The sequence below is a fragment of the Centruroides vittatus genome, unplaced genomic scaffold, assembly GCF_030686945.1.
Source record: "Centruroides vittatus isolate TY-2023 unplaced genomic scaffold, ASM3068694v2 contig_970, whole genome shotgun sequence".
Lineage (NCBI taxonomy): Eukaryota > Metazoa > Arthropoda > Arachnida > Scorpiones > Buthidae > Centruroides > Centruroides vittatus.
In genome coordinates, this window is record NW_027122643.1 from 59,097 (window position 1) to 345,373 (window position 286,277).

At 29.1% G+C, this 286,277-nt stretch overlaps 31 protein-coding genes and 1 non-coding gene across 38 annotated transcripts; 28 read left to right on the forward strand and 4 right to left on the reverse strand.

Annotated features, from left to right (window-relative positions):
- Window positions 1–2,071: 2,071 nt before the first annotated feature.
- LOC136985507 (U6 spliceosomal RNA) lies at window positions 2,072–2,176 on the reverse strand. The gene has a single exon (XR_010882350.1). It is a non-coding gene; the product is annotated as a U6 spliceosomal RNA (small nuclear RNA).
- A 10,119-nt stretch (window positions 2,177–12,295) lies between these two features.
- LOC136985448 (cell adhesion molecule DSCAM-like) lies at window positions 12,296–14,027 on the forward strand. The gene is made up of 5 exons (XM_067282736.1): window positions 12,296–12,522; window positions 12,601–12,879; window positions 12,960–13,076; window positions 13,156–13,326; window positions 13,677–14,027. The coding sequence occupies exons 1-5, from the start codon at window positions 12,450–12,452 to the stop codon at window positions 13,691–13,693; spliced, it is 657 nt and encodes a 218-aa protein (XP_067138837.1). The 5' UTR covers window positions 12,296–12,449; the 3' UTR covers window positions 13,694–14,027.
- Window positions 14,028–14,850: 823 nt separating this feature from the next.
- Window positions 14,851–17,172, forward strand: LOC136985452 (cell adhesion molecule Dscam2-like). The gene is made up of 5 exons (XM_067282740.1): window positions 14,851–15,198; window positions 15,279–15,560; window positions 15,638–15,757; window positions 15,841–16,945; window positions 17,042–17,172. Exons 1-4 carry the CDS (start codon window positions 15,135–15,137, stop codon window positions 15,999–16,001), a joined length of 627 nt encoding a protein of 208 aa, XP_067138841.1. The 5' UTR covers window positions 14,851–15,134; the 3' UTR covers window positions 16,002–16,945; window positions 17,042–17,172.
- A 1,174-nt stretch (window positions 17,173–18,346) lies between these two features.
- Window positions 18,347–149,033, forward strand: LOC136985467 (hemicentin-1-like). The gene is made up of 110 exons (XM_067282756.1): window positions 18,347–18,785; window positions 18,902–19,183; window positions 19,259–19,378; window positions 19,463–19,609; window positions 26,279–26,557; window positions 26,623–26,742; window positions 26,810–26,983; window positions 29,526–29,673; window positions 29,984–30,132; window positions 30,235–30,366; window positions 30,465–30,629; window positions 30,710–30,780; window positions 33,758–33,995; window positions 34,446–34,544; window positions 34,619–34,807; window positions 35,575–35,715; window positions 35,784–36,014; window positions 42,665–42,877; window positions 48,715–48,996; window positions 49,078–49,197; window positions 49,324–49,491; window positions 51,340–51,621; window positions 51,702–51,821; window positions 51,980–52,137; window positions 53,901–54,219; window positions 54,316–54,435; window positions 54,535–54,705; window positions 59,010–59,157; window positions 59,253–59,401; window positions 59,475–59,606; window positions 59,672–59,836; window positions 59,899–59,969; window positions 60,040–60,280; window positions 60,359–60,457; window positions 60,543–60,731; window positions 60,803–60,943; window positions 61,019–61,215; window positions 61,642–61,645; window positions 73,848–74,132; window positions 77,566–77,856; window positions 78,100–78,228; window positions 78,303–78,464; window positions 78,930–79,211; window positions 79,296–79,415; window positions 79,486–79,641; window positions 80,265–80,549; window positions 80,861–80,980; window positions 81,053–81,205; window positions 82,974–83,258; window positions 83,349–83,468; window positions 83,552–83,704; window positions 84,735–84,881; window positions 85,894–86,063; window positions 86,257–86,401; window positions 86,502–86,786; window positions 86,873–86,989; window positions 87,062–87,223; window positions 90,765–90,912; window positions 90,978–91,126; window positions 91,209–91,340; window positions 91,403–91,567; window positions 91,639–91,709; window positions 91,811–92,048; window positions 92,128–92,223; window positions 92,310–92,498; window positions 93,173–93,337; window positions 93,400–93,599; window positions 93,674–93,749; window positions 104,518–104,805; window positions 105,093–105,209; window positions 105,281–105,448; window positions 106,021–106,302; window positions 106,400–106,516; window positions 106,613–106,792; window positions 108,221–108,388; window positions 108,959–109,240; window positions 109,338–109,454; window positions 109,550–109,702; window positions 116,177–116,324; window positions 116,705–116,853; window positions 116,918–117,049; window positions 117,347–117,511; window positions 117,594–117,664; window positions 117,749–117,992; window positions 118,080–118,175; window positions 118,281–118,469; window positions 118,560–118,724; window positions 118,812–119,017; window positions 119,129–119,204; window positions 130,287–130,568; window positions 130,681–130,800; window positions 130,877–131,032; window positions 131,586–131,864; window positions 131,956–132,075; window positions 132,147–132,296; window positions 132,776–132,859; window positions 132,934–133,224; window positions 133,298–133,417; window positions 133,495–133,662; window positions 144,241–144,388; window positions 144,503–144,651; window positions 145,907–146,038; window positions 146,120–146,284; window positions 147,056–147,126; window positions 147,201–147,438; window positions 147,572–147,667; window positions 147,772–147,963; window positions 148,076–148,228; window positions 148,372–148,577; window positions 148,670–149,033. Exons 1-110 carry the CDS (start codon window positions 18,722–18,724, stop codon window positions 148,739–148,741), a joined length of 18,339 nt encoding a protein of 6,112 aa, XP_067138857.1. The 5' UTR covers window positions 18,347–18,721; the 3' UTR covers window positions 148,742–149,033.
- On the forward strand, window positions 21,686–23,168 carry LOC136985460 (cell adhesion molecule Dscam2-like). Of its 2 annotated transcripts, XM_067282749.1 has the most exons (5): window positions 21,686–22,306; window positions 22,400–22,519; window positions 22,596–22,769; window positions 22,900–22,941; window positions 23,039–23,168. In XM_067282749.1, exons 1-5 carry the CDS (start codon window positions 22,201–22,203, stop codon window positions 23,050–23,052), a joined length of 456 nt encoding a protein of 151 aa, XP_067138850.1. In that variant the 5' UTR covers window positions 21,686–22,200; the 3' UTR covers window positions 23,053–23,168. The 2 variants fall into 2 exon arrangements, with proteins under 2 accessions (XP_067138850.1, XP_067138849.1); XM_067282748.1 differs by lacking the exon at window positions 23,039–23,168 and having other exon boundaries at window positions 22,900–22,970.
- Window positions 23,028–26,284, forward strand: LOC136985438 (cell adhesion molecule Dscam2-like). The gene is made up of 9 exons (XM_067282726.1): window positions 23,028–23,168; window positions 23,255–23,536; window positions 23,612–23,737; window positions 23,826–23,993; window positions 24,832–24,870; window positions 24,994–25,272; window positions 25,370–25,486; window positions 25,574–25,747; window positions 25,837–26,284. The coding sequence occupies exons 1-9, from the start codon at window positions 23,090–23,092 to the stop codon at window positions 25,866–25,868; spliced, it is 1,296 nt and encodes a 431-aa protein (XP_067138827.1). The 5' UTR covers window positions 23,028–23,089; the 3' UTR covers window positions 25,869–26,284.
- Window positions 27,023–28,778, forward strand: LOC136985443 (cell adhesion molecule DSCAM-like). 2 transcript variants are annotated; one of them, XR_010882343.1, is made up of 6 exons: window positions 27,023–27,245; window positions 27,333–27,617; window positions 27,690–27,812; window positions 27,889–28,038; window positions 28,351–28,541; window positions 28,642–28,767. XR_010882343.1 is itself a non-coding variant. In XM_067282731.1 (5 exons), exons 1-5 carry the CDS (start codon window positions 27,164–27,166, stop codon window positions 28,443–28,445), a joined length of 735 nt encoding a protein of 244 aa, XP_067138832.1. In that variant the 5' UTR covers window positions 27,023–27,163; the 3' UTR covers window positions 28,446–28,778. The 2 variants fall into 2 exon arrangements, 1 of the variants encoding a protein (XP_067138832.1); XM_067282731.1 differs by having other exon boundaries at window positions 28,351–28,778.
- LOC136985450 (cell adhesion molecule DSCAM-like) lies at window positions 46,860–48,802 on the forward strand. The gene is made up of 5 exons (XM_067282738.1): window positions 46,860–47,070; window positions 47,515–47,796; window positions 47,891–48,007; window positions 48,070–48,240; window positions 48,306–48,802. Exons 1-5 carry the CDS (start codon window positions 47,010–47,012, stop codon window positions 48,314–48,316), a joined length of 642 nt encoding a protein of 213 aa, XP_067138839.1. The 5' UTR covers window positions 46,860–47,009; the 3' UTR covers window positions 48,317–48,802.
- LOC136985447 (cell adhesion molecule Dscam2-like) lies at window positions 49,528–51,333 on the forward strand. Its single transcript, XM_067282735.1, has 5 exons — window positions 49,528–49,778; window positions 49,870–50,151; window positions 50,220–50,339; window positions 50,414–50,572; window positions 51,165–51,333. The coding sequence occupies exons 1-5, from the start codon at window positions 49,712–49,714 to the stop codon at window positions 51,200–51,202; spliced, it is 666 nt and encodes a 221-aa protein (XP_067138836.1). The 5' UTR covers window positions 49,528–49,711; the 3' UTR covers window positions 51,203–51,333.
- LOC136985451 (cell adhesion molecule Dscam2-like) lies at window positions 52,203–53,901 on the forward strand. Its single transcript, XM_067282739.1, has 4 exons — window positions 52,203–52,496; window positions 52,628–52,909; window positions 53,015–53,134; window positions 53,284–53,901. The coding sequence occupies exons 1-4, from the start codon at window positions 52,442–52,444 to the stop codon at window positions 53,466–53,468; spliced, it is 642 nt and encodes a 213-aa protein (XP_067138840.1). The 5' UTR covers window positions 52,203–52,441; the 3' UTR covers window positions 53,469–53,901.
- On the forward strand, window positions 54,728–56,399 carry LOC136985449 (cell adhesion molecule DSCAM-like). Its single transcript, XM_067282737.1, has 4 exons — window positions 54,728–55,262; window positions 55,344–55,625; window positions 55,720–55,839; window positions 55,944–56,399. The coding sequence occupies exons 1-4, from the start codon at window positions 55,193–55,195 to the stop codon at window positions 56,123–56,125; spliced, it is 654 nt and encodes a 217-aa protein (XP_067138838.1). The 5' UTR covers window positions 54,728–55,192; the 3' UTR covers window positions 56,126–56,399.
- LOC136985453 (cell adhesion molecule DSCAM-like) lies at window positions 81,226–82,563 on the forward strand. Its single transcript, XM_067282741.1, has 3 exons — window positions 81,226–81,640; window positions 81,847–82,131; window positions 82,220–82,563. The coding sequence occupies exons 1-3, from the start codon at window positions 81,571–81,573 to the stop codon at window positions 82,432–82,434; spliced, it is 570 nt and encodes a 189-aa protein (XP_067138842.1). The 5' UTR covers window positions 81,226–81,570; the 3' UTR covers window positions 82,435–82,563.
- Window positions 83,726–84,792, forward strand: LOC136985457 (cell adhesion molecule Dscam2-like). The gene is made up of 3 exons (XM_067282745.1): window positions 83,726–84,097; window positions 84,187–84,468; window positions 84,552–84,792. The coding sequence occupies exons 1-3, from the start codon at window positions 84,034–84,036 to the stop codon at window positions 84,695–84,697; spliced, it is 492 nt and encodes a 163-aa protein (XP_067138846.1). The 5' UTR covers window positions 83,726–84,033; the 3' UTR covers window positions 84,698–84,792.
- Window positions 84,895–85,996, forward strand: LOC136985454 (cell adhesion molecule Dscam2-like). Its single transcript, XM_067282742.1, has 3 exons — window positions 84,895–85,185; window positions 85,295–85,576; window positions 85,660–85,996. The coding sequence occupies exons 1-3, from the start codon at window positions 85,101–85,103 to the stop codon at window positions 85,833–85,835; spliced, it is 543 nt and encodes a 180-aa protein (XP_067138843.1). The 5' UTR covers window positions 84,895–85,100; the 3' UTR covers window positions 85,836–85,996.
- LOC136985459 (cell adhesion molecule DSCAM-like) lies at window positions 87,231–88,962 on the forward strand. The gene is made up of 3 exons (XM_067282747.1): window positions 87,231–87,524; window positions 87,667–87,951; window positions 88,629–88,962. The coding sequence occupies exons 1-3, from the start codon at window positions 87,464–87,466 to the stop codon at window positions 88,766–88,768; spliced, it is 486 nt and encodes a 161-aa protein (XP_067138848.1). The 5' UTR covers window positions 87,231–87,463; the 3' UTR covers window positions 88,769–88,962.
- LOC136985455 (cell adhesion molecule Dscam2-like) lies at window positions 106,935–108,213 on the forward strand. Its single transcript, XM_067282743.1, has 3 exons — window positions 106,935–107,355; window positions 107,573–107,854; window positions 107,954–108,213. The coding sequence occupies exons 1-3, from the start codon at window positions 107,259–107,261 to the stop codon at window positions 108,091–108,093; spliced, it is 519 nt and encodes a 172-aa protein (XP_067138844.1). The 5' UTR covers window positions 106,935–107,258; the 3' UTR covers window positions 108,094–108,213.
- LOC136985446 (cell adhesion molecule Dscam2-like) lies at window positions 112,513–113,887 on the forward strand. Its single transcript, XM_067282734.1, has 5 exons — window positions 112,513–112,847; window positions 112,937–113,218; window positions 113,307–113,423; window positions 113,507–113,671; window positions 113,767–113,887. The coding sequence occupies exons 1-5, from the start codon at window positions 112,766–112,768 to the stop codon at window positions 113,796–113,798; spliced, it is 678 nt and encodes a 225-aa protein (XP_067138835.1). The 5' UTR covers window positions 112,513–112,765; the 3' UTR covers window positions 113,799–113,887.
- LOC136985444 (cell adhesion molecule Dscam2-like) lies at window positions 113,831–114,913 on the forward strand. Its single transcript, XM_067282732.1, has 4 exons — window positions 113,831–113,935; window positions 114,043–114,321; window positions 114,412–114,531; window positions 114,635–114,913. Exons 1-4 carry the CDS (start codon window positions 113,860–113,862, stop codon window positions 114,889–114,891), a joined length of 732 nt encoding a protein of 243 aa, XP_067138833.1. The 5' UTR covers window positions 113,831–113,859; the 3' UTR covers window positions 114,892–114,913.
- LOC136985441 (cell adhesion molecule DSCAM-like) lies at window positions 115,066–116,176 on the forward strand. The gene is made up of 4 exons (XM_067282729.1): window positions 115,066–115,182; window positions 115,273–115,554; window positions 115,651–115,767; window positions 115,851–116,176. Exons 1-4 carry the CDS (start codon window positions 115,104–115,106, stop codon window positions 116,168–116,170), a joined length of 798 nt encoding a protein of 265 aa, XP_067138830.1. The 5' UTR covers window positions 115,066–115,103; the 3' UTR covers window positions 116,171–116,176.
- Window positions 133,695–134,631, forward strand: LOC136985461 (neurotrimin-like). The gene is made up of 2 exons (XM_067282750.1): window positions 133,695–134,169; window positions 134,265–134,631. The coding sequence occupies exons 1-2, from the start codon at window positions 134,100–134,102 to the stop codon at window positions 134,549–134,551; spliced, it is 357 nt and encodes a 118-aa protein (XP_067138851.1). The 5' UTR covers window positions 133,695–134,099; the 3' UTR covers window positions 134,552–134,631.
- Window positions 134,954–136,077, forward strand: LOC136985458 (palladin-like). The gene is made up of 3 exons (XM_067282746.1): window positions 134,954–135,304; window positions 135,380–135,658; window positions 135,730–136,077. Exons 1-3 carry the CDS (start codon window positions 135,229–135,231, stop codon window positions 135,861–135,863), a joined length of 489 nt encoding a protein of 162 aa, XP_067138847.1. The 5' UTR covers window positions 134,954–135,228; the 3' UTR covers window positions 135,864–136,077.
- Window positions 136,095–137,325, forward strand: LOC136985456 (cell adhesion molecule Dscam2-like). Its single transcript, XM_067282744.1, has 3 exons — window positions 136,095–136,547; window positions 136,630–136,911; window positions 137,042–137,325. Exons 1-3 carry the CDS (start codon window positions 136,478–136,480, stop codon window positions 137,206–137,208), a joined length of 519 nt encoding a protein of 172 aa, XP_067138845.1. The 5' UTR covers window positions 136,095–136,477; the 3' UTR covers window positions 137,209–137,325.
- LOC136985445 (cell adhesion molecule Dscam1-like) lies at window positions 137,396–139,233 on the forward strand. Its single transcript, XM_067282733.1, has 5 exons — window positions 137,396–137,747; window positions 137,833–138,114; window positions 138,201–138,320; window positions 138,398–138,550; window positions 139,096–139,233. Exons 1-5 carry the CDS (start codon window positions 137,687–137,689, stop codon window positions 139,179–139,181), a joined length of 702 nt encoding a protein of 233 aa, XP_067138834.1. The 5' UTR covers window positions 137,396–137,686; the 3' UTR covers window positions 139,182–139,233.
- LOC136985442 (limbic system-associated membrane protein-like) lies at window positions 138,986–141,126 on the forward strand. Its single transcript, XM_067282730.1, has 5 exons — window positions 138,986–139,494; window positions 139,633–139,917; window positions 140,261–140,380; window positions 140,458–140,607; window positions 140,975–141,126. Exons 1-5 carry the CDS (start codon window positions 139,419–139,421, stop codon window positions 141,124–141,126), a joined length of 783 nt encoding a protein of 260 aa, XP_067138831.1. The 5' UTR covers window positions 138,986–139,418.
- On the forward strand, window positions 141,144–143,233 carry LOC136985439 (cell adhesion molecule Dscam2-like). Its single transcript, XM_067282727.1, has 4 exons — window positions 141,144–141,244; window positions 141,507–142,004; window positions 142,099–142,263; window positions 142,752–143,233. The coding sequence occupies exons 1-4, from the start codon at window positions 141,178–141,180 to the stop codon at window positions 143,033–143,035; spliced, it is 1,014 nt and encodes a 337-aa protein (XP_067138828.1). The 5' UTR covers window positions 141,144–141,177; the 3' UTR covers window positions 143,036–143,233.
- A 1,001-nt stretch (window positions 149,034–150,034) lies between the features above and the next one.
- On the forward strand, window positions 150,035–164,245 carry LOC136985436 (cell adhesion molecule Dscam1-like). 2 transcript variants are annotated; one of them, XM_067282721.1, is made up of 15 exons: window positions 150,035–150,290; window positions 150,678–150,956; window positions 151,780–151,899; window positions 152,464–152,628; window positions 158,037–158,184; window positions 159,352–159,500; window positions 159,577–159,708; window positions 159,785–159,949; window positions 160,016–160,086; window positions 160,281–160,518; window positions 160,603–160,701; window positions 160,856–161,044; window positions 161,519–161,695; window positions 163,463–163,707; window positions 163,778–164,245. In XM_067282721.1, the coding sequence occupies exons 1-15, from the start codon at window positions 150,230–150,232 to the stop codon at window positions 163,856–163,858; spliced, it is 2,319 nt and encodes a 772-aa protein (XP_067138822.1). In that variant the 5' UTR covers window positions 150,035–150,229; the 3' UTR covers window positions 163,859–164,245. The 2 variants fall into 2 exon arrangements, with proteins under 2 accessions (XP_067138822.1, XP_067138823.1); XM_067282722.1 differs by lacking the exons at window positions 150,035–150,290; window positions 150,678–150,956; window positions 151,780–151,899; window positions 152,464–152,628 and adding exons at window positions 153,486–154,722; window positions 154,823–155,104; window positions 156,148–156,267; window positions 157,081–157,245.
- On the reverse strand, window positions 164,234–229,201 carry LOC136985437 (myotubularin-related protein 9). 2 transcript variants are annotated; one of them, XM_067282725.1, is made up of 14 exons: window positions 229,183–229,201; window positions 220,209–220,380; window positions 214,610–214,769; window positions 204,680–204,831; window positions 197,969–198,097; window positions 197,731–197,887; window positions 196,498–196,602; window positions 193,300–193,425; window positions 190,662–190,909; window positions 185,399–185,483; window positions 184,464–184,533; window positions 179,089–179,188; window positions 177,240–177,367; window positions 164,234–166,027 (listed from the first exon to the last, which is right to left on the reverse strand). In XM_067282725.1, exons 2-14 carry the CDS (start codon window positions 220,353–220,355, stop codon window positions 165,949–165,951), a joined length of 1,686 nt encoding a protein of 561 aa, XP_067138826.1. In that variant the 5' UTR covers window positions 220,356–220,380; window positions 229,183–229,201; the 3' UTR covers window positions 164,234–165,948. The 2 variants fall into 2 exon arrangements, with proteins under 2 accessions (XP_067138826.1, XP_067138825.1); XM_067282724.1 differs by having other exon boundaries at window positions 228,950–229,186.
- A 7,152-nt stretch (window positions 229,202–236,353) lies between these two features.
- LOC136985428 (MKRN2 opposite strand protein) lies at window positions 236,354–241,612 on the reverse strand. Its single transcript, XM_067282709.1, has 4 exons — window positions 241,263–241,612; window positions 241,057–241,106; window positions 240,471–240,636; window positions 236,354–238,141 (listed from the first exon to the last, which is right to left on the reverse strand). The coding sequence occupies exons 1-4, from the start codon at window positions 241,475–241,477 to the stop codon at window positions 237,943–237,945; spliced, it is 630 nt and encodes a 209-aa protein (XP_067138810.1). The 5' UTR covers window positions 241,478–241,612; the 3' UTR covers window positions 236,354–237,942.
- A 7,123-nt stretch (window positions 241,613–248,735) lies between these two features.
- On the forward strand, window positions 248,736–255,202 carry LOC136985488 (dimethylaniline monooxygenase [N-oxide-forming] 2-like). 3 transcript variants are annotated; one of them, XM_067282778.1, is made up of 5 exons: window positions 248,736–248,892; window positions 249,150–249,281; window positions 250,698–250,733; window positions 252,340–252,965; window positions 253,824–255,202. In XM_067282778.1, exons 4-5 carry the CDS (start codon window positions 252,354–252,356, stop codon window positions 254,775–254,777), a joined length of 1,566 nt encoding a protein of 521 aa, XP_067138879.1. In that variant the 5' UTR covers window positions 248,736–248,892; window positions 249,150–249,281; window positions 250,698–250,733; window positions 252,340–252,353; the 3' UTR covers window positions 254,778–255,202. The 3 variants fall into 3 exon arrangements, with proteins under 3 accessions (XP_067138879.1, XP_067138880.1, XP_067138881.1); XM_067282779.1 differs by lacking the exon at window positions 250,698–250,733; XM_067282780.1 differs by lacking the exons at window positions 249,150–249,281; window positions 250,698–250,733.
- Window positions 255,092–258,310, reverse strand: LOC136985489 (uncharacterized). Its single transcript, XM_067282781.1, has 3 exons — window positions 258,161–258,310; window positions 256,364–256,586; window positions 255,092–256,120 (listed from the first exon to the last, which is right to left on the reverse strand). Exons 1-3 carry the CDS (start codon window positions 258,209–258,211, stop codon window positions 255,906–255,908), a joined length of 489 nt encoding a protein of 162 aa, XP_067138882.1. The 5' UTR covers window positions 258,212–258,310; the 3' UTR covers window positions 255,092–255,905.
- A 14,639-nt stretch (window positions 258,311–272,949) lies between these two features.
- LOC136985469 (KRAB-A domain-containing protein 2-like) lies at window positions 272,950–274,041 on the forward strand. The gene has a single exon (XM_067282757.1). The coding sequence runs from the start codon at window positions 272,950–272,952 to the stop codon at window positions 274,039–274,041; it is 1,092 nt and encodes a 363-aa protein (XP_067138858.1).
- A 6,527-nt stretch (window positions 274,042–280,568) lies between these two features.
- Window positions 280,569–282,758, forward strand: LOC136985424 (POTE ankyrin domain family member B-like). The gene has a single exon (XM_067282703.1). It carries the CDS (start codon window positions 280,615–280,617, stop codon window positions 282,670–282,672), a length of 2,058 nt encoding a protein of 685 aa, XP_067138804.1. The 5' UTR covers window positions 280,569–280,614; the 3' UTR covers window positions 282,673–282,758.
- The last annotated feature ends 3,519 nt before the right edge of the window (window positions 282,759–286,277 follow it).

A 286,277-nucleotide genomic window follows, 5' to 3' on the forward strand; every position in this document is an offset into this window, starting at 1 on the left:
TTAAATAAAGACATAAATTTCATTTACGTATAATAATAAAACTACATAGATTATATAATTTAAAATATTACAAAGTTTTAAAAAATTCGGAAATAAAAATTAAGAAAAGTATTAATTAAAAAGAATATTATAAAATTTATTTTCCGTGCTCTGATTTCAAGGAAATCTTTAATTATATCAACAACATATAATTTTTCACATATTTTGTGTTTTATAGATTCAGGAAGAATTCTGCAGTCCAGACAACATATTTAAAACATTGTAATGGAGTCACATTAGTTAGCTTATATCAGGAGTAGCGAACCTATGGCACGCGTGCCAAAAGTGGCACGTAAGGAAAAATCATTGGCACGTAATGTATCACACGATTTCTGTCTTTTTCAATCATCCTTTCGGTTTATCACCGGATCATCCTTTTTTCAATCAGCTTTTATACATTTATTCTAATTGAAGCGTATTCGTTTAATTTCTTTAAATATCGTTATTCGAAGTCTGAAACTTTGGCACGCATAAACATCTTTAAAGCTAAGTATGCTTACAATATGGCACGCGAACACAAAAAAGTTCGCCATCCCTGGCCTATATGACATCAGCATAGACACAAAATATTTTAATTTCGTCGTATAAGTCGTCACCATTTACGCCTACATCCCGATTATCACATTCCTCGATGATAAATCTAAATTCTGTATACAATGCTCTTAAGATCATCTTCGTTGGTCGTCTTTAATACAGAAACATTCGTAAAGAAAACCAATAATAGCACTATGCTCTTCGATCTGTAGAGATGATTACTTGATGTACAATACAATTGCTAAAAAAAATACTTCCTATAAAAATTTGTTTCGGAAGAGTATTTTTACACTTATCCGTTCCTTCCTAATAAAATAAACGTTTTCGTTTACTTGAATACAAGAGGAATTGTCGCATTTTGTACAAATTTCATTTGCTATTAATTTTGATTTTAAGAAAAAAATTTTTCTAAAATCTTTTAAATAATCTATCTCTTTAATAGTTGCCGATGCCACTTTTAATCAATCAATTAACATAAACACTGTATTCATAAGTAGAGAAACTAGTTGGTTTCACTTTCGTGTTGATTATTCTGCAAAGTGTGTTTCATCAGGTTTGGGCGACCTTTTATGCTTCTTTACGCTGACAGCGGCACATTTGACCAACTTGGTGAACACCGACAGCAATTTGATGTCTTGTGGATCGTTCGTTGTCTTATACCGTGAATTGGTGTTATAGTGATTTCAATACAATTAATTTATATTATTTTGTAAGAATTAATTTAAGGTATTTTTAATGATTTTATTGAAAAAATATATTTTGCAAAAGCTTCTGAATTTTCATTTAGAAAATCATTTTAGGCCAAACCAACTTTTTAAATACGAAACAAAATTATTTTTGAGGAAGGATAAAAAGTGCATTTTTAAAGTAATGAAGATAAATAAATACTTTTTTATTTAAAAAATAAAAATTAATTGTGCAATTACTTTTTGCCATTTATTCGGAAGCCCTGCATTTTGAAAAAAGAGTCGACGGTTCCTTCTTCTGAATTTTCTTATATTCAGAAAGGTCTCATATTTAGAAGTCGTATCAGTTTTATGTGTTTTGTATATACTTGGCCCACTTTCCGTCGAATCTTAGCCGCAGCGATCCTGGTGAGCAAAATTCCTCTCTGCTCTCCAACTATGTTATCTAGTATGTTAGACTAGTTACTAGTTCGTTTCGTCCGGAATGACTTGACGTCATTTTTTCGGCTCTTTCATTGTAAAACTGAAGAGTTGACGTCAAACTGTCGTTAAATATACACTTTTTGGACAAAACGAACGTAGCTATTATTAATTAGAAGAAAAATTTAAATTAATATTATAGATCGATGAGATTTTTAAGCTGTATTTGTTGTTTGAAATAAGAAGGCTCAACAATGAATTTCGTTTGTTATAAGTCCTTTATTGTGAACAATAGATGTTTCAATAATCAGTAGTAGTAGTATTATCAGTTTTTAAAAATCACAAGCAGTATTATTCAACTACACAACAAGTCTCAAGACCCAAGAGTAAATAATAACATGGAACGTTTGACGATTTTGCATATCGTTCTTGCTCAGGGGCACGCTACTCTTCTCTGTGTCGTTCCAATTTTAGGATTTATAGTACCGAAGTTGTATCAATTGATTATTCATAATTCCAATTTTATTTCAGGTAGCGAACCAATCGAGAGTACTTTGACGATACACGCTATCCTTTTTTACCTTTTGATCTTCGACCCTGTGTAATGCAATTAGTAGATAAATGGCAGTTCGGCTCAGCTCTCAACGAGATGACCAACATCCCGAAAATCGTCAACCTTAAAAAATAGCGCAATACATGACATTCCGTCCATTTTCTTAGTTTGTGAAATCTGAAGATTAAAATTTCAAAAGAAAACTAAATGCGAAGGTTTTGTTGAAATGTATTAATTAGGAACAGAGTTATTAAATTGGGAAATAACAATTCTCCAACAAGATTTTTCTTTATCGTTTCAAATTACTTTGGATAATTTATTCGCATTATTCCTCTAATTGTCAGAAGCATCCAAAAATATGTTTTGAATTTATTGTTTTTTCGGGATATATCAGTTGTTTCATTTTTATTTTGAAATCATTTTTCGGCGTTAAAAACATTAATTCATTAATTGTCGATGTTCGTTTATACCAGCAAATGAATCATGGAAAGTAAAAAGCTAAGATGCATTAAAAGATTATACCGGTATCAACCAGAATTTTGTATATGCATAATGTAAATAAATGTATAATACACAAGTAACTTATCATTTTAAGTACAATATTATGTTATTATTGAAAAAGTGAAGAGACATTTTGTGTATCTTATTTGAAAAATAAACAATATTGTTTAAGCCCTTAATGTGTTCATTTTAAATGACATAACATTCTCGGTGAAAAATGGAATGCATTCAATGAAACTATATAAAATCTGTAAATGTAGATCAATAGAGAAATTGTTGGATTATTTAATTTTAATTGTAACTGTAATTTTAAAATTCCAGATCTGTAGAGACCAAGTATGGAAAGCTTAGGAGTCGAAGGCTCCGATTAATTACATACGAACTTCTGGTTTTTACCGGAAGTCATGTTATTTTAATTCAAAAATTTCTCAAGAACAGTTAGATAGACGATCGGCACGACTCTCTTGTTAACAGGAAAAGTATAATGAGTAGGAGCAAGACACTACTAAAATCAAGAGCATTGTGCATCAAGATCTAAAAAATTGGAGCCTGCTATTGTGACATCGTCACAATAATAATTGCTCGTTATTTTTATTTTTTTTATACCTGATAAAATCAAAATTATTTTGTTATAAAGTTTGCATTCTTTAAACTTGTTTATTTAAAATTGTACATACCCTAACTTACGGTAATACACAACCACAGCAAGAAAAAAGCAATATTTATAAATAATACAAGTTTATATTCAATTATCAAAAACATTTAACCAAATTTATATTATTTCGACCTCGGAAAAGCAAAAGAGCAGAAATTGCTTACCAGCTACTTGATATCTTCACCACTACAGGTGCTCCAAGTGTGCTTCAATCAGATAATGGGAGAGAATTTGCGAACCAAGTTATAAATGGACTAAAGAACATATGGCCTGAACTGAATTTGGTACAAGGAAAACCGGTTATGTTTGGCTGCAAAGCAAATATGGGGCTGAGTACCTCAAATCTGTCCAGAGAGGTTGTCAATAAGTTACTTACAGATGAAAACCTTAAGAACGTCGAACAAAAAAATCGAGGATGCTATAATGCAGGGGGTGCCTCCGGAAATGAAGCTACTGCCGTGGCGGTGAAACCATCGGAAAGTCTAGACCGATTGTTTGACAATAACAACGTAAAAAGATTCTGTGTAATGCGTGAAAAATAGTGTAGTTCAGCCCATTTCTGTGGATTCTGATGCAAAGATGTCCGTGCAATTTGTGAAATAAGTAATGAAGCTTACGAAGGGTACGGAGAGATAACTACTTGCATGCTATAAAGTGGCGTGGGGTGACATTTGATGATAGGGAAGCTATGCCGGCCCTGGGTAGAATCATTGGATGTGTTATACGATATTTTGGTGCGTAGCATCCACCAGCTAAACCGCGAGAGGTTGGTGCTCTGTAAAGCGCATGCGCGAATGTGTATAATCTGGCTTCTTTGCACGATTCAGATATTTTGGCCGTGGAAGCCGTCCCGTATTCGACAATACAGAGCTTCCATTGATAATATGCATATACAAATTTATATTCGAATATATAATAGTAATCTTATCACCTTTTTTCACATGTATAGAAATTTGTAATAAGATACATAATGCGGTTATAACAAAATACAGTAAACACTGCTTAGGCGACCACTTGCATTCGACGGGCACCTGTCAAAACGGGCAAAAATTTTTGGCACGGAATAGTTTATGCATAGAGTCTTCGTATAAGTTACCCGTATTAAACGGCCACTTGTGTAACGCGACCGCGGGCATCGATTTTTGGTCCGAAACAACGTACAAGAGCTGTAATAAGCGACCACCTCCGCGAATATATCTGGTCTAAACTCTTGTTCGAACCCACCTCGGGCACTTCTTCCACCCTTGAAATTAGGTGTGCAGGTGTTAATGAATTAGTCTAGCAACAAAGGAAATTCATTTGTTTGTTCGAAATTGTTCGAAAAACGAAAGAAATGCGAAGTGCTGCCATGTAAAAGTTATCAGAGAAAGTGAAAATGGTTTATCCTAACGGCAATTAGCAGCGAAGTTTAATTGTGGAAAAACGCAATTTATTTTACCGTAGAACTACAGTATTTTCCTTAGGGCTATAAAATATTGTACAGGATACAATTAATCGGCTGATCTCATCGTTTGATAAAATTTATTTTTTTTTTTTGGAAGCTCAAATACAGTACATGTGCGATAAATAGTTTCTGTATCAACCTACCTGATTTCTACGATACTTTTAAAAAAAATAATATCCAAGTAATTTTCGCACGCAAAATATTCAAAAAACAATAAACGCATTAACGCAAAAATCAGTTTTACAGGCAACCTTCCTTTTTCGATTCCACAATTGTCATTGATGTAATGAAATCCGTATTATAAGAAGACATAATAAAATCGTTTTATTAATTGATGATTTTTTATTGTACTTAAGAAAATATTAAATACTTTTAAAAATACAGCATTTTTAAAGTTAAAATAAGATTAAACTAACGAAAACCAAAACCAAAGTGGTGGAGAGATACACGCGCTTCTATATTGATGACGTAATACACGTAACTGAGGAGCGAACGAAAAGAACCAAGTTAAATTTAATTAATTTAATGCACACTTTCTTTTTTCCAATTTAATTAATTGGAAAAAAGAAAGTGTGCATTATAATCGAGAAAACACGAATACTGTATTAATCTTTAAAATTCTGGTATTAAATCTGTCTTATATTATAAAATCACGACGATTTCTGTTAATCGAGTTATCAGATAAGAATATCAATATAGCTTTATCATTAAAAAAATTCGCTTATTTTTGCTCACCTCGAGTTTTGCTTAGTAGATATGGCTTCTAGCCATATCTGTGCGCAAAATACGTGCGAAAATACAGTATTACAGCGCACCACCTGTATTGGACGACCACCTGTCTATAAGGCCACTTTTTGAAGGAACCGTGGGTGGTCGCCATAGACAGGTTTTACTGTATTATTTTTAAGTAATTCAAAGTACGTTAAAATATGAGAATAATCGCATAATATGTATTTTATATTTTAGAAAATACAAGTGAAGCGGTGCTTCCACTGCTATATTATAATAAACAAGGAAACAGGAAGAAGAGGTCAACAGCTCATACTAGTTTGCAAGCTGAAGGTGCGATGATACTTAAAAAATTAGATGCAAAAGTCCCACTGGGAAAGTTGGAGATGACGTACGCATCCGTATACCAAATGTTGATAGAAGTCGCTGTGATCCAAGAAGCGTTCTTGAATTGTTGTGAACGTCGAGGGAGCTTTCTACAAGCAAGGAAAAAAACGTGGTGTTCTCAAACAACTGTATTCCAGAAGTGATTTTTCCATTCTGCACGAGAAACTGCTCACACTGAAATCCGTGGGCGCAGAAGAAAAGTCACTACAAACTGTCGCGTCTTCCCATTCACTGACAGGCGGTCAAGGCTACCCTCCATGCAATTCCACTACTAAGAGCGCAACAAATCGTTGCAAATGAGGAAATAACAAACTGTTGTATAATTCGAAATGTCATAAAAGTTCATCTTGTTGTAACAAGTAGTAATGATAGAGATTGATAATTACTATGATTAATAAGCTTAACATATAATTGAATTTGATAATTTATAATTAATAGTCAAGAAAAAGTATGAAATAATACAGACCCACCATGACTTTTTTCATCCGACTTCGCCCCATGCAATTTCGCAAACTGGCCGATCAAATCCCAAAATCAAGAAAAGATCGGACATTGTCCATTTTCTGATTTGGCCGAACACTTCCCACTTTGGCCGATTTCGGCTTTGGCCGTAACATATACATAACAAGGAAAGTATAGGAATCGTATGAAATTTGACCCTCCAAATGTTTTGCAAATCTGCATGTTTTGAGACCCCCTGAACCCGAAAAAAGTAAAAAGAAAAAGTCAGAAAAGAAGAAAAAGTCAAAAAGGGGTGTGTCTTTCGTTTAATATCTCAGGATGGAGTAAAGATTACGAAACGAAATTTGGCATGGTAGCTTGTATGTAAGGGGCAGTGACGCTATTAAATTTTATGGTTAAACGTCGAGGGGATGGGATGATAGAGGAGCATATCTCGAGAGGGATCGAATTTAATGATGATTTCACTCGTTTATTAACATTTATAATTTTTTAAAAACTCATCGCTAAAATCAAAACCATCATCTAGAATCTATCCTCCGAGTTGTGCGTTTTACCATTTTATAATTTCCTGGGCGAAGCACAGGCTTCTGCAATAGCTTTTGCACTTTAGTGTCTGATTTTTTAAAAAGAATTCCCACGTTAGTTTTGATAATTTTGATACCATAATGCTCGGTAGAATCCTGGCATGTGCATAAATTATATTTTGGAGAATATAATTGATTCAGAAAAAAAGATATAGTCAAAAAACGAAAGTGTCGACTTTTTCCTCTTTGAAGCGTAATAACAAAAAAGTATTTTAACATTTTTGAGTGCTGTTTTATGAAATATAAAACCAGACAGTTGCTTCATATTTTTACAGAGCTTGGTGAATTTCGGTTTAACTACAGAAAAATTATCTTAGTTGAAAGAAAAAGGAACCAGATTTACATCCCCTCATCCTCACTAGATAACGCCACGTTACCCAGCTCTTCGATTGCCTCTGCTGTAACTGCATGCCCGGGCCAGTACCGATTTAAAGAAAATGTCATTTCCTTTCGTCAACATGTCAGCATTTTAAAAATCGGACAAAAAAATGCAAAAGTTATGCCAGAACCCATTTTTTACTTTAGTTTATTTAGTTTAATTTAATTTCTTTATTACACTTTTTATCTGTACTTTTCATCATATTTTTTTAAACCGAAATTCGCCAAACTGCAAAAATATGAAGCAACTATGTGGCTTTATATTCCAAAAAAAAGCACCCAAAACGTGAAAATACTCGCCTAGGCTAGCTACATTAATAAACAGCGTCTCGAGTTTTTCGATGTCGCCTATCTAGTTTAAATAAATTCTCATAACAGCCGGGAAAGTTACGCAACTCGTTGCTGGGTTTTCTAATTGTAATGTTTTTTCTTTTTGTGTATGTTTTGTTAGAATATCGTAAACTTTCTAAAAGAAAGCAAGTAAAATAAAATAAAAATTTTATAATTTAGGAAATGATAATCTGTTTATTATTTGAATAATATTTAATTCTGTATAATCACTTATTATCATTTAGATTTATTATTTGAAGTATAAGTTCATAAATTTAAAATATAATGACATAACTAAAGGAAAAAAGCAGCAAACTTTTTTGACTTTTTGCGGGTTACAGTAAGTTTCTTAAAATGCTGTAAGGCCAATAGTTAGTAAAATTTTTATTATATGACATCACTCGAGATATGATGACACACGACCTTTCTCTATTACAACTGTTGAACTTTAACCGCGTAAATTTAATAGCTTTAATGCTCCATATGTAGAAATAACCTTCCGAATATTAAGTATGCTTTGCGAATTCTTTCAGTGAACACTCCGTAGTTCGGCGATAGCGCTTATTGCGAGTTTGTGTCTTTGTGAGTAAAATCTTTTTTCAAATCAATGTAGTTTTTACATTAAAAAAAATGTAAATTTCATGGTTTATGTATTATGTCTATTTATTTTTATTAAAAATGTATATTTTCTATTCCTTAAAATATCGTTTTCGAAAAAATTTTAAAGTAAAGTTTGTTTTTAAAATTGAAATAATTAAATATTTTATAGTTTACGATTTTATTATTGTAACTTTATAACTTAAATTTATTGGCTATGAAAAGGGAAAATCTGTAAACAATAAAAAATCGGAGAGGTGACATTGAAAGATGATTGTTTACTGTTGTTCACACAAAACAATTCAATTTGATATTAGTTAGTTATAACTAATAATTTTCTGAGTTCATTTAATCAGTTAAAATGTCAAATTATATTATGAATAATTTGACATTTTAATTGTAATGTTTTTTGTAATGTATTCTTACATTCTCAAATGTAAAAAAAATTAAATTTATTTTTAACGGACAGCAATTCCGAAAACGAATCTTGAAAGAAGAAAAAATGCACATTTATAATAGAAAATAAAGAGACCCGTGTAATTTATACATATTTTACAAGAATTGCATTGATTTGAAAGAAAAATTACTCACTGAAACGAGAACCACGGTCTGATAATTAGCAATCAGTCACCACGCTGCCGACCCACGGAATCCTATAAGAAAAGATTTGCAAAGCACACTCATAAGTCACTCGGGATTTTTTAACTTCGATTTTTTTTAAAACGTTTAAGAAGCACGCTTTCTCTCTGATTAATAAAGGTTCATACCAAGGTTTATTCACACACAATATCATTGAAAACTGTGATGACCACGTCGTGACTTTCCCTCGTTTGCCATTCGGCATGGATGATAAAATTGTTGTTTCCTGTCTGTATACAAATTCATAGGTAAAAGAACCATCGGTGAAGCCCAAGTGACGTCACGATGAGCGTAGATAAAAATAGAAACAGTTGAGCGTGATAACTTCGTTGAATAAACATGGCTAGCTCTAGAGTGCAAACATTCGTGTCATGTAGTACATTTACTTGCAGATTGCGTAAATAACACAAAATTCTGAAAGTGAGGAATAATTACTTGCTTGAATCTTTACGCAAGTTTTCACAGAATATTCCCCACGTGTCAAATCTGTAAAACTGGTACCGACTGGTGAGCAGTCGGTACCAGTTTTACAGATTGTTGAGCTCAATGAGACATCGGTGCAAACCGGATGCGTTTAGAGACACTTCCGGTGGAAAGCATCCACCGGAACACTTGGTAAAGTCATCGATGAGTTTAGGAACACACGATTCTTTACAAAATAAAATTTAAACACAAAGGCCCCAATTTGATTTTACATTTTACGCAAGGTTTTTGATTTTATTTTTAGAGTTTAAACTTAAATACTATTATGAAATTTACAAAAGTTTAAATTTAGCACATTTTTGAATTCGTTAAGGCAAATAATTTATAAATATTTAACGATTAATAAGACAAATTCTTGATACTGCTTTTGGTTTTCGAATTAACCTTTAGAGGACGCTGTTCCATCAGAAACATCAACAGCATTGCCTTTGTCCGTCGCAGCGTATTCTGGTTACATGAAAATTTTTAGTCGCATTCTCCTTTTTCTGAAAATTTGAATGTCTTTTATCGTTCTTACAACAAATATGTTTTTAGAAATAATTCTAATGTTCACATTTGCAAATGCTTCTCAAGGTAAGTTCTTTACACATTAAGTTTATAAGGGTCATATTGACATAACCGTGCGATCGTTAGATGGTAAATCTTAATAGAAACGGCTTATAACGCATGTTTAGTTAGGTAAATGTTATCTACATATTTAATTAAAATATGATTCTTAACTAAACTTTAGAGGTCCAAATAACATTGTACTGTACAAAGTAAGGTAATGTAGGTTAGAGTATATTTTGGAAAGTGTCATAGACTGTAAAATATTAAAAATAAAACACTGCAATTTCTTTAAATGGTAATGAAATTAAACTTATTTTGAATATATATATATTATTTAGCGACTTCCAGAATCATTTTTTCTTATTAACTTTTTAAAATGTGAGTGTTATAAGAAAGAAGTTGGAGAATTAGCGTTATCTTTATGTTTATAATAAAAATGTTTGTTAATATGACGTTTTTTTTAGTTAAAAAATTATTTTCAATATTTGAATGTATAACGGATACACCACTCATGATGTGAACGAATAAAAATGTAGGAAACTTCATTTATATAAGTTACTATATATAATAAAAAGTAAGGTTAAATTTTTATTAATTTTTTCCGCTATTATTAATATACAACAAAGGAAATTCTTAAAATATATTTATGATGTTGGCTTACATTCAGTAAACTGGTGAACTTTTAAGAGATTTTATTTTTAGTTTTTACTAATCACTAATAGTTATAAACCTGCTTTATACGTTTCAGATATTCTAAAAATCCAACCATTTAATTTTCCTTCACCCTCTGCTCTAAATGAACGGGTTAGTACTACATGCACCACAAGAGCGGGAGACAAGTTAAATTTTCGTTGGTTGAAAAATGGTCAAGAGATAAATGCTTCGGATAGAATTCAACTAAGATCTTATGCGGATGTATCTACAATAATAATAGATCCTTTGCACGAAGACGATAGTGGAAATTATACTTGTGTAGTAACTTCCGGAATCGCTTCCGACAGTTATACGACGTCTCTTACAGTGTTAGGTACTTCAGAATACATCGTATTTCTGATTAAATTGAATAGTAATTACATATTGAATCGTTAACATCTTGAGAAAATATCATTACAGTTCCTCCAAAATGGCTTCATATACCTGTAGACAAAAATGTATTCGAAGGAAGTACTATAACCATTGATTGTTTGGCTTCCGGAAATCCTCCACCAATTACAACGTGGATGAAAGCTTTAGGTAATTCGTGTCGGAATGATTCAATTGACTATCTGTGTGATAATGTAATAATGGCGTTAAAACTTTTAAGGTCTGAATGATGAAAATTTTGTGAAAATTCATGCAAGTTCTAAAAGCACAATTTTCGGAAATGGTTCTTTTACACTTACTAAAATCGAGAAAGCCGACGAAGGAATCTATTCTTGTGAAATTTCCAATGGAATCAACCAAGAACTAAAGAAAACGATAACGATAAGAGTTACAGGTAAGGTTTTAATTTATACTGTATTTTGCAATTGAATAACATATCGCATTTTGAAAACGGATTTTCGATCTATCAGAATTTTGTAATTACATATTAAAATGTATACTATATAAGTTTAATTATACAATACGGGTACTATTTAATTCGGTTTAATAATCATGCAATATAATATAATTAACTGAAAATTGCGTTTTTTAATATAAATATGTCTTTGTTTAAATTGTTAAAAAATTGTATAAATTAAAGGGGAAGAAGGAAAATATTAAATAAATAATGTCTTTAATATTTAAGATTAAATTCATAATTGTGTTTTAAAAATATGATAAGTACTTTATTTAACTTATAGCTAAATGCATTAGAAATTAAGTAAATTCGTAAAATAATGTTTAATGAACGTAATGTTTTGTCAATTTATAAAGATTTTATCCATTTGTTTTAAGAGTTATAAATTCATTGTAATAATTGGAGTAAATTGATGCCATTTAAAGGATTTTTTCGTATATTTTCAGCCATTAATAATTTTTTATTTGACGATCGGAGCTCTTATTTGCAAATGCAGAAATCTTGAATTAGTAACAAAATTAATCAAAATGACAAATTTAAGAATGTAATATAATGAAATTCTAATATAGAAACGATTGTTTTAATCGTAGTATTTATACTTGTGTTAATTTCAATTCGGTAGTTTATTTGAATTCAAATAGAACAAATTTAAAATAATAAATTATATACTCATAATAAAAATGAATAATAATTTAACAATATATACAAATTATTGTTTTAAAAATATAGCATTTTATAGAAAATTTAATGTACGAGGGCGCTAAGGCGAGTATCAGTGAGAGGCCGTAATGTCTTTGTTAGATATGTTTCTAGATTGGTAACGTATGTTAACAGTGAGCTTTGGATACGCAGAAGGGAAGAAAATGAGGAATGTGTAGATTCTTTAATTATCGGAAAAATTATATCTATTCTCTTATTTGAAAATTATCGATAGATAGGATGATTGTGATGTCGATGCAAAGAAATATTTGCGTACTCGTTTTTGTCAGCTGGATATATTTGTGCACCAGTGGTGAGTGTTGTTTACTTATCAAAAGCATTAACGAATATAGTTCATTAACTTAAGTTAATCTATAATTTATTATTATAGGAAGATTAGAAGTGCAACCTCTTAATTTTCCTAGTATAACGTCTATCGGTGATCGCGTAAGTGTTCTTTGTGCTACCAGAACTGGAGAAAATCTCAGATTTACATGGTTAAAAGACGGAATAGAAATTAAAAAAAGTAACAATATACAAATTCATTCTTATGGCGATGTATCAACTATCGTAATCGACCCAGTATCGGAAGAAGATAGTGGCAATTACACGTGTGTTGTTAAAACAACAAACGTTGTGGAAAGTCGGAGTTCCGTTTTGAAAGTTTCAGGTAATCGTTAATTATATTTTTTTTGTTCTTTATTTTATCTTATAAAACGAGGTATTTGCTAACTATCGATCATACTGCAGTTCCTCCTGCATGGTTAAAAATTCCAACTGATAAAAATGCATTCGTTGGAGAAACAGTTATATTTAACTGCCAAGCATCCGGACGACCGCAACCTCAAATTAAATGGAAAATTTCAAGTATGATTAATTTATATGGCGAAATTTCAAAGCTTAATTATACTAATACATTGTGATTAATTGTCTGATTTCTTTAAAGTAAACGAAGATAATTTTCTCGAAATAACGGGAAGCGATAATTTAAAACTCTATGATAATGGAACAATAGAATTAAATGCAGTATCTAAAGAGGATGAAGGAAATTATCGCTGTGAAATAACAAACGGAGTGGGTCAAGATCTTCAAAAAACTGTTACTCTAAGAGTTAATGGTAATGCCGCGTTTATATATGATATGCAATACATTTATAATTAGTGTATGTATTCAATAAACTTTTTAAAAATATATAGAATATTATTCATAAATCCTATAATACTATAATTCAATATAATATATATATTGAACTAAGTATTTCTAAAATATAAAATTAAAACACATGCTTACCGAATTTCGAGTTCTTAATTGAAACCATGCTTATCCGCTTATAGTGTACATCAATAAACTTCACCAGTTTGTGTTTTAAATTATAAAAATATTTATGGAATATCGGAAAATAATTTTTTTTAGAAATCTGTTTTTCAAAGTAACGAATATAAAAATTTTCTATCAGAATTTATAGAGCATTTGTGGTACAGTGAATTCAGAGGGCGTAGTGGTATATTGGTGTGTTTCTCTTTGTTTGGTTACGTGTAAAAGAAGTTGTTATCGTGATTTTCATTTTCCTTTTGTGGTTTTAATAATAACACTGACATGTATGGAAATTAAAGCAGTGATATGAAATATAATTGCTTAATAAGAAAATTTTAATTGATTCGATTAAGGCAGAATGAAGATATTACATCTTTTACTACTATTAGGGATAGTCTTCTGTGATGAAAAAGGTAAGATAACATCTTTAATGTTCAAAATAACAATTTCCAGGAAATTATTCTGAAATTTATTTGCATTATTGAAATTTTATCATTGTAATATATCCTTTATATGAAAATTGATAACAAAATTAAATTCCAGATGAATTAAAAATTCAGCCGTTCAGCTTTCCAAATCAGCCAATTGCTGGCCAAAGGGTTTCTGTAATGTGTGCAACTACATGGGGTCAACAATTACAGTTTCAATGGTTTAAAAATAATCTAGAGCTTACATCATCTGAGAGGATACAAATCGCATCTTTATCTTTTGCTTCAAACATGGCAATTGATTCTTTAACAGAAGATGACGATGGAAATTATACGTGTAAAGTAACGTCAGGCATTCTCACTGATAGTTTTAGTACAGCTTTATCTGTTTTAGGTAGGGATTTTATTTATATTTACGCATATAATATTAAAATAAATATAGATTTTATTCATAAAATATAATTTGATAGTTCCACCATTCTGGAAAAGCATGCCCGTAGATAAGGAAGTACATCTTGGTCAGACAGTTATTTTATTATGTTATGCTACTGGCAAGCCTGTTCCTTTGGTTACTTGGACAAAATCTTCACGTAAGAATATAAATGATATACATTTCTTGAAAGTTACTTACAATTGAAAAAATATTGAATTTATAGGAAGAGAAGATTCATTTGTTAATATTACACGATACTGATACATTAAAGATTTACCAGAATGGCAGTTTAGTAATAGAGAATGTTATGAAGAAAGACGAAGGATTTTATACCTGTAAAATATCGAATGGTGTCGGGAAAGACATCGAAAAAACTGTTTCAGTAACAATATATGGTAAGCAATAAGTTAAAAACATTGTCCGTGAAATTATATCAGGAAGTGAAATTTATGATTCATAAAAATCATAGATGAATTATATTAAAAATATGTTGACCGGATGGAATTATTATAGTGTTATATTATTATTACATTACTGCAAAAACACTTCCAATTTTGAATTACACGTTTCATCACTGTGGGGCGCTTCTATCTCTCGCATCTCTTTGTATTGAAGTAATCATTCTCGTTTCATACGGAAACAAACGGAGTTGTTTTCTGTTCGGATAAAATGCAATGAAATAAGAATCAAAACAATTTAAATGAAATTTTTAAAAAATTTAGTCGTGTAATTTGATAGAAAGGACGCACAATGAATATGGTTTGGAACTATTTGATGATTAGTTTGATTTTGTTAACAGAAGTCCAGCTGCAAGGTGAGTAGAAGATGAAATTTTAAGGATTTAAAGCATTAAAGTAAAATTTAAAATAATTCTATAAAATTGTGTTATTACAGATTTACCTAAGATACAACCATTTAATTTTCCAAAACAAGTTATACTTAATCAGAAAGTTAGTACTACTTGCACTGCTATGTCCGGGCCTCCACCTTTGGAATTTTCTTGGTTGAAAGATGGAAAAGAAATCCATACTAAGGATAACCTATCAATTCAAACTTATAAAGATTATTCGGTATTACTTATAGAGAGAGTTGATGTGCAATCTGCAGGAAATTATACCTGCACACTTTCTGCTTCTAGTGGAGTGGATAGATATACAGCTTCTCTAGAGATCAGAGGTAAAATTGATTTTATAATAATAGTTTTTATTCATAAAATACAAATATATAAATAAAGGAGAAAAATATATTTCTAGCTCCTCCCAAGTGGATAAAAGAACCAGAAGATAAAGACATAAAAGTTGGAAGCACACTTATACTGGAATGCGAGGCTACTGGATTACCCTCACCAGATGTATCTTGGATGAAACTAGACGGTGAATCTCGTAATGGTTTCAAATTTATTTAGAAAACTCCCTGATTTTGTTGAATTAAAGAAAAAAAACATGCTTTTATAAAGGTGTGCTAACAAATCAGAAAGAAATCAAAATTGGAAATAATAAATTAATTATCGAGAACGTTCAAGATTCAGACGAAGGTCGATATATCTGTGAAGCTAGAAATGGAATTGGAGAATCTTTAAATAAAGAAATAACTGTATCCGTTCGTGGTAAGAAATAATAATTTAACTTTCGTAAATAAACTTATCGTTAATGTTTCCTGCCGTTTATCTATATTCATATCTATTTAGTACAGTTTTTATTTCCTATGCAAGTTTTGCATATTTTAATTAATTCAATTAAGAAAATACATACTGCAATTAATTAGTAATTTAATACGATTGAAAATAATAGTGTATTATTAGATGAATTCTTATTCAATAACTTTAAACATAAAATAATTAGAAGTTCGTTAAACACTAAAAAAAGGGGAATAAAAAGTGTCTTCTCATTTCGTTTTTTTTCCACACCTCAGTAATGTAACAATCTTTATGACACAGTCGACCTTTATCTAGAGACTGGTCTGTCTCAATATGGTGACAATTAGTTAAAAATTTTCCTCTGGCGATGATACGATAGATGTATATTATTGATATTGATAAAAAAATTATTTATCAATATCGATTTTATATTTAAACTTAAGTTTTTGTATCTATATGCTATATTTGTGTTGTTTATTATTGATATCTGTGAATCTAAAATGCTGCAAATTCATTTTATTTTATAACTTATCATGAGTATATTCATTATAATTATTTGAAAAACATTCATCAAAAAAATTTTTATATTGTAGTAAGTATATTATAAAGCAATATAAATATATTTCCAAGTAAGCATTTAAAAATTATTATTGTTTTGAAGCAAATTTCGACGTTGCGTGGCGCTCTTGCAAGCTCTTTAAACCAGATAGCGTCTCAGCATTATTTTCAATAGCCTATAAACTTATGTAGCCGAGAATACATAAGAATGGATTATTGTGATCGAAAATGTTGATTTCAAAGATGAAAATTTGCGTACTAGTAACAATATGTAAGTTAAATTATGCTTCAAATGCCAAAATGGCGTTACTCTTTCCAGTAATCTCTTTTGTGTTCTTTGGCCAACTGTTACAAAGCATGTCAGAACGTAAGTTAATTGTTTGCATTCGATTTGAAGCGGAATCCGAAATTAAAAGTTTATTTTAATACGCTAATACTCAATTTCTATAACGATATATTTTAGAATTACCACAAATACAACCAATAACATTTCCTAAACAAGTTATTCTTGGTCAGAAAATTAGTACTGTGTGTTCTGCTATCTCGGGAAATTCGCCTTTAACGTTTTCCTGGTTGAAAGACGGACGAGAAATTAACGATAACGATGAGATATCGATTCAATCGTTCAAAGATTATTCGGTATTATTTATTGAAAAAGTAAAAGTTCAGTCTGCAGGAAATTACACTTGTGTGCTTTCAACTTCGGCTGGTGTAGACAAATATACAGCGACTTTAGAAGTTCAAGGTACATAAAAATAAATTATAACATAATTAGATATATCGAATGTTGATGATAATCTTAAATACCATTTTATGGTAGCACCTTCAGCATGGATAAAGCAACCGAAAGATGCCGATGTAGTTGTAGGTAGTATTCTGGTTTTAGAATGCGAAGCTACAGGCTTACCCTTGCCAACTATTACTTGGACCAAAGTAAATGGTAAAATAGTCAATTCAAATAATCGATTATATTTAAGTTAATTACTTTAATAGTTATTTACTTTAAAAGGGGCATTTCCCGATCAAAGAGAACCAAAGCTTGGGAAAAATGAATTAGTTTTAGAAAGCATCAGAGATGTAGACGAAGGAGAATATGTTTGCGAAACAAAAAATGGAATAGGTGATACTTTGATCCAAAAAGTAACCGTAAATGTTCGGGGTAAGGATCATGAAATATTTATATTTTATTATGGTAAAACATAAGAATATGTCGAGACTATAACAATGATATTGTATAAAAATTTTCCATATTTTAAATAAACTTTTAATACCTTATTATTTTTGTTTTTATAACTAACATCCTTACAATTCTATATCACCAAGATTTATTATATATCGTGATATCAGCAATGTTTGAAGTGTACAAGATCAACACATGCTTAAAATGTTATTAATTTTGTCTAAATTATATATTACTGAATAGAGGTGTACACGTTAGCGCGTGAATTATAATGAAAAAGCATTAGATTTTGTGTATGGGAATATGTTGCTATTCAATAGACTCTTACTTTTCATATATTATTAATATCAGCATGATGATTTTGTGCGAAATGTAATCCTTAAATGCAATATGAAGTTATTCGTTATATCATATTTTTCATTCATAATATAAATAGATGTAGTTTCTTTATATCTAGAATTGATAGCACTAATTGAATTTTACAGTGAATAAAAATAAGGGAATATAATCGGAATATTTTATTAATTATTATTTTTTTAAATATTTTCACAGATTGAATGAAATTCTAAGCGACTATGTTATCAGACTTTTTAATTATAAAAATTTCTGTCATTAGAATATTGAAATATTCAAATTAAAATGTCGATATAATTAATTCGTAAATATTTTTACTATGTAAAAGCGATTAAGGGTTATTTCATTGTTCTATTTAATACGGTATTTATAATGTTCATAATTCTGACACTAGGTGACTTTGTGAGAAGTGAGTAGGTTGGCTTTGTGTGATGTATGTAATCTTTGTTGCGTGGATAACTGTGCCATTGGTTTATAAATTGTCGGTTTTAAAGTATACGTATTAAATCAACAGCGAAAAATGAAGAAGTTCAATGATATTCTGTTAATAAGAAAGTAAGTCGTCACATGACATTGACTCGTTTAAAGCTTTAAAAGTACAGTTTCAAGATGGAGGATTCGACTTCTATCTCAGTGATATTATTGCTTAGTTTAGAGCTGATTGCCTCGCAAAGTAAGTTTCATTCACGTTATAATTTTTAACATTACTATTGTAGAAATTTAAAGTTCAAAAGTAACAGAAAAAGTATAAAATATTTATATTTCATTCAAAAATCAATTTATTTTCAGATTTACCCAAAATACAACCGTTTTATTTTCCTAAGCAAGTAATTCTTGGACAGAAAGTTAGTACAATATGCACAGCTATTGCTGGAGATCATCCTCTAGAATTTTCATGGTTGAAAGATAGCAGAGAGATTCAATCTAAAGATGAACTCTCAATTCAGTCCTACAAAGAATATTCTGTGTTACTTATAGATAGTGTTCAAGATCAGTCTGCCGGAAATTATACATGTATTCTTAAAACATCAATGGGAATGGATAAGTTTACTGCAAATTTGGATGTAAGAGGTAAATATTCCAAATTGTTGGTTTATAAATGATATAACTATGAAATAATTTAAAATTCCGTTTTCGCTACGCTAGCACCTGCAAGATGGATCAAGGAACCGGAAGATAAGCATGTTACCGTGGGAAGTTCGGTAGCCTTGGAATGTGAAGCTACCGGATTACCCTTACCGACAGTTTCTTGGAGGAAAATAGATGGTTTGTCAATAGTCCATAAATAGCTGTCGAGAGTATCGAAGTTCTAGCCTGATAAATTCATTTAATTATGATTTTTTGGTGAAGGAGGTTTATTTCAAGAAGATTCCAAAATAGGAAAAAATGATTTATCCATTGAAAATATAAAAGCTATAGATGAAGGAAAATATGTCTGCGAAGCAAAAAATGGAATTGGTGATCAATTAAGTAAAATAATCACCATTATTGTACGTGGTAAGAAAATTTATTTATTCAAAATATTATATGATACAATTCTAATAAACAATGCCAAACAATAAAAATTTATGGCTCTTTTAATTTTTAATACCACTTAGTTTTTTATTAATTTATAATGTAATGTAATTCTTGGATATTATATTCAACCATAAAGTAATTAGTAATATTAATTTATAACTGAATATTGTAAAGTTTTATTAATTCTGAAAGTAATATCTAATGTAAAGGTTTACATAAAACACGTAATTCTTTGTCCACAAATAAATGGCGTAGTATAAAATTTTATTAAGCTAATTTTTGCTATTTTGAAAAAATTTATAGTTACATTTATATTACTTCCAAGATAATCAGCATATTTTCAGTAAATTTCATATATTTCATTTACTATAAAAATAAATGTCAGTTTTTAGAAAATTTATAGTATGACGAATTTATTGTAACAGTTTACTAATTGATTGTAAATAGACATAATGAAATTCTCGCGTTAAATTAAATTGTAGTACATTAATAATACTGTATATTAATATTTATTAATTATATATTTTTAAGTGTGAATTTATATAATTGTACTTTTTCAAAATTTCAATATTCTGAGAATTTAGAGAAATGAATTTTTGTTTTATGTTACAACGTTTGGTCGCTGCACGGCGCTTCCTTATATCAAAACCAGAGAATGTTTTCTTTGTCATTTTCGAGGTAACAGGAATTTCGCTCTTCATTAAAGTTGTTTAATGTTTGTGTGTGTGCTATTACAATAGTCAGAGATAAACGTTTTCTAATTTTATAACGATTATTTGAATTATTCCACGAATGTAAACAGTGAAAGTTTGCTAACAGCATGGCGTATACATTGATAGTGGCTTCAGTCATAATCGTTGAGGTTTTGTCGCAAGGTAAGCTATATACAATTTTATTGTTTCTTAATAAAACGAAAATTCTAGTTATACATTTACAAATTTTTATGTAAATAAACTGTTAAATGATTTATTTGAAATGTAATTGATTATTACAAGATCTTTGGTTTTCTTTCTAGAAGTGCCAAAAATACAACCATTTAATTTTCCGAAACAAGTTGTTCTTGGCCAGAAAGTCAGTACAATATGCACAGCAATTTCTGGAAATCCTCCTCTAGAATTTTCTTGGCTTAAAGATGGTCGTGAAATTAATGATATTGATAAAATTAGTATACAATCTTATAGAGATTCTTCGGTCTTACTCATAGAAAAAGTAGAGACCGATTCTGCAGGAAATTATACGTGTGTGCTTACTACTTCGTCCGGGATCGATAGATTTTCTGCAAGTTTATTAGTAAGAGGTATTGTCTGGCATAATTGTTTTCCTTAAGTTTCTCTGAAGACACTTCTTATTCTGATAATAAGATAAAGGTATCAATCTGAAACTAAATTTATTTCTTCTAGCGCCAACAAAATGGATTCAAGAACCTTCAGATAAAGATGTAGTTGTGGGAACTTCACTAGTGATAGAATGTGAAGCGACAGGTTTACCTCCTCCGAATGTTTCTTGGAGGAAATTGGACGGTAAATAAAATTTATATTGAATTTTTTTTATATGTAAACAAGCAAAACGTTTATTAATTTTGTTTTCCTCCAAGGAGCATTGTCTCTTGAGTCAGAATCACAGACAGGGACGAATTTATTAAATATTGAGAATATTCGAGATGTAGACGAAGGCCAATATATTTGCGAGGCTAAAAATGGAATAGGAGATCCACTAAATAAAATAATATCTATTACCGTTCGTGGTAAGATTATTGTTTTTGTACTCTGTATTGAAAATTATCAAAGTTTTTTACATGAATTTGTAGTATGTCAATAATAAAATTATTTTAATAATGTTTAAAGCAATAGATTCGTTAACTTTCAGTTCCGTTAAAAGCTATATAAATTAGGCGGTATAATTTATACAGATATAATTTAAAAACATTAATTCGAGAATATGATAAATTATTATTTACATTAATGTTGGATTATAAGAGGGAATCAATATATTCGTTAACTTTCGATGAACACATGAATAGCGTTTTCCTTATATATCTGTGCAAAATATTGGTTCAGGACTGTTTTGAAAACCGGAGGGCGCTGGGAGCGAGTCTTTGTTTAGTTATGGATGCTGGCTTGGCTAGAAATTTATTTGTGCTGATACAATCTTTAAGATTAGTATTTAATGTTGATCGAGTGTGTTGTTAGAAATTATTCCTTTCATACATGTTATGCACTGTTCAAGAAGACATTGTTCAACGATATAACTATTCAAAAAATGATTTATAAAGTCATAGTGAAAGTATTGGTGATTACTTTCTTGTTATCAGTTGGAACTGGTAAGTAAATTTTAAATAAAATTAATTTTGAACTTAATGAGCTTACTATAATATTTTAATAAAATCGATTTTTCGAATAGGGCAAAAAATAAGACCATTCAACTTTCCAAAAACGGTGACTTTAGGAGAAAGAGTTACTACGATTTGTGCCACAAATAGTGGCGATGATTTAGTGTATAAATGGTATAAGGACGGTAAAGAAATTGATGCAGATAAAAGAATTCAAATATTAAATTACGCAGCAGCATCCATGCTGGTTATCGAAACGGCTGAAATAAACGATAATGGTAATTATACATGCACTGTAACGTTACCGTCATCATCCGATAGTTACAGCGCTATGCTTAAAGTGTTAGGTAAGTTTGTAATAAAATTAAATAAAAATAATTTTTTAAAAGATTTTAAATTATGATATAGTCTTTTAAATCTCAGTTTTATCGTATATTTAGTTCCAGCTGAATGGATTAAACAACCATCTGACCAAGATATAGCTAGTGGAGACACAGTTTCATTTTTATGCCAAGCTTCGGGTGTACCGCCTCCGAATATCATTTGGAAAAAAATTTCCCGTAAGAAGAACAATTAATAGTCTGCATGCCATATAATATATATAAACATCAATCATATATATGGTTGTTCCTATAGATTTAAATCAGAATAGCCTTGAGACAATTATGACTGCAGATAATATTGTAGTCTCAACTAACGGTTCGTTGATCATCACTGATATAAGAAAAACACAAGAAGGATTATATAGATGCGAAGTATATAATGGCGTCGGGGAAGTATTGAGTAAAGATATTTCGATACGCGTGATAGGTATGTAAATCGTTAAATATTTTTATCTTGATGTAAAAATAATTGATGTAACGATGAAATAAATTACTGAGTTGAGTTTGAGAAAAAATATTTTCGAGATCTGTATGGCAATTCCTATTCCTGACGAAAGGAGGCGCTGGAAAGAGATATTCTTTGTGTGAAAGGCAAATAGGTAAGTTACTCGTCTTTTCTAAATTCTGATGTTTTTGTTAAGATGAAGTCTTTTATGTATTAGAAAAAACAGCTAAATGAAAATAAATTTATTTCAGAGTTGTACAGATGATCAGAATCGGTTAAATATGCGGTTCTGAGTGGCGATAATGGAAAATAATTACTGGAAACTGCCGTTACAATTTCTTTTAACCAAATGGTTTATTATACTTGTGTATTGCTCAAAAGGTAAGTAAAGAAAATGCTCATATTACAACAGAAATTCTAGTTTTTAAATTCGATTATTTTGAAATTAAAAAACACGAGTTTTGCAGATGAACCCCGGATTCAACCATTTAGCTTTCCCAACGAAGTAATTTTGGGACAAAAAGCGAGTGTCTCTTGCACAGCTGTAGCTGGTTCTCCTCCTTTACAGTTCGTTTGGCAAAAAAATGGTCGTGAAATAAACCCATCATCTAAAATCATTATTAGATCCTTAGGAGAAGTTTCAGTAATTATTTTGGAAGCAGTTTCTGTCTCTGATGTTGGAAATTATACTTGTTTGTTGAAAAATGTAATAGGTACAGATAGTTACACAGCATCACTTTTCGTCAAAGGTAAGGCGAAATATTCGTTATTTTATCGGTCACTAAACAAATAGCGTAAAAATCGAATTATTAAAATTCGCATAGCACCTGCGAAATGGATCAATGATCTAAGTGACGTCGAACTTGTAATTGGAATGAATAGAAGTATCGAATGTCAGGCTTCTGGCTTGCCTTTACCTGTCGTTACGTGGAAGAAAGTTATAGCCTCTGGTATTTATATTTATAGTTTTAGGTTTTTTTTAAAAAAAAAACCAATTTCACTCTTAAGACTGATTTATAAAGAAACGAGTGTATTTAGGAAAAGGCTCCGAATCTTCGATAATAGTTGAACATCAGAAAGCATCCGAAGGAAGAAGTCAACTACTTATCGATAAAGCAGATTATAAAAATGTTGGCTATTATGTGTGCGAAGCATCTAATGGTGTAGGAGATAAGCTATCGAGAAGCATAGCATTATTTGTACGTGGTAAGATAAGACTGCTGTATCTGATTTTTGAATTTAATAATAAATACGTTTTATTATATTGTATAAACAGATTGAGATGCTTTGAATAGATCAATTTCTTGTGTAAAAATTTGTCTGAGTGGTATAGTTTGCAAAAGGAAAAGCTTATATTTGAATTATATCGCAAGGTTTTATAAATTAAGTCTAAAAAGTGGAGAGTTAAAACTGAAGTTTTGTATTAAGGCAGAATTTTTCATCTTAAAATATTCCATCTGCTCTTTATAATATTAGCGCAGATGGAATATTTTAAATGAAAAATTTTGCGACTATGCATCATCATCCATAATTTCTGTTGCTTAGTGACATTCGTAACGATATCTCTAAGCAACAGAAATTATAGATGATTTTCCTGCGGTGAAAAAACTTCAAACAAAAACAGAAAAATAATTTAAAAGCAATTCTGTTTATGCGTGTTAACAGTATAGTAGATACATTATTACAATTTTTATTATTAAATATCGATGTTATATTTATGCAAATATTTCCCTGACATTGATTAGTTTTATAATTTATGTATTAATTATCACAATTAATTATTAAAAATAAAAGTAAAATCTCTTGAAATTCTGGATTTTAAAATTATTACGCGTCGCAAAACTCAACTTTCGATGTTTTCAGATGGCGCAAGGGCAGTTCTTTGTTTTCGTGAATACTGCTCGCCATTTTAGGAGCAATTCTAAATACAAAATGTTGTATAAAACGAAGTGTTTTGTTTTAAAAAATTTATCATGATATTATTTTTCTCTTGCCAAAAAAAGGAAATAAATTATGATGGGATTTAATTCATATATCTTGATAGCGCTTGCTATTTTATACTGCAGAGCTGATTTACAAAAAGGTGAGTTTGCTTTCTAAATATCAAAAATAAATAATTTAAATTATTAGAAAATACTCTTGAAAATTATAATTTTATATATCACAGATGGCTGTAAATTTTGTAAATACAATATATGTTTTCTAGGTAATTTGAAAATACAGCCTTTCAATTTCCCCTCTCCAGTCATAATTGGTCAAAGAGTGACGACAACATGTAGTACAACTTGGGGAGAAAAGCTTCTATTTTCTTGGTACAAAAATAAAGAAGAAATTGAAAATAAAGGACATATTCAGATTCGTTCTTATGGAGACTTGTCAACTATTGTCATAGATCCCGTGTCGGAAAATGACGATGGCAATTATACTTGTATAGTGATGTCTGAAGGATTAACTGACGCTTATAGTACAAGTTTGAATATTTTAGGTATGATTTATGAAAATTCAATGAACAAAAACATATAAATTAACTCTTGATATATTCCTTAACAAAGTTTAATGATAATGAAAACTTTTACTTTTAGTTCCTCCAAAATGGATTCACAAACCTCAAGATGCAAAATTTGTTATAAACGAACAGGCAATTCTTCCTTGCCAAGCTTCTGGCAAACCTAGTCCAGCAATTAGTTGGATGAAATCCTGTTAGTATTTAGAGCTTCTAAACATACATTGAAAATATATCGTCTAAACTATTTCGAAACATAATCTGTAACTTACATTAATTTCAGTTGGTTCCGAAGAAAGATATCTTATGATTCAAACGAATGAACGAATTTCCATTCTGAATAATGGAAGCTTAGTAATAGATTCTATACATAAAGACGACCAAAGCTTTTATAAATGCCAAGCTACAAATAGTGTCGGAAATAATCTAGATGTTACCATATTCTTAAATGTTATTGGTAAGATCATTTGTTTTAATAAATACTACAAAATTTAGAACAGTTACCGAAATTAAGGCGATTTATTAAATCATTTATAATTATTTTAGTTGCGAATTTTGTATGTAGAATGGCGCTGTGATCAGTTTGTCTTTGTTACTGCAAAGCGTTGTTGCTTATAGTTTCACAAATGCATTCGGAAGGAATACAATGGTTTCGTATAGTTTTGTGATACGTATTTTAAAATTTCCACGATGAAAGTACGTTTTTATATGTGGTGTACGCTTGTTATACATCTCTTTTGTTTCTGTCTAGGAAATGGAATTGGTAAGTGTTAAGTTTTATTTGTAACTTTCTGTAATGCATAGTAATCAATGTTTAAGTGCATGAACTAAACTACACAAGTGATTTATTTTACGTTTTATATTTTAAATTATAAGATTAATCTTCTCAGAAGAAAAATATGTTTGGAAATTTTATTTATAATTCTAAATTATAAATTGCTAAATTTGTTATTACGATACAAATAAAAATAATATATTTTTGATTCAGGTGAACTGAAAATTCAACCATTTTATTTTCCAAATGACGTAATTCTTGGTCAGAGAATAACTACAATTTGCTCCACAACTTGGGCATATAAACAAGAATTCGTCTGGTATAAAAATGGTAAAGAATTGCAAAAGGATGAGAAAATTGAAATTCGTATGTTTGCCGATATGTCGACTATTATCATAGACCCTATTTCGGAAGAACACGCGGGTAATTACACTTGTACTGTTAATGCCGAGGGTCTTTCCGACAGTTATACTACTCCGTTAAAAGTATTGGGTAAGTGTCAAGAAAATCATACACCGAAAATAAGATTTCAATACGTATTTAACCGTTATATACAGTTCCGGCAGTCTGGAATTTTGTATCCAAAGATCAGGAAATTCAAATAGGCGATACTCTGTCTCTGACATGTTCCGCCTCAGGAAAGCCGGCACCCACAATCACTTGGAAAAAAGCTTCAGGTAATAAAAATATTTTTCCCTTAAATATTATTTAAGTAGTCTGATTTTTAAAATCGGTATTTTTCAGTTGTCACTCCCGACGTATTCAACAGTATTGTGATGAAAGACGATTCAATTATATTACCCAATGGCACACTAATTATAAAATCAGTTACTAAAGACGATGATGGACATTATAAATGTCTAGCTAACAACGACGTTGGAAAACCGATCGAAAACGACGTTTCAGTAAGAGTTATTGGTAAGAGCAAAAAATCACAGAATAAATTCTTGCACGATTTAATTTAAGAAAACGAAATTGTAAGAAAATTTAGAAAATATCGGATTAAGGTATATTCAACGCCATGAGGCGCTGTAGTACTACATACTGTGTAGACGCTATACTCACAAATGGTAATCACAATAAACTGATTCTGTTGACATGAAGATATCGATAAGAGAAAGAAACTGTTTTCATCTGTTTATATTTTTATCAATGATAACATATTCGTCTACATTAGAAGGTAAGTATTTATTACTTAATAATTGTCTCGTGTAATAATTTTAATTTATATTTAATAGATACGAAACACAAGTTGTTATTCTTTCAGAAATGCCACAGATTCAGCCGTTTTCTTTTCCTAAAGATATATCTTTAGGCCAGAAAGCCAGCGCTACGTGCACTGCTAGATCTGGGCACCCTCCTTTCGGATTTAGTTGGAAAAAAGATGGACAAGATATTCAGATATATTCACCTAAAGTAACTGTCGAGACGATCAGAGATTTTTCTGTTATCGTCATAGATCCCGTAGATATTTCTGTTGCGGGTAACTATACCTGTATTTTATCGACTTCTACTGGAACTAGTTCTTACAGTACTTACTTAGAAGTCAAAGGTAATATTAATTTAAAATATTATAATTTCATATCCGAAGTTTATTTAAAATAATAAACTTAAAACATATTAGTTCCTCCTCAATGGATTCAAGAACCAAGTGATATTGATGTTCTGCTTGGTAATAATGTAACTATTATTTGTGAAGTATCCGGTTATCCTGTACCAACAGTTACGTGGAAGAGGACGGATAATGGTATATCAATATATGAGAATAATATAAATCTGTTAGTATAAAATAATTAAACAGTTTTTTCCACAACTATCGATAGGACAGTACGTGCAAACACAGAAGCAACATCCTGGAAAAAGTATCTTGTTTTTAGATAAAATTACTGATGTAGACGAAGGCTATTATGTTTGTGAAGTTAGCAACAATGTTGGAAAAGATATTAATAAAGAAATTAAAATCAAAGTGATTGGTAAGATTTACGAATAATAAATATATTGATATTGCTAAAATTAGTCGTGATGAGCTGTATTGCTTCCTAAGATTAAACTATACACTCATACACATTCCAAATTTTGATAAGGACTCTTCATAAAATTATGTTTAAATTTCTTTTGCCATTTTTATTACCCGAAACTAAAACAACGTGGTTATTTTAGATACGTGTTCAGTTATAATATTATGCGCGTTAAATTATATTTTATTATTGAGAATATTTGTAAACATCTTTTGAGACTTTCCATGAATGTAAATCATTCGAATGCACTAAACTTCCAAAATTTAGTTCTTCGAATGATCACGATGTGGCGTTTAGCTAACATTTGCATGTTAGCATCATTTAGAATGGACTGTGCGTACAAAGAAGCAAATGAAAGCTGAGATTATCTCGTTTATGCTATAAAATGATTCCTTACGCATCACACTATTTTTTGATCGGCTACATCAGCGTTGTAAGCTCAAGTGGCATCGAAATTGGTAAGTGGAAACTTTTTATATCCTAAATGTGACTTGTGTATTATATACACACACAATTAAATGCTCATATAATAACAATAAATTTAAAATTTATTTTCAGTCCCACCAAAGATTCAAACATTTAATTTTCCTACCGATTTGAGAGTAGGTCAGAGTGCCAAAGCTATTTGTAGCGTGAAAGAAGGTTTAGGGCCCTATGATTTTCGCTGGACTAAAGATAATCTCGAAATAACATCAACATCCGAGATCACCTATCAGGTCTTCGACGATTATTCTATCTTAGTCATAGAAAAATTAGCACCGGCACAAATTGGTAATTACACGTGTAGAGTGACTTCTGCTTCTGGGTCCGATCAATTTACTGCCTCTCTTATGATAAATGGTATACTTTTAACGTTATAATAAAATGTAAAGTATTAAAAATAGAATTCAGTTTCTTTATTGAAATATTTTAGCACCACCGAGTTGGAAATTCGAACCTCGGGATCTAACCATTTCGGAAGGTAAAAGTTTTAACATATCGTGCGAAGCGGTTGGTTATCCCAAACCCCTTGTTCAATGGAAAACAGGTATTTATGGTTAATCAAAAGCATGGCGAAATATAGGTATCACCATAGAAATATTTTTTGTGTGATATCGATAGATGCATCCATTCATATTACTGCTTTAAACTCGACATTATCTTTCCGAAACGCGGATAAAAGCATGGAAGGCCGTTACGACTGTTCAGCTAGCAATGGTATCGGCACTGGTATCAATAAAACTATATTTGTTAAAGTTTTGGGTAAGACAATATTAATAGCACTTTTTAAAATTACTATCACGACGATTTTTCTTCCAAAAATTGTAGTAGTAACTTTTGAAATGCGATATGTTATATTACACAAGTTCGAAAGTAATTGCTTGCTAAAAATAACTAATCGTAAGTTTATTTGTCTTATTATCTTTATAATAATTTATATCACCATTCCGATTTCTACTAAGTTCCTGCCAAATTTGAAGAGAAATTCACAGTCCAAAATGTTCGTAGAGGAGACACAGCTACTTTAAAGTGCGACGCCGTTGGAGACAAGCCAATGACTATCACTTGGTCCAAAGAAAAAAAAGTGATTGATTTTACGAAAATGACGAGGTCAGTCCCATTTTTGCATTACCTTTATTTTAAAATACTTCCTGAATCTGAAATTAAGTCGATAATTCTAAGTTAATCTCGTTTGTCACTGCAAATATCTTCGCTCTCTAATGAAGTCATATTGGTTTAAACGCCAGCTTGTTTAATTATCGTGGCAATTTTTAATTTCTTAACGAATCAAAAGTACGATATTTTAATTTTTTTTCGATGAAGGTCGATTGAACTGCATCGTAAAAGATTATTTTTATTATTTAGAGTTAAATCTGTTTTATGTGAACCACACTGGGATTTTCTATCATTTTTACGATAGAGTCGAGAGATTCGATAGAGATCAAGAAAGAGGACTCAACTCAGAGCTTGTCATTCGAACTGCGGATAGAAATGACGGAGTTTTATACACTTGCTTTGCCAAAAATGAATACGGAAACGATGAGAGAAATATTAAGTTATTAGTTGTAGGTAAATAAACTTTTTTTTAATATATTTTTCATCATTATTTAAGCTAAAACTTTACACAAATATAGTTTGATAATGTTTTAATGTTTATATTTTTTATAATAGAGGTTCCAGCTCAGCCGTTAGATGTTAAAGTACAAGAGGTGTGGGGTAAAAGAGCAACAATTAAATGGTCCGCACCTTATAGTGGAAATAGTCAAATTACAAAATATATCGTCCAGTATTGGAGAGAGAGAGGTTAAAATCTTATTGTTATTATTCAGTATTATTTAAATTAATTATAGTCACGTATAATTTGCAGATAATATTCTATCGTTTTTTAATTTATTTTACAGGTAGTGCTCATAAATTATTAGAAGAAACTGTGCCTAATTCTCAAACTTCCATAGAATTACAGAATTTACAGCCTGGCACTCCGTATGCTGTAACGGTGGTTGCCGAAAATGAAATTGGACAGGGAGAACCGTCGGATATATACAGGTTTACTACCGGAGAAGAAGGTATAAGATATTTAGGAATATTTAGCACGTTTTTAATTTGTTTAAAATTGTTTTTTAATCTTCAATACCTAACTACACAGTACCAAAAGGCCCTCCTACTGATGTTTGGGTTAAAGCAAAAGGTTCAAGTACAATTATTGTTTCTTGGAAGGTAATATGATTTTAATTAATTTTTGTTCTATGAAAAAATTTTCTTTTAATTTATTTTTGGTGTATAAGTGAATAAACTTAGATGACATTTATTCTCTTCCAGTAATTAGGTTTATTTTACACACAATACAATTATTGCAAATTATTTAAGACTTAGTTAAAAGCCAACAACAGCTAAAAAATTTGAATCGCTTTTAGAAAATTATGATTTATAAATCATAACATTTAATAACCTGTAGGAAATCAATATTTATAGCCTTAATCCTTGCAAAAATAGTTAAATTAGTAAAAATTTAATTAATACTTATTAATTGATATAGTGGCTTCATCATAATGCTTAATTATCATCATATTTAAAGTTTTTCTTTATGTATAATTAAGGAGTTTTATGGAGGAAATACCTAGTTAAATTTTTTTTTTTTTTTTTGTATGAGCTTTGTTATGAAATGAGTAAAGTATAAATACTAAATACATTTTGCTTATTATAGCAAGGAGAATACCATATCATAAAACCCTATTTGATATGCATAATAAAACACTTGGATATCTTTTTCAGTTCAGTGTGCTTAGTTATCATCTTATTTCAAAGACCTCTTCAATTATAATATCTAAGTTTAATTCACTGATCAATAAGTGACATAGAATGAAGGAGTAAAATCCCAGTAAAGGAGTTTAAATGATGATGAAATGGTTCAAAGCTTGTAAAATTTATCTTCCTTAACATTGTCTTTCTTTGAGTTAAATGAATGCCTTCTTTACTATGTGAATTAATTGATTTAAATGTATGTAATTACAATTTTATTGAAGAAAATAAACAGTAAGCTATAAATACTATAGTATAATAGATAAAATATAAATCAAATGAATTTATATACTCCTCATAAATAGTATATAAATTCATTGTAGTAGCTTATTGATAATTTTGCATTTAAAGAATTAAGCAAACAAGATGTATTGTTTTAGATGTTTTAGATTTCAACACAACCCAGTTAAGATTCTTTAAAATTTTGCATTTATTCATATTTTATTATTTAGAGCAGTGATTCTCAACCATTTTTGTCATGGTACACTTTATAATAATTTAAAAATTTGGAGGCACACAGTTACTTTGGTAAGTACTACAGGATAACCGGTGATGTCATAACAGTGATTTTTAAGTGCAATTGGTTATTTAGGTCACATTTTCTAATGGCAGTTACCAGTTACCGGCAGTTACCAGTAACACCGGTTACAATTTCCAAATGCACCCTAGGAAAGGAGAACCAATTGAACTACTTGTCTGATGTCGCCTATGTATGGGTATTTGCACAGTGTATGGGTGGCACAGTGGTTGAGAATCACTGATTTACAGCAGTATAATTAGAGAACATTATATATTGTTATATATATATATATATATTATATATATAACAATATTATATTGATTACTGATATTATATACTGATATTATATATTGTTCATTAAAATAACTAAAATATTGAAGTAAATATTAATGCAGCTGTTATTAAGTATTAAAATTAAATTGATTAAAATAATTTATTAACTTTTTTACTAAAAATTTTGCTAGATGCATGATCATTCTTCATTAAAAACTGAATATAATTTGTAAATATAAAAAAAATCTCCAGAACGTAGTCAATAAATCCTCTGTTTTTTATATTATAGAATGTAAATAATTTATAAGTTCTATTATAAAACATTAATCTATTTTAGTAGTATGAATGCTGCTTATACATCATAAATATTTTTAAAAAATTACATGTAATAATAGAACATAATAATAATAGAAATTTTTAAAAGAGTAGAAATGAACGTATTTGAAATGTGGTTGATTAAATATGATAGTCTCTAAATTTTTTTTTTTTTTTTTTTTTTACTGTTAAAGAAATGTATTTGGTTTATACTAAGTTATAGTCAATATAATAGTCAATGTTGAAAATTTTCTCAGAACACTATACTTTTCTACATTATTTATTGATATTAAGAGGTCCAGTTTGTCAGTTGACATCATATATTGCACTGAATAAGATCATATGCTCCAGAGCTTATTAAACTTATTTCAAATTGTCTAATTATAATTAAAAACCTGTAACCAACAATGAGTTAGTATAACATATCAAAATATATTAAGTTTTAAACTTAATATATTTTGATATGTTATACTGTGAGCACTATATACTTCTTATTTAAAGCAGCTAAAAAATATTTTTAAAATTTATTTTAGTTTAGAATAGTTAGCTGAAGATGGCTTCAAAAAGGCAAAAACATTTCTGAGTAATATATATAAATGTATATATATAGTATGTGCATGTATGTATTTTAAAAATATTTTTGCTTACATAAAATGTTAAGTTTATCATTATAATTTTTATAAATAGAAGTAAAAATATATCACTTAGTCACAAATTTGTTTATTTTTATATGCAGTTTTAATTTTATTTACTTTTAATCTTGTATACTGATAACTATAGAAGTCAGATAGCAATTAAGTCATAATAAATCATCTCTCAGAACTCAAAGGAACTAAAAAATAACTATTAGAAAGTGTAGTAATTTAGTTAATATAGTAGTGTTGATTATCCGAAATAAGCTTCAGAGCATACTAACTCCAGAAATTACAGTGTCTTTATGTAATAATGATTGTTGGTCTCCTTTAGCTCTATTATTGAGCCATATCATTATCAACACTGTTAAGTTTTTGATCAGTTTTAACATCAGTGTTTTATTTATTACAGTACAAATAGAGAAGCAAGATTAATTAGTCACAGTTTGCTAATACATTAAATTTCTATTTAAAAGGATTAATATTTATACTCTATTTTCTGTTTCCTGACAAGTGTGATCAGATAATTGACACACTACTGTAATATAACTGTTGTTCTAAAACTGGCAGAGATACTTTATATATAATGTTAAGAGAAATTAAGAATTTTTTTCTGTAGAAATTATTTAATTTTTTTAAACTTTATAAATTTCAGCCTCCTCCAAGAGAATACTGGAATGGAGAATTGAAAGGTTACTTTATAGGATATAAAATAGATGATCCATCACTCCCATATTTATTTAAAACTGTTTATAATGTTACAAATGATACTCATGAATATACTCTTACCGATCTAACGAAATCTACCAAATATAATGTCATAGTAAAGGCATATAACAGTGCTGGAACAGGTCCTCCCTCACAAGAATTAACAGCTAAAACTTTAGATGGAGGTAAGCACATGCAAAATACTTTTTACTCTCCATTGCTTGTTTGGCCAGACCCTCAATGGGGACCAGTGGCATAGCGTAGTGGGGGCGGCAGGGGCGGCCCGCCCCGGGCGGCACTTATAGGGGGCGGCAAAATTTCACAATAAATAATAATATCTTGTAAAAATACCTAAATAAGGGGGCGGCGAAATTTTCCTCCGCCCCGGGCGGCTGACACCCACGCTACGCCTCTGATGGGGACAGCCAGATTGTGAGAGACAGGGCCTGTAATATATCTGAAAGAGACTACTAAAGAAAAATTCCTAAGATTTCTGGCCCACACTCGAACTTAAGACCCTCTCGAGTGGCAAACTGTCACCTTTACTGTCTCAGCCACCCGACTGTCCTCAAACATAAATTGTTATACATACAATATTTTGCATAAGATGAAAAATTTATATTATATTTATTTAGATCTTCCATTTCCACCACCTTTGGCTTTACATAGTGCATCAGATTCTGCAATTAGTGTAAAATGGGGATTGACTCCAAATACAAATATCCCTGTCTCAGGTTTGAAGTTTAGTTAAATTTTATTTTAAGTTGTATAATATTTAAAATATATATATATACATTTATTTTTATAGGATACACAATACACTACAAGAAAACTGGAGGTGAATGGTATCACATACCTATTATTGCAAATTCCCAAAATCATTTTACAGTGACTGGATTAGATCGTGGAACTACCTATGATGTTTATATAACAGCAAGCAATCAATATGGAAATGGTGAAGCTGGAGATGTACTAAAAATAAAAACATCCACATTAGGTATTTATATAATCAGAATTAAAAATTAATTATTAAAATGGAAATGATTTCATTTTATTGATAAAAATTCTAAATATCCAAACCAAAATTGTGGGGAAGTACTTGGAGAAAAAACATTAGTCCAATTTATGTTTTTTTGTAATACATATAGCTACATCGCCATTAGTGAAATTCCAGATAAAAGTTAAACTGCCATTTATATAATTACTTGCACAGTACAAGCCATAGGAACAGATCCAGCCATGGCTGTACCATTTTTTCCTGTCAATATTGTGAATACCATTCTAATTTCAAGTTAGCAGCTACTATGCAACATTGTCAAACCAAACAAATAGAATTTTTCATAAAATATTGCTTCCCCCTCCCCTGCATGTATATATCTACACAGAAAGATGTAGAAATAACTAGATAAGTATTGAAAATGAAATCTTTATAAAGAAACTAGAAAATCATAGCCATAATGTTGGAAACTGCTTTCCAATTTTGGGCGGGACCACTTTCTCTCCTTCCTATGGCCCTAAGTTATATTATACATATAACCACAAATAAACTAGAGAAATAAAATTCCTTTTTCTCTCTACATTTGTTTATAATAATGAAAACTCAGTCATTTTAATGTACCTTATTATAGTTTTAATAATTTCATTACATATTTAATATCTAAGGTTATTAAATGCATATTTTAATACATTTTAATGACTTTTAAAATGTATATTTTATATATTTCTAAAGTATTGTGTTAACATAAATTTTTTATAAAATTTAAGGTTTTGGAGGAGGGGTACCATTTTACCTTGATCTCTCCATAATTATTCCAGTAGCTGCATCACTTCTCGCCTTTATTGTTATCATTATAGTAATTGCCATATACCTTCGAAAATCCAGAGCGAGAAGGAATCTAGAAAAAGGTACTACTATTTAAATCTAACCAAGTGATAATGAATTTGATTTTATTAAGATAAATTTACATTTTTAGCCCTTCAAGGTGCCAAACCATCTACTTATACTGGTTCTTCTCAACGTTACATAGATATAAACAAAACAAGGCCGGCCAATCATTCAGACGTGGGAACGGGAGCTCCAAGCGTGGCATCTTACGCCACAATACCTTCCAGCCAAGGACAAGATTCCACTCAGGAAATGAAAACATTTTTCCCTCCGGTGTGTGTTGCCACATTTATTTTAGTATACTGTAGTGTGGTAGTAGGTATATATTTGACAGTTTTTCTATTTTTCTCTCTTCTGAGATTGAATCGTTTGGATAAGATAAGTAAATGAAATTGTTATGATTGGAATTATAGAATTAATACTGGTTTCAAAGTTGTTATTGTTGCACCAACATGCACTCCTTTCTATTATCTGTGATAAACAGTTGAGAAAGACAGAAAAAAAATCTATATCATTATTTTCTGTACATTCAATTTATAATGTGCAGGAAAGAGAGTTTATGAACGTTATTTAGATTATATATGTACTCTATAGGATTATATTAAAGGTTTTTGTTATAAAAATAAAATCTGTACTTCTTCCATATGTCGTTTATAGAATATATAATGGAAAGAAGACGCTAACATACATTTTCTCCCACAGAATATGAAAGACAGACCACTTCCTTATCCCAAACCTGTGTGTCTACCGAAAAAGGGAAATTCCCGGTTCTACGATACAGCAGAATAGCATCATTCAGAGACTTAACATTGTAACCTTTATAGAATTGCTCATAGTATCAAGTCATTAAATTATGTGAAGTGCAGTGCGGTAGGCGTTTAAAATTTTTTATTCTCTCTAGCTATATATGAGGGACCATCGATAAAGCACGATTTAAAAAAAAAGCAAAAAAAAATAATTAAAAAAAATTGAAATTTGAATATCGATGATACGTATTCAGCATTGATATTTGGAACTCACTTTTACTATATACATTTTTTTTTTTTTTTCCTACAACGATATATACAAATTATAAAATTTTTAAATAAACGCAATTAAATTATCGACAGTCCCTGATAAACCATGTTCTTCGATTGTGTAATTGACTTTTTTGTCAACGACAATGAAATTATACATTTTCTTATGTAAATAAATTAATGTGTCAGTAATAGTATTTGTTTTAATTCGAAGATCGTATTAAAGACATTTCGTTTAGTTAAAATGCCGTACAAAACTGCGATCGGACAGCTGCACTACAGATGACGGGCATTTAAATGCTTCCAGCTGTCTCGGTTCTCCGACCGGAAGCGGTGTTACAAAGCGACTGGTACCACCCCTGGACGAGAATGGGCTTTCCTCGGTTACAATCAATAAAATGTACGAAAAGACATTCACCTCGATCAAGACCAAGTTTTGTTGGGATGGTGCGCGCAATTATTCAATTTTCGGAAATTTAGCTCGATTATACCGATGAAAACTATACATTTATTGCAAATAGAATGGATTTCAAAACACAAGAATATCATTAACACACCCAAACGCCATAAAAAGACGTTGTTGTGTCGCATTAATTTAGTCTGCCTTGTCCTATTTAAAGTAATAGAAATTTCCGTAATTTCTATGTTATAAAAACAAACTTTAGACTATTTAGAGTTAAAAATTTATTTTAAATTAACATTTAAGTATAACATATCCAATTTAGGTAACTTTTATTAAAAAAAAAAAAAAAATACAGAACATATTTATAAAAATGAATTAGAAGATCGTGATAATTAAGAATAAAAATAATAAATTCAAAAAAAATCAAAAATGATCCTCAACTAAAATATTCATTATTACACGTCGCACCATCTAGTGTCACAACTCAGAATTATTATTTTTTCAATACGGGACTGAAATTTTTATTTTAAAAAATTTGTGTCTAAAAAAGAAACATTGTGTTCACAGTTATTGAAATTAGAAATACTGTATAATTAATAGATAAATTTTAAAAGGAAAAGAACTGAGTATAATATTCGGAATTAGCTACATACAATTTACTGTTAACATACGGTATATTTAAAAGTAAATATTTCTATTGTGTAATTAATTGGGCGAAATATAAACCAATTCGTTTACACTTTCAAAACGAATTTGAATCGCGCGATCTGGTGATCAATGCCGGATTGCATTAAAAATAAATTTTCCACAATATTTTATCGGAATGAATTCCTATAACAAGTTCGTATTATCAATGAAAATCGCATTCATTTTTTTCTAAAGAAAAAATTTCAGTTTAGGCGTCACTAACTACATGCCGGCTGTTTTAAAGATATAAAATAAACATGAAAATATTTAAATATCATAAAGTTGTTTCCAATGGAAAATTAAATTTCACAATTCTCAGAAATTAGCTTAAGTTTTTAAAGGCTTGATCCAATTGCAAGTTTCTAGCGGCAGTTACTATGGAAAAACAATTCCACAAACCAACTCTAGCCGCTAGTAGCGCCGCACAAAAATTCCGGTGTCGAATATTTGCTGCTGTCGATAGCCAGTAGAATGATGCCTGACGTCAGAATAATAGAATTTTCCTCACGTTCAAAGCATGGCAATCAGTCTAATTGACTGATATATTCTAATTGGTTCTGCATATCGGTAAATGCCATGGCTTTCGGCGGAATAGGGTTCTATATTTTTTAGATGAACGTTGGTCACCGTTGCTTGCCGCTGCTGCTGGAGACTTGCAGCAGAATCAACACTTTTGTAAAATTAATTCAGTTTGAATAAAGTGACATGAAAATAGCGCAAGAACAGCAAACTTAAAATTCGTTTTGAATTTGGATATTTCAGTTATAACTTTAAAAAAAGTTGAGGAATGGGGTGTAATATATCAGGATTAACACATACGGGGAAATTTCTGAACCGATCCAAATAATTCCAAAGCGGCAAGATGGTTTTACTAGCGAGGTTGAGGCCGAAGTTTTAAACGTGAAAACGTGTACGTCGGACGTTCTGCGCCGCTTTCCTGTAAGCCTAGAAGTTTGATAATGGTGTTTGGATAGTCATTGGAATCATGCTGGATATTCCAAACACCATTATCAAACTTCTAGGCTTACAGGAAAGCGGCGCAGAACGTCCGACGTACACGTTTTCACGTTTAAAACTTCGGCCTCAACCTCGCTATTGTCTTGATTTTCCAGACCTCTCACCGATCCTCTCTGAAATTAATTAGAGGTCGGGTCTTTAGCGCACGGACAAACGAGAGCGTCAAAATTTACAATTCGAAAAGAAAACAATTTTTGTGTCATTGCAAATTCGACCAGATCTACGATGAAAACGGCAAAAGTGGTACAAGGAACGAGACCAACATCTCCATCAAACCAGTCAATATTTTTGAGGATTTTTAGAGCGGCAGGCCTGTTTTCTATGTCCTCGGCCATTCAACATACTTGTTTCATATCTTTACATATTCTGAGGTTTAAATTTGAATTCTGTTATTTCACAATACAGTTTACGATAACAACAATAAATGAGAGATGATTTGAAACAGACGGTTTATTCTCTTGTTATATAGAAGGCATTCTCATTAATTAAGCACAGATCGGATTAGTGAGTGCACAGTATCATTCAATTTGTATTTTTTACATACACTTCACGATGATAGGGATTACCGAATAGATTAAGGCATCAGCCAACCACTCTGGGATATCCGAGATCGAATTCGAGCGGTCCTCAGCAATTTTTCAGGAGTGGATGGATATGTCGAGCTCTGACTCTCACCACTCTGCCGTCCTATTGTGGGCCTGACTGAATCCATTATGGGCTTGTTTAAAAAATCTCAGTGCCCACAGGGTGGAGCGTTAAAATAATTTTGAATTTCGTGGTTTTAACATATTGTACTGTACAGTACGTAGAAGTATTGTTGTATGCAAAAATCTCACTGAAGGTGCCTCCAGGGAGGTCCTTCTATTGGAAACTGGCCTCTGTTTAGACTAGGTTTTCAGACACACGAAGAATCCCGGAAAAATCCATCTCGCCAGCTGGTTGGCGAAGTGACAGTCCGCGCTCAACTATCAGTGTTCAATGGTTTTTACCCACTCGGCCACTTATGTAGTAAGTATACTAAATTGTTCTGAGTATGCAGTTTTAATTTTCGGGAAAAAGTATTACTTCAGAATTCATATGCAAGAGCAAAATTTGCGTTGCTGCCTCAATGTGCACATTATTTAAGTTTCCTAATAAATTTTGGTGTATAAAAGAAAGCTGAAAACGTTCTTCACTATTCTTCAACAGATTGAAGTCACGGTGCACACTTTGCATAGTCGTGTTACGTGTTAAATTCTATCAACGAAACAGCAATGCTAGCTCGGCACTTAAGAGGTTTGCAAAAAGGTACTCTGGCTATTTGGAAAATAATTTAGTTTTAGGAAACTGAAACTTTCACCGTGAAACCAAGACGAAGTTGCAAACCGACTGAACATCAAAATAGAAGACATTGCTACGGCAATAGTGGATCACTGAATGGAAGATTCTCATGAGCAGTAGTACATGTGCGATATCAGCAATTAGACACTCCTTACATGAATAGCGTGAAAAATTGAGGAAAACATCTTGAATTTTACTTTCCCACCTGTTATGTATATAACACGGGAAAGTATTGGAATTGTGTCAAAGTCGATCATCCGAATTTTTTGCAAATCTCAACTCCAACTTTTTGGGCTCGTTTTGATACCCTGAGCCTAAAAAATAAAAAATAAATTAAAAAATCCGGAAAATTTTCGCGGATACGTACGTACAGTACGTATGTAAAGACTGAATTTTGAAGAAAAATATTTTACCCGAAAACTTTTTTTTTTTTTTTAACTCTTTCCGCCTGTGGGCACTAAGAGGGCCTCTTTTAGAAGGCCCATTATGGGTTCGGCCAGGCCCACAATGGGGCGACCGGGTGGTGAGGGACGGGGCCCGACATATCCGAACGGACCACCCCCCGAAAAATTCCTGGGGATTATTCGACCCGTTCGGATTCGATCCCAGGTCCCCCAGAGCGGTAGGCTGCCACCTTGACCGCTCGGCCATCCGGCCGTCTACCCGAAAACTGAAACCGCATACTCAGGACAACGTGGACACAAGATTTTTATTGGAATTAAGGCAGAATCCAACATTTTCAAGAATCGAATGAGTTTCTGAGAATCGAATTCTCGAGAACAAACAACGAATATTATTCGTGAAAACAACGAAAATAAGGTAACACAGCACTGTTAATTTGCCTCGTACCGAGAAGTTAGTAACAAACTATTACCGAGGATTCGAGAACATATTGATAATTACAGTGATTAAAGTAAACGATTAATTAAAGTATAAGATTCCTCGATAAATCAGATCAAAGAATTATTCTGTATTACAATTGAACTCCAATTATCCGAGGTAATTTAACTGATGCTACATCGGATAACAGAAAATTCGGTTCGTGCCTCGCCAACGGGCTGACCGAACCGAACTAGCTTTCCAGGTTTTCCTCACGTTTGTAACACCTAAATAGGAGCTAATTTTCAATTAAAAATCCTCCCTAAAGGCATTCTCCTAGGTTAGATTACTCATGTGTCGCGTTTGCCTTAAAGAAATAAAACCAAACCGAATAACATGGCTCGCAGTAGGATATATTTTAATTCTTTTTCAAATTTATTTTTTATTTTTTTTTTTTTTGTCTTCAGATTTGTTCTTTGATACCTTTTCTCAATGTATCCTCGTTTAATGATTCCTCATATGTCAATGTATTTGACATCAATGACGAAGACTCCAAAATTAAAACAGCGAATGCCTTTTACTTTCAGCATCATTTTAATGCGAAATATAAAAGCTAACGGATAACGATCGAGTCTGCGCGTCACATATAATTATGTAATATTGCTGTGGTGAAACAGCCAAGTATAACACTAAATTATATAAAATGAATGTAGAATGTGTATAAATGGATACATTCAACTACAGTAAAACCTACTAATATGCAGTGCCGTAACTAGGGCGATCCAGCGGTGCCCAGGCACAGGGCGCAGTCCCTGGGGGGGCGTGTAAATGACCTGGACCAAGTTTTATATCATAGTTTGGGGCGTAGTTACAGAAGCTCGCACCAGGCCCACCGGGCGTATAAAAGACTAGTTACGACGCTGCTAATATGACCAGCTGCATAAGGTTAAGTTGCTACCTGTTTAAGTTGAGCACTTTGAGCTGGTCTCTGCAAAATAATGTATTTTGCAATGGGGATGTATTTGCATACAGTGGCCACCTGTCTAATTTGACCATTGACCACCTCGGTCATGTCCCAAGATAAGAAATCATCTTGGATAAAGTGACCATAAAAAAACATAAAAAACAAGATAATTTTACAGAATTTGTAACGATCACTTCGCAAATATACCATTGAAACCATTAACTTCGGTAGACAGGGGTTAAACTAAATTTCCTATAATCTTTTGAAATCTTATTTTGGAAACCTGAGTAAAAGAAATGGCAGTTTGCAAATTTTAAAATAATCTGTATTATAAATTGAAAATAACACTAGCGACGCGCCGATGCTGGGCAATTTTGGCGAAAAATATTTAAAAATTTCCATTATGATAGCGATCAATGTCGAGTCACCATCGAGGTTTCCCCTGTCCCTCTAGTAAAGTGAGCTAGCTTCGCATTCTTTGCTTATTGTTAAGTTTCTTTGTGTGGGTATTTTTAATTCGAAGGTCAGATTCACTTTTTTCTTTCTTTTTCAATAACTCACTCACTATCCCGATTAACAAGTTAATCGGGATAGTGAGTGAGTTATTGAGTGATGTTAACACCTTAATGGGGAAACAAAAACGGCACATTAGTTTTGATTGTGGATCTGGAAGAATGGAATGGAAGAATGGTCTACTTATGGCGCTGAAATTTCTGCCTCCAAACTCAAAGTTAATTCTACAGCTTTTGGACCAAAGAGTTATCGATGCGATCTTTTGGATATCAAATGCGTGGAATTCCGTAAAGGAAAGAACGATAAAAACCAAAAGGAATACTCTACTGCAGATATTACTGTCTTGATTCCTGAATTGGAAAACACAGACGAAGTTGTTGACCGTGATCGTGATATCGTGAACACCGAATCTATTCATTCAGAATCTTATGTCTATATATCAAGTAAAGAAAATTGTAGTTGATGAAAATTTTTAAAAACAAAATTCTAAAGCAATGAGTTTCTCACAAACCGAATTTGTTGCATTGTTTCTCTTCTATTTTTGTTTACAACACTGTATAATTAATTGTTTAATAATTTTTTTGTATTTCATGTTAAATTCCCTATAATCAGCCTTTTTGCTTATCCCTACTTAAGTGATTTCATTAAAGAATATCTACATCTTTCTTTCTGCCTATGGTGACTCTTTGCTCTCTGCTGGTCAGTTCGGTGTTCAGATTATCAGATTTCACTCTATATTGAAAATGTTCTTCAATATAATCGATTGATTTCTAATACAGCCCAAATTAAGTTAGCATTGCAAAGTTTAGAAGAAGCCCAAAGTCGCAAATAGTCCGATCAAAAATTTTGGTAGCGTTAAGTCGTTCAAGTAGCCCAATTTACTAAAAGCAGCCCAATCTGTCAAATCTGGGCAACTGTATTATAATTTCCGATAGCTGACAAGACTTTTTAGTATTCGAAATCTCGAATTGGTAAGTTCCCTGTCGTATGTACTAATTCTGAAAAACGGTCCTTAAGAACTCAGACTCTCATATGGACCGCATTTCAGAATTATTAGTATTATAATAGAGTATCTTGCACAAGTTTTCGGGAATAACAAAAACTTTTTCCGAGTGAATAGTTCTCAATTCTTGCATTTGAATACTCCCATCTTTAACTTGAATCACTTTGGATTAAACTTAGTAATATATTTTATGTATGCAAGCGATTTCACTATTAAACTTGAGCATTTTGTCTGGTGTAGTTTAAATATAAAAAAAAAGAAACCGGCCAAAACAGCAAAATTTCAGAAATTGTATTTTGTCATTTAAAGAATTGAATAAAATAATGTAAAGTGGATACTATATATCACACGTATTTTAGCTATATCTTCTATATTACAAGCAAGTCAGACGTTTTTCTAATATTTTTGGTAGCCGGGACGATCGGCTACCAAAAATATTAGGCAGCTAAGGCTCCGTCCCTCGTCACCTGGCTACCTCATTGTGGGCTTGGCCGAACCCAAGATGAGCCAGATAAAAGGCTTTAGTGCCCATAGAGTCCACTCGGCAATTGATAGGCGATACACAGCAAAACATCGAAGTGATCAAAAGAACAGTATGTTATTAATTTCAACTTCAAAATTTCGATTAAATTTTTACAGTAAAACTGTTATTGTAAAGTTGAATAATTAGAAAAATATATTATAAACAATATACAGTAATATTAAGTTTAAACATATTCAAATAATTCGTCATTATGCAAAGGCACATCTACTGCATTTTATGTTATTTTCTCTTACTGTTATTAAAATCTAATGTTTCTGAGATCTTGTGAAGTATAATTATGTGGTATCATTATGGAATTATGAAAAAAAGGATAACATACGGATAAAGGAAAATAGGATAATTATGGAAAAAGGATAACAGCACAATAAGTTCTTTATCCATTTTTCACAGGGGCTTTACTTCTTCGGCAAGTTCTGTGCACTTATTGATTTTAAAAGTATAGATATTTTATATATCACGGGTGTTTGGAATGGATATGTCCATAATGTATGTGATTTTATTTTGTTTATCAATGAATATGACGTGTATTTGTGATATATAATATTGATAATATTTGAATGTGTAATAATTTACGTTATAAGCAACATTTAGTGTATTATGATTATTATTTGATTACGTTCACGTAAATGATCTGTATATGCTAAGAACTTTTATCCTAATATAATGTGTTGTATTGTTTTTATATTATGTGACATTTATTATTATTATTAATTATTATCTAGTTTTATTACTTTGATAGTTATTTTTAACAATTTTGCTGTTTGTTTTTATTTCCTACGAAATAAAGATATTTAATTTAAAAAAGGTTTATAAAATTATGTTTTGGTAATATATCAGTGACTTCGTATATAGTCGTATAAATTAAATGTTCTCACCTATTTTTGTACAAATAAAAATGGCTCAATAACCGCTCCTGAAGTATAATATCGAGCACAATGTTCGTTACCAACAACCAATCTAAAAATGAAAGTTCTTAATAATTTGTTTAATTTTTTTCTCTGAAAAAATAGTAAAATTTAAAAAGAAACTAAAATATGCATTTACAGTTATTCAAATTGCGATTTTATATCATTCATTACGACAATATATTATTTTATTGTAGGCACGTGTACAATCACGCAAATTTATATCTTAAAAGAAGAAAATGAAATGAAGGAAGAGGCAAAAATCTTTTTAACATAACTATATAAGAGCAAAAACACCTTTGATGAGAAATCAAAGAATTATTATGTTGTTTCTTCATATATGTACGAATAACTTTTGATTATTCTTTTATGGATGACTGATTAAATTTAACTAGTTACTCGAAATTTCAGTAATCAGATCCATAAGAATATTAATACATAGTCATAATTTAAAATATTCAATTAGTTTTTATTCAGATTAGCTTCAAACTTGCTAATATAAGAATATCTTGTTTATTTATGCTTATTAGAAGTTTATGTAAGAATTTACACAAATGTAAGAAATGAAATAATATCAAAACCATTCAATAAAACAATATATATAGTGTAAATCATAAGAGAATAAAAATCTTTTACAACTTCATAATTAAGCCATTTAATATTAAATTATATATCTATTAATACGATGATTGTTCTCTATTGATGTAATAAATTCAAATATGGCAACAACAATTTCATATCGGTTCAATCACGTGTAAAATTTAATCCGATATATTTATAACAAATGAAACAAATTAATGGCTTCTCGACATTACAAGGAATAATTACAAAAAAGCTAACTTATAGCACTGATGAAGATAATATGATGACCGAATTTAAAACAGTGCTGGCATACAGTATAACATTTAAAAACAGGTGTTTTCACGTTAAAGATAAACACCTTTTTTTCATATGTAATTAACAGTTTTTTCAGACTGTATTTGCTTACACTGAAACAAAATTGATATACTGTATTTACATAATTTCATCAAATCAAACGTTTTTACAAAAAAAGCGACAAACAACGTGGAAAACTTTACAACTATTACAGAATTATAATAGTACTGTTTAAATCGAATTAGAATAATTTTCTTCATCTAAAACAAAAAGTTTATTTAGTTAGTGTTAATTTATAAAATATTCGCAAGTATTCACGGCATATATAATAAAACATTTATTCATAACTTTGTATAAAAATTTAATTTAAAAAAGAAAACAAACTTAAAGCTGTTGCAAACTTTTAAAGTGATTTATGTACGCTTTTAAAATGATTAATTTATGAAGTTTTAGTATAATTTTAAGCTTATTTAAAATGCAGTTAATTAAAAACATTTTTGTCCTTTTTGAAGGCAGTTTTATTAATATAAACATATATGAAAGTTTACATAGATTTCTACTTAACATAAAATAATAATTTATAGTCATCCTTCAAAATATCTTAATAAATATCGAATTATTCAGATACTCAAGTGTATTCTGTACGCAGCAGTGGAAATCAGCGTAATGAAATAATCAGAATAAACTAGCATTTTAAATATTGAAATCAGTTATTTCTTAAAATAATTGCTAGTTGTCTAACAAGAATGTTCAAACGTGTCAATTCTTTACGTATGTAGGTTTTTCTGAGTATATGCTGTGTGTAAGTATCTATCATTTTGCGCCGTGAAGCGAGATGATGTTGAAAAATCTCTTGTCGGTAAAGGGAAGTAAAACCTATACTTGAGCGTGGAACAATCTACTGTATAATTTTACAAAACAGAAGCAGCATACTGTTGCTTTATTAATAATTACTACGAGAATTTATAAATTTATATTATTTTGATTAGGCATAATAATAACATTTTTTTATTTATATCGATATTTATTTTTTAAGTTCAATACTAGTGTACTAGAGGGCATTTCGTATGCTCATTGTCTACTGACGCCATTTTAATAAGAAAGAAAGTTAAGTTTAGCTGACATATCAGTCTCTGTTTGAGTTACTTTATATTACTAAATTCTTATATTTCACTTCACAAAATATTTCAACTTCACATATTTGTATTTGATTGGATCTAATATTTAAAAATATCGAAAACAACGTAATGATATTAAAACAAAGCGCAATTTTTATTGCATTTTTAAGCGGCTTATCCACGATTTCAAGTAAGGATATAATCTTAATATTTTTATTTGAAAACAGTAAGATATTTTTATAATGCAGCTTAGAATTATAACGCATTCTATTAAAAAAATATATAATTTTTTCGAATTTATCTATACAAAAGGAAAATATTTCTTCGAAATCCTTGAATCCGATTTTAGAATTTTCTTCGAGCCAAATTCAAGAATTTCTTCGTGTTAATTTCTAATGGATATTAATTTGATGTAAAACACAATTTTCTATAAACACGTGTATTCTTTTTAATTAAATCACGAAACCTAAGTTTGGTAATTGATTTATTTTTTGAAATGAATTTGGCATGTTATTTTTTTCTACTGTTTATCTAAATGAATTGTAAATGTAATGTAAATAATATTAATTTACATGTTCTGTATTATATATAATATGTAATTTTTTAAAAGAAATCATTAATTTTTTAAATACAGGTGAATTGACGGTGCAAAACTTTACTTTTCCGAATGCTGTTTTTGTAAACGAGCAAACAACAACTACCTGCATCACTAAACAAGGTGGCAGTAATTTGATTTTTGAATGGACTAAAGATGGTAATAAGATTAAGAGTGAAAACAGAATAAAAATTTTAACTTACTCGGATTTATCCACCATTGTGATCAGTTCAGTAATGGAAACCGATTCTGGGAATTATACATGTACTGTGAAATCAGAAAGAGAACAAAGCAGTTTCACAGCCTCATTAAATGTTAGAGGTGATGAGTATTCTCCTTTAAAATATACTTTGTTTTTTTCAAACTGTTATATAGATAATAAATAAATATACATATATTGCTTATTTATTTTCAGCACCACCAAAATGGATTAGTTCCCCTTCAGATACGTCTGTGATTCTGAAGGAAAGCGTCAGTATATCTTGTTTAGCTTCTGGAGTTCCGCGACCTACAGTGACATGGAAAATATCAGGTAAATATTTACATACTTGAATAATAATCTTACAGTTTTAAAATTCATTGTTGTTTCGCTAGATGCAAAAGGAAACTTTAACGTTCTCCAGTCTGATTCTCAACATTTATTGATAAGCGAAGGTACTCTTACTATTAAATCAGCTTTAAAATATGACCAAGGTAGTTACACATGTGAAGTTTCTAACGGCATGGGAGAAGTTCTAAAGAAAACAGTATTTATTTCAGTATTGAGTAAGTTTTTTTGAATTTATTATTATATTATAACATATACTGGAAACTCAATTTTCGAATTTCAGGACAAAATTAAAATTTAACTTTAAAAGGAATTCACACGATGGCGCTAGTTGTATGTAGTGTTGCTCTTGCGCTTTGTTTCGCGTAGTTGTCATTGCCGCCATATCGTACGCTTAACAGTGGGTGAATTACATTTCGCATTGAGAATACATAGCTCATAATTATTACCTAATTATGAAGTTTCTGAAATTAATTATACGAGGAGATTAAGATTCTATTCACTTCTTAAAGGATAAAAATTCATTTCCCGATTATTTTAATTTATATTTAAAAATGTATGTGATAACCTATCCTTTATGTATTTTGGCCATCGAATTTTTCATCGTAATCTTGGGAGGTGAGTGTACAGAATATTTTAACGCTCATTTGAACAAAATATATTGTGGCTTAAACGATTATTTTATATAATAGAACCACCAAAACTTCAGCCATTCACATTTCCGGAAACAGTGACTTTCGGCGATAGAGTGAATGTTTTTTGTGGTATAAAATCTGGAATGAAACCATTAAATTATAAATGGTTAAAAAATGGAAAGATGTTATCGAGCAGTAATAATTTGTCTATAGATATGCAAACAGATTATTCTGTTCTAACGATAGTGCCATCATCTAGAAATGATGCTGGAAATTATACGTGTCTCGTTGAAAATAAATTTGGTAAAGATTCTTTTACAGCTCAACTTTTCCTAAAAGGTGAGTACTTTAAAAAATCAAGTATTTCTGTGGTTTAAGAATGGGACAAGAATAAAGAATGAGTGCGACAATAATGTTTAGCTCCTCCTGTATGGATAAAATATCCTAAAGATTTGAAAATAGTTCAAGGAAGTTGTATAGAAGTAGAATGCAGAGCTGAAGGCCTTCCACAACCTGAAATAATTTGGAAATTAAGAACAGGTATAAAAATTCATTTAGTAATTTTAAATTAATGAATTAAAACTATTGTTAAAACTCCAATTAATGTTATTTCCGTTACAATATTTTCGTTCATAGTAATGACATTTTTCATATTTATATAAATAGGAAGTGAATCTCTTGTTAAAGTCATTGACAATCATCGGTTGCAAATAGCTGTAAATGGTTCTCTTCTACTTTGCCCTGCTAATCAAGCAGATAGTGGAAATTATATATGTGAAGCAACAAACGGAATCGGTCCTCCATTACAGAAAAATTCAGAAATTATCATTAATGGTAAGTGGAATATCATAAACTAGAACGAGAAAATTTGGAAAGGAGTATTTAAAGGTTTTAAGCAGAGGGCGCTTTACTTTCAACATTAGTGTCTTTGTGATTCAGAGTATGTTCGCCATTTCAGCGATTTGCGAGTTTAGCGATAAAGAAATGGATTCTATCAAGACGTCTTATACGTTCTCCGATTCCTTTTAAAAAGTAGTTTACTTTTTATTTAATAATGGCTTTCATATTTTTATATGCAAGCGCTGTGTTTTTCATTTTCACTTTGTCAAGTACTTCATCAGGTAAGCTCTGACATGTAATTAACTTCATTAACTTTAAATACATATTTTTATTCAGAGGATAAAAATAAAAATTACTTATGCTTTATTTTAGAGGAACTACATATTCCAGCCTTTCAGTTTCGTGATAATGTTATGGGTGGTGAGAAAGTAACTGCTACATGCACCACTACTACTGGTAATGGAAATTTGGTGTTTAGATGGTTGAAAGATGGAAAAGAAATCGTCGAAGGAGAAAGAATAAAAATATTATATTTTTCGGATGTATCTAATATAGTTATACATCCTGTTATCGAAGAAGATACTGGCAATTATACATGTATTGTTTCTGATGGAAAGCAAAGGAATAGTTTTACTGCACTTTTAGACATTAAAGGTATTAATTAGATATTTTTATAATTTATTATAATTGATAAGATATAATAAAGTCATAAATTATTTTAGTGCCTCCCGAGTGGAAAGACTCACCCACTGATACCGAAGTAATAATGAGTAAAAATATTAGTGTAAACTGCGCAGCTTCTGGTAGACCTAAACCAACAGTGTTATGGTTTAAATATAAAGGTATATTTATAAATTTTTAATTAAATTATAAACAATTTAACAACTAAATAAAATATTTTGTTTTTAATTATTAGACCAAACTAGGACGGAAATCGAAGAAAGAAAATATTTAGTTAAAAATGGAATTTTAATAATTCCCCAAGCAACAAAAGATGATGAAGGTTATTATGAATGTGAAGCCGGCAACGGAGTTGGAAAAATACTTAAAAAGAAAATTTTAATATCAGTTCTCTGTAAGTTTGGTAATCTACATATGTAACTCATGTTTTGTACAGAATATAATCAGGCGCGCTAATTAAAAATATGTTAACCATTAGTTAATAGTTGTTCTTTAATAGCATACTAACATTTTAAAAATCATTCGAGTGTCATTTAAATGTAATAAAGTAAACCTTATTTACTTTATAATCAACAATTTTAAACATTAAAGTTTTAATTAAAAATTTCCTGATTAAATTCATTTCGTTTCTTTCTTACTTTTTCATTTTGGATATGAATAATGTGATTAGTCTAATATGTTTTACTCTAACTATACGTTACATTTCTTCCCTAATTGTGATTATTATTAATAAAGAAACCTTATAAAATGTTCACTAAGATTGATTTTTCAAAATGCTAAGGCATAATTGTTATGATTAAATAAGTTTTCGAGAAGATCCCGTAGATGGCGTTTAATGCGTTGATATTAAGCATTTCAATCTTTGTTTCACAACGCCATGTTGAGTTCACATTCATTTCGTGTGTTGTTCCGCTGACGAATTCCTTCTTAGATTAAGCTCAGTTTGTTCTAGACGAAATATATTGTTGAGTATTCACAAATTTTAGCTCTATATGATCACTTTCATACTGGTAGTCTACGATGAGAACTGTTCTGGAAGTTATATCGTTGACCCTGTTCATAATTGCTGAGGCTGAAGAAGGTAAACATCTTGGAAACATAAAAATAGTGATTGAATATTTTAATTAATCTTAATAATGATTAACAATGTTTTAATTCTAGGAGCACCTAAACTTCAAGCTGTTACATTTCCCGAATTTGTATCAGTAGGAGAACGAGTTAGAGCCACTTGTGGTATCAAATCAGGCATTCCTCCTCTGAAATTTAAATGGATTAAAGATGGTCGGGGTATAAAGGATATACCAAATGTTTCTGTAGATTTTAATGAAGATTATACTGTTTTAACCATAACATCAGTTACTCATGATAATATGGGAAATTATACTTGTATAGTGGAAAATTCATTAGGTAGAGACAGTTATATTGCTAATCTTATCGTTAAAGGTAAAAGTATTTTAATTTTTACTTCTGAATATAAAATATGGCTAAATAAAATCGGAAATTAAGTGTAAAATTATGATTAGCACCACCAGAATGGATAACGCAACCAAAAGACATTCATACACCAGAGGGAAAATGCATTGAATTAATATGTTTAGCAAAAGGATTGCCAAAGCCTGAAGTTGTATGGAAGAAATCGACTGGTAAGCAAACAGTTACATACTATATTTACAATTGGGTAATTTAATATTAATATTTAAAATATAAAATTTTCGATGATCGTATAGATACGATTAGACCTATAGTTTTTATAAAGCTCAATGTATAAAAGTAAAGGATAAAAAATAATTAATTTTTTTAGGCCAGAGTAAAGAGTTTACATCCATGGATGACAATAAACGAGTGCAAATTTACCAAAATGGTTCTTTAATTATGTGTGGAATTAGTAAAGACGATGCCGGGCATTACCAATGTCAAGTTAATAATAATGTAGGCACAGCTCTATTAAAAACTGTTGAGGTAACAGTTAATGGTAAGCTGTAGATAACATTAAAGTGTATACTCTTGATTGTTCTTAAATAAATTATAAATTTTTGAAAACATTTTACTTAATTAGTACTTTGAGGTTTTCTTAAAATTATTAATAAAATGTAGATAATAGTTCGTTTATCAGCCACTAGAGTGTTTTGAGGATATTCCTTTGTGAAGCTGTTCTGGGGAGTTATCGCCATAACATACAAACAATTGTGTACGATATAGTGAAACTCTTATCATTATAATGACGTATTATACTTGATTTTCTTGAAAACATATAATCTACAAGATGATGAGTTTATTAATAAGTGTTGTGTGCCTACAGATTTTTGTTGTTTTTGGAGGTAAGTTCCGAATACATTAAATTGTCTATATTAACTGAATATTGTTCGATAATTCTCTATTCGGATTTATAAAACTTATTTTTATTTTTATGCTAATAAAGATCTATATTCTTTTTAAAATCCATATTTAGGGGAATTGAATGTTTCTCCATTTATTTTCCGGGAAAATGTGATGGTAGGTGAGAAAGTAACAGCAACTTGTACGACAGTTACCGAAGATACACAGATAAGTTTTAAATGGTTTAAAAATGGAAAACTGATAACTGATAACGAATATATAAAAGTGATGTACTATTCTGATGTTTCTCTCCTGACAATTAATCCGGTAAGAGCAGATGATAGCGGAAATTATACTTGTATTGTCACTTCTAAAGAAAAATCTAGTAAACATACAGCTTCTCTTATTGTGAAAGGTTTGTCTCATTTCTGATTTTTGCTCGCAGTTTTCTTAAAGCCATTTAGATATATATAGACTTATTTACATTGTATTCTAACTTGATTTTTTTTTTAATTTATAGCTTCTCCACAGTGGATAACCCAGCCCGAAAATGTGCAGTCCGTGATGGGTTCTAACATTAGTTTACATTGTTCTGTAACAGGCATACCAACGCCAACAATAAATTGGAAAAAGGCTGAAAGTAAGTAATAGACAATAATTTTGACTTATTTGTTAGGTTTGCATGAAAATACGAAAGTACTTCAAAGAATATATTTAAATTTTTAATTGCTTGATATCGTAATTTCCAATAATAATTTAAATAAAATTATGTTCATAACTATATTTCAGCTTCTTCAGATACAAATTTTAAACCTATTTCTGCCTCCAGTAACAGTATTATATCAGCAGATGGAACACTAAATCTCTTAAAAATAGGAAAATCTGATGAAGGATTATATGAGTGTCAAGCTTCGAACGGAATCGGAAATGATCTTCGTAAATCTGTAACAATTTCTGTATTCAGTAAGTTTTAATATAAAGCATATCTACATACAAGTTTTCGAGCTATATTTGTTTTAGTTTAATTTTCGGTCGCTTGATGGCGTCTTGTCTCTATTAGACATTCGCCATAAGTAGTTATTGACAAAGGATGTGCTGGTCGACTTCCATGTCTTAAAAAACAGTTTCATATACATTTCACTTGAGTAGTTTACTATTTACTGTTCTTATCGTCTATACGACATCTTGGTCAAATTTCGAAGAATACTAACGAACATGTGGATTTTAAGAATAGTATTGAGCGTTGTATTCCCAAGCTGGATATTCTGTGATCAAGGTAAGCAAATTGTATTGCATTTATTCTTGCTACGATAGAAAATATAAATAATTTGTTATGGTTCTGCTTATAAAATGCTAACTTAGCGATTAATTTTTTGTGTTTTTTTACATTAAAACAATATTTTTAGTATATGATTATATATAATTTTATTATATTTTTATTAGATAGTCCAAAAATTCAACCATTTATATTTCCCGAAAATGTAAACGTTGGGCAGAAAATCAGTGTTTCCTGCAATGTAATTACTGGAAATATGCCTTTAGATTTTAAATGGATGAAAGACAATAAAGAAATTTTAGATAGTTCTAATTTGGAAATTGGACAATATAATGGCGTTTCCATTTTAGTAATAAACCCAGTTACTCCATCTAATACTGGAAACTACAGTTGTATAGTGAAAAACAATTTAGGATCTGATAGTTTCACTGCATCGCTAACAGTTAAAGGTTACTAATAATTCAATAATAATTTTCCTTATTTTTCTATTATATAAAATTTTATTTTAATTAAAATATTTTTGATAATTAATTACATGTATTTAGCTCCAGCTAAATGGAAGACGAAGCCAAAAAATCAAGATGTTTACGTTGGTGCAAGAGTTGAAATGATTTGCCTAGCAGATGGATATCCATTACCGAAGATAACTTGGTTCAAGGAGAAAGGTACCTGCTTAATTCGTGCCTTATCTTCAACACGATATAGTAATTATTTTTTATTATTATTTTTTAATCAATTATAATAACATCTTATCGTATTTTCAGATACGAGTGGCCAGCTGATCGCGATCGATACTAATATAAGATATTATGTTACTGACTACGGAAATTTAACTATTTTAAATGTTACACCTGAAGATAGCGGTAATTATAAATGCGAAGCTGACAATGGAGTTGGTGAAAAGCTAAATTCTGTAGCGACTATTTCTGTGCATGGTAGGAAGTTAATTAATTATAATTAAGTAAAAGTGACTAGTAATTGCAAACCAACCTTTTATTACACGTAATATGGCAATTAAAATTTATCTATTCTCATTACATGCTTGTTTTTGTCAATTTAAACTTCCTGTAACCATCGTTGTAGTTGAATTAAAAATTCGCGTGTTTAAATTCTGCTTTTTTATAAATTTAAATTTGGTTGAGTTTCTATTAAATTAAACAAAGATGGAAATTCTCAAAGAGGATATTTCTTTCATTGGGATAAAACAATGAATTGATACAATTTTAGTTCAAATTAACGCCACGAGGGGTCATTACTATGCAGGTTATTCTCCCAGCAGTCAATAAGATTGGGATGAAAGTCAACTATTTGGATGAATAGAACAAAGATTGCTTAGTGTGTACATTAATTTGCACTCCTCGAAATTAAGCAAACTTCTGTCGATCTTTTATGATGCTCACCATTTCGTAGATAGATCAATACATGATGTCTGTAAACTGGATAGACATATTTCTAATTGTGCTTCTAATGAGAGAAATTACTTGCAATTCAGGTAAGAGAAACATATTTTAAAAACTAGAAAATGTAATATAGTTTGTTAGCATATATATTTCATTAATTACATATTTTTCAGAAGCTCCAAAGATTCAACCTTTTGTTTTACCTGATGGATTAAGTATAGGAAACAAGGCGAGTATGTCTTGTTCAGTTGTATCTGGAGAACCACCTTTAGCATTCTCTTGGCTAAAAAATGGAAAAAATATCGAAACAAACGACAAAATACAAATCAGACAATACGAAGATGTATCATTTCTATCGATAGAACCTCTTACTCATAACAGTAATGGTAATTATACGTGTCTAGTAAAAAATAACTTCGGATCTGACGAATTTACCCTGTCACTTCTAGTAAAAGGTAATTTTATTTATATAAATATATTTTAAAATAAATGTAATTTGTGTTTTTTGTGTTTTTTACATCGTAAAATTTAAGTACTGAATTTTTATAGCTCCACCTGAATGGATAATAAAACCACAAAATCAAGAAATTTTTATAGGTTCCTCGACACAAATTAATTGTAGAGCTAGTGGTTATCCTCAGCCAGGAATTGTTTGGTCTAAGATAAACGGTACGAATATACAATACAATAAATTTTCTATGAGTTAAGCATATTAAAGCATTTGTAAAAAAATATATCATTCATATTCTTTAATTAAATAAAACTTTTTTAAGATGCTAGCAAAAACTTTGAAGTTATTAGTACGAATTCAAGATACAAAATAACTGATAACGGAGACTGGAATCTGATCGATGCCAAGGAAGAAGACAGTGGTCAGTACGAATGTAAGGCGGATAATGGAGTAGGAAATCCGATTTCCATTGTCATAACGTTAGCTGTACACGGTAAGATGTAAAATGATACTTTAATAAAAAAAAAGAGCATCTTTAGAGTTTTAAGGGTTTGTTTTCTCGACTCTAAGTTAACCATTTACTGTATCTGAAGACAAATTCTTCAAGTAAGACTTAAACTTTAAAAACAATCTCGCTAATTAGAGTTGAAATACGTTTCATTTTACATACATATGTGTGTCCCAATTAAAATTAAAAGTAATTTTGTCTACAACGCGTTATAGTCAATAATAAGAAAAAAAACGCAAAATACAATTTAACAAATAGCATTTGTATAAAATAAATAAAAAAACACTGTATATAAAATTATATAAAAAATACTTAATAGCAAACAATATTAGCATTTATTAAGTAATATTTACGAAAATTTTTTAAATTTTAAATATTATTATCATTAAGAGTTATTTATCTAAATGTATTTGCCATATTAATATTGTAATATAGACTTTAAAATTATGATATCTATTTTAAGTTAAAATTCTGTTTGTATAGAATTAAAATAAGATAAGATTTTATAAATAACCGTGCTTAAATTATTTATAGACTTTATCATTTATAATTTTTATCGAAGCAAATAAAACAAAATATAATTTTAGTATGGAAAGAACGATTTTAGATAAATCATGATAATAATCAGAACACTATAATTAATTCTTGTTATCACGTTTGACAATACAATTGATGCCATACAATAAAGGATATATAAAAAAAAACTCGTTAATAATTATTACGTGCACTGAACGAAATTATACTTAGTACAGTACATTATTAGCTTTCGCTTTACATTTGTAAAAATGAAGTGAAAGCAAATACAAATAATTTCACTTTCAAATAGTAGACCAATAGAAAGGACAAAATAACTGCTGTTAGTTTCCCTCCTCTTTTTTCTTCTTGTAATAGTTTTACTGACCCAGAAAAAGTTTCAGCACCCAGAAAATTTATTGATTTATACTTCATCCATTATTGAAATTCGGACTGAAGGTCATTCACGCATGATTTAGATAAAACAATTGTTTTTTTTTTTTTTTAATTTTCAAGTGATGAATTATGAAACGAAATTATACCAATGTTAAGATACACTTTTTAAAAATTTACAATCGAATTTTTTTATTTTCATTAAAACTATAAAAAACAAAATGGAAAGGATAGGTGTTAAACTAGACTATTACTTAAAAAAAAAAAAAGGCGACTTTGAAAGATTTCATTAAATATAATTGAAGCATTAATTTTATGTTGCGAAGAACAAACTGAGTTGTAATTTGCAGACATTACAGACCATTAGAAATGTCCCCGGTCATTTTGTCGTTTTAACTTAGTTAATATAGCTTTTTGGCGAAAAAAAAAATTAAATTGGTAACGTCAATCTGATCGATATTTTAGTCGCCTTTTTCTTTTTATCACTCCACTGAGTTTTCTCTCAACGGATTTGTATAATAGTTAAACTTACTGTGCAATACCTTAGTTTGAGATAAATATATAATCTTCAAATATGTGCGAGCAATTTTATTTACAGTACATTTACAACAGAAGAAAGCTGGAATAATATGATAAAATATTAATTGAAAAATTTTACCGTAGTTAGTAAATTCAACAAGTCACTGAAATTTTTCTGTCTGATAAAAATTTAGTGACTTGTTGAATTTAACATACTTTCATTTTATTGTTTTATTTTAGCTATTACATACCGGTATATTTATTTATTATTCGTAACTTTGAATTTATGTGCGTATGCGTATTACTGCATATTTACACATAATGCAAATACTCAGTTATACTCCGTTATTTATTCAGTACGAAATAAATATGAAACTTCTATATTTACCTGTTTATAAGTGAATCTGTAACATTTTCGAAAATATTCTTGAATTTCCGGGTTTGAAAGAGAAGCAGCAACGTTGGCGATTTCGCTTCAGCAATCACAACTTTGGTAGATCAATTTTGTACTCTCGGTTTTGAATAAATCGTTTTTCCATAAGCAAATTTTTCGTTGAATATATTTCTTCCCCCTTTTCTCTTTTCTCGGGAGACATTTTTCTTGCTGACAGTTGACTAAATTGTAAAAAAAAAGAAATCAGAAAAAAAATTTTGTCTATAAATCATGCCTATGGTTGCAATGCAAGCGTGTTTAATAAACATTTTATTGGTAAAAATTACTTTAAAATTATTAAGAATATATATTTACAAATTTATTAATATTTTGTATATGAATAGTGTATTCTAATTATTAAGTTTTAACTTATTATATTTATCATATTTATTTATATTATTTCCTTATTTGTGTAAAATATATACTGTAGTTACTTTTTATAATATAAAAAAATAAAATTTGTATTTATTATCAGTTATATATACATTAAGTGTTACATCTAAATGGATTTAATTTGCAGAAATGAATAATTAATGTAAACAAAAGCCGCTTAAGATTTAAACTTTTACAATGGAAGTAATATTGATTTTTGTCGTTCAATTAACTTAAACTTTTCTATTATTCGTATTTTAATAAAAAAAATTCCCAATTTATGTTGGTACTTAATTTTAATAATTTTTGTCATTTTTTACAACTCTTAATATGCTTCAAGAAACGTATAAACATATTTTCCATTTGCAAATCCTCTTCAGCAATGTTTATATATAAATAAAGGATGTAGGCTTCTACCCTTGAAATGAATGCAAAATATTAATTTCAAAGAATGCCGATTTATTCATAAAAACTAAATTAGTTTATTTAAATTATTTACTTTGGATTATATATAAGCTTGTCTGAAATTGAAGCATGTTATCTTATTATTTTACAAATTTTTACGGGTTATTTTATCATATCTGGGATATCAAATAGCATCTAAAATTTTATCATTCTAATATTAGTTGTTAAAATATATATTAATATAGTTCCAGCTAGATTTGAAGAAAAATTTAGTGTTCAAACAGTTAGACAAGGAGATAGTGCCATTTTGAGATGCGATGCTTTGGGCGATCATCCGCTAACAGTGAAATGGTTAAGAGATAAAAAAGAATTAGAAATTTCCGAATTGTCAAGGTAGAACAACTTAAAAGATTTATTTTTGATTGATGACATCGTTATTCATATAAAATTAATAGAATTTAAATAATATAAAATATATATTCGAACAGATATGAAAAATTCGAGACAACTTCAACGACTGGATTAAATTCTGAATTATATATCCGAACAGTCGATAGACGAGATGGAGCACTCTATAGTTGTGTTGCTCAGAATATATATGGCAGCGACGATAGAAATATTAAAGTTTTAGTTGTTGGTGGGTAATATTTTAAGAATAAAAGATGATTAAAATTTTTAACTAGTGCTTACGTGTTTAATGTTTCGTGTAGAGGTGCCAGCTCAACCGTTAGATGTTAAAATCCAGGAAATTTGGAGTAGAAGTGCCAATATAACATGGACAGCACCTTATTCGGGAAATAGCCCGATTACCAAATATATTGTTCAATATTGGAAAGACAAAGGCAAGTTTTGATATAAGTTTTAATATGAATTTATATTTATTATTAATGGCGTCTCAAACTTATAGCCGGTTCTCAAATGTTGCAAGAGGAAGAAGTGACGGCTGCTCATACTTCTGTAGTTATAAATAATCTTCATCCAGGTACATCTTATGCTTTAACAGTTATTGCGGAAAATGAAATAGGTCACGGGGAACCTTCTGAAACTGTACGATTTGTGACAGGAGAAGAAGGTAATTATAGAAATTTTAATCATATTTAAAAATTTTTAGCTAAAAATAATATTTTTTTATAGAGCCAAGTGGACCTCCGACAGATCTCTGGGTTGAGTCTAGAGGCCCTTACACAATATTAGTTAGATGGAAGGTATGAAAATTTCTCTAATGTATAGAAAACTTTTCCAGATTTATAAAATGATATGTCAATTTGAAATTAGGCTCCTCCCAAGGAATATTGGCATGGAAAATTAAAAGGCTATTACGTTGGTTATAAAATGGAAGGATCTCCACAACCTTATTCTTTTAAAACTGTGGAAGCTATGAATGTTAACATCACTCATGAGTATTTGTTAAATGGTCTTAAGAAATCATCTAAATATAGCATTGTAGTAAAAGCTTATAACGGAGCTGGAACGGGACCCGCTTCTCAAGAACTGATTGTTAAAACATTAGATGGAGGTTTGCAATTAGTTTTCTTTCATTTATATCATATATATTTCTCCAATTTTATTTATATTTAATTATTTTTATATATAGTACTGCCTCGGCCTCCATCGGTTTCCCTATTATCTGCTTCTGATTCAACAATAAGTGTTAAATGGGGACATACCACTTCAAGAGATGAACCAGTGACAGGTATTTGAAATTAATTTTCATCAAGTACATTTGTATCCATAAATCACTATGATATAAATTGTTAAATATTTAAATAAATTTTCAGGTTATACGCTGCATTATCGTAAAAAAGTAGGACACTGGTTACACGTTCCTTTATTAGCTTCCGATCAGACCAAATATACACTAACAGGTTTAGACAGTGATACTACGTATAACGTTTATGTTACTGCAAATAACAGATATGGTCGAGGTGATCCTAGTGGTATTCTTAGTGTTAGAACAGGCGATAAAGGTTGGTTTTATTCACTTCTTGTATGATTTTGATAGTATTACAGTACTAACAAATGTGCTATTTTAAATTAGGATTTGGAATGAGAATGCCTTTTTACCTCGATCCTTCGGTAATTATCCCAGCATCAGCATCTCTAGCAGCTATTATAGTAGTCATATTGGTTGTTTCCATTTTCTTACATAAATCAAAATCACGGCATACTCTAGAAAGAGGTAAATAAATGAGTTTTCTCACATGAATACGAAACCTGTTTTTAAAGGAAATTAAAATTTAAATAATAATTACAGCGATACAAAGTGGTCAACAGTATGCATATGCCGTTGGTTCTTCTCAAAGGTATATAGATATGGATAAAGCAAGACCTCATAGTCAACCTGAACCAGGAACGCCCGCAATAAGTGTGGCTTCTTATGCATCTATACCTTCGCGTATAGATAATGAAGATTTATATGGAGATGACTGTCGTCAAGAGATCTTGAGTCCTGTAAGAGAAAATCGTTTATAAACTTAAATATTGAAAGTAAATAATTAAATTATGCATAAAATCTATAAAATTTATATTTTTACAAAAATGTTTATTCTAATTTTAGCACAATAAACAAAGGCCAGAATCTTTTCCAAGGCCTAGCGCTATCAAGAAAGGAATAGCTCATGTTTAATATCAGTTCTTCCCATTATTCTATTGCAACCACTGCCTCCAAAAATTTTACATCGGAAGAGATGAAAGAGAAACTTCAAGTTCTCTCATCAGAAAAGTTAAATGAATATGCACGTGTCTTGATTGTCTACCAAGTCACAATTTTACTCGCCATTTTTAGTATAAATTTTGTACCAGATATTTTTATTGAAAAATGAAAAAATCTTTGTTATTTATAAAGTTGTTCTTGTTTAAATTTTAACTTATTTATAGATAAGTGAGTATATGTGATGTTTGTAATTATAATAAATAATAATCGTGTCCTAGATTATACTTACATAAGAAAAAAAATATATGTAGCCGTACAAAAGAAAAAATCTTGTATATGCACAGCAATGCAATGTATCAGCACTGTTTTATTATCAAATTTTAACTATTTAATATTCTGTGAAATTTGCAATTCAGTGGACTGGATAACAAAAGGATATTAGGAGTTCAAAAATCTTCGCATGTTTATTCATAGCGTTAAACATGTTTACAAAAGCAGTGTCTTATCTACTTTAAAACATGAAAATAATTACTATTGTGAATGTCATTTACTATATTCTTTGATATAGGCTATTATCTGTACTGCGAGAACGTTTTACAGTTACCTAAATTGATCATTATAAGAAAAACAATATGAATAAGTTTGTACTCATTGTAAACTATTTGAAATAAATGTGGCTTGTTTTTGTTTTAATCTTTAGTGTCTACTCTTTTGTGAATTTTTAAACAGATACTTTCTTGACAATTACTTATATTTAAATATTGAAAAAATCGGAAATCATATAATAATATCTAAAAAACATTAGTACTACTCTTGTTCTTATACGTGATTATGCTACTACAGAAGTGCGAGATATTGATCGATGGAATTTTATATTCAGTTCAACCCAGTAGGAGGAGTCAATGTTTAGTGCGACCGCATGTACTAAACATAATCGAAATGATCGATTTGTCTCTGCAATGGCCGAATAAAAACAAAACGACAGAATTCCTCTGGCGGTTAATTTGTGAATCTCTTTTGTAAACAGAGAAATAATTAGAATGTAAGTGAGAATCAAAACAGAATTAGCACATATATTTCGCGAGAAAATGACTGTAAAGCTTTAAAAAACATTATTTTATTATTCTCCACATTCTAATTAGTCGAAAACTTAATGAACACATAATTAAATTTTAAGTAGAAAGATGTATTTGTAAGATTTTATGTTTAAATTAAATACAAATAATTCAGATACGCGATACAGAAAACTTACAGAAATAATGGTTAACAAGAAATTGAAATATTTTTGAATCTCTTAATACTAATTTGTGATTGTTACTGAGCCACTACGTCCTGTATATCAGAATTATTTGATGCCCATTACATATAAAGATTATCAATGATTCAATTCATACTCTATTATTATTTTAGTTAATTTACTTAAATGTACTAACATTTCAAATATTTTAAGCTACATATTAATATTTATATTGTAAATCAATCAACGCTTTAAGAAAAATTGATTGATACTAATTTAATAAATGTAAATTGAATTATTTGTTGAAAATTTAATTTAATTAATACATATTGTAATAACAGAGTATACGTAAAACTGTGTTTAAATTAAGAAAATAAGGAAGTACTATATTAACCAATCTCTCCCCTGTAGCAAGGTTTGCCTTTAGTACAATAAAAACAATTATTATATATATATATATTTATTATTATTATTATTATTATTTTAGTTACATATTGCATACTATCATTAAAATAATTTTTCATGTTGCGAAGATAACACAGGTTCTCGAGTTATCTCTTTTCATTATTTTTTTCCACAAGTTATTATTTTAATTATAATTAATCGTGATAAATTTAAATAATGCCCACTATGTACACGAATTTTAAAAAAATCACTTCAACGAAAGTTCCTTCCTTTCTATTAGTCTACAATAAACTAGAGCAGAAAGAATAACTTCGTAAATCGTATTAACTTACTTAAAAATATGTATTTACCTTAGCATTCATTAACATAATTACAAAAGTTTTCAAATTAAATTATAAAAGTCTGTGATTCTACTAATCTACAGTATATTCAAGGCGTAAGCCCCCCTTTATTTTCTTAAAACTTCCTTAGTATGAATGCAAAACGATGAATCAAACAAAAGAAAACGTCATTGCGTGGAATAAATTATTTTCATATTGTGCTGCTAGTCTGCAATGAATTTCTGTCCTTCGTATTATTTTAGTAATGCAAAATAATTACAAAAATTATGCCACTGCATTTTACTCTTCTTTGATGCGTGAGCAAATGGAAATCAGAATGTTGTTATAACTACGTTGTTCTCAACAAATCAAAAATACGTCATTCTCATGCAAAGTATTTCTATTATTCTTGAGATCATTATGTAAGAAATTGAACTCTACTTTTTCTTCGTTACTTCCTTATATATATTGTTTATTATATTTAGTTCTAAACAGTAAAAAAGTTTATAGTTTTCGATTTACTCTTCAATATGATCATCTAAACAGCTGCTTTCAAGAAAAATGCCGCTGGATTGGGTTAATGGAATGAGGTAGCGCAACACATATTTAGTTGATCTATCAAAATTAGATCTTATTTAGATACTAGGTACACAATGAAAACCTCACAACCGTGGGTCAGGTACGGACCCGTGATCAACCAGTGTTAAATGATTTTATCCAATTGGTCACTGTTGAGCATAATATTACTCTCGTAAATCTAACACTTCATCAGTATCACCGTTTCAGACGTGTCTAATTGAGATAAAGAATTAACTTAAACAAACTATCATATTAAAAAAATATACAAAAGATAATTTCAGTAGTGTTTATAATTACATACTACTAGCAATGACGGGTAAGTGGAAGAAAAGGAAGTTCGAAAACCTACGTAAAATTTTCTGCAATAAGACTTTATTAAGTCTAAAAGATAATAATTATCAATCTTTTTCTGTATAGTCGTATGGGCTAATTACAAGAATTAGCATAGTGAATTGAGTAAAATTTTATCTCTGATGAAAACAATTGAACCCTATCTAAATTATAGGCTATTCTACGTGAGCAAAACATAATAAGAATAATAAAATAAAATAAATTTAAAAAATCCTTTATGAAATAAATGTTTCAAAAATTTTCCTTGCATTCCTTCTCTTTTGGCTAGACACACCTAAACATTTTTTAAAAGGTTCTTCCTGTCAACTTTTTGTTGTGAGGAATCTTATAATTTCTATTTCATATTTTAAAGCTACATTGGTCTTACTCATTGGCATGAAATGTTTAAGTGGAAATAGACTTGTTACAGAAAAACTAAATGCTACAGTTGAAAAGAGATGTCGAGTTAATGTTAACAGAAAATTCTACAATTCTCAAAAATGTTAAGTATTCATTGCACTAGGAGATGTAAAGTTTAAAGTTTACGCCTCATAGAACGCAACGGAATTCGAGCGTCGATGAATTTAAGCGCCATCTGCCCGATATCATGAGTCACGGCAGTGACTCCCCGCCAAGTAAAAAAGTCAGTGGCTGACTATATAAACAGGAATCAGAGTTGCCAATTTTCGGGGGTCGATTTCTCCGCTCTCCAAACACCTGAAGTAATTCCGAATACCTCGTTCGAAAGAAAATTGTTTTCCTAGGAAGTGTGCAAAATTTCAAGATTTTTTGTAATGCGGTTGTCGAAATATAAGCAATTGAAAAATGCAAAAATCGCCAAAAAGCTGTATTTTCATTTTTATTCATCCGTCACTGCAGATGCTCGTAGAGAAAAAATTATTGAGTCTAGAAAGTTCAAATTTTGAACTTAAGCCTTTCTCATTATCGTCAAGTGCTGGAAAAACTTCCGGGTCGATAGGTCAAAGTTCACGGGGTTTCCCATACAGCTAATTCAAGTTTTACGGCTTAATTTTATGTTTAAAAAGATAAAATTACATCGAAACAAATGAATTTTATTCAAAGTGTTACTCAGATTTACAAAAGCTCAAATTTATGCCAATTAAAACTTTTTATAAGGATTTTTCTAAACGGCGTATCGAAAGCGTCGGTCGGCGGCGCGTTCGATTGGCGGCACGTTGATCGGCGCCAATTGAATTGTACCTGTCTTGACGTAATAATACAATTATTAAATAAAAACAATTGATATCCAAACAAAAACAACTGAGATGTAAAATAATTACGCAAAGTAAAAACTTGTGACAATTTAGACGACAATCAAAATTTTTGTAGTTTTCCTTTGGTAAAGATAAGCTTGGCGCTTAGAAGCGAAATGCAAAAAAGAATAATACAGGTAAAAATCTTGTGAGTACCGCTTCGAAGCGCCAAGCTGCTTGTCTTTACCCAAGGAAAACTCCTAAAAATATTTTGACTGTTGTCTAAATTGTCAGGCCCACCAGTGGCAAAGTGGTCTTCGTTCCCTGAATACTAGGAGTTCGGTCGTGGGTTCGCGCCTCGCTCGGACGGGCTGGCCACGTGGAGTTTTCCGGGTTTTCTCCAGGTCTGTAACACCTACATAGAAATCGGTTTGCCTTAAAAAGACCTTTCGAAAGGCATTTCCCTTAGGCAGATCGCCCAAATATTGTGTTGCCGTAACTAAAAAAACATAACTGAATTGTCACAAGCTTTTACTTTGCGTAATTTTTTCACATCTCAGATGTTTTTGTTTGAATTAATTTAATTCGCTATATTTTAAAGCACAAAATATTCTTTTGTCTTGACATTAATATGATTTCAGTTAATATGTTAAATTTATTGAAAGATAAAAAGCTTAAATATAATATTAAGTTAATACATTTTAATTTACCTAATATTTATAGGGTATTTCGAAATTCCTGTTACAACCTTATAGGGCAGAATACTTAAGAAAAACTAAGATAGAAATATTCAGTAACATTTTTCGAATAAAATATGCGTATGTTTTTTTTAATCGTAATCTTTTTTATTTTCATTAAAATAAATACTTCTGAAATGAATACAGTAAATTATTACCGCTATGCAGCAGATATAAAAAATAAAATAAAATAAAATATACAGACTCAGAGAGCGTACGTCATAAAGTAAAAGGAAGATCTGCCATGGTCGCGACAAAAAAACTTCAACAGACAGCAAGTATTTTTGAGCGAGTGTACCAGACGGGTATACCAGGTTTACATGTATGGTACACTCGTTATTATGTATACATGCAAACATCGTATCTGCAAAGCATGATACAATGTTTGCATATATACATAATAGATGTTGTAGGTCGTCAAATCGAGCAGCTCTTGTAGTGGATTAGGATGCATTGCGAAACAAACGCTTAAAAAGTATTACCCATTTTAATAAAAAGAACATTGTTTTCAAATACATAAAAGAAAAGTATAAAATTTTAAGATAAATCTACTTGTTTCTTTCTTAAAAACCATTCAATTTAAATAAACGATTGAAATATATATTTGTACGAAAACCCAGAATTGACGTCACTGAACATTAAACATCTGTAACTCTTTAATAAAGGCTTTATTTGAAAAATGTTCTGAACATTTTAATTTTTTATTAAAGAATCTATCCTATAAGTTTGTAATACAAATTTCGAAATACCGTATATATATTTGTTGTTTGACTCTATTTTGTGGTCACTAAGATGACTTTTTTCATCATACTCATTATGGAATCGGCCAGGCCCACAATGGAGCAGCTAAGTAGTGGGAGATGGAACCGGCCAGTGCGATAGGCTGACACGCTCGTCGACTATTTCATAGTAAAGTGCATGTTTTATAAAATTATTTGAGTAATTAGCTATTTTTATAAAATTTAAAAATATTAATATTAATCTGACATATTCTTAATTAAACAATCAAATAAAATTTAAATAGTAAACTTTTTCTAGAAAATGCAGATAAAATTTTATAGAAAAATCGTCCTCTTTCAATACAATTTGGCAAAAAAAAAAAAAAAAAAAAACAATTATTTAACTAGTCACACTGTTTGAAAATACCTATATCATTTGGTCTCAAAACGAAGCGGTTAAGAAGCTTACCTCCCAAATCAGATTATCAGGAATTTTTCATGGATAGTCTTGAATTCATTTGAGGTCTGATTCATCATCTGGAAATCCTGCTGAAGCCTGGTCGAACCAGAGATAAAATGAAACATACTCTCTTAACGCCAAAAAAATACAAATAGTCAAAACTTCGGGAGCAAAAAATAGTCTGAATGTCGAAATCATAATCATATTCAAACAGAATTTTCAATAATATGAAATAAATCACCAATGTCGATGGATATATATTTTTACGTAGAAAAACACATTCGATATATAGCAGAGGCAATGAAACTATAACTTAACAACTGTACACATGTCGTAAATTCGCGCCTCACCTCGGAATTTTTCGAGTTTTCTTCACATATCTAATACCTAAATAAGGATCAGTTTCTATAGAAAGAAAGTCCTCCCGGAAAGCATCCTTTTCTTGGCAGATCGCCCATGTGTTATGATAGGATAGGATTGACGAACAAGATTTCATGAATCCTATCCTGTAACCTAAAACCGCATACGATAAAGCTTCAGTGATATATCTTAAAAGATTTGGTCTGTTGCTTAACAGCAGTAATGCCCAAATTACGGCAAGTTACCAGAAAATTCTACAAAACTTTTGACACACTACTTATAAATGATCAACGATTTATGCGCAATTTGGCCCGCCAGTCAAAAAGTTTGGGCACCATAGCTTTTTAGGAAACACATTAGGCCTCACCTTATACAAAATGTTGAATATAGTTTCCCTTTCTGTAAATATAAAACATAAGTAATAAAAGTTAACTGAAAAATGATTTCTTTTTTTTTTTACCAAAATAAGGGACAAACTGAATTCAATGATTTGCCAGAGAAAAAAAATATTTTAAATGAAGTTAAATGAAAATCGAAGTATAAACTGAACTAGAAAAACAAAAACTGCGAAAATTAAATAAAAATAATTAAGGATAACTTCAATAGGCATATAACATAGGTTAAAAAAAGAAGAAAAATTGGATAAAAATTTTAAAAAATTTCTTACGAAAAAATGAAAACCAAGATCAGTCGAATGATTTCAGTACACTGTATTGGAGACAGACACTTAATATTGAACTATTGTACGGGAGTCGACCGGAAATTAAGGGGCGGAAATCGACATATCCGGCACTCTGTTTACCTGAAAATCCGCGCGAGAACAGCCATATTTTCAAACTTTGCAGAATCTATACGAAAAGTTGTCTCACAGCAAAGTTTATTTAGAAAACTTCTTAAAGATTTTCTTTAAATAAGACGACTATTTGTATCTCCAACCTTTTCCAGAGAAGACTCAATTAAATTTGTATTGAGAGCATTGACATTGGAATCAAAGTCAATGGGCTAGTATACTCTTCACAGACGAGTTTCAATGAAATATTTAAATTGATTTTCGATTAATGCTGACATGGAATCTAATATCATCCCGTAAATATTTTGGATTGGATTAACAGGATAAGGCAACGTAACACGTAGGTGATCTGCCAAAAGGCATGTTCCCTGAAAGTCTTTCTACGGGAAACTTGTTTCTAGATATTAAGAGACACGAATAAAGTCCGTAAAACTCCAGATGGAAGCCGTGAATGACGACCAGTACACAAATATTTTGGAAAGAGAAATTTTGACGCTGTAGGTCACATCACAATCAATGGTTACAAAAATCTTATGTCTTCTCAGGAAGTACTGTGACATGTTAGGTATCGCGATGAGATTCTGGAATCTTATGTTCATCCATCTTTTGCAGCAATGTATTCTGAAGCCATGTTAATGAACAATAATGATTTTCGCAGATTTTGTTTGGTAGACCAGTACTTCGAGAATAAAATCGTAGTTCGAATAGAATAGAATAGATTATAGTTTCATCTGTCCTAAATCATGTTGAATATGTTTGAGATGCTTTATGAAGACGAACTGCAGTTTCATTACACTTTTCAACATTTACAGATCTAAAGTGGATCTAAATTCTTAGCAGGATTGGAAATTAATCCTTCAAGTCGTCATTAACAACATTACTTGCAACGTTCCGAATCGTCATTAAGCTTATAGCCAGGAGATTGAATATTCTATTGGAGATGTTTTACAATTAATATTTTACAATTTTGATGTTAACACGCACGTGTAATTAAATATTTAATAAAATTCTTTCTTCTGTCATGCATGCTATGCAATAAATTCAGCCTACAAATTCCGTTAAACTCTACGAAAGAGAATATTTTAAAAGTGATATTAAATCTTACAGATCATCATACTGAATTGAATTTACTTTTTGATTATCGAAGTAATTTCAATTACATAAGCTAAAAATTACAAATTTACTTTTTTAAAATTAAGAATCGAATTTGTGAACATAAAATTTGTTTATAAGATTTTGAATTTGATAAAGATTTATATTTTCCGCGTGTTTATTATCATTATAACTAGGGTTTCTCAAACGGAATCCCGAGATCCCGGGATCCCGGTTGTTTTTTTTCAACCCGGGAAATCCCGCGAATTTCTTAAAAATTCACTTTTTTCTTATTTTATGTTAATTAAGCATAATTAACTCATAAACTGTCAGAATACATTTGTATTTATTAATTTTAAACCTACTTATTAGTTTTTTTTTTTTTTTTTTTACTTTTGTTCGTTATAGCATGTCACAAATGGGCAATAATCAATACGTAGCTTATTTGTGGCAGGACTCTCAAAATTCTTTACTTGTCTAAACCTGTAATATCTGGAATAATTGTGCTTATGCTGTATTAATTTTTAACCATGTCCAGTAGCTTCAATAACTGCGTAACGGTAATTGTGCAAATTGGGCAAGGATACAAACGAGTACGAAGTCTGCAAGTATGAAGTTTTTCTCCATAAACCTGATTATTAAAGACAAACGAACTGTCGAATTATTGGGCTATGATGTTTCTATTAAAGCAGCCGAGGTAGAGCAAAAGAAGTACTACAATCTCGAAAACGAACTAGAAATCTTTCAGGCTACAGGTGAAAAAAAACATAACGTCTGTCTTCTCTTAAATGCATTAAAGACGATTCCACCCACATCAATTGAATCGGAAAGGGCATTCTCGGTAGCGGAACTTTTCATTATTAAAATAAGAACCGGATCGAGTGATTGGAGTATTGACCATCTTTGCTTTTTTAAATCTTATTATAAAAGTTTACAATAATAATTTGTATTATGTTTTACTTAAAAAACGAAAATTACCTTCTAAGTTAGAAATTTGATCTAAGTTTTTTTTTGTTGTTGTTGTATGCAATTTCCAGCAAACTTTAATAAATATCTTACAGAGCATTATTAATATGATTCTGGAGGTTGCAGAACGTATTAAATTACTTCAAAAAATGAAAAATAATTATAATCATTTGATCCTAAGATATTTTTTATATCTTAAAAATAATTAATTCTATCCCGAGATTTCTCGGGATCCCGGGAAACAGTTTACTTTTATCCCGGAATCCCGGACAAGCAAAACGCCGGGAAATAAGAAACCCTAATTATAACCGAAAATTGAAAATAATAATAAATAACAATAACGTAAAGATCGTAACTGAATATTAATAATGCACTTTTAAAAACATGGGACAAATTTTTAAAAACCGATAGAAATAATAGATTTATGAAAGTATTTGAAATTTAATGAAAATTATATTTAATGCATTATTTTAACACCATGCGGCGCTAGATAGAATCTTTTATTCTAGGACTTTACAAATGGATTTGTAGTGCAATAGGAGTTACTTGAATTTTACTGTGTCGAAAATGTTTTAACGTCAACAACAATCACGAGACTAAACGTTTATGTCGACGAATGCTTAATTAATTATTTGACCTTCGGTGTTAAGTTTCTTGAATATATTGTTAAATTGAACTTACTACCTTCGTAAATAAGAATGCTGTGTCGATTGTTACTGGTCCTTACATTCCCGTTTTATATATCTATGGAAGTGGGTAAGTTTTGCATTTCATTTTTCTGAATCGTTATGATAAATTATAAGTCAAAAGAACGTCGTTTTTATAAACTATGAAATGGATATGAAACTTAATAAATGGAAATATTTAATCTATGATACCGGTATATTTAAATACATATATCGTATTTAATATTTATATGCGTGTCTTAAACATTAATTTAACATACTATGTTATTTATATCAGTTAATTTCAGTCACATTCTCTGTATAAAGTTAGTTTTTTCATCACTCAAATATAATGGAAATTTAACGAAGGAATAAATCACAAGACCTAGATTTTAAAAAAAGCATTCAAACTTGGAAGAATCCAGAGATGCCTTTCAGTAATACGCTAATGTTTTAACTATTGAAACAAATCTTAACAGCTGTTCTAATCGGACTCAAAATTTACCTATTATTCAAAATAATGGGTTTTCCATAATATTGCTGCATCTCTTAATAAACAAATATCATTAGAAGAATCAACATTATAAACGAGTGATTCTATAATATAAACATTCTATGTTTGGCACAAGATGTAACATTTTTCTTTTATGATTTTTGACAAATAAGTTTTTCTATCTTCGTCATTTTGATTTTTGAATGGAAATGTGAATTTCGCGTTACGGTATATAAAAATTTTTAAAAAAATGCTTTTGTTTAAAAAGAAACATCATGTAAACAATTTCAAAGTCTCTTAGATTTTAAATTATGGTTTGGATGTCAATTGTTAATTTCCATTATCAGCAAATAATAATATACAGATACTCTTCGATTTTCGGATTGAATGATTCGTACACGACTTTTGGATACGTAAAACCGTGTACGAAAAAATTATAAAATAGGAATCTTATTTAAGTATTCAATAGGAAATTTAAAGTTTTTTGCAGTGAGTATATTAGAATGGATAAAACATTTTAAAACATTAAAATCATAGATTAAACAATAAAAATTTATTTTTGCAATAATTCAGATGTTACCAAAAGCAAAACTGGCAGAAAGTGATACTGCATGTAGTTTTAAATTATTGCTTGTAGGCTAAAAATATAAGAAAGTTCGAATTTGGTGTTTAAAAACCAGTTTAGGAGTATCAAAGTACTGATATGTACAAAAGAGCGAATTGTAACTATAGGCAATCCTCGACTTTCTAGGATTGTCTATAGTTAAAATTCCCAAGTTTTCAAATTCTTACAAATTCAAATATAAATTTAAAACACCATTTAGTCATTCGACTCTTATCTGTATATAAAAATATCTTATATTTTTCTAACATTATTTATTGATAATAAAAATGAATACTTGGCATCCAAAATGATGATAATATAGGCTACTTTTAAAATCTGAGGAGTTTAGGGTTTGCAATTATTGTTTCTTTTATAAGAAAATACTTTCTATTATGATGTCTGTTTACATTTTTTATAACTTTTGTTTTTGACATGGAAATTTATCAGGAAAATGTCTCGAAGCAATAAAGTTTTTATGAATTAAAAAATTTCGGCAGAAATATTCACTTCGAGAATAATGTTCTCGTATCGCTTGATTGCATGTGCCGCCTTGGCGTTACAAATATAAATTTCTAATAAAATTTTTACATTTCTTTAATTCGTAGATGGGTGTTAACACTTTTTATTCAAAATATAACGTATATCCTTAACGAACAAATTTCTCGAACTTCATTGTAATTGAAGAAACTTCAGGATTGAAATATAGACTGACAAAAATTTGAAATAAACAAGATCTCAATGTACTGTACTTTAATTGAAAATAATGCTTATGATTTTTAGATAAATTAAATATAGTATTTAGACATTAATATGAAGGGATTAATGAAACATTTCAAATTTATAGCTAGAAATATAAATACAGATAATCAAAAATCTCAACGTTCGTATTGTTATGAACACAAGCATGGAATATATTACTCTTTGGTGTTCATATCGCGACCATATAGATAAATATTTTGAATTCTTAACTCCAAGAGCTTCTCTATAGCTTTAAGAACTCAAAAATATTTATCTAATAACAATATATTTTCACCTAAATTTAATATATATATTTTTTTAACTCTTTCCGCCCTGTGGGCACTAAGAGGGCCTCTTTTAGAAGGCCCATTATGGGTTCGGCCAGGCCCACAATGGGGCGACCGGGTGGTGAGGGACGGGGCCTAAATTTAATATAGTGTAATTAAATTTGATTGAAGAATAACATCAATTATCATTGATATTTGTGTTTTGCTTCAATCAGAATCATATATATCGACTGCTGAGAAAATGTAAATCTCTGTGCTTTTTGTTTTAAATATAAAAACAATTATATTTTGAAATTGTACCTGAATCTATTTATGTATATAATTTCCTGTTTTCATTGTTATGTTATAACTGTATTAATTTTGTCTATGCATAAAAATATATTTTAAAGTTAATATTTGAAAAATGAAAATTTTAATTAGATTTTTATTTTAAGGATCCGAACCAAAAATTCAACCTTTCTATTTTCCCGAACGTGTTGTGGAAGGAGAAAGTACAAAAGTATTATGCACCGTAACTAAAGGAATCAAACCAATTAATTTTCAGTGGATGAAAAATAATAAAGAAGTGAACAGTAATGATAATATTGAAATTACGAAATTGAAAGACATATCGATATTGATAATACATCGAGTCACTTATAAAGATACTGGCAATTATACATGCATCGCACGTAATCCAGGCGGTTCGACAAATTACACAAGCCGTTTAATAGTAGAAGGTAAATATATTTAAGTACAATTACGATATATATTTAATGATATAAACTAAATTCTTTCGGATTGTATTAAAAATGTACAATGAATTAGTAGAACAAAGAAAAATATTGCAGTAGAAAATATTCATTCGTAAAATATATTATGTATGTAAGTCATGATTTAATTATTAAGAATTTCATTTTTACTGGCAATTCATAATTACTTAATCCTTCATTTACGTACATTATATTTCAGATTTATTGAAAATAGTTCAAGGTTATTCCTTTTATTAGAAAATTATTTATGATAATTACAAAAATTTTCATCATGTCTTTTCCTATTTTGAAGAACGTCTATTAAAAAAAATTATAATAAATTTATAATACATTTCATGCAATTTAATAAAATTGCAATTAGTCGGTACTAATTGTGATTCCGATAATCACATTTAACTTCCTTCATCTATCACATGTATGGTATTTCTGTTGTTTATGTCTTATATTAAGTTATATGGGAAACTTTACAGTTATATACGCTGTTGGAAAGAGCATTATAAGACGTATTACAGGAATTTGTTTTGCAGAATAATTTTAAATATGAATTATTATTATTTGATATTTTTTTCTTTGTAAACAAGAAATAGATAATACTCTCATTATATATAATACAATGAATACATATTTATGTAAAATTTAATATTAAAATGTAATAAGGAATTATATAAATTTCAAACAATCCTTAAAATTGACTTTATGATCTTCGGCATAAAAAAGTATGGAAAAATTATGCTTGATCATATATTTTTTAAACATCTAAAAAAAGTTTATTTAGATCATATTTATAGAAAAACTTGCCAAACAAGAATAATTGGGCTGCAATTTGAAAAAATTATAGACCTATAAATTCCCACTGTAGTTCGTCTGTTGTCTTTCCTTAATTTCGAGAACGAAGTTAGATAGATGAAAGCCGAAACCAGATATAGAAAGACGAAGGGCAGGAGACCCCGATTAACTATATATGAACTTCCAATGCAAACCGAAAGTCACGTTATTTGAAACGTGCAATGCCATAACGTTGTAAATGCCCTTTTTCTCTAAATTCGTTTTATTGAATTGAATTCTAAATGCAACGAGCAAATATTTATTGTGACATCGTCACAATGCCGGGCTGCAATTTTTAATCATATTTTTATTAATTTATTTCATTTAAAATATATGCACTCCTCCTCAAATTAGTAGTGTCTTTCCCTCCACATCATACTTTTCCTTTAATAATATAGTTATGTCGATCATCTATTAACCGCTTTCAAGGAAAAACTTTTGAATTGAAGTAATGTGACTTCCGGTTAGCATCGGAAGTTCGTATATAGTTAATCGGGCCTCCTTCCCTTATCTGGTCTCAGTTTCAACTATCTAATTTCGTTCTCGAGATTAAGGAAGGACAGACGGACGACAGTGGGAATTTATAGGTCTAAAATTTTTTCAAATTGCAGCCCAATATTTTCTACTGCAAAAATATATTTTGACAATAATGGCGCTGTAAGTGGCTGTATTTTGAAGTTGAATTTATGTGAAGCCTTATGGCATTGCACGCTTCGTCTCAATTCAAAAATTTCTCCCGAAAGGAGTCAGATAGAAGACCGACACGATCGATTGCTAAAAGAAAAGTGTGATGAACAGGGGCAAGACACAACTAATTTGAGGTGGAGAGCATATATTTTAAATTAAATAAATTTTTAAAAATATGATTAAAAATGCAATCCAACAGAAATAAAGAAAAACAAAGTGAACCCAAGACTACATTTTCTTACAAATTTATTCAAAATGGTATCCTGTTTCGACAGATCCTCTGGGCTTGTGTTTCATACTCTTGTTGAATACTATTAGTGTTATGTATTTGCTCTCATTCGTTTACGATACACCCTATTAAAATGTCAACATCAGGAATAGGAGTGAGTAAACAATGGACTTTAAGTGTCTCAGAGATAAAAAAAAATCTGGTGGATTCAATCAAATTCCGATGATTGGGTAGACAATTTAATGGATCACCCGCGACAAATACATTTTTGAGGAAAATAGCCATTCGAATACTAATGAATTTTCCAACTGAAGTGAGCCAAGGCGCTATCGTTCATGAACTATATTTGTAGGATGACGTTCAGATATACATCGTCAATTAAATAGTGCAATTCATTTCGAAGTAACTGCAAATAAATGTCAGACGCGGAGTTAAAAAATGTCAGACATATTAAATGATCATGTACCATTTCAGCCCAAACGTTTAGACTCAACTGATGTTAATGTTTGTTCTGTCGCGCTGAATGAGAGTCGTCAATGCTCCAGATGTGATAAGGTAGCTGAAAACCCCATCACATCTAAAACCAGCTTCAATCAGTAAACAAAATAAATGCCAAGAAATTGAAGACAACAGCGCACTTTTGTTGAATGCGTTTGCAGAATGTTCGTAAAGAAAGTCTGGTTCAGTAAGTCTTTGAACTCGTCTTCGCTTTATGCCATATATTTCTCCATTATTAAATTTTTATCTGTAGAATCATGTAAGGCATAATATGCTGATCCAGAATTCCATTTTCACATCTCTGAAGATACATAATAGGAAGTTACTAAACATATCTGTACAGCCATTCATTTCTATGAATTGTTCCCAAACTGTTATATTATCACGTCAAAAACTGAAAGACATTCGCAGGATAATGGACTGTTCCTTGTTCCTCCAGATTAAGTTGCTTTAAAGAAAACTCTGGGTGTATAAATTAAAAATGTATAACTTTATTGCTTATATAATTAACTGATATGAATCAAATGCGGTATTCTCTTTTACGTCAAAAAACGACAAGACTCATTCTTGATTTCGCATTCTACTAATATTTGAATATGTTAAGTAAATATTATTAATAGGATGTAAATGTATATTTTAAAAGAATACATATACATATATAGACACGTATAGATTTCGAAATACTTTAAAATTATGAATCATTTTCAATAATTAATTTTAAAAATACAAAAATACGTAAAAATATAAAGTAAGAAATTTTCAAAATTATATTATGAATGTTATAATACCAATTTCATTCACCGTGTGGCGCTGAGTTGCAAGTGTAGTAGAATGAGTTGCTTTATGCATTTTAGTGAGTCTCAACGTTAATAGTGTTGAACGACAACTTGAAAATCTGTGCAATTTCAGTTAGAGAATCATGACTTTTGGCGTCAGTTTGAGAAGAATAAGCATTTGGCTTACTGTTATTCACGTATCTGCTTCTGTATATTCCGAAAGTAAGCTTCATTGTTTTCTTATTTAGCCGATCGTATTTGTATTTAGTGAATGCTACGGGTGTTTCCAAGTTACTATTAATTTCGCTGCGTAAATCAATGTTAATTCTAATATTAGTAATTGAAAACGAACTTTTACAATTTCACATAAAATTTCTGTTTTTAGGCGGAATTCCTAATTTACAACCATTTCAATTTCCTGAAAAAATAAGCGTTGGTGACACAGCCAAAGCATTCTGCACAGTTACAAAAGGGGCAAAACCCTTAGAGTTTCAATGGCTGAAAAATGGGACTGAAATTAAGACTGGTGAAAATATTGAAATTAGCAAACTGAGAGATATATCAGCTAGTGTGTTAATAATAAACAATGTTAGAGCGGGAGATTCAGGCAATTATACATGCACTGTAAGAAATAGCCAAGGATCCACGAGTTTTAGTAGTATGTTGATTGTTGAAGGTGAGATGCATAAAATAATGTTTTTAAGTTATAATAAATATTCTATGGAATGACTGTAGTTTTCAAAAATGACACTCTTATGGAGCAAATATATATATTTAAAATAATTTTTCGTTTTTCAGAAATTTCACACGAATGTTGTTATATAAAATCATTCAATTCTCATTGTGCAAATACTTTGAACTGTATATTTTAATCAAAATGTTTCTGTTAAGATTCACTTTTATGTTAAATTTTGAATAGCTCCACCTAGTTGGACAGTGGAACCTTCTGATAAATCAGTGCTCCAAGGAGAAATTGTGAATTTTACTTGCCACGCTTCTGGATTTCCACAGCCAACTATAACTTGGAAAAAACTATCGGGTAATTGCAGTAATTATTTTTATTCCTTCTACTTTATTAACAGAAAAATATTTAAAAACTGATTAGCTTTTATTTATCCGTAGATAATCCGCAATCTGCTATTCCTATCGAAATATTTGTTGAATCAACTAATGGCATTTTGTCATTTACTTCAGTGACTTCAGATGATGATGGTACATACGTTTGTGAAGCAAAAAATGGAATTGGGAGATCTCTGACCAAAACAGTTTCCTTAACAGTTGTTGGTTAGTTAAAGCTAATTATTTTAATTTTTGAAATATTAATTTTTCAATATCGCTAGTATAGCAAATGTTATTACGGAAATTAGCCAAAATAAACGATTTGAGAGTTATTAAAGTATTTTCACTCACAGTTCGTTTTCCTTCCACTAAGTGGCGCAACTTGTCTATATACAAATCAGTTTCTTGTCGCCATTGTCTAGCATTGCCAAGTGTTGTCGGTAGAAATTAAACAATATATATTAAGTTTAGAGAAAATTTACTCAGTGATTTAAATATCAAACTGTCGAGTTGAGTTTTAAATATCAGTCATTCTATAGTTTTATAAACAAGTAAGAAATTGGACTATGTTGTGTATTTGTTTAACTATGCTGATGTTAACATGTGCATTGACAAAAGGTGAGCTGCATTTCTTTAATAGATTATAACTTGAATTTGGTGTCAACTCTTTAATTAACGATATTTTTTCAGAGATACCAAAATTACAACCATTTTCTTTTCCTCCAATTGTTCGTATAAATAGTCGAACAAGTGCAATTTGTTCTGTAGAAAAGGGAGAAATACCTCTATCGTTTCGTTGGTTAAAAGACGGGAAAAATGTAGATGCTTATAAAAATATCGAAATAGAAAGTCACAGTAAATTTTCTGTTATCGTCATAGACCCACTAGACACAACTAATTCTGGTAATTATACATGCATAGCTAGTAACAGTGCTGGAAGTGATAGCTTATCTGTTTTGCTACATGTCGAAGGTAAATTCTTAATATTAAACATACATATTTAATAACATTTAAATCTTAACATTTGTACAAAAAGTACATATTTTTTGTTTAAAGCACCTCCAGTTTGGCGTAAAGAGCCATCTGATTTAGAAACGTCTATTGGAGATGAGATCAATTTAAATTGCGAAGCTTATGGATCACCAGAACCACACATTATTTGGAGAAAAATTTCAGGTAAATATAATTTTAATTTATTCTCTATATCTAAATGTGTGATGAATAATTGCTAATCTATTTTATTCAGATAAAACAACAGAGAAATTAAATGACGAAATTAAAATAAAGAATGGTTCATTGCACATAAGAAGTATAACTGAGGAAGATGCTGGAATGTACCAATGTGAAGCATCAAATAACGTAGGAAGTAGTTTAAAGAAAACAATTGCTTTAATTGTTCGTGGTAAGAATTTCTTAATTTTAAATATAGAATTACTAATAATTACGTAATTATTTGCATTTTTCATAATGCAAATAATTAATGTAAATTCATAATTATTATGAATTTAATAATATTAAAATAATAATGTAAATTCATAATTTGCATTTTTATTTAAATTTTTATCAATAAATAGAATTATTAAATGTTTTAAAATTTTGAATAGATCAATAAAACTCATTATTCAAAATAATTGTTTTCACAAAAATTTCGAACATTTTTTCTGTGATAACATGTTATTGTATGTGTATAGTACACATTAGTACCATTGCGCGGCGCTCGATCATGAGAAATTATTAACAGGAAACTCACAGGAAACTATCATTAAACACACTGACTGCGATGCAACTAAAGTATTTGTTAAACCTATGCTGATATCTAGAATAATATAAAACGAAGATGAACCTATAATTTTGTGATAGACTGAATTTAGAAAAATGTTGTTACTTTTAATCATTTGCTTCAGCGGATCATTTGTGATTGGAGAAATCCGTCGCAGTGGTGAGTATAATGATCTCATTCAATATATTATAATTTAAATTCAGCCGAAAACTTAGAATTGTAGATTATTATTATTTTTTTTATAGGTACAACATTAAAAATTCAGCCATTTTATTTCCCTCCAAATCTCTCAGCAGGACAAAGTGCAAAGATATTATGTACTGTTATACAAGGTTCAGATCCTGTTAATTTTGAATGGTCTAAAGATGGCCAAGAAATTACTTCGAGTAATAATATAGAAATAACTACTTTAAAGGATATATCAATTTTAATAATTAATAGCATTGGAGTTAAAGATTCTGGGAATTACACTTGCACCGCCACTAACAATTTCGGTTCGATAAATCACACGAGTTTATTAGCTGTTGATGGTATGCACATGCTTCTAAGTATTACCACTTAGCCATAAATTTAAAGGACCAGTGTTTTATCGATTTAGTTTCGATAATTCTGTGTAATTAATTTTAATTAAATTTGAAAAATTGCACAGGCCTTTTTATCTGGTAAATAGAAATATTACAATTTGTTGATTTTTGTAGTTAATTTATTTCGCTAATGGTAAATTAACGAAATAAATTATGAAACATGTTCGTATATGACGAAGCTCCTTAAATTTTTGGCTAAGTTTATATATATTTTTAAATTTTGAATGTAAAAAACGATTAACTGAACGTTAATGCAGCACCTCCGAGATGGATCTCTGAGCCTCAAGACGTTGATGTGAGAGTTGGTAAGCCTGTTCAAATTGAATGCTCAGCGTCAGGATTTCCACTGCCGAAAATATCTTGGAAAAGATTCACCGGTAATCCTTTGAACGAGTTACTTCTATTATTTTGAGTTTAAAAGTCACAGTTTTTCGAATTCATTATGCTAGAGAACGGGCAAGTAATGGAACCATTGGCTTTAGAAAGCGAAAATGTTAGTTTAAAATTACCGTCGGCAGGACTTAAAGATGAAGGTAGTTATATATGCCGAGCTGAAAATGGAATTGGTGGTCTTCAAAAAATTATTAGAATAAGTATACTCGGTAAGACACGGAGATTTATTTTGACTTGAAATTGTTAACCTTTACAAACGAGAATTTTTATAAATAGTTTTTAAAAGATAGTTTATTCGATGTACTTATATGCAGAGTATAATAGTTATTGAAATAATCCATTTTCAAGTACAAATTTTTTCGTAAAAACGATTTTCAAGGAAACCAAATAAACTTGAATTAAACGCTAGTGTATAGAGATATGAAATATAGTCACCATGTGGCGCTCCAGGTGAGAAAGAATTGAGAGAAGGAGCCATTCCACACTATTTGTTGTTCGTTGCTGTTGCCTGTGAAAGTAGCGCAGCTTTAAGAGTGAGTCGCGATATTTAATAATTTAGGATAAGACTACAGAAATGAAGATAAAGCTACTAATAATTTTGAACGTTTGGATATTAAATATCACGGCTGATAAATCTGACAATAGTAAGTAATTTTTTATCTGTGTATTCTTTTTAAAGATTTAATTCATTGATAGTTATTTCTTGAATTACACCACATTATTATTATATTAATCTGGTCTCAATCGTTCAGTTCTAAATTACTTTGATATGTAATTTGATAAGATATAATTTCGTAGTTATAATCGCTGATATTATTGTTTTATTTTAATAATTGTTAAATTTTTACAGATAATAGTCCTAAAATACAGCCTTTTAACTTTCCGCCAAATTTATCTGTTGGACAAAGTACTAAATTTTTCTGCACATTAGTAGAAGGTGCTCATCCAGTTAGTTTTCGTTGGTTTAAAGACGGCCAAGAAATTACAGGAAATAAGAATATAGAAATAACCAAACTTAGGGATATATCAATTCTCATATTTAACAATATAAATATTGAAGATGCTGGTAATTATACTTGCATTGCAAGCAACAAATTTGGTTCGGTTAATCATACCAGTTTACTAGCTGTCGAAGGTAATATTTTATGCTTTTATGAGTATTTGTGTATTTTGGTATTTATAAAAATTAGAAGCCATATTACAAATACCCATTGGTAATATAGCTCCACCAAGGTGGATTTCCGAACCTCAGGATATAGACATTACTTCCGGAAATTCTATTAAAATTAAATGTTCAGCTACAGGATTTCCTATTCCAAAAGTCTCTTGGAGGAGAATGAATGGTAACATGAACGAATTCATTATTTTAAGTTTACTTTTAGCACTTTGCCATCAATACCGATCCAGTTTATATTTTCAGGAAATGGTCAAGAAATAGAAGAGATATTTTCTAAACCTCAAAACGCAACGCTGGAATTAAATTCTCCGAGTTCTAGTGACAGTGGAAGATATGTTTGTAAAGCAAATAATGGAGTCGGTGAAATTAAAAAAATTATCAAGTTAACTATACTTGGTAAGAATTTTTGTGGGGTGATATAAAATATATAAGATGATCTTAGTCTAAAAATTGTAAAAAAATACTTCCAAAAAAGCTTTCAACAATAGTTACAAATGCAAACGCTAAGTGGCGCTTTAGTTTGTATGAAAGAATGAGCCATTGCCTCTATCGCTGTTCTACAGCGTATAAGCGACTGTCTCTCCGATAGCAATATCAAGCAGAATTTTTCACGTTTTGTGTGGCTTTTAAATCAAAAATGAGTATTACTATATTTGTAGTGTTTTCGATATGGATTATCTCAGTTGCATCCGATATATCTGATAATAGTAAGTAGTATTTTTTTATAAAAATTATCTCATGTAAATTCTATATAATAGAAGTTTCTCTATATATCAAATCATATTTATATATTTCTCTAGATAATGTCCCAAAAATACAGCCTTTCAATTTTCCACCGAATTTGTCTGTAGGACAAAAAACAAAATTTCTCTGTACTTTGGTTGAAGGTGCTGATCCTGTAAATTTTCGGTGGTTTAAAGATGGTCAGGAAATTACTTCTAATAAAAACATTGAAATCACCTATCATAAAGACATGTCTATTCTCTTAATAAATAGTATTAACATTAACGATGCTGGTAACTATACTTGTACTGCAAGTAACAATTTTGGATCTACAAATCATACAAGTTTATTAGCTGTAGAAGGTATGGAATTTCGAATTTATAATATATATATATTTGATATGTTTCGTAAGCATGAAGTAGAAGTTATTTTAAGACATTATTAATGTTCAGCACCTCCAAGATGGCTTATGGAACCTCAAGACATCGATGTAAAAGTAGGAACTCATATTCAAATTGAATGTTCGGCTGCAGGATATCCTACACCAAAGATAGTTTGGAAAAAAATATCCGGTAATTTTGGCATTTCTGATTTTTTTTTTTTTTTAAGTTTATTTAAAAGTAATGATTTGAAATTTCACTTACTTTGTACGCAGAAACAGGAAAAAGAATGGAATCATTAGGCATACAGTACGGAAACTCTACGCTTGCAATATCAAGTGTAGAATCGGAGGATGGTGGGAATTATGTATGTAAAGCCGAAAATGAAATTGGTCAAATTCAAAAAGTCATTCGTGTAACAGTACTTGGTAAGATAATTCATTAAAAATTTTTAAAATCAGATGATGATTGTTCATTAATATCCTAACGTAAAATATTTTTAAAGTACAAGAAGTTTGTATCTGAATTTAATATTCTAGTTTATTTACAAGAACATATTAATACACAAAAATATATTTAATAAAATTAGTTTTAAGAAATCACACAGAGTGGCGCCTTTTGTTAGTAGCCTTTGCTTTAGCATTGGTAACGAGGACGCATAAATACAAAGCTCTCGTATCGTATGCGTTTTATAAGAATACCTCGTGATATAGACGTTCCAGATCTGTAAAAACATAAATCTCGTAAACTGAAAACTATGATATTCATTCTAAAAAGTTGTGTAGTGATTATAATCTCAATCATTATCCAGAGTCTAGCAGGTAAGGAATTCAGTATTTTTTAAATTCTAATAATTTTATGCATATTATATATTGTTCACACACTTTTAATATGCCTATTATATTTCTAGAATCTCCCAAAATTCAACCATTTAATTTTGAATCGGTGATTCGAACTGGAGGGAAGACAACAGTAACTTGTGCTGTTAAAAGAGGAGACTTCCCTTTAGAATTTTCGTGGAGTAAAGATGGGAAAGATATTGATAAATTAAAAAATATTAAAATTAGTTCTCTTAAAGAATTTTCCGTAATTGTAATTGATCCAGTTCTATCAGAAAGTGGAGGTAATTATACATGTAACGTGAAGAATTACCAAGGCAGTGATAGCTACACTGCATTATTAACAATCGAAGGTAATCAAATAAACTTTACTATATAATTCAAGTAAATTTTGAAATTTTTATAACTATATTTTAAAATTTATAATTATTTTTAGATCCTCCATCGTGGTTAATTGAACCTAAAGATCTTGAAGCACCTGCTGATAGTGATGTCACATTACAGTGCAGTGGAAAAAGTTCTCCTAAACCAAAAATTAATTGGTGGAAAATATCTGGTAAAATATTTGTAAATTATTTATAAATAGTTTAGAGAATTCTAAATTTTAATGTATTTACAGATATGAACGAAAAACAAGAATTAATATCATCCGATGAAATATTGAAATTATCCAAAATTTCAATAAATGATAGTGGAAGATATTTATGCACTATATCTAATGGTGTGGGAGAAGCTCTTAATAAAGAAATAGTTTTAACTGTTCTTGGTAAGAATATCCTTGGTAACTTTTGGCTCAGAAAATATAGCTCAAATTAGAAAAGCATTATCTTTTAGAGAAATTATACTAGCTAATCTTAATACGTATTTCGTGCACTGTGTGGCGCTGAGTGACTTAGTATGTCTTTATTCTATCGCCATCTTCAAGCGAAATAGGTGTTATCTCATGTGCGTTCAAATTCAGTCAGATTTTCTGTAGAGATTTAACATGTATCAGTTTTCTTGGTGTAAACTGCAGTGGATAATTTTTCCATCAATATTAATTCAAGCAACTAGTTTTGTCTTTGTAAATGGTATGTATTATTGTTATTGTTTATAAGTAATATGTTACATAAGCTTTAACTTTCCAATATTTAACAAGTTCCTATCGAATTTTTAATGTATAATATATATTTATTTTAGGAGAGATTAAAATTCAACCATTTACCTTACCTAAGAAAATATCTGAAGGAGAAACAATCACGATATTATGTAGTGTCACTAAAGGTGAAAAGCCACTGCAATTTCAATGGCTAAAAAATGGAATAATATTAAATAATGATAAAAAAATCGAAATAAATACCGGAAGAGAGAATTCGATTCTGTCAATCGCAGATGTAAACTCCAAAGATAGTGGAAATTACACTTGTGTTGTTAATAATAGAGTGGATAAATCAAATTATACCGCTGCTTTAGTTGTGGAAGGTATGTTTCATTTTAAGAAAATAACTATTATATTTTTTTACTAAGTCGAACATGTTTGACATTTGTGAAATCATAACATCTAGCTCCTCCAAAGTGGATTTTAGAGCCAACTGATATAGATGCACGTTTTGGAGACAAAATTGAACTTAATTGTAAAGTATCTGGCTTTCCAACACCTCATGTGGTTTGGAAGAAAGTAAATAGTAAGTTTATTTATCTATTTATTTTCTTATTAAATTTACTTTTCATTTGCATGTAAATTAAGAGAGCGGTTCATTTTACTTTATTACTTATTAATTAAGTTTGGTATCTCATAGATCATAACGAAAGAGAAAGTTTGATTGAGAAAAGTAAAGACATATCACCCAATGGCAGTCTTATTATATCACCAGTTAGCGCTTCACACGATGGTAATTATGAATGTGAAGCATCAAATGGTGTAGGAATGCCTTTAAGAAAAATGATTAAAGTTACTGTCCTTGGTAAGGTTGTCAATTTATAAATATTTTAAATACAACTTAATTTTATTTTATGAAATAAAATTATCAGATTCATGCTGATGAATTTGCAAAATATCTCTAAATAGTACAAATTTTAATTCATACGTGGCACTGATGATTGTTAGTGAGGGAAGAAAGATACATTCATGTTACACTGCTTACCAATATTTCGCGATTTAGAGTGGTTCGAACTTTTTACGAAGATATGCCAGTGTGATTAAGAAGCAAGTAAAGAAAATGTTTGACAATATATCACTTAAAGGGATACACATTGATACTTACAGGATTTTAGGATTTTATCTTTGTCTGCTGGGTTTTGTCAAGGGTAAGTAACTTTCAATAGCTAGTTTTCCTTAATACAATTCATGATTTATTATTGAAGACGTATCAAAATAAATATTTAATCATTTTTATATTTTTTAAAGGTGATACGCTTACAATCCACCCGCTCATTTTCCCCTCTAAAATAAGTGAAGGTGATAACATAAACATTATGTGCAGTGTAGCCAGAGGCGAAAAGCCATTTCAATTTGAATGGTTAAAAAACGGAATTAAATTAAAAAACGAAATTAATGCCGATATTTCTATATTAAAGGACACCTCTATCTTATCGATCAATAATATCGATATTAAAGATAGTGGTAATTACACTTGTATTGTAAGAAATAATGCGGAAATTGCAAATTTTACTTCACTTATGATAGTTGAAGGTAAGTCAATTCTTCTTTCATTTAAGTTATATATATTTAATGTTTTAAAGTATGAAAGAAATTATATCTAAAATATATATCATTAGCACCTCCTCGCTGGGTACTAGAGCCAAATGATGTCGAAATTCAATCAGGTCAGGATTTTAAGCTTAATTGTCAAGTAATTGGATTTCCTATACCTCGAGTTACTTGGAAAAAGATAGGTAAATGTGTATAAAAACCAAGAAAATCAATAATAACGCTTAAATAATTTAAAAAATGATTTTATAATGTAGAAAATTCAGGAGGAAGCTTTGAGAGTAGACAAGACGTGATGTCACATAATGGAACATTGATGTTATCATCCGTAAGTGAAGATGATGCTGCTGAATATGAATGTGTGGCTACAAATGGCGTTGGAAAATCGTTGATAAAAAAGATTAAAGTCGTCGTGTTGGGTAAGACGCTTTATAAACGGAGAGAATTAATACAACTCTGTTTAATCAAAGTAAATTGCTTTTCGAATTACCTAAATTTACACAAATGGTTCCTATTTTGCCCACGTCGGGGCGCTTATTGACTTTGTCATGTCGATATATCCAAACAACGGAGTGGAACAGAAAGAGATGATTAATTTTGACCAGAAATTTATAAGAATTATATAATAATTAGCGTTAAAAATATCCTGAACACAAAGAATGTTATCAAAAACTATAGTGAAGATCTGTAGCATTGTTTTCACCAGTCACGTCGCTTTAGGTAAGTAGACATGTTATTCAATAAACTTTTATCCTGTTATAATTAATTTTATATCTATTTAACATATTACATTTAAATTTATAATTTTTAAAAAATTTTAAAACTCGTATTTGAGAAAATAATACGCTTAATTTTATTACAGGTATAGTACCTATCATTCAGCCATTTACCTTTCCTAATATGCTGATAGAAGGCGACAGCACTAAATTACTATGTGCAGTACTAAAAGGCGATAAACCATTGAATTTTAAATGGTTTAAAGATGGAAATGAAATCGCTACTAACTCAAATGTAGAAATATTAATATTACAAGATAGTTCTATACTAACTATACATCATCTAAATGCAGAAAATAGCGGTAATTACACATGCGTGGTGAGTAATGCCATGGGAGTAACTAATTATACAACCAAGATAACAGTAAGAGGTAAATTATCCTTATCATTTTAAATTGTTAAACGTAGATAACTCCATATTTATTAAATTTATTAGTTGTTTGAAGAGGCAGTGAAATAATATAAAATATGACGATTCTGTGTATAAGAAGTTAATGAATTTCCTATTCGATCTTATAAGCCGTTTAAAAATACTTAAGTGTTAATCTATGTAATCCTGTATGTCGTATACTCTACTTAATAGGATATAAAAATAATTAATTAAATTAATAATGTTATAACAAGATTATTTTTATAAAAGGGGTAAATTTTAACAAAAATTATATGACGACTTCTCAACAATTAATAAATTTATAAAAAATATAAACTTTATATGTTAAATTATTTTGCAGTTAACAATGATATAAACTACAGAAAATTAATTTTGTTATTAATTTAGCATATAAATTATATTTATATAATATTCGATTAAATATAAGAAAATCAATAAAAATTATACACTGAAAATTTTCACTATAACTTAAAAATAATTAATATCTTAATATATTAAATTATTTCTAGAATCAGAAATAATTAAACACACTTAAATAATCATTATCATAAAAATTAATTATTATTTTTAAGTGAAAATTTTCTGCCAGAAATATTTAATAACTATAAACTTAATTTTAATATTGTTCAACAAATGATAGATTTAAAATTATTACAGCTGAACCAAAATGGGTTTTGGAACCCAAGGATATGGAAAGTACTTTAGGTAGTGCTATTACCATAGAATGTTCGGCAACTGGATACCCATTTCCAAATATCATTTGGAAAAAATTAATCGGTGAATTGTTTATTATTTAACTAAATAACACATTATATAAAAACGTAATAAGATATTTCTGTTTTCTACTGTTTTCATAAAGAATTTTTTCTCGTTTAGGGGATGATATTACAACTAGTCAAGAACACGTGATTAATAAAAACGGAAGTTTATATTTTCATGCGTTGACTAGAGAAGACAACGGGTTTTATGTATGTCAAGTCGATAATGGGGTTGGACAGAGTTTAAGAAAAACTATCAGACTACGTATTTTGGGTAATTAGAATGATAAAATAAAGAAAATATGTTATAAAAAGATATGCTACTTATTATATTTCGTTATTTGAGTATGAAATAGTCTTTTGAGATAAAATAACTGATGGTCTAACTTGCGAAATGAAAATAACTTGTTTTCCTTGATCTTTGATCTTTCTAGGAGTTCTGTTTGAATTAATTAAATTAATGAGAAAGTGGAACGTGTTGCATTTTTTTTTTTATATTTTATTTTTGCACGTAATCTGATTAAAACTAGTTTTGAATTAATAAATTTTATACAGCTACCGTCACTGATTTACAATAAAATTGGAATAAATACATTTATCACGCTTTCCTTTTTAAACCATTTTTATTTAATATTATCATTTAATGTTAGTAGCGACAAATATGAATTTTTAAACACCAATATGGATTTATAATGAAACATATTAGTTAAATTAAGAAGTAAGTGGGATGTAAGTATTATGCTGAAGTTAGGATATAAGTTAACCTTCAAGCATCATTAACATATATTTTGTTTTACATTAAATAATACAATTAAATAGTTTAAGAGCTATAGAATTTGCATTATGATTAGTTTTACGAATTCATATTCATAATTTTTAATTACAGAAAGAATAAAAATATTTTTAAAGGTTATTTACATCCACTACGTATAATCACGTGTTATTGATTTTCGGAATTTTCTCAATTTTTTCTTTAATTTTACTACAAATTTAACGTGTAATTAAACTCTTTTTAAAATTGAATATCGAACTCGATAAGAGAGATTATCACTAAACGAATTTGCATATGCATTTAATCGATGTACAGTACATTAGAAGAGAATAATTAATAATTCCTTATCGTGTTGCAAATCTTGGTGTTTTATTTTCCTCTGCATTTAATAAATATTGATACACGGTAAAAGGTGTTTATTCATGCGTTGCTTTTCACTGAAATTTCATGAAGTCATTTAACTCGTCTACGTTACATCCCGTGTTTAAGGGCTGACGATTATCCTAGTTGTAATTTGTTATAAATATGTTTTAAAAGGGAAATTGGTTATTATATATATTTATAGATTATGATTATAATAATTTAACCGAAATATTGCTATTATTTTTATTAAATCGTATATATATTATAAAAATTTTTTATTTAATTTGATATTGATATAACTTATTTTGAAGGTTGCCTTTACGTCATATTTTCATACAGTACGTCACTTATATAATAAGATTTAAGTTTAATGAATTGTTTGTTCGTGATTCATTTTAAAAATCTTTTATGAAGAACTGATTTTAATTTTGTCGCGTTAATTTTTAACTGTGCTTCTAATAATATATTAACGATGACTCAATATTGATAACATAATTATTCGAACGTAATGATGATACAGCTGTTTTAAAACAAATATCCAATTTGTTACCTACTATATATATATGTAGTATACGTAGAAATAATTATGTATGAAGTGCGGAAATTATTGCGAGATAGTCAGCAGTGTAATGTTTCTGATGAAAATTACAACACACGAGAATAAACATCTGGTAAATATACTGACCTTGCAGATGAGATTTGTGGGTCAGCAAGTGGGAAACGAACAAGGAAGTGAAAATACTGTTATACTCTGCATTTAACTCCGATCGATGAGAGTGTAGTTGACCTGCGAAAATAATAATTACTCTTATGGAATTTCGATAAAAAGAAATATAACTCTATTTAAATCATTAGAATAAAATTTAAAGTATATATATATTAATTTTTAAATATATTCAGTACCAGCCAAATTTGAAGAAAAGTTTGCTGTTGTGTCATCGAGAAGGGGAGATAGCACAAGCTTAAAATGCGAAGCAACAGGAGATCAACCATTATCTATCGTATGGAAAAAAGATATGGTGGAGTTGGGTAAAAGTGGAGGAAATAGGTAATTACGAAAATTATAATTTTAATTTAATAGAAAAAAATAATAATTAATAATATGATATTCAGATATGAAATATTTGAGACGTTAACTGCTAAAGGTTTGAAATCGGAATTAATAATAAGAGAAACCGAAAGGACGGATAGTTCAATGTATTCCTGTGCTGCAGAAAATCCTTACGGAAAAGACGATAGAAACATGAAATTGCTGGTTCTTGGTATGAAGAACGTAAACAGTTTAAAAAAATCAATAGTGACTCTAAGAATTTTTAATATATAGGCCGTATTTATTTATTTTAGAAGTTCCGGCGCGACCGCTTAATGTTAAAGTTCATGACGTTTGGAGTAGAAGTGTTAGTGTTAGTTGGTCTCCCCCGTATACAGGAAATAGCCCGATAACTCAATATGTAGTACAGTATTGGAGAGATCAAGGTAATTGATTATTTGATAAATGTTAAACTTAACAAAAATATATATACGTAGTACATTTATAGGTGCACCACATCGTCTACAAGAAAAAGATGTTACTAGTTCTCAGACATCAACACTTATTAAAGAATTAAATCCCGGAACCACTTATACATTAAGCGTTGTTGCTGAAAATGCAGTTGGACGAGGTGAATCTTCTCAGACTGTTACTTTTACCACAGGAGAAGAAGGTAAATAGATAATTAATTCGTAAAATCTGACACTTTTAATAAAGTTTTAATAAAATTGAAATTTTTAAAAGAACCTTCTGGAGCTCCAATAGATGTCAATGTTGAGGCTAAAGGATCTTCATCTTTGTTTGTTAGTTGGAAGGTCAGGAGTGCTTAATTATTCAATTTTCATAATTAAATTTAAAATTTTTAAAAAATAGTTATTTTATTTAAGATTTTCACATATGTATATATCTATTGTAGGATCCTCCACGAAGTGATTGGAATGGACTGTTGAAAGGATATTATGTAGGTTATAAAGTGCTTGATTCAGCTCAACCATATTCTTTTAAAACATTAGAGTATAGTCAGAGTGCAATTCATGAGCATATGATCACAAATTTAAGAAAAGATACAGAATATAAAATAGTGGTTAAAGCTTTCAATGCAGCAGGTAGTGGTCCAGTTTCTCAGGATGTGCTAGTGAAGACATTGGGAGGAGGTAATATAGTTTTTTTATATATATTTTATATTAAGAAATTAAATATAAATCATGCATTTAATGTATAATTTTATTATAGATCTTCCATTGCCTCCTCATATATTTCTTGCCAGTACTACTGATAGTTCTATTAAAGTTCAGTGGCATCCACAAGATACAAGAACTCCTCTTACAGGTAAAACTTTACCTTAAATATGATTTCATTTTCAAAATTTTTTTAAATTTAAAATTCTACCAGTATTAATATGTTTTGTTAATTAGGGTATGTTATTCACTATCGAAAGAAATTTGAAAGATGGCAGCAAATTCCAGTATTAACTCCTTCCGAAAATGTGTTTACTATTAATGGTTTAGAAAGTGGTGCAGAATATCAATTATATGTTACCTCAGCTAATGAATTTGGAGAGGGAGATCCTAGTGAATTCTTAAATGTTAAAACAACTGGTCATAGTAAGTAATTTTACTTGCTAATTTTATCTGTAGAAAGCATATTAGCTAACATGAGTGGAACAAATTATTAGTCAATCAACTGAAAAATTCAGTTTCAATAGAGACCACAAATAAAAATAAAAAAATGCTGCTTTTAATGCAGCAAAAATTTCAAGAGCTAAGAAAGTTCAAACATCTTTAGAGCTGAATTGCATATCAAGAATTCAAAGAACATTCTGTTGCATGAATGTTCATGTTTCCATAGCAACAAAATATTCTTTTGAACTGATAATTAGCTGCTAAGATTAAAGTGCTTCATTATTTTTCTTTTTGGTAATTTTTTGTTCTATTAAAACCAATAATTTTTTAAAATCTTGTTGTGGAATTAAGCTTAGTATATTACACAACACTTTTTATTTTATTTCATTATATATTTTTATTTATAAATTTATTTTTTTTCTTCAGTTACAAATATATACAGTGTGTCATAAAATTTATAATATTCAAAACATAATTTTTTCACAGTTAAAAATATGATAGCCTAATTCAAAATTCATTCATTTCTCTGGGATTTATAAAGGAAAGAATTGGTTAATTAGTGAATTGGTATCAGTTAAGAGAGTTTGTATTATATTTATTGTTTTTAAAACACAATTCATGTCAATATTTATTTTGAATTTTTGAATTATTTATAGGCAATGATAATTTAATTTTGTTAACTGGTGGCCAAGATGCTCCATATTACTTAGATTTATCACTGTTGGTACCTGTAGCAGCTTCTGTGGCAGCAATTATTGTTGTAACTATTGTAGTATGTATTTGGGTACAAAAAGCAAGAGGAAGAAGGAATTTAGAAAGAGGTAAACTTTTTAAATAATATTTTGTTCAATAATAGTTTTATGTAATTACCATTTAATTAAAGCCCTTAGAGAAGAGAAACATTATAATTATGGCCCTGCTTCTCAACGGTATGTTGACATAGAAAAATCAAGACAATATCCTTATCCAGATTCTGATTTATCTTCCAATTATCCAACACCGTATGCTACAGTACCAATGAGAGATGATGTATCAGAAAGTGGCAATGACCCTCATCAAGAAATGAAATCATTTCTTCCACAAGTAAAATAATTTTGTAATAATTTATTGCTTATAAATTATTCTGATTATAATCAAACTGTATTATTTTCTTACAGAATATGAAAGATAGACCTCTTCCTGTACCAAAGACTAGCTCATTGAAGAAGAAAGATGAATCTCATATTTATGATAGTCCACAATGAGTAAAAGATATAATGTAAATTATACACACCCATTGTTAAAATTTTATATAATCCCTTTATCCAACTAATTTACAGTGTTGGTCGCCCATTTATATATTTAACGGTTACAAAATTACAAATGTATCTTGTGAGTAGAAATCCCACAGTGGATGAAATGGTAAATAAATAAACTCTTAATGCAGTATAATATGCAAATAAATCAATAAAAATAAACAAACAACAAAATTCTGTCCATTAACTCAGTTACTTATGTAGTGAATGCATGAAATATAGGATAATTTACCATTTCATCAACATTGTGCACTGTTAATTTTTATTTAAGATGTTGCACCATCGTTAGAAACTAAAGAAGAAAAAAATAATTATCAAAAGATCATAATGAACTGGATGTAAGACATTTGAATTATTTGAAAATATAAAATATAAAAACTCCTTCCCTTACTAAAAATTCCTTACAAATTTCAAACTCCAATTTCATTTTAATATCTTTATACTACTTATTGGATTACATCCAGTATATTCTGATCGTTACAAATAATAGCTATTTATATAAATCATATAAATAATTGTCATTTTATATAAATTTGTGTCGTTAATTAATGTTAGATTTATTAAAGAATTAATTATTGTTCCAAATTGCAAGTATTGTTTTCATGCAGAAAATATATATATATATATATATATATAAATAAATAAAGATATATATATAAAAGTTTAAAAATCATGTTTTTGAAAAGTAAAAGTTGAATGTCTTCTACATTTGTAAGCAAGTTACATAAATAGTAAGATTTTATAATGCTTTAGATATATGTATTTTATTCCAAATGTAATAACTATAATGTTTCATTTGTCAAAAAATATCTCCTGTAAGAAAACATCATTTTCGAATTTCAATTTTTACAATTGATTTTTTAATTTATATGAAAAAAATACTTTTTTAGTGAAAAATAAAATAAATTAAAAGTTTTTTCTTTGTAAATTGTATAACAATTTTTCTGTTTTTTTTTTAACGATAGTAAGTGGTTTTATTTACAGATTTAATGATGCAAAATTTTTATGAATGAGGATGATTTCAAAGAATGAAATCAAATTCAATATCAAATTTTATAGTTAAGCTATACAGATTAAATTACATGTAGAACTTTTGTCCATTTTTTAATATTTTAATGCTAAATATGATACGTGTATATATATTAGTTGATATTCTAATAATGATGCAATAGATCAGCAGTACAATGAAACAGGTCTAATGTTTCAATATAACAATCTTGTCTATTTACAATGATTTTTGTGACAATGAAAATTAAAATAAAGTAGAATTATTACTATTTGAAAAATTCAGAACAAAATAAACCCATTATTTAATTTTAACCCAATTTATTTTTTATATTAAATTTATGAAAAACATTTTCTAATTAAAATTTAGAAATTTCCTATAGTAATTTCCTTATTTTATGAAAATGTTTTTAAAAATTGGTAAACCCTAATGTAAAATATTTGGTTATGTCAAATGAATATTTATATTAAAACGAAAAACAATAAGATCCCATTATATGGGAGAAAATCTTAAAAATACTAACTTAAAGTCCTTGAGGAGCTTATATTTAATACTACTAAATCTATTTCTCATTAAAAAAAGAAACTAATATAAGTAGTACTACGGTTCTTTGTTATTCCACTGTTAATTATACCATTAAAAAATAAGAGAAAGGATATAGCATGAAATTAAATATTTTGATAATTTGATATTACAAGTTTCCTGTAGACAGCTGAAGACAATCAACCAAATTATATATTAAACAATAGATTTTTAAAAAAGAAAATATAATTTTCATTGCTCATAATATCTATAAAATTAGGTATGAAGAAACAATCATTGATCAGATTTGTAAATAGTCTATTCGTATTTCATAGCATTTTTTAAATTTAGTTATGATATGAAAATTTCTAAATCATAAAATAATCTAGAAATTAAAAAAAATCACTTTTAGTTTTTTTTTAATCATTAGGAAATCATTTACGAAAGGATTTCTTATGTACAGGATAATTAATTTTTTATTTACGTTCGTCGTTCTTTATCGAACTTCGCTATTAATTAAGCTATCTCATTTAATTGTTGCCATTTTAAAATCATGCTTTGCGGAATTAAATTAAATTATTTCACATCAAAAACCTATTATTTATAAAATAAGGTAATAAATATAAAATATATAGGTTGTTCGAAATAAATTAAATATCTGGTGATTGTAAAAAAATTTCCAGTTATAATATTGTGAAATTTTTAACATTAATAGAATTTTTATGATAAATTTTACTGATAATTCTGAAAATTGTTCTAGAATTATATTTTTATGTACTAAATACTTTAATATATCATTGATTCATTCTGTTATTAATGATTGACATTTTTTTTTCGTTTTTTAATGAATTGTTATTTATGATTTTATATAATATTTTAAAGGTAAGGTAATACTAGTAGGAAATATGGCCGGCCACAATGTTTACTATTACGGTCGGGACCGATTCACAATGCAGTATATGTAAGGAATGGTAAACAATGCTATAATCCAGACATGGGCAAATGCGGCTCTTTTTGAGTTACATGCGGCTCTTGCTGAGTGTTAATTTCTGTTTTTTATTATTATTTTTACAATTTTATTTTTATAATTTTGTGAATATATGTTTATTAAAAAAATTCAATATTTGTTTTATATTATATTTATATTATATAATAAAATCGCGCGCCTTGCCATACTATCCGCCACGACAGTACAGAACTGCGGCTCCCATGCATTTTGCAAAACCTACATTTCGGCTCCCACTGAACTCTTGCTTGCCCACCCCTGCTATAATCCATACTACTTCATAATGATCTATACATTACATACGGAATCGCACGAAAAAAATATTCGGTACCATGCGATTCCGTTTTACTGTATTTTATATCTTAACTAATAGTGATTTAATATCACGGTGAAATAAATTAGTTCTTTTTCCATCATATGAAAAATAAATAAATAAAACTGAGCCGTTTCATGCCGTTTCATGTGAGCTGCATCAAATCGGTGTAACCAAACAAATACTTATTCCAGTCTTCAAAGTACAGATTTATATAATTTTTGAGTATCCTTTCAAAATCAAATTCTTGTGGGCAGATATTATCTGGCAATTCAAGGTTCATGTACTTACAGAAAAGAGAAAGAGAGGAATGTATTTTTGTTTATTATATTTTACTTTTTTACATCGGATTATGTTTCAGACTAAATTTATCCTAAAGATAAGATAAACAGCGTTTTTTCCTGCTACCTTTACTGTTGTAGAATAAATGCTTTTCTAACTTCTTACTTCTACTTTATTCCAACCTTTTGCATTCATAAAATAGATCAATTAAGATGCAATCAAAAATAAGATCAATCAGACATATTTCTATAAATAAGGTAAATCATAATTTTTAAAATTTCGCAAAATTCAAAGTTTTTAAATAAAATAATAATATACAACGTTAAAAAATTAACAGAAAATTGTTAAGAATAAAGTATTTAAAAAGAAAAAAATATATGTATGTAAATGATTTATAATAAATATCATAAACCAGGAAAAAATAAACTTTTCAATAATAAATTACTTTTGTATAATTAATTAGTCACATCAGTTAATGAGATACTTTCGTATTTCATTAACTAATGCAATTAACTCTCTGTTATCTATTAAAGAAATTAAAACTTTTAGAGTTCGATACAGTTAACTTTTTAAAAATTACTTGCTAATGCGAAATATCAAAACCTAATTTACTGTACATATTAAATATAAGTAATTGCACAGTTCAAAATCTATCTATAAACTGTAACTGTATAGAAATTAATAATTCATTACAAAAATTCATATAAGTAGAACTTGATCTTCAAAGTTTCATTTATATCTTCATGTTTTCATTTCATAGATATAATAAATTATTTTAAAATATATTTATATAAATCTAAGAAAATGTCGGTTATTGTGAAATCTTTTTAAGAATTTGTTGAAAATTCTCTCAACTTAAGAATTATTTCAAATAATCGTTGAAGAGTAAATAAAAGTTAGATGAGTAATAAAACTTTATTTTAGACTTTGAAATTTATTTACTTAAAACTGAACTTGTAAAGATATATACTGTATAAAAAATTTAACTTCGGAGGAAATTCAATCCTCAATGACTTAATTATTCATACAACTGACTTACGTCTTCTAGATGGACAGGCGAAAAAATGTCAGTTTACTGTCATGAAATTCGGCTTCGTAATCGAGCTGGATCTCCATTATTTGTCACGAGTAGTAAAAATCAATATATTGTTTTCTGCCTGTATCACCTATCGCCCACTGTGGTTGATATCATCGAGGATCAGCCCCCGCCTGTAATGGGGGTAATTTGGCCATACAATCTTATTACGCTGATGTTTCACGTTAATTAATTAATCAATCTAACTGACTTTCAACACACACGTTCAACAAACTGGTTGGTTGGTTGGTTGATGAAATAAAGCAATGCAAACACTTGAGCGATCTGCCAAGGGTCCTCGAAGGTCCTGAAAATTGACTCCTATTGAACCTATTTAGGTTTTAGATACGTGAAGAAAACCCAAATAAACCACACGGCCAGCCAGTTGTTGAGGCGCGATTCAACAAATTCAACAGACACGTTATTTAATAATAAATTAAGAAAAATCCAGTAACGAGTTGCTTAACTTTCCCGGCAACATTTTGGTGGCGCCATCTGCTATGTTGTTTTATTTTTAAAAACTTTTTATAGTTTTAATTATTATAAAATAGCAAAAAGCTTAATTTTGAAGGTAAGGATGGGTTTTATAAAAAAAAAAATTGTAAATGCTGATAATGAGTAAATGACGATTTTAGTCGAGATATGACACACGACTCCCCCTTTATCTCCCCACTCCCTCGACTTTTAACCAGCAAAATTTAACAGCATCAATCCCCTAATGGGCAAACCTCCCTGCAAAATTTCAGAAATTTCCGACAAAAAGCACAGGAGTTATTAAGTAAGTTATCAAAGAGGTTGAACAAAATCGTGCCCCACACACACACACATAAATTACCACCGAATTTTTTTTTTTTTTTTTTTTTTTGCATTTCTCGATGTTTCAAGGTCTCCTGAGTTCAAAAATGTAAAAATCTGGGATCATTTTTTTGACCGATCGCCATACTTTCCCTCTGTTACAGAGCTGGGAAAGTAAAAAATTAGTAGAAAAATGGAAGAAATCGATATACTGTAGTTTCAAAATATTCGCTACATAAAGATTTACTTTCAGCATAATTCTCAATAAAGTGGTAAAAAGAAGCCGATCTTAACTAAATGACTGCTTCTGACAAGGCAACGACAAAAAAGTTATTTTGAAGAGAAACAATAGATTCTTTTATAAGGAATATAAATTTTTGTTGTTCATAAATCCGATTGGTTTTAAGCCTATTTCAAAAGATATACAGTGGAATATCATAATAACGAGGGAAACCACAAAAATGTTTGTTAAATTGAAAGTTTGTTGTAATGAAAACATATACATAAATTATTATCATGTAAGTTAAATAGCTAAATACGAAGTCCATAAACAAAGATGTTATATGTGATATCTTTATTTTATTATTTTTACTTTTTTCATGTAAATAAAGAAATTTATTTCTGAATTTGTCGTTTTAATTCCCACCTCCTAATCATATACCTTCTATTACCCTTTGGTTTCCTATATCGGAGAGGAATAAGTAGTGACCAGAAGGCGCTGTCATTACTCAGTCCCCTCCGGTGACGTTTCCCGCCTGGATGTCCCTCAACGTCATTTTACTCTCGTGCCTTAAGTGAAGAATAACAAAATTACAAAAAGTCATAAATGGCCGTCCTTACTCCTGTCTATGACAACTTGTGGTTCTTGTTGAAGTTAGTACATCTGAAACTCGTTTAATTGCTTCCGAACTCGTCTCTCTCTCTCTTGGGTAAAGTTTTTTACCTGTTAGAAAACCAATAGCAAAGAAACTGTAACGAAGTTCTTGTAGTGAAGTCAAAATTACAAGAATTCTATTACCGCGGAACTGGCAGAAGGAGAACATTAATTAAACTGAAAGTTCGTTATAAATATGTTCTTACAACTAAAAGATTTTGTCATGGATTCTATGGAAATTTGGTCAGGAACAATCTAAAAGTTCGTTATAACGAGATTCCTCTGTACTCCCTTTTACTGAAGGTTTCTGAATGCCTTCGTGCTGGAATAATTTGTTGAAATAAGATACTAACAGAATAAGGAAAGCAATCAGATAGTCGAGACGGTAAAGGCTTTCATTTTGGAAATCCAGATTCGGAATCTCAACAGTAACGGAGGTAGGATTTTCATTCTGAATGGGTGGAGATAGATGGAACATTATTTTAATGTGGCGGATGTTATTTGCACATTTTATCACCAAACAAACTAATTGTTAAACTTTATCGATCGATTTTCAGTAATATATATATAAACGGAAAAAAGTTTAATGAGAACTTATAATTACTTGACGAATAATCAATTCATATTTAAAGAAACTCTCCAATAATGGTCAGTATAAGTAAACTTGAATAAATTATTTCAGGGTGGATTAATGCCCACCTCATCCCACCCTAGCACCGTCCACGAACCTCAGAATTTTTCATGGTAATTGGACATGTTATGCATTTTCTTTCACCAATCAGTCATTCCTTTGTGATCCTGACCGAACTCATGATGAACATGAAGGACATTTGTTTTCTTGAAACAAAATCATTTATTTCAAACATTGGCATATCAAATACGGCAAGGGAATATATAAATAAGTAAATAGGAAATTTTTCACGTAAAATGCATTCAGTAAAGTATAATTTTCTCATATTGATCGGTTTAATTAACTTGAATTAAAATGAACAACATACATATACACAGAAATTCCTAAAAGCATCTAAATAATATTTTTTTTTAAAAATCACAATTATTCGTACAAAAGAGAAAATTCTATTAATTCAACTAAACCCTGAAAAAGGTCTGTCATTCCTGTCACCCAAATATTGTTGGAAAACTTCCAGTAACTAAAATTCTTCAATTATTAATTACTGTAACTCAACAGCAATTTGAAAGATGGATTTACATTGATATTTCAAATGAATTCGCTTGAAATTTATATAAATATAAATAAGATCTATGCACTTCAAATATTTACCAGTTAATTTATAACAAATAGATTTTTGAAATAATGTCAATCATTTTCTTACAAGCGCGTTCAGTTTCATTGAAATATTTAAAGATGATTCTTATATAGGAACATAACGAGAGCGAGTTTTCAATATTGAATATTCAGTTATATACGACAAATGACATCATAAACTAGTTTTGACCATAGATAATAAATTTAGAAATAGAATTCTAAATTTTTGAGATACCATAATTGTTTGTTACAGCTTCTATCAAAACTAATGCATCACCACACGATTCATATCAAGCTATCTGGTTACTTCAGCTTGAGTTTGATTAGTCTGACACTTATCAATGATCGTGTTTATCTATAGCAATGAGTGAAGAATATCTGCACATGTTCTGCAGTTAGGATGTTACAAGATAACAAATCCTGTAACATCTACATAATCATTACAAATAAATATACTGCCAAATCGTATTTTTTATACAGAAAAACGGAATTATATTCAAGATCATTCTATATTAAATTAATTTAGTAATTATCAATATAATGTAAATCTAATATTATTTCTCCTACGAATATTAAATTATATCTCATTTTTTCTAAAATGCGATAAGGTGTCAGTCTATGCCATAAGTATCTTCAGTTCATAATGAGTATAATTTATCATGGATAATTCGTATCGGAGCAATTCTCGTCTCTTAATTCATGATGATTAATCCTAGTTGGTCTATCTATAATAAAAGTAATTGTGACCAGTCATGAAGCGTAAATCTTCTGGTATGGACGACCTGACAGCAGAAACAATAAATGCATCATCCTGCTACTCAGAAATTTCCCACATGCAGAAAGTTTCATAGATGAGATGACCCAGATATGTCAAGTGCCGCTCTTCACTCGGTCGTCCTCATTATGATTGTAGGTGAACTCACAATGGAAATGGAAGAAAAGCATTATTACTGCCCAAAGATAAAAAAGTTAAAATTAAAAGATTGCGCTGGTATGTCGCAATATTTTAAAATTTTAATTCCACTTTTACTACTAATATTTCGAATTTTTTAAAAACATTCATTTCATTCTTTTAGAACTCTGTCAGACAATCATGTAATAAACCTATTACTATGAGAATCCGGTATCGAACTTTATCTAGACTCTCATAATTTATCATGAATAACTGAGATACTGAGCAACGATAGATGCAAATTTCCGGTTTTTGATAATTGAAACAAAACTAATTGTTTTAATCCACAATACAAGTATAAAAAATACTACTTTTACCCAATTCCAATAAGCAATTTAATTAATTTTATTTAAAAAATATAATGTTAAAAGTTACATTTTATTATGAATCAAACTAAAGAATAATTTATTATGGCAGTAAAATCTTGTTTCAGTTATTGTCAATCATTTGTCATTTAAATAATTAAATACTAATGAAATAATATCTAAAAAAGTATATTAAGGATTTTAAAATAAGTGCAATGATTAAACTAAAATATTAATGAGGGCCTAATTGCATGGAAATAATCAATACGTTAAGAAAGAACAATATTTCATAAAAAGTATTGTAAATGCAGTATTATAGAATACAACTCATTCAGAAAAATTTACACTTTATCATAAAATCATTACAGAATATATATAGTGCGATCGTAAAGTCAATCCGCAGTAGGTGGAAAAATGGGAGGAGCTTCCATGAACTAAGTAATGACGTCACAGGCAGACCGCGCGTCGAAAGTTAAAGGAAATTATGATCTCATCACTCGGCCGAGCCACTTGGGCGTGACCACAGCGGAGGGACTTTGTGATCGCATTGTATAATTATGAAGAAAACCAAAATATAGCATCGAATTATTATACGAATTATATGATATTATTACATTATACGAAGAAAACTAATCTGTGAATATGTAGGCCCAGATAGAACGGAAACAGCACGTCCGTTTGATCCATGTTTGCAATATTTTGTCTTTGAAAAATTATGTGATGGTGATATAAATTATAGTTTTTTTTTTATTAGGGTGATAAAATTTGGTTTTATTTGGTTTATCGATTTCATTTGTACATTTTTATAGCTTTCAAAGGGGAATGGAGCCAAAGTCTTATTTGACTTCTCGCAGATCCTGTGAATATGCAAAGTGAATAAACAATTGATATCGTCATATTTCCGTCAGTAATATAGGAAAACGATCAGTGTTTTCTATCTGAAAATGTTTTTGGAACAAATTATATAGTGTGGTTACACAGAAAAAAACAAAATACAAAATGTTAAAATATCAATTTTCGACAACTGAAGAATTTTCTAATGGCTAAGAAATTATGAATAGCGATAGAGTAAACGTTTTCTCTTAAGTTTCTTGAATAAAGTATGGAATATTTTTTAGTTAATTATAGAAAATGTCTTGTATATTCAGAAAATAATTTAAGAAAATAAGTTATTTACGTTACATTAAAATAAGGTCAGTGTGATAATGCATATCAAGCAGCATATAAATTTATTCTTTGAGGTAAGTGTAACTTATGACGTTGCCTTCTGAATTTAGATTGAAAAATATTGTCGTTAATTTGTTTACCACATATTAATTTATCTTAAGAATTAATAAAATACCCAGTTCATGGTTTTTTAAGTATACAACACTTCGTGTACAATGCAGAAAACATTTAAGTTTGTATAGAATTTATTTATATTGTAAAAAACATTGCGCATTTAAGAAATATTATTATGACTTTAACTATAAATTTGAATTTATAATTTCAAGCAAGACCTACAGCAAATAATAATTAAATATTTATTATGAAACTACTTATACTTTCGCATAGAATTAATACCATAAAATATCATTTCGTTTAATACCATAGCAAGCTAATAATTTTATTTTAGAAATATACTTCAAAATATACCCGTTAATTTGGATTTATTTTCAAAAATTTCCATCATGAGGCGCTGCAAACGCACATGAACTTGCCATTAGTGCATTTACTGGGAGGTGGTGGGAAGGCTCGAGAAGTGTGTGAAATATTTTTGACTTTATTGTGATTTATCCATAGTAATTCCTATCGGAATAGCTTTTGACTACATTTATCAGTTTTTCATTATAAATCTTATAGTAATTGAACAATAGTTAATCATAAAAATGACATATTACATTATCGCCTGCTGTACATCTTTATTATCCTTGATGATCTCAGTTGCTGATAAACAAGGTAAACTGATTATAGCTTTATTATTATATAGTATTCTTAATTAAAATATAACATTTTCTTGTATGAACTGGATTAACATTATATGTATAATCTAAATTCTAATTTTGCTACTTGCTACTTGTTTTCATTGTTAAGATCAGTTGTAGGCTATATACATCATCATAAGTGTTTAATAAGTTAGACATTTTTGAATTAATATAATAATTTATTAATACAAGAATTATTATTATTGAAATTAGAATGAACATTTCTGTACTTGAATCTAAAATTAGTAAATGATAGCTTTACTAAGTTGATAAAATAAGTAGCATATATAAATTGAAAACCATACTAGAATATCGAATTCCGAAATACGTTACTATCATTTTCAGATGGTGAAATGCCTCTAATCAGACCATTTTCTCTTCCTCGTGATCTCAAAATTGGAGATAAAGTCAGTATTCTCTGTTCAGTTAGTTCCGGGCAACAACCACTAACGTTTCATTGGATAAAAGATGGCGAAGAAATATTTGAAACTAAGAATATAAAAATTCATAGTCATTCGGATGTGTCCGTAATTACTATACATTCTATTAATGAAAATAGTGTAGGAAACTACACTTGCTTTGTAAGTAACAATTTTGGAACTACTTTTCACACAGCTGTATTAGAAGTGCCAGGTAAATATAAAAAAAATTTAAAAATATATTTAATCAATAAGTTTTAAGAAATAATTATTAATCCAATCAAAATTTTTTGATTTACAAATACCATCTGAATTAAATCTAATGATAAATTACATATGCATTTTTAACTTTTTAAATGTATAAGTAAAAAGAATCACAATTTTTGAATTTTGTAATTATTACATTAATCATAAATGAAAAACTATATTGAGCGACCATTAATTTTGGCTAAGCATAAGATATTACTGTTACTATAACTAAAAATAATAGAAACCTTTCAGTATCTCCATCTTGGAAAATCGAACCAAATTCTCTCGATGTCGTGGTTGGACAAAATGCCAGTTTACATTGTGAAGCAAATGGATTTCCTGTTCCAACTATTTCATGGATCAAACAAGGTATAAAAATTCAATACGTTTTTATTTGAAGAATTTAAATTACTCAAATTTAAATTATTATTGTATCTTAGAAAATTCTTTTGGTGAAAAAGAGAATTTAGTAATGGACCATAAATTCATCATGAATAGTACTTTGCTTTTAATTCATGTAAAGAAAGAAGACGGAGGAATTTATGAATGTTCAGCAAAAAATGGCATAGGAATAGGTTTGAAGAAAGCAGTTAGTTTAATAATTAAAGGTATGATATAGCACGTAATTTTAATTAAATCTCAAAATATTAATTCTGTTATGCTTTAAATTTCATTTAATTATTGAAATATAGTTCATTTATTATCCGATATGTGGCGTTGTATAGTTAAAGACTGGATAGTGTATATTTCGTGCTCGGTGCACTTTCTCTTATGTCAGAGCATCATTAATATGTTCGTGAAAGATATTTACCAAATGATATAGTATATGAATAAGAGGTCATTTTATATATAAGTATTAGTGACATGAATTTTATGACTGTATAAGACAAAGGACACTGAATGTAAGATATGGCAGACTACAGTATATGGATTTGTTGCCTTGGCTTATTTTGCTTGGTTGGTTCCATTTCGAACCAAGGTGAGTTTACATATTATATTGTTTTATGTCATTGTTGGCTTAAATCTTAATTTAGTAAACTAAAATATTCAAAATTATTAGAATAACTTTTTATTTCAAAAATCGATGTTACGATTAAACTAGAATCACCTTAACTTAACGATGAGCAAAATAACAAATTATATTAAAAAATTAAGAATTAATTTTATTATGTTTGCACAGTGTCTCCCAAAATTCGTCCGTTTTCTTTTCCTCAAGATTTAAAAATGGGTGACCGTGTAAGTGTTATATGCTCTGTCAGTTCTGGTACAAGACCATTAACATTTCAGTGGAAGAAAGATACAGACACCCTAGTCCAGGGTAAAAATACGGAAATTCATTTTCATACTGATCTTTCAGTTTTAGCCATTGATTCAATAACAGATCAGAACAATGGGAATTACACTTGCATAGTTTCAAATTTAGCAGGAACAACAAGTTATAGTACAATATTAACCGTATCTGGTAAGTCATTTTAAAAGTAAAATATTTAATAATGTTTGCAGTTAAAATTTATAACAATAAATCTAATTTTAATAATTTTAAAATTACTCATAAATAGCTCCACCTGAATGGAAACAAGAACCACATGATACTGAGAGCGTTATTGGTTCTAATATAACAATTCGATGTCAAGCCTATGGCTTCCCATTGCCTACCATACAATGGCAAAGAAAAGGTACACATTTTATTACAAATATTATTTTATTGATAGAAATGACAATAAAATTTACTTTATTTTGGGCATTTTAAAAATTAATTTATCGATTTAAAGAAAATCCGTTTCATCACTCGGATAAAAGCGTAGGATCGCTGAAAGAAAATTATCTGATTACTTCAGATGGAACTTTAATAATTACAAATATTCAAAAAGAAGATGAAGGCATTTTAGAATGTGTTGCTAAAAACGGAATTGGAAAGGAATTAAAAAAGTCTGTTACACTATCAGTTAAGGGTAAGATTCATATAATTAAATCCAAAACTCAAAATTAAAAAATTGCTAAAAGTAATTCAATAATTTTTAATTATCCTGTATTTGTATTTGTTTTATATTTGGAAATTTATCTTTTATATATTTTGTATTATAAATATGAAATAAATTCATAGAAATAAACGTTTCGTTAGAAATTTAAAAAAACTACATTAAAAATATATTTTTTCGAATCTTACATTAAATGAATTACAAAATATTTGTCTGAAGATCATGATATCTTAAATACATTGTAGTTTGCTCTAGTACATGTTTTAATCGTTATGTGGCGCACTCGAGCTAGTAAAAAGCTTTCTCTATTACAGCATATACTTTTGACTGCTGTGTATGTTAAAGTTTACCTAATTTTTAATGGTATTTCTAGTATTTCAGTTGAAGTGAGCTAAGGATTCGGATATACGTGTATATAAGTTTTCAACCGATCACTAACATGCATAGTAATATTTCGTGTTATAGACCATTTCTTAATATGGCACTGCTGCATTTGATAATTATTTGTTATTTGTGTCAACAGAGTTACAGCCAAGGTAAGAAACTTGCTCTTATATTTAAAATATAAAAATAACGCGATTAAGCAAATGAGATAAGAAATATTCATAAAAAAGAAAAAACAATCCTTATAAAATACTTAAATTTTTATAGTAAAATATTTATAAAAATTTATTTCAAAATTTTAATTTGCTAATTTCAGTAACTTTAGCATTTTGTAATTAAAGAAATTTTTAAAAATTCATCGTTTTTCAGATGCACCTCAGATTCACCCATTCCACTTTTCTGAAAAGTTGAAAAATGGTGATAGAGTAAACATTATTTGTTCTATAACATCAGGAAAGAAACCTTTAAGTTTTCAATGGATGAAAAATAATATAATTATCACAGAAAAAGAAAATATAGAAATATTTACACATCCCGAGCATTCTGTATTAGCAATTAATCCTATAAACAGTAATAGCTCTGGAAATTATTCTTGTGTTGTATCGAATAAATTCGGTACGACATCTTACACAGCCATTTTAGAAGTACCAGGTTAGTGAATGTGGAATTGATTATATTATATAAAATTAATCCGCTCAACTATATTTATAGATTTAGAAATAAAAATTTAATAAATTTTAATTGATTTAGTACCGCCTATCTGGAAACAGGAACCTCAAAATATAGAAAGTATTATCGGAAACAATGTAACCATAGCTTGTCAAGCAAATGGTTATCCTCCTCCTACTGTAACGTGGACAAATAAAGGTAACATGGACTTACAACAATAAAAATAAAATAAATTTATATTTCAATTTAAAACTGTTATATATTTATTACGATTACATATAATAAATCTACTACATTTAAAAAATATGAACTGTAATATTTATCGAAAATAAAATTTGTAATTTATAGAAAACCATGTTAATTCTTTTGAAATGGAAAATTCAAAGTTTTATAAAGTTACTGTCGAAGGAAACTTGATTATAACAAATATACAGAAAGAACACGAAGGAATAATGGAATGTTCTGCGAGAAACGGAATTGGAGAACTGAAGAAAACTATCACTATTACCGTTAAAGGTGAGAAAAGTAAATTGATGTTTCATAATAAAAATTATTAATTGTCGATAATTAGTAATGTATATAGAGACAATTAAGTTTAAATAAATGAAATTTCAAAAAGTGGGCATTTTGATGTGTGAAACAATACGTATTTTCAACTGTTTTGATCGGAATCGTACACAATGAATAATATTAATTCAAAAATTATTTTTTCCAAGTTTTGTACTTTCTCTAGTAAATATTTTCTCCGCGCTGTGGCGCTAAGCTATTTTGCTATGATCGTAATGGTAGTTGTGCATTCTTCATTCTCTTGTAATTTCCTGAAGGATATGTATTGTTATATACAATTCTAAACGAAAGTTATCTTTTGTATTTGGATTTCGACTGATACAGAACTTTAGGAACTGTGTTGTCAAGTGAAAATGATATCATCTACAGTTTTTGTTCTGCTTTTCTATCATATTTTCTGGATTACTGTCAAAAGCCAAGGTAAGATTATGTTTCATCGAATTTTAGAAAACACAAATAGTCTAAATTTAAATCTGTTATAATAATGATTCAAATTACATCTTTAACATAACTTTACAGAACCTCCAGGAATTAATCCTTTTAATTTTCCACCTAATTTAAAAATTGGTGGAAGAGTTAGTGTTATATGTGCAGTGATTTCAGGCTCAAAGCCATTCAAAATTTGGTGGGAGAAGGAAAGTAGAACTATTAAAGAAGACAAACATATTACTATTCATATTCACGCTGTTGAATCAGTTTTAAGAATCGATCCCATAACTGTCGAAAGCTCAGGAAACTATTCATGCATAGTTAGTAACGAATTTGGCACAACTAGGCATAATGCAGTCTTAGAAATTCCAAGTAAGACTTAATATTTTAAAATCAGTAAATTGGCTTTTTCTAATACTTACTTCGTCCTTTAAAAAGGTTATTTATTTTGTGCGATTTGTTTTTAAAGTGTCTCCTACATGGATTTTAGAACCAAAAAATACAGATATTGTGGTAGGTAACAATATAACCATTCAATGCCAAGCGCATGGTTTTCCTACACCAAATTTATCTTGGAGTCGGAAAGGTAAAAGTATTATCTTTATAGTATTATTTAAATTATATTACCATATCATAAATTTTTAAAATAAAATCAATTTAAAAATCCTTTTAATATTCAAGAAACGAATGATGAAAAATATTTGTATAAAAATAAAAAAGATGGAAATTTATTAATAATTAATGCAAAAAAGGACGATGAAGGTGAATATGAATGCATTGCCAAAAATGGAGTTGGACCCATTTTGAGAAAAACAATTAATGTTATAGTTAGAGGTAAGGGAACGGATTAAATATATGGAAATAATTTAGATGACATAAACCTATCAATAACTAAATAATTATTAATTACGATTCATTATCAATATTAATAATTAAAATTGGTTCAATTTAAAATGATGTATCATGTCGAAAAAATTATAAATGGTTATGAATAGTGTTTTGTTGATACTTCTACTTTTTGGCACTATGTGGCGTTTAGTGTATAATGTTGTAGAAAAGTGTCTTTACTCATTGTATATCTATGCTATGTTCTTTTGCATTTTACGAGTTGCAGTTTGAGATTACTTTTGGAGTCTTACCTTCCCTTGTCATCTTTTCGCATAATCAATTACAGATTATAACATAAATGGCTTTTAACATCTATTGGATAACAGTATCTACTTTGTGCATAGTCTGCATGGTGAAGAATCAAGGTAAGATAACTTTCAGTTATCGATGATTCTATCTTACATTCTTAACTGTTTCTATTTAGTTACAAAAATATTAATACAGAAATTAATGATAGTTAATTTTTTATAGATATTCCTAAAATTGCTCCATTTTCCTTTCCTACGAAATTTAAATATTGGAGACATGGGGAGCATAACATGTGCTGTAATCTCTGGCAGCCAACCGTTAAAATTTTTATGGAAAAAAGATCATATTGATATAAACGAAAATAAAAACGTAGCAGTGCTTACACACACAGATTTATCAGTAGTATCAATAAAATCCATTAGAGAAGAAAATATCGGGAATTATACTTGCACAGTTTCAAATAAATATGGTTCAAATAGCTATATGGCAAGATTAGAAGTCCCAAGTAAGTTGATTTAAAGATTAATTAGCTATAAATAACTAATTTAAATGATGTCCCTGAATTTCTTGTTTGTTTAAGTACCACCAACATGGCGAATTGAACCTAAAGATATCGAAATTGTTAAAGATGACAATGTAACTGTAAAATGTGAAGCAAATGGTTTTCCAACACCAAAAATGGAATGGACTAAAAAATGTGAGTTTTGAATTATTAAATTTAATAATGATTTTTTCTTAATTTGAGTATAAATAAAACTTTGATCTGATATAAAAATACATAAATTTAAGGTAATATAAATATAATTTCAATATAGCAAATCCATTTGTCGGTGATATCGACAGTTCGAATGAAAAAAGTTTCAGAAAATCAGACAATGGAGAATTAAAATTTTTCTCGATAACAAAAGAAGATGAAGGTATTTACGAATGTACAGCATTAAATATTCTTGGTAATACTCTTCAAAAGACGATAACTGTTATTGTAAAAGGTAAAAAAGCGTTAATAAATTCAAATGTTTTACACGTATGATTGTTTTACTTTTAACATATTTTAATTCTTTAAATTGCGATTAGATTAAATACAATTTCATTAAAATGTTATTAAATTTATATCATAATTTAATTTTTATTTATTTATTATTTGTATTTATTATGTATTGTATTGTATTTGTATTAAGTATGTATTTACTTTGTAATATGTTTAGTTTAATATATTTTATCTTTCACATTTTACCGTTGAGTGGCGCATATATCCTAAGCATGGCTTCGCGTATTATGCTATTCAGTGTATCTTACTACTTGCTGTGATTCTACTCGCAACTCCCGACTTATATTTCTCAACCTATATGTGGATGATCTTAAAATAAAACATTTACCAATATTGAAAGTACACAACGAAATAAATCTGTACCTTTGAAATCGAGAGAGATGACACTTTTACTAACGAGTGTTGTTTTTGTCAGTTTAGTTCTTTTCGCTCTTTGTCAAGGTAAGCTTACTTTTATTAACAATTTAATTGCAAAATTTTTCTGCAAAGCCAATTAATTATTAGAACTTTAAGCGTTTTAACAGCAATTTTCGATATTCTAAAGAGCTGTTTGTTATTGACAGATTTACCTGTTATTGCACCATTCAATTTTCCGCAGACTATAAAAGTTGGTAACAGAATAAGTGCAATGTGTACTGCTACATCTGGGGATCAACCCTTTGTTTTTAATTGGAAAAAGGATCAGGAAGATATATCAGAAAATTCTGTAATTAAAATCATAACTGCTAATCATATATCAGTAATATCTATCGATTCTGTAAGTTCAGAAAATGCCGGAAATTATACATGTATCGTATCAAATGCAGTCGGCACTGCAAGTCATACAGCGACATTGATTGTTCCAAGTAAGCGTATATTTTGTGTTTGAATTTATTAATAAAATGACAATTCTATTTGTAAAGATTTATGTCGCTATCAAAATATATAAAATCTTTAATAAAATTTACATTTATAGTATCTCCAAATTGGGAAAAAGAACCTAAAAATGTAGAAGTTGTTGTTGATACCAATGTGACCATCGAATGCCAAGCGTCTGGATATCCTAAACCTTCTATAACTTGGAATATTAAAGGTGATATTTGAGACAACTTACATATTTTTCAAGTTAATATATTTTTTTCATTTCGAATTTCAACTTAATATATTCTTTTAAAATTTTTCAGAAGATACTTTTGACAACTATAATCAGAAAATAGTACCCGAATTTATGATTTTGAATGGGAACCTAAACTTGATAAAAATAGGAAAAATTCACGAAGGAATTTATGAATGTTTAGCCAAAAATAATTTAGGAGAAATTAGAAAGGCAATTACTGTTACTGTTAAAGGTACCGATTATTTAATATGTATATAGTGTCAATAAATTATATTTATTTATCAGAAATCATATTATGTGTTTTGCTTATGTAAACTAGAAAGGACTTGGTTTTTATATGCCTTATTTTCTACTGTTAAATTGTTTAGAGATGTGGATATGTTTTTCAATGATATTTTAATGATACAAAGGCATTATTATGATTCCTGGAGAATTTCTAGTATTATGTGATTATGACTAAAAATTTTAATGTCTCAGTTTTCCGCTGTACGGCGCTGCAGAAAGAAATGCTAGGCAATAATAGTAGTAGTGTTACTTGAATTGGCTTTACGGTCAGACAACTTTTCTGGAGATAATATAAATCTGTCTGTATACTTAATTAATCGAACGAGTCGAAATGGTTTCGAGGATTCATTTTATCATCACTTTTATTTTATATCAGATGATATCAATCGTTTTCATTAATATTTCTGCTTCAGGTAAGTTTTTATCTTCTGTTACTTATCATATTTGTTATAAATTTATTAATTTGTTATTGAGATTTATAATATGTTCATTATTTTTTTAGAATTACCAGTGATTAAACCATTTACGTTTCCTGACAATTTGAAAACAGGAGATAGTTTAAGTGTGTCATGTTCTGTTATTTCTGGTGATAAACCTTTAAAGTTTATATGGATGAAAGAAAACAAAGAAATTAAGGATGGGTCAAACACAAAAATTTTTACTCATACTAGCCTTTCAATATTAGCTATAGATCCTTTAGATGAACAAAACAGAGGCAACTATACTTGTATCGTCTCTAATGCCTTAGGTTCAACTTCACATACAGCAAACTTACAGATTCCAGGTAAATTATTATATAAAAATATGCTTATAAAGTATTCTAATATAAGCTTATAGTATATAAAAATTTAATAACATATATGGAAATATAGTTCCGCCTTCATGGATAGAAGAACCGAAAAATTCTGAAGCAGTCGCAAATGGTAATATAACAATACTTTGTCAGGCTTCTGGATACCCAAAGCCAACTATTACTTGGGTACGAAAAGGTACATAATTATAATATATTTTAATATATTTCTCAAATAATTCAAATCTCGATATATTTATATTCTGATAATATTCTTATTAGAAAGTCCTTTCGGTTCTGCTGTCAGTATGGATAATAAAGAAATTATGGACAATGAAAAACTGACATTTGTTAAGATTTCAAAGAATGACGAAGGTTTATATGAATGCTCCGCATATAACGGTATTGGAACTTCTTTGAAAAAGACCATCACGTTAAGTGTTAAAGGTATAATTCTCCAGAAATTTAAATCATGAAATATATATTTTGTATGCTTTAATTCGTGTTGTATCCGTTGTATGGCGTTTTGTCGCTTTGAACAGATGCTACTTGCACTGAGTTTTCATGTTGTTAAATTGTGATTCAAACATATTTAGTAGCTTTTCTTACTTCTAATTGTCCTTATAAACAACATAATGTTTACATCCAGACAAATAATAATAGTGTTAAATATCATGCAACTGATCAGCTATGGATTTACTTATGAGCAAGGTATGTAAACGCCAGTATTTTTTTTTTTTTTATGATAATATGCTTTGCAATATATTAAAATATTTTAACTTAAATAAAATCATTAAATTTTACACTTTAATTTTTAGAATCGCCAAAAATTCAGCCATTTCATTTTCCATCAGAAGTAAAAATGGGAAGTAAAATTAGTATTGGCTGTTTTGCACTTGGAAAAAAACCATTAACATTTAACTGGTTAAAAAATAATAAAAATGTAAAAGAAATCTCTGGAATTCATTTAAAAACAGACGAAGAGTTTTCTGTTTTAACAATAGAGCCAATTGACTTAAAAAGTATTGGCAATTATACATGCTTAGTACAGAATAATATAGGAGAAGATAAATTTACAGCTCAGCTTAGAGTTAAAAGTAAGTCTATATATTTTAATTTTAATACATTTTCAGAACTAATAAACCATTTTATTTTTTATAATATATATCAAATGTAATTTTTTCTAGTTCCGCCTCAATGGACGAATGATATTAAAATTTTAGATGTAATCAGAAATAACAATTTAACAATTCAGTGTACAGCTGATGGCCATCCTTTGCCAATTGTAACCTTGAAACGATTTACAGGTAGTAGGGGTTTGTTTTCTTTTATGTATTTGAAGTGCTTTATAGAATTTTAATTTATATTTTAACAATTATTATTTATTCTCTTAAATCATTTCAAATTTAGAAAACGATTATTCCACAAACAATGTTCAAAAATCGGAAAATGGTACATTTTATATTACAAATGTCGATATCAAACACAGTGGAAATTACGTCTGTGAAGCTGATAATGGAATACCTCCAAGTTTAAGAAAGATAATTACGGTTATGGTGCATGGTAAGAATAATAAATATTTTAAATTACAGATTGTACAAATTATTAAAAGTAAACATTCAATATTTATGGATGTCAATGGTTTCAACATAATACATGTTTCATAAACTATATAAATATTTAAATTACCTTAACTAAATTAATTATATAACTGGAACTTATATTAATACATATAAAATCTATTTTTATAACATAAATTTCGAAAAAGTGTGATTTTTGTTTTCGACTAGATGTGGCGCTTTCTCACCGCTCGTTTACAATATACAAAGCATAACTCAAGTTTTTCTTGCAGTGTTATTAATAGTTGAAATACTTTATAATGAGTATATTATTTAAACTTTTCGTTATAATCTTTATCATCGTGAAAATCAGTGTATTATATCCAGTTATTTGTTCTGGTAAGTATTATCTTTAAATAAATTTTTAAATAATTCATTGTAAATGATAAAAAAAGATCATTCATTAATATTAATTGTTTATGTTTTTAGATATTCCCGTTATTCAACCCTTTAGTTTTCCTGATAATATAATTGCTGGTAAATCTATCAGTATATTTTGCACAGTTACAGATGGAATTAAACCAATAACTTTTAGTTGGTTAAAAAATAATGTTGTTTTAACAAGCGATGGAGACATCAAAATTAATAATCATGATTTATATTCTGCATTGATAATTGATCATGTTGATGTTAGACATAAAGGAAATTATACTTGTAAAGTAAAAAATAAAATTGGCTCAGACAGTCACACTGCTTTCTTTGATATTAAAGGTAAGAACAAAAATTATTTTTAGGTGTTGTTATTGTTATTATTATGCATGTGCATAAGTTAATTTCTATGTTAAAATAAAAATATTCTCTCAATAGTTCCTCCTAGATGGATCACAGAACCAATGGATCAGTCGATCATTTTTGGTTCTAATCATTATCTGGATTGTAAGGTATTTGGATTTCCATCTCCTCAAGTAAAATGGTTAAAGTTAGGTAAGTACGAAATTAAAACCGTTTATATATACTTTTTTTAAAGTTATATGCCTAAATTTTAATATATCTTGTTGTTTTTATAGACGATAGTTCAGAAAATACACCAATTTTAGCTGCAGAAAGTGATAGGTGGACCGTGCTTAAAAATGGCACAATCATTATTACAAATGTGAAAAAGGAAGACAGTGGAACATATATGTGTCAAGCTGATAATAAATTCGGCAATACACTTAAAAAAATTATAAAAATAGACGTATTTGGTAAGATAATAAATGAAAGAATAATAAATGGTGTGTGTGTGTGGTTATTTAATTCAGCACGAGATATCCTAACAACGTCACATATCGTAAACAATAAGTACAAATTAAATTATGATTTAGATATATATATCGTATTTTTTTAATATTAGTTCCAGCAAGATTTGAAGAGAAATATAGCACAGTAACCAGTAAGAAAGGAGATAGCGCCAGACTGAGGTGCGATGCTATCGGAGATCAACCGTTATCAATAACGTGGAAAAAAGGTCCTTTACAATTATCGAAAAGCAGAAACGCTAGGTAAGTGTTAATTATTAAATGTTTAAATTATAAAACAAACTTATATACATTATATTTTAACACTAATTTTCGAGATTACTAATAATTATAAGATTCAAAATTGTTATCAGTAGTAACGAGTAACACAGTTTCTTTCTTCGATGAATGCTAATTGCGTTCTTAACTCCACTTTCCTCATCCATACAATCGTTAAAATCTTCACCGAGCGTCAGCAAATCGATATCCCATTCTAGGGGTTCTGGATGAGTGGGACACATTCACGACATCAGACGCGTCATCCGAATTTAATTTAAAAATTTTTCTTTTAATAATATACTTTGATAAAATAATAATATATACATTCTTTGCATCCATTTTAATCAATCGTGTTGTCTATTTAGATATGAAGTGTTCGAGACTCTTACATCGGAGGGTCTTCAATCTGAATTAGTTATTCGAGAAACAAAACGAGATGATGGCTCTATATATATATGTATTGCCGAAAACACATATGGATCTGATGAGAGAAAAGTCAAATTGTCTATATTAGGTTAGTTATTTGACTTTTTTTTAAATTGTTATTTGAAATTTTTATTTAATAAATATATTTTTAGAGGTTCCTGGACGCCCTCAAAATGTTAAAATTGCTGAAAGGTGGAGTCGAAGTGCCACAGTTGTCTGGTCCGTGCCTTATACAGGAAATAGCCCTATTACAAAGTATATAGTGCAGTATTGGAGAGAAAAAGGTGAATAAAATATTAATGAATCAGTAGAGATACAAGTTAATTCTAATTGAAGCAAAAATAATATTCCAATTTTAATTCAAATGATAAAAAGTAGTTCACATATCAAAAAAATTTTCAAAACCAAATCAATTTAGGAGGGAAAAGTCTCTCTTTTAAGTTAGAATTGTGTGTTGAAATTAATTTTCACCTACGTAACTAGGACTGTTATTCAACAAATCACACTTTCTCTGCATAATTTAGCTTTATATACCAATTTTTAAAGCAAAAATTGGTTAATAAGATATAAATCCGTTGCAGGTGCACCTCATCGTCTTCATGAACATCCTATATCAAGTTTGCAAACCTCTACTATGATAGATAAATTACATCCAGGCACTTCTTATGTTGTAAATGTAGTAGCTGAAAATTCTGTCGGAAGAGGTGAAGCATCAAAACCAGTACGTTTTCATACTGGAGAAGAAGGTAAGTTATACTTTAAAATATTTGTATCATTTAACTATCAAATTTACTAAATAAGTAAGACAATTTTCTTTAAACATTTCAGAACCTAGCCTTCCCCCCGTCGATGTTAGTATCGAACAAAAGGGTCCTACTACCATTAAAGTAACTTGGAAAGTATGTATAATGAATTGGAAGAATTAATTAATGTCAAATACGTTGCAAATTATAAATTGTTTCTCTTATAAATAATTTTTAAAGCCTCCACCTTTGGACAGTTGGAATGGTCAGTTAAAGGGATATTATATTGGTTATAAAATTAGAGCAGCACCTATAGCACAGTCATATAACTTTAAATTTGTTGAGTATGGAGGAGAAAGAACTCAAGAATATCTTCTTACCAAACTCATGAAAGGCACTGAATACTGTATTGTCGTACAAGCTTATAATTCTGCAGGTAGTGGACCACCATGTCATGAAATGATAGAAAGAACAACTGATGCAGGTCAGTTTTTTGCATTAGAATTTTTTATAATATGCAATGCACTATAATTATAATGAAACTATACTAAACTTTATTTAATTACTACAGATGTTCCACATTCTCCCTTTCTCTCTCTAATGTCAGTCACTGTGAGTTCTATCAGTGTTAATTGGCTAGCAAAACATTCTAAAACACCATTAACAGGTAAAGTTTGTTAAATTTATATTTATTTAAAATTATAAAATTAAACTATTCAATATAAAAATTAATTATGGATATGAGAAATGAAGAAACTCTGATTATTTATAGGATTCATACTGCATTATAGAAGAGGATTTAATTCTTGGAAAGAGACAACTTTAATACCTGCTAATGAGAAACAATATACACTGAGCAATTTAGATAGTGGAACGTTTTATGAATTATATTTAACTGCTGCAAATCAAGCAGGAAAAAGTGATCCTAGTGATACTCTCAGAGTTAGAACGGATTTTGTTGGTATATAAATAAATTTCATTGTTTTAAAAATAGTTAATAAATAGATTAAATATAAATAAATTAACAGAAAAATTTAATATTAATTAACAGAAGGCTATAAATTATCTTCTGTCATCGATAAGAATGTGTGGAATCCTCCATATTTCCAGATATCAGTACTCATTCCAATAGCGGCTTGTCTAACTTCCATATTTGTAGCAATTATAGTAGCGTGTGTCTGCGTTAGAAAGCTCAAAAACGAAAGAAGAAAACGAGGTAATCGAGATTCGTCAAATAATGGAATTGTTTTTCATTTTAATTGCAAAATTTATAATTTTTCTGTAAATAAAATCTCACTTTTAGGCTTAATGGAAGATAAACAATCTAACTATGGAGGTACGATACAAAGATACGTTGATGTAGAAAAAAATCGTCCCCTTGTAAATAACGAATGTTCCATGTCTTCACTTTATCCAGCACCTTATGCCACTATTCCCATGAGAGATGATCCAGATGGAGATTTTGCCAAAAGTGGTATGGATCATGAAATGAAAACATTTGTACAGCAAGTAAGTTCGTATAGCATTAATACTAAATGATAACTTTTAGCATATTTCATTTTTACACTTTATTAAAAAATAATTTATCTAAGTTTTAATACAAGTATTATTTTAATTCAGAATCACATCGAACGACCAATACCACCTCCTAGACCTAGTTCTCTAAAGAAGAAAGTTGATCTTCATTTATATGATAGTCCTCAATAAGATTTGATGTTTAGCATAATCGAGCTAAAAGAGACAATAGAAAAAATAGTGTCTGGTGTTGTCGCTGTTATCATGAAAACAAAAAGATTTTGGATACTCATTTTTCATATTTTATGATATGCATTCTGATAAATATAGGAGTTTTTGGTGGAAAATGTCATGTTTAATGCTATCGCTTGAATTGCATAATTCATGCGGGTGAGTAATTAATGTTGTTATGCATGTACATCGATTTTTAAACTGAAATAGAAAAGAAATATCTACCATGTTTTTCAATTTGAAATCAAATGGAACTTCTAAAAATTAGAACAATATTCTTATTGGAAATATATACAAAATAATCATGTTATTTGGATCTTTTTTAATATGCTATTGAGAATTAGCGTTTCTTCGTTTTATTATAATCAAACTAAAAATTTAATACAATACTTAAAACATAAATTGGACTTCCTCATTAAACATATCGATTTATTTAATATTGTTGTATAAAATCGATTTACTGAATTGTTACTGAACTATAATGATTGAATTCGTTGATAAAAAGAGGAATAGAATCTAAATGCATTTTAATGATAGAAATAACAAATATAACTATTTGAGTAATATTTTATAATTTTAATATTTTAATTTTTACGAATTTTTACATTGTATACTTTTAAAGCTATAAGTAGGTTTATCCTACATTTAAAACAGAAACATAATTTAACTAATTAGGGAATCAAAATTGTTTCAAAACAACCACATAATTCTTAAGAACATGTTATGAAATTTAAACAATCATATGCAGGTTTATATATCATTGTTTGTACTTTAAATTTTTATTGTGTTTTTTTAAATTTTAATGAATTTTGTAAATATACAAAAATATTTATATTACGGCCAGCTACATAATCATTTTTATGTGAATATTTATATTCAATTTTACTGCTTATATTTAACTGAAAAATTTATTTTGAAACGAATGTATTTGCAGTTTCCAATAAACGTATTTGTCACAATTATTTTCATAATTTATTTTTAATAAAAATCACATAATGTAATTTATTACGTATTTAATTTGTGAGATTTAAAACTTTAAAATTATAAATATAAAATTAAATTAAGTAAATTATAAAATATTTCACGCGATATAAATTTAGGAGCCACTGTTCACATAAATAAATTTATATTGTAAAAGTAGGGCCTACATCTAGCATTCACTTTTAAAATTTCGAAAATTTTATAAATAAATACTTCTCTGAATAAAAATCAAGAAACCAGAACCGACAGACTGGCGACTAAAAACAATTGAAGGATATGACAGGAAATACTAATGATTCAAATTGCAAGAAAGATTAACTCTCATCGAGTCCCTTGGTGACTTAAAGGGTACTGGTATGTCATGACCGGGCTCACATAGTACAATAATTGCACATAATAACTTATATCAATAAATTTCGATTTCTGGAATCGGATCAACAAATTGAAATTATATGATGAACAGGGATTATAATAAGAAGAAAAGCAATTCCGAACATTTCGTTCCCTGAAGTCATTAGTCGAATTATGCATCTGGGCAGTAGTTGAAAGTGATTCAACCACACATGAATTTTGTGCAATTAATTTTCATTTGACAGTATTGTAGATCCAAAATGATGCTTTGCCTACAATCACCTCATGCTTCTCTGCATAATCTCCTATAACGCGTGACTTATGAAAAACTCGGTATATAAACAATATATCTATATGTTAGTATATATTCTTTTTTTTTTTCTAAACATAACTTGTATGTTATAATTGCATTATAATTAAAGTTGATTATAATAAACCCTCGTACTCACTGCTTATTTATTCATTTTCTTATTCATTAAACTAGAGAAAAGCTGACAGCTTGCTGCACATAAAAGGTCGATGGTGACAGAAAAATCTATTTACAAGTTTACTTTTTTGTTTGCTATGTTTGTACCGAATTTAAGTTTATTTTTGTTTTTATACTTTATTATTATTTTGTTTATTATGCTTAGTATGAAGAGTTCGGTTACAGACGATACATTTTACATTTTCGACTCACTATGCATAATTTCACTTGAACTACTATCTTCTGAAAAACGTCTAAAAATCATTTCTATCATAACTATAGTAACTCTATTGACAACTCTAACTGAATTTAAGAATTGTCCTCTTAATTAAATTATAACATGAAAAGTGTTAAAGAAAGTATCAGTAATTTTATTTACTGAAAATAAAGTTTTCAAATACTGTTCGGCAGTGAAAAATGAAAATGAACGGGCAATTATTTATTGTGACAATGTAACAATTCCGCGCTACAATTTTTAATCATATTTTTAATTTATTTAATTTAAAATATAAACTCTCCACCTGAAATTAATAGTACATAGTTTGCCCCTGTACATCATACTTTTCCTTTACCAATAGGTCATCTATCTAACATCTTCCAGGGGAAGTTTTAATTTGAAATAACGTTACTTCCAGTTTGCATCGAAAGTTCGGATATAGTTAATCGAGACCTTCTGCCCCTAAGGTTTCCATATCTGGTCTCGGATTTCATTTATCTAATTCCGTTCTCCAGATTAAGGAAAGACTGACTGACACACGAACGGGTGGATGTCAGTGGGGAATTATAGGTCTACAATTTTTTCAAAATTGCAGCCCAAATAGAAGGAGCCATATGATGTAACGTCATTTTATCAAGACATATAAATTAAAGAGAATAAATTTGAAAAACTGTGATCTAGTTTCTCACGAGATGTCGATAAGAAACTTGCCTACACCACAGTTTTTCAATTTCGAGATCCACGAGATAGCTTTCCAGTTTATAAATGAGTATTTTCAACTATTTTTTCTTATACTGGTAAATGCTAGTTTTAAAAATGTGGATTTAAATGAAACAACTGTTAACAGTCATTGTGAAATCATACTAAAGGGACCTTACACTTGTGTTTCAAAATTTTCTTCAAGCCAATTTTTATTAGTCCGTCTGGGATGATTTTTTTTCACGAAAACATCAACACATTTATGATGCATAATGGAAAATGTGATAATGATATCGACTGAAATATCCATGAAACATCGTGATTATTCAAATCAAATAGCTCTAGGAAGGAGAATCTTTTGCAGCCGTAATATATTGCTGATGAAAATGAGAAATACAATAAATTAGCTCTTCTAACTTATTTAAATCTACTGATGCATATATGTAAATACATATGATCATATGTGGATAAAATTATTAAGTAATTTGTCGGCTTATGTCTATCAATTTCATATTGGTTTGCTACTTTGAGAGATCACAATCAACTGCTACAAACACTTGGAGTTCGGCAATAAATTAATGTTATTTATCTGGTGAAATCTCAGCGGTTCTATAAGGAATTCTGTGATGCATAGCAGTTGCTAGAGCTGGTAGAGGCTACTGCAGCTCCGTGGATTTTCGAATGGATGAGGTGTCGAATATATCAGTCACCGCATCTCAATTTCCGATCAATCGGAACGTTGGGCTTTAAAGGCATATGGGTTCGAGTGAGTTCGAGAATATTCAGGTGGAAGAAACTCAACCAATGATGAACCACACTCTAGTCGCCCTGCCGTTACAACTTCTGAAAACTGTGACACGATTACCAGTGTGTGTAAAAAACATGCTAGACAAACATTTGTTGCCTGCGATTCGTGAACGGCGTCTCAATTTTGCCGGCAAAAATTTTGCTACGCACTGGGATAATGCTCCGCCGCACAGAGCTCAAGTCGTCCGAAATTTTCTGATAGAAAAGGCCATCGAAATCTTGCCGCACCCTCTGTACTCACTAGATCTGGCCCCGAGCGACGTTTGGCTTTATGCAAACTGAAGGATTCACTCGATGCTACGCATTAAGGAGGATGTACACATGCGGCGCGGCAAGGAAAAGCGGGTGTCGCAAACGCATCTTCACCGCGCGGCGGCACAACCATACAAGCGGCAATCCGCTTACATTTCGGCGCATGCGTTTAGTATTCAAGATGGCGAACGATACCGACACTGCCGCTGTCCACGTGTTTACAAATTTTGTTTTGTATGGCTTACTTTATTTAGATAGGAGATTTTGTCCAAGATTCGAACGAAGATTTTGGATTACAGATATTTTCTTGGATCAATAAAGAACTGGTGTACAAAATACGCATATTTCACGATTAAGATCTCTCCATAAAGAATACTATTTCGAGTAAGATTCGGTTGTTTTGTTCTTTGAATTAAATAATATATAATTATTTGTGTAGAATTAGGGTTAAATTTATTATCCTTTCCTCTTTATTCTGATGTTTGTTATCTCGGTTATCTTTTGCGGCACGAGAAAAGCAGCACAAAATCGACTTCTGCGGCGAGAAAAAGTGATGTCATTCTGCCGCTTTTCCCTGCCGCGCCGCATGTGTGCATCCTCCTTTATTCGTCATGATATGCTCTTGGTAGTTCAGTTTTCCAGTGGTTCCGAAGGACTGCAGAAAACGAGTTCTCACAGTGCTTTGACAAGTGGTTAAAGATATGCCAAGTATATCTAAAGACAGGGATTATGTCGAAAAGTGACATCAAAAGTTTTCTTCAGAACTGACTGGCTGAGAAGTTATGGCTAAACAGTACGTAATTCTGGTATTCACCTTGTATATATTTCTAAAATGTTCTACCCAAGACCACATTCACACGTAAAAGCATTAGAATCTGAGAATAAAATTTAGATTTTACGGATAGTTTGCAATTCATCCGCAAAAACTAGATTTTATTCATTAATGCGAAAAACCAGAAAAAAAAAAAAACATAACTCATGAAGAAATTTGATTAGGGAAAATGTACACTACAAGTGATATGGGTTCAGTTGCTTCTGTTGATAGATTTGTTCATACGATTAGATTTCATACACATACATAAATGTTAAAGTAAGCGATTAATTAGATTTACGAAACAAAAGATGGACATTTATCCCAGAAGCGGATTATGATCCAAGTGAGCAAGGCCCGGGCTCCAAGAAGAAAATTTATATAGAATGGAAATTTTTTCTGAACCTTTACTCATTAAAAATGAAATTATTATATAATTAATATAATTTGATTTGTTGCAAATCCAATACATACAAAATAAATTAAATGCAAGTAGTAATAATTAAATTTTGCAATTTTAACGCAATGTTGTGTTATTGTGCCTAGTGCATAAAAATTATTAGGCAGAGTACATACAATCTTCTCAGTGACTTTGGTGGTCACTGCAAAACCGGTGGATATTTAGTCTAGCATTATCTGTAACATTATTATAGTGTGATTATTAAAGGCACGTTTACGTTTACTCTCTACTGTATATTTGTTGTTCTAGCGTTGAACATTTTTAGAAGCATAATCATCTAAATATATTATTATCAATTAGAAAAATCATCATTACGTATTTTGCTTTTGCATATTCAGATATAAATCTGCGTATACAAAAGCAAAATTACATAATAATAAATTATTGTATAAGCTTAACGGAATTTAATTTAATTTTTAATTCATACTAATTCTTAGATATTATATAGAGGCGGCGCATATTTCAGGCTCTGTAGGCAGCAGATTTCTAATCCAATCCGATCAATTTTTACACTCCACAATCATCTAACATTTATTATTAGGATATCGCGCGACTTTGTCGTATCGCGACAGAATTGAGGCACGCTTAGTCGCTTCAGAGAGCGCGGACATTGTCGCTTTAACCCTACTGTATATTAAAAACGAAATCATGACTTTTATTTTTTACATTTAAAAGGACCGTCGTTACATTTTTATATTCTTCATCGCAATTACTGGAAATGGTAAAGTTTTATCAAAATCGGCCCGTCAAATGCTGAAATCGAACGCAATTTTGTAAGCTACATAGAAGAGGCTTCGCTAACACTTCCGCATCAATAGAATCATTTGATAGAATACCACAAAAGAATTGACAGAACCACGCAGAAGAAATAAAAAAAAGACATAAAAATGTGTCTTTGAAGAAGCTGTGGAAAGAAAAAAAATCGTAAAGGTCGTATGCTTCACTGCCCGATCGAGAATTCTAGATTTGATGAGTTAAATAAGATGATACTGATGACAATGACTGCATGATCTAGACCAGGATTAGGCTCTGGAGCTGAAATTGGCTCTTTAATTAATTAAAACAATTGCTGGTAATCTACGAATGATCTGGAGCTCTAGTCTGCTGTGTGAGATACTTGCCAAATACGACTCGTGATGTCTGATGGGACAGGTGTGTCATCATCTCGCTAGAACACTTCTCAATGTAGTTAAGTCTACAGTGCGAGAAGTGACTTTCCGAGTGTCATGTGATAATCCGTTACATTCGACTCTTCTCGCCTTATCACTACAACTCTCATGGCCACTCGCTAACCTAACCACCGGTCTTTCTAGATGATTTCTTTCTCATCAATGCTTTTTGTTACACATTACCTTTGAAATCATTCTGTCTATGAAAAAAGTTTCATAAATTAAATTATTTGTTTGTAGACTATTGACTGACATGTTATATTTTCATTTGATACGAACACACTTTTAATATAACTTTTTAATTTAATTTTTAAGTGTGCTTACCAAAGATTTATTCGCACACTACAACAGTTTTTTTCATTATTCACATAGTTTTTCTGAGTTCTCTATTAAATATTTCAATATTTAAAATTCTATGATGTATATTAATGTTAGAGATTAATCAGTTTAATTTTAACTAGCAAATATAATGTTCCAATAAGCTATATTTTTACTGATCTACCACACACACACACACACAGGTAAATGCTGTAACTAAATTTAATAGACTATAGGCCTAATATAAAAAAATCGTACTAATTTCCCTATAATTAACTAATTTGTTATATTAAAACTGCCGATTACATTATTTAGTTATTATTTAAAACAAAAAATATGGTCTATCTTTACTTTTCTCTATTTATCTGCGGTTTTAGAAGACCAATGTCATCGACGTTCAGTAAAATATTGAAATGCTCCCATAATTTGACCAATCTTTTGCTGTAAATGAGATATCAAATTTTCCAGATATACTTTTATGTTCGTCCAAAAAATTAATCGCTAGTTCGAGCTGAACCGCCGTTATTAGTTACTCCACCATATTACTAAACAACTCCACTTGCAACTCCTTCGGTTTGTATCGTGCTTTCCTATTGGCTAAATAAATGCGGAAGTTATTTGGCCTAAAACAGGCAACTTTATAAAGTCACTGTCCCTGTCATCGAACGGAATTGTAAACTAGTTGATGTTCGACTTCAATTTACGACGTGATGTCATGAAATGTCGTCCGACAACTTCCTCACATTGCAGATTAGAGTTCCTAGAACGGCAGTTGCAACATCTGTGGGCAAATCTATCGCAGGATAGTATACTGTGCATGTATACCCCCCGATTATATCGCCACATGTATCCAGGAAAGAGAAATTTTACGACTTACTGTATGCATTCGAATAGACCGATTGTAAATCTACTTTTTAAAATCCGTTTGGGGTATAGATTTATTCAAGCCTGTGAGACTATTTGAATTTTTTCAAAATCAGTTTTTGTATGTGTTGGTGTGAGCGACCCCACGGATCGTTAAATGAAACAAAAAAAAATTTTTAAAAAGTAAACACAGACAAGAAATGTGACACATTACACAATTACAATATTGAATGGGGTGTTCATAATAATCTGTAGTTTGAAAAATATGATTCGAATAAACACCCACATGGGTGTATTCAAGTACCGTGGGATTAATTTTTGTTTTTATGGATGTAAGTTTATTTCAGCCTATGAAGTAATTTAAATCTGTGGGTCTAATCCAACAATGCTACTAAAGTTTCCATTGTTAGACAGGAAGTTGTCCCTTTGCTATAATACTGTAATCACTTATTACCATTACTTCATTACGTTTCCATTAACAAAAGTTTTATTCGATTTTAAAGCGTCCTTCTTGGTGCATAATTTTTGTTTTTGTTTTTTTTTCATAAATGAATGTATATCTATTGAACAGAATAGAAATAGCCCACCAGTAACCCAGTAGATAAAAAACTGGTAGCTGGTCGCGAATTCGCGCCTGTTTACGTGGAATTTTCGGGTTTTCTTCGCGTTTGTAACACCTAAATAGAGACAATTCTCTATAGAAAGTCCTCCCCTCTTGGAAGATCGCCCAGATCGCCTTATCCTATCAAAATTGAACCAGAATAGAAGAAGCATTTATTATTTCGGTTAATTATATTAACAATATACGAACAATTTGAATTTTCAACAATAACCGATTTGATAAATATTATATCGTATTGACCACATTAAAATTGAAGAAAAAAAAGTACTAAGGCGAATGTTTTCATGTATATAGAACAGAAGTTTGCGAGTTATCATAATTTTATATGAATAACACTTTCTGTAATTTAACAATGATAATACAACACAAAACAAAACATTAAAGAAGTATTATAATTTAATACATTTTTACAAAAATAAATTAAAATATAACGAACAATTATTTATTGTGACGTCGTTACAATGCCGGACTGCAATTTTTAATCATATTTTAAATTTATTTAATTTAAAAATATATTTTCAATACTTCATACTTTTCCTTTAACAATAGAGTCGTGCCGGTCATCTATCTAACACCTTCCAGGGAGAAGTTTTAAATTAAAACAACGTTACTTCCAATTTGCGTAAGAAGTTCGTATATAGTTAATGGGGGTCTCCTATCCTGCCGTAAGGACTGTCGCCACTTTTCATAGGTAGTCTAGTCGAAAGGTCATTTCCCATATGTCATCTAAGCTCTTCGATCTCTATGAGTCAGACCTTATCATATGGACGGAACTAAAGCCTGTTATACAAATCATAGCTTGTTGGTTTGAAGTAAAATATCAAATCAATTTTTGAAAATCTTAAAAATCTAACAGAAATGATTACATTTACAAATAACGATTGCCTTTATTTGATGAATTAGTATCTAGTTTCTCAAATAAATAAAAGTAACCTTTAGATCTAGGATCTAATTTATTCAAATAAATGTCTAAATAAATATATTTATAACAAGAATAGTAGAAACAAACATTTTGATATACTGATTTAATAGTAAAACTTTCCAAAGTTTCATTACTGAAGATAACATTATTCTAATCCTGCAAAAGGAATGAATTCTATATTCGTCAAATCTAAATATGTAGTTGTACACAGAATGGTCCATAAGTCGGGTGCCATTGGGTTTAACTTTGAATTATATTTAAGTTTTTTTTTTTTCTTTTCTTTTCAGATTGAATGACGGGCAACTAATGGAGGAATGAGTACAGCTGGTGTTCATGTTTGGAACTCGTACATGTATACTCGGCCACATACTCTTGCCGAATTAAAGAATGCGATAACAAACAATGTCATAATAGGCCTATCCTGCGTGTCATATCATCCTATCAAGCCTGAATACAGGCCGGCATAAAAGCTGATCGGGTAAATTTGAACACTTACAAGACCTATGAGAATAACCCTATAGTGCGCCACTTATGGACCAACCTGTAGAAATGTAATTCCTCCATTAACGCGTTTCTTGAATTAACACTGTTTATAAATTCATAACATGTTTGAAATAGCGGCAGTGTTATTTTTGATGATAAATTCATATTTTCAAGCTACCAGCACATTCGGTAAAGAGTTCCAATAACAATGAACGTCTAACAAACAGGAATGCTATATAGCCAAATTTACCGCTAATTTCTCTAAACTGACCGAAGATAAATTGATTGCCACGGCCAAACCGGTTTGACGAATTTCGGCCGTATTTCATGAAATTATCATTTTTTGATAATTTAATATTTTTGAATAAAAATTGCCGCAGTATTTTACTGCAAAAATAAATTAATATTTATAATGCATTAAATTAAGTAAAAATTAAGCTCAGAGCTCTATAATTTCATTTTTTTTACTACTGCAGTATGGTACCAATTGCAATTTCAAAATTATTATCTAAATTAATATCCGAGTCAAAATCTTAAATAGTGTTTAGATTCTGACTTTCTGATCCTGAGATTGAATAATAGCGTTCAAATTTGTCAAAATATTAAGAAAGCAATAAGCGGCTACGAAAGATATACTCTGAAAAAGATATAAAGGAGGAAAAATGATAATCCAAACTATCCTTTCTAAATATTAGTATGCGCGAATAAGCCTAATTTTTCAAGTTTGTTTAAATACAATATAAACATATTGTTCTAAGCTCTTTAATGACTTTATAGATAAGCCTATTGCATATGTTCTTATGCTTTGATATAGATAATTTTAAAAATATATCTTAAAAAGTTAGTAAACATTTTAAAAGTCTCGGGCTTAATTACATTAACTTATATTGATTATATTATTCGATTAGTGCTATTTCGATTAACCCACCATTTTCGTGAGCTTATATTAACTTTGTTAATCGGTATATGTAATATCATATATTTAAACTAATGTAATAATGATATATTCGGAACATCAAAGATTTAATTTACTCATAAATTAATCAATATTAAATCTAAGAAAGAAAAATAAACCAATAGTGTCACAACTCCTAACGCATGCGATACAGGAACATAAAATTCTTCCGGAGAAAAAAACTAAAAGATAAAAATACTAATATACAATAGTTTCCATTTAAAATTATATTTGCATATAGTAAATTCCAATTTTTTTTTGAAAAATTAAATTATATAGAAAGACCTAGTCATAATTTAATTTTAAAACGAACAAATATCTTAAAATTGCAATTGGTATCATACTGCAGTGGTATAATTTTTTTGCAAATTTGTTTCAATTTTTGAGCGTTGAGAGGCGCTTTCGACTGACGGGGCTTTGTTAGAATGCTGAGAACGCCATTTTATCAGGAGTAATGTATTAGCAGTTCAGCGATGTGTTTTGTTTCCTACTAAGTTAATTTTAACAATTATGGAATATGAACTATGGATATTTATAAATATCTTTACTCTGTTTTGCTGCAAAGTTCAAAGCAATGGTAGGTTCTTTACGTGAGTTTCAAATTAAAATTTTGAATTTTAAACTTCGCATCGTAAAAGATGATTTTATACGACAGAATCTCCGAAAATTCAACCTTTCAACTTCCCTCATCATATTCGAGTTGGACAAAAAGCTTTAGTTACGTGTCTAGTTTTATTTTCTGACGAATCTTTATCCTTTACATGGACAAAAGATGGAAAAGCTGTACCTGATAATTCTGAAATACGCATAAAACATGAAAAAGATTATTCCGTTATTATTGTCGATCCGGTTAAAATACAGAGTCAAGGAAACTATACTTGTAAGGTGAATGGCAATTTCGGAAGTGATGCCTACACTACAGAACTTTTCGTTGAAGGTAAGACATTTCTGTAATCTACAGAAATATTTCTTTCGTGTTCAATTAAAGCTAATAAATTAATACAATGCGTTAAATATCAAGTATATAATTTATGCATGAAATTTCCCAGATGCACCCACATGGAGAGAAGAACCACAAGACCAAATCGCAATTTTAGGTAACGAATTAGAATTACGTTGTAAAGCTAATGGCTCTCCTAAACCTCAAATATTATGGAAAAAACTTAAAAGTAAGATTATATTTTTTAATATTCATAATAAATTATGTATTCAACGTTGCTTATTTTTATATAATGTGATGTGTAGAAATGGGTGGTCATACTGTACTTCACAATAACAGTTACTCTGAAAGCATATTAAAAATTGAAAAAGTATCGCAAGATCACGAAGGAATTTACGAATGTGAAGCGCAGAATGGAATTGAACCGAATATCAGAAAACTCGTTAACATCACTATCCGTGGTAAATTTATTACTTAATTTAAAGTAATTTTTTAAATTTTCAATAACATATAGTATATTTGCTGTAATTTTATATTGTTGAACTATGGTGTAGTTAATACTGAAACAACACTGGCTATCGTAGTAATTTAAAGATTAGGACTATAAGTTTTATGATTTAGCTAGTATTTATGCTATATTTATGATTTCGAACATTGGGTGGCGCTGTTTTCTTGATTTTAACTCCACTTCAAAGTCGCCATTATAACAAAGCCTGTGTTTTCATGTGTGCTTACATGCTAGATAAAAGATGAAAATGTGCTGAAATGTCTGTTTCTATTGAAAAGTGTGTTTAATAGTGAAAATAATTCTCATAACGGATTATGAATATGCTTTTATTATCGATATTCAAGTGCTCTTGTGTAATAATACAAGCATCTTTAGTCCTCGTTATAGCAACATTGTCTGAAGGTAAGATAAATTTTTTAATGTAAATTCTATTTTTAGAACTTGTAAAATGTAATAAAAATTTATATATATATAATGATTTCGACATAATTTTTATTTATTTGTAGATCCTCTTAAAATTGAGCCTTTTAATTTTCGAAGAGTTCCAATAGGTGAAACAACAACTGCTTTATGTGCAGTAACATCAAAAACTAAACATGTCTCATTTACTTGGCTAAAAAATGGTGAAACGATTAATAAGTCGGATGAAATAAAAATAAAACACGATTTAGATTATTCTGTTATAAAAATTGATTCAGTGAAACTAGATAGTAGAGGTAATTACACTTGTGTGGTGAGAAGTGGAACGCATATAAATTCTTTTACAGCGCAACTTGAAGTTGAAGGTTTGATTTGTTTCATTTCTTTGACATAAGATTTAACAGAAAACATTTTAAAAAGTATTTAATCATGCATATACCATAAATGATGTTTCAGCTTCTCCATCATGGTTAGAGGAACCTTTTGATATAACCAATATGTTAGGTGAACCAATGCACTTACATTGCAGAGCTTCTGGTTCACCCGAACCTAAAATTATCTGGAGACGATTTGAAGGTATGTTTAAATGATAAATTATATTAATGTCTTATATAATATACGAATTTTTAAACATTTATAATTTTAAGATAATACCAATAGCAAGCTTTTATCTTCAAACAAAAATGGCTCTGTTCTGATCAAAGAGACAAATGAAAAAGACCAAGGAATATACCAGTGCGAAGCCGACAATGGAATTATGCCTTCAATCAAAAAAAATATCAGTGTTAAAATATATGGTAAGAAAAATTTACATTACAATGAACTATGGCAATATACAAAAATATAAACCTTATGTAGTACATAATACAGTTAAAAGTGTTATGTTTATGTATGTGAGTCTCATAAATATTTCTCGATGAAGCTTTAGATTTGGAATATCTGATTAAAATGCATAAATATATTGTTGTGTTTTATAACTTATGATGCCTAAAGTGGTATACAATATAACTTTGAGTTTATGCAATTACGTTACTTTTCTACAAAAAATTATTTAAGAAAAATACATTGTGTTGGATATCGTCGTATTTTCTAACAATTAGCTTACTATTTTGTGCGATGAGTGGCGCTTCGAGTCGTTTTTTAGTTTGTTCAGAAATCGCCATTGTGCTTCACGATTATTTAAGGTTTTATGTTCTCAGATCTTGGAATGTTTTAGATGTGTTTTAAACATACTTTTGTCAGATGAATGCATTAAGAATTTAGAACAAATTATTAGGGATAATGATCTGCACAGAAGCAATTGCAAATTCCGGTTTCATCTTTCTAATGTTGTTGTCATTCAAGAGAGCTGTGGGTGAAGGTAAGTTCGCAGAATTTATACAATTTTAAACTGAAGTAATCGCTTTGAATAATCTATAGACAGAAAATTTCTTTAAACAACAGATCCTCCAAAAATTGAACCATTTAACTTTCAACGACGTGTTCCCATTGGTGAAAAAACTATTGCTACTTGTTTAGTTGTGTCATCCAATGGACCATTAACATTTAAATGGTTGAAAGATGGTGAAACAATGATAGAAAATACAAACATAAGAATAAAACAAGAAAAAGATTACTCAATCATGGTCATTGAACATGCTGTTACAGATAATCAGGGAAATTACACGTGTGTGGTAACAAATAATTTTGGGAGTGACAGCTATACCGCTCAGCTTCTTGTCGAAGGTTTGATTTGAATATCTTAAATACATTAACGTATCTATATATTTATATCATGTCTTTGCATTTTATTATATAGCCCCTCCTCAATGGGCTGAAGAACCGAAAGATGCAATTATGATAGCAGGGGAGACTGTTAGTATTCATTGCCAAGCTACAGGATCGCCAAAACCCTTGGTAACCTGGAAAAAACTCGAAGGTGATACAAAGTTTCGTATAATGGATAGAGTTAAAATTTTCATTTGAAATTAATTGGCTGAAATACAAATACACTAGGAAAAACTCCAAAAAATATTTTAAACGGAAAATTGACGCCAATTTCTGTAGACAATGGTACATTAATATTCAAAAATGCTTCTGCCGAGTTATCTGGTTTATATGAATGTGAAGCCAGCAATAGTATTGGACAGGCTATAAAAAAGACAATCGAGCTAACTGTTAAGGGTAGGAAATACAGTATTATATATTTTATATTTAAGTTAACAATTATTTAATTGTAGACAATAATTTCTTATAAATAATAACAAATTTTGTGAAGTGCCCTATATTCGTATAATAAAGTATATATTTTTTCTTTAAACTCATACTTTTATATACACTATTATGAAATGAATAAATACTCGTGTATTATAAATCATTTAAAATCATAAGTGTATTGTGTTTTGGTTATGATTCGAGAAAACACCGTTGTATGGCGCACGATATGCACACTGATGACTGTACCTAACATAAGCTAAACACTTAACTTTAATGGTAACATTACTTAACTCCTTTTAAATAAGAACATTAGCCTGATTTTAAGTTTTCAATGCATACTTTAATATTGCTACGTTCTACATATTATATTCTGCCTTTGGATTATTAAGAAATAAGTAGTAACTATGGAGTTGAAGTATTTGATAAGATGGACGACTCTCACAACACTTTTTGTTCTAGTTGCAAGTAGCAATGGTGAGTAGAAAGTTTGCATATCTTTAGCATTAATCGTCGTATAATAATTATTTTTATAATATAACGGAATGGAATTATTATTTTGTTTTTAACAGATGTACCAAAAGTTGAGCCATTTAACTTCCAAAGACGATATCCTGTTGGCCATAAGGCTATAGCAACTTGCACAAGTTTATCGCCAAAATCTTTATCGTTTACGTGGCTAAAAAACGGTAAAGAATTGACACAGTCTTCTGAAATTCGAATAAAAAATGATAAAGAGTATTCTGTTATAATAATTGATCCTATAGAAGTTCACAGTCAAGGAAATTATACCTGTGTTGTTAGCAATGATTTTGGTAAAGATAGTTTTACAGCTGAGTTACTTGTAGAAGGTAAATGATATTACATATTTATTATTCATATCATTCATATTACTATGATAATTCATTAAAATATACTTTATCATATTTAATTTTTTAAAATATATTTGTACTTCTAAATATGTCAATCATTCTTATATATATGAAATAGCTTCGCCGCAATGGATAGAGGAACCTACAGATGAAACAGCAATTTTAGGAAGTTATGTTTCAGTCAATTGCCAAGCTAGTGGTTCGCCAAAACCAAAAATTACCTGGAGGAAAATCGAAAAATCAAAATCTAAAAATTTACAATCATCTAATGGTACACTTAATATTGATCATATTATGGATACAGATGCAGGATTATATGAATGTTTGGCGAATAATGAAGTAGAGCCAAAAATTTCTAAAATCATTCAACTATCAGTCCATGGTAAGATAATTGATATAGTTTATACATATATACGGTAGATTTTACTTTCTGTTTAGTAAAAGACGTTATTAATATGATTACGATAATTACAAGCAAGTTTATTATGCAATATTTTGCGAATGTTGTTTCAATAAATATCCGCTATGAGGTGCTTTCACTACTACTATCAGTCTCCATGTTGACAATAGGCAAATGCATAGTGAGGAGTGAAGTGTGTAAATGATAGTTTTAGCGAATGGAAATTAATTTGGTTATCTGTGCACCGACCAATATAATCTGAACATGAAATTATCTATTATGTCAGAAGCTTATTGTTTATGTACGTTCATAGTATTCGCCTGTGTGGTGGTTGGACAGGGTGAGTTGTTATCAATATTTCGCTATTTGCATAAAAAAACGTATTTTCTATAGCTAGAGATGTTTTCATTTCTAGATATTCCAAAAATACAACCTTTTAGCTTTCTTCGTCGAATTCCCATCGGAGACAAAGCATCGGTAACGTGTACGGTTTCTAGTACTAGTACAGTAACATTTTCCTGGCTACACAATGGAATTAGTGTTTCTGATGTAAAAAACATTAGAATCAGAGACGGAACAGACTATACTTTGCTTATTATAGACCCAGTTGATATTGTTAACGAAGGAAATTACACGTGTATAGCAACTAGCAAAGAAGGTGGTTCTAGTTACACAACACATTTACAAGTCGAAGGTGAGACAAAAGTTTACCATTTACATAAGAATACTCCACAACTATATTACAAAATTTATATAAATTTATAGCTCCTCCTGTATGGGTTGAAGAACCGAAAGATGCTTCAGTTATTTTAGGAAATCCTCTAAAAATTAAATGTGAAGCTAGTGGTTCTCCAATTCCACAAATAGTGTGGAAAAAAATGGAGGGTAAAATATTTTAATTTTCTGTTCTAGATTTTTGCTATTCTAGAAAAAAACTGCGGTTTTTAAACTTTCTAATAATATAATTCTATTAAAAAGGCTCTAGATTAAAAAATTTAACTAATAACGGAACATTGTGGAAAGAAAAAGTTACAGATGATGATGCAGGACTTTATGAATGCGAGGCAGAAAATGGAATAAATGGAAAAATATCGAAAAAAATTATTGTCGAGATTCATGGTAAGGTTTATTTTGAAATAAACCAGACATAAAAGTGTAATAAACGTTGAAGAATAAGCATAATTGATAAATCATTTTGTGTGTGTTAAAAAACTAATCATGATTAACATAATTAGACTTATACATAATAAATATAAGTACATTATTACATGCATACATTATCTGTAGATTTAATTCGAAGACATTTCTTAAATTCGTGAGAAATTTGAGCTGCAGTTTCTAGACGATGTGTGGCGCTTTGAGTGCAGTAAATCTAGTCATTCTTCACGAGTTAAATACAGTGTTCGCCATTAATTGAAAATTTTCTAATTTACTTACTGTTTTTCGAATTGTTATGTGCGATAAAATATTACGAGTGTAAATTTTATAATTTCTGATCATGTAAGCAGCGGTAATGTGTGTAAAAATGAACATCTTTCGTTATTTATTTGTTGCTGTTAGTTTTTCAGTGATAATGGCAGAAGGTAAGTGATTTTTCATATCGTTTCATATTATGTCAGCAAAAATTAACGTAATTTTCAAAGAGAATTATTCAATATTTTCCAGAAATACCCAAAATTAAGCCATTTTCATTTCAAGGGAAAGTAACAGTAGGTGATAAAACAATAGCGACTTGTTTAGTTACAACTACTACAGGATCCTTACAGTTTATATGGTTGAAAGATGGCCATGATATTGAATCTATGAAAGAAGTAAAGGTAAAAAATGAAAAACACTATTCTTTTATTTTAATTGATCCTGTATTAATAACAAGCAAAGGAAATTATACATGCATTGTAAGCAACGATTTAGGTAAAGATAGCTACACAACTGAACTTCAAGTCGAAGGTAAGAATTTGGTAACCAATAGTTTCTCGTTTATAATTTTTATACGAATATCTTTTAAATAATTATTTATAAATATGAAATTATTTAAATGAGAATAATATATTGATCAAAATATGCGATAAATTTCTAGATTCTCCTAAATGGATTGAAGAACCAAGTGATACTTCTGCTATCCTTGATTCTTCTATATCATTGATATGCAATGCATCTGGTTCTCCAAAGCCACGAATTACATGGGAAAAGTTTACAGGTCCGAATTTAAATATTTATACTAGATTATTTAATAAAATATTTTAAAATATTAGTAAAAATATATTACAGACAGTTCAAAAAAAGAAAAGAAATATTTATCTGAAAATCAGACTTTAATTTTGACAAAAATAAAAGCTGATGATGCTGGAGAATATTTATGTACTGTGGATAATAAAGTAGATCCGAATCTTCAGAAAACTGTCACAATCATTGTCAAGGGTAAGCTTAATAAACTTTTGGTTTTGAAAACAGGTTTGTGAAAATATTAATGCATCGAAAATATCATATTATTTATTTTCGTTGTTCATGTATCGTTAAAACAAAGTTTTAAGCAAACAGTGTTTCTGAAAATTGACATTGTGTGGCGCTTGGGAGCGATTTTCTACACAAAGCAATCGCCATATTTTATCTTACACATTACAGATAAGTTCGCTGCAAAAACTCTCTTGATATAAATTATGCCATTAAGAAATAACGAGTGATTCAGTTATGAAGAAGACAGAGTTTTGAGTGTTTTTAAAAAATGTTTCCCGTATTAGTACTGGTTCTCTTAATATCTTTCTTAGAAGTCGGCAGGTGTACAGGTTAGTTTACTAAATGTGAGAAATTCATAAAAATATATTCATATTGGTTTATTGCATTTTATAAGCTTAAACGTTTTAAATAAAGGATTGGATTCTCCTCGGATAAGGCCTTTCGGCGTCCAAGGAAGGATTCCAGTAAACGAAAAGGCAGCATTAACGTGCATTTCTGCAGGAAATTCTTTAGAATTTAAATGGCTTTTTAATGGCAAAGACATCAGTAATTCATCAACTGTTCGAATAAAACACGAACATGATTATTCGACAATTATAATAGATCCTGTGAGAATGAATACGGAAGGAAATTACACTTGTATAGCAAAAAATTCTGTAGGAGTAGATAGTTTTACAACTGAACTACTAGTGGAAGGTAAGTAAGGTTAATTTGAATTTATCAATTATATATTGTATTTGAAAATTTCTTACGGTTAGATATAATATGAAAGCATGTTTCAGCACCACCTCAATGGATAGAAGAACCTCAAGATACAACTGTCATTTTGGAAAATTCCGTAATAATCAAATGCTCAGCAATCGGTTCACCTGTACCAAATGTCACTTGGAGAAAGATCAGTGGTTGGTGGATTTCGTGCCAGGTGTTTTATGATTCTGGAATTTTAAAAGCTATAACTAGATCTAACGTTTCATTTTAGCTGACAACAAGAAAACTGCAAGCATACATATTTCTGAGAATGGGACATTACATTTTAATGCAATTAAGAAAGCAGATTCTGGTACCTACGAGTGTGAAGCCAATAATGGTATTAATCCATCGATTAAAAAGCAGGTCATAATTAAGGTCCAAGGTGAGATTTCTCAATGTTTCCAATTAATATCTCAAAATAGTGTAAGACAAATAAGGAATCTATGCAGTAAAACACGATTTTGAAAAAACTTGTTTTATATCTTTATTTAAACGTAAGCCCGGTAATTTCGCAAAAAGGTATCATCTTTTACTAAATGCTCATTTACAAAAAAATTATATTATCTAAAAAGTAAATAAACATGCCACATAAAATCAACAAAATGATAATCGTGGAATTACACAGCCCACAACTTTTGGTTTCTAATGATCTGGACTATCTGAATAACTGCTAATTTTTGAAAAGAATGCAAAAAGCAAGAAAATCATGAAATACATAATTATTTATGATTCAAAACATTATAAAACTTATTTCAAATTCCACGAGATGACAATTAAATATATCCATCGTACATTTCTTTTCATATTTACCGTACGCATAAAACATAACAGTAAAACGAAAACTACTTCTATACGTACCAAGTAATTACAGTTTTTGTATATAATTTTTATAGTAAATAAATATTTTATGAAAATTTGATTTTCCAGAATTATTTGCTTCAAGAACTTCCCTTCAAGGTTGCTCCCTTCATATGTTATATTTTCAATGGATAGTTATTTATAAAATCGTTTAAAACAAAATTACCAAAAACTCATTTATGAAATAGAAAGCTTTCGCTTTTAACCGAGCGTGGCGCTGAGTAAACAAAATGAAAGTTTCGATGAGAATAGTCGCTCGCCATCTTTATAGATGAGAGCTGTTTAGATCAAAAACTCTCCCCATGTGGAACTTTAAAGAGATCACATTTGGTCCATAAAGAGATGATTTTATCCATTGTACTCATCAAAACATAATACTGCTGTTGAAAAAAATGCTTCACAATTTATCTTATATGCTGCTTTATTTGCTCCTATTAGTCGTTTCATGGATACCTTTAGAAGCACAAGGTAAGTGTAAATTTATTATTATATTTTTCATTTTAGTTACTATTGCTTCAATAACAACTTTAAAATTACAACTTAAATTTGGCAAAGTTTAGCTTTTATATATAACTTTTTTATTAATATAATTCGAATTTCTTCCAGATTTACCAAAAATAAAACCATTTAGTTTCAATGGTAGAGTTAAAGAAGGAGAAAAAGCTTTAACAACATGTTTGGTCGTTTCCAACAGTGATCATTTAACATTTTCTTGGTTAAAGAATGGAGTTGAAATAACAGATACTACAGCAGATATCAGAATAAAATATGGACCAGATTATTCTTTAGTCATTATAGATCCTGTTCAAGTTAACAGTGAAGGAAATTACACGTGCATAGTTAATAGTAAAGTTGGTTCAAGCAGTTACGTTGCAGAACTTCTCGTAGAAGGTACTGTTATAAATACGTTTATCTTATTATATGTAATTTGCAATTTATAAAACAAATTAAGGATAATTTAAAATTATAAGAATATTTTATAATAATAATGTTTTTAATTAAGATAATTTTGTAATAGAGATTTTATTCGTATTTTATCTTACTTTTCCTACTAATTTAGATTTTAAAAAGCTATTTTCAGTTAGTTTGTTATTAGACTACTTAGAAAATGGAATTATTTACCTGTTAATCATTCTAATGTCTTTCAACTTCATATAAATACAGTAAAGTTATATTTATACAGTAAACAAAAAAAAAAAAAAATAAATAAAATAAAACACATTTAATGTTTTAGCTGCTCCCACTTGGAATGAAGAACCAAAAGACGAAAATGTAATAATTGGAGAAACTTTAACACTAAAATGTAATGCTAAAGGATCTCCATTACCCCGAATAACATGGAAGAAAATTAAAAGTAAGCAATAAAGCAAATTAGTTTCTATTACTATTAATTTCGAATTTAATCGATTATTATGCATTTTTATTCTACAGAATCATCTAAAGATCTAACACCTATTATGACTACAAATGGGACTATTATTATAACAAATATAACAGAAAAAGATGGAGGTGTTTATCAATGTGAAGCCTCTAATAATGTAGAACCGAATCTAATAAAACAGATACACATAACGGTATATGGTGAGTTGCAATAAAATAGTTTTACAAATATAAGTCAGTTTTACTAACTAAAAATACCTTCCAAATGATGAAACGTGATAACTTTTATATTAATTAAATAATTTTAGTAAATCAAAATTTTTAAAAATTAAATAAAATAAGCTTTAAAGTATTCTCGCTATATGATATTAATAGCTTGTTAAAGCTGTAATTACAATACCTTTAATTAATAAGATATTAAATATGATTAAAAATAAAACCCGAAACTGGAATACTGCGAATATGAAGTTTAATAGTATTATATACGAAATTTTAATCGTAGTGTCGCAAGAAAAGCATTTAAATGTGGGAAAAGAAATAAAACTCGATTAAATAATTATATCACTAGGATTTTCGCAGCAAAGAAATTACAAAATTAATTCTCAGCTACAAACGCTGTGTGGCGCTCTATCAAGTCAAGACTTGTCTTTTTATGTAGTAGAAGCCTGCGACTATATACACAAAGTTGAATTTTTACTTATTTCTTATACATTTATATAAAACGATACGACCCGAATATCGTTTTTGGATGCTTTAGATTTATCTGGATTTATGATGATACAGAAAATATTACTTGTATGTGGAGTATTATTACTACGAGAAAAGTCTAATGGAGAAGGTAAGCCGCACCAAGTTTATATATATTTTCTTTATATATAATGTAACTTTCTTTAAGAAAATCAGTTTAATTAACTTAATAGATTTACTTATAAAAATAAATAACTGTAATAATAATATAGGCGCATTTTATGAATTAGATTTAAATATAAACTTGTTAATTGCATGCGATTTACTAGTATTTTGCTAAACTTACACACTAAATCATTTTAAAGGGTAAATATTATGCCGAAATTTCATATATTCACTAAATATTTATTTAGTTTCAGATTTGCCTGTTATAAAACCATTTAATTTCCAAGGAAGAGTACCATTACAACAAAAAGCAACTGCTATGTGTTTTGTTTTGTCATCAAGTGGACCATTTAAATTCCAGTGGTCTAAAGACGGCAAACCAATATCTGATATAAATGAAGCTAAAATAAATGATAATAAAGAATATTCTGTTATCATCATCGATCCCGTAAAATTAACTAGTGAAGGAAATTACACGTGTACCGTTAGTAATCCTTCTGGTAGTAGCAGTTACACTGCAAATTTTCTCGTTGCTGGTAAGATTTTATACACTAATAACTACTTATTTACACTTCTAACATCATTAAAGTATAATTATTTCAATAATAATCTGTTTATTACCTTAGCATCACCCCAATGGCAAGAAGAACCACAAGATGTATCTTCTATCAAAGGTGTTTTAATCACAATTCACTGTTCTGTTACGGGTTCACCAACGCCTAATATTACCTGGAAAAAGATTTCGAGTTAGTGAAAATAAATTAGCATACGAATTAATCTGTTATTAATAAGTTTGTTTTTATTAGCTCAACATAAGTATTATATTATTACTTCTTTCAGATCCATCTAGAGAAATAATAGAAGAGGTATCTAAGGATCGCGTACTTGCTAATGGTACATTGATCATAGAAGAAATTTCAGAAAAAGATGCTGGCATTTACGAATGCGAAGCAGACAATGGTATCCAACCAAATATTAAGAAACGCATTACAATAAAAATTTACGGTATGTAATCGATAAGTAGATTCAAAATAAATTATTTATAAATATATAACGTATTTTATTTTTATGTTTGATATTATTATTATAAAACTAAGAGTAAAAGTGAGTGTACATAAAAAGCAAAATCTTTGTTTGCTTGTTATGACGAGACGAGGCGCTATAACCGTGTATTGATGTTAACTGTCGCCATGTTTTCTATATCGGCTAAGAATCCAATTATTGTTAATGGCAGAACATTACACATGTCTTCCGGAAAATCTCTTACTAATGTAGATGTATTTAGCGTGGAACAAGTTAAAATTTCGATATTTTCTCACTAATAACGCATTCGAAATGCACACACTCTCCTGGATGTGCTTTGTTCTTGTCTGTCGTCAGCTGCTCTATGCCGAAGGTAACTATATCACATTTACTTGATAAATGTTTAAGTATTGTTTATTTCACAACGTACCATATATACTTGCTAAATAAGTATTATAATGTATTTATAGTTAATATAGAACCCTTCACTTTTCCAAAGAGAGTACTAGTTGGACAAAAAACAACTGCCACTTGTCTTGTATCATCTGTTAAATCTACATCCATAACGTTTACTTGGTTAAGAAATGGAAAAGAAATTTTAAAATCTCAAGAAATTAGAGTTAAAAATGGCAATGACTTTTCTTTAATTATAATAGACCCAGTTAAGGTAGAGAGTGGTGGCAATTACACTTGTAGTGTAAGTGACGGTCACACAAAAACATCATTTACATCGTATCTGAATATTGAAGGTTAGTAGTGTATAAAAAAAATTTATATTATTACTAATTAAAAATACGCCTTATGTGCTTTTTCCTAGCTCCCCCAATTTGGCAAACAGAACCCGAAGATTCATTTGCTATTTTCGGGGAAAATGCTAATTTACATTGTAGTGCTGCTGGTTCACCTGAACCTAAAATTTCTTGGAAAAAAGGAAAAGGTAATTACGAGTTAATCGTTTTTGCGTTATATGTAAAAGAAAATTCCTCTATTTTATATTTTAGGAATTTTGAAGGAGTTAAATATCGTCAAGAAAGGAGATATATTGCAAAATGGTACTTTATTATTAAAGAATATCACTGAAATAGATGGTGGAATATATGAATGTATTGCTGATAATGGAGTTGAACCAACGTTGAAAAAGACAATTATGCTCACTGTTAATGGTAAGATAAAAGAGATTTAATTAAAACTATATCAAGTATGAAAAAATTTCGCAACTATATGACTTATGTCACGAAACAATTATACTGTTTTTAAAAATATTGAAAATCCTTAATGACATGGAAAACGATATAAATTGTAACATATCATTAATAAGAGGTAAGAAACTTAATAATAATTTTTTTTAATATTTAATATTTTAGGACAAAAAATAATAATCTAATAATTGATGTATGCTACTATTTTCCAGATAATTTTGAAAGTTATAAAACAGAAAAATGTAAACAAACAGATAATAAATAAATTAGCGTCTGTTTTGAAAGATTGTAAAACTAATTAGTACATTATTAAAACATGGTAAAATGTAGAGAAGTAATAAAAGTTCATTTGTAAACTGATATCATGATCTTGTTTTTAACGATTGTTACTTAATTTTTAACTTCGTTAAGTGTTCATTAGTGTCCGCCCGTCACAATTACTGAAAGATTTTACTAAAGTTTTTTATTTTAATATTTTATGATGGAATATTAAAAGAAAAACTTTTAATTCAATTCAGTTTTTATACTGATTTTATCATAAAAACTATAATTTTATATTCATAAGTATGAATATAAAGTTACTTATGGCTTTCATATATTAAACACACTTTTAACCGTCAGGTATGATCATTTTAATAACGACTATTTTATTTTATTATTATATTTTTAAAATCTTAAAAATAAATCAATGCTACGGTAGCCTAGTGTTATCTATTATTTCGTTGAACTTTTATTTAATAAAATTTAATACTTTTATTAGTTCCTGCCAGATTTGAAGAAAAATTTACAGTTATTACTGCCAGAAAAGGAGAAAGTTCCAAAATAAGATGTGAGGCCATAGGTGACCAACCAGTTTCCATTGTATGGTCAAAAGAAGATATTAAGTTAAACAAAGCAGGAGGAACGAGGTAAATGTAAAAATTTTTAAATAATTATAAAATATAGCCTAAAATTAGTTATTAAAAGAATATCATTATTTTCCAAACTATTTTTTAAATATAGATTTAACTCGTTCGTTTTAGGTACGAAATTTTCGAGACACTTTTGCCTAAAGGCATGGTGTCAGAGTTAATTATTCGCTCGTCAGACCGCGAAGACGGAGCGTTGTACACCTGTGTTACTGAGAATCAATATGGTCATGACCAAAGAAAGATCAGATTATTAGTTATGGGTGAGTTGACTTTTATTTGAAGATTACATAATACGGAGAGTCGATTGCATCAACCAATTAAATGATTATCGTTTAATGAATAATTTTTATATTAACTTTACAAATTTATATTTTATAATTACGTCACATAAATTTCTAAATTTAAAAAAAAAAGTTTTTAAAATAAATTTTACATTACATTTAATGCAATAATTTTTATTGGAATTACATTAAAATAAGAATTTATGCTACAAATATTTAATTTTTACAGTAATAAAAGTATAAAATGAAGCGGTAACTATGATTATTAAAACTAAAAACTGATTTAAAAAATTGTTAACTGATTAAAAATTGTTATTTGAATTAATAATATAGGTGCAATATAACAAAGTTTCTGATAATATTTGATAATTGATTTTATTTATTTTTTAATCATTTTTATATTGTAGAACTAAAAAAAATTAAAACAAACGACATCTTAACGTAGCCCAGGGTTGACTAATTTTTCAGACTGAAATTAGTCGAAGATCGAGTGAAAAGGTATACGCTTTATTGATATCGGAAATAAGTTTTATTTCGGATTCAGTCTTATCAATCCAATCAGCAAACGTGGATTACTATACTGTTAATAACCATAATATTATTTTTCAGTTACAATAATATATTAAATCATCATCACAAAACATTTAAACAGTACCTGCAGGAGAGTTTTCCAAGGATGTATACACAACTTCATAGTCGTGCTCCCAACAGTGTCTTTATCCAAAGACCGTACATTTACCTATTTAATTTTTTGTCGGATAATTTTATAATACTTTACATAAATAAGAATTTTATTTTAAAAAAATATTAAATAGGTAAATCTGAGTTTTTGGATAAAGACACTGTTGGGAGCACGACTATGAAGTTGTGTATACACCCTTGGAAAACTCTCCTGTAGGTACTGTTTAGATGTTTAGTGATGATTAATTTTATGGTTATTAATAATATAATAATCTATGCTTGCTGATTGGACTGATGAAGGACTACGAGATCCGAAATACGAGCGAATATAAAGGTATAGCCTACGCTTTATTTCGATAAAGCGTATACCTTTTCACTTGATCTCTAACTCTTTTTTATCACTTAACCTACAGAGTGTGATAAGCCTTTAAAATTAGACAACCCTGGCTACGTTAAAAAGAATTACTCATGATCAAAAAGAAGAATCTTTAAAACGAGACATTTTTATACAAATATTTGTCTAATTGATAAAAATTATTCCCTGTATTTACAGAAGTGCCAGCTCCTCCATTAGACCTTAAAGTACGCGAAGTTTGGAGTAGAAGTTGTAGTATTTCTTGGTCTTCTCCTTACAGTGGCAACAGTCCCATTACAAAATATATCATTCAGTATTGGCGGGATCAAGGTAAGAGGAATGAAAAATGTATTAATAAGTGGAATTAAATTAGAATACTACTGAAATATTAATATTTATTTATGTGTATAGGTTCCGGTAATCGTCTTTACGAAAAGGAAGTTCCAAGTTCTCAGTCTAATGCTCTTATTAAAGATCTTCATCCCGGAACATCTTACATGTTAAAAGTCGTAGCAGAAAATACAGTTGGAAGAGGCGATCCCTCTGCATCAGTTGTATTTCACACTGGAGAGGAAGGTAAATTTTAATATTATTTTCGTTATAAATAATACCGGTTACTCGTCACAAAATTTATATACATTACAATAATCTGGTCTCTAAATAAATAAATACGTAGAAAGACAAACCGAATTATTTTAAACCATTTTCTACACTGTAACAATTTCATTTTATTACTTCTTTCCTGTTTAAGCATAATAAAAAATTATTTATTCAACCTGTTTGATTATGTTACTAGGTTATAAAATCTGATTCTTTTCTGTTATTGATTTCTTATAAAACTTTACATGAATACTGAACATAATAATATTTAGTCATTAAATTATCACCGTATAATAAAAAAAACTATTAACGAAAATATTTTTATAGTTGCCCATCACAAAATGTTCGTTTTAAAAATTTATAATCTTCAATACAGATGTCTATTTTAATGATAATTCTTATTTCAAATTATTTTTTACTAATTTTATAGGTTACATTTAGATATGTTCCTAATATAAACAGCTGTCTATATAAAACTAATTTTTGTAATTTTTGTAATTTAAAATAACAAAATGCGTAGTTAGTTTTTACTTTTAACGATTAAAAAAAAAAACATTGTAGTTTTCATTCTTGTTACCAGTTTTACTTGTATAAATACAACATCTTCAAGTTTACGAAATCAAGTTAGAATTTATCATGGAAAATGTTGTTTCTACTAGTTTTAATTTTAGCAATGACATCATCAATAATAAATTCAGACGTGTAAAAATATATTATTAACATTATTATATTATTTTCTTATTTCAGAACCAAGTTCTCCACCAGTTGATATTTCAGTAGAAAGCGGTGGGTCGTCTACCATAAAAGTTACGTGGAAGGTAAACGTATATTTTCAAAAATTTTAGATATAATAATGATCTGTTATAAATATGTTAATTATCACCTTATTTAGCCGCCACCTAGAGACAATTGGAATGGTAATTTGGAAGGATACTACATTGGATTTAAAAGCAGAGATTCAACACAGCCATATTCTTATAAAACTGTGAAATATGTTCCGAATAGAACACAGGAATATTTTCTTACAAATCTACTTAAAGCTACTGATTACAGTGTTATAGTTAAAGCCTTTAATTCCGCAGGAGGAGGTCCTGCATCTCACGAAGTAATTGTCAAAACCTTAGATGGAGGTAAGCATTTAAAATATTGTTACTTTCATTCTCTTTTCACTTTTTCTTTTCCTCTAACTTGCACACGCAGTAAGAATATAAATAATCAATTTAAGAAACGTTTTATAGCCATTTATTTATTCATAAATTTCAGATTTGCCAAGTCCACCGTCCGTTTATGTTTTATCTACCTCTCCGACATCAATCACACTTAGAAGGAATTCTAAAAAATCTGACACTCCAGTTACAGGTACAATGACCTTTTATAATATGTATGTGATAACGTGAATTGGATTATTTAATATTAACGCCGAAAAAACTGGTTTAAAGATTAATAAATATTATTATTAATAGGTTACACGATTTATTATAAGGAAGAAGAAGAAGGAGAATGGCAAGAGGTTCCAATCACGTCAATTGATGATAATACCTACGTTTTGAATGACCTTAACATTGGCAAAACCTACCAACTTTACATCACCGCTTCCAATCAATACGGAAGAGGCGATCCCAGTGAGTTCATTGCTGCCAGAACAGTAGATAGAGGTGAGCGCTGACGTCATCCCGAAATTACCAATACAGAAAAGAAAAACTTATATTTAATATAAGTGCGATATATTTTTTTTATAAATTTGAGTTTTATTAATTGTTCTTTCAGCTCTCCTAGCTGTGGTTGGCGGTGCTCATCCACCTTATTTAGATTTAGCAGTTCTAGTACCAGTAGCCGTGTCTTTACTTACTATAGTTATAGTAATTACCGTGGCTTGTATCTGTGTTACAAAAATCCGAAAAAGACAACATATAGAAAGAGGTCAGTGATAAAAGTATTTGAATAAAGAATAGACTCGGAAGCGTTTTTATTTTTCTTATAAACGTTTTTAAGGTTATTGACCTATAAATTTGACATATTCTTTTCAATGACTGATAGTAGATTTTTGTCGTATATTATTCTAGCTCTAGCAGCGGAGAAACACTTATCGTTACCCGGCACCATGCAACGTTACGTCGACGTGGACAAAGCCAGACCACTGGTACAAGTGGACCCTTCCATCCAAGAGAATTATCCATCACCTTATGCCACAATGCCTATGATGGACGAATCGGAAATCAATTATAGTAAAGAATGTCTCAATCAAGAATTAAAAACCTTTTTCCCTCAGGTAGTCTTAAATCGAATATACAATTAATTGATTTTTTTATAAAAAATATTAATTATATCATTCGATTTTATTATTATTATTTTTTTATATAGGACAGACCAGTCTATCCTAAACCGAGTTCATTAAAACGAAGGGACGATCATATATATGACAGTCCGCAGTGAATTTATGTTATTTATTCGTAAGATAAAGACATATTTGATCATATTCGTGTGATAATTTTCCATCACACTAATTTTTCCATCAGATGATTAAGAAGAGGATAAGTGTACAGTTACAAAAGAGAAGAGTTATAGATTCGTATAGAAGAATGCATGCTATTGTACATTCTTTTGACATCAATCTTGTATCATGTTTTTTCGATGTTGTCCTTACCCGCATATACATATACTCTTTACAAAACTATTTGTACTTCAGATTATAATAATATTAATAAATTTATTAAAACAACGCGAATTTTTATATTATTTGAATTACTTATTACAAGGTGAGTATGGTGTGTATTATAAGCATTTAACTGTCTGTTGTATACAATGGGACGATAATTACAGGACAGTGACATTAGTTAGAAAGGAAACGAATTAATCATTAGAGTCGGTAATGATAAAAATAAATAAATAATAACATTTAAGTAGCAGGATATATAACTACAGCGTTAGAGACTAACAGAACTGACTTTACATTCAATTACATTAACTGGTGATTGTCGGCCCTATGACTGGTATATAGCGCAAGCTCTGTTTAGTCAGACAGCTAATATGGTGGATCTGTATTGATTGAGAACCCTGTTAACAATACTTTCTCCTTTTATATATATATTTTTCGCAACAGTTAAGCTGATAAAATGAACTTTATTGAAAATTCAATCGGTTTCAAGTACATTTTTTGTCTATAACTTAAGCGTCTAACATCTGTTTAAAGACTGTATATTTTATAATTTTTTGTAAGAATTGTTTACTAGAAGAAAAATAAAAGAACTGACTAAATACAAATTATTGTTATAAATTAAATCTAAACTTAATTCAGAAAATACGGTTTATTAGTACAAATGTATTTTTGCTTTTAAGAATTATAAATTCAGCTTTTAAATATGAAAAATGAAAGGCAGAATGACTTGGCATTTTAACTAATATTTAATGCAATTTCCCAATTTAAAAAAATGCGGAATGTATGAAAAATATGCTATTCGAGATGGGCTTAAACTTGATTCAAATTTCTATGTTTAATGTATTAAGTCAAAACCTGAATGCAGTTACGAAGACAAACTGCTTGACGTCAGTTGCGTGATAAGGCACTTCAGATTCTCAAAATACGAAAATACTCTCTCTGGATTTTAGTTTTTTCTGTGTCATCTGACTTTTACGCTTTTATATTATACTAATGTGGTATATGTAATGTAATTAATTCAATTAGTTGAGACAGTAGCCGTTAGGAGGCGCTTATAACATGTGCAATGTGATAAGACAAAGAAACGCCATGTCCACTGCAGTCTGATGGAATATGGACGTTAGATAGTGGAAGTGCTGCAAGGGATACAATTTAATTAGTAAACCGAATGGAAGAAAAATGGCTGCAGATATTGTGTTAATCTGATGAAAATATGAAGAATTTTATTTAATGTTTGTTTAGTACAAATTAATTTATACGAGAAAATGCGGATAGAGAAAAGATCGTTAATACTATTGCTATCAGCTTATTTAGTTCATGCAGACGGTAAGTTTTCTCATCACTCTTTTTCGTATTGATAATTATGCCCAATAGAAATATTCACATTAGATAGTTTATTTTGTCCGATAATACACCTCTTTTGTTAATATGAAACGGAGTAGCGTAATGCTCATTTTTTCCGAAAAATGAGTGTACATAAAAAATTGCGTTTCGCGCGTTATATACCGATTTAAAAAGAAAATAGACGATTCCGCAATTTTATTACTATGTAAAATACTTTATAACAATATATAAAACGTTATTATAATATACTACTATCGGAAGAATAGCCCCTACACACGTTTTTACATAGTTAATAATTATTTAAGCCGAAAAGAATAAAATTCAATATGGCTCAAAATTACATATATGTGACGTTTATTTTTATTTTAGTGGTGGAAATACAGCCTTTTTCATTTCCAAAAAACATAGACGAAGGTCAACGAGTACAAACAACGTGCGCTATTCGCAAAGGAAAAGGTGATTTAAGTTTCTCTTGGAAGAAAGATGGTCAGCCTATAGAAAGTAATACAATGTGGACAATATATTCTCACGAAATGGCATCCATGTTTATGATAAATAACGCTTCGGTAGAAAGTACGGGAAACTACACTTGCATGGTAAGGAGTGCTTCTTCAGAAGATGCCTACACTGCCGCATTGATTGTTACAGGTAAATTAATATAGCTCGGGAAACTTACATTAAAAATAAAAATTGAAACTTAGCCATTAATATTAAATATTAATAAGAATTATTATTATTATTATTAATTACGGAACTTTGAATCCGGAAGTATTTCTTTTTTATCTCGTGTCCTTCTATTCTGTTATTAAAATCATCTATAAAGTATTTAGGCTAGGTTCAAGCCTTAAGGTTACATGAGTAACCTGTTGTATATCGACAATAGCTAGTGAAAGCTATACGAAGCTAATCCACCCGTTGTACACCTGCTTGACACGTCATTACTGACATCATACGAGTATTATCTCCCCGAGCATGAATCAGCAGGTGTCGTTATGTTTTTACTAATATATCGATTTACTAATAACGAACTAAAACATACAAAACTTAATTATTAAAATTACAAACTACATTTATTCTTTTTAAAATCTTCATATAAGAAGATAGCTTATTAGTTGTGACTAAAACGAACAAATTCCTGGTGACATTTTCACTGATAAAACAGCATATTTCGCCTATTTTCCTCTAGAAAGTACTCTTTGTAAAGCTACCCTCACTCTGATGAGTCATAGTGGGTGGTCAGAATGTGATAAATGTTACAACAATGACGCATGTTAGTCACATGGCCTTTCCAATACCGAAAACTATTCCCAATAGTAAATTAAATTTATCTAATGTTTTCATTTTCATACTAAAACATATATTCTCAATAATTTCCTCAATTTGATTTTACAATTTACGTTAAGGAAAGTGAAGTGAAGAAGCCACTTTTAGTTTTTTTTTCTGAGATAAATCTTTCATAATTCTGATCTAGGACCGCCTAAATGGTTAAAAGAACCAACAGACTTGGCCGTAGCCGCGGGCGATAATGCCACTCTGGAGTGTCAAGCGTATGGAAATCCTGATACATCTTTCACGTGGAAGAGGAGCCGAGGTATGTGCTTAAAACGTGCATGATCTTTCATCGCTTTTCATATTAGAAATCGGATAATGCAACCTATCGAGAGAAATATTTCACAAGGAAATATCATCTTGATAAAAGAGAATGAGTAAAAATAGGAAGGAAAGAAGTAAGTTCCGGGAAATGATCGAAACAGGAAAATTTTGTCATAAAAAAAATCGGAATTTGATAATTATCTCTTTTAATGTAAACAAATTTAATTTTAAAAATATCATTTTTGTTTCCTTTTTATTCATTTCAAATACAACAAATCAAATTAAAAGTTAAACTTTATTTACTATAAGAATATTTTATTTTAGAAAAATATATAAAAATTTTCACTTTCACTCAAATTTTATATATTTACATGCAAACGAAAAATTCATTTTTATTCTTATTTACATTATTAATTTTATAAGCAGGACACAACACTGTATTATATAAAAATTGAATAATTTTTTTTAGTCTTTACGTTATTACGTTCATTAATTACACGCATACAACGTCAGATATAATATTTAAATAAGCTATTGCATTAAATTTTTTTTTTATATACAGACGATAAGAAAACATGGCAGGACATCGAAGACGGACACATGAAGATAGAGACAAAAGGCACTTTAACATTTTACAACATACGCGTAACGGATGCGGGATATTATAATTGCGAAGTAACAAACGGATTAGGTACCTTACAGAAAACAATTGTTTTAAAAGTCAAAGGTAAGTAGTCTTCTTGTCCACAAGCTATTTTATAACGATAATCTATATCTTGTCAGAGTGTTTCGGGTTAATCATGCAACTCGATTAAGGTTTATTTGGTTACTATTATAAACGAGAAATTTTTATGCGGATAGATGTAATGACTGATTGATTAATATTTCCGCATAAGTTGAGTGACCGCAAATCTTATAGAGCATAGAGTTTTAAATATATTTAAATGCTTTCTACAAATATCGATCCAGTATAGTATGACCGCTATTACAGAATTGAGAGATCGTGTTTCACTAATTTGAAGTGTGGAATATGCGATACCACAAAATGATGCGTGTTATACAATCTTAAAACAATCGTGCTGGTTTAGCTCTAGGCTTCTCGTCCATGTAAACATACTTTAATTAATAATGACTAATTGCAACATCTACTTTCCTCTAGCAGATAAACGTTTACGTTCAGTAAAACAGTTATAATTATTTTTATGCGTGATTCACTAGCAATTATTTAAAGTGCTTTAAAATTTAAAACGAGTCATTATCTTCAAAGAAAGGAGTGACTCTTGTGTTAAGTGCTTGCTGACCTTTGCCCCAAATCTTAACTGTCTTATTAACAAAAGTATTCGTTAGTCTTACTGTTTAGAAATATTTCAAATTAGATATTGAATTTTAGATACTTAAAAATTTGACTTAAAACAATATTCTTTACAAATTAATTTTCTCTGTTGATATCCAATTATTCCAATTCTTGTGAAGAAAATGAAATTAATTTTCTTAACATTTATATAAGGAATTGGCTTTATTTTATAACAATAGAAACGATGTATATCTATTGCAATATGAAGAAAGAAGAAGCATAACAACTTATTCTTGATTTTTCTATAAAAAAAGCTATTCTGGAGACTGACTTGGACACGCGCCAAGTCTCTTCCTTAAGGGAATTACCATTGAACTCCTTAACAAGGACTTATGTTTGATTTATCTCGAGGAAGGATAGTGATAACTGGAGCTTTTCTATCGCAATGTCAATATTTCCTCGAATTCTTATACTTAATATAATAAACTCATTAAACACTCGTTTGAGTACAGACGTAAACGTATCGCCACGGAATGAAGCACCAATTATTCGATTATTATCCGATGGCTCAAGGGGTCTCAAGAATAGACCGTGGAGCCGAAGAAGAAACACGAAAGTGCACATTATCGTTATCTATCACCCGAGTGGCACAACTGCCTCCACAGACTATATATATAATCTAGAAAGAGGGAGATCGGTGTAGCTGTACTGTACTGGCTGTCAATCTTAATTGATTCGCTCTAGGTTATGTAAAGGGACGGATAAACTACTTGAGAGGATTATCTGTTATGTTGGAATTACCAGAATAATCTTTTTGCAGATCCAGAAAGGGAAACATGTTGTTAAATTGAGCAAGAGGATATAGAATATTATTTCCTTCCTTTTTGTTTCGGTACATGTTGGTTGCAGCAATCTCATCCAGCCTGCTTTTATTTTTGATTCGTTTGCACAGGCACCTTGACTTTCGAAGATGCTGTGGATCGAATTTCCAAACTATATCCGCTTTGAATGTACAGTATTGTATGGCTTCTAGGAAAGGAAGAGTTTTAAACAGATACTATTATCACTTCACGTAGATAATCACTAATATTAGATCAGATAGTATTCACTCGGTTAGTAGTAAATAAATTGATAAGTCGTAACGACAAACAAAGAGAGAAAAGGGGTGAAGTGTGAAGATAACCCAAAAACGAGTATGTGACGTCAGTTCCAGCAGATAACTGCGGACGAAAGGCGGGAAAGCTCCATTGAACATCAGCCACTGCATGGCGCTGTACGGGGACAGGCTGGGCGAGGCAACGCCATATTCAGTGGCATGCACTGGAAGGTCTGCGGTGCGAGTACGGTGTCACCTGTAGCGACTTTTAAGTGCGTCCGAATATCGTAAGGATATTTACTATTATGTGAATATGTATCCCAACAGTACAAAGTGGCATCGTCGTTTTACGGAGAAAACAGTTGGATAGTTCGCTATCATGGATATACTGCTGAAAACCTGCATTGTCTTCGCCGTAGTGAGTGCAGAAGGTACGTTTTTCGTATGTAAAATAATAAACTTGCGATTTTTCGAGGAAAAATTTATTTAGAGCAATTTTTATTCACGCATTGTCTTATTTATTGCTTACAGAAATACCAAAAATCCAACCGTTTTTCTTTCCCAAAAACTTGACTGCTGGTAAAACAGTCAAAGTGATATGTAATCCATCAGAAGGAAGCGTTCCTTTTACTTTCGAATGGTTGAAAGATGGAACACAAGTCATCCCTTCCACCCATGTGGCTGTTAAGACCCACGAGGACTATTCTTTATTAAACATCGATTCTGTTAGTTGGGAAGATGCTGGAAATTACAGTTGTGTGCTTAATAATTCTGCTGGTAGCGATACATATACTGCAACACTATCCGTTTTTGGTAAGTACTCCCAATTTGTTTCATTTTCTTGGAGATAAAGGCGTTATACGCCAATTGTCGGAGAATTAACTTTCTCTGAAAAAACAATGTTATAATTTCCGATTAAAATTTGTTATTTTGAATAAATTTTAGATTTTCGCGTTGTATACAACAGTTATTGTAGAATACTAAGAAAGAGTTAATGATTTAATGGGGAGTTTTGGATCGAAAAGTTTGGCTAGGTGCCAAATCCTGGTTTACGTCTTCTCCGCATATCAACGGAGTATCGAATTCCAAAAAATCGACATATTAGATTGTCATTGTTGAAGTATTTAAGAAAAAACAAGGCAAATTCAACAACACAAATTAGTTTTGTTAGTAAATACGGCGTTTATTTTCAATTTATTTATTTATTAGATAATACATTGTGAAGATTTAGTCGATATGATAAATGAGAGATGCTGGGGATGAATCTGGGATGCTACAATTTTATCCGAATTTTACTGTGTGAGATCAATAACTGAGAGAAAAATGTAGCAGTCTCTGGATACATTATCGAAAAATATTACTGATCAAGGCATAAAATTATTTAATTGAATGAAATTTTATCACATTTGCATCTAGAAGACAAACACAAACTAACGTTAAACGGTAGAATAAAAAATAAAATAAAATAGAAAGCAGATGCTGGTTGACTACTAATTTTATTTACAATCTTAGATTAATGTTAAGAGATTACACTGTTCAATCAGTTAAAATGTTGCCGAATGTAAGGCATGTTTAACATATTTGTCGAATTTTCAAGAAATTAACTGTATAAGGAATGTTTGCAAGGAAGTAGCATAGGAAGGAAGGAAATTCTTTTAATAAATTTAATTTTTTTTTTAGTTGTCCCGTATAAAATTCTGATTAGTCAATAAAACTGTCTAAAAGATGGTTATCTCGCGGATCTGTGCCAAATTTTACGAAATTGTTCATTTAAATAAATATTATAAAATAAAATTTTAAAAATCGGATACTTAATGTCATTTTATACTATTTCGATTTTTTTTTTCATATTTTAGCATCACCGGTTTGGCTAAAAGAACCGCAAGATACGTCAGTAGCTAATGAAGGAATGGTAGTTATAGATTGCATAGCTGCGGGTTATCCGCAACCGATAATTAAATGGAGAAGATTACAAGGTGAGTTCAATCATCCGTTCATTCTATAAAATCAGAAAACAAGATTTCTTTGTTTCTTTTGTAATTTTATATAAGACAAAATCTAGATTATCCCGCTATATGGAAATTGAAAGTACTTCATTTTAGACTAACAAGAAACAGATTGACTGTATTGCATTTTCTAGTTACATAAATAAGATTGTATTTTACGAAGTATTCAATCTACTTCATAGATTTGTTATGTAAATTTAGAGATAAATTGATAGACAGTTTTTAATGCAACTGTTCAGGAATTATATCAGTACTGTAGTTAGTAGTTAGAGATAAAGTACTAGTGTTTATATAGATTATATATATTTATATGTCCTCATAAAATTTTAAATAATTCGAAAATCGTATGCATCTTTCTTAGTTTACCAAAAGGAAATTAATAAATAAGAGTAGAAAATTTTATTATCTTCAACGACTTTGATTATATTTTCATTTATGACCTTTATACCTTTCGATCAAGTTATTGAACTATATTTAGAATATCTTGTTATCATATTTTCGATGTGAAGAGTTTCTTACTTCTTAAGAGATGAACAAATAATTGATTTTACAGAAATTTAGAACTATATCGAGATAAATAATCAGTTTTAAACGCCGATTTTCTTCATATTAAATTTAATTTTCTAGAAAAATTGTAATAAAAAATGACACTTATAATGTATAATTTACTGAAGGAAACTGATTACTGCTCTGTAAATTAATTTATTAGGCAAATTATTCATTAATTTCAACTTCCGTCTAATGATAAATACGTACTACAATAAGCAAATGCTGTTTTCGTAGGTAGGGTATCTACAGTACTAAAATCCGAAGGCAGATATTTTCTTGCTTCTAATGGGTCATTGATTATTCGTCCAAGTCAGCTGAATGATTCTGGTTCATACGAGTGCAGAGCTTCCAATGGAATGGCTAACGATTTAATAAGAACAATTAGTTTAACTGTACACGGTAAGTAGGGAATCGGTAAGTTAGATATATTAATATTATAAATATATGATGTGTTTAAACTGTAAATTTTATTCCAATAAATATTATTCTTAGTATATATGGGTTTGAATCGCATTTTTGTATACCGGGTATAGCATTATATTCATTATACAAATATGCAGTTTTCTCTATTTGATTTCCCGGAAACGACAAACCTTCAAAAAGTTTTTTATTTTTATTTTTTAAATTGGATAGACTAAGTGAAAAGATCTGCATTCATTTTCTGCATTGAAGGACCCGGCCAACTCTATTGATTGATGCTGCAATTTCGTGTCTCTATAACAAGCAAAACTAGATGTTTGGTTTCTGGTAAACTGGATGCAAGAATAAACATTCCAAAGTGTCGTTTTTAGGGCGAATCCCGTTCATCCTTAGAGTAAAATCGATAAGTAGCCTATAGTAGCCTGTCTCCGCTCCACCCCTACATATTATTGGATTTCCCTTCCTCTAGTTGAACTGCTGCGTTTGAAAGATTCATTGTTTGGTGTCAATTGCCGACTAATTTATTGTTACTGGTGAAATATGCAACTTCATTTCAATGAGAAAAATGTATCGAATCGATACTTTAACCGCTACAGGGGCTTATTGTGGAAAAAACGAGTTGGCAACAATCACTCTGACAAGTATATGGGTTATCTCTTACGTAATTTACCTCATATCGAGCTACTAACAAGCGTGTTCGTTTAATTGCTAATGTATAATGGTGCATTGTTTGTTACGCAGTGTGATATAACCATTACATTTTTATTCAGTTGCAGCTAGGTTCGAGCAGAAATTCGCCGTCCATACAGTGAAGCTTGCAGAAACGGCTAAATTACGGTGTGATGCTGTAGGCGACAATCCGACAACAATTACGTGGACTTACAACCATCAGTCTATTACACAACATCAAAGCTCAAGGTTAGATTGATTCTCTTCTTTTATACGTTAATCACATATAAAAGAATCTTAACTGATACTATATCTCGACTTTTATTAACAATATTTCTAAAAGATATTGTGCTGAATAACCTCATTTTTTTCCTCAGTTTCAGACTTGCAATTTAATATATATATATATATATATATATAATGTTAATAAAGATACAGGAGCGAGGAAAATGCAATTTAAATTTTGCAATCACAAAATTAACCAAAAGAAATAGGTTATTTGCCAGCAAGGATTGTGAAAATTTACAAATTTTAAATGATTTAAAATTAAAATGAATAAAACTAATTAATTCAATGTAATGATATTCAATTATAATAAAGTAATTTGTACTTATTATTGTTTACAATGGTGATTTGGTTTAGCGTGCTATTATAGCGACAATCCTTCAGCCGAAAAATATTTCGAAAGTCACGAGATTTCACATGAAATGATAATAAGTCATTGACGTTAAGGATAACGGAGAATAAAATATTCGACTAACGTGACTTATACAGGAAGTCCGAAATAATATACATTATAAAGCTCATATACAAGGTTGCGTGATTGGTAATTTGCCATTCATTTAGTGTCAAGCTATTGATTAAAGAGGGTGAAAATTTTAATACTGACTTTCGACGTCATGAATGATCACGTAACCCAAGTTGTATAACAACAAATCATCTATTTATTATGTATATGTAATAGAAACATCTACTTTGAGTGTTTGTAGCCGTTCAAAGATATGATTTATTTTTCAAAGGAGAAAACAGTTTGGAATCTTAAAAGGGAAAAAAATGAAACCTGTTTCAGACGAAAATAAAAAATACATTATTCTAGGTTATATAAAATTTAGATGCAATATAGTAAAAGATAGATCTTACATATTTAATGAATCTTGCCGGTAGACAGGTGGTTAGTAACTTATTGCAACGACACAGGAAATGACTACAGAGATGACACACAACACCCTCCGTTTCCGCTCCCGAACGGAAGTTGTCTTTAAAGTCTTCTTTTCTCACAGTTTCTTTTTTTTACTTTTCTGGAGATGTAAAAAATGACATCACCTGCTTGACATCTTTGCTTATCTGTAAATCACCTCATTAAATTGCTCCATTTTTATATCTTGAATGATGCTAATATTTGAAAATATTTTACAGATACGAAATATTCGAAAGTATTACCGATAAAGGTACCACGTCGGAACTCCACATACACGATGCAGATAGAGGAGACAATGGACAATATGTATGTGTTGCGAAGAATTCTTATGGCAAAGACGAGAGAACTGTAAAATTAGTCGTGCTCGGTAAGTGATCTACGACCGGATCACGTGGCAATGATATATAGTGAATTCCTCTAAAAACTGTCGTGTTGAATTTCAGAAGTTCCAGGCTCTCCTTCAGATGTCAGAACCGAACAGACATGGAGTCAGAGTGCCAGCGTTAGATGGACCTCTCCTTATAATGGCAACAGTGCTATTACTCAATTTATTATACAATACTGGAAGGATTCTGGTATGATGGTGTTTATTCTTCGTATTTTAATACATAAACCTTTCTTTGATGTTTATTGGGTCTATGTCATTTTTAGGAACTTCCCATCGTTTAGAAGAAGAAACTGTATCCCCAACACAAAACACAATGACTTTACACAACTTGCATCCAGGTACTGCCTATATTGTTCGTGTTTTAGCTATAAATGAGATTGGAAGAGGAAGTCCTTCGGAGTCTGTCCAATTTATTACCAAGGAAGCAGGTAAAGTGGATATATTACTTTTTTATTAGAATAAATTTCGTTAGTGTAACAAAATTTTCTCCTTAGCACCGTCTGCTCCCCCCACTGATGTTTCTGTAGATGCAAAGGGTGCTGGCGCTCTGACAATCAAATGGAAAGTATGTTACCTTCTTTATCTTGTTTCATTGCTAGGTTAAAAATTTATTTCCTTATTTCAGTCTAAATTTTAATCTCATATTTTTACAAGATATATATATATTTTATTATTAAAATATCCTGTGGATAGATAGAGGATATTAAAATAATAATTTGACAAATTTTTATTAATGCAAACAACTCATACATATTTTAGGCTCCTCCAAGGGACCAATGGAACGGGTTATTAAAAGGTTATTATGTGGGTTACAAAATCCAAGGCACGAGTGATTCGTATACTTATAAAACGGTCGATTTTAATAAGCATCTGGAGGAGGAATACAGATTATCTGGTTTAAAAAAAGCCACCGAGTATTCAGTAGTTGTGCAGGTTTTTAATAACGCCGGTAGTAGCCCTCCCTCTCACGAAATCATAGTGAAAACTTCAGAAAAAGGTCTAAATTTTGTATAAAATCTTAAGAGAAGTTTTAGTATATACACATGTAATTTCGTTAGACATAATATGTTTATTCACACAGATCCTCCATTACCTCCATATCTATGGTTAGAGTCCCGATCTCGCTCAACTATATCTTTAAAATGGGACCACAAAAGTAAAGAAGAACAACAGGAAATACGTAAGATTTTTTTCTTACTCGAAACCAATAAAAAAAATTTTCTTTGTTTAGATATTTCTTGTGTGTAACTGACTTAAATGTTATCACCATAATTTTATTTATTTTTCAAAATATTTGCCTAGACGTGATTAAATTAATAAAATTAACTTTACAGATTATATTCTGTTCTACAGAGAAGAAAGTGGAACGTGGACGGAATTAGCCGTGCCTCGCGATTCTCACAACCAATATTCGTTAACAAATTTAAGGGAAGGTACAAGGTACCAGTTATATTTGAAAGCCTACAGCGAAGCGGGACAGAGCGATTCTAGCGAGATGCTATCAGTCAAAACTGAAGGTGGAGGTAAGGAATTTCTCTTCTTTAATTAGCTTATTTATAAATAAAATAGCATTTAAAAAATTAAACGTTTTAAACATCCGCTTAGAAAAGAATCGTATTAACGACCATTTTTGTTAAACATTACAAATTGCGAAATGTTTACGGTTAAAAATAGGTTAACATATAATTTCCTGTAAGTCTAATAATAGTAACCTTTTTAGTTAGTTAAAAAGCAAGGCGAAAAAATATATGAATTCGGTTTTTCTCAACTTTTCCATCCACTGGGAAGAAAGCGGTTGGATTCATACTTATTTCTTAAGGTCAGGAGTTCATGATAAATGCTATGGCGTCAGTATCGATCGGCTCTTCTTTGGAGCATAGTCGTCAATAAACCGCATGGAATAGAATTCAGATATTGGCCGAAGAAACTCTAAAGGTGTTAAGGGGAAGTTGTTTAAACTACCCAATCTAGTAATGTTGTTTAATGTTTTCTTGCAGCTCTGTCTGATTCTTCTTCTTATCCAATACACGAACGAGAAAACGACACTCCTGTGTATCTCAGGGAAACAGTTATTGCTCCTATAGGAGTATCTGTGGCCATAGTTCTATTGGTTGTCTTTGGTGCTTGTCTGTACGTTAGACGAGAAGAAAAAAAATACAGAGCAGCCTTAGCAAGTAAGTTATAATAATCAATTAAATAAAATTTCATTCTGCCAAATAATAATTTAATTAACAAATAATTTTTTAATTAATAATTTTATATTTTATTTCGCGTTAAATCAAACAATTATCTTTTAATTAAAAATTCATATATAAAAATATCGATTTTTTTTCTGAAATTCTGTTGGATTTTAGACGCAAATTAAATTATTCATTATTCATTTTTGTATTAATATATTCACTATTATAATTTTTAATACTTTATTTCTATGAATAATAAAATAACTTTTAATAGAGCTACAGCCGGTTACTATTTAATTTTCGAATCATTTTTTAAATAAATGATACAAAAATACGGAAAAATATAATTAATATGTATCAAAATTCAAAACATTTAATGACTATTTAAAGTGTGATATATTAATACGGTATATCATACTAGAAACTGCTTTGGTGTAGGTTTACATGAATTATATTGCTGCTACGCCGGAAAGTAATTTATATACATAAAAAAATGTAACAAGCAAGTTAAAAACAAAACAAAAATTATGTAAAACACTAAGCATTTTAAGAGATAATTTATTATAAATAAAATATACTTATAGAACTATAAGATACTTTTATATAATCTGCTAAAAACATAAAACTTGCGTTGTTGGAATATTATATGTAGACCAGGTAATTAATTTTTTGTGCGTGTTTTAATTATTATAAACATTTGCTACTAAGCGGGATGATCTCGAATTACTAGAACCGGATAGAGTTTCGAAGGAATCGTTTAAACTAACGTTCACCAACCTTGAAGGTTTCCATCCGGCTATGGATTTGTTTGCTAGTTTAATTTGTCAGTTGATGAATTTTTAGAGAGACAGGAAGTCCGTAACGTAAAGTAGGGCAAAGACGACTGATCTGTTAGCTAATTTGTAAATATGGACGCAATTAGACACACCCACGCCCCTCGAATGTGGCCATGTGGTCTTTGATTAAACACAACCACGTTTCACAAACTTGTCTCAACTACAGCATCGTTACAATTCGCATGTGTTGAAGCTTTGCTTTATTTGGATCATTTTCCGATAAGTTTCTCACCCGTAGCGTCATTTCAATGTCAATTTACGCAAACAAAGGAAGGAATAATTAAAACCCCTAAGCGTAGTTATCGCAAAACTTCAACATTCTAAAATTTCTTGAAGTGGGTCATGGCACGTAGCCAAATTTTTGTAGTCATTTTCTGAGTCAAAAAAGTGGAAGTGTGAATCAGTATTTTTCTTATAAAGTATTTTATATATAAAGCACGTATTTATATTAATTTATTATAATATTTCTCGGATTAAATATTTCATGTTTCAAATTATTTTTTTATAGTGGTTAGCAAATCAACTTACGAAGAACTTAACACTATAGATCATTCTAGAAAGTACATTTCTCCCCGTTTTTGGCAAAAGATAAACGAGTGAAAAAGCTTTGAAAGCTTGGAGGGCAGAGCGTGCCCGTCTCTCTTCGGTTAACACGAAAAAACCATAACAGTTTAACAAAATTCATAGATATATCTATAAAAAAGAGAGGGAGGTTCAATGCGTGCATTGTTGCTATAATTATCTTCTCGTGTCTATAAAAACAGTACTACGACGTGAAAAAACATGCATACATCATCATGTTTATTTTTTCTAACAGAAGGCTGTTAACTTACGTTTTTCCCCTACAGTACAAGAGAGAATAAATGACAAGTTAATTTTTTTTTATCGTTATTAAAGACTTTATTGACCATGCTAATTTCTGTAGGCGTGACAGATAAACGCTATCCTTATGGAGGAAACCACACCCTTCCTCATATGTCCAGTCAGCGTTACGTAGATGTGGATAAGAGTAGACCTTTAATCCGGTCTCCCCTACCGCCACCGCCACCTTCAGCTTCCGATACTTATCCTGCCTATCCAGCCCCCTACGCTACTTTACCGTTACGTGGCGGAACACTGGATCGTCGCAGGTTCTCCGAAGATCAACAAAGGGCCACCTTTCTAGCTCAGGTAACTTTATTACTTGTTATATAAATGTATGATTATATTTCTCATGACAATTATTTTTGGCTTTATCCAGCATACCCTAGATAGAAAACGGTCTACAGGGCATGTAATACAAGAAACGGCCGAAGTGCATCATTACGATATGGCTGCATAGAGCATATGGACTCGATTGTGTTTGTGCATAATCCAGACTTCTGAAGGGTGCTTCATCGATATTCACCTCAGGACTTATGTCACGCGGAATGGACCAATGGGACGGCAGCAGATAACGACCGCCACTCATTCATAAATACCTTTACCGAATTTTCGGTAATTTTTTTCTAGTCCTAATATTTAGAGAGTCCCAATGGGTGTCGTGGTGGAATTTATTTCCCTCTGTAAGATTTCAGAAAGACGTGATTAATTATTATATTATTCGATCAATTTTCGTGGACAAAGAATTGTTGATTTGTTTGTTTTATCGAAACGTCGTCTTGGTTACAAGTGAGGTCTTGTATACAAGAATCAATAAAAGATTAAATATAAAAAATTCTTTTACAAATCCGTATATTTGTTTATTATTATTTTTAAATCACATTAGAACAGTAATTCTGATCACGTACAGAAGTTTCCAGCAAGATTTTTAATATAATAAAGTAAATGGAAAGAGTAAATAAAGCTTTTTCTTTCCTATCTACTGCCAAAAGAAATCAGCACATCTGTCGAAGGCTATTGTCCGATAGATTGTAATTTCGACTCCATTCACCGCTTATAAAAAGGATAATTATAAACCATCTGGTATGGTCCCACAAAACACGTGCATGCACAAAATCCAACTTGGCACAGATCAAACTAGTCCTGGAAAGTGTCCAAACTAGTAAACTTGACTTTGCAGCACAGTCGATGAACTCTCCCGCTAGAAGAATTAGGCGACAATTTGTCTCGCTTAGTTGATTCCTTTTGTCTTAATTCTTATTAAAGAGAGTATTTGCTACAGCATCCGGTCCGAAAAATAGAATAAATTCGACTGGTCATTTGAGTAGAAAGTGATCATTTTTTTACGTGCCATTTGTCGTGGGTGATAATAATGTGCAGGTGGCGACTCACCTGTTTCGTCACACGCTGCCAGTTACAAGTTATCCATAAAACGTAAAACACGGGTGCTGTCAATCCTTGCAACATACATAAACAAAGACTACAGAACAGTAATTATAGTTTTAAATAGTAGTAAAAAATTGAAATATATTACCACGGTGACGATAAACAAAACAGAGGTGTATCACATGTGAAACAGGATGTACACATAACTCCCATGACATTTAAGAAAACACCTCATTCCAGATTCTTTATCTGTTTTTTTTTTTTATTTTCTTTTCCTTTCCCGTAAAGATAAGCCTTGTTTTGTTTCAATTTTATATATTACGAAACATGAAATAATTACGTTAACGTACTTTATTAGAGAGATGTTACTGCAAGAAAGATGAGCTGTGTCAAGTAACCCATATGGAGCCCACAGGATGTAGTGCTATTACTTTACTCTCGGCTATACAGGTCATTTTTGTTTGGCCAGCTGTTAATTTTGTTACGTATGTCAATTCTGAAGCAATAACTCAAAGCGGGGAAGAAAGCTGTAAAAAAATATTAATGCTACTCGCTCTACCTTTGTCAAACGCGGCCAAACTTTTCCAGAAAAAAATAAATAAAACTTAACCTATCTCTGCAAGGAAAAAAAAAACTATGAAACTTTGTTGTAAACAAATTTTGGTTTCTTTATCTCATACAATTCCTGATGTTTGGTAGGCACGTGGCACAGGTGACAACTTAGCCCTCGGGGCAGGCAGATGGTCGCGATGGAGCAGCTGTTACACGAGGGGACTCTAAAGAGGGGAACACAGAGATTTTTAAAGAGGAGAACTTTGCCGTATATTATATAGGTCTAATAGCTTTTACAGAACAATAGTAATCGATTCCGTTGACATAGCAATGTTGTAAATACATTTAATATAAACGAAAGACACAAGTTTTATTAAATAATATATAGATATATTATTTCAATTTGTCATTACTTTAAATAATTTACAATATCACTAGAAGAGTGAGTAATTAAAATACTCGCTTCTAAACATGTATTAATTTAGCCTTCGGAACATAAAATAATCGGAAGGCGATCAAAATGGAATGCCAAATATCAAGTGCAGTGTCAGGTATAGCAGCTGCTTCTGTATACAAAGAACGAACGAAGCAGATGGTAGATGATGTATAGAATCAGTCCGTATTAGACAGGACATCGTCTGGTATAGGGGGTGACATGACACCTGCTCTTATTGCCTCTCTTTCCAGCTGCCTATAAAACAACAAAAAACATATAATGATACTCATTCAAAAAATGGAGGAAATTCCATTTCAAAACATTGAATATATTGATTTTACATAATACACACACAAATAAATATTCAATCAACAGATAATGACATAAATTCTAGCCCAGTGAATATAAAACCGGCAATTAAAAGATATTATATTTCGACAAAAATGTAGTTAAATATAACTCTCCACATACCACTCATACAGGGTCAAGAGGTTTCGGTGAATTGCTATAAAAAGATGTGAGCTACACGCGTAGTGTTAAAGGAAGGTAGCGCCATCTTCGGGTGAATATTACTACTAAAATCTCATTTAAATTTATTATATATATTTTAATTTCATCCGAAATTTCACCACAGAAAGACTATCGACATTCTCACAATTTAATAACTAAATAAACTGTGATTTTAACAATCATTTTTCTTAACACAATTTTCAACCATAAAAAAAATAATTAGTAGAGTTCATAATTTGTACCAGGCAAAGTATTGGGTATTCAAAGTGTTATTTTAACATTCGATAATTAATCATTTGGCAATTGGTCCCGGCTCGTGCGAAGTAGAAGACAATTCATTACGTTGAGCAAAAGAATATAAATATTACATTTGGCCGAATACTAATTATGTAGATATATATAAGGCAAGTTTTTCCTTTGGAAGAATCAATAATGTTGAAGTAAAGAGCAATGAATGAGAAAGAACAAGACATTTTTGGCAATTTTCCAATTCTCCTGTTAAGTGAAATAGTATTGATTAAGAAGCTAAAACTGCAATTTATTACTACAGTTATTTGCTAATCTCTCTCTCAGTTTAACTTAATATTTCGTTTTTGGATTATTTTCGCTTATTTTTGCTGCGTTCAATGCAATTAGGCTCTTAATTGATTTTTCCAGCTTGTTTTTAACTGAATGTAAATTTTTACTTATCGAAATATTTTAAGCTCCGAGATAAATTAAAACATAGTATCACAAAATTTACTATAGACCAAGTTTTAAAAATGCAATTCTTTTTAATTAAAAATAACAAAGAATAAAGATCGGAATGCAATTTTATAGTCCATTACATTAATTATTATCTAATAAATTATTTCGGTAAGAAATATTTGCGAATAATTTTATATACTTGGCAAAATTTCAATAAAGTTTATTTTTATTATAATTAGGCTAATGACAATAAAAATATATAATTTAGCCAATTAACTAACTTTCAAAAAATTTATGAAGTAAATTAGAAATTTTTTCCTTCTTCTACAGCAGACTTAATTTTAATGTTCCAAGGTAATTTAGAAATAAACGATTTAAAAATATATATTTTTTTATTTTATAATGATATCATATTAAACAATTTTCAAATAATTTACTTAGATCTACTACAAAGTTCAAAGGTCTGAATTTTTCATATTAACCTTAGAAATAAATAAAGCAAATTATCGATTATCTTATTACCTCATTAAAATTTTTCCTAAATTAAATATATTATGAAAATAAATACGAATTACTTTTATACCCCTCTACATATTAATGTTAAGTATGCTTTTGATTATTATTCTTTAAAAGTAAAGTTTTAAAATAATCACAAAGAAAGTTTATATTAACAGAATACAACATTAAAAATATAAAGAAGCATAATAATTTCACAAATAAAGAAGACTACTACTTAATAAACATCTTATATATTATCTCTAATTCTCAAACTTATTCAGCTCTAAGACAAAACAAGTAATATAATAATAATTAACATCAATTCTCTCTTAACTATTTATATCTATCTACATAATGTATTTAATTTAAAATATAAGAAGGAAAACTCTCTTCCAAACTGAATGAATTCAAAATTTAATATTCACCAATAATCTTTCAAAAGATCACAATTAACTTATGTATATTTATTGGAGGCAAAATATAAAAGACAAAAATCCTAATTCAATGATTTTATTTAAAAACTTAATAGTGGAGAAGTTTTATCTTTATATAAAATCAAAAACACAATCCAAAATAATTGCATTTGCACTTTAACAAATAGGTTTTTAACTATGGTTTTTTTGTAGCAAACAGCTCTTGTTTTTCTTGTTAATTTTGGTTTTATATAATTTAATAAAACCAAAAATTTGTAAATCTTATTAAATAGGACAGAGGATTATTAATTTTTTTAATGCTGACTGTTCAAATAAGTTTAATCTGGACTTTCAAATATCACCATATACAATCCTAATTAAAATTAAACAATCTATTTTTGTCAAAAACATGTTAAAATATTAATGTTGTATGTGCTATGGTTACACAAATACTACATAAAGATCTGCTGAAGCTAAAGTATTAAAAAACATATTTTAAAAAATATCAAATTTAGACTTCTTAGAAGAATATCAGCCTTTTCTCTCTTTTTCATCATATAACTAATTTAATTTTCAGAATTTTTATAAATTTATTATGTTCAATAAATAATGTTCATTATTGAATATTGCATGAGCATTATTAATAAACAGATAAGTAAAAGCTATTTTCCAAATAATGATATAAAACAAAAGAAGAGATTTAAAAAATTTAAATTAAAAATTAAAAATAAGAAAATTTTAAAAAAGCAAAAAAACAGATGGATAACTATGTTATAAGAATAATATAAACAAAAATTTTTAAGATTAAATTGGTAAAAGGTTATAAGCAGTTGCAATAAAGTCATATAGATCAGCAATTGCAAGGAAAACTTGTTACCAAGTATTTAAAATAATTGATTTTTATATGGAAAACATTCAAATCTGCAATTAGAAGGTGGGGAAATTTAATGTTTGCATACTGTAAATTAAAATTGTCTTTGAAGATGCATTTAACTAACTCTGTATTCATCTTACATATCTATACTTTGCCTAAATAAATTTAATGTTTGAGAAATAAATCTTATGTATTCAGACATAGCACTGTAAATGAATGTATAAAATCAAAAACTAGGATAAATAACAAAACAGTTGAAGTGAATACAGAATGCATTTTATATTTTCTCATACTAATATTTATGAATACCTTTAGCTATATATTCAAACAATTAGACTGTTTCAACATTACAAATTTCTATGTAAAATTTATTCTTTTTTTTCCCGATTTCAATTTTCATTGTAATGCTAGAACTTTAGTTCACTTTAATTTTTAATTTTTTTTCACAACCTTCATTTTTCTAAAGTGTATATGTATTGTTTATTACCATCTTTAAACTATTTCATTTTCTTTCTATTGCCATATATTTAGTTTTTCTACTATTATGCGCTCTTATAAATGATCTCTCTTTTATTTCGCCCAGCATATATCTAGCATAATATTTTGCTATTTGTTTCCTCTTTACTCCTTGTTTTTGATTTAAATTCTCATTTAACTTCTATTTTATTGCCCAGCACTTATATTAATGACTCTGATTTGTATCCTTCCATCCTTTTATTCCAAAAATTCCTTTTAAATATGAATTCATGTTTAATGCATTATACAATATATTAAATTTATGAATTCACAGAACTAATATTCTTATTTATTTTTAGCTTGGTATATTACTACATTTCTTGAATTCAGATTATTTAACACAGTTATAAGTTAAAATTAGTATGTTATTTGAAAAACTTGTTGAACTGTCATTGTTACAAGTGCATATAATGATTCAACCTTAAAGCATATTAATTCTATAAAATTCAATTGTATTGTTTAAACTAATTTGACATAAAAATTAATTTTTGTTATCTTAATACATTATTTAATTTAGAAAATTGTTCGTATAGTATGTGATTTTGTAATTTGAATATAATAATTTACATGTAGACACTGTCAATAAATTGTATATTTTTGAGAGTACTGTAATAAAATTTATTATATGTACAGACACATACATTTTAAGAAAGTAATTCATATCATACATTATTTAATTTTAAGGTACTTTTCAGTTGTAAATTCATTAAAAACCTACCTATTTATGGCAACTTACTGAAAATAAATAATTTCAAACTAAAAACAAATTTCATATTCAAAATAAAAATTATGAAATATAATTTATTTTTAAAAAAGAAAACAAAAATATATCTATATATTAGAATACATGCAAATTAATGGTATGGTTTCATTCCTGAAGATCAAATCACATTTCATTGTAAGAAAAATTTTCAATTTAGAATAAAATAATATGTATTTTAAAGTGAATATCAGTAGATTACTTTTAATCATATTTTTTGAATCAAAATTTAAATATAAATTACATTAATTACAAAAATATATTCTATTTTAAAAAGCCATTTAACACATTGTTTGAAATAAGAATGTAACTTTTGCTAAACTTTTCTCATATCCTTAAAAAATATTCTGAAATAGAAAATTAACTTGTCTAAATTGATTAAATAGATAAAAATATTACTTAGAAAATAAATGCCATTGAATCAGTTCTTATATACTTGTAGAAAATATTTGTAATTATATATGAATTTTAATGAATTTGTTAGTCTTCCCATTGAAATTAATTTGCCAACCAAAAATATATATATTTTGATGCAACATTTTAAAAGATTTTAATTCTAAAGAACAATTCTGAATAAATAAATAATACAGTAAAATAAATAATGCCTGTAATGCCTTTAAAATAAAAAGTGCCTGTTGATTTATTTCATATGTAGTATCATTATTGCACAATTATCCAAAATGGTAATTTTGAATTCATCTAATATTGTAGATGATGAACCCAAGATTACCATTTTAGATGCTGTCAACATAATGCAAATTCTGATAAAACAAAAAGATGTGCCAAATACAAAACTGGTACTAAGCACCCTAGATAAGATGAAACAACAAGCACCTCTCAATGTGGTAAAACTCCTTTAGCATAATAATAGTAACTATATTAAATAATGATATGTATCATATTGGAATGCTGTTGCACAGTTCAGGAATTTATGATAAAGCTTTTGATACACATACAGTACAATCAAAAATTGCTGACTTCTTTCAAAAATTAACAACTATTCCGGAGATGATAATATGATTATCAGTGCTGCCACTATGTCATTTGTCAGCTGTTTGTTCAAGATAGCAATGACAATAAATTTTTAATTACAGTCAGTCAGTCAGATAGTCAAAATAATAATAAAGCCAACTTGCTACTGTGAAGAACTCAAGTTCAAATCAGAATTTGCTCAATCTTTCATTGAATAATTCATCTGAATACATCAGGTCCTATGCCACATCAGTTGGCCATTCCATTGTGAGCCTTGCTGAACTCATAACAGGCATGATTAAAAGACCCTCTTAATTCCACAGAGCAGAAACAAAAATTATAAAAATAAGATGTTGATCACTATAGCCTCTTATAAAATTTTAAAATAATGAAATTTCCTCTAACTAGCACTACTAGAAAACTAATTTTAAAGCTTCCTTATTCTCAAGGTGTTTTTTTCATTATTTATTAACTTTGTTCAACATTCTGGCATTTTGACTATATTTCAATGTAACAAAACATCATTATAATAACTGTATTTCAGTGATTTCATAATTTCATTACACTGACATTTTACTGTATTCAGTTATAAAAACTTGCATCATATACTCAAATCTTTTATTTTTATCCTTTTGATAAAATATTACTTCTAATTTGATACAAGTAAAATGGCAAGGCCATTTTTGGGACGAGACTATGTCTTGGAGACTCAAGACTTGACTGTGCACCATTTTCTGAGGAAAAGCCAACACCAGTACTCAGGGTCCCGGTGTAGATTACAACGGGCTTTGTTTCCACCATGGTTACGATAGATTGCATTGTCACAAGCCTGATCTTGGCTACGGTAAGTGGGAAGATATTTGTACCTGAATTGTCCCAATGTTGCTCATCATTTCGCAGGACGGCGAAATGAGAACAAAATAATACATGCTTAACATGTGTCACATGTTTGTCAAAATTTGATTTCGCAACATTCACATTTCGATCTTCCCAATAAGCAATGCATACACAAATCTCGCACTAGTGCCTATTTATAGAAACAGTGTTCCAATTTTGTATTTTATTTTGTCTCGGTTCTCGGTCTCTTGACTACCTACAAGTCTGGTTTTTTTTTATGTGCACATGATTTGGGCACCAAATACTCTGTGCCAAATTGCAACTCCTGACATGTACTCCTTCATACCTCTAAGGTGTCCAGCTGTTGACAGCAGCGGGATTTTATAGACAAGTCATAGTCTCGTCAATAATGGCATAAATCCGGGAATTGTACTAAATAAAAGATAAGATTGTTTCATTTTGCTGTAATAAAAAAATACATGAAGTAAAATCATTTAAACTCAATTTTATATACATAAACACATGCTGCTGGATATGAATTATTAAATGAAAAAGAAAAAGCCCACCATTGGCCAAGTGGATAAAACCACTAAACACTGGTAGTTGGTCATGGGTTTGCATCTAGCCAACAGTCTGGCCACATGGAATTTTCTGAGTTTTCTTCGTGTTAGTAATACCTAAATAGGGGCCAGTTTTCCATAAAAAAACCTTCCTGAAGGCATTCCCCCCTCAGATATATGGGTGATGATCACTAATATGTCATGTTGCCATAACAGAATAAAATAAAAAAAAAAGGAAAAACAGAAAACAATATAACATAGGAATTTTATTTCAATTTGCTGTTTTAATGTAGTTTAGTAGTATATTAATATCATCTTAAATATTTTATGAAATATTTGTAATAATTTTCTAATAGAATAATCAGTTTGAGAATTTTAATTATAATTAACATTAAGAGTTAAATCTAAATCATCAGCAAATCTTGTGAACATAAGAAGTACTTGTCAGACTCTTCATATAATACTTCTTTAATTTTATATAATGATATCTAAATTTTACATTGAAATATATTTTAATTAAAACAATTATCAAAGAGCAATTTAAAAAAATTAAATTTTCCTACATTTATTTCATTAAATATTCCTACACATTATATTCTGTGATTTGATCCTCTGAGAAAATGATAATGCATGATATTAAAAGATAATAATAATTATAATTAGAAATAAACTTAAATCATAACTTTTATTATAGCAAAATAATTATAACAAAAAAATATAAATAAGGAATAATAGTATATTTATTTATTTGAAATTTTTACTCCTAAATTTTATTATAAATGAGTGTTTGATGTTTGTTTATGTAAAAATTTCTCAAAATTTAGATTGCCATCTTTCAAATTAAATGACTTAAATTACTTATATTTTCAATGCTAATTAAATACTCAACTTTAAAGCAATCAATATAAATGGCAATTTAAATCCCTGCATTACTAAATTCATCCTAATTTTTAAATTTTGTTTAATAATACTCAAAATACAGTAGAATTCCACATTCATGCCTTTCATATGTTCACAGTTCAGTATTTGCAACTATTTTTAATATTTATAAAGCTAAACTTTGCTTATTTGCAGAAGAATTAACAATAATAACAAAATTACAAACAAAGAGAATAAAACGATTTTCAATGTTTTTCTCTTAAATGTGTTCTTTGTAATTCATGTTGTGCTATTAGCGAGGTTGAGGCCAAAGTTTTAAATGCAAAAACGTGTACATTGGACGTTCAGCGCCGCTTTCCTGTAAGCCTAGAAGTTTGACAATGGCATTTGAAATGTCAAGCATGATTCTACTGACTTTCCAAACACCATTGTCAAACTTCTAGGTTTACAGGAAAGCGGCGCTGAACGTCCGACATACACGTTTTTGCATTTAAAACTTTGGCCTCAACCTCACTATTAGTTGATACTATCTCAGCTTTGGTTATTAAGTAAGTGCAATTATATGAATAGTAAGCATTATGTTTTGTATTAGTTTGCATTGTAAAAATCAACAGTATAGAACCTTTGTCCCAGAAGTTCCCAGACTGAGCCTTTTTCTCAGATGATTCCATACAGCATGCTCCTTTAGATACTATTGTATTTTACAAGGCTTTATAAACAACCAAGAAAATATGAACATGTTGAGATTTGCATTGATCTTCTGGAAACTGTCCATCATGACCCCATGCTACTATACTGTATCATTGCAACAGATGAACCTGGTACTGTCAATACAACCTGCAAACCAAATGACAAAGTGCTAAGTGAAAATGTCTTGGATCGCTGCTATTGAAAAGAATTGTCAGGCAGCCACTGAAGACAAAAACCATACAGAGTGATTTTTGATGCAAGGGATATTGGGCATAAGAAACTTGTTCTTCAGAGCAAGACTGTTAATTAATACATCTACTGATGTTCTGCAGCCATTATTGCAAAATCTCTACTGCTGTCACCCCAAACTTCATCAGTCTCTTCTTGTGATGCCTTCTTGCTAACACAAGATCACTTACCACCTTATTGTTGCAAACAATTCTTGACTGGAAAACAGGTGACAATGTTTCCTCATCTCCTACTTACCTGAATTGTCTCCATGACCTTTTTTTATTCCCCCATCTGAAACAGTCCATGATAGACAGATGATGTGTAATTCATCCAATAGGCTGTATATACTTAATTCCATTACAAAAGAGAAGTTTCAGAGCTACTTTGAGGACCTTCAATACCATTGGAACCATTGCATCATTGCACAAGAAGACCATTTTGAAGGTACAGTACAGCATAGTAATATGCTTGTTATTCTTAGAAAAAGGTTCATTCCAAAAACTTTTGGGGCACTGATTATATTTCATAAAATTTTAGTTAGCCTTTCAATCAATAATGTCATATAAACAAACATACTAACTGTACAATAACAAGAAAGCTGAAAGAAGTAATGTCCCTCCCTGTAGACAAAATTACAGTGCAAGATTGTTAGCAGGAATGTAAATCAATAGCTATGGTTGATTTTGCTTTTGTCATAAATGAATCTAACATAAGATAAATAAGAAAAACGAGAGAGATTAGAAATGTAATAGAAAAACTTCTTTATTTGAAAATATGTTTTTATTTTTACTTATGTATTTTTATCATTCTCTTAACATTTTTTCAATACATTTTCCCTTCCCATATTCATAGTATCTATATTTATAGAAGTTTTACAAACAATCCTCATAAATATGGAGTTTCTACTGTACTTTTTAATAAAGATATATTCATTGAATATATAAAAATGTTAAAATCATAATAATATCAGAAATAATATTTCTGTAGTGTGAACAAATGATTATTTTAAACTTTACATTAAATATAAATAAAACAAAAATACTTAAAAATATCAGAATGTATTTTTGTTCGTGAAATCATAAAATTTGAAAATGTATGTGTAATTGAAAAGTATTATATAACATGTACAGTACACCTTATTGCTGAGAATCATATAAAAACAGTAAAATGATTCTTAGCAATAAGGTGTACATGTTACATAATATTCAATGAGTCTGAATGTATGTTGAAATTGAAAAGTATAATTTTATTTCCTACCATTTTCTTTGTATAATTATTTTTGAGCAAAGAAAACATTAATTAAGTCTCAATGATTTCAATATTAAAAAAAAAGACTTCATTTTAATTTTGCATTATAAGTATATCTATTATTTACAGATTTTTATAACTATGATGATAAACATATTTTACAGGAAATAAATGAATTTCTAAAATTCAAAATTTTTGGCTTGAAACTCATCTATTGCTGTGAATAAAAGAATGGTTTGATAATAAAGAGCACATCTTTATGCAACATGAAGCATTGTGCTATAAAGTAGAAAAAAATTGATATTCTTGCAATCACTGAACTTTAAAGTAATTACAACTGAGTTAAGATAATTAAGCTGGATAGTTAAATTATTAAAGTCATAATCATCAGAAACTAACAAAAACAAAAATCTATAAAACTAAGAATCGGTTAAATTAAAACATTGCCAAACAATTGCAAATAAGGAAAACAAACAAAATTGCTCCACTGATTTTGAATATGTAATTTCACCTTTACTTAAAGCTACTTACAAAACTTCAATCTTGTTTAAATTGACTGTAGCATGAATTGAGAAACTTATGAATTTTACAACGGGTTAAAAATCAACAAAAGAGAAATTATTTTGAAAAAGCTGAAGGATTTCAGATATTTTTCTATCAACTGTTCATTTTATGTAATTTTTCACATTTAATCCAGATTCATTCATGAAATAAATCATCTTCAGAAGATACACATTAATGTATAATGTATGAAAACAGTTGATTTCTTGAGTATATTTTCTAGCTTACTTTATAGTTATACTTCTAATAATCTAGATCCATCATAGATCTATAACATTCAATTATTTGTTTGATATAAAATGAATAAAAAGCAGATACGTTTTCCTGCTTCAATTAATAAAATAGTTCTCAAAGTTATAAGAAAAAAAGGAAAAAACAGTTTTCATCTTTTAAAGTTTGATCACAACAAGAAGACAAGCAATTTAATGTAATGAATTTTTCTATGTTAATCTTAATTGGGAATGTCTTTGACCCTCTCAAGACAATTAAAAAGATTTGGCTTCCATAACAAGACGTAACAGAAACATTGATAATGCTGCCAAGATTCAATAACTATATTTCAAACTCATTCCAATTCCAAATATCTCAATCAAATTCCATTATTATAAGAAAAATATAAAAACAAAAAGAAAAGAGCAAGCATTTAACTTAGTTTTGATATATTTTACAATAAAAAAGAAATTAATAAAAACCTTAAATTTATTTCAGACTTTCCTTCGAAACATTTATAGCCAATAAAATATTTCTAAAATCATAAAAGTCATTCAAAAATAATAAATATACTAAATAAATGAAAATATCATTTAACAGAGATGAATAATTGTAACATTTCTATAATATCAATAGTTGAAAAATTAGAACAAAAATAGTTTGAAATTCAATGTAAAAGATATACCATTTTGTTGTTTGGTAACTTAAGAAATTATATTAACTAAACTATATTTCCTAAGTTTACAAAGAAAAAAAAATCTATTGTTTAAGAAAGTTACTATTTTTTTAAATAAAATATCTTAATATTGCATTTTAGATTTCATGTTTAAATCCTTTTAAAAGTTTAAAACATTTATTACATTTTTATAGTCATATATAATATATATTATTGATATTAATATTATCAATTATTATTCAATGAATATATACAGTTCAATTTTGTGTCCAATCTTTTCATTATTCTAATTTATTTGGTTAAAATTTATATTACAGTAATAAAATAGAATTGAATAAAATGTACCCGCTCAATTTAATTGCTTTTGATTTCAATTCTTTATCCTTTTCTTTTATCTCTGCAATCGTCTGCCATGCTTCAATTTGTGGATTTAAATCACAAACCCATCTTAGATACATTGTAGGCCATAATATCTGTAAATGCATAATCTTTTTATTTTCACTTAATTAGTTAAAATATATAAGCAACAATAATCATAAATATATTAAAAATTGAGTCTCAACAAAAATAATCTTATGCAGAAATTTCAGTTAATGCTATTTATTGTATATTAATATATGCACTCTGATGTTAGAAAAAACTTAACATGACATAATAATTTTTATTTGATAATATATGTTATATATATATGCATCGATCTTTAATTACAATAAATTTAACATTTAGTATATCTTTTACTTTTTAAAAGTATTTTGAAATACATTTATTAAAAATTATTACTAATGAGTTTGATAATTATAAATTGATAGTATATATTATATATATATGCATCATATCTATGTATATTATCAATTAAATTCTAACAATTTAGTATATCTTTAACTTTTTAATAATATTATATCGAATACTATCAATTTATAATTATCAAACTCATTAGTAATAATTTTTAATAAATGTATTTCAAAATACTTTTAAAAAGTAAAAGATATACTAAATGTTAAATTTATTGTAATTAAAGATCGATGCAAGCAGATGCAATTATTAATCATCAAAACTTATTGAAACAATTATAAAAAACATTGACAAATTAGCCCAGCATAAGCTTCACTACCTGCCTCGTTGAAAATAGCCACCATTTTCAATGTAAGATGTAACAAAATTTATCACTGTAATCTGTACTCTACCTTTATATATCTATTATATATTTGATATCTGTACTCTATCTTTAACTACATTTTAACTTAATTTTGCTTTCTCAATCATTAACACTAAACTCAGGTATTAATGAATTAACCAAAATGTTTTCTCTATGCATGCAACAAAGCCTAGCCCTGTGACAACACAAACTTACCAGCACTGCTCTCTAATGGACAGTTATTCATGAAACACCCTGTATAATAAATCACAACACCTTCAGCATATTTTATGGACTATTTTTCCAGAAAAGTGTGTGTAACTATCATAAACTGTACTACTGAAAAATGTACTCCAGAGCTTTGCATTGAGCTGAGTGATTCATATGACCTGTGCAACACCAAGTGCATTTTACCCTAAATGTTTAGTTTAGAATTTAGAGTAAGCAGCTTCTTGGTTCTGTCATTCATTCATTAACAGCACAGCCATTCATCCACAGTCATAATAAACATATTTGTGGATGAATGACTTAGACTTGAATTGGCACACTACACCAGGTTTAGTACCAGCTCACTCCCAGACAATGTCAGTGGTTACTAAATTAGTTTGGCAACCACTAGATAAGACAGCCCATTTCCATAGCCACCATACACCCAACTTGACCCCTCTGGATTTTTCCTGTTTTGGTTACCTAAAAGCATCAATATATGATGCAGTCCCAGCAGCACTGGATTATGTTGGAAAACTAGAGAGACACATACAAGAAGCCTGTGAAATGGTGACACCAGAATGCCACTCTCCACTGTCTGCATCTTTATATTGCTGCTGAAGGCAGTCATTTTGAATCAATGCTAGAAAGATCTCCTAGATAGCTGGACACACTGTATATTTTACAAAATAGAATAAATTACCAGTTTTAAATATAATGTATTTTTTAAAAATTCTATAGTATTATATAAAAGCTTATAATACAATATTTATAGCATTTGATATAAATTTTCGATATAATATAATTACAGTACTGAATATTAAGTTTCTCCAATATCATAAACAAACTTACCAAACTTTGTGGTGCTACTGTTGGCCAAATCACTTTATTATTAGGTTCATACATTGGATTTAAATATCTAGAAATGACCTCAGGTTGATTTATATGAGACCTGAAAAAATACTTTAAACTCTTAATAAATTAAAATTAATTTCAAGTTAACAAATTTTTATTGGATCTAACAGCTTCAATTCATTCCTAATCAAATAATACATTAACATGGAAGTGGTGCTGTTATCAGTTTGTGTGGAAGTGGAGTTTTTACAGAGTTACTAATATGATGTTAAACATGATACTGAATAGAACTATATGAAAGACTATAATTTTGTTACTTTGGTGATTCAGGAATTACCGTATTAGCCCGAATATAACGCGATATTTTTCGACCATTTATTTTCCGTTAAAAAATCGACTCGCACTAAATTCGGGTTTAAGTAATGGAATGTAATATAAACAAGGACATTTTCCTACAGAGGTTGAAACGCGACTGAACGTCCGACCAATTCCTAGCTCGACCGACCACTTCAAAACAACCATGTGATCTAGTTAGTAGGCCTGCGCTTTTGTTTGCATAGCGCTACTATAGTAAGGCTATGTCTCCGCTTGTTAACGTCTCACGCAACTGTTTTGTTTCATTTGTTTTTTGCTCTAGTGACTAGCAATGGTTACTTTACTTTTTTCTTTATTGCCCATAAAAAATGAGTGCGAGTAATAAAGGTAGTGTTGAGAAAAAAGGCTCATCAAAGAGTCAAATAAATAAAGGTACCAGGAGAACCTACGATATGAATTTTAAAATTATGGTTGCAAACGAGGCAGAAAGAATGAACAACTTGAGAGCTTCGAGGAAATACGGAGTTCCAGAAGTAAACATCCGCCTATGGAGAAAAGATTTAAGGAAATATAAGAATGCAAATTCTTCAAGAAAATCTTTTAGTGGACCTAAAAAAGGAAGGTTTAATGAAGTTGAGCAGCGAGTGTTAAAATTCGTAATAGAAAAGCAGAAATGAAGGGTGCCCAATATCCCGTGAAGTCATAAGATTTAAAGCGTTAGAAGAGGCTGCTAATTTAAACATTCCTAGAAAGGACTTTAAGGCAAGTATGGGTTGGTGTAGAAGAATGATGAAAAGGAACGGTTTATCACTATGACGGCAGACAACTCTCGCGCAAAAACTTCCTGACGACTTTAATGAAAAATTGTTGGCTTATCAGCGCCATGTTATATCATTACGCAAAAAGCACAACTACAGTCTTGGAAATATGGGAAATGCAGACCAAACACCAGTCTATTTTGACATGCCTTCTGACCTTACGGTAAATAAGAAAGGTGAAAAAACGGTCTTATTGAAGTCAGCTGGTTATGAAAAGTCCAGAATTACTGTTATGCTTGCTGTTACTGCTGACGGACAAAAGCTTCGACCTTACATTATATTGAAACGTAAAACAATGCCCAAAGAAAAGCTGTGTCCAGGAATTGTTTTTCAGGTCCAAGAAAAAGGTTGGATGACAGAGGAGTTGGTTAGACTGGTTGAATGTGATATGGGGGAAACGGCCAGGTTCTCTGAGAAACTCCTGCTCCATGCTAGTCCTTGATGCATTTCGAGGCCACCTTACGACAAGTGTTAAGGAAAAAACTGAGGCATTGAATTCCGATCTTGTAATAATACCGGGTGGTATGACTTCTCAGTTGCAAGTCTTGGATGTGGTGGTTAATAAACCATTTAAAGAGAATTTTTGAAAAGAATAAAACAATTGGCTATTATCGGACAATCATCCATTAACACCTTCAGGAAAAATAAAAAAACCCTCAGTCTCTCTTTTAGGAGAATGGATTGCGACTGCCTGGCAGAAGATTGAACCTGAATCGATAGTTAAAGGTTTCAAAAAATGCTGCATTTCCAATGATTTAAATGGGATGGAAGATGACATTTTGTGGGAGACTGAAAACGTGAATGAAAATACTGATGATACCGATGTGACATCAATCAGTTCTCATTCTGAAAACAGTTCAGATTCTGAATAAACATTTCCATTTTTTGTTGTTACTTACATAATATTAATTTTGTTTTACATTACTTAATTTTATTGACATGAATGTAACCTGTGTTATTAGCTATAATTACCTAAATAAATGCTTATCTGATTGAATTTTACTTTCTTTGAATTCTTTTATGAGTATTATTTTTTTTCTAAATATCTTTATGAAAATTTCGGAGTTGCGTTAAATTCAGGGTTGCGTTATATTCGGGCTAATACAGTAAAAGAAATCCTGATCTATTATATCTGATAAGGAAAAGAGAAAAATTACTTGGTAAAACTGTAGTTACAAAGTCAATAGAACATAACATTACAATTAAACCTTATTTGGAAAATACTTCAAAGTTTAAGAGAACATCCAAAAAAACATTATTAATGTAGACAGTAAGATAATTGAGAATGAAAAAAATTTGACTTCTTGTTTTTTCCAGAAGATGAATTGCAAGAAATCAAATACAAATAATTTATTAATAAAGACTTTTATGACAGTTCAAATTTCCTCCATCTTAAAACAGTTAAAAGTGAAAACATAATATTAAATATCAGTTGAAAGGAATTGGAAGCAAATTTAGAAAGTTAGAGAATAATGATAAAAGTCAAAATAAAAGGATAAATTTGTGATTTACAAGTTAAAGAACTACAACAGCAAAATGAAAAACTTTCATTTCAATTTGATTCATTGAATTAAATTGGCATGGAACCTGGCATACCTAGATCAATCATCTACAAAAGATTCTGAGCCAACTCTGACTCAATCTTGAGTTCCTCACAGTAGCAAGCTGAATCTTTTATCATCTTGACTATCCAACTGTCTATGTTTGTAACTAAAAATTTATTGCCATCACTGGCTTGAACAATCAGCTGACACAAAGTAGCAGCAGAGAATAGCTATTGTTTATTATCGGAAGAAGTCAGTAATTTTTGATTGTACTGTATGTGTAATCGAAATCTTTATCATAAATTCCCAAACTGTGTTACAGCATTGCAATATGCTATCAAGTACATTTTTGGTAAAATTTAATCCATTAAAACAGACCCTCTAAACCAGTGTTTTTCTCAACTTTCTCATCGTGGACCAGTAAAATTATGGATAATTTTACATAGACCAATAATTTTTGCAATTATCAATTTTGCTTCTTTATTACACTTATATAGTAATACTTCAGTTTTTGTTGATATTTTTTGCAAAAACTGTGTCTCAGATTTCATCAGCTGCCCACATGACCTCTTACTAATTTTGCAAAACATAGAGAGACCCACATGCTTTCCTGCTCAGTGTGACATTGTTTCTCATTGTGTGAGCATTACCCCGCAAGCCTAGCCAAACAATTCCATTGTTTTCCTTTCCTTTTAGCTCTATCATGGGACCAAAGAAAGTTTCCAGAGCCAGCAGTCCTTCAAATGTCATGTTAAATGTTCATTTATTCTTTACATTAGTTTTTTAGGTGAATGTTTACCTTGATAGACCAGATGGCCATTCTTCCAAAATCTCTAGTTAGGTTAGGTTAGGTTTCATAAGTGCCATTGGGTCTATCATAGTAAAAATTTACCATTTTTTATATTCATTTTATATTAATTTCTTATTGTTTTTAGTATTAAACACAATATTTATTCTCTATAAAATGTGTTTTTGGTATTTATTTTGGAGTGTCTAGAACAAATTAATTGGATTTACATTGATTCATATAGAAATAATTGCCTCAGTTTTTGTCTATTTCGGATTTCGCCAATTCTTTTCGGGCGGATTATCAACGAAAACTGAGGTATCCCTGTATATGCTTATTAAGATTTACTATATATAATAAAGTACATACAGTAGTAACTCTAGATTGTTATTTAAATGTCACCTGTAATCAACTGTGTCAGTACAGTCATATATTTTTTTCTGTGGACCAATGAAACTTTTTCATGAACACACAGTTGAAAAACACTGCTTTAAACAACAGAAACTTGCCTAAGTAAAGAATAAATCATTTTTGCATTTCTCAACATTTCAAGGTGTCATAAATCCAAAAGTGTAAAAATCTGGGAGGGTCAATTTTTACCAGAATGACATAAGTTACTTTCCCTCTATAACAGCCAGGAAAATAAAAATTAGGAAGTTAATAATTAATATAAATAAATAATATATATATATATATATATACACAGTCAACTCTGCATAAGTCGACAACCCAAGGGAAAGTGGAAATGTGTCGAGTTATCCGATGTGACGACTAAAGCAAAGTTGGAAAAAAAAACCACAAAACTACAATTAATAAAATACAGTAGTGCGTTATACAGTAGTATAGGCTTACAATACATTGTGTCCTCCATTTACAATTACTCAGTAGATGAAAAACTGAAAAATTCATTGAGTGTTGTTTGTTTTGAGCACTTAACTGTCTCAATTTTCTTTATCAATGATCATGAACGCCTTGAAAACATCATCTTCGCAATTGTCAATTGTTGGCAAGTAACGATTCTTTATCAATGATCATGAACGCCTTGAAAACATCATCTTCGCAATTGTCAATTGTTGGCAAGTAACGTCTAAGGATTCTTAATGCCTCTAGTGTGAGAAAATGCAAAATTGGATTCTGGTGTGATGTTGATGTAGATTGTATATTTTCTTTTTGTTTATCTGTTATTATTTTATACATAAAAATACATAAAATGTTAAGGCATTTTTATTAATATGTATAATATATATTAATTATATATTAATAAATAAATCGACTCCCCCTCCTGAAAAAAATGAGTTTGCACTACACGCAGAGTGAATTCATTTTTTCAGGAGGGGGTGATGACTTATTGGAGTGTGGGACAGTAAAAGTATGTTGGCTTATCCAGTGGTGACGAGTTAAGCAGTGTCGAGTAAATCGAAGTTTTTGAACATTAATGCCTATGTAAGTCGGCCGGGACCACAGAAACTGACTACTTAACCGATGGTGTCAAGTTATCCGGGTGTGACCTTATGCGGACTCGACTGTATATATATATATATATATATATGTGTGTGTGTGTGTGTGTGTGTGTTTGTGTAAAACAGTAGATAAATATACGCAGCCATCTGTTTGATCCCAGGTCAAAAGACATTACAGAACAAAAGGGCCAACCTCATAGGTAAATAACTCATGAAAAATCCCACAATTACACAGAACATAAAAAGAAACATTCTTGGTCTAGAAACCAAAGCAGACAACAGTAAACTGTATAGCAGAAGTCAAAAAAATTGAAGAATTTACACACACACACACATATATATATATATACTGTATATATACACAACTTAATTTGAAACAAATTAGATCTCTCTTATATAACTTTACATGAATTTTAGAATAACTGAAAATAAATTTTTAAATGCTTACCATAATGAAACAGTCTTTTCAGATAACTTAAGATTTTTCCTGTCCTTGTCACAATCTCCCAAAAATGTTCCTTTAAAATATAAATATCAGATGTTTTAATTATATAAGTTGCAAAATACAAAGTTTTAGTGCAAATTGTTCTGATTTTAAAATTATATATATATATATATATATATATATATATATATATATATAATTTTGTAGAATTTTTTTATAACTGAAAAATGAATTGATTCAACTTTTGGCATATACTTCACAAAATTATTCCTTGGAATGGTTTCTTTCATTTGAGATAAAATAATTTTATATACTTACTACTATGAAATATTTCAATTATAACATATCTTATTCTTGTAAAATATAAATGTAACAAGCAATTATTTATTGTGACATCCTCACAATGAACAGGCTGCAATTTTTAATCAATATTTTAAATTAAATAAATTTAAAATATGATTAAAAATTGCAGCCTGGCATTGTGGAGATGTCACAATAAATAATTGTTTTGTAGTGTTGATTTTGGTAGTGTCTTGCCTCTGTATATCATAGTTTTTCTGTTAACAATAGAGTCATACTAGTCATCTATCTAACTCTGTTTAGGGAAAAATTTTTGAATTGAAATAATATGATTTCTGGTTTGCACCAAAAATTGGGGCCTCCTGCCCCCAATCTTTCCATATCTGGTATTGGTTTCATTTATCTAATACCATTCTCAAGATTAAGGAAGGACAGACAGGCAATAGTGGAAATTTATAGCTATGCAATTTATTCAAATTGCAGCTCAATAAAGTGCGACATTTAATGAAAACAAATGACATTAAAATTTTTTAAAATAATTTCATTTTAAACTGTATATTAATTTATTACAAATATAACAACAACAACAATAATAATAATAATAATTTACTCTGAAAAAATTTATTTAAATAACTTACCAAATTGTGACGCATAACTATGTTCAAAAAGCATTATTAGAAATTGTTCATTAAATTCAAAGGAACATGGAAATTGTTGATGGATCTGAAATAAAAAGCTATCATCATTCACATTCATATTACATTTTCTTAAAATCTACAAGATATTTTTGAACAATTAACATTTTAAAGTATCTGTAAGTTTATCAATTGAAATTTGGCTTTATAAATCAATATATTTGCTTCACATAAAAACTAAATTTATTCAACAATAATACAATATATTGTACTGTACAGGTATCTCATGTACTGTACAACACAGTTTGAAAATTGGGATATCCCCATACACAACTTCTGGTTTTGTTCTAATGCAGTTTTGAAAATAGTCTGTACAAAATTTCATAATTTTTAGTTTAAATTTCATTATCTGATATTTTTTTCATTCAAGTAAGCACTCTTGTCTCAAGTTTGCCCACAAATTTTAGAATATTGAAATTTTCAATTATTTTGTTATTTTTGTCAGGTTTACTTTAATAAAAACTAATAGGACAAGGAAGAAAAAACATTGCACCAACTTTCCTATCAACCAGATGTCATTGTCATTGCTTTCAGACTTTAGCCATTAAGACTGTCACTGTGTTTTGTTTTTATAGATTAATCTTTGTAAAGTTTATTTAGGTAAGTGGTATTAAATTTTTTTTAACCATAAGTATTACTTACCTACGAATGATTATTTCAACCGTAAAAGTCAACTAGGTGAAAATAAAGATAGTTTGTTTTGACTTTTGACTAAGATTTCCTCTCTTTGCTAATCAGAAACTACACCAGTATAATAAGTCCTATTAATAAACAAGGTCCAAGTAGGCAATATAAAAATAAAAAAGTAAAACAGTTAGAGGTAAAAAGAATTAATTTGATTTAGTTTTTAGGATTTGTTAGTATGACTGTGTTTCTTCCAATATGAAATAATTTTTGTATGCTATTTGGTGCTAAAAACCAGATATTTGGTGTTTAACTGAAAAAACATCAAATAAAAATTAAGATTTGTGTGAATAATATCAGGAAACCAAATAAATAATGTCATTTTTTGAAATTTAAAGAAAAATGCTTGTAATTTTTGTTTAAAATAATTTTATTCTTCAAAATTCAATTACACTTTTTCAATAAGAATGTAGTTTTAAAATACCATTTTTATAAATGATTTAAATGATTCCTGAAAAAATCTTTCTTTGTATTTGGTGGACTTTGAGAGGTATTGTTCATCATGAGTACTTGAACATTGATCAAACTTTCACAGCAGATTTGTACAGTGAGCAGCTACAAAGAATACATGACAAATTAAGGCTAAAATGTCATCTTTGGTAAATCACCAAGGTGTTTTTGTTTTTACAAGGTACTGCTCACCCACACTTTGCAGAAATTACAAGAAACAAATAATGCAATTGGAGTGGAAACTTTTACCTCATCCTTCCTATTCTGCTGACTTATCTCTGTCAGATTATCATATTTTTTTTACTTTGGATAATCATATATGTGGAAAACAATTTAAAAATACACAACTACAAAAGAGAAAGTAAATCAATTTTTAATGCTAAAAACAGTATTTTCAAACTGCCTTCCCATTGGGAAAATATAATTAAATGTGAAGATGAATATTTTGATAAATAAAATTGTTTTAAACAAAAAATACAAACATTTTTATTCACATTTCAAAAACATTATTTGGTTAGATGATATAAATTTATTAAAAAATTATAAATTAGACAAAATTGATTTATTAACAACTGAAAAAAATTTTGTAAGTCTACTACGATGTCATAATTCAGCTGAATTATCTGACATTGTAAACAGAAAATATCAAAAACACAGAAAATCTAGAGAAAAATTTACACACATTTTTGTAAAATAGTGTTTTCTTTTAAAAAAGAAAGCTCTATGAACTAAATATTCATTTGAAAGGTAATGGAAAGCTGTACTTTATCTTTTATTTCTGAAATTCTACAAGTCCCCATCATCAAATGTTGTCAATTCAACTTTGGATGTGCAGTGAAGTTTTTATACAGGATTTTTGGTCTAAGTTTTTTGACAGTATTTAATGCAATTGTTCAGTTGATTTTTCTTGCACCTTCTGTTTATTTTTGTAAATAGGTGCCTTGAGAATTGTCCAAAAACCTTAACTGCCCTTATTTCTGGTTTATCTGCAGGGATGTCCACTTTTTTAATGAAGGCAATGTTTTCTTGTTGCAGGTTCATTACAGTTTTGTCATTGTGAAAACTTGCTTGATCTGACCTGAAAACATTCTGCTTGAGAATAATTCTATTCTAATGTAAAAAACCAGGCAACATGGTAAACATTCATTTAAATTTCACTAGACACTAGCTTGATAGCAAAGCTTGATTTTCTGATTAGTGCTCGACTTAATCCTTTTGGTCTCATTGCAATCAAACCAAAACTTTGCCCTCAAATTTCTTTTATCTAAGAAAATTTTACATTTATACATGTGAAGAAATATCACTGGTATAAAATCCATCATTACCAATGATGCATTTTATACCAGTGATATTTCTGGCAAAAGGATGAGGCATGACTTATCAAGCAAAATGAAAAATTTTTGCAATAATCTGCTATTCATCTTTGTATATCTGATCTGTCCAGAATTACCTGCTTTTTTCAATATTTAATAGATGTTTTTGTTTTCACGACTACAGATAAAATGAAAACCTTGTTGCTGTCTTCAATCCATCCAACTTGACTTTTGCTAAAATTTTCACTTTTCAATGAGTAATTATTTATAGTAACATCATCACAATGCCAGGATGCAATTTTTAATCATATTTTTAATTTATTTAATTTAAAATGTGTGCTCTCCACCTCAAATTAGTAGTGGCTTACCCCCTGTACATCATAATTTTCCTTTAACAGTAGAGTTCAGGAGAAAATTTTTGAATTGAAATAACATGACTTCTGGTTTCCATCAGAAGTTCATGTAAAATTAATCCTGCCCCTAAGGTTTCCATAGTGGTTTCATCTTTCATCTATCTAACATCATTCTCAAGATTAAGGAAAGACAGACAGATGACAGTGGGAATTTATTTATATCATCCAACCATAATCCTTTCTTCTCTATAGTGTTCCACTCTACATTGAAGAATGCAATATATAGCCCTTTTTGAAATTTATTTATTTGCAAAATGGTTTACAGTAAACTTTTCTTAATATTTTATCTTATGTACAAAAGTTGTACACTCTTAGGCATAAAGTATCATCTTTCATTACCATTTTGAAAGAAGCATAAAATTAAATGCAAAAATTATTTTAGATGTTCTACAGCATTCAAAGTCCTTTTAAATTTTGGTTTGTGCAGCATGATTACAAATTATTGGTTATTGGCTAGAGCCCGAAATATTTTGTGAAGATTTTTTCCAGACACTTATATCCTTGAATACTTAAATTCAAATTTTGGGTTGTCTTGCAACTGGAAAAAATTCAATATCTTATAGATAAACATTTTGGTTTGAACAAATTCTACAATAAAAACAATTATAAAAAATGATGTTGTTATTAGAAAATCTGTACATTCTGGAACAAAATTAAGTGTTAAGCTGTCATTATGCACAAGAGATATTGTCAAAAAGAAAATGGAAAAGGTACTGGTAATGTGGGTAAAAGATAACTTGCAAACAGATACCAGTACACCAGTTACAGGGTACCTTATGTAAAAATTGTTCAGACAGTACATTGAGGCCATTTGGTGGTAAAACATCTCTCCTCTCTCATACTGATCTTGAGAAGCAATAAAAAAGTGCATGGAATTAGAGAAATAATATAATTATATAATATCATAAAATTGACCAAGGAGACTCAGCTATTATTATATCAGCTCTTCTACTAGAGACCTAGGTACGAAAATAAATAAACACTGTAGTAAGGGTAACATCTCAAACAATATCTTTTTTACATAAATCATATAGTCCCAAGATTTACTTTCATATTTAAATAATAATGACCATACAATTTTGGGTCAATTGAAATCTTTTATTCTTTTTCAAAATCCAGCCACAGACAGATGGTAGACAACTTGAAGATAAAAACAATTCTTAATTACACTTTAACTGACAATATGACATAAAAAACCCATAATTAATACACCTAATGCTGATATTTTGTTGCAGGATCTGATGCCAACTACACATAGCACTAAAACTTTTAACAATATCAATCAGGCCAAGTGTATTTAAATAATAAAAAACCATTCTGGAGTTCCCTGGTGGAAATTTGGGAATTAGACAATATTTACATAATTACATAAATCCAGAATGACTTCTTTCATTGTTTAAATACAACTATGAGCTAATTGATATTGTTAAAAATTTTAGTGCTGTGTGTAGTTGGCACCAGATCCTGCAACAAAATGTCGACATCAGGTGTATTAAGCATGTGTCTTTAATGTCATATTGTTTGTCAAATTTTAATGAATTGTTTTTATCTTCAAATTGTCTACCATCTGTCTCTAACTGAATTTTGAAAAAGGATAAAAGAATTAAAATGACCCAAAATTGTTTCTATGGTCATAAGATCATACTGTCAGAACACTCTGGGATTAATGCATAAAGAATGCATGAAGCACAACTTAGAATACTGGACTAGTCCTATATATGCTGCCTCTCCAAGCAATATGACATGATAAATGTGCATGATATGCAATATCTATCATCTGCCTTCATCTGGCAGACCAATTCCATGGTCTTTTCTTACTGTAGTAAAATACTTGAATCTTCCCCACAACTTAAATGTCGCTCTTTCTTTTTTCATGCCAAGTCAATATGGCTGCCAGCTTGATTGCCAGTCACCGTATTTTATTATAGTTCATTTACATATTTTTACATGTTATATTAGCAAAGTCAAGGCTGAAGTTTTAAATGTGAAAATGTGTGCATCAGACATTCAGCGCCACTTTCCTGTAAGCCTAGAAGTTTGACAATGGTGTTTGGAAAGTCAGTGGAATCATGTTTTTGAAATCAATTTTCAGTTTTTGCTAAAACTGCTGTTAAAAACTGTTTAGTTAGTTTTATCAAAAACTGATTTTGTTGGCAGTTGTAGTTATTAAATTAGATATTTTTCTTATTCTATCATTTTAAACCAATTTAACTTTTTCTTTGTGATAACTAAATTATAATCCTATCATAAACACAAAATTTTCAAAATAGATGTATAAATTAATAAAGAAAGACCATTCCAACATTTAAAAATAGTGCAGTTCTATAAAAATAAAATAATATATACCTGATAAACACAATCTAAAAACATAAGAAATGTTGGACTTTGATCTTTTGTGCGGACATTTGTTGGAGCATAAGCTCCATGTTGACATCTTGTAGAAAATGGATGACCTGCTTGCAACCATTCTCTTTCAATTAAAGCTTCAAAACCTCGAACTGTCCTGCAATCTGGATCTAATATTACTTGAGCTAAGGAACATATCTGTAAGGTTGCATCAGTTCCTTCTGCTCCATGAACTAAAACAGATGACCCTAAAAATATCAAAAATTTTAAATTTTTTTATGATTTAATCAATTTTATAACAACACATTTTTTAAAATGCTATATTGAATCAAATAAGTTTGAAATAACATAATAATTTTTAATTCTATATATATTACATATTTTTAATTTAAATAAAAACTCATTTTTATTACACAGATTTTGAAATTTCAAAATTTAAAAGATTAAATTAATTATTTGATTAATCATTTGATAAAATAAAAGCAATGTCTTCAGTCTGAAATAAATAAAGTTTGAAAATATTTTAAATTAATATCAGACAGACTTTTAGCTACCAGACATATCTATAAGACAGACTTTTAACTACAAAATATTTAACTATAAAAACAGAGAAAATGTGGAATAATGCTGGTTTATAATGATCTAATGAATCCCAAACGTTTTAATATAATAAGATATACTTAATGCTTTATCCAATAACTCATTTTATGTTTAATGTTTTTTTTATAGAGGTATTGAAAATGTCATAGTATATTCAACCATTTTAAAACAATTCCTATAATTTTATTTCTATGTTTGTGAAAACGTTTTGGTATATTTCTGATAAAAAGAATTAATTTAACTGTATGTTTACATTTATTACAAAATTTATCAGAAATTATTTCATAAAATCAACTTCTATATTGCAGAATGTTATTTAATTAATATTCTTATCAAATAATATATTATTTCAATGGAGATTTTTAATAACAAATTTAACTCTTCATTGTAATGGAATAATTTTCATCCATATCAAATATTAAATAAAATTTATTTAAAAATACCATGTTGGTACATACTTCTTGTCCTTAATTACTTATATATACTTGTGTCCACTTTGGATGTTCTTGTGAACTGAGACTTGTTATACTGAGGGAAGAGAGAAAAAATAATAATTTCCAATTAATATATATATTCATTGTAATGTAATATTGATTTTTATTGCAACAAGATTACATTACAATAAATATATTTTAACTAGAAATTATGTGTTTCTTTTCCTTCAGTATAACAAGTCCTAGTTCACAAGAATATCCAAAATGGACACAAATATAATTAAAAACACCATACTGATTTTACAAGTATAATTAAAAATACCACACTGTAGACAGTTTCAAAAAAGTAATTCATTTTTACAGAAAAATAAAAACCTACTAACAATACACTTATTTATGGATAGCTTTCAATTTTATATCATTAAAATATACAATTGTAAGCATAAAGATTTTCAGATACTTCCTGGTTCAAACAACTGTTAAAAATTAGCTATGTTAATCAGTTTTAAAATACAGTAGAGCATTGATTATCCGAAACAATTCGGGACTGGGGTTGTTCGGATAACTGATTATGTACGAAAAAATATATTAACCTATCCCATGTTGAAATTCGTTCAAATCCCGGTGCATCCTGAAGCATCCTCTCATGGTTTCACCAGTGCTGCCAGCTAAAACACGCACACCAACAAAAAATAATATTGGAGTAGTCCAAGACATAGCCAAATATTGCAACTCCACAGAAATAGCAGAAATTTAAATTTTCCAATTGAAACGCTTTCGGTTAACCGATGTTTCGGTTGATCGATATTCGAATAATCGATGCTCTACTGTACTATTTTATTTGCATAAAGTATTCTGATATTTCTAAAAAACATCAAAATTATTTCCATTTTTCAATTTAAAATGTGGAATTATTTCTGATATATGAATAGTATATTACAGTTATCCAAGTTACTAATTTTTAGCTATCTTAAATTCAGAAACAATTAAAATAGCATTACAATTAAAAGTTTTAGTAAAATCATTGTAAGTAAAAATGGTATGAAGAAAGAATTGTTTTGTTTTTGTAATATTTAAATAATTCTTTTAAACAAAATTTTGAACATATTCATAAAATGCTAATAAATTTGCATATTTATTTGTAAATCTTATAAAATATTTATAAAATCTGTATATCTGTTTTAACAAACTTTAAGTATATTTTTGTAGAATTAAAAAATACGCTATATATCAGGGGTGGACAAGCAAGAGTTCAGTGGGAGCCGAAATGTAGGTTTTGCAAAATGTATGGGAGCCGCAGTTCTGCACTGTCGTGGCGGATAGTATGGTAAGGCGCACGATTTTATTATATAATATAAATATAATATAAAACAAATATTGAATTTTTTTAATAAACATATTTTCACAAAATTTTAAAAATAAAATTGTAAAAATAATAACAAAAAACAGAAATTAACACTTTCAGCAAGAGCCGCATGTACCTCAAAAAGAGCCGCATGCGGCTCTGGGAGCCGCATTTGCCCATGTCTGCTATATATTCAGATTTTAAGTATTACAACTAAAACTAAAAAGCAATATAAAAGGAAATAAATAAGAAATTTTACCTTCTTGATCAATGCATTGTGCTACAAGACAAGCACAAGTGAGTATATCTTTTACATGGTTCAACCATCCTGAGGAATCTAATCTGGATAACCATTTATCAACAGAACTACTTGTATCATTACAAGCTGAAAATATTCAAAGCTTATATAAATATAATAAAACAGATAATGATGATATTTTTTATTATTTTGACAATATTTTAAAATTTCACACAAACAAAAATGAATACTTAAATTGATAAGAAGATATTTTTACAAGAGGAAAAGTAATAATAAAAAATTTATATTTGTAAGACAGAAATTTAAACATTAATTTTGTTTCTTGTCTTAGGTTTTTGTTTTTATAAATACTTATTAAGACAAGAAAAATAATTTCATTGCAAATTTCAGAATATTTTCATTTAACAACATATACTAATTTTACATTTAAACATTACATAATGATATTTTTTATTAAGTTGATTAAACAAACTTAAATTTATTTATAAAGTTTGTTAAATGATAAGTTGCTATTATATAAACAGTGCAATTGTACATAATATGATATAGAGTAAAGAAGGAAATTTTAAATTCAAACAAATATATCTATCAACTATTATACAGATTAAATATTTCTTAGAACTTCTCTTATAGAAATGCTATATCAGATTATTCAATAAAGGACTGTTTGCATTCAGGTTTAATTTTATTTAAAATTATCTGTATTTTAACTTTTTATATTTGATAATTTTTATATTTTCCCTTTTTGTTTTTAGATTTGGGTATTTGTCCATTTTTTTTTATTTATTAAGAAAGTGTTAATTCTTTTTTATTATGCTGAGGAGGATAATATTGGCTTTGTATTTTGAAAATAAATATTTTCATCTTAAAATTAAAATATTAACATGAATATATTTTAAAAAATCCAAATATTAATAGTGTATCCATAATCAATATCTATCATTAAATACAAAGAGAAATTGAAAACTCTTTGCCAATTGCTTTTTTTCTGGAAAAGTAATTACAGTTCTGAAATTTCAAAATTTACATATGAGAGGGCAGTTTTGAACATTGTCTGATGAGACAAGGTGGAAATATGAATGTTTGAAAATGAAATGTTCTGTCAGTTTCCTAACCAAAGGAACACAGAAGTAGGATTTGATTTTTTGTGGGCATGTGGCAAGAATGCAAGTGAAATTTTCCAAAAATTGAATGTTGTGCATGAGGACAATTGTCTGTCATATCAAAGTGCGAGTTAGAAGTGTGAGAAGTTTAAAAAAACACAATGATGAGCATCCAAGAAGCCTCCAAATTAGACCAGCTGCAATCATCATAAAAGATAGATTGTTGTTAATACCATTATCCAAGAAGATTATTGGATCAGAATCAAGGGCATTTGTATACAGTTAAGCATTTCATATGGTAGTATTTATGACATCATCCATAATTCCTTGCATTACTAAAATATCATTGCACAGTGAGTGCTAAGAACATTTTAAGAAATCGCATAAGAAGATGTCTTGACCACCTGATTCATTACCAGCAAGGGAGATTTCTTCAAATACACAATGATGGATGATGACTCCCAGATACATCACTATACTCCAAGCGGTAAAGCAATGCAAAGAGCAAGTAGTAAAGCATGATTTTAGAGAACACAAACTTGACTATCAAAAAAGTTTCAGACCACTCTTTCTGCAAACAAGGTCAAAATGACATGCTTTTCAATTCATCAAAGCATTCTTCTCATCAACTTCTTACTCAAAAATGCCAAGTAAATGCTGTAGTTACTATGCAACATTGAGACATGTAAGGAAGGCCAACCAGAAAAATTATTGACATTTGAACTAAAAGATGTTATATCTTTTAGTTCAAATGTCAATCATTTCTTCTGGTTGAACAGCAGTGAAACAGCTGCTGGCATCTTGGGAATGGGAAGTGTTTTGTCATATGTCTTATAGTCTGGATCAGGGATTCTACTATTATCACCTTTTTATCCTCAAAAAGAAGTAAACAAATCAATGCTTTGAAAATGATAACATGAAGATAGCAGTTCAACAGTGACTGCATAAGCAACAAGATACATTCTACCAGAGTGATATCTAAAAACTTGACTCACAATGGGAGAAATGTTTGGTCCATCTTGGACTCTATATGAAAAAATAGGGAAAGAACTAAGCTTTCAATATACAGTTAGCAAAGAGTTTTTGATTTCCCCTCATATGCAATATGTTAATATCTGAGTCTTTATTCAAAGTCATCACTGCAGTTTCTGTTTTAAGTTGTTTTATCCTACATTATATTTTATTTGAAAAATTGTATTGTTACATTTACCAAACAGAAATGCTTAATTTTCATTTTGATAAATATAAGAAGACAATTTTCAAAAATATTTCAAATGTTTAATGAATGAATGAACAAACAAACATAAATGCATTAACCAGATTATGCAAATTATTCATGTACAATGAAAAAATTAATGCAATTGTAAACATAAAAAATCAATTATTGAAGAAATAAAAATAAGGCAGTTAATATGATGTGGTTATGTAAAGTTACAAATTTCCAAGAACAGCCATAGAACAGAAACTACAAAAAATGAGATCCGAGAAGAATATATATGAAAAATGTTAAGGAAACTGATATCAATGAAAACATATATATGAATAGAATTGCACAGTGGAAAAATTGTTTGCAGATCAGAAGACACCACTACTAGATACTAGAAACCAATCATATACAATGTGTATGTTTGTTTGTAGAGAGAAAAATATTGTATTTACAAATAACATAGAATTTTATAATATAACACAATATTTTTTGTATGCTTGGCTGCTACTTCATTCTGCCCAGTTAGTAAAACATTCTAGAGAGAACACTGAATTCACATATATTTAAAAAATGGAAGCTTAAGTACAAAATGATTATATTATTTTTCAAAAGTTTTTACACAAATGTGAAAAATTATGGCTTCCACTAGAGAATCCAAAAACTTTTAATTTCACAATCAAAATCTTTAAATAGAATTGCAAAATTACTATATAAATTAAATGATGTGTGCATACAAATATTTGGAACTAGAACATAAACAGATATTTATAGTAGTTTTTCTAAAATTTATCATCATTTGCATCTTCTAATGAAACAATGCCAATTAATAGTAATAGTAAAAATTGTTTTAATTCTTATAGTCTATTATTAAATATTATTTTTAATTACCTTCAATTAATTTTGAAAGTGAATTTAATAAAGTTGAATGTCTGTCTATTGGCTTATGTATTCTTCTCCACAATGGATAATGAATTTCAGGTTCAAATCCCCCTCCTAAAAAAAAGTGTACTATTAAATATTTAATGAACAAGTAAAAACAATAAAAAACAAAATTTGGTTCATGACATTAAACTATACAAAATACTATTATAAATATTGATTTATGAGTCATATATAATTTATGCAATGTTAAACTTTTTCAATATAACAAATTATCATATAAATTAGTACTATTTTATTTTATTATTATTATTATTACTACTATTTTTATGTAAACTCATTTATTTAAATTTGAAATATTGTAAAGATAAAAATGATTCTGAAATATAGCATAAATATAAAGAAAAACTTAATTTAGGTTTATTTCATTGCATAAATTGCTGAAATTCTCCATGTAATAATTGATTAATTATGAAATTTAATGATTGAACATTTTGAATTATAAATGAATATCTTGTCATCTGTAAACTTTTAATGATTTAATTACAGTTTCAAGCTACTGAAAATCATGTCTAGTTTCAAACACAACTTTTTCAGTGTGCAAGAATTCGAGCCAATATGCTAAGCTAACCTCAATCAAATGTTACTGATTAATAATTCAGATCATTATTATTTATCATAATAATATGCTAAAATTAAGTACATTTCTGGAACAAAATCTTTCTGGAGTCTTGGAAATGTTATTAGTATCTTAAATTAAACTCAAAACAGTTATCAAAAGTCACATTTCACATATTGAATGATGAATTCAAAAATATTCTGAACAATATAAGCTAATGCATGACACCCATAAATTTATAAAATGTTTTTAAATTATTGGACATAAATAAAAATTAAGAAATATAAACATTATAAATAGTGCATAAATAGTATATAAATAATAATTACTATGTTTATTTATATATTCTGTAGTTTATTATTATTTATGCACTATTTATATTTTTTAATTTTTATTTACATGTTAAATCTTTTAAAAATATTTTATGAATGCATGAGTGTAATGCATCAGCATACATTGCTTAAATTATTTTTAAATTTGACATTCAATTTACAAAATGTATAAACCTAAAGATAATCATTAATTAAATTGATTTACAATGTGTTTTTAAAATATGAATAAATAAAATCATTTATAAAATATTAATTTATGGTTGAATGATAATTAATAATAATTAAAATAACCTTTAGTTCTTGCCAACTGGGCAAAATTTTGTGCTCTTGTATCAATAATATAACCTCTTTTTCCTGCCACTAAAATAGCATTCATTAAGTTTTCATCTTCTTTGCATCGCCTCATGTTAGTTCCCACCATAGGTTGACTACTCCTCAAAATTGAAGCCTATACGACATGGAAAATTGAGTTTGTAAAAACAATACCATTAATTATTAAAAATTGTAAATAATTAATAATTAGACTTACCTTGGATCCTTTATGAAAATAACTTAAAACTGGAAATCTAGATAAATAACGAAAATTAGCAACACTTATTAACGTTTCATCATCAATTTTCTTTGGTACCACTAATATCTCTGGATAGGTTGGACATACCTAAAATACCAATAATTCTATATTGTGATAATAGTAATATATTAAATGACATATTATTTTCTTATCATGCTAAACTCTAAATATATTGGATATATTTTATTTTTAGACATATCACTTTCTTCATGATTTGAACTATGAACTAATAACTGTAATAAAAATTCTTAATCTCCTTTTGAAATATCAAAAAAATTGTAAATAGAAGCTAAAATTATAAATTTACATTATATCAGGTTTGTTAACTTTTCATGTATATATTTAAATGGTTTAAACTGAAATTGTCTAAATTTGTAAATACATAAAATATTCATTTGTTTTTGCTATTGTTACACTGATTTTGTGCAGACTGTATTTAATAGTGATGCCACGAATATTCAGCTACTATTCGGTATTCGGCTACCTTTTTAATATTCAGTATTCGGCCGAATGTTGGTACTATTCAGCTGAATACCGAATACCAAATCATGGGGAAAAAATGCACATATTACTCAAAACTGTATTTATTTTAATCATAAATTATTACATTTAATACTTAAAATATATCAGTGGTAAGTTGTGATGAATGAAAACAATTTTTTCAGCATTTGTTGATAGCAAACAATTGCGCTTTTTCTCATAAACTATACCTGCTTCTGAAAATAGCCTCTCACTATATACACTACTTCCGGGAGAGGATAAATAGATCTTAGCGATTTCTGTCAGGCTTGAATACTGTTTTGCGTTTGCTGACCACCACTTGTAAAGGTCTGTCATCTGATCTAGATGAACAGTTTTCATATAAAAATCAATTTCATTTGCAATAGCACTTTTCTTCTCCACATCCTCATCATTTTGCATATTTTCTGTAGCAATTTTCTCAAAACAGTTCCAAAAACTGTCGTGTATTTTAATGATTTTATCATTTTCATTGATATTTCTTTTTTTACGAAGTGGAGGAGAATCATCATCAGTATTAGTAAACTCATCATAACTAATTTTCAGAGCTTCTAAAAGAACTTGTTTTGCTCTTTGCATTTGAACTAATCCCAGGAAACTGGTTTTGAAACATGGGTCAAGAAAAGTGGCAACCAGATATTTGTCATTCTCATGAAAGTTAAACTGTGTTTCAAGCTCAACTTGGGTTTCAAGCTCAAATTGTGTTAATAATAGTCATAAGGATTATTAGTAACACAATTTGATGTAACAATGAACATAATGCGCGTTGTGATACTATCTACTAGCAAATAAATCAAATGCGCCCACGGCATTGCTACCACACCCACCGCAATGAGACAGGTCGTAACCTGTCACCCGCAAAATGTACACATATTTTGCCGAATGTTTGGCGCTTCAGCCGAGAGCGTAGCCAAATATTTGGTATTCAGCAAAATCACTATTCGTGGCATCACTAGTATTTAATTGAATACTATATTTGTAATTTGACTACTGAGTCTTAGAATATTCAAAAGCTTTTATGAAACAATAATGCCAAAATACTTTACTTGCTTTTATGCAAACATTACAAATATTACTGGTTTTAGTTAAATAAATTTTCTTCATCTGACAAAACCAAAACATTTTTCATTTAACTTCTTGTCTGACACATTATCTCACATTTATTGAAAATTTTTTATGTTAAATGAATTGTTATAAAGTTTTATGAAACGATTCTTGCTTTTCTACAAGTTTTTCATCAAAATTCTTATCTTCTCAATATTCTAATATAAATCTACAAATATACTATAACAACATATTTTTTCAAAGTGATAATCAAGCAGAATAGAGTTTTTTTAAATGTGTTGGCAAAACTGTCCTTTTTATAAATCATATGCTGTACATATTATCTTAAGCATAGTTTCTTAAGCAGTTAAGTATACCTGCAAAAACTGCATAATTCCATATATTATTTTTCAAATAATTTCATCAGTATCAGTATGTTTTTTATGATAAGTTTCAACTCTACTTCCTATATTTCTGTAAATTTATATTGTTGCAATATAGGTACATTTTCATTTATCTCATTCTATCTAATAATATCTGAAAATACTTTCATATGAATTACAGTAGAGCATCGATTACCTAAAACAGTTACTTTTCATTACTAAAATAAGAACCAGGTTGAGTGATCAGAGTACTGACCATCTTTGCTTTTTAAAATCTTATTATTAAAATTTACAATATTTTGTATTGTGTTTTATTTAAAAAATGAAAATTATATTCTAAGTTAGAAGTTTGATCTAAGTTCATTTTTTTCTTTAAATTTTCAATTCAATTCAAAGGCACTTTTTTTGTAAACAGTTTCCAACAAACTTTAATAAATTTTTTTCTATTTGTGAAAATTTCTATGCAATTCAAAGGTAATTTTTAATAAATATTTTACACAGCATTATTATTATTATTATTTGAGGTTGCAGGACATATCAAATTACATAAAAAATGAAAAATAATTATATCATTCTAGTTCAAGAGTTATTTTCTATCTTAAAAATAAATAATTATATCCCAGGATCCCAGGAAAACAGATCACTTTTTCTCAAAATCCCAGGACAAGCAAAGGACAGGAAATGAGAAAACCTAAGTTCAAAATATGGCTACTTTTTAATTCAAAGTGAAAATTCTGTCCAAACTGTAATATGTGTATGTTAACTTGTTCATTTAGATCAAAGTGTCGCATATCTCCATACTGTACGAACAATTGACCAAGAACAACTCTATTCTAGTCAATATGACTTTGTTTTTACAGTAACACATTTTCAGTGCCACTTTACCCATGGACTACCCTTTCTTTCTTCTCTTATCTCATAAAATATAGCTGGATATTGGGATTGCAAGACTGAGCTACAAGTAGCAGATAACTACATGGGAGACCCAAAAATAATGGGGAAAGTTCAGAAAAAATTGTATTTATTTTAACAATTTCATCTTTTCATCTCCTTCAAAATACTCTCCTTAGCCTCAATACACTTGTCCAAACGTTTTCTTCGTTGTTCAAAACACCTAGAAAATTCCTGTTCTGAAATGCGTCTTAGCACCTCCATCATTTTTGTTTTCACCTCTTCTACTGTATGAAATTGCTTCCCTTTGAATTCCCTCTTCATCCTGGGAAACAAAAAAAATCACAAGGTGCAAGATCAAGTGAATGTGGGATGAGGGTCATGCTGTTTCTTGTCAAAAACTGCTGCACAGAGAATGCTGGTGAGCAGGCACATTGTAATGATGGAAAAACCAATCCCCATTTGCACAAATTCCTTTTACTCCTTCTCACAGAAGCACAAAGTCCTGAGGACTTCCAGATAACAATGTCTGGCCTGGATGGATGAATTCAGAATAAACAATTACTTTCACATCAAAAAAACAGATTAGCATGGTTTTCACATTTGACTTCACTTGTCTTGCTTTTTTGGACAAGGAGATCCTGATGTTTTCCACTGGCAGGATTGACATTTGGTTTCCGGATCATAACCATAACACCATGATTCATCACCAGTTATCACCTTAGAAAACAAGTCTAAATCATTTTCCAAATGTTCTTTCAAAATCTGGCAAGCTGCCAAGCGATTGCCTTTCTAACTGGCAGTCAACAAGCATGGAACAAACTTTGCAGAAACTCTTCTCATGCCAAGTTCTTGTGACAAAATTCACTGAATCAAACTCCCATGAAATCCCAGACAAATCAACAAGTTCATGAATGGTTTGACAGCAATCTTCATTAATGAGATTGCAAATTTTTTCAACATTTTCATCGGCTTGAACATTGGATGAACAACCAGACCTGGGTTGATCTTCAAGAGACATTTCTCTTTTTTGAAAGTGGGAAAACCACTTGTAAACCATTGTCTTACTCCACTTGTAAACCATTTCTGATCCATTTTTCCCTAACAGGAAACAAAATTTCACAGCAGCACATTGCTCTTTAAAATCTGACATCACATTTTTGATAAAAACAAAAAACAGTTCTCATGAAAAAAATTGCTATGAGCCAACAAGTCTTGACATGCCAAAGCTACATGCTTTGCATACTGATTCCAGAAGATTTCTTCTACTGACATCTAGCAGTGGATACACATACTATGAACCTCCTGCCCTCCACAAAGTTATTCCTTTATTTTTAGGTCCCCCACATATATTCTTATAACATTTTAAAATTTATTATAAAATCAAAAATATTAGCATCAAAATATATTTATGAAAAAAATTTTATAAATAAAGGAAAATATAGTTATAAAATGTATGAGAACAGTCTTTTTTCAACCTCCGATGGTTTATAAAACAAAGACAAGTGTAAATATCAAAATGAATTTATTACCAAAAGTTAGGTAGAAACTTGGTTACTTTTCGACATAATCACTGTGAAGATTGAAGCATTTGTCATATCTGTGGATGAGCTCTGCAATTTCCTCTTCATAGAATGTTGCCGCCAGTGACTTGAAATGGGCCTTAACATTATTTTGAAGATCGTCATTAGTCTCAAACCTCTGTCCTCATAGCCATGTTTTCAGTTCAGGAAAGAGGTGGAAGTCACTTGGCACTAAATCAGGGCTATACATTGGGTGTTTAAAAAGTTCCAAGCTAGGTGGAAGTCTGAAAGGTGGAAGTTTTCAAACCTTTAATGTGTAAAGACTTCCACCTCTTTCCTGAACTGAAAACGTGGCCAGGAGAGCAGAGGTTTGAGAATAATGACGATCTTCAGAATAACATTAAGGCCCATCTCAAATCACTGGTTGCAACATTCTATGAAGAGGGAATTGCAGAGCTCATCTACAGATATGACAAATGCTTCAATCTTCACAGTGATTATGTCGAAAAGTAACCAAGTTTGTACCTAACTTTTCGTAATAAATTTATTTTGTTATTTACACTTGTCTTTGTTTTATAAACCATCAGAGGTTGAAAAAAACAGCCTACATATTTACTATTTAATCAAGACAATTCAGAACATGTTTTTATGCAGTTTATTAATTTGCAATTTTTTCTGTGAGAGAACAAGAAAATATTTTGTTTAAATCAAGCAAATATGAAATTGCATCTATTAAATATTGTCAGAGTTTTGAAATAAAAACAGACTTTCTTTTTTGATTCCTTTTAAAGCTCAGTTAGTTTTCAGTTTATTTGTAAAAATTAAAACCATGGTTCTGGAACCTCAACTGACTCATCCCATTGCAAGTGCATAATCATATAAATAGACAGCAATGTAACAAATGACTGAACTGATCAGAAACGAAGTAAATAATGTTCCAATTTCATTTTAAAACACAAGATTCTGTCATTTTAGAAAATTTCCCTGATTGAAGTCTATAAACTTAGTTGAGAGACTGCTCTATTTTATTGCAACATTTTTGCAGCTATTGCCATATTTTTTCCACTATAAATTTCCCCAGAACTGTTTTAATTTTCCTTGAACCTCATTCACACAATTGGACATATTCTGCACTCCTGAATCTGTACTTATTAAATATCATATGGAATGCTTAAATGTAAAAATGCTTAACTATAAAACTATAACATTAAATACATGAAAATATCTCAAAGAATTTCAATAAGAAATTAAGAAAATATCAAAAATTTATTAAGGATAGAAGAATAAAATTTCTAAATGTTCTTTATACAGTAGAGTATTGATTATCCAAACACCAATAAACCGAAACATTGGTTAACCAAAAGTGTTCCAGTCAGACTGTGTTGGGACATGTGTTGTACTGAATCAAACATTTTTGTTACTAGATTAACTTCTAAAGTATAATTTTTTTGTTTTTATATTTTTCAATATACCGTATATCTCGGCAGATAAGACAAGGTATAAATTTTCGTTGAAGTTTTATAGTTTTAGCATATATCTGTCCTATAAGACAACCCCCCAAACTATCAATGGCCTATGAATTTAGTTTAGATCAGCGATCATCATCTAAATAATAATACTGTATAGCGTATATGGAATTATGTCCTATTTGTAATTTTTTGAGAGACCATCAAATTTTATTTTCTTGCATCTGGCAGCACTGCCTTGCGATTGTTGAAAATATTCACACTGATTCAGGCATTCAGGTAATGACCTTGACTATTCACAAAAACATCATATGGCCTATTCTATTTTGTGGACATACGCTACTCTCTACTAGTAAATAATTACGGTTTGTCCATTTTACTATATTGGTTTTAATTTACATAAATTTCAATCTAATTTTTTTTGTATCTGTCCTATAAGATGACTCCGGATTTTCGGGGCCTTTTTTCATGATTCAACTATCGTCTTATCTGCCGAGATATACAGTATTTATTTTGATTGTACAAAATAAAGAAATAATTTTTAATGATACAATAGCCACGATTATTATTATAAAAATTTTTGTTGGGCTTAACATCGATGAAAATTCAATGCAAAGCGACATGCAACAGAGAAAACTTTCAACATAGGATATATTAATATACTGTATTAATAATGTATTTTTTCATACTTATCTGTTATCCAAACAACCCCAGTCCCCAACTGATTCGGATAATCAATGCTCTACTGTACTGTTTAATTTCCTATTTTAATATATCAGCTAAAAATTGTTTACTACTACAGAAACATAAAGCTCAGTATTGATAATTAATTTAACTTCTTACTGAATAATTTTTGTTAACATGTGTGATTCTCCACTCTTCAGTATTCATGCTAATTTTTGAAAATTCAGTTTCTGGAAGAAATGCAGTCCATCCATCTTCCAACATATTAAATAATGCTCGATGAAAGAATGGATAATAAAATTTAACATTAGCTGAAACATAACAAAAATATATTAAAAGATTTATTTGATAGTTATATTATTATTTAAGATTTTAAAGTATCTAAATCCTTGTACATGAAATCTGCACTAAAAAAAGCATCTTTCCTATAGCACAACCTATATATAATTTGATTAACCTTTAATTATTTTATACTTTAATATATTATAATTTTGGTTGAAATTGACACATACCTAATTTGTATAGAAAGTATAAAGTTTGTTTTGCATCATCAATATTTTTCACACACATTTATTCCTTGTATATAATCCATGCTTAATTCAATTCTAAAGTTTTCTTTTTATATTACTAAATATTTTGTTTTATATTATATATATATATATATTAATGTATAATCTATAGATATATATTATATAATAATCTTACTTTTGTTTTTTATCTGTAATCTTCTGATTATCATAAAGTTACAGATAAAATATACACAAATCCAAATAAATGAAAATATTACAAAAAATTACTGTAGTTTAAAGTATAATATAAAATCTTTGCTTATGTATGTTTTAAACAAATTTATTTTAAGTTCTCTTTTCACACTATCAGCTTCAATATGACTGAGAACATGTATATGTTATCAATTATAAATCGTAACCAATGCTTTAAACAGTAAATTTTAATTGTTTAAATTATCAAAAAGACAAGAAAACTACACACATTTTCACATTCTTCATTCATAAAGACATGCAATTACCTGTAAGAAGGACTTTTTTTTCATTCATTACATAACATTACATGTTTCAGGCATCATTGATTGTTCTCTTTAGACAATAAATAATGTAAGGAACTGAGTCCGAACGTTATTTTTATTTTATTATTATTTCCGTTTTATTATCTTTTGTTTGGGTTTATGTTTATTTAGGACGAAGGTTCCCCACCACTCTCTTGTTAGTAATGAAAAATGAAGATAAAACAACTCACGGAGAAATAAGCGCCGTAGGAAAAAATCTTGCGCACTTGCGCTGCCCGGCAGAAGTAACAGTCCGCAGAAAAAAAAAAGGAGGGGGGAGTCCCCACAATCACTAGTAGAGAAATACTTGATAAACCATCTTAAACATCCCAGAAAATTATGATAAATATTTTGTAAATGGTTTATAAGCTTTGTCGGAAACTTAAAGCTGCCAGAACAGAAAGTTAATGTTAGCAACTAAGTATGTAAATAAGAGGAGTAACCCAGCTCAAGTGTGACGTCACCTCACAGTATAAAACCCGTACGTTAACCGAAGAAGGAGAGGTGATTTCCAAACCGAGGTGAATTCCAAATCGAGGCGACTGTGAGAGCGAGGTAGATTCGAAAGCAAAGTATTTTCTGATAGAAGTCCAGATTGATAATTGGACGATCCAAGGTGTTAAAGAGGAGTTCGATTGACGATTTGACGATATCGAAAGGATTGAGGAAATAGTTTTCTTCGTATAGTGAGCTGATGGATAGACGTTTAATTAGTAAGAGATTTTGTTCATAGTTTCTAAGTATTTGATTTGTCGAATTTCAAGGGGAATTACTATTAAGTTAAGCTAAGTAGCTGAGTTTATTGTCGGGTTGACTTGTTGATTTTCGTTAATAAATTTTGTTTGGCTTATTGACATTTGTACGTAGTACGTTCTAGTTATTAATTAAATATATTTGAACTTTTGATTTGACTTGGTATTTATCGTTATTATTACTATCTTTCGGTGCACGCTTAAAAGCCCAGGCCTGGCAAACTAATCTCGAATCTGCGTAAAGTACCCGTTAGGTTAACGGAAGTTTCACCGACCATAATTATAGTCGGTTTCCTAAGCTACTAAAAAAATAGTACTTTACAATGAGACTAGTAAATGAGACATAACAAATAATAATTACAGACTTTAAACATTCTATATTGTATAATCTTTTTAACTAAAGAAAAAATTATATGAAATAAAAAACTCAGAAATAACTATTACAAATACTAATAAATAAATAAATTAATTAATTAAAAAGATTTAGAATAATCTCAAAATGTTGTTATCATTTCAATGTATCCATTCATACCTCATAACAGTAAAGTAGACAGTTTAGTTTTAAAAAAATTGAAATAATAGGATAAATAGAATTAATAAATTCTGTATTAAATAAGATTATTATGCATAAACAAAAAAAACTTGAATCTATGAGTTCAATTGTTGGTCCTAAACTATTAATAGCTGATGTGTTTATAACATTGTCATAAAATTTCTTTTACAATTAAACAGAACAGTGTTTTTGTGCAGTTATGTTGATGATTATTTGTTGTTTTATGATAAAAATATAATTCATCCAAATCATATTGTACAGTTAACAAATTTAATACATCCTGATATTAATTTTGACTATGAAGTAGAACTAAATAGTAGTATTAATTATTTAGATGTTACAATAAATAGAAAACAATAATTCCAAAATTGAATTGAAAAATAAAAAAATTGAATTCCAAAGATTATAAACCCTGTAGTGTTAAAAACAATTTTTATTGTTATATGCCTAGGTTTGAAATATATCTTATTTAAGACAAATATTTTAAAAACTTTAAATCATACAATAGATCCAGCAAAATAAAATTGAAATTATTTTTAAAAGACTGAAACTTAATGATTATCCAAAGAGATTATTGTTAAAGTTGTATGAAAAAATTTGTAATATGAAAATAATCAAACTTGACCTAGAATCTCTTGAAAGTCTAAATATGTTGTGGTGTTATATATTAAAAATTTGTATGAAAAAATAAAGTAATGCAATATTTACATATCATTAATACCTAATTTAGCTTTTTTGCTCAATTATCATTTAATTTAGCAAAAAAGTTAAAAATTAATAAAAACATAGAAATTAATGACCTATATTTCTCACAGACTGGAGTTATTTATAAATTTAATTGTACTGATTCTAATAAATTTATTATATAGGTGAATCAGGCTAATCATGAAAAATTAGATTAAGAGCAGTCTATTAAAAAACAATAATTCTGCTGTATACAGGGTGCGGCGCCAAAATCCGGACAAAATTCAATTTCAAATTCCCGCCATTCTGTACCACTGGTAGATGTCGTGTTTTGCGTTCAAATAGCTTAACATGTGTATTAAACCATTTTAACCGCGAAATAGTCACCACGTTGAAACAAAGTGCTGAGTATAACCGAAGAGCCGCGATTATCGAAAGTATTCACGCTGGGCGCTCGGCAACAGAAATTATTCGGTTCTTCGGATACCCGAGATCGACTGTTTATGATGTCGTTGCAAAATACAATCAGTCGGAGAAGTCAAATAAAGGTTTTGCAACACCGGCAAGGAAAATTTACTCGAAGGAGCGCATTGTCAGAACCCCTGAAATCATTCAACGGGCTCAGGAGCTGATTTTTGAGGATCCAGGTCAGTCGATCCGAAAATTGTCGTCGGTTGTTGGTGTGAGCGAGAAAACTATGCGTAGAATCGTTGAGGAGGACCTCCGCTACAAGTCTTACACAATTAAAGTGAGACAGATGCTTTCTGAAGCTGCCAGGACAAAGCGAGTTGAACGCTGTAACCTGCTTTTGTGTTCCTTAAAAAACAATGCTGCCGGACGACTCAGATTTTTTTCCGACGAGAAAATTTTTACTGTTGATGCGAAAATCAATCGAAGAAATGACCGATGGCTTGCGCACGACCCAGAAGATGTCCCTGTTATTGCAAAAATGAAATTTCCGGTGAATGTTCATGTGCTAGGTGTTGTGTCCAGTGAGGGTGATGTCATGCCACCGTATTTCTTTAACAAAGGGAAAAATGTCACAAAAGATGTTTATTTGCATGCTCTGTCAAATGTAGTGAAGCCATGGATGGAAACTGTGTCATCTGGAAAGCCGTATGTTTTCCAGCAGGATGGTGCGCCCGCCCACACAAGTCATTTGGTGCAAAATTGGTTGTCAGATAACGTCGACATGTTTTGGTCAAAAGAATTCTGGCCTCCCAACAGCCCAGATTTAAATCCTCTGGACTTCTACATATGGAGCGTAGTTGAAAGGGTCACAAACAAGACCAGACATGCAAACATCACATCATTGAGAGCCGCTATTGATGCGGCATTCACCAATATCGACCGTGAGACATTAAAGCGCGCATGCGCACGATTCAGACCGAGAATAGAGGCTGTCATTCAAGCAGGAGGGAGCTATATTGAATAAATGTATTCTGTATGACATTGCAAACAATGTGATTTAAAAAAATTTGTAAACCTTTTCGTTTTTTCAATAAGAAATATGTTTGAAAAAATGTGTAATTTGTCCGGATTTTGGCGCCGCACCCTGTATATACCAAAAACAACAATTGTACTATAGATAAAAATACTGTCAAAATTATCACAAAAGAAAAATGTCAAGGATTGGGTCTTTACAGTTTTGTTTAAAATCTTTTCGAAAACCACACATTCTTACAGATGTATAAAACAAGAATTTAATTAAGTTATATATATAAAATTGTAGCACTGAATGAGAAAAACAGATCAACTCAATGTCACACATTAAATTAAAACAAATTTCTTAAATTTGGTACATACAACTTTGAATCTGCCTTTCATTTTATAACAACAAAAAATTATATCTTACATATAATTTTTCAGCTTTTTACAGTTTGCATCTAATGAATAATATTCAATTAAGTTTACATTCATTAGTGGATTATATGTATATCAAATCTTGATTCCTTTCATGTTTAATTTTTCTGGAATACATCATTTACTACAAGTACATATGTATTTTAATTTCTAATGAAGCTTTTCAACTAAAATCTGTTTTTATGGATTATAAGTCTACGACAAAATTAGAGATTTTTATACATTCAGATTTTTTCTCCATACATTGTTTGCTACTATTGACATGGAGAAATGATTGAAAAAGTTGAAAACAGTTTAGAATGAGATTCTGACACTATAAAAATTTAGTCAATCCTTCTCCCAGTAAGTGACTTGAGCTTACTGGAAGAAGGCTTTGAGCTTAATGATAAGTCCTATCAGTTCAAAGACAATAAATATAAATGGATTATAGATTATTATAATTTCATTTAATAAAAATTTTCAACAAAATGTTTAAAGTCAAAATAATTACAGTCCTTGTTATTCAAGATAAAAACAATATACTTGGGTATTTTTTTGTTAATCAATAATAACGTTCAATATTCACTAGTTCACAATTCACAAAATTCACTAGTTAAACATTATTTTAATCCACAAGTAATTTCTTGAGATAAGATTGGATTTTTTATACAGGAATTCATACCATAGCATTCTTATCTTTCAATTTATATATCATTTTAAGATATATAACAAATCATTTACCTATAATTAATTGTTAGACACATCAATTGTAATCTTATTTAATCGAGATGGGTTAACAATAATAATAATAATAAGCACAAAGCCCAAACAGTTAGGAACTGAAAGTTGAAATTTGGTATACAGTTAGGGTATGCCATAATGTGCAGTAAGAAGGGATTTTTCAAAATTATTCCCCCTGCAGGGAAGAAGAAGAGGATTAATAAATATTTTTAATCATTTCCACTTTTTGGATAACCCAAAAACAAAAAATCCAAAATAAACGAATTCAAACAAATATTCATTCCAAATTCGAAAATTCAAAATATAATGTTCCAAACAAGTTTTTTAGATTTTAGAATTTAAAATTTATCACTTAATTCAAGTAAGGTTATCATCAAGTAAGTTAATTTTAAGTAAATGAAAAAAGTTAAGTATAATGAAAAATTTTCTGATTTTTTTTTTATTTTATAGGTTATTTATGTTTTTATTTTTTAGGTTACTTAAATAAAAGTTTTTTTTAAATACTAAAGATTTATTCAGTTAAAATTCAATAATGATTTTAATCATTTTTTTCTATTAGATATCCAATAAATACAACTCCTAGACAAAAAGTTAGAATATTCACCTAACTGATAGTTTAGTGTACATTTTCTCATGAACAACACAGAGTACAAAACTTCTTTTTTATCCTACATATATAATGTCTATGTATATTTATTATTCCCATTAATCAGACATATTAACTCAAACGTTTTTTTGTTACAAATGGAAATGAAATGACAGAAAATTAGAATAACAGTTTCATTGTGACAAAAAATTAGAATATTAGCTAAATGTGGGTTAAATATAGGAAATGCAACAAAATAAACTTAATATTTTGTGGCCTTGCCATTTGCCATAATTAGTGTTCTCAATGTGTCAGGCATGTGTGGATTAATGCTTCACATTTGTTTCTAAAGATGCAGTTCCAAATGTATTGAATGCCTGTCACTAGTTCCTCTTTAGAATTTGATCACCATTCATTCAGTCATTGTTTCATGACTCCCCACAAAATTTCAATGGGTTTAAGTCTGGGGAAGCGCTTGGACAAGGCAGGATTGCAATCTATTGCTCTTGTAACCAACGTATCATTGACTTCACAGTATGAGAGGATGCTCCATCTTGTTGATATAGAAATGTTTTCTCAATTAAATTCCCTGCCAATGGTATCATAAATGTCTCTAAGATGTCTTGATATGGCTGTGCAATGACATGTCCTGAAGAATGCACAGTTGTCCTATGCAGTTAGCACTTATGCATCCCCAGATCATGACATATGATGCAAACTTCATGGATCTCTTCATACAGTCCTTTTCAAAGGAATCTTTGGTTGTTTTCCATATATGTAGGCCTTAATCACCACAGGAGAGACAAAACAGGGATTCGTCATTGAAGAGAACATTATTCCAGATATCTTGTTCCACATGAGCCTCTCTCTCTGTACCATCTGACACTTGCTTGTCATTGTTTTTTCGTTAGAGATGGCTTTATCTTGGGAACATGGAAGTTGAAGTGCAAGTCATGCAACCTTTGGCATGTGGTTTGGTTACTAACATTCACTCCAGTTGCTCCCCATTGTGCATGCAAGTGTTTAATGCTCTTAAAGCGGTCGCGCATGACAATCTTTCTCAAGTTTCTCTCATCCCTTGCAGTCATTGTTTTTTTACATCCACATTTCTTCCATTTATTAGTTAAAACTTGAACACGGTTTTGTTGTTTCAGTACTCCAGAGACTGTTGGCTGTGAGCATTTTATATAATTCAATTTCTTTTTGTGTTCTTCCTACTTTGTACAAGGCTATGATACTATTTTTAGATCTGTCACTAAAGTCGCATTTATGTCCCATGTTGTACTGTCATACTGTGTTGCCCAGCAATATGGAAATTTGCATTACAATGTAGTTTTTTTATGGCTGTTTGTTTGGTTGTTTTTGCTAATATTCTAATTTTTGTCATTTCATTTCCATTTGTAACAAAAAAACGTTTGAGTTAATTTGGGTGATTAATGGATATAATAAACATACATAGACATTCTATTTAAAATTTATTTTGTATACTAGTACTTTCTATATATTAACAGGACTTATTATACTTGAAAATTATGGATGCAGATATTTAGTCTTACAGATCAAAAATAATGTTCTTTATTTAGTTCACCTGAACACATACACTTTAAACATGTGTTTCGGACTTGTTTGTCCCTCCTCAGCAGGTCCTTAAACGACACTTTCTATAATTAACAATAAAAACATGTCTCGGTACAATTATCACTAAAATTAGATAAGAACACAAACATTTCCAGACAATAAATATCTAAAATTCTTACAATTTCTGTATTTCCGATCTTCTCTACATTTCCATTTAGATATAACCATAGAAAGAAAAAATAATAGAGTAATTTACAAGAAATATGTTAAACCAATACAAATACCCAAAATAATTAACTATAAATCTGTGATTCCGGTCAGTATAAAATATAATATATTTAAAATGTATATGAATAAAATTAGGCAAAGAACAAGCGAAATAGAAACACAAAACAAGAAAAAGAAGAAATAATTAAAATGTTTATTTTAAACGATTACCCAAAATGTATAATAAAAAAATGGCTTGAGAAACTAGATAATGACAAACAACCAAAATCAATGGATAAAGAGAAAAAATTTATTAAATTAAGATATGTTCCAAAATTATTTGAAAGAATTAAAAATGTAATTAAAAATAGAATCAACTTAATACCAGAAAAAATAAATTCAACTAAAAAACAATTATGTTACAGAAAAGAAGAAAAATATGATATAACAGAGGAGAAAGGAATAGTATATTCAATTTGATTGTAATTGTAATCCAAAGAAAACATATATAGGAGAAACTAAAAGAAAATTAAAAATAAGATTAAGTGAACATATCAGAGCTATCAAAGGAAAATATGCAAATTCAGCAGTATTTGACCATTGTAATACAGAAGGTTGTGCAATAGATCTAAATACAGTAAAAATCAGAAAAAAGGAAAAAAGTAATTATAAAAGACAACTGTATGAGCATTTAAATATAATTAGGCAAACTAATAAAATGAATAACAACAATGGTAGAGAGATCCACCAATCATGGTTAAGCATTTTAAAAAGGGGGGAGGAAGAGGTATAAAAGATGAGATTGGAATGTATTAGAAACGAAATTAAGTAGAAACAAATAAACCAAAAGAACTAAGTGAATTGAAATAATAATATTTTAGATAATAATTAAATTTATTGTTTTAAACTGATTTTAATGTATAAAAATTAGGAATGTATAAAATTGTATGGTTGCTGTGGATTGTGAGTTTAAGTGGAAATGTAGAGAAGATCGGAAATATAGAAATTGTAAGAATTTTAGATATTTATTGTCTGGAAATGTTTGTGTTCTTATCTAATTTTAGTGATAATTGTACCGAGACATGTTTTTATTGTTAATTATAGAAAGTGTCATTTAAGGGCCTGCTGAGGAGGGACGAACAAGTCCGAAACACATGTTTAAAGTGTATGTGTTCAGGTGAACTAAATAAAGAACATTATTTTTGATCTGTAAGACTAAATATCTGCATCCATAATTTTCCAGTGTAATAAGTCCTGTTAATATATAGAAAGTACTAGTATACAAAATAAATTTTAAATAGAGTTAGAAAGGACAAAAAGGCATAATAATTATACATAGACATTGTTTATGTAGGGTAAAAAAAAATTGTACTCTCTGTTGTTCATGAGAAAATGTACACAAACTTTCAGTTAGGTGAATATTCTAATTTTTTGTCAAGGAGTTGTATGATAGTGAAAATGAAATTTGTCATAAATTTGACCCTAATCTTATAATATAATCAAGACGGGTTGATAAAAATAATAAATGCAGAGCCCAAACAGTTAGGAGTTGCAAGTTGAAATTTGGCACACAGAGTATGTAATGAGAATGTACACTAAGAAGGGATTTTGGAAATTCATCTCTGTGGGGGAGAGAGGAAGGTTAAGGATTACCCCAAAGAACTCAGCTTCTACTGTACTATTTTAGATACAGTTTTTTGCATTTTTGCAAAAAATCAAACATATTTTTAGACCTATCTAAAAATTCTCTAATTAGCCTCTAAAGAGAGTGGACCTAATTCTTGCACCCGGTGACAATGAATAAGATTGGCTATAGTCTAATAATCTAATAATCTTAATCTTTGCTATCGTTTTACTTTTTGAACAAGCCACACCAGGCTCATCTGCTAGTATTTACATAATTATAAACAATTTATACTATCAAATCACTTTTTTTCAATTTCCAGAAACTCTGAATAAAATGAATAAAATTACATTTTTCAGTTAAAATTATACTTACAAATTATTATTATTATAATAATATATAGTTTATGAATTTCCCTAAAAAATATTAAAGTAATTATTTTAAAAATGTAACACTTACCTAAGTTAGACAACCATTCAATTGAATTAGCAACATTTGTAGCTTCTTCTAAGCCAGAAATTTCTAATTGAATACATCTAAAATCTTTGCATTTCAAAATTAAAATTCCACCCGTTTGTCCCATTTTCCTTTCAACACAATCAACCATACGATGCAATAACTAAAAATATTTCAAATAAAATAAAATAAATAAAATTAATCAAAAATATGTTTGTTTATTTATCAATAATGAAAAGTTTGAACTAACAGATATTATACAAATTAAATATAATTTTGTAACATACAAAAATAGATTAAAAATTGTCATACTCTTATTTTTCATACATAAAACAATATCTTTAAATCTATATAACAAGCATCATTTCTATAGATCAATATTGTGAGAACCGAGAAGGGAAAGAGCGGTGCGCTTCTTTCTCCCTCTTACAAGTGCGGACCTACGGGGTCCGTCACTGCGTCACTGGATGGCGATTTCTCGAGTGGAGGGGCAGGTGAGGTCGGGATAGTGTGTCGGTCGTACTCAAGGATGACAACCAGATCAGACATCAACAAACATTTAATAAAGAACTCAAAAAAATGGTTACAACACATGAAATGTACATACAATCTAAACCAATTGTTACTATCATGACAAATAAGTAGCCACTTTCCGGTCTAGTTTCGGCGACCTTGCAGGGATAGAATTCAGCAATTGCCGATCGATACAATGAGACGCTGATTTAAAAGACGAGAGATAAGTCGGAGAGAAAGAGCAAATATAAGCAAATACCTGGTAAAGGGGTGTTGATGGAGTTTGTGGATTCTTTCTCTAGAGTCAGCACTGATGGTCTTGGGTCCATTCTGGATTCCTCCTGACGACGATCGCCTGGAGTCCAAGATCGGACCCCTTTTTATAGTAGCCTCTTGCAGTTGCTGACTCATACCTCAGGTGATGTTGGTGCATATCACTAATAATTATTGACATAAACTGTCCTAGATAGAACATTATGTTTTCTCATGTCACCGGATGGAGAGGTCGGAAGGTTAAGGAGTGTGTTGGGATTTATACTCTGATTGTTGCTCTTTTATGAATCATCGATTTGCTAACAGGTGGGAATGAGAAGTTCAAACCTCTCAGCAAGGTGACCCTTTGGCTACTCTCCATCGAGGGACTAATTCGTCCTGCAGTGATTGGACACGGGGGATGTCCTACGAAGGAGGACACCTGTAGTTGAATCCTCGGTGGGAAAGGAGGAATTTTCCCGGACACCTGGACGTTGTTGTGTAAAAGGAGAAGATCACTTCATTGCTGCTTCATAGAAGAAAGGGAAAACAAAAGGGTCATTCTCTTGACCTCTCTGGGGAAAGAATTTGTGTGAAGAAGAGAAAATTAATTAACATCGTGGTGTAAAAACTGTAAATGGAGCGGGAAATCTCACAATATATATACAGTGGTTATGCCGCATAATGCCAAAATCACCACTGGTGATATTTTCATTAATAATGGCAATAAAAACTTTAGTCTGCATATTTCAACAATCATTGTAAAATTGAATCACAAAGCATGCTTCAGGAAAAAACATCAGAATGCCAAGCTCCCATGCACCACATACCCAGCAATTTCATGACATTGTGCAGCAACTTTATTTGGACAGGAAAGTAGGAAGTAATGTTGAGAACAAACAGTAGTTTTCATGCAATGCCACTCAGCATTTCCAGACTGGAAATTTTTATTGACTGACAGAAAACTTGGGAATTCTTTAAGATGACTTTTTTTCACTTTGCTCTTTTTTCAGTAGACAAACACAAAAATTTTGACATAACGGAATATGTGAAATACTGTTCCAACATTGTGATCAAATGTGGAATTATTCAGCACAAAATTATTCAAAAATGAGCAATTATTTATTGTGACATTGTCACAATGCTGAACTGCAATTTTTAATCATACTTTTTAATTTAAAATATATGCTCTCCATCTCAAATTAGTACTGTAGCGTCTTGCCCTATACATCATACTTCTCTGTTAGCAATGGAGTTGTGCCAGTCATCTAACTCCTTTCACGGAAAAATTTTTAAATTGAAATAACGTGACTTCCAGTTTGCATCAGAAGTTCATATTTAGTTAATCGAGCCTCCTGCCCCTAAGCTTTCCATATCTGGTATTGACTTTCATTTATCTAACATCATTCTCAAGATTAAGGAAAGACAGATGGATGACAGTGGGAATTTATAGGTCTACAATTTTTTCATATTGCAGCCCAATGATTCCTATTTTGAAGTGATCCAGCTATCTATACATACATGGTAGAAAACAATAAGACTGTGATCGCCTACATGCAACAATTGCACATGGGCCAAGATGAGTGGGTGGGTAAATGACCTTGAATAAGTTAGAACAAGCACAGTGAGTCTCAACTTGCTATCACTATTAGATTGCAGTAAGTGCCTGCTGTGAGTGGACATGTTAGCAAATGTTGGAAAAATGGCCAGCTTGAAAGAGAAGCGACATATCAACCTAAAATTTTTGACAAATTGAAAAATACTGCCACTGAATCTTCGCATACAGAGACACACGTCTTTCTTGTGCACACGTGTTCAAATCGCACAGAAGATTTTCTGAGGGCCAAGAGGATGTGAAAGATAATGAATGTTCTGGAGGGCCCAACACGTCAAAAACTAAGGAAAATGTGAAAAGTGGAACAAATTGTTTGAAGTGATTGAATGATTGCAGATATGACACACATGGATAAGAAGAGTAAGGCAGTTTTGCACAAAAAACTGAACATGACGAAAGTATGTGCTAAGGTTGTCCCACAGCTGCTATCCCCAGAGCAGAAAGAGAACATCAATCCATGCACTGGAAGACACCAAAGTCACCAAGGATGATAAAAGTGCAACAAAGCAAGTCCAAGTCAAGGCCATGCTCATTATGTTCTTTGACATTAAGAATGTAATTTTGGAACACTGTGTTTCAGAAGGCACAACAGTGAGCCAATACTATTATAAAAAAGTTCTGAAATCTTTGAAGGAAAGGGTCAGAAGAAAGCAGCACCACTTGTGGCAAAATGGTTTCATCATCCATCAGGACAATGCACCAGCCATTTCTGCTCTGTCAGTGAAGCAGTTTTTGGCCAAGAAGGGAGTCACACTACTTGAACACCCACTGTCTCGCCTGACATAGCTCTGTGTGACTGTTACCTTTTTCCTAAAGTCAAGTCTGCTCTGAAGAAACACTGTTTTGACTCGGTTTCTGCTGTCAAGAAAAAGACAATGGAGCTTATGCATAGCCTTACTGATGACCTGCAGCACTGTTATATCAGTGAAAGTTGTGAATGCAGCACTGTGTGGAAGCAGAAGGATCATACATTGAAGGGGAACACAACTAAAGTGAGTATACTACTCAAGGTTTAAAGTTTCAGCTTCAGTCTTGTTATTTTCTAGCCACACCTCATTATTCTTGAAAAGTACCAATGCATGCATGATGCTATTTTGAAACAATTAGAAATAAAAATACAATGTTCTCTTGTTTGTATGTATTGTTCCTAATTTATTTTATCTTAGTAGTGACCCAAGTTTGAAGAAAAGACATTTGTCTTCTTCACCTTCATCAGAGAACCTATGTTTGTATTTGAGTTCAACTAATGTGAATCATGGAATTTTGAAAAATTCATCAACATAATCCGCATCAACATTCTAAAAAGCCAGCCTCTCTTGCAAGAACCAAAATCTTTGCATCAGCCACAAGATTAAATTCTCTGTCTGTGACAAATTGAACACAGTTTTTACATACAGAATTCATCATTTAGGGAGTGACTTTTGCTTTTCTGTTCAATTGTTGCAACTGTCCTCATTCTCTCTTCTTTCTGAATCATTTTCTTCTCTATTTTTTAATTTATTTTGAGCTCATATAACACTCAGAATTCATTGTAAAATTCATTTATGGCAAAATAGACTAAATACAACACTTTAAAACATAGAAATTACACATATACAAACTGAAGAGAAGAGCCACATTGCCTATTTTAGAATAAACTAGTAAATACATTTTTTTAGTAAAAGCTTTGTTTTTAAAAAGTCATTATACTAAAAAATGGTGTCCTTTCCAGTCCACAGCCAAGAATAAATCATTGAAACTAAAGGAGAAAACTAAAAAAATTGTGACTTGTATTTTCTTTTTTCAGCCAACACTAGGCCTATTAGCTACAATTTAAGTGTAAACAAGTAAGTAACAGTAGCCTAAGTTTATGTCATAAAAGCAAAAGCATATATTATATATACTTCATATATACACTACTGATTAAGTTGGGGGCTTATCCACCTAATGGCCATCTATAGCTACAGGTCCAGTCCTTGAAAAAAATTAGTATGATTTTCAAAAGCCATTATAGCAAAACATCATTGAGTGAGTAGTCATAAAGAGCAGGAGAGGAGTATTTGAAAATAAAACATTTTAAAATCGTAAAAACTAAAATTTTATCTTTCTGGATCAAGTGTAATGAAAAATGAATATGGAAACTAAATTTTTGAGAAATTTCTTTCAGAAGCTTTTAGAAACTAAACTTTCAAGTTTTCTCAAGAAGTTTTCTCAATTTAATATAATTTTAAAATGCTATTAAATGATTAAATCTAAACATTTAATTATAAAATGAAAAATTTCGACAACTTAAATATCTGATAAAACAAATACAGTAAAATCTTATTATTTCAATATCAAACAATTTGAAGTATCACATAATTCAAAGTCAAGTCTAGTCCCAGGCCATAAGAATAGGATTTTACATATATTTCAGTTTGGATAATTCAAAATATGCATAGAATGAAATTGAAAGCCATTATTTGGTCTGATGGCTTGCAAAAATATCATTTAATTTAAAATCTTCCATCATCTTATGTGTTTATACGGAAAGTTACCATGCCCAGGTGGCAGTCTCATTTTCAGTTTTACCAATTACACACTATTGATTTATTGGATGTCATTCATTTAAGGTCATTTGGAGATTGTACACGTTGCCAATAAAGAGAATTTTTAAAAATTCTTTTTGTTATTATGGAAGAAATCTGTTTGGCATTCATTTATTTTGGATGTTTTTTGCAAAAATGTATTGTCTCAATAATTTTGAAGTCCATTAAATACATGTGTGTATTCAGGATAGAATACATACATAGTTTTAGTCGTTAATAGAGATTGTTTTCATCAGATCACATGATTTTCATAATCTTAAACTTAAGATAGTAAATTCTTCATAGAACTACCCATTGGTCCTATAGACAAAATTTATGGGTAATTTTTATTGAAGCACTTAAGCTTCTTTCAAATGTTATTTTCAGATCTTCCTTTTTGAATGTAGTTTCGTTTTCTTTAACTAACTATATGATTAGCCTATTATATCTGATTAACTATATATGAACTTCTAGTCAAGCTTTGGATTAAATCAGAAGTTCATATACAGTCTTGATTTTCATCTAACTCTGTTTTTGAGATTAACAAAGGAGAGACAGAAGGACAGTAGAAATATTTAGGTCTGCAATCCAAAAATTGCAGAGCAATAAAATTCAAAAATATAAAATATATTTTATATAATTTGATTTTAAATTTGAGATAATTAAAAATTTTTACCCATAATTCTTCATTTTTATCTTTTCTGGATGATAAAATTAAATGATGTCCAGTTATACATACAGTACCTTCAATTTCATCATGAAATGGCCGATATAATATTACTTTATCAATTTTTGGTGATTTAATAAATTCAGCAAACTCCATTGCTACTAATTTAACCTATAAAAATCTGAAATAACAATAACAAAATTATAGTATCAAATTAAATGTTCTTTATATTATATTATATTAAAATAAGAAACAATGAAAATATATTAACATTTTTTTTTTATATGTATATAAAATAAAAGAACAACCATGTTTTCTTTATCCATAAATTTCAATTCTTTTTATAAAACAGATGGAAATATAAATACAAATCTAACTCAGAGATTTTAGCACCAAATTAAACAGAAAAGGACATCTTTGACTAAAGTAACATTTCTGCTAAGGCTTGTGTACTGCAAACTGTATAAAAGAAAATCCAAAGATCAATAGACTAGGAGTAAATTTTCAATTGCCAGTACCAAATTTTTAGTTACCCCGAATTTCATCACTCTTACTATTCTGTTTAGTCTCTCATCCTATATCTTACTTTGTAAAGAGAGATGAAGAGAGAGGAGAGGGAAGAGCAGACTGTGTTAAAGTTTCTTCTGTACTGTAAAGGGTGCAGAATATACTTATAAACAGAAAAAATGAAAAGGCAGGATTGTGTTCTATGTGTTTTTCTCTTCTGTATGTGTGTGTTTAATTAAAGAAAGTGCATTAAAAATGAACATTAAAGCTAGAGAAGAGCCCTCAGAGAAAAATTAAGAGAGTATACAAAAGGTTTGATTTGGTTTTGATGGAATAATGTACTGTTTTTCTAATAATGATATCCCAAACTTGGTAATTTTTTCTTATGGCATAAACATGTATTATAAAAACATGTACAATTAGTTTAAATTGTGTAGTATTTTCAATAAAATAATTATAAAAGTATTAAATAATTTATATTTTTAATTGCATATGAATATATTATTGATAATTTTTAATAATACATGTAAAAAGGATTATGGTGCTGCTAATAATTTCACTGCACCCCTAAAATGTCAATGCATAAACTGTTTGAAAAATCACTGGAATATAGCAATGCAATAATGAGCAATTTATCCAGGGAAAGTGCTTCCTAAAGACTTTCTATGGGAAACTGGGCCATATTTAGGTGTTACACATGTTAAGGAAACCTGGAAAACTCCACATAGCCAATCCATTGGTGAAATAAAATCTGCAACCAACTAACTACCAGTGTTCAGTAGTTTTATCCACTTGACCACTGGTTGGCTTTATAAAAACGACTTAAAAGGATAACATGATGATGGCTCTGATGTAGGAAAGTATGAGGGAAACATATGGATTAAGTGGAAAGAGTGAATGGTGAAAGAGTTAGAGAGAAAGTCTTTAGAAAAGACTTGGATTTCTAAAGAAGGCTTAAAAAGAGAATGGTTATTAATAATAGTACTGTGATATTTTATTAAATGCATAAAAATGGATAATTAATAAATAAAAATAAAAAATTATGGAAGTAAGATATGGGATAAGAATGATATTGGGTCAAATGAAAAGAACCAAAAAGGAAGATAATAAAAATGATCAAAACTAAGTTGTCCAAATGGAAAAATGTAACTATAATAATAAACACACCTTGCTTACTTTTCCAGCTGACTGTTGTATGTGTTACATTTTCAGCTTTTTTGAGAAGCCTGCTTCAGGTTGTTCTCTTATATGAACTACATGATAGTTTTGAATCTTCCAATTTTTATACAGATTCAAAACTATCATGTAGTTCATATATGAAAGCAATCTGAAGCAAGCTTCTCAAAAAAGCTGAAAACAATTATAATATATACAATGGTCTGCTGGAAAAATAAGCAAGGTACATTTATCATTATAAAAATGATCATTGGATTTATAGGCAGAACTATTTATAAAAAAAATTTAAAGGCAAGCAAGACAGATCTTTGTATTGAATTATGATGTATGTTAAACAGATTTGTTATTTTCTGGAAAATATGCTTGAAAGTGAAATTTTTATTTTGACTGTTAATTCTTGAGTTGCAGGAACCCAAAAGTGCAAGAATATTAAAGATATGAATTCCAGAAAAGCAATTTTGGATAAATAAGTTCTTAAGGGAATTGTTTCATATGTTATATATAATAATTTAAATGGCAGAAACCATATAGGAAAAAAGATGATAATAAATTTTTATTTTTTACTAAAGATAACTTAAAATTATTTTTAGAATTTGAATACTCAGTATAACAACATTTCCAAATAACAAAGTCAAATTTTCTCTCACCCGACTTGCATAGAAACCCACTACAAAATCTTTCAATTGTACAAATATAATAAACTTTCAATTTAATGTTCATTTTTCTGTCAATTCCAGAGTATAGAATTCTTGTAATTTTCACTTTATTATAATCTTATAACTTCTTTCTCTCTTTCTCAAATTATTTTCCAGCTCATAAACAAGAGAGATTGACAGAAACTAACAAGTTGCAGGTATGCTAAGCTAGAGCCATAAACTGTCTTAGACACAAGTGTAAGGACACTTATTTATGCCTCTTAATTTTGTTATTTACCTCATCCTTACTCTTCACTTTAAGATGCAAGGGTAAGATGCACTAAGGGACATCTGGGAAGTGGAAACTGTCATGCTCCTCCTGGTGTTATAGGAAAGCAAAGTGCAGGAAAAATATGATTGAGAGGCATGATTTAAATAAATGAACTCAAAACTAAACTAACATGTTTTATGGCATATAACTTTAATAACAAAAAACATACCCTTTGTATTATACATGTTTTAAGTTGGGTTCTCCCATAGGCAATGAATTCTCCATACTGTATGATAAGTATTCATTGTTATCATGTATTCTACTTGTTAAATATTGTTTTTTGATATATCTAAGCAGATATTGTATATATGGTATTCATACATTAATAACATATATACAAAAACTGATTAGATATATCAAAAAACAATATTTAACAATATTTTAATTGTAAAAGACTTGCTATGCTGATGTTTTATGTTCAATAGAAAATACTGGTAGCTTGCTTTTTATATATATATTTTTTGCAATAGCTAAGTAGGTTTTGCATTTATATTTATGTGGACTATTTTATGGTAAAGTTTAATTGTAAATGGCTTCCTTTAAATTCCTCTTTTTCCCTGATAAATAAAAGGTGTTCATTATAATTTCACTTCTTTTTAACCAAAATACAATAAAAAGTTTTTGGAAGAATTGCCAAGTCTTCATAGGATAGCTGAAATATACTAAACACTTTTTTCTAAATATTCTGTGCTGAAATGGAAGTGCATCTTATATGCCTTAAAATATAGTACTTTACTTGCATCAAATAAGTAAATGTAACAATGTAAGTAATATATATAGCATCTTTATGTTACATGTAAACTTAATAAAAAATTAAATAGCTAAATATGAAAATTTATACCATAGTTTTTGCCATCCAGTTTTTCATACCTAAAATTTATCTGAAACTTAAGATGTATCCTATAAGTCAAATGTGTCTTAAACTGTGAAGAATATTTTTTCCCAAAACTATGTAAAAAGTGTGATGATGCATCCAAAACAATGGTGAATCTTATAAGGCAAAAAATACAGTTTACTTTTTAATTACAACAAACTTTCAGCATAAACATTTCTGAGGTCCCTCAATTTCATTGTAATGAGACTACCACTATAATTTTATCAGTTTATTACAAATATAATTTTTCCTGTTTACTTTTAAACTTAAAAAAAAATCAATAGAAATTGATTCAACAAGAAATTTTGCTTACCAATATAATATTTTCAAATATATGCATCCCACTTCAAAGTTTCATTCAACAATAATAATAGCTAAGAGAAATAGTGATATAAATAGTAACAATTTGTTAAAATGTAATTATTATTTTTAGAATTTACATTTATCAATTATCCTACAATAAATGTCACTGTTTCTAGTATTCATCAACACTATGTCCAATCCATAGAAATATATTACTGATACTTACATAAATAACTTCAATAATTTTTGGATTGTCATTTAGATTATACTGTACCTATGTAATTGTATGAAATTATATGTAAAATTTCATCAAATGTATTTATAAACACATCTGATACCAGTATATTGTTGTTCCAAAAAAATAAGCAATCAAATCTGGATAAAATTCAAAATTTATAAGTTTATGATAATGTGTAATCTTTTCTTAAAATAAAGTGGTTTCATAAAATAAAACTAAGTGGATTAACCTAATCAACAAGTAATACAATTTTGGATTATTTAAAGTTCTATTTAATGTTTATTTTGCTATTGAAGTTACTAAATAAAGACTGTCTAAAAATTGTGTATGTAAACTAAGAAAAAAAAAGTCATTTATGAATGTATTTTTTAGTTACAGAAAGAAATAATTTCTACAACAGCAAGTTCAATAACAATAAAAATAAAAGCTATTTTAATTTTTTGCACCAATCAGAAATTAGTAAACCAAATATGAATAATCTGTAAATGCCAAGAAAACAGATAATATAATATATTTCTAATAAATATGTCTAATAATATATTTTCAAATACCGTATTTTACGGACTATAAGACGCTACGGACTATAAGACGCACCTTAATTTTTAAGCAATTTTTTTTTTAAATACCTATAAGACGCTACGGACTATAAGACGCAGCTGAATTTTGGAGGCAATTTTTCGAAGAAAAAAGTGCGTCTTATAGTCCGTAAAATACGGTAAATGATCAAGATAGTCAAATAAATAAAAAAAATATTTGATTATAGAAAATATTACATTCCAAATATATATTAAACACAATATTATCTTATTAAAACATCTTTTGCCTATTTCCTATTAAAAGAAAAACAACTTATATTTAAATAAAAGAAAAAATTATTACATACAATAGAAACATTACATATACACCTATCATTTTTCTACCACAAAAGCACAACAAAGATTTAATTTCAGAAACATCTAGATAAGAGTAACTATTCACTATTCATAGTACTCCTAATCAAATAAAAATTGTGAAATAATTTGTTTTTTTTTTCTTTTTAAATTCAAATCATAATTTATTTTGAATAACATTAAAATTCTTGTTGTACTCACTGTAAATATAAAACATATTCCAACAAAAATTATACTGATGCTGTCATTTTTTATTTAAAAAAGTAGAAAAGAAGTTATTTTGTTTGTCATCCTTTTAATTTTTGTGTGTTTATGTGTATCAATAAATTCATATAAATAATGTCTAATAATTTTAAATATTTCATATTTAACCTGAAGTTCATCCCTTTTTTTTATTTATTTTTCATTAAGGTTAAAATATCCAAAATAATATATCTTATTAATATTATATTATAGAAGTACAGTATGAATAAGTATTTTTATAATAATAATAACAAAATTAATTATTACTATTTAAGTACATGTAATCCATAACTAATACAAATCAAAACCTTTAAATTTTAAATAACCTACATTGAACAATTTGGAATCTTTATTCTATCTGGTAGTGGCAAATATTAACCCATAAGTACCGTTTAGAATATAGGCCAGGGGTTGGCAACCTATGACACAGCGACGCGATTTTCAGTGGCACTCTGAATAGAAATATAGCAAAAATATTTTAATTATTAATTACACATTTAAATGGACATCTGTAAGGCTCGGGGCCATTAAGATTTTCTCGGGATGACTTTAGAACATCCCACCCCTGCCACCAGTTGTTGAGTTCGGGGCCATTAAAATTTATATTATGCACGTTTTGGGTAGGGTCCTGCCACCAGGTGTGTTTTACCAGACACACCGCCGATTGAGATGAAATAAATGATTAAAGCACGAGGGTAAGAATCACTCCAAAGTCCAGGAATGAGCCTCTCAGGAGGAAGAATGCAGAGTCAGATATAATCAATTAAAGGGAATTTATTAGCAAAAAAAAAAACGAAGCTCAGAACAAAGTTATCAAATCCGATTTTTGGAAATTTGCCTATCTTTATCTATACAACGAGGGGGGGGTATTTGAACTACGTGACTCACAACACACCAGGTAAACAAGATGTCTTCTCTCATCTGTTCAGACAGTCAGTCAGTCTCTTGATCCTGTTTCACTCTCTCTCTTTTTTCTGTCTTTTTCTTTCTGTCTCTCTGGTTCTGTCTGACCGCCTCTGGTCTACTCTCTTGTTGCTGTTTTGTCTTTGGAGAGTCGTCTCCCTTTTTCTCTGTGTGCTGAGTGTTCTGATCAGGCTGGGGCTCTTTTTAAATACTTCCAGCATGAGAAGATTCGTTCGTCATCTGGTGATGATTTATTGGTAGTATCATCATCGGATGATAATTTATTTGTGGTGTCATCATCGTAGCTGAGATGATTGTTTTTATTTTGTTATTTGGTAATGAAATTGAACTTTAGTAGTGTCATAATGGAGTTGATGTGACTCATCTTAGTTTTGTGGCAGTTCACATCATTATTCATTGATTGCTTTGACTAAGTTCTTCGTTTAAGGTGTAAACATTGTAGAAGTCCAAGCCTCATTGCGACACTCGGTGCTGTGAAAAAGGGGAGGGTACGATGTTTCTCATTTTAATATTTTTAATCCTTTATAAATTAATTTAATTACTTAATTGCTTCTTCTTCTTTTCCTTGGCATGTTGTGAGATTTCTGATAGTTGGATGATAAACCGTTTTATTCATATTTGTTTATTTAAATCATTTTAAGTCAATATTAAAATTTGGAAAAGAGGGAGTCCCTAGATTGGTAAAACAGGCAAATTTCCTCTTACAACTTCGGTTGTTGTTTAAGATACAGTTAAAGTTCTAACAAAGTTCACGCAAATACATAATTAGCTAAAAAAAGTGATTAAGCAAAAATTATTACAAATGTCATAAATAACAGTTCACAAATGCTTACATTGAAGTATTTTTGGATGAAGGGAAATGGTGGTCTTCACACATCATAGTTCAACGAAGGCTATGATGCATTAAAAACGAATCTCTTGTTTGTATATTTCTATTACAGCACATCTGTTTACGCTCAGTGTCTCCATTTATGTGTTATGCAAGTGCTTCACATGTAAGAACATAATTCAATTAACAACTTAATTTCAAAATTATACATTTTTGAAATCAGTTATAACCAGACTAATTTTGATAATGTATAATAAACATGGTAGAATCACGTTAGTACTCAGAATAAACTATGACTGATGTTCGGCACAACACCACCGAAAGGTTGCCAACCCCCAACATAGGCAATTATGGCACGAATGGAAGTTTGCCTTTTGAGCAAAGTGAGTGGGCCAATTTCCACAAATGCCATAATCACTAATTATAAACAAATTGTCATGCAGTATTTTAGTGTGGTTAGACTATACCTATAGCACTGTACTTACGGAATTTTATGGCATGGCTTTATGATACAGGTGACACAAACACTGTGTTTATACATGAGTTTGATTTACATAAGTATAGTGTTATAGGTGTAGTCAATCACAAAAGTATTTTTCTTAAAATGATTTCTATTAATTTTTTGTCTAAAATGAAAAAACATCAATAATTTTGTTTTTAATCAGTTTGAAAAAATAGCCTATTCGTACTTTGAGCTTTTATTATACAGCAGAATCCCAGTAATCTGAGATAATGCAAACCAATTCCATCTTGAATAACTAAAAACTTGTCTAAAACAGACAGCCAACATCATTTCAGATTAAAAATTCCCAATATAACAGATTTATATGATATATCACTTTTGAACTTTTTTATATCTAGTGAATTTAATGGAGGGCAGTATTGAGCACATTTAACATTTTATAAATGATTTGGTCTTAGTACATTTATTGTTTTTTTATGATTTTTTATCTATAGTTATTTATATTTTTTGTACTGCATATGTTATTTTTCTTCTGTATTCATTTTAATTTATAATATATTACTATGCTCCCGTGCATGCAAACTTCTTACGCAACAAATGTTTTTTTAAGTTTATCTTGTCATTCGATTCGCATTCTACCATTAGAACCCAAGGATGGCAAAACAAACATTTATTGCAAAACAAGCATTTTTGACCTTTATAAAGGTCAAAAATGTTTGTTTTGCAATAAATGTTTCTGTTCTTTTAACTGGATTTTAAGTTTGAAAGTGTTCTTACAGTGAATTTAATTGTATATAAGAACAATTTTTACATCATTTATTATACAGCTATGTACAATAGTTTTAAGGAAAAAAAAAAGTGTATTATTGTAATTATATTTTAATATGATTTGTCTCATGTTAAATGATAAAAAATAACAGACACAGATCATTTTGTAATACATGTTATCATTTTAAACATTAATGTATAAATTACAGTGTAAGAAAAATAGTATATTCACTTACAGATTCACCTCTGTTAATCGAGGTTCTACCATTTAATTTTAAAAAGTAAATATTTCAACCTAAACATAAATCTACATCCAAACCTCACTTCTTCATTTATTTAAAAGTAAAAAATCTTTATTAAAATTGAATATTCAAAAAGCGAATATAAATATTTTAATACAGACAAAAGGAAAGATGAACTATTTCTAATAGATTGAAATTTATCAATTCGGAAAGGCATAATCTCACGAACTCTGATCTATCAACCGTTTATTACCATTACTACATTAAATTACATAAGTTTGACAGTTAACGATAAATTAATGGGAATAAAAATTAGAAATAACTTACTTTTAGCAAGCATTCAACACATCAGAATACGTTTGTAATATTTTGATTTTAAAGCTTACGCAACGGGAGGATGTGATAACTTTTCACATTTAAACTTAAACTTTACAATACGTTATAAGTTTCGTGTAAAGTGTACTTATCCGACAAGCGAAAATGCAATAAAATATAAAAAATAATCTGAAACAAAGCTCTAAAAAGTTATTTAATTTTATCAATTTTCTATACTTGTTTACCTATATATAATTCCACCATAAGTAGAGGAAATTTGAACGTTACAACTTCCAAACTTTCCTCTACTAAACAATCGATTGCGCCACCTATAGGATGATATCGATCCGTCTTTTTCCCGCTTAAATTTTATATTATTTTATTCCTTTAACCGGGAATTTAAATTACGAACTCCAAGAAATTTTTAAAAAATGGGCGTTGGTAAAAATTTGAATTTTATTATTTCGGTAGTAGAAAAATAATTAATTGTCACTTTTTTAATTCATTAGTAAAAAGTGCAGCAGACGCGTGGAGGAAAAGGAATCAAATCCGAACAGTAAAAAGCCGAAGGAATTTTTCGGGGATGATTTTTCCAAATATGTCGTGCCGTCTCTCATCACCCGGTCGCTTCCATTATGGGTCTGACCGAATCCTCAACGAAAATGGAAAAAGCTCTTCTTAGAGCCGAAAGTTAAACTATATTATGTTCAGTTCTACTTTAAAATTATTATTGACCCACCAGAGGCCAAGCGGTTCTGTTCCCCGAACACTGGGAGTTCGGTCTTGGCCTTGCCAAGACGGGCTGGACACGGGGCTGTTTTCCGGGTTGTCTGTAACGTCTGAATAGGGCCAGTTACCTTAAAAAGACCTCCCGGAAGGCATTATTTCCGCGTTACGACCATCATAAACGCATACAACTACTATTACATGACAAGATAATCATTATTATTAATAATAAATTTTATACTTGTACACTGTTACGTGTGTTTCGTTGCATACTTCATTAATTATATACTCTCGGTTGGCATATATGTAAGTGTAAAAATATTGGAAATAAAACAATATTACCAAAATTATATATTCTCTCATACGTTGTGTAAATGAATGATTTCTTATATGAAAAATTTTAAGGATGTACCATATCGTATATTTACAACATTATCTAAAAAATTTGTGGTAATGGTCATATCCGATCCAAACTAGTGTAGTATTTTCAAAATTGCTAGATACTATTAATATTTAATAAACTGCTTTTTATTGAGTGATATTTCTCATACATAAACAATAATAAATACTTAACAATAGGTGATCTCTTGATAAGTGAGAAGAACTTGCTTCATTCACATACTGTATTTTTAGTGATTGATTTGCTCGAATTTGTATTTGCGCTATATGTTTAGTTTCACTGTAGAATACTCGCATCTTTTGAATATTTTTATGCCTATAGTTTTAAAATATGCTATTATATTTATTTTTTACATTTAATATTAGAGCTCTTTATTTTATTTATGCCACTGAATTTTATGTGATTTGTAAGATAATGCCATTATCACTTATCCGTTTTTTGAATTTTATATTAGTCAGAATTCTTCTATATTAATTCTATAAATTTATCTTACTTTTAGATTAAATATAAACAATTACATTAAATTTACAAAAATTGCAATGTGTTTAGATAAGTAAATAAGTATGCATTCAAATCTATTTCTAAATCTTACAAAATTTCATTAACAAGACAGGATTAGACACAAGAGACATCGGTCTAGATCAGTGCTTAGTAACCTTTCTTTTTTCGCGTATGGCACACCTACATACTTTCCAGAATTCCGTGACAACCACAAGTAAAAGTATACAAAAAATATAGGCATTTTTGTGGTTTTAGGCCTTTTCCCGCTCAGAGAGCATTAAAGGCCAGTTATATTGTTTATAATCGATTTTCTTATTACTTACTTCGATTTTTATTTTTTTTTTAAATCCGTAAACCAGGCCACACGATCACAGAATCTGTATTCCATGATCATAGGTGCACGCGGCAGGGATATCCTCTTGTCACTTCAAAAAAATTGATATGCTGACTGATATATGTGACTTGGCAAATTTAGGCGTGTACAGATTTTGTGAAATACGATGCTAAATTTGAAAGACGAGTTTGTGAGTGAACGCGGCACATATTCTGTGAAATATGACTGCAAAGGTTATATTTCACATAAGGTTATAGACGTTTGAAGCTCTAAGAATTCCTTCTGCTACAAACATCAGTGGCAATAAACAAACATGTCATAAACAAATTATTACTCCTTTTCAATCAACATATATTACATGAATGTAGTGGACACATTGATATTATATTAATCATATTCATCTGTCCATCACAAACTCTGCGCTGTTCCTCCTCTTGGAGACATTGTGCCACGGCACACTTAGCCTCATCTCGCGGCATAAAAGTGTGCCGCAGCACACCAGTTGCGGAGCTCTGGTTAAGATGAGCAATGGCTTTAGGGTATCAATTTCGTAAAAAAAAGTAATACTATTAAATAGCATCAGAGTCGAAGCGAATGCCCCCCAAAAAACGTATTTAAAGGTCTTTTTTGGAGTTTTTGATTTTGGTTTGCCTATTTGATTTTTGTACCAGATGCTATATTGCACGGGGCTTTGTTTTGATCAAAGATTTTATTTTTGGAGCGCCTACTTTACTTTGCGCACCAAACTCCGTTTTATCAGTTGGTGAACCAGTTTGAGGGATTCAATAAACCAGAAAAATTAAATAACCGGTTAATCAATTAATTATTAGCTAATTAGATAAGCAGTTAACTGTATTAATAAGGGTGCGATTATGCAGACGCGAGCGAGCGAGAATATGTGGCGAGAAGAGGCGAGACGCGATAAATATCAAAACCTGTCAGATATGTGCGAGAACCAGAAATTCGCTCTCGCTAGCGTTATTTCTCGCTTCTCGCTTGTGCATGGTTTTCCTTTGCGAAAACTAAATCGCTCGCAACCTCTCGCTCGCTATAAATTCGCGTCTGCATAGTCGCACCCTAAGTCTTTCAAAACTAATTTATACGTCCCTATTACTGTAATTAAACTGGGAGGTACTGCTAACGCTTTGTGCTGTATAAATAATCTGCGAACAGGATAGGATAATACGAAAATTAAATGACGATACTCATTTTCCTTACCTAACTATTCATTGAGATCAGTATTTTCCTAATATTGACTAGGCCTATATCTGTGCGGAAAAAAATTTTCGAAATTGAAATGGAATAAAATTCATTTGAAAACAACCATGAGTCAGGGATAATGGTTCAATAATATTACTGATTAAACGAGAAAATTTTAAAGAACTTGATATGGAAGAATTGATAAATTTTGCGACAGTAAAAACTTCAAAAGTTTTTAATTTAGTTAAAAAATTCGTTTTTGCTAAGATTTTTCAATAATTATTATACTTTATCGACACAGCAGCTTAAATGCTTTGTCTAAGAAGATTTATTTTTCTGTTTCTGCAAAATTATTACATTTATTATTATTATATATTTTATAAGTATAATTTTAAATATTCTATTCAAGAATTTTTTTGTTTAGTTTTCGAATAATGTATTGTTGTTATATAGTTTTTGTAAATAAAAGTTTATAAATTTAATTTTATGTCAGGATTCTAAATAAGTTCTATTATGACATGCCCTTTTTGTAAAATTTAAAGCTTAAAAATTTTAAATAAAAAAAAATGATCGGACGCTGAAAACCAAACTGACCTAGGGGCGCCATATACCCTCGAATCGGCCTTTATTCTATTATAAAAATATATCATCGATCATTTTATTACTCTATTAAGAAAAATTTATAAATTTGGATTTGGTAGACGGAGTGAAATTTTTATCTGGAAATTATAAACATCTCACAAATAAAATTCGGTTGATGATGGTCACCCATCGGCAAGCATACGCCGATAGGAATTTTGTTTCTCCTGCGTCAAAGTCATCTTTTCCTTCAGGATAAGGTAGTTGCTTCGGCTATTATACAGACGAGTGGTCTCATTCCATGCTGTCAATCAAGTAAGAAATAGAATTACTTTTTTGAGAAAAGGAATCAAATAAATAAAAAGTTTAACTCTTTCCGCCCCGTGGGCACTAAGAGGGCATCTTTTTAGCAAGCCCATTATGGGTTCGGCCAAGGCCACAATAAATGTTCCCTCTAATTTTTTTTTTTTTTTTTTTTTTTTTTTTTTTTTTTGGGGGGGGGACATATACTTCTCTGAGCAAAAAAATTTTGCTGAGCAGATTCTGAGCAAGAAATTTTTCTGAGCAGATTCTGAGCAAGAAATTTTTCTGAGCATATATATATAAAATCTTACTTTTTCCTATAAAAATTAAAATAATTAATTATAAAGTAGAGATTAAAATTCATTTTAAAACATACTTCCATACAAAATATTATCTTTTGTCAATGATTTAATGTATTTAATCGAAATATATGTAACAATAATCATGTTGCAGACAGAGTGAGAAATAAGTAAACAACAAATCAGTGAGCATTCTCGCCTGCGCGGCAACAATTTGAGCAGTGCGTGGCCACGCAGCTTACAAGGAACATTGGCTACAATGGGGCGGCCGGGTGGTGACGGACCACCCCCAAAAATTCCTGGGTATTTTTCGACTCGTCCGGAATCGATCCAGGGTTCCCCAGAGCGGTAGGCTTCCAGCTTAACTGCTCTGCCACCTGGCCGTCGGCTGAAAAGGTTAAAAAAAAATGTTTACCACTCATGAACCCGTGATCAAATCAGGACACATAGATAAATTCCAGTAATTTTCCGGGTGTTTTTCTACCCGTTGGATATGTTTGGCCCCATTGTAAGCCTAGCCGAACCTATAATGGGCTTACTAAAAAAGTCTTTTTTATGCCCACAAGGTTAAAAAGTTTTAAAAACGCTTTAGCTATCCGGCCGTTATTATAAATGGTTGTTGGTAGGTTTCCATCTATAAAATAAACTATCATTATTGTTTGCTTTTACATATTGTTGTCCATATCTGGTGTACTTTAACACCTAAAGCAAATATAAACATTTGTGTACTTTGCTCATTCAAACTCTACAAAGTAATCTTGTATATTATTTTGCGTTGTATATTTGCACACATGAAAAATTTCAGTTAAAAAAACTTTCTCATATTGGTATTGATTTTCGTCTGAAATATTCGCAATAAGCATTTTGATTTTGAGATAATGTAAGAAGATTGCATTATTATATTCTAATAAAATAATTCATGTATTTTCATTTAATCAGATGAACAGATCCATATAAGAATTGATAATTGATAACGCTATAAAATTATCTGAATTGATACAACCTCGAAGTACGCAATTGATTTTTATATTTTCTCAGCAGTGTGTCCAAAAAATTTTCGTTTTCCTGATGGAAGCTGTTTTTAATATCAATTTATGAAAATTGCAACTTAAACCAAAATAGCCTCGCAGCCCAATTTTCCAATCACGAAATCAGCCGAATTTTCTCAAATAAGAGAAAAATAAACCAGCAACGAGTTGCTCAACTTTCCCGGCAACATTTAAAATTTTCGTGGCGTCATCTGTTATAAAAGACTTAATAAAATATGATATTTTTAATTATTATAAAATGGCAAAAACCTTAATTTTGTGGGTAGAGATGAGTATAAAAGTTGTAAATGCTAATAACGAGTAAAATCCTCAGTAAGTCCGACCCTGCTGAAGATAATGGGGGCGTGTGTATCTCCCCATCTCTCGACCTTTAACTACCAAAATTTAATAGCATCAATCCCCCCCGCAAAATTTCAGAAATTTCGACAAAAACCACAGGAGCTTGGAACAGGGTGAACAAAATCGTAACCCCCACACAAACATCCATACATACAGAAATTACCTTCCCTAAATTTATTTGCATTTCTCGATGTTTCAAGGTGTTTTAAGATCAAAAATGTAAAAATTTAGGGGGGTGGTCATTTTTTGCCGGATCGCCATATTTTTCATTTGTTATAACAGCCGAGTAAGTAAAAAAAGGGTAGTCCATAGGCCGGGGACCCGAAAATTTGTTACTGTAAAAGCAAAGTCACATTGATCAGATTAGATCTATTGTTCTCTTATAGTACGGAGACATTTCGATCTAAACGAACAAGTTAACATACGCATATCACAGTTCGGGCGGAATTTTCAGTTCGATTTACAAAGTAGCGGTATTTCAAACTAACCTATATAAAGCTCTATATCCCTGGCTGAGACAAACAGTACAGTTACGAACTAACGGGATTTCAAACTATCCGAGTTCGAATTAACGAGGATTTCCTATACATATTAATTAAAAAGGTATCATTTATATAATATACATTATATAAAACATACATGAATAAACAGCGAAGATAACATGTACAATACCTGTACAGTACGTCCTCTTCTCGAGAAGACAGGGCAAGAAGTGAGTATGCAATGGCTTCAAAATCATCGGTGCTTTCGTGCAATCATTGATATTGGATCAATGGTTATGCCTTGCCATAATGTAGCAGTATTTTTTAAAATCTTTTTCGCGCTATTAATTATATATCACGAAAATTTGAATCCAAATATAATTTAGGATATCACATACATTGTGTATATATTTAGTTCAACGCAAAGTGAAATAAATTTCTTAAAGTTTAATAAACTAAAAAAAGAAGTACTTTCACCAAGCATGTTGGCCTCTTCAAAAACTTGATTTTTCGAAAAATTCAGAAAAACTTTCGAATTTTGATTAACAGCTAATAAGCTTTGGGGACAATACTTTTCGCTGAAGAAATTTGTTTACATAATATGTTTAGACTTACAAACTTCAATTTGACACATCAAGACCTTCAATTAAAATTGCAAAAATAGAAGTACTGATTGTATATAGATCAAGAAATATTAGTTGGCATTATTAATTAAAACACTAGTATTAAGTAGTATATCTTCTATCATGTATTCATTTATAAAAAGTACAGTAGGTGCAGTTTCAACATCAAAATGTTCCTTACAGTTCAAACACTTATAACTCAGAATAGTTAGAGATTAGTTTCAAATTACACCACCACTAAGCTAATTTAAAATTGCATTGTTATATTCTTCCACAGAATTAAACTGAAACATTAGGCTGTAAGTCCACTATTTTTCAATTCATATCTTACAAATTATGAAACCAAATTTTGTAGTATACAGATCAAAACTGTACCTATTGATAATTTTTCACATTTAATAATAAGCAATTGTCTACTGGTCATTTAATTATGAACGTTAATATCAATAACCACATCATCATCATCATCATCATCAAAGAAAAATATACAAATATTTCATGTTTAAGTTTGTAATGTAATAGAGTAAATTTTTAATTTCAGTGCTATTTATTTAGAATTATGAAATCAATAAACATACAAATATTGTAAAGTATAAAATTTATTTTCAAAATTACAAATTTTGAAAGTAAAAATATAAAAATGTACATTTAATAAATTTACATACTTGTCTTATAAAAAAAATATTGATATTGGATTCATAAAAAGCTGATTTCTAAGAAAATCAACAAACTATTTTAATATTAGATGATACAGATTTTTCACAACCTCAAAAATCTCATGGAAATATGACAAAATAGTTTGTGATAAAATATATATGGACATGTTTGTGAAATTGTAGAAATATTCAAAATAAAAAATTATATATAAATTTTCTAAGACAATAAAAACATGAATTCATAGCAAAACTTAGCAATTTCATTCAAAATTGTAATGAATGTAACAGTGGCCTGCCACCATCAGCTGTATATTAGGAACATATAAATAGAACTTGACATGATGTTAAATTTGAGATAATTCAAAACCCATCATAGATATTCAGCATATCATAAATCAATGAATTTATAAAGTGAATTAAGAGATATGTATCGCTCCCTAATTGTAAAATTTTATTTGAAATTTAAATTATTATATTAGAAGCATTTTTGCAACGAATTTGCAAAAATGCTTCTAATATAATTTGGATATATTTTTATTCTGACATTTGGATTCTATTTAAAATGAAATAACATTGGTATAACTTATTGTATACCATTCTATATTATCATTTGATAAATATTAAAATTCTCGATTGCTGATTTATATATTTATATATTTTGAAATCAAGATAAAATTTATAATACATATATATTGATTTAATGAATTAAATGATAAGTTAGATAACCTAACTATATTGTACTTTAATTATAGAGGAATATATTCAGGAACACATTTATAGGAGGTGCAATGAATTGAATGAAAATGATAAAAATGCATTTCAAAATTTAACACAATAATAAGGTATAAAGTTCACTTTCAACTCCATAAAAGGCTAAGCCCCCTTTTTTAAATTTTGAAATATTTCAATAAACCTACTTTTCTTTAACAGATTTTCCTTTCACAGAATACATTTTACTATTTTAGATATATTTAAACATTGCTATTTTTTCAAATTAATGAATAAATAAATTAAAAATAATTAATAAATTTAAAACAATTAATAAATTTAAAACAGATATAAATCTATACAAATTTGAATAATATAAAGAATTCAACATTGTTTAGATTAAGTAAATATTAAAAAATTAAATAAATCTTCTCTCTTTAAACTTGATCCTTTAATTTAAACTGTTTTATTTATTATAACAGAAAGAAATTCCTCAAAAAAAAAAAAATAAACAAATAAAGTTGATCATTATTATATTTTTTTATCATAGAAGTAAATACAGATTGAATTCAACTAATCCCTAATAATAGTTTTGAATGATGATTTTTTAAATATATTTGAAATTAGATACCAAATTATTATAATTTGAATAACATGTAAAATACCAATAATAAAATTTGCCTAAAAAAATAAAATGCATATCAAAAATATCTTCCTATAGCTAAATATAAAAACTCCTATATAATTAAATAAATGAGTAAGTTGTAACCACCAGTGTTACTATTAAAAATAGTATGAAAAATATTTCAACGTTGTATACACACATTTTCTTTTTGTAGTTGTCTGTATAGGGCAATATATTTGGCTGCAGTTTTAGTACGTGGAACAATGAAATCTTTACAAAACTGTGTCTTGCTAATGAGTGAAGATTTCATCTGTCTCAACTGAAGTGCTCTTAGAAAAGAAAGGACAAATGAATAACAATTATGACTATTTTCTTCATACCTGAAAAATTAAAGATGAAAATGTTACATTATTAAAATTATTTTATATTGGTTCTTAAAAAATAATACATATATATATATATGTAAACTATATAAATAAGAGTGACCATTATTCTTAACACCATTGACTCTCAAATGGTTATTTGATATTTTGCATAAATGGTTTATTTATATTGATAATGCAAAGACATTTTATTTGAAAACTGTCAATTATTGTAACAAAGATAACATTCAAAGTAACAGATATGTAAAAGAATCTGTAACACTCAGAGTTAATAATTAAATATTTTTTTATATAAGTAATTTGATAAAGATTGCATGATTGTATTTATTTTATGTATATTTCTAATAATCAAAATTTTAAATTTATCAGGAGTATATTATGCATTAATACAAATAACACAAAAATTTATAAATTGTGCAAAACATTAGAACTATCAAATATTTAATTTGAGAATTAACAGTACATTTATTACTGTCAAATTAATTAACAATTTTATAAAATGTAATATATTAAAATGTATTATTTAAAAAATATTCAGCTTCTGTGATTCCTTCTTATTATATTATTTTAAAGAATTACTTAATGGAGCAACTTAGGACTTCAAGCAATCTCAGATGATCTCCTTTCTTGTTGGAATACCAGCTATATATCAATTAAAAAATTCTCAGAAATTCCATAATCCTGCATCTACAGGTGTACAGGAACAATATCGGTAATTCAACGATCCAAAACTATGGTTTAATTATGTCTCTATACACCTGCAGAGGCAGGATTACAAAATTCCCAAGAATTTTCTAATCTCAGATTAATCAAAATTTATTTTTAATTCACAAATTGAAATTAAACCAGGAAAGATTACATTCACAATCAAAAATGAAATAAATATTTTTATACATTTTAGTAACCATATAGTATTTAAATGAAATATATTTGATCATAATGAATTTATTGCATAAACCTACTGTAACAACATTAATTTCTTTTTCTACAGAATATTATTTAAATTTTTATTTTAATAAATATACATATAAATTTTAATTAATATCTATTTATCATACAAGAATTATTAATTTTGATATAAATTTTATAAATAAATTAAATTTTGAAACAATATAATTCTGAAAAAGTTTAAGTTTGTTTTAATAGTTATGCCTTATCATATGTTTTTATTCTAAAACTAGCAGTACCTGCCATGTGTTGCTGTGGCTCAAAATGTATCTATTATAAATGTATAACACTTCCCTGTGGGGGATTTCGAAAAATCCCTTTTTAGTGTACATTCTCTTGACATACCCTATTAAAATGCAATCAAAAACGCAAAAAATCGCATCTAAAATAGTATAATAGAAGCCCAGTTCTTCACAGTAAGCCTTAATTTTGTCCCTCTCCCCTATGTGGGGAATTTTGACATCTATATTATATAAAAACATGCGAATATTCGAATTCAACATTGTGTCAAAATTTCAAAGCAATCAGTGAAGAACTTTCGGAGATTAGCTATTAGGAACAAACAAACATGTACGTTTTTATTTATATAGATTAAAATAAGACATAACTATAAAATTATAATAATAAATATTGTAAATATTTTTCAATTTCCATTATTGTAATTTTAGAAATAATATAAATTATGTAGCCATAATTACAATAAAAAGGAGCAATTTCATAGTGGATGAACCTAACTTGTGTCTTACATACTAATGAATTTTTTAAATTTTACTGTGAATTTTTGTACTATATTTACTGTAAATGCTCATAAATTAAATTAATCATTTAATTTTAGTCAAATTAATGCTTGTGAACAATAACAGATTTGGTTTATCGAACAAAAATATTTAAGAAAGTTCCAATTTAAAAAATTTGATTTTGATATAGAATTAAAATATGACTACGGAATTAATTTGATAAATAAAATTAATTATGAAAATTTATACAATTTATATGCTAAGTATTAATAAAAATATTGTTGTAAACATATCAATATCAAAATAGAGCAATACAAGAGTTTAAAACAAATAATTTCCAAAATTCCACTGCATAATTATATAATGATTTTGTTACTTAACTTTATAGAATAAATAGTACTAAATAGTACTAAAAAAAAGAACTCATTACTTGTAACAGAGGCCCATTTGTATGCATAGTTGTATATTTATTATGGTAAAAACAAGTAATGTAAGTAATTAAAAACTCTGTTTTTTTAATTACTTACATTTAATTACTTATATAATTTATTTTTACACCAGTTTAAAAAGTTTTTAAACTCTGAAACCTAATTACTATTTAGACTCTCAGAATGTTTATAAATTTAACAATATAAGCTTACTTCTCTTTTTGCCATTGATCTTGATGACAAATTGCATTCAATATATAATCCCAGTATTCTTTCCATGTTGTATCTAATTTTGATATAATAGTAATGGGTAAACATTCATTCCATAAATGACTGCAGTTAAATCTCAATCCTTCTCGGTCAAAATCATAAACTTCACCTACAATTTTTCAAATTATATTATTAATATCATAATTATTTATTACTTACCTATTAATGTTTATATTTTGTATACATTTATATAAACAAATGTATACAAAATATAAACATTAACATTAATTTTTTATATAAATGTAATATATTTTATAAATTGCTTCATAATGTTATCATTTTTATATAAAAATTCAAAAATATATATGAAAATAACTAATGAAATAATATATATCTACTTGTTATATACTGTATATATAACAAGTTTTTAACAACATTCTTGATAAATATTTTAAATTTATTTATTAAATCTCTATGTTATTTAATAAAATCATTTCTTTACATTTTTATAATAACACTTATATTATCAATATAATGAATTCAAGTTTCTCAATATAATTATATTATAAATAAATGTATACAAAATTACCTTTAGAATCTGTGATACCAATATGTAAATCTGTGGAGTTTTGATAGGCACTGAAATGATTAAAAATACAGAATTAAAGATTTAAAAAATGTATATAAACTATTTAATTTGGATGAAATGCTATTTGTTTTCATAAGACATGCATTGATTAAAAATGAGATTTAAAAAGATTTCATTAGAGAATTGATGAAGTATTGTAACCTTACTTGAGGAAATCTCCTTTGGTTGGCTTGATTACGACCGAACACGGACTTTTCTTTGCACTTGTAAAAGGGTAAGGAACTCTAAACGGAGGTATTCTCAACTCCGAAGTTTGCAAGTCGCCATTACACAGCGCGCATACATCGGGAAGATCGAAGCAGAATATCTTAACTACTTTATCACAATGTTGAAAACATAATATTCCAGGATCTCCTAGCATCTCTTCAATATTTACGAACAATTCAATCAATCCTTCGTCATTCCGACCTTGTTTATCTCTCCCTAAGGTCAATGACGAGGCCAGTTAAAAAGTCGACGTTCAACCTACTCCCCCGGCTCTTGATTAGTTCATTCCGCTATGACGTTTTTCGTAATTCCTCCAATAATCTTACGTTTCGATTTTTCCTGTTTCACGTGACACGAATGTAACCGTTAATTGGTTTATTTGAAATATACTTAAATAATAAGTATTTAATATAAATATTTATACTTATATATATGTTTTTGATAGTGTAGAAAACAAATTTATAAATAAATTCTTTCGGGATTAGATGTAGCTTTAAATACTGTATGCATCAGAGGAATTTATTAATTAAAAATTTCAATTTAATATCTGTTCTAGAAAATAAGTAAAAGTGTAAAAAATAAAGTTATAAATAAACAATTGATTCATTCTTAAGTAATGAAAATCAGAAAAATTTTTTATTGAATAGTAAAGTTTGTCATTAAAAAAGCCATCGATTTCTTTTAGCAATTAGAGCATTTTAACTTATTTTTTTATATATAAAAATATTTTTCGTCTCTTAAAAGATTACGTATAAATTTCTCATTAAGTTATACAAACGTAAATAAAAATATATAAAGTTATAATTCTCCAATGTATATAACTTTATGTATTTTTAATGTTAGTAAATATGAAGATACTGTTGCCAATATAATTTTTCTCTCGGGCCTACATTAATTTCAGTAAACTCAACAGACGACATTGAATCTGAAAATATGTTGAACAAATAGCTTCATATATATAAATATACATATAAAAGCTACGTAGCTAATTTAGGTTTATATGTATATAATGCATATATGTGTATCATTTTATTTAAAAAGTAAAAATTTAAAATAGTACATATGTAACTTTTATTTAAAAAAAAAAAATCAAAACAAAATAAGAACTAATAATTTAAATAATAACAAATATTCGACGAAGATTATTATAATATTTCTTGAAGATCTTTACAAAATGTGATAGGCCTAATAATCGAATATCAGGTCACGTATAAAGAGTAGGTGTTGACTTAAACTGAACAAATTGGTACTGAAGGTTACATTTTCATGTTGATTATTATTGAACATATTGTGGGTTGACAAATATGATTTACAAAGAAACCATGACGAGGAAGATTCAGTTTTTGGTTTTCATTTTATTTTTGAATGTGAAGGTCATAAATGAAATCAGTTTCTCAATAACAATGATAATATAATATATATATAAAAGATGAAAAATTTTAAGATATTTCCTCTTTTGTCTTGTTTAAAATGGATTCGTTGCCTTAGTCCTATCTCTGAAGAAATCGAAATGTAATTCGATCCATATCGACTTATATATCGATGATTCAAAAATAAATTTAGGTAAAACTTTAACTTAGGTAAAAGTAAACTTATGTAAGGATATTTTAAAATAAATAGCTTAAAAATAACAATTAAATATAGAAATGATGTTATCATCATGATTATTTTTAAGCAACGTAACATGTTACGAAATTCATGATTGTCATTTCGTAGAATTCGATATTAAAATGTGTAGGATGTTATTTTTAGTTATAATTAAAAAATAAATAAATAAAACGAAGCTTTACGACAGTAATTATATCCTATTGAAGTAAGTTTTCTTCATATTTAAACAACGATTGTGTTTTAAATTTTCACCTTGACATACAATAATCATCTGGACATCTTTAAAAGCTACATTATTCAATTATTTTAAATTTCATTTCTTGACATTTAATTTTGTTGGATGATTTTAAGTGATATATGTTTTATAGGATAAAGTTCTTACGTAAGTTTCTAATATGTCTTTAAAATTTGAAAAGGGAACATGCCAGACCATAAATTGTAATATTAATTATTAATAAAACATATTTTTATTACTTTCTGGAAATATTTCTTAATTCTTGACAAGATAAATGTCACTTCCAATATAAGTACAGGAAATGTATACTATAAAAACTCTAAATAAGTGAACCGTTTCAAATATAAAGGCGTGGAAGGGTCACCAGTTGTTTAGGTCACGAAGATTTTCTAATCTTTTCATGGGCCTTTCCTACTTAACCTAACTGCCAAGGCGTTTGAAGTAACGTTCAGGAAATAGTTACAGAGGTGATATTTCTGAAATATCTTTTTCTTTAATTTCGGGAACAAAATTAACTTCCGAAAATTATACATTTTCTCGACCGTAAAATTAACGAAAAATTGAAATTTACGAATTACTCTATATACAATTGTATTTTCTAAAAATAAAAAAAATAAAAAACTATTATTTTTATTGAAAAATACTTTATACACTCCAAAAATAATTTATTTCGGACGTTTTATTTTTATCAAAAGTTTATAAAAGTATAATATTTAGTTATTATAATTAGTTTTGTTTACGATGTGTCGACACAGTTTCGGACAGAGACCTCAATTTGCTCTTGATCCTGAAGACGTTAATAACAAATCTCGACCTCGTTTTTCTTTCAGGAGACAAGTATTCATTTTAATCAACGGATGATACAATTTTACAATGAATCTTTACCATAAATGTAGGTTACTTTTTGACGTGCAACCTGATTTTTAAAAATATTATCAGTTTTATTCAAGCAATACATTTATAGATATAAAAAAAATTAATTGAAAAAGATACGGATAATTATAGAGGAATTGATTAATTATATATTATTACTAAATTAATAAATGTTTGAGTATTGAACATTCAAAGTTTTCGGGAAATTTATAAAGAAGATTAAGATTGTTATATCTTATATAATGGGGATTATTTATTGCTTAATGGAGTTTTTTAACGTTCAACATTATAGTTAATATTGGATATAGTAATTAAATAAATTATAATATTATTTATTCATATTATTAAATATCATTATATTATAATGATATTTAATAAATATATAGAATGACTTTTAATAACATATCTATTTATAGTGTGTTAAACACGTTTTAAAAGAAAAAGTAGCATTCATATATAGCCTAAATTTTTTCCATAAATTATTTTTTTATTATTGAATTGCATAAACTGAAAAAGATAATATTGAATATTACATTAATTTTTAAAAGTATGTAATAAAAAATATTAAGAAAGATCATTAGAAAGAACATTAAAAAATAAAAAAAATAAAAAAATGACTGTTTCTTCATTTTTAAATTTCAGACATTTAAATGCTCCAGATTTAAACAAAAGTTAATTAGTTAATTATATGTAGTTTTACTATAAGAATGTTTTTTTCTTTTTTATTTTTTATTTTGGTATTAAATTGCACTTAAACTTTATTTCTATAATATTTTAAAGCAAGTTAAACAATTGAAATTGGCTAATTTAAATTGATTTAATTTCGTTAATTTAAATTTTAACTAGTTTTCATTTCAGTTGATCGTGGTCAGAATAAATAAATTATTTAAGTTACTTTTTTATTCTATACCACTTTTGTAATTAAACTTATAAACTTATTTTGATTATATTTCTTGTAATAAATTAGAATTATGTGATAATTCTTGAAACGGTTCTCTACTTAGCATAATTACATTTTTTAATTTAAAAAATATTTTAGATTTTAATAGTATATGCTTAAAGGTACGATCATGTGAGTAAACGATCTTAAGCATGAGCGAGTCTAAATATAAACTACATATAAATTGAATTGTTTTTCAACAAGATTTTCTTTAAACAAGGAAAAAATTTCTTAAATTTGCAAACGAAATTTTAGAAGTAGGTCTATTAAATATAATTTGATTTCCCTCTTTGTCATTTTTAAAAATAAATTTTCAATTTTTGAAATTTTAAGTAAATTTATCAAAGGAAAACCAAAACAATAACATTCTATTTCATCATATATTTAAAATTTTAGACTAAAAATGTTACATGTAATATAATGTTTTTATTCTAAAACTCTAAATTAATATGTAATAGAACATTGGTAAAGTTTTTTTGGTAATTTTTATTAATTTAAAAATATTTTAACTTAAAAACTATTTTAAAAGTATTTTTTTTTTTTTAATTTTAAAGTTTAGTTTATCAAAATTTATAATAGTAAATTTATTATTATTTCAATTATTTTGGTGTAATTAGACAACTTCAAAAATAATTTTTATTTATTCATAAACATTTAATTGCTTGTAAATGAAAATAAGTTAATTATTTTAAGTCTTTTAATTAGCTATAATAACAAATTATATATGCTTGCTAGAGTCTATAATTGGAGTGACTATTTATATTAACAAAATATTTTTTTAATATTTAACATCAACAATATTAAGGATTTGTAGCAACATTTTAAGGGAATAAAGTTATTAAATATGATTTATAGACATACATATGCCCAAAATACTGTATATTAATTTTTATAAATACCTAAGAATGTCTCTTCTCGACAATAAACCTTCAACTATTTTAATGGCATATAAAAATTTCGCATACCGGAAAATAAAATTGCAATATTTACACGCATTATGTGAATTTTTATCATTTTGATGGCATAAGTTTTGCTTCTGTACGCTTGGATGGTTTTCAAAACGACTTAACTAGCATGAAGTAATTTTAGAAATCAGCAAAGATAAAACTGAATTTTCCTGCGTATAGATAGATTTTTGACGCGTGATTAATGAATGGTCAAAAACGTTATTAATGATGGTGATTAATTAAAGTCACGAATTTAAGAATTTTGTATGTTGCTTAGCCATTCAAAAGTTTTAAAGTAAGTTTTCTTACTTTGAACAAGTTTCGTTTATTTGTTTCATTTTATCATTCGTTTCATCTATATAAATAAAAATGTAAATGTTCGTTTGTTCCTAATCTCAAATCCCCGAAAGTTCTTCACCGATTGCTTTGAAATTTTGACACAACGTTGCATTCGAATACGCAAGTGTTTTTATATAATATAAATGTCGAAATTCCCCTCGCGGGGGAGAGGGACAAAATTAAAGCTTACCGTGAAGAACTGGCTTCTATTATACTATTTTAGATGCGATTTTTTGCGTTTTTGATTGCGTTTTAATAGGGTACGTCAAGAGAATGTACTGTACACTAAGAAGGGATTTTTCGAAATTCCCCCGCGGGGGAAGTGTTATACATTTATAATAGATACATTTTGAGCCACAGCAACGCGTGGCCGGGTCTGCTAGTACTAAATAAAAGTAGAGGTCTGTTATATAAAAGTAACGTCGTTCTTAAGATTACCGAATTAATTTAAATTAAATTGTAAAGTAAGGAGGGAGATCTGATACCCTCTCAACTCTTCGAAATTTAAAAAAAATTATTGAAAAAGTTATGAAATATTTTTCTTGTAAAAGTATACGCTGCATATATTAAAATTTTAGTTTAGCCACTTTTTAATATGTTATTTTAATTTATGATTTTCTTTTCTCGTTTTCTCTTTTAAATCAGATTTGTCCACAGATTCTTTTACTATTTTATTTTCAGGTTTTCTGGAAATAATACGTTGTATAATTTTTTAATCTATCCGAATATATTCATAGTACCTAGCATTTTGAAAATTTCAATGCTTTGCTTTTCTTGAATATTAGATCCTAGGAAAGACTATTATTAACTTCTGGTAATGAAGACGGCAATGCTGAAAAAAAAGGCAATGCTTTTTCTAAGTTTTAACCTTATTCATTAGACAACTGTAATTTTTTTTCTGTTCAAATCAGCTGAACAATATAATGTAATTTATTATAAATAAACTTTTTACATTTAAACAAAAAACTGATATCGCTAACATTCCATTAGTTATGTTATATCATTAAAAACAATTGAAACTGTGACTGATCTATTTAAAACTTACGGTATTTTAAATAATTAAACTTCTCAGGTCAAACTTAATTACATTATAATCTAATGTACTTTGTTTTAATATAGGCCTAAACTAGACCTATTTTTCGTTGTAAGTAGCGAATAGTTTGATTTTTAAAATATAATTACTGTAGAAACATTAAACAGTATTAAATTATGTTTAGTGGTTAATATACTAATTAAATTTTAATTGATTTGTATAAATATGCACTGTTTAGTAAATTAAAAATAGTAGTAAACATTTTATATTGGTATGTTAATATATTTATACTAAACTCATGTCGTTACATTAGTAAATAATCTATTTTAAAATTGAATTTTCTGAATTTAAAAGTGTCACGAAATTTCAGATAACATAAATAAGGTTTAAAACAATTCGTCCATAAATATGCACTTCAAATAATATTTAGAACAAATCTAAATAATATTTGTTTTATACGAAGTGTATCGAGCCTTTTTATCATTATACTTTTATTATTATAACGATCTTTATTCAGCGGCACAGAAACGGAACAAAATAAATAAATCGCTCGAAAGCATTTTCATTGTTTAAATATGCGACTACAGATCTAGATGAATTTCAGTATTTTTACGGATATTAAAACTCTATTCATTTACACAAATCATTTAAATCGTAACCTAAATGTTGTAAACAATTAAGGTTTAGAATAAATAATAACCCTCTACTATTTCGATTTAACCATTGTTTTATATAAGCTCAGTTTATAAAACTTTTCTTTATAAAAAAAATAATTAATTACAATCGATCAGTATGTTTTTTTATAATGTAGTTTTTCCGTATAAATTTTAAAAAGTAAAATAAGAGGAAAAAATAACCTTATCAGTTTCACACCATTACGCACTGATAGTATTACAGTTTATTGCACCAACCCCTTGAAAGAGTGATTTTCCATTAAAAGATGTTCAAGTTGAAAGACACCAGCTTTTCTTTTTTCTTTTTTTATTAAATCAAAAATGGAAAATAGGTCAATCACTTCAATACTTTTATACATATGTTAATAATCATTTTATGAATATGTTACAATGTATAGAACTAAATAATCAAGATATTCAAATATTTCTGAAATAGTTTAGTGAATATTAATATTAAAATATTTATTCTATATTCATGAAGGAAAAAAACTCTTATATTAAGTTATTATACATTTTCTGCAATAATTATTTTAAAAAGCATCATGTCAAGACTGTAAATTATATTAAGAAATAAGAGAAATATTTATGTAAAAAAAAAAAAAAAAGAAATGTTAAATATATTTTTTCTGTTATAATTCAATTGGTACGAATTTGAAATTTTTTGCATTACGTAACTTTTATTAGTAATTTAATTTAATAAACTTTAAGTTAGTAATAATGTTCATTGCGCAGAGACTTTTTATTCTGACGATATCTATTCTAGACGTCAAGAATAACCTTGAACTAACTAAAAATATAATTAGTGGAGGTCAAGATATATTGAGGCACTTTTGGTGATGCATACCAGAGAAGCTGTTATAATGATGCATCTGTTGCTTTCTCTTGCATCTGTTTGAGGAAAATTAGATAAATACATAAAGGTAATGTTGTAAAGACAATTTTTGTTAAATATATATTATTTAAGCACTTAAAAAAACTGAATTTATTGAATTGTACAATTTTATTACAAATATTGAATTAAAATTGATAATTCTCATTAAAATTAAATATTTATATGATATTCATATTGTTTAAGTATAAACAATAAGAAATTGCATATAAATTAAAATTTTAAATTTTAAATTTTTATAATAATTACTTATATTTTATTAATTTCGCCTTTTATTTTATAAAATAGGTCGAATTTAATTAGCGACTATGTATATTTGCTTAATCATATAATTTTCATATTATTTATATACACTAACTTAGTCATCTTTGAAGTTTTCTGAAAGAATTGGTTAAAATACAGCTAGCGTTGTTTTCACAAGTAAGTTCTATAATGCTTAAAATATTTTAATTATAATAGATTTCTTTAAAGCATTTTATTTTATGTAGATTTAAACTGCGATTTCAATTGATACCATTTTTATATTGTTCTATTATTTTTGTCATATGAAGAATATTTATTATTCACGCTAATTACAATGAAAATTTTAATTAAATTTTCGTTTATTTATTCTATCAAACTTTCTGTTTTATATTTTACTATAAAAATCATAAAAAGGATATAAAGTTAAAACAAATCTGTACTTAATTTTAATTCAAATCTACAAGTACAGTAAACTATCAAAGGTTTAATTTTTATCTTATGAATTATCAATTAGGAAATGAATTTTATCAATTTCGACGTTATTTCTCAAAAATATATTCTTTTACCTTTGATAAAAATTCATATCAATAATCGTGTATAATGAAGTATAGCAGATTAGCTGAATCGACTATCTAACAAGCAATTTTTATGTATTACACGCATTCATATATTTCAAAAGTGACCGGTTCAAATATTTCGGTTAGACTACCTGTAAATATTATTTTGTACAAATGATATTGAAGTTATTTTATTAAGTCTTGTACCAGAGCGATATAATCTTTCGCCTATTTAGGTCAACGGTACAAAGACCTAATGGATGATTAGATAGTTGTCTGTTTGCCTTTATCTACTTCACTTCATTTATGACCCATATTTACTTTTTTCTTTAACATGAATCTTGTTTCTATATTTAAACTAATATATTTCTGAATGTCAGTAAAATAAATAAAATATATGTATTTTTAGGAAACTGATTTAAAAAATTATAATGTTTATAGGTTTATTTGCACTTAAACCATTTATATTATCCGAGTCGTTAAAATTTATTTAAAATATTTTATTAATGCCAACAATTTAAGAAGAAAATTGTTATTTTTATGATTATACAAGTTTATATTTAACAAAAATAAAAAATAAATACTATTATTGAACTTACGTTTAAATCCAGAAATTATATGTTTATAGATAAATTTTTAATTTAAAAAAATATATTTTTAACGAAAATACGTCATATCAATAGTTTATATATAAAGCAATGAATGGAAAAATAAAAATAAAAGAATAGAAAGTGAAAAAATTTATTACAAAATCAATGTTAAACAAGGTAAAAGCAATCTGAAACATGGAAATTCGATTCAAATAACCAAAAGTTCAGTGTTCTGTCGATCAAAATATTTCAAGTGTTTAATTGTAAATATGTTATCTATAGAGGTCTGTACATAATTCTGAATAACATTTAGCTAAAATTTCGAAATATAAACGCTGTTGTCAAGTAAGCAACTGTAATGTAAGTTAAAGTACGAGGCTATTTTGTTAATGATATCATTACTGATATAGAGAGTTAGATATAAAGTTGCATTTTTCATCTATCAGATACCCAAGAAGATTTCGACTGTTTAATTCCCGAAAGTGAGTCTTGTTTCAAATTTTAGAATATATCTAATTAAAATAGCAAAAACGTGTTTAATCCCGATAACTACGAAAAGAAACAAATTTATAAAACAATAATTAATCATTTTTATTGATAAATTCTTAGCAGAAAACTCATTTTAGTCCACTTTAACGTTATTTTATTAATAAATAAGGATATTTTAATAGTAGACCTTACAATTAATTTGAATTTGAATAACTGAATTATTTAAATTTTATAAACTTCTATTTCTAAAAAACTAATAATAATTAAATTTTATAAATTTATAGTTTCAAATAAGTTATTCAAATATCGTAGAATTAGCGATAAAATTAAGTAAAATCTAAATAATTCTGCAACGAATAGTAACCCAATTAGTTCATTGTAATATAAAATAAACAATTAAACGTTTACCTGCATTATCTCAGTTTGATAAACGAAAATATCTTATGCTATATCTTATCAATCTATGATTTGTAATCAATTGACAACATCTTACATTTCAAGAGTAAAATAGGACAATTTAAAAATTAATAAAAGTGTGATTATTTATTTATTAATAAGTTTAATTGTACTATATGAGTCTCATAAATCTATGATAATTTAGTAGTAATAAACCTAATAATAATTAAAAAAGAAATAAGATTCGTATAAAATCTATTTATTAATTAAATAATTTGATGTAGCAGATCATATAAGAATCGAGAAAAACTGTAAAGTAACTGTTTATACAAAATCTTGCTTCGAGCTAAAACTTTAGGTTACATATAGCAAAAGGTTATGAGTAGGATGGAAGGAATATGTAGGATTAAAATTAAGCGAATATGAATAAGTTCGTAGGATTTAACACTCTTAATTATTCAGTAAACATTTTTAATTTAAAAAAATAAAAGTAAGTTTCAACATTTCTATATTAAATATTAGGAAGTAAATAAGATAAACAATAACTTTCTAAATCAGGAAGTTAAGCTATTTTGATTTATGCTAGAATGCCAAGAAAATTAACAATATTAAAGAAAAACTGTTTTTATAATTGTCCTTCAAAATTGTATTACAATATGATTATGCATTAAATTTTTCTACTAATCTAATAAGTTAATAAAAATATTTTGTAAAAAATAATTAACTAAGGAATTAATAAGATTCATTGATTTAAAATTATTCTAATATTTAATTTAATTGTTATATATATGCTGTCTTTCTATATAAAAATCGACTTTAGATAACAATATAAAATATAACCCTATAGAACATTTAATAAAATATTTCTTATGTGGAAGTCTATGTTTAAATAATTATAAAGCGTAGAAAATATTATATTTACAAAATTAGATAATTAACACGTTATAAGAAATTATAATTATTTAGAAAGTCATATTTAATTATATATTAGAGCAAATTAATTTTAAAGATTTTTCGAAAATACGATCAAACTAGCATCATATTTTATTACAATATGAAGTTATTTTAAATGGAAAATAAATTTATGTGTCAAATTTGTTTGCAGTAATAAGTGTAATTATTTAATTAATCTCTTTACTTATAAAATACTTTAAAGGTAGATATCATTCTATCATAAATAAATAAATTTATTTTTGATTATAGACTTCGATCATAAGATGAAGTCTGTAGCCGTGATCGGAGCCGGGGTGAGCGGATTGACGTCCATAAAATCGTGTTTAGAAGAAGGATTAGATGTGACCTGTTACGAAAAATCAGAAAATTATGGCGGATTATGGCGCTATAGAGACGAGGGAGTATCGGTGGCAAAGAACACAGTTATGAATACTAGCAAAGATATTGGTGCATTCAGCGATTTCCCTCCTCCTAAAGAGTTTCCTCAATATATGCCTCATCAGACTATGATAAAATATTTGGAAATGTACGCAGAAAAATTCCAACTAAATTCGAAAATTCATCATAATCACGAGGTTTTAGAAATCAAAAAAGAAGTGGATTACGAAGAAACAGGAAGATGGAAATTGCGAGTAATGAATAAAAATACAAAAGAGATATTTGAGAAATCATTTGATGGCGTTATGATCTGTACGGGTCATCACGATTTTCCGCATATTCCACCGTTTCCTGGGTTGGAGAATTTTAAAGGACATGTTGTCCATACAAGAAATTACAAATCTGCAGAAGGATGTGAAGATAAACCAGTTCTTATTATAGGTATAGGCAATAGCGGAGCAGATGCTGCGGTTGATATGAGTGAGACGGCGAAAATCGTGAGTTTATAATAAGAATCCATCATGATCGTACTGAAATTAAATATTTAACTTTAGACTTAGTTTAAAAATTAGTTATGATAGAAATATAACCATCAAAGAAAATATCAAATTAAAAAAAAAATTCTTTTATGCAATGGAAATTGACAGGCTGTTATAAAATAGTTTTAAAAATATGAGAATATAGCCTAACATTTGCATGTTTAAGACATTTTTAGGAATATTGAACATTGATATATTGTTTTAAGAATATATAACGTTATAATAGAAAATAATTTATATTTTTTAGTTTTGAAATTCTGGAATGCAATGCATTATTTTAACAAGTCATCGGGAGAATAATTGATTTCAGGAATAATTCTTACAATAAGTATTGTGCCAATAGGCCTGTTTTATGGGATTCACTGAATATCTTCCTCTAAATAATCACGGTATAGTCCATCTGTACGCCTATTAGAAATTTAATGCTTGACATATCATTTTAATATATTACGTAATAATTATTCAAATATGTTCAAGCTTATATTTATCAGTGTAAGAAATTGGATTGAGACGTAATTTCTACTTATTATTTTTGTTATAAAGCATGACATTTTCTAAGCGATGCTTTGACTTTGTCTTAAAATACTTTAGAATGTCAGTTTCTCGTTATAATTTTTCAGATAATTAGCTCATGAAATGACGATTATTTCAAATTTCACACGTAATTACAATAATTTATATTTCGATAGATTTAATTAAACTGATATCTGGAGAATGTCACAATTATAAATGTTATGATTAATTAATTTTCTAAGTATTATGATTTAAATTATAAAAATTATTTTCAAAACCGATTTTAATAACTTTTTTCTTTAGGTTTACTTAAGTGCTAGAGGTTGCTTTTGGGTTATTCCAAGATTAACCAAAGATAATAAACCAGGAGATGCTGCATATAGACGACGTCCAATATTTCTTTTACAGTTCGCCCTTCCATATTTTTTATTAAATTTTATTACTAAATACTTTATAATAAAAGATATCGATGATATCACATATAACAAAAAACCGGACGATTTAGTACTTAAATATATTCCCGTTGTCAATGATAAATTAACCGAGAACATTCGAAAAGGTAATGTTGTCCTGAAAAATAAAATAGATCATTTCACTTCTGATGGAGTCGTATTTGAAGGCGAGACAAACGTGACAAAAATTGATTTAGTTGTTTTAGCTACCGGCTACGATGTCAAATTACCCATGATCGATTCAAAGATTATAAGTACAGAAAATGAGACCTTGGAACTTTATAAATATATATTTCCTCCTAATTTACCACACTTTACTTTGGGATTGATTGGTTTCTTACAACCTTTCGGAGCAGTTTTCCCCATTTTTGAACTTCAAGCACGTTGGTTTGTCATGATGTTAATGAACAAAGTTTACAGGCCAAGCGTGGAAGAAATGATTAAAGATATAAAAGACAGAAGAAATTTGATCCAATACGGCAGATGGAAGTCAATTAGAGCTGAATGGATTCATTATTTGGACGACATATCAGCTTCGGCAGGTGTTAGACCAGATTTTTTCAAGTTATTATTTACGGATCCAATTCTGTTTTGGAAGTGCTACTTAGGACCTTGTTTACCATATCAATTCCGATTGAAGGGGTACCACACTTGGAAACCAGCAAGAAGCCTTATTCTTAACTATAATGATAATCCGACGTTAACAACTGATGAAAATTCTTATACAAAATTGAATATAATGAAAATTCTGACTTGTTTTCTAGTAATGTCATTATTTTCATTATTAATTACTGTAATTTTTTAAAATTACCATTTTATAATTTTTATATACTTTTTATAAAGAAAAATATTTGAAATCCGTTTATTGCCGATTATTTTAAATATTTTTTGTAATATCCAATTATTATTGTTAATTCAACTACGTAATTATTATAATTATTGTTATTTAAATGTATCAATGCAATATATTTCTTATGATTGTAAAATTAATGTATATGCAGAATTGACCTAATGATATTATATACCACTTAAATTATTGTAAATAAGTTACATTATAACATTTCAAATATTTGTTTTCGTTTAATATATATTACAGATTTTTAAATAAAATAATTATAATTAATAATCAAATAAATTTTATTACATATTGATTACATTGTTTATTGTTAAATACAAAATTACATTGATATTATTGTCATATAGGTAATATTCATTTATTTTCTTATTATAGATTTCAATTAATTAGCATTAGCATTTAGTTACGAAGCACAAGCATTATATGCTAATTTAATGCTAAATATTACGAGTTTTAGAGCTCAAACTCAGAACAAGATATATGAAACACTTTCCTATTTTGATTATGAGCTCCACAAATCATTTTTAATTGTTCATTGTTAATTGTTTGAATATTAAGCAATACTGTTTATTTTTTGCTGTTCAGTTGAGTTTAAACCCAGTTAAATAGTTAAAAATTTAGACTATTCTTTAATAGTTTTCTATAATATCCAATTCATTAATTTGTTTATATGATTATTTTAAATATTTGTGTATTCAACTGTACATATTTTATGTGAACGTATGTTTAATACATCTATATAAGAATTGATTGAATAAGCAATTATTATCATTAAAATTGTGAATATTCTTTAAAATATTTGATAAATTCAAATTTTCCTTAAAATTTACATTTTTTTTTCTTTTCATTTTTTTTTTTTTTTTGCTCTATTAAAATGTATATAGTAATTTACATAAAAATACAATATCATTTTCATTAATTAAACAATTATTCAAATATTAAGTGCATATAGTGAACTTATTTATAGTGCAGTTACATTTAAGCAAATTTAAATATTACATATTTTATGCTAAACTACTACTATAAGCATGTTATGAAATTACTAGATATTTAATATCTATTTATTGAACGATCAATTTAGATATTTGGTTGCAAGATTTGAACGGCGGGAGTACATTTTTTACCAGAAATGCAACCAGGTACGTTTGCGTATGTACAGCAAAGTTGGATACCCGGTCCTTCTCCTTTGCAATCCTCGTGGCTTTTACATTGTTCTGAATAATCTTCTTTTGGGCAACCAAATCCAATATTAAGATTGGATATTCTTGGAGGTGTTAACGGAGGGCAAGATCCTAAAATATTCAATTTACAGTATAATTATTTTAAATAACTAAATTTAAATAAAGTACGGTTAATTGCCCGTATAATATACTCAGTATTTTATTACATATATATTAGATTTCAAAATATTTTATAACTTAAAATAAATCCTTGATATATAATAAAATGCTTTGAATTCAAAGATTTTAAATAATTTCTAAGAATGACAGATAAAAAAAATACACTAATACGAACATAACTTGATATTTTCCTACCTGGACCAGGGAAATATTCCCGATTACTTTCCTTTCGGAGGCAGAGATTCTGTGGTTGGAATGCATGTCTATATTGTAAAGGTACACAACATCGAACACTTGGCAATGGATCCATTTGTAAGAGGCCGCAACAATCTGTTTCTGCACATTGAGATGAACTGCTACATTTCTGCCATCCCGATGGACAAATAGGATCTAAAATTGGTCCGGGTTGACTTCTTGCCTATATAATTAAAAGTTTTTATAATATTTTAAAATTTAAAATAATGTGTGATATTAATTTATTTTAATAACAGTTCATGTGAAACATCTTATTCCATTAGGCTATATCTTAACCTATATAGGTCTGTATATTTCACCTATATTCTCATTCGTAAATAAAAATAAGTAAATAAATACATTTTTTGAATATATTTATATTTAATTTAATGCCAAAAAAGCGCATAAAAGTGATAAACAAAAATGGAACCCAATGAATACTTTGCAAAATTCATTTAATTCATTTATTTTATAATTAAAATTTTTAATCTAACGATTAATTTAAATTTGTTCATTAAAAAACTTAAGTATTTTATACTTTGTTTTAATTTATATTTACACACTATACAGTATTTATATAATTACAAATATAAAAATGCCAAGATTAATTTGCACAATTTTGGCTATATTTATAATAAAATAAGATAAATTTACTCAAAAGTAAAACTTCTAATAATTTTATAATTATTTAAATATGTTATGGAATTATATAAATTTTATAAAATGTCCAGCAACGTATTAAGTTTTTATATAATGATATTAAAAACTTTTATTTTTGAATTGATGCAATTTTTTCATTCCAAATATTTTGTTTTTTTTTCAATTTAACAGAAAGGTTTATAACATTTTGCCTTATAAAATTTTTAAATTAATTAATTAAATTTTTTTATGATTACATTTAAATCTATAATATAATGTTGGAAGAAAATTTAACTTTCTAATTCATACAGCAATTTCTCAAATATCGAAAACCGAAATTCCCACATTCATTTAAAATAATAAAATCACTGTATACAATTTTTAATGGATATTTTAAACTTTTATTTATTATTAAATTAAAATTACGCAAAAATCAATAAAAATATCAAATTTTGCGTTACTATTTTTAGCAAAATTGAATTATAATCGTTTAAATAATGCTATTTTGATCTTTCTGACATAATGAGAATAATAACAAAATAATGCCTATTGATTTGATATGGTAATATACTTGACTATTGTCAATAATTTAATACCGTATATTATTGAAAATTTTAAAATTCTAATAATAATGTTTATCAAAAATAAAAATTTAATACAATAAGTTGGAAACAATATACCAATTTTATGTACTGGATATTATTTTCATTTTATTTTTAAATAACATATTACACTATATAATCTAATATTTATTATAGACTATTGTAATAGTTGACTCAGGAAAAAGAAAAAGTTACGGTAAAACATATTTTTTTAATATATATTTCGAACTATTTGATCGTTGATTTTAAAAAATATTATCACTGAATTTTAATCCTTGTTGTAAAGATAAACAAAATGTCACTGTGCACTTGTAGCATTTACACTGTAGAATTGGTTTACAATGACTTTATGATCATTCTGTATTAATCAAATATTTTATTTAGACGTTTGGCATTATTTAATATAACATATGGAAATTTGATATTCAACAAGGTTAAGATTTATATCTAAACATATAAAAATTCTGGATACTTAATTGCAAATAATAAAATACTATGAAAAATGCTTGAATTTTACCTCAGATTCCACATAAAAAACCGAGAGACATGAAATTATGATGAGAAGCATTTTTTTTCTTTAGTTAATCTCATCTTCAGTGCCTTATATATGATTATAATAGATAAAAATCTGGAGGAGAAGTCGGAAGACTATTTTTTTTAAGGAAGTAACGTTTCCTTTCTAATCGTTATCTTCAAATTGCAAGATTCCTCAACACTTTTATGGTAAAAACTGTTTATTTAAATTATTTATAAAGCTAAATATTTTAAATGTAATTTTATATTTTATAAAAATGTAACCATGGTTTAATATCCATCTATTTCCATACCCTAAAAGCATTACATACGAAATACATATCAATCCTTTCGCGTAAAACTCAAAATAATAATCAAGTCTCTTTAAATAATTGATAGTTTTATTAATTGTTTACTGTTTATTTCATAAATTAAAAACTGCGTTCAGAAATAAAGAATTACCAAATGCAGTAATATTTATTTTCATTGAATGCATCTATAAAATGTGCAAAATAATTTTAAAAAAATTACATGTAATATTTGTAATAGACTTAACTAACAAACTTAAAAACAATATCAAATTAATTTTAACATTAATTTCACAGGATATGCAACAGATATAGATGAATATATCCATACACAATATAAATTTCGTATTAGAATAAATATAAGTATTTCCAATGAAGTTGTGTTAATTTAGATTCAATTAAAAGTAACGTATGTTTAATTGAATAAGTAAAAGTAGTTATTCTATATATTAATTGGTCGTTTATCACAAGGCTGAGCTAGTGGAGGTTTGGGGTTTAACCCTTCCCATTTGGAAATCCGAATAGAAAAATGTTACTATGTTAATAAAATAGCACATTATATACAACATTTTATTAATTTTGTGTCTGTTTAATTTTTCCTTAGACTACTATATTCTGTTACTCTATATATTGTAAAAATTAATAAACTACTTTATGAAAAAATAATACTTTCTTTTTAAGCCCTTCCCTTTTAAAAATTTTATATACGGCGTTAGTTTGGCGTTAAATTTGTTTACAAATTACGACTCGTTCAAAACAATAAATATAAAATTATTAATTTTTTTAATTTTTAACTAATAATTTGAATTAATGGATGTAGGAAATAGTATTATTGAATAAATTAGATCAGATTCATTAGACATCATAGCAGATTTATGTCAGAGATGCACTGCTACTACACTGTTTTATCTAGCTTTTAAAAAATGCATTATCGAAGCAACTAAGAATGACGTGAATAAAATTATTCTTTCAAATATTCAGGAGACATAAATCTAACCAGAAAAGATTCAAAAAGCATTCATCATATGTTTAGAAACCAAAAAAATATCTTGGAAAAGAATTGGTCTTTAAATCCATCAGGGTAAAACTAAACAACAGAATCAAAAGAAATGATCCATATGAAAAACTTCATTTGTTATTACGAAATGAGGATTTTTATGCTGACAATCTGAAACTCAAACCTGTTACTACATTTAAATAGGAACAAATATTAATCACGAAATCCGTACAGAAAATCAAGCATACATTAAAGCTGGAAATGGAAAATTCTTTGCTTTACAACATCTATTTTAAATGTTTAAAATATTTTATAACAGAAAAAATATACAAACCTGTAATAAACCATCAATATTTTATGATAAAATAAATCAGCAAAGGGTTGCTCGACTTTCCCGGCAAGATTTAAAATTTTGATGGCGCCATCTGTTATCATGTTTTATTTAAAAACTTTTTTTATACTTTTAAATATTATGGCAAAAAAGAAAACTTAATCTTGAGGGTAGGGGTGAGTTTTATAAATAATTGTAAATGCTAATAACGAGTAAAATCATCATTAAGTCCTACCTTATTGGAGATACACATGATCCCCATTATCTCTCCACCCCTAGATCTTTAACCACCAAAATTTAATAGCGTCAATCCCCTAATAAACAAACCTCCCTGCAAAATTTCAAAAATTTTCGACAAAAAGCAAAGGAGTTATTAAGCTTCGAACAGGGTGAACAAGATGCTCCATACAGACAGAATCCCCCCAATTGTTTTACATTTCTCGACGTTTCAAGGTGTCCTAAGTTCAATCGCCATACTTTCCCTCTGTATGATAGCCGGGAAAGTAAAAAAGGAGCACCACAATCCCAAATAAAATATCTTTTCAACATTTTGAAAATAAATTTGTTGGAAAAATCTTTTGTTGCTAAAGACATAAAATGCTAAAAGACATAAAAAGAATTTATATATATATAAAAAATTTTGATATCTCTGAGATGGTATTATGTCTTCAAAGATTATGATGTTTGGGTATATCGAGCAGATGAGAGAAGATCGTATAGATAAATAAATCTGTATAACCATATTTCATTTGGTAAAAGACAGAGGATGTCTTTAACGAAGATAAAAAACAATATAAAGAAAGATCTAAATAAATTAAACTTATAGTGTTGACCGAAAGAGTAAATAAGGAAGAAGTGGAGCAAAGTTATGTTTGCAACTGAGAATATTAAAGTTAAAGAAGAAAAGTAACTTGGAATATAATTTAAAAAATTATTTTCATGATCTTATTAGCCACTTTCTAAAATATAAATATACATTTGTACATTTTTCATTTTTCATTTGTACATTTTTGTACAATAAAATATATTACAGAACATGAGTATTGTCGTTTTTAAGACTATTTTCTAAAATGTATTATATTTATTTAGATATTAAATTCTAAAACAATTCTTTTGTTATACAATATAATAATGAATATTAAATATAAGAATACAATAAAAATAAATTAATTCAATAATATACGATTTATCATTCAGAAAATATGAAAGGTAAATGTATGTCATAATGGCCCACAAACGATTAGTTTATTTAAACAATTGCTCTTATTACGGACTTTCAAACTTGTTGAATATTTCTTTCTCATTTGTCTATAGTATCAGCATCACCGTATTTCTATTAACTTTTCAGCTTTAACTTTAAAGTCAATCACCCTGTCCCAGTTACTGGGATTCGGTAACAGTATACCCACTGGAAAACACATCGCGATTTCCAGCCGATTTAGGTAGAAACTCTATCATAATTCATTGGTATCAGAGAAGGAAGCACATTCCGTCACAGCTTCCAAAAGAGAGAAGATAAAACGTTAAACCAGGGATTCCCTACCTAGTCCTATAATCCCTCAAAAAATCAATTGACTTATCTCATTATCGATAAATTGCTAGGGGTCATTTTGGTATATGATAAAAGTATACCAATTACTATTATCTTTAAATTATAGTAAATACAATGCGTAATTATGTCATTTTGATTTATACTTAATGAATAAATATTTTTTCATTAATTTTTATTTGTAATTTATTCTTATTTAGTATTAGTATAGAAAGAAATTCACGAATCAAATGTAACTTTGGAATTGATCGACATGTCAAAAAACAATTACAAATCGCTAGTTTAAACGAATAAAAATACGGGAAATAAGCTATCTTTAATTGGAAATGTATACGCTAGTGCCATCTATTGAACATTTTTTTACATAGGAATTTTAAATAATTAATCGTGGAAATGATACCGTTTTACTAATCAAAATTTCATTTTTATCAATGAATTATTTTTAATTATGAACTGTATTTAGGTCTTTAATAATACTATAATATTTCGTTTACATTAATAATTATTTAATTCTGTTAATATTAATAAACAGGGAGTCTATCCGCTGTTAGACGTGACTGCTTAACTCTTTTGTTTTTCTTTTTTAGAACCATCGCAGAGAAATTTGCATATATTGTCAGGGCGATCTGCCATTGGATGCTTTTCACGTGATAGCTAGATGCACAAACTTAGAAAAAATACGTGAAAGTATTTTTGGTATTCCCAGTATTCAGTTTGATAAGTTTTTGGCCCTCATTGTGTACCTTTTGTACGAAGTTTGGCGTACATTTTGTTTTATTTTGCATATTAAAATATTTGATTTGACCGAAAGGTGGCATTCGCTTCTTTCCTTTAAAGTGTGTTCGTTGCAAAGGATTTTTGGGAGTCTATCCGCTGTTAGACGTGACTGCTTAACTCTTTTGTTTTTCTTTTTTAGGTAAGTTCTTGTTTTATTATGTCTCAAGGAGTAAAGAGGAAGACTTTTTCACCAACTGTTCCGGAGAGAACACCAAGTAGACCTAGAAGGAGTAGTTCCGGTCAGGACGAGGAGGTTTCTGAATTACTACAAAATTCGAATTTTGATGTATCGGAAGGTGTTCGTTTATTACTGCGTATGCATGCGGCTCTCAATGGTAAAGTGGAGGATTTTATAAAGCGGCTCGACCATCTTACGGAATGGCTTAAGAATGTGGATGAGGCTCTTGTTGACTTTGAGGTTAGATTAGTTAATATTGAGACTAGGATTGGTTCGGGTGGGTCGGAGATGACGAGCTCCTCCCTTATTGATAATATTAGTATGAAGGTGTCGAAAATGGAACGAGAGATGGATTATATGGACAATCAGCGGAGAATTAATAACTTAGTGATTCATGGTTTGGAGGAGGGAGCTGGAGAATCTGCAATGGAAACATTGGAGGTTGTTAAATCTTTTGCTGCGAATAAGTTGAATTTGCCTCTGTTGCGATATGTTGATGCCAGGCGAGTCGGTAAAAAATTGGGTGATAGGCCTAGAATAATAATTTGTCAGTTTAGTTCTCTTAGTGATAATTATCTTATTAAAAAGCAGTAATTGAGTCGCGTAACTTAAATGTTTTTGTTAACGATGACTTTTCTCAACGACTAAGAGACATTAGATATAAGTTACGTGTGTTTGGAAGGCAGAAGAAATCAGAAGGTGCTCATAGTATTCGTTTATCCTATGATAAAATATTTATTGATGGAGTAAAATATGGATATGATGAGAATTTGGGGAAAATTACTGTTGTCTCCTCATAGCAACCAGTAATCCAGGCTACCTCTATTGTGGCGTGGAATTGCGCCGGTATCAAAAATAAGCCGAACTCATTTTGGAAGATATATATCGCAATTTGATATAATCTTTTTATCTGAAACTTGGTATTCTGCTAAAGGTAATAAAAGTAATTTTGAGGTTTTATCGGATTATAATTGTATCATTGGTGATGCTTTCCGTGATGGTAGTAGGGGTAGATTCAAGGCTGGATGGTTGCTGTTTATAAAAGTGTGTTTTTGTTATAAAGTAATTTATAGAGGCGATTTTTTTTTTTGGTTTTGATTAATATCATAGTCCCTGCGGGCGAATTTTTGTTATGTTTTGTTTATATGCAAGAGCATAGTTGGCAGGAAATTTTTGAGATTTTAATTAATTTTCATTTCAATGAAGACTCTAACCTAATTATTTTGGGTGATCTTAATGCTCGGATGGGTGCGGAAAATGTTATTCCTGATTACATTGGTGATGTTTTTGGTATTGATTATGTTAAAAGAAGCAGAACATCTAAGGATGCTATTGTGAACAGCAGAGGTCAAAAGATGCTTCAGTTCTGTATAGATAAAAACTTAATAATATTGAATGGTAGAATGTCGGGTGATGAAGCCGGTGAATATACGTTTGTGTCTAGTTTGGGTTCATCGGTTATTGATTTTGGTCTAACAACTTCCTGTGTATGGGTTGTGTTAAATCTTTTTTTGTTGATGATTGTTGTTTATCGGATCATTTTCCTATAGTATTATGTTTGGACAATCCTGTTCAACTTAAGGTGACTAATAAGGGCAGCTTTTACGAAAGAATTTTTTGGAATTGTGAGACTATGAACACATTTGTGCGTGACTTTGAGAAATATTTGTTAGACTGTGATTCAGTTTCTCTATCAAGTGTTAGTAAAGTAATTGTCGAAATAGCTAATTCTCATAATATGAACTTTAAACCTAAGGACTATTTAAATATTAACAATTGGTTTGATCTGGATTGTCGCCTAATGATCCGTAACAGAAATAGAGCTTGGAGAGCGTTTAAGAAACATGGTTTAGAATCGTATCGTAAATTATTTGTGTTATTTCGTAGTTTGGTTAAAAAGATTTGTGTAGCTAAGAAAAAAAAGTTCTTGTATACGGTTCAGAATTCGGATATCTTTCCGTAAAAATAACAAATGGTTTTGGAATTTGTGTAAAATTAGAAATTATAATAGTAAAGTGAATATTTCTTTGGAGGAGTGGTTTACTTATTTTTATTCTTTATATGGTTCTGCACTTCCTTATAGTGTGGATTTGTCTGTTTTCAATGAGTGTTTAAGTTGGTCTGATGAAATTTTGGATGTAGACATTATGGATTCTGAATTGAGCTATGTTTTAAGTAAAGTTAAGGTTGGTTCTGCGCCTGGGGTTGATGGTATACCTTCTGAATTTTGGAGAATGGATTCTGTTTTTCCGATACTGCTTAGAAGTTTTGATAGAATCTTGAGAACGGGGGTAGTCCCAAAAGATTGGGGCAGTGCTATTCTATGTCCGGTATATAAAAATGGCTCTAAATCAATCCCTAGTAATTATAGAGGAATTTCACTGCTGAACTGTGTTCAAAGATTTTTTGTAATATATTGTATCACAGGTTGGTTACTTGGTTAAATTTAAACAATATTTTATTTGAGAATCAGGCCGGTTTTCGTGAAAAATATTCTACGATAGATAATATATTTATTCTGCATACCCTTATTTCTAAGACTTTAATGAGGAAAAGGCGAAAAGTTTATGCATTCTTTGTTGATTTGTCCTCAGCTTTTGATACTGTGGATAGAAATTTAATGTGGAAAAAACTTTTGAAATATGGCATTAGTTTTAAATTTGTTTCTTTACTTACAGAATTATATAGTGAGTCTAATGTAAAGATTAAATGGGGTCGTCTCTGTTCTAGGTCTTTTTTCACTGCTACTGGGGTTAGACAGGGCTGTGTTTTAAGTCCGGTATTGTTTAGTATATATTTAAATGATTTAATTGAACAAATAACTAATTCTGACTATGAAGGTATAGAGGTGAATGGCATTGGTATCAAAATATTGGCTTATGCAGATGAATAGTCTTGATAGCCGATTCTGTTAGAGGTTTACAAGGATTTATTAATATTTTGGATAAATATCTATTAGAAAATAACATGAGCTTGAATCTTATGAAATCTAAAGTTGTTGTCTTCCGTAATGGTGGTAAACTTGCTAAGTCGGACAAATGGTGGTTTAGAAACGATGTAATTCAGGTAGTTTCTCAATATAAATATCTGGGTGTCGTATTTAAATTTAACGGAAAATATAAATCTCATATTCAGATTGCTCAAAAGGAATGCCTTTATTAAAACTGATAGTTATTCAGATGTGTAGGTCGGCTAAACTACGTAATTTAAAAGATTGTTTAAGGATTTTTAATTCAATTGTCACATCATCTTTGTTATATGCTGCCGAGGTTTGGGGTTATCAATCCGATGAGTTAGATCCGGTCCTGGCTAATTTTATTAAAAGATTATTTGGTTTGCCTCGTTGTACCCCAAGATATTTGATTTTTATGGAATGTATCGCTATTACCTTAGTCTTTTACAATACTAAATAAGTGTTTGAATTGGATCTTTAGGACTATTGATTTGGATGAAAAGCGATGGAGCAGAACGTGTTTATGTTATGTGTTAAATAAAAGGGATCTGCTGTGGTCTAAAGGTTTAAGGAAAATTTGTGCTGATAACGGTATTAATTTTGATGAATTACTAAATAATTATCACTGTTGCGCTACTTTGAAATTAAATTATTTTGACAACTTTATTTTTGATTTAAATCGTCGTATTAACGTAAGTTCTTATAATGTTTGGTATAAGCACTTAAACAAATCTTTCTTCGACTGCTTGATTTATAACAATAATCTCTCTTTTAATATTTGCTCCACGATAATGCAAATCAGATGTAATTCCCTTAATTTTTTACAGAACCATCGCAGAGAAATTTGCATATATTGTCAGGGCGATCTGCCATTGGATGCTTTTCACGTGATAGCTAGATGCACAAACTTAGAAAAAATACGTGAAAGTATTTTTGGTATTCCCAGTATTCAGTTTGATAAGTTTTTGGCCCTCATTGTGTACCTTTTTGTACGAAGTTTGGCGTACATTTTGTTTTATTTTGCATATTAAAATATTTGATTTGACCGAAAGGTGGCATTCGCTTCTTTCCTTTAAAGTGTGTTCGTTGCAAAGGATTTTTGGGAGTCTATCCGCTGTTAGACGTGACTGCTTAACTCTTTTGTTTTTCTTTTTTAGGTGGGTGTGATTACTTTTTTATTTATATAGTATTCTTTGTTCGGATAGTTCTCCCCACATTTTTTTCTTTTATATATATATTATATATATATATATTTTGGTTAAATATATAATGTTATCGCTTTGTGTAATATATTTCTTTATTTTTTGTATATTTTCAGTTTCTCTGTAATAACTTATGTATTGTATTTGTATATTAGTTTTGTTGTAAATGTTATGTATTGATTTTGTACTCCCGCATAACGGGTTCGTCCTAGCATGACTAAATAAAAAAACATATCAAATATTTTGTTTATTATTATTTTAATCCAATTTTGAAACTCCTCAATTTCTAGTTATTTTAAATTCTTATAAAATACATTCTGTTTTTAATTGCTTTTTTTCACAGAAAAACATACGGATAATGCTTGCTTTTTTTTTGCTTTCCAGAAGGAGAAAATTGTCCTTTTCGGTGTTTTTAAAAATTTATTCTTATGAAGTTTAGAAACATAAATATTACTAGCAGATAAGCCCGGTATTGCTTGGTCCAAAACCAACAGCAAAGATTAAGATTATTAGATTATTTCGTACTTCTAACTCTTCTACCGGTATTATATTCTAGTATTTGATTTTTTTTGTTATCTTACGTAAGGGTTTAAAACACAAAGTTCTTAATGTCACGCATTTTACAAATTCTTTAAATTGTGTACAGTACAGGAATAAATAATTTTAAAAAGGTATTAAATTGGTCACTCGGTCTGATAAACCCTTACGTAATAAAACCTTCGCAGATACGTAAATCAAATACTATAATATAATAAATATTAAAACGAAAACCATATAAAGAGTTTTTTTTAAGCCACGATTGTCAGGTTTATTAGGATACTCGAACGGCACGATTTCATTGGTCAAGTAGACATCAATTGAAAATATGGTATCTTGAATTTTTACGAAATCATATTTTTCTCTAATATTAACAGTAAGAAACTGTACCGTTCACAGCCGAATATCAAATGATTATCTGCCAACCAATCGAATTTTGCGAGAAACGGACCAAATATTTAAACTTTTAAGTGGTTTCCGAGTTTGCAAACATTTTATGCTTGCAGGTGATCATGTTATGTAATTTTTCTATTCGAATGCTACCATATTCTGGTCCGATAGAAAGAAGGTATTGTTGTGGAAGGGGGTTGAATTAGTCCGACCGAAAATAGTCGTTAACCTCCTCCCGGCAGAGAGAACAGTCAACCACTATTAATTAATACTGGTAGACTATTAATAGCGAAATTGAGGCCGAAGTTTTAAACGCGAAAACGCGTACGTCGGACGTTCAGCGCCGCTTTCTTGTAAGCCTAGAAGTTTGACAATGGTGTTTGGAAAGTCAGTGGAATCATGCTCGACATTCCAAACGCCATTGTCAAACTTCTAGGCTTACAGGAATGCGGCGCTGAACGTCCGACGTACGCGTTTTCGCGTTTAAAACTTCGGCCTCAACACCTCGCTAATGTTTGAAAGTGATCCGTGTTGGATAGGTTGTGATGACCCATAGGCGATCTCAGTTGCTATCGTTAACGTCCGAAAGACTTCATATAAAACTTATTTTTACAAGATTTTTTTTATTTAAAATGTCAGAATAATTGCATTTATGTTATAATGTAATATTTCTATTTTTGCGACAGATTGTAAAAAAAAACTACGGACAGCATGTTTATAGAAAAATTATTGGCTTAAAATTTGAGAAAATTGTATAGCTATAAATTCGCACGGTTAACAAACATCAATCTGTTTTCTCCTTCGTGTAATCCGTTCCTAACATTAGCGAATTAACTTTGGATACAATCTGTATTTTGTAGCAGAGGTTTGAAGTGACTTACTTTTTCATCCTGTATAATTAAATACTTTAAATTTGTTTTAAATATTCCAATTTCGATATTCAAACAACAGAAGACTTAAAAGAATCTGGTTTAATTGTAGTCTTATTTACAATCCAAGTATCGTTTCGGTTATAAAACGTTAATACAGTATATGTCGAATTCATTATCGTTATAATCCCCTGGTCGGAAAGTTAAGCTCGCTTAATTAACGAATTACGCTCGTTAAGCGAGGTTCCACTGTATCCTTTTTTGTAAGAATTATATTTAGTTTATTATTTTGTTAATTATTACGCCAACAGATGGCGCTACGTATAAATCAGCAAATCGAATGTAGATATAAATAAATTGATTTCTATAAATTCAGTACATATTTTTGAATAAGATGTACTATACATTATCTAAGTTAGAAGTATTTGAACATAACTGCCGAGTTTCGCAGCAATTGGTGGAACGACCTAATAGTGTATAGTGAACAAACATACATACCCTCTTTCTATATATAAATGAAGATTAAAATAAAAAAGTTTATATATAGATAACTATTATATATATATTATTTGATAGCGGCGATATATATAAGTATATATATATATGTGTGTGTATAAAGTACTTAATTTTAGTATCTTAGGAAACCGACTATAATTGCGGTCGGTAAAACTTATAACTATAGAGATAAAATGGAAAATTAAAATAGACAAAGAAAGGGATACCCGTACTCGGTCAATTCCTTTGTTACATGATGATTATTTTTGATGTTTCTCAGTGAAATTTCCTTGTTCATCCTTTTGGAGAGGTTAACATATTCTTTTATTGGGGATCAAAGGAGACTGTTTTCATCTACGATTAATTGAAGCCTCAGGATTCTTGTTGCATGAAACCTTCAAGAAAGTCTCTTGTTATGGTCAGGATCGACTCCTTTTTTCCACTATCTTCTCCAGTCTGAACTCTCCTTCCTGGTCTGAAACTATTATCTCTCCTCTTTAGGCCCTTAGGCAGTTTCTCTCCCCACGGGATTGTTCAGAACATCAATCATAAACTGAATGAAGTAGAAATGAGGACAAGAGAAGATTCTAGAAATGGGAAAAGACATGAATTGAGGACAGAAGCGACAAACTAGAATATTCTATTATAACTTAAAATTATGGCTTACAGCCACACCAGCTTGTTGGCTTAACCTGGTATGCCTGTTTAAGTGAGATTATACATCCTTCTCTAGAAAGATGTATAATCTGATTATCTGAATTATCTGATGAATTACTCATTACTGATTGGTTACATCTGATTTGTGCAATAAAAAAGTACAGCTAGTTCAAGTATCTAATTTGTGCCTAATGATTTTGACAATGCATGTGCAGTGCTGAAAGTATTTAAATCACATGGTGAAATTATTTATATGGATATCTAGCTTATGATAGTTGTAAACAGTTTTGTTAGAATTAATTGTGGCTTGAGAGGTTGTCATCTTTAAGACCAAATTTCACAATAATTTGAATTTATATTAATGTTTTCATTTGACTAATTAAACACATCTGTAGACTTCTATTAAAATGATGTTCTGCAAAAGACAAAAATTGTTTATTATCACACCATAATTAGTTCTGAGTGCTTCATTAAAGGCAAAAATTGTTAAAAATGTGTGCTTTAGACCAGCGGTCGGCAACTTTTCTGACCTCACGGACCACTAAACTCACAGTTTTGAATTCCATGGATCACTATCATGAATTTTTTTAAATGATACAAAATCTGTAGAATAATGATCATAAAAGTTCAATTTTACTTCATTAATATGAAACTCGCTTGTTTAATTATAACAAATTAATGCAAGCCTAAAGTTCATTAATTGCTTGTTTGAAATAAGTTTATAGATTCATAGTGCTTTTCTTCGAAGGATGACAATCACACTCACAACATTGTTTATTATTTATTCATTATTTATTGATAATGGTCATTTCATATTTGGTTTTAGATTCAAATAAAAAAAAGCCCCAATGAGTGAAAAAAGTAACTAAGCATTTTGCATTTCTTTCGTAATATTTTGCATAACATTCAGTTGATCAATGTCCAAATTTCTCCACGATCCACTCAAATTTTGTCGCGGACCATCAACGGTCCACGGACCACTGGTTGCCAACCACTGTTCTAGACAATAAAGAAAACATTTTAAGATAAGTAATTAAAATTTGGTATAATTATTCATAAAATCTATTAATACAGTGGAACCTCTGTATTTGTCATTAATCTGTTCCTAAGGACCTAACGAATATGGAATATGACAAATATAGAAACAATTTTTCTCATAATAAAAAACTGATATTCAGTTAATCTGTTCCCATCCTAAAAAAAGCTACAAGAATAAAAATTATGTTGTTTGTAAAACTATATCTTTATTGTACCAAATAAATACAGTATAGAGGTAAAAGGGAAAGAAGGATATTTTTTTAGAAGACATACCATCAATTAAAACATTACGTAATTCCAATTATGATCTTAGCATATTAAATTCTTTGGCTAAGTTGGAAATACTTTGTCCATTCTCAGACTTAGCAATTTTTTAAAAGTCTCTATTGTTCTAACAATAACCTTTTTGCTGTTTTTCTTCAGTGCGCTTTGTTGGAGCCATTGGAACTTGAGTTTTTTAAAATAATCAATGTGAGAAACCAAGAACACACATGACGATCACACAAAGCAGACTGATTAACTACAGCTAGCTAACATAGTGTGTAAAGTACTATTTTTAGTATCTTAGGAAACCGACACTAACTGCGGTCGGTAGAACTTCCGTTAACCTAACGGGTACTTTACGCGGATTCGAGATTAGTTTGCCAGGCCTGGGCTTTTAAGCGTGCACCGAAAAATTAGTAATAATAACGATAAATATCAAGCCAAAGTAAAAGTTCAAATATATTTAATTAGCAACTAGAACTTACTACGTACAAATGTCAATAATCCAAGCAAAATTTATTAACGAAATCAACAAGTCAACCCGACAATAAACTTAGCTACTTAGCTTAACTTAATATTAATTTCCCCTTTGAAAATTCGACAATCAAATACTTAGAAACTATGAACAAAATCTCTTACTAATTAAACGTCTCTCCGTCACCTCACTATACGAAGAAAACTATTTCCTCAATCCTTTCGATATCGTCAAATCGTCAATCGAACTCCTCTTTAACACCTTGGATCGTCCAATTATCAATCTGGACTTCTATCAGAAAATACTTCGCTTTCGAATTAACCTCTCTCTCAAAGTCGCCTCGATTTGGAACTCACCTCGCCTTCTTCGGTTAACGTACGGGTTTTATACTGTGAGGTGACGTCACACTTGAGCTGGGTTACTCCCCTTATTTACATACTTAGTTGCTAACATTAACTTTCTTTTCTGGCAGCTTTAAGTTTCCGACAAAGCTTATAAACCGTTTACAAAATATTTATCATAATTTTCTGGGATGTTTAAGACGGTTTATCAAGTATTTCTCTACTAGTGATTGTGGGGACTCCTCCCTCCATTTTTTTTTCTGCGGACTGTTACTTCCGCCGGGCAGCGCAAGTGCGCAAGATGTTTCCTATGGCGCTTATTTCTCCGTGAGTTGTTTTATCTTCATTTTTCATTACTAACAAGAGAGTGGTGGGGAACCTTCGTCCTAAATAAACATAAGCCCCAAACAAAGATAATAAAACGGAAAAATAATAATAAAATAAAAATAACGTTCGGACTCAGTTCCTTACATACATATGTTATGGGCAAAGTGATTAATACGGGCATTATGAATAATGACCAACAAAATCGGGCATTGTAATAAATTTCAACAATTTATCAAATTGACCGGTCATTATGAATACTGCTACCACCTAGTCGGGCAAAGTGATGATAACACGTTGAGAAGTGATCATCCGACATACGCTAGCCAATCAGAACTTACATCGTAGTTGCGCATGCGTATTGCATTTAGTACCGAATTTTAAATTTATGTGACCAGTAGTTAATCTTTCTTCTTTGACAAAAGTAACGATCATGGAGGATATTGAAATGAACGCACTCAGCAATATGGAAATCAGAAAAAACCAAACACCTTATGTTGCTGAGAAAAAATTATAATAACGTAGCAAACGTTTTCAGCCAAACCTGTTGGCCATCATCAGGCTAAACATATTCGAATGCAAACAAAATGGAACAAAAATTTAAATACAAATAAAATAACGGATGAAATACACATATAATAAAAAAATAATACAGTAATAAATAACAAAGAAATATAAAAATATGTATAGGTTAAATAAATAAATATTAAGCCATTACATTATTATTATGTAATGGCTTAATATTTATTTATTTAACCTATACATATTTTTATATTTCTTGTTATTTATTATTATCTTTTTATTATATGTATATTTCATCCGTTATTTTATTTGTATTTAAATTTTTGTTCCATTTTGTTTGCATTCGAATATGTTTAGCCTGATGATGGCCAACAGGTTTTGCTGAAAACGTTTGCTACGTTATTAAATTTTTTCTCGGCAACATAAGGTGTTTGGTTTTTTCTGATCATGTAGGAATCATTAAGTGATATGAATAATCGCTTCAACAACCGATTAAACGAGTTAATAGCAGAAAAAGGTGAGAACAATCAATTTTTTACAAAATCAGTCTATTTGTCAATGATAGAAAAAAGTGAAACAGTCAAAAATGAAAGTTACTTCTAAGTTACCCGAAGAATATCAGCGTTTACGTAGATATGACGTTGTATCTATCGGAAATTTAGAAAAATTAATTATGCCTGTAAAAGAAGGTAATGTGATTAAATATTACGTTCACACGGAAGAAATATTTCAGATATTGCACGATGCCCATATCGCTATTGGACATAGTGGTAGAAATCGTATGGAAAAAGAATTAAGTACGAAATATAAAAATATTACAAGGGAAATGATTGTAATTTATTTGAACTTGTGTGAAATCTGTCAGAAAAAACAGAATGTTCCTAAGAAAGACTTGGTAGTTAAACCGATTTTATGTAATAAAATGAACTCAAGATGTCAGGTCGATCTTATAGATATGCAGTCGCAAGCCGATGAGGATAATAAATTTATACTCGTGTATCAAGACCATCTAACTAAATTTGTTCAACTACGACCATTAAAAACCAAAAGGGCTGAAGAAGTAGCCTATGTTCTTTTAGACATTTTTACAATTTTCGGTGTACTGAGTATTCTACAAAGCGATAATGGCAGAGAATTCGCCAATAATGTCATCAAAGATATGTGTAATATGTGGCCCGAGTTAAAAATGGTGCATGGAAAGCCCAGGCACTCACAAAGTCAGGGTTCAGTAGAAAGATGTAATCAAGACGTAGAAAATATGCTTAGTTCTTGGTTGGAAACTAACAATACTAACAAATGGTCAGAGGAATTACGTTTTGTACAACTGATGAAAAATCGAGCGCATCATACTGGTATAAACTGCAGCCCTTATGAGGCCATGTTTGGAGCAAAGTTAAAAGTTGCACTAAAGAATTTTATACCCAACGAATCGTTGACCAACGTTAATACGGAGGAGGATCTAGAGAGACTTTTTAAAACTATCGACGAAGTAAGTCAAAGTTGTCCAAACTCTGAAAGTTCAGGTACCGTCCAAGAAAACATTATAAAAGATTATTCGATAATGCCATCTTCACATAGCATTATAACTGATGAAGTTCAAAGATCTACATCGTCTTCACGTGAAAAAAATCTAAACCAAAATGTTATTAGTATTACAGAATTGATGAGTGAAGAATAAACAATTCAAACAATTGATCCAAAAATAGAAGAAAAAATAAATGTATCTAAAACAAGGGAGATGGCTTTGTTAAATCTTAAAAAGCAAGCAGAAAAAATGATTGGTACATCAAATTCCAAATACACAGCAGCTAATGTTGGTGATACAGTAAGGATTCGTGTACCTGATGTAGATCAAGCCCGCAGTGATGGAAAAAATATTTTAGGTGTCGTTGTTGCGGTTAAAGATAAAAACCTTTACAAACTGGGTACCAAATATGGCATATTAAATGTATTATATTCAAGAAACCAATTTACTGTTTGTAAAGAAAACTTCATTTCTGTTGAAGATGTACCAGGTGAAGAAATTTCGCTTAGAGAATGTGCAAGAATGTCATCAATTTCTGGAGGTCAAGGCTATAGTCGATGCTGATGCAAAATTGCTTGCAAATCTAATAGATGCAAATGCTACAAAGAAAAAAAATTATGTAATTCCAAATGTCATCAAAATCTTAATTGCTCAAATAAATAAACTATAAAACATTTAATATTTTATATAATTTATACCAAAAATGAAAATCCAGAAGTTTCCTGCTGTAAATTAATTTTTTAATTAAGTATAAATTTGTTAATAAATATTTTTTGTTAATATTAGTTTAATTTATATAGTTAATAGTACTTTGAAATAATTTACAAAAAATAAATATTTCTAAACGAAATAAGTGGAGTTTTTTTTAATCAAATTTAAAATTCGGTACTAAACACGATATGCACACGCAACTGACAAGTGAGTGCCGATTGGCTAGCGTATGTCGAATGATCACTCCTCAACGTATTATTATCACTTTGCCCGACTAGGTGGTAGTAGTATTCATAATGACCGGTCAATTTGATAAATGAATGAATATTTATCACACTGCCCGCCCTTTTTGGTCATTATTCATAATGCCCGATTAATCACTTTGTCCATAACATATATATAAGGGGCGATCAAAAAGATCTCGACATAAGCTTCGGTAGCGCGCAACACATAATCAGGCAGGCTACTGTTAGGTCTGCAGCCAGTGGATACCCCGGGCGTTAAATTACGAACAACAATCAAACCGGATGGCTGTTTCCCTGAAGCACCTGATGCATTTCAATGTTGAAGGCAACACGTTCCTTGAGCTCATTGTTGCTGGCGACGAAAGCTGCTGCCATCACTGGGAACCTGAGTCAAAAGCGGCGACCATGCAGTGGTGTCATCCTTCGTCCCCTCGTCCCAAGAAGTTCAAGAGCCAGTCATCTGCTAGAAAAGTGATGCTTACCCTGTTCTTCGATCACCAGGGCCCATTGCTTATTGATTTCAAGGAACCGGGTGTCTCCATCACTGGGGCACGGTACTGCGAAACGCTGGAGAGATTACGACGAGCAATTAAGGCGAAACGTCCAGAAAAACTGCGAAATAGAGTAATTCTGCTTCATGATAACGCACGTCCCCATACCGCAAATGTCGTAACGCAGAAGTTACGCGCACTAAAGTGGAAGACACTCGAGCACCCGCCTTACAGTCCTGATCTCTCCACGTGCGATTTTCACGTCTTCGGTTCCTTAAAGAAGTCTTTAAAAAGTCGACGGTTACAATCGGACGTAGAAGTGCAGCAGGCAGTTTCGGACTTCTTCAAGCAGAAGAAACAGGAGTTTTACCTACGGGGTATATTCAACCTGGTGAAGCAGTGGGATGCTTGCCTAAATGGTCATGGCGCTTTTGCATGACTGGCATACCAAATCTGGATTGTACAGCCTTCGAACGGAAACTTTTTGATCATGCCTTATATATAGAGACAAAATAAATATAGGTCTATTAAAAAAAAATATATATATATATTTTTTCACTTTTCATCCCCTGGATACTAAAAAACTTGTTCAATATATAAAAATCCCCAATGAGGCCCGAACCAGCGATCAACTAACTGGTCGTGGGTTTGTGCCTCACCGGTGTGGTGAGGCGCAAACCCATGAATGAAGTCAAGTAGATAAACCCACGAACACTGGAAAGGTTCCAGTGTTCGTGGTTTTACCTACTTGGCTACTGATAAGTTTGACCGTACTCGTACTTTGAACTACCGCCTCTCATAAAGATAGTGAAATTATCAGAATCATAATACGACTTTCTACATGATCTTCAGAACTTTGGATTAAAAAAACCAAATAAATAAAATTTAAAATAAAAGAAATTAAAATTTATACATTTTTAAAAAAATTGAGATTCAATAATTATAAATTTAATTATTAACTTTTAAATTAAGTAATATTTTTTCTATTTATGACAGGAAATTCAGGTTTTGAGTAATAAGTTTTAAGTTTTGGCTTCCATTTGAAACTAGTAAATAACATTTTAAAAAGTACAAATTTACAGTATTTTAAATTGCAAACTTTATAGTTTGCAATTCACAAGATTACACAAAATGAGCGAACGCTTAATTTCTTCAAAGTTGCTAATAATGGTCACCTAAATTCTATATTACCAATATTGGAATTTCATGTCCATCTGTTCTAATAAACTTTGAATATCTTTCTCAGGGCCTACAGCGGCAGATTTTTAGGGACGGCAAAATTAGTGGGTCTAGGATAAGAATTTCACAAAAAAAAAAAATACAGTAAATTCATGTTTTTACTAACGAAGAGGTTTTAGTTTATTTACGGTAATATATTTTATTTTATTATTTCTTAATTTATCTAATATTTTCGTTTTAAAATTTAAATGTAAAATGTTTCATCGTTAGAATGTTAAATTTTTAAAAATACTTTCGAATTCAGTTACACCTGAAGATGGCCTATTCTATTAGGCTGAAAACGTTAGTGTTTCATTTAATAAACATTTCTCAGCAATAAAAGGTGTTTGATGGTTCATTACGATAAGTGTTCATGTTTTTACATTTTTAATATCATGCTTTATTATGCTTATAAAAGCATCGAAAAAAGTTTCTTTGAGTTTCAAATTGATAAAACAAAGATAACAGTACTGTACATTAATTTGAAGAGCGATAACACTTTCTAAATAACGGGCTCGTTAGATCGTTACTTCCGATTGGATAATAGGACGTCACGTGGTCACAATGGAAAGATTTTTTTTTAAAGTGACTCGATGCAGCTATTATTTTTAAAGTTTAAATTTAATAAAGTTTAAAATACGTCATTTGTCAATATATGTAAAAATATAACTTAGGGGAAATTCCCTCGTCGAGCATGAACGTCACATGGTCACTAACGTCACTGCAACAATAGTGCGATCACCGATCAGAAATCGATAAAACGTTTATTCTATAGCTAATATTTTTGCAAAATAAGTAGCCTTATACTTTCAGTCAGAACATAAGACGATTATAACCAAAATTTCATCTGGATTGTACAAAAATTGCAGGAGTTATAAAAAATTCACCCATACAAATACACTCAGACAAAGGCTATTATATTAGTAACGGCGCTACAATCGGTGAAAAAGAAATCGACTTCATCTTCTTAAATTGAAACTTCCACTTTTTATTGAATATTATAATTCAATATTGAAAATAAACTTTTCTCTAAAACATTTTTTTGAAAATTGCACTTACCAGAGTGACTGAAATTTTATGCCTTGAATCTGTGGATATCTGTTAAAATTCCCTGACAAAAAGCAAGAAAAATACTAAAAAATTAGAAAACTATTATTATTTGATGGAATCAATATCTTCTCTTAATGACAAAGGTTGATGACTTTAACACGCTATGGCGCTAGTTTTATATCAGTTCGTTATTTGAATATAAAGAAAGATTCTATCAAATATTAATTTCCTAGTGATTTTTTAGCATTTTTCTTCTTTTTTCAATGAAACTTTACAGATATTCACGGATTCACACTGCACAGGTGTGGCGGCCGCATAAAACTTCGAACGTTCAAAACTTCTGGTAAGTGCATCTTTCGAAAAAATGCTTTAGATAAAAGTTTGTTTTTTAAAATGTAGTAGAATAATAATATTCAATGAAAAAATGAGATTAATATTTAGGAAAAATGAAGTTGATTCCATTTCTACTGGTTGTAGATGTTAACGTTTTAAAGAATTGACAAACAAGACTGCAGTTTGTCTTTTTAAGTTTTTTATTAACGGTATATTACGTGACGACTCGCTCAACCACGTGTTTTACACGCGTGTCGCCAAGAGGCTTAAACATAAAATTTTTTAATTATTATTGTTTTTCTTTTAACAGTAGCACTATCTGTAATGAAACCTATAGCTCCATTTTGTGGCCCCCTTGAAATCTAACATTTTTGGTTCGTAGGATGCGAATTTTTCGAGTTATTTTACTGAATTTATTAGCGAGGTTGAGGCCAAAGTTTTAAACGCGAAAACGTGTACTTCGGACGTAGAGCACCGCTTTCCCGTAAGCCTGGAAGTTTGACAATGGCGTTTGGAAAGTCAGTGGAATTATGCTCGACATTCCAAACACCATTGTCAAACTTCTAGGCTTACAGGAAAGCGGCGCTGAACGTCCGACGTACACGTTTTCGCGTTTAAAACTTCGGCCTCAACCTCGCTATTAAAATGGACCACGAAATATACTCTTTATAATTATTATGTAATTTTAGATAACTTGAATATAACGATGCTCTACTTTTTGCAAATAATACTATAAATTTAGCTACAATCTATATTAAAGTAAACTCCTCTACAACGCCGAATTCGTATAACGTGACCAAAAAAATTGCGATAGTACTCATACAAAATTCTAATTTTGTCGTTCATAGATGTGCGTTTGCTTCTTAAACTTCTAGACCTAGGTTTAAACTTGCGTAAAATCGTCTGATAACGCATGTTCATTAACATTATTTCCTATAACGCGGAACGTATTTTCCGAGTTGTATGGAACTACGCTGTATAGACTGTACATACGAATTTTAGTTGTAATTAATAACGTACTACACATTTATAGGTGGAAATAAGATGTGAGATGTTTAAAATTTAAGTTTTTATCGAGGTAAGAGTATTTTTATAATAGCACGCATAGTATTCGAATAAGGTTTATGGTTAATTTTTATATAAATACTAATTATAAATAAAACTTTTTCTCACTACGTGCTGCAGTTCTTTTCCTAGGAGTGTAGTAAATATGGCTCCTTGACTACTTACTCTACAGAGGTGACAACATTCAGGAAAAGAAACTAATGTTAGGTTTGCAGAAAAACGCTATACAGTATTAGCTATCTTAATTATTTTCACATTATGAAACAGAACAAATCATTATGTGAAAATTTAATAAATAACTCTTCGAAAAAACATTTCAATAAAAAGTTACGAATATTCAAAATAGTAAAATTTTATCTGCAATATTGATATTATTGTGAAGAATTTTCCATAAAATTCTGTAATTTGGGAAAATTTTGCAGTTACTTTGGAGATAATTGACTCTATTTATCTGGCAATTTTAGCTGAAGAAGCGCTGTTTGTACGCTTGGAGCGATATTATAGGTATTTGTAGTATACATATATTTCATTTTTTCATCAACGAGATATTTGCAGATAGTAGGCCTATATGCGGACAGTATTCGCCCATCTTTAATTATAATAAATTTTTCACCATTTTTACATTATGCGTAAGGCCGGCTTTATTGTATAGAAATTAAAAAGAAAATCTCATGATGCTAATCAAATTTTTTTAAAATTTAAAACAATTCATCCTGATTCCTAATTGATACCCGAACGTTGAACAAACACTTCGTAATTGGAATAATATCCTATGTGGTTCTAATTATTGTGGACAGCTAAAGACGAAAGCAGTAAATGAAAGTTAATAAATTGCTGCGAAAGATGAACAGAGTTTATGAGGATATAGAACAGAATGATCAAAATAAGGGGCAGATCCGGAGAATTAGAAAAGAGATAGGACGAGGTAGCCTAAATGGCAGGATTGTGGATAGCTAATTTAAGAAAACAATTCATCAGAGTTACTTATTTGACGCGCTGTAATAATTGCAGATGGCCAAAAATTTTTCTATTTAAATTGGAAAGAACAAGCTAAAATTACGTATTTATAAAATATGAACAAGTCATACAGTATTTCAATTTAAAAAATAATAATAACAGCTTTATCTTTACGACTGACTTTTATGTTTCGTCATATTTCTTGAATTGTTCAAAATAGATTTTATTATTCTATTTGTGAAACATTTTCTAAAACGGATTTAAAAACCTGACGATGGCCTATGGGAGTAGACTGAAAACATTTGTTGATAAAAAATTCTCTCAAAAATCTATTATAAACAAATAAAATATTCTTTCTCCTGATCTCAAAAGTCGTTACGCAAATAGATAATTTTCATTTATATACGAATTTAAAATAAATAGAAATTAATTTAAAGTGATGTAGATTAATAAAATAAAAAAAATAAATAAAACAAACTTTATATAAAATTTCTGAATCTCTTGAAAATTTTTATATTAATCTCTTCTCGTGATATCGTTATTTTACATACTAAATATTAAAATACATCTAACAATAACTCATTATTACGTTTATTATAATTGTTTAGAATAATTTGCAGAATCAATTTTAACTTTGTAAAACTTCATGATTTAATATGGAACAATACAGTGATGACATGGACGATGACAAAACTAATGAAAGTTTAAATGCTTATTCGGATTTGTCTCCTCTTCATATTGCTTGTTGGAAGGGAAAAGAATCAAAATTAAAAATATATTTGAAAAAATATAAAGATGTAAATGTCACAGATAAAGATAAAAGAACACCTCTTCATCTCGCATCTGTTCAAGGATTCGCAGGATGTGTTAAAAAACTTATTGATAATGGTGCTAATGTCAATATCAGAGATATACAAGGCCACACTCCCATATTCAAAGCAGTAGAAGCGGGACATATCAACATCGTCAAAATGTTGGTAGAAGCTGGATCAGATTTGGTATTAAGAGATTATATTGGAGATACAGTTTTGCATAAGGCTATAAAATATAAATTTACCAACATCGCATCTGTATTGATTAATAACAGCTTTTATTTAGATGTAGTCAACAATGAAAATCAGACTCCATTACATTGCGCTGCTTCGATGGGCTTGACAGAAACGGTCGAAGCATTAGTTGATCGCGGTGCTGCAACTGATGTTGTTGATGAAAAAAATAAAACACCTTTTACAATCTCTTGTGAAAAAGGTTATAAAGATATTATGAATATTTTACGACGAAATACAGAACTCTACAGCAGTGAAAATCAAATTGTATATCTGAAGAAACGTCCGAAAGTTGAAGATAATTACGAAAAAGAATATAAGAGAAATCAGATAAATGAAGAGTATACAAACTTATTAAATAAGAATTTAGTTAATTTAAAAAACAAACCGAATATTAATAATAATATGGACTATTCATCTTATGAATCGAAGCATCAGAATATTATGAAATCATATTCTATTTCTCGTAACGATCTAAAAACATTAAAACGTGAATATGATTATGATTTGAATAGTTCAGTCTCTGAAGAAATTGTAAAGGATAATACAAAAAGAGATACTGTAGATAAAGTGTCCAATGTCATGAGTGGTTTAATGAATTTTGCAAATCAATTAGAAGAAGTAAAATCAATTTTAAAACATAAGTGTTTGTTAGAAGGACAATATAGAGACAAAATCCAAGCTCTGCAATCAAATCTGTTAAAGATTCAAGAAGAAAAAGAAGAACTTGGAATATACGAACGCGATTTTAAAGGTCAAGTGACTAGTTTAGAAAATGACTTAAATAGTTCTCTATCATCATTACATTATTTGCAAACCGAAGTCGATAAATTGAAAAACAGACTGAAACACGAAAGGGATGCTTATGAAAAACTAAAGCACGATTCAGATAAATTAAAACAGAAGGAAGACGAATATTGCCAAATATTGAAATCTTCAGAAATTCAAATAGAGGAAGCAAAATCTCAAAAGAAAGCTGCAGAAATTGAAAATGCTTCTCTGAATAATGAGATTAATCTGCTTAAAACTGAGGCAGAAAATAAACGAGAGGAGCTGAACGATTGGCAAAGAAAATTTACTGAGATTAATAACGAAAAGCACAGTTTGGAAATGAGAGTAGATATTCTCAATAAGGATCTAAACTTTAAACAAAAATCTTTAGACAGTTGTATTCATTCAAATGAGCAAAAGTTACAAGCATTACAGGCAGAAAAAGAATCAATCGAAAAAAAATTAGTTTTAGAAACACGCAAAAGAACAATATCCGAAAAGAAACTCTCAGTAATCGAGCAAGAATTACAAGATTTAAAAATAAATTATGGTTCAGCGAAGAAGGAATTAAATCAATTACAACAATGTTTAGAAGAACAGTCGGGTTCTCATAGTAATTCAGAAAAAATACTTCGAACACAAGTTGAAAATCTCACAGCTGATAATATGGCTTTGTGTAGTAGAGTAAACGAGTTAAGAGAGGTTCTCAAACATGCAGAAACCGAATTTCAAAAGGAGCAGATAGAAAGTAATCAGATCATTTCTAATCTGCAAAATGAATTGAAACAATACGATCAATATTTTGATCGTACCAAATCAAATAATTCCATACAATCATCAAAAACCTATAGTATACATCGTGGAAAAGTTGTTCTTAATAAGGCTTATCCTAAATAACAGCAAAAAAAAAAGTAATTAATAATAACAATTTCGGTTAATTAATGGAAACTAAAATTAGTTTAAAATCATTAATAGGAACAAAATATGCGTTTAATAAATATCTAAATAAAAATGAATTAATTTAAAACATTTCATTTATTAATATTGTATTAATAAACAAAAATGTGTTGTAATACATTTAATTTAATTTGAGGTCCACCAGTAGCCAAGTGGTTCAGTTCCTAAACATTGGGAGTTTGGTCGTGGGTTTGCGACTCGCCAGGACGGGCTGGCCACGTGGCGATTTCCGGGTTTTCTCCACGTCTGCAACACCTGAATAAGGGCCAGTTACCCTTAAAAAAGACTTCCAGGAAGGCAGGAAGGATGAAATAATAGATCCCTACAAAGAAGAGGCTAATAGGGAGTGTGATCACTCCATCAGTCTCAACGAACCGTCAAGGTCCACCAGTATCCGAGGGGATAAAACCACTTAGTTCAGAAGTGCCACAATAGCGTTTTGTTACTTTTTTTAAATGAAAATCTCTCGCATATCCTGAAATGTTGACATAGCAGAATATTTGGTTGCATTTAGCCTGCTAAATATCACTCTAGACAACGTTTGATAGCAGTACTTTAATTACGATTACCTTTTATATTTTAAGCATGTAGAGTGAAATCGTTTTAACAGATAGAAATACAAAAATCTATATCAAAAATCCAGCAACAAGTTAGCAACCGATCACCCACTGTATTCGTACTTCTGATGTCATTTGACAAGCTTTACAGTTTAGTTTCAATTAAAATTTTAATTTTTTATCTATTAATGAAATAAACCAACAACGGGTTGCTCAACTTTTCCGGCAACATTTAAAATTTTGGTGGCGCCATCTGTTATCATATTTTATTTTTAACTATTATAAAATTGCAAAAAGCTTAATTTTGAAGGGTGAGTTTTATAAATTAAAAAAAATTGTAAATGCTAATAACGAGTAAAATCCTCGTTAAGTCCGACCCTACTGGAGATACACACGATCCACCTTATCGCCCCACCTCTGAAATTTTAACCACCAAAATTTATTAGCATTAATCCTCGCAATAAATAAACCTTCATGCAAAATTTCAGAAATTTTCGACAAAAAGCACAGAAGTTATTAAGTTTCAAACAGGGTGAACAAAATCGTGCCCCTACACACACACAACATCCATACATACAGAAATTATTCGCGAATTTTTTTTACATTTCTCGACGTTTTAACGTGTGCTAAGTCCAAAAATGTAAAAATCTGTGGGTCATTTTTTGCCGGATCGCCAAAATTTGGAAATACTTTAAACAGTAAAATTTTTGAATTTATCTAATATATATTTAATATATGTTTAAAAGTTTTTTAGTCCGAAACATGATTTTATATGAGTTTAGCATATTGTAGTAATGTGTTATGCAAAAATTTTAATTACAAGAAAAGAACGAGGTAAATGTTTGGAGTTTTAATTAATTTGAAGGAAACGATAAAATATAATAAAAGTACATTTGTATAAAAATTACATATATAAATCTTCATACAACTGTGTTCATATTATTTTTATGTACTATGGTTATTACTTTCATATTTAAGGGTATTGTATTAGCATATTTGGTAAGAACAATCAGGATCAAGCTTCTTAAGACTAGTGCCATCATATTTAGGATCATTTGCTCGGATCATTGCCATTATAAATGTAATTATCTTATCATCTTAGAACGGCAATAGTATTGTAATTGCTTCCTTGAATTTTCGAATTCAACTAACTCTTTGGTATTCTCTACACGAGTCTACAGCATACTGGAGATACTGGACAAAAATTATTTACCTCTGTTGAAAACAATGTGTTATATGTTTCTTTCAAGTGTTTTGCTTATATTTAAACTTTGCAATAATGCAGTTTATCATCTATTTAATCTCATAAAATACAGTAGATAACTTAATGATATTAAATTACCAAATTCAAAATTTAAGTTATGAAAAAACTTACCAGCTTAATTTCATTGTCACCATATCTAATATGACAATGAAATTAAGCTGGTAAATTTTTTGCTAATTGCTTTATTCTAAATACAGCAATTAATTTGATTTTGAACAGAATGTAATAGTTCTAAAATAAGTTTACAAAAAAAAAAAAAAAAAAAAAAAGTTAAGTTAACCGGTAGTGGTCTCAATCTTTTTGAGATAGTGACACGCTCAATTTTTGGTGGCACACAACGAGCCGATGACTCGTGGATTTTGTTATTATAAACAAAAAGTATTTGAAGATTTGCATTTAAAAAATATGAAATGTAGACAAGTTAAAATTTAAAAAGTAGGGAAATATTTTAAAAATCGTTTCGAAATTTCGTGGCATCCCCTATGAAGAGTTCACGACACATCGGTTGAAGACCATTTAGTTACCGTATTGTAATGTGAATATAGTTCAGCAAAACAAATATCTATTGATTAAAATAATTTTATTTTTCGTACTTTTTTATTAACTTCTAGTTAATAAAAGTAGAAGTTAATAAAAAAGCCTTGTGGTCTTGATTTTGTACGAGAAACTATTTATTTAAAATACATTATTCTATAAGTATAATAATTATTTAAAAAATCAAAATTCATCGGAAATAAACGCATTTATATTTACTTTTCTAGGTTGCGAGTCGCTTATGTATCGTTGCGTAATTTATGATTATTGTTATTTCGATCGTCTTCGATTTTATACGATTATTTAAACAATAATCGGATCCACCGTTCATGAATTCATTATACCTTGTAACATTTAATATATAACTGTAAAGGTTTTTACATAAATAAATAAATAATACTAAACATAACGTTATTTACCTTTTATTAAAATTGTTTTTTTTTTAATAGTAAAAGTCTCTTTAGTATTTAAAATTTTGTATTGAATAAATTTTGAAACAATTTTATTATTTTTTAAAATTAAAATTAACTATTTTGAAAAAGGTATTCTTAAGAAATTTTTATTATATTTGCACCTCCATATAATAAATTCTTGTTTTAAGTATACAGAACTAAGAAACGATCGTTTAAAATTATATAAGTATGCCACGAGTTTAAAAGTATGGAGTGTACTGATTATATAAACATTATTACGGTAAATTAGTATGAAGAGTCATTTCATTGTTTGTAATGAAATATCACTATTTTAAAATTTAAGAAGTGAAAAATGATCTAGTAAATAGAGATTAAATAAAAAAATAATTACAACAATCATTCATTTAGCAATACTTTTGTCCATAAATTTTATTGATGATAACATTTGTGAAATTCATGTCATCAACTATAATTATATCAAATGTCTTGTAATTCATTAAGGGATGAAGTATTATATCATTGAAAACATTTACCTTCTCGCTATCTTCTATACATTTTCTGAATTTCGTAATAATATTTTTAGTATTTAAATTTTAAATAAAAATACATTATTAACGAAGTGTTAAATGTATAATACTTACATTAACCTTTAACGTATACTTTTTTGAAAAATAATACTTTATGTAAATTATTGCTGTTGAATATCAAAAAACATTCTCTGTGTTCAATATTCTTTCTTAAATACGAGGGATATTTTGTTGCAATTAGATTTATCAT

Coding starts and splice junctions, on each gene's coding strand:
- LOC136985442 (XM_067282730.1), top strand. CDS start 139,419: ATGCTTCACAATTTATCTTATATGCTGCTTTATTTGCTCCTATTAGTC. Junction 140,381..140,457: donor AACATGGAAGAAAATTAAAA/GTAAGCAATAAA, acceptor TTTATTCTACAG/AATCATCTAAAGATCTAACA. Junction 140,608..140,974: donor GATACACATAACGGTATATG/GTGAGTTGCAAT, acceptor TTATATCACTAG/GATTTTCGCAGCAAAGAAAT.
- LOC136985437 (XM_067282725.1), bottom strand. CDS start 220,355: ATGGAGTTTGCTGAATTTATTAAATCACCAAAAATTGATAAAGTAATA. Junction 185,484..190,661: donor TTTTAGATTGTGTTTATCAG/GTATATATTATT, acceptor TTTTTATTTCAG/ATCCATCAACAATTTCCATG. Junction 177,368..179,088: donor CAGTAGCACCACAAAGTTTG/GTAAGTTTGTTT, acceptor ATGCATTTACAG/ATATTATGGCCTACAATGTA.
- LOC136985457 (XM_067282745.1), top strand. CDS start 84,034: ATGATATTCATTCTAAAAAGTTGTGTAGTGATTATAATCTCAATCATT. Junction 84,098..84,186: donor CATTATCCAGAGTCTAGCAG/GTAAGGAATTCA, acceptor TTATATTTCTAG/AATCTCCCAAAATTCAACCA. Junction 84,469..84,551: donor TGCATTATTAACAATCGAAG/GTAATCAAATAA, acceptor AATTATTTTTAG/ATCCTCCATCGTGGTTAATT.
- LOC136985461 (XM_067282750.1), top strand. CDS start 134,100: ATGGAGTTGAAGTATTTGATAAGATGGACGACTCTCACAACACTTTTT. Junction 134,170..134,264: donor TCTAGTTGCAAGTAGCAATG/GTGAGTAGAAAG, acceptor TGTTTTTAACAG/ATGTACCAAAAGTTGAGCCA.
- LOC136985428 (XM_067282709.1), bottom strand. CDS start 241,477: ATGCTAGGAGATCCTGGAATATTATGTTTTCAACATTGTGATAAAGTA. Junction 241,107..241,262: donor ACCAAAGGAGATTTCCTCAA/GTAAGGTTACAA, acceptor TAATCATTTCAG/TGCCTATCAAAACTCCACAG. Junction 238,142..240,470: donor GATCAATGGCAAAAAGAGAA/GTAAGCTTATAT, acceptor TTAATTTTTCAG/GTATGAAGAAAATAGTCATA.
- LOC136985454 (XM_067282742.1), top strand. CDS start 85,101: ATGTATCAGTTTTCTTGGTGTAAACTGCAGTGGATAATTTTTCCATCA. Junction 85,186..85,294: donor TAGTTTTGTCTTTGTAAATG/GTATGTATTATT, acceptor TATTTATTTTAG/GAGAGATTAAAATTCAACCA. Junction 85,577..85,659: donor CGCTGCTTTAGTTGTGGAAG/GTATGTTTCATT, acceptor CATAACATCTAG/CTCCTCCAAAGTGGATTTTA.
- LOC136985469 (XM_067282757.1), top strand. CDS start 272,950: ATGAAAGTTACTTCTAAGTTACCCGAAGAATATCAGCGTTTACGTAGA.
- LOC136985488 (XM_067282778.1), top strand. CDS start 252,354: ATGAAGTCTGTAGCCGTGATCGGAGCCGGGGTGAGCGGATTGACGTCC. Junction 252,966..253,823: donor TGAGTGAGACGGCGAAAATC/GTGAGTTTATAA, acceptor TTTTTTCTTTAG/GTTTACTTAAGTGCTAGAGG.
- LOC136985424 (XM_067282703.1), top strand. CDS start 280,615: ATGGAACAATACAGTGATGACATGGACGATGACAAAACTAATGAAAGT.
- LOC136985441 (XM_067282729.1), top strand. CDS start 115,104: ATGAGTATATTATTTAAACTTTTCGTTATAATCTTTATCATCGTGAAA. Junction 115,183..115,272: donor ATATCCAGTTATTTGTTCTG/GTAAGTATTATC, acceptor TTATGTTTTTAG/ATATTCCCGTTATTCAACCC. Junction 115,555..115,650: donor TGCTTTCTTTGATATTAAAG/GTAAGAACAAAA, acceptor TTCTCTCAATAG/TTCCTCCTAGATGGATCACA.
- LOC136985446 (XM_067282734.1), top strand. CDS start 112,766: ATGGTTTCGAGGATTCATTTTATCATCACTTTTATTTTATATCAGATG. Junction 113,219..113,306: donor AGCAAACTTACAGATTCCAG/GTAAATTATTAT, acceptor ATGGAAATATAG/TTCCGCCTTCATGGATAGAA. Junction 113,424..113,506: donor TATTACTTGGGTACGAAAAG/GTACATAATTAT, acceptor TATTCTTATTAG/AAAGTCCTTTCGGTTCTGCT.
- LOC136985455 (XM_067282743.1), top strand. CDS start 107,259: ATGCATAGTAATATTTCGTGTTATAGACCATTTCTTAATATGGCACTG. Junction 107,356..107,572: donor TCAACAGAGTTACAGCCAAG/GTAAGAAACTTG, acceptor ATCGTTTTTCAG/ATGCACCTCAGATTCACCCA. Junction 107,855..107,953: donor AGCCATTTTAGAAGTACCAG/GTTAGTGAATGT, acceptor TAATTGATTTAG/TACCGCCTATCTGGAAACAG.
- LOC136985449 (XM_067282737.1), top strand. CDS start 55,193: ATGATGTCTGTAAACTGGATAGACATATTTCTAATTGTGCTTCTAATG. Junction 55,263..55,343: donor AGAAATTACTTGCAATTCAG/GTAAGAGAAACA, acceptor CATATTTTTCAG/AAGCTCCAAAGATTCAACCT. Junction 55,840..55,943: donor TGTTTGGTCTAAGATAAACG/GTACGAATATAC, acceptor AACTTTTTTAAG/ATGCTAGCAAAAACTTTGAA.
- LOC136985489 (XM_067282781.1), bottom strand. CDS start 258,211: ATGCTTCTCATCATAATTTCATGTCTCTCGGTTTTTTATGTGGAATCT. Junction 256,587..258,160: donor TTTTTTATGTGGAATCTGAG/GTAAAATTCAAG, acceptor TTAATTATATAG/GCAAGAAGTCAACCCGGACC. Junction 256,121..256,363: donor GGAATATTTCCCTGGTCCAG/GTAGGAAAATAT, acceptor TGAATATTTTAG/GATCTTGCCCTCCGTTAACA.
- LOC136985460 (XM_067282748.1), top strand. CDS start 22,201: ATGCTGGTTATCGAAACGGCTGAAATAAACGATAATGGTAATTATACA. Junction 22,520..22,595: donor CATTTGGAAAAAAATTTCCC/GTAAGAAGAACA, acceptor TTGTTCCTATAG/ATTTAAATCAGAATAGCCTT. Junction 22,770..22,899: donor TATTTCGATACGCGTGATAG/GTATGTAAATCG, acceptor TCCTGACGAAAG/GAGGCGCTGGAAAGAGATAT.
- LOC136985459 (XM_067282747.1), top strand. CDS start 87,464: ATGTTATCAAAAACTATAGTGAAGATCTGTAGCATTGTTTTCACCAGT. Junction 87,525..87,666: donor CACCAGTCACGTCGCTTTAG/GTAAGTAGACAT, acceptor ATTTTATTACAG/GTATAGTACCTATCATTCAG. Junction 87,952..88,628: donor AACCAAGATAACAGTAAGAG/GTAAATTATCCT, acceptor AAATTATTACAG/CTGAACCAAAATGGGTTTTG.
- LOC136985450 (XM_067282738.1), top strand. CDS start 47,010: ATGATATTAAAACAAAGCGCAATTTTTATTGCATTTTTAAGCGGCTTA. Junction 47,071..47,514: donor CGGCTTATCCACGATTTCAA/GTAAGGATATAA, acceptor TTTTAAATACAG/GTGAATTGACGGTGCAAAAC. Junction 48,008..48,069: donor AGTGACATGGAAAATATCAG/GTAAATATTTAC, acceptor TTGTTTCGCTAG/ATGCAAAAGGAAACTTTAAC.
- LOC136985438 (XM_067282726.1), top strand. CDS start 23,090: ATGGAAAATAATTACTGGAAACTGCCGTTACAATTTCTTTTAACCAAA. Junction 25,273..25,369: donor TACAAGTTTGAATATTTTAG/GTATGATTTATG, acceptor TTTTACTTTTAG/TTCCTCCAAAATGGATTCAC. Junction 25,748..25,836: donor CATATTCTTAAATGTTATTG/GTAAGATCATTT, acceptor TAATTATTTTAG/TTGCGAATTTTGTATGTAGA.
- LOC136985444 (XM_067282732.1), top strand. CDS start 113,860: ATGTTTACATCCAGACAAATAATAATAGTGTTAAATATCATGCAACTG. Junction 113,936..114,042: donor TGGATTTACTTATGAGCAAG/GTATGTAAACGC, acceptor TTTAATTTTTAG/AATCGCCAAAAATTCAGCCA. Junction 114,322..114,411: donor AGCTCAGCTTAGAGTTAAAA/GTAAGTCTATAT, acceptor AATTTTTTCTAG/TTCCGCCTCAATGGACGAAT.
- LOC136985448 (XM_067282736.1), top strand. CDS start 12,450: ATGATTGTGATGTCGATGCAAAGAAATATTTGCGTACTCGTTTTTGTC. Junction 12,523..12,600: donor GATATATTTGTGCACCAGTG/GTGAGTGTTGTT, acceptor TTATTATTATAG/GAAGATTAGAAGTGCAACCT. Junction 13,077..13,155: donor AATTAAATGGAAAATTTCAA/GTATGATTAATT, acceptor ATTTCTTTAAAG/TAAACGAAGATAATTTTCTC.
- LOC136985447 (XM_067282735.1), top strand. CDS start 49,712: ATGGCTTTCATATTTTTATATGCAAGCGCTGTGTTTTTCATTTTCACT. Junction 49,779..49,869: donor TTTGTCAAGTACTTCATCAG/GTAAGCTCTGAC, acceptor GCTTTATTTTAG/AGGAACTACATATTCCAGCC. Junction 50,340..50,413: donor GTTATGGTTTAAATATAAAG/GTATATTTATAA, acceptor TTTAATTATTAG/ACCAAACTAGGACGGAAATC.
- LOC136985456 (XM_067282744.1), top strand. CDS start 136,478: ATGTGTGTAAAAATGAACATCTTTCGTTATTTATTTGTTGCTGTTAGT. Junction 136,548..136,629: donor TTCAGTGATAATGGCAGAAG/GTAAGTGATTTT, acceptor AATATTTTCCAG/AAATACCCAAAATTAAGCCA. Junction 136,912..137,041: donor AACTGAACTTCAAGTCGAAG/GTAAGAATTTGG, acceptor ATAAATTTCTAG/ATTCTCCTAAATGGATTGAA.
- LOC136985451 (XM_067282739.1), top strand. CDS start 52,442: ATGATGAGTTTATTAATAAGTGTTGTGTGCCTACAGATTTTTGTTGTT. Junction 52,910..53,014: donor AGCTTCTCTTATTGTGAAAG/GTTTGTCTCATT, acceptor TTTAATTTATAG/CTTCTCCACAGTGGATAACC. Junction 53,135..53,283: donor AAATTGGAAAAAGGCTGAAA/GTAAGTAATAGA, acceptor ACTATATTTCAG/CTTCTTCAGATACAAATTTT.
- LOC136985453 (XM_067282741.1), top strand. CDS start 81,571: ATGAAGATAAAGCTACTAATAATTTTGAACGTTTGGATATTAAATATC. Junction 81,641..81,846: donor GGCTGATAAATCTGACAATA/GTAAGTAATTTT, acceptor AAATTTTTACAG/ATAATAGTCCTAAAATACAG. Junction 82,132..82,219: donor CAGTTTACTAGCTGTCGAAG/GTAATATTTTAT, acceptor TTGGTAATATAG/CTCCACCAAGGTGGATTTCC.
- LOC136985452 (XM_067282740.1), top strand. CDS start 15,135: ATGAATATGGTTTGGAACTATTTGATGATTAGTTTGATTTTGTTAACA. Junction 15,199..15,278: donor AACAGAAGTCCAGCTGCAAG/GTGAGTAGAAGA, acceptor GTGTTATTACAG/ATTTACCTAAGATACAACCA. Junction 15,561..15,637: donor AGCTTCTCTAGAGATCAGAG/GTAAAATTGATT, acceptor ATATATTTCTAG/CTCCTCCCAAGTGGATAAAA.
- LOC136985443 (XM_067282731.1), top strand. CDS start 27,164: ATGAAGATATCGATAAGAGAAAGAAACTGTTTTCATCTGTTTATATTT. Junction 27,813..27,888: donor GTGGAAGAGGACGGATAATG/GTATATCAATAT, acceptor AACTATCGATAG/GACAGTACGTGCAAACACAG. Junction 28,039..28,350: donor AATTAAAATCAAAGTGATTG/GTAAGATTTACG, acceptor TCCAAAATTTAG/TTCTTCGAATGATCACGATG.
- LOC136985467 (XM_067282756.1), top strand. CDS start 18,722: ATGGAGGATTCGACTTCTATCTCAGTGATATTATTGCTTAGTTTAGAG. Junction 119,018..119,128: donor TGAAAACATTTGTACAGCAA/GTAAGTTCGTAT, acceptor ATTTTAATTCAG/AATCACATCGAACGACCAAT. Junction 147,127..147,200: donor CCATAAAAGTTACGTGGAAG/GTAAACGTATAT, acceptor CACCTTATTTAG/CCGCCACCTAGAGACAATTG.
- LOC136985445 (XM_067282733.1), top strand. CDS start 137,687: ATGTTTCCCGTATTAGTACTGGTTCTCTTAATATCTTTCTTAGAAGTC. Junction 138,115..138,200: donor AACTGAACTACTAGTGGAAG/GTAAGTAAGGTT, acceptor AGCATGTTTCAG/CACCACCTCAATGGATAGAA. Junction 138,321..138,397: donor CACTTGGAGAAAGATCAGTG/GTTGGTGGATTT, acceptor GTTTCATTTTAG/CTGACAACAAGAAAACTGCA.
- LOC136985439 (XM_067282727.1), top strand. CDS start 141,178: ATGATGATACAGAAAATATTACTTGTATGTGGAGTATTATTACTACGA. Junction 141,245..141,506: donor AGAAAAGTCTAATGGAGAAG/GTAAGCCGCACC, acceptor ATATTTATTTAG/TTTCAGATTTGCCTGTTATA. Junction 142,264..142,751: donor CATTACAATAAAAATTTACG/GTATGTAATCGA, acceptor ATGTATTTATAG/TTAATATAGAACCCTTCACT.
- LOC136985458 (XM_067282746.1), top strand. CDS start 135,229: ATGAAATTATCTATTATGTCAGAAGCTTATTGTTTATGTACGTTCATA. Junction 135,305..135,379: donor CTGTGTGGTGGTTGGACAGG/GTGAGTTGTTAT, acceptor TTTCATTTCTAG/ATATTCCAAAAATACAACCT. Junction 135,659..135,729: donor AACACATTTACAAGTCGAAG/GTGAGACAAAAG, acceptor ATAAATTTATAG/CTCCTCCTGTATGGGTTGAA.
- LOC136985436 (XM_067282721.1), top strand. CDS start 150,230: ATGCGGATAGAGAAAAGATCGTTAATACTATTGCTATCAGCTTATTTA. Junction 159,709..159,784: donor ACAATACTGGAAGGATTCTG/GTATGATGGTGT, acceptor TGTCATTTTTAG/GAACTTCCCATCGTTTAGAA. Junction 159,950..160,015: donor ATTTATTACCAAGGAAGCAG/GTAAAGTGGATA, acceptor TTTTCTCCTTAG/CACCGTCTGCTCCCCCCACT.